Source organism: Astyanax mexicanus, chromosome 10 (assembly GCF_023375975.1).
Source record: "Astyanax mexicanus isolate ESR-SI-001 chromosome 10, AstMex3_surface, whole genome shotgun sequence".
Taxonomy (NCBI): Eukaryota; Metazoa; Chordata; class Actinopteri; order Characiformes; family Acestrorhamphidae; genus Astyanax; species Astyanax mexicanus.
The window spans coordinates 18475727-18738148 of NC_064417.1; the positions used below are offsets into that span (position 1 = coordinate 18475727).

At 38.2% G+C, this 262422-nt stretch overlaps 2 protein-coding genes across 9 annotated transcripts; one reads left to right on the forward strand and one right to left on the reverse strand.

The window, feature by feature from the left end:
• The first annotated feature begins 17148 nt into the window (after positions 1-17148).
• Positions 17149-204316, forward strand: limch1b (LIM and calponin homology domains 1b). 8 transcript variants are annotated; one of them, XM_022683579.2, is made up of 28 exons: positions 17153-17486; positions 85986-86056; positions 94317-94386; positions 108941-109041; positions 129047-129077; positions 136197-136307; positions 144562-144760; positions 153010-153262; positions 156626-157072; positions 176610-176736; positions 177673-177827; positions 177944-178367; positions 181141-181506; positions 182166-182253; positions 183593-183720; positions 183920-184022; positions 184138-184212; positions 186198-186223; positions 187465-187578; positions 191518-191610; positions 193066-193236; positions 193676-193761; positions 193874-193977; positions 194093-194207; positions 194998-195087; positions 198894-199002; positions 199676-199778; positions 200131-204316. In XM_022683579.2, the coding sequence occupies exons 1-28, from the start codon at positions 17370-17372 to the stop codon at positions 200154-200156; spliced, it is 3903 nt and encodes a 1300-aa protein (XP_022539300.2). In that variant the 5' UTR covers positions 17153-17369; the 3' UTR covers positions 200157-204316. The 8 variants fall into 8 exon arrangements, with proteins under 8 accessions (XP_049340374.1, XP_022539300.2, XP_022539304.2 ...); XM_022683583.2 differs by lacking the exon at positions 156626-157072 and adding an exon at positions 164399-164764 and having other exon boundaries at positions 17154-17486; XM_022683586.2 differs by lacking the exon at positions 156626-157072 and adding an exon at positions 172720-172746 and having other exon boundaries at positions 17173-17486.
• A 20186-nt stretch (positions 204317-224502) lies between these two features.
• phox2bb (paired like homeobox 2Bb) lies at positions 224503-228021 on the reverse strand. The gene is made up of 3 exons (XM_007234029.4): positions 227319-228021; positions 226438-226625; positions 224503-226277 (listed from the first exon to the last, which is right to left on the reverse strand). The coding sequence occupies exons 1-3, from the start codon at positions 227557-227559 to the stop codon at positions 225852-225854; spliced, it is 855 nt and encodes a 284-aa protein (XP_007234091.2). The 5' UTR covers positions 227560-228021; the 3' UTR covers positions 224503-225851.
• Positions 228022-262422: the final 34401 nt, after the last annotated feature.

The window sequence follows — 262422 nt, forward strand, 5'->3', positions numbered from 1 at the left end:
AGAACAGTTTTAATATGCAGTAGAATATATAAGAACTGGGTTGAGAAACACTGCTGTAACGTGACTTCTGTTCATTTGTATTTCACAGTAAGACCACATAGCCTGACGTTTATAAAAGTCTCTATGAAACGTAAAGTTACATTATTTTACATAAAAGGACACCATCTTAAGAAGAGCTCTCAGTAGAAAAAAATAAAAGTGCAGGAGAAAATGTAAATATACAACAGAATTGACATGCCAATACATAATAATAATAATAATAACAATAATAATAATCTGTTATATTATTTTAAATATTAGGTGATAACTGAAAGTTTTTGTCATATGTATATAATTCAGACATTGCTTGCATAATTTTTCTAACAACAGTAGCTGTAATGTGGAGTGACATGTTTAGGTTGTAAAATCACCTTATAATAATAATTTACTTTTAATTAAAAGTAATTTCCACAAATGTTGTTCTAGGAAACTATTGGGTGGGCTTGGGTTCATATTGGCTAATGTGTCCCCCCCAATATCAAACCCGCTCCTACGCCCTTGATTACGGCGTAAAACCCACACACTTTTCTATAAAAGGCGTCTGGTCCAGGCGTTTTTTGGGCCTTTTGGCGTTCCATATGCCATAGGTAAAACCCAAACACTTCAGATACAACCAGAACGTCTCCCTCTGCACAACCTGCAGTTGTCTCTTCTAGTGGATTGAAGCCAATCTCCTAAATGGGCGTGTCAGCGGCGGACTGAACGTGACGTCTATAGGCGAAGTTGGCGCTCAAATTCAAACGAGAGATTCTCAGGATTTCATTGGCTCAACCGTTTTGACAATCACGACTTTGCCCAATCATAGAACTATTTACTGTTTCGTGAAAACTAATTTAATTCTGATTAATAATTAAAATAAGATAAGAATGCTGACCCATTTGACATGATAATTATATGTTGTGTTTAGACCTAAATATTATAATTAAAATGTTATTTATTTTTGCATTCCAAGTTTGTTGTTAGATTAACATGAAGACCATTCTTTCTCTAGAGTGACAAAAATCATGCAGCTTTCGAACACAAATTTGATTATCATGATACTCAAACAATAGTCCATATGTAAGCAAAAAAGGAGAGCAACTCTTCAGGTGACGTCATGCACCAATGGTAACATTTAGAACAGGACATTGAGTGAATTTGCTAGATTAGCTATAATTATTGTTATTTTAATATATTATTAATATTATAATACTATTATAGATATTTTATTATTGTAATATATTATTGTAGTATTTTGTATTTTATATATATATATATATATATATATATATATATATATATATATATATATATATATATATATAACTATTATATATATATATAACTATTATATATTATAGGTATTATTATGGAAATATTATAAAGTAATTTGTTAATTGTAAGTATGCTATAATTGTAATTATTTATGATGTATTCCCTCATAACAATAAAACAATAGTAAACTACTGGTAAAAAAATATGGAAAAATAAGGGTAACATTTTGTCAGGCAAGCCAGGCAGATCAGAGACAAACGCAGACGTGGAACTGTACAAGTTTTATTTACAACAACTATATACAATGAGCTAAACCAAACAGTAAAACAACAAGCTAAGCACATACCAAACAGTCCAGGGTAGATTCCAGGCAACAACAGTATCAGAGGTGAGACAAAAGAGAAGTATAAAGTCCAGGGCAGAGTTCAGAAACCAGTAACAGCAATATCATAGGAAAATCCAAAAAGGGGTAGTCAAAAAACACAGGAGATCAGGAAAAAACACAGAGTATAACGCTTTGTACGCACGAAAAGGCAATACGCGGCAGAGAACAAAGGGCAGCGGCGTCTATGGCTGTATTCGGAATGGCATACTACATACTACTCGCGTACTAAATCTGCCTAAAGCCAGTATGCAGTACACAGTATGTGACCAAACTGCAGATATGTAGTGCACTACAGGTACCCGGATGGTGTACTACTCCGCTCCGATTCCGCAGTGTGCATGGGGAGCTATCTTCGCGGTGTACTGCATCCCAACATGCATTGCGACTGGCTTCTCCAGCTCGCTTGAGAAAAAAACAAGATGGAGGCGAGTGCGAGAGATTTTTAAATTTTATAAATAAATATATTTTTAAATTAAGGGAATTATTTTGGAAAGTATTGGCTCACTGCTGTCGAGCCCCTCCGCTGCCGCGACCGAGCGCTTTCCGCGGCGGGGACCCACCGCTGCCGCGACCGAGCGCTTTCCGCGGCCGGGACAGCGGAGGGTCTCGACAGCAGTGAGCCATTACTTTCCTTGATGCAGTAAATAATTCCCTCGGTTTTAATAAATTTTTCTGTTATTTTAATAAATGATTCCCTCAGTTTTAATAAATTATTCTGTTATTTTAATAAATTATTCCCTCAGTTTTAATAAATTATTCTGTTACTTTAATAAAAAATTCCATCAGTTTTAATAAATTATTCTGTTACTTTAATAAAAAATTCCATCAGTTTTAATAAATTATTCTGTTACTTTAATAAAAAATTCCCTCAGTTTTAATAAATCGTTCTCTTTATTTAATAAATAATTACCTTTGTTTAATAAATCGTTCTGTTGATTTAATAAATAATTCCCTGAGTTTAAATACATATTTTTCTTTTAAATAAGGGAATTATTTGAATACAAATTAATAAAATTGTTTGATTTGTGTTGAGATTGTGTAAATATGAATGAGAGTTTGTTTAAATGTTTTCTTCTTGTTGGTACTTACATAGATGAAAATAGTAATCTACTAAAATAAATAGAAAAACATATTTAAATATAACTGGAACATACTTGGGTTGTGGGGGCTGCTGCTAATTGGTTGTTAGAATTGGGTTAGCTGCTAAACTCAATTGCTGTTCTGTACAGTATGCAGATCTCATTAGTTTTAATAATGAAACGGTAGGACATTTTTCATGTTCTTTCTGTTTACAACTCACTCTAAGGAATTCGGAGCACTACAGAGCACTGATTGGTGTGTCAGGGACCGTGTAGGGTACTACAATCAAAGGTGTTGCAGTACCGAATACTGCATACTGGGCAGCGTGTAGTATGCAGTACATACTAGTGCAGTATGCAGTACGCAGTATAGTAGTATGCCATTCCGAATACAGCGGCTGTATTCGGAATGGCATACTACATACTACTCGCGTACTAAATCTGCCTAAAGCCAGTATGCAGTACACAGTATGTGACCAAACTGAGGATCTGTAGTGCACTACAGGTACCCGGATGGTGTACTACTCCGCTCCGATTCCGCAGTGTGCATGGAGAGCTATCTTCGCGGTGTACTGCATCCCAACATGCATTGCGACTGGCTTCTCCAGCTCGCTTCAGAAAAAAACAAGATGGAGGCGAGTGCGAGAGATTTTTAAATTTTATAAATAAATATATTTTTAAATTAAGGGAATTATTTTGGAAAGTATTGGCTCACCGCTGTCGAGCCCCCTCCGCTGCCGCGGCCGAGCGCTGTCCGCCGCCGGGACTCTCCGCTGCCGCGCGTTCTCCGCGAGTGGGGACCCTCCGCTGCCGCGGCCGCGCGTTCTCCGCGGCGGGGACCCACCGCTGCCGCGACTGAGCGCTTTCCGCGGCCGGGACAGCGGAGGGTCTCGACAGCGGTGAGCCATTACTTTCCTTGATGCAGTAAATTATTCCCTCAGTTTTAATAAATTATTCTGTTATTTTAATAAATGATTCCCTCAGTTTTAATAAATGATTCCCTCAGTTTTAATAAATTATTCTGTTATTTTAATAAATGATTCCCTCAGTTTTAATAAATTATTCTGTTACTTTAATAAAAAATTCCCTCAGTTTTAATAAATCGTTCTCTTTATTTAATAAATAATTACCTTTGTTTAATAAATCGTTCTGTTGATTTAATAAATAATTCCCTGTGTTTAAATACATATTTTTCTTTTAAATAAGGGAATTATTTGAATACAAATTAATAAAATTGTTTGATTTGTGTTGAGATTGTGTAAATATGAATGAGAGTTTGTTTAAATGTTTTCTTCTTGTTGGTACTTACATAGATGAAAATAGTAATCTACTAAAATAAATAGAAAAACATATTTAAATATAACTGGAACATACTTGGGTTGTGGGGGCTGCTGCTAATTGGTTGTTAGAATTGGGTTAGCTGCTAAACTCTAAAATAAAAGCAGCAATTGCTGTTCTGGACAGTATGCAGATCTCATTAGTTTTAATAATGAAAAGGTAGGACATTTTTCATGTTCTTTCTGTTTACAACTCACTCTGAGGAATTCGGAGCACTACAGAGCACTGACTGGTGTGTCACAGCAGGACCGTGTAGGGTACTACAATCAAAAGTGTTACAGTACCGAATACTACATACTGGGCAGCGTGTAGTATGCAGTACATACTAGTGCAGTATGCAGTACGCAGTATAGTAGTATGCCATTCCGAATACAGCCAGCCACTATATACACCGGAGACGAATTACACTTCCGGGGGAACGTCACGGCGTCGCGGCATGTGAGCCGTGACGTCATCGCGTTTGTAGTCCATAAGGTTCTGGGGATTGTCGTCTTTTAGCGCCGGAGCGCTCCCAGGCTAGCCAAGTAATATACAAGGAAGTTTATTGGAGTGAATTCGTAGATGCTTGGTTTTATACACCTGACCATGGAAATTACTGGAACAGGCATTCAATAATTTCAAAAAACATTCAAACCCTTAAAAAAATTGTACAGTTGAGTTAAAAAATGGAGGATTCTGGTCATTTAAATTTACAGACTTTGACTGTGCTTTCACAGCTGATTTATTAAAATATATGTTTTTACTATTATTTTCAGGTATATTCTCTTTTTACATAAAATACAAAAAAAACTGTTTTTTTCAACGGTTATTTTCTGTAAAAAAAAAAAAATTTTTTACAGTGTATGTACATGTAGCATGCATAGCTAGGGGCATAACAAGCACCCATAGCTGTACTTGTAACCTGTTTGTCCTAAAACAAAAACACATTATTGTGCAGAGTCCCTTCTGTGAGTTGCATGATAAAGTCACTAGGAGGCATCAGACTGTCCTCCCTGGTAGTTAAATGACATTCAGAACAGATATCTTTACAATTTTCTATTGAGATCTTATCTTCCTACTTACCTTAATATGGTTATGTGGCTCCATTGATTTAAGAGTTTGGTATAAATTTGAAATGATCTTATCATGGTATATGGTATATCACCTAACTGAATAAAAAAAACTTTCTATTGGGGCTGGTCATTTTATTTTGTCAAGATTTTAAGTTTTATTTAAAAAGTGCCTAATAAAAATCTGTTTTAGTAAGTTTAAATTCTTGTCTAAGTTGAGTAAAGGACTTTATGTACGTATGCAAGACCCTTATCCGACCAGTTTTTAAAGCCTCAGTCCAACTGTATTGGGGAAAACTTTTCATGTATTTAATTGGCATTAGAGCAGAGAGTAGTTCCAGATGCCTATCCTAATAGATGTCAGGGGTATGTCAGTAAACAACAGTTCCTCTATCGTGCGTTCACGGTTTGACCTTTCATGTCTAGCCACCTGGTTGTTGCATCACAGACTATAAAGGCCGTCATGGGCTTTAGTTGAGCAGCCCAGAAATACAGCTTCAGGTCTGGAAGGGCCAGCCCTCCTTCAAATTTATTTAACTGAAGTGTTTTTAGTCGTATCCTAGGCTTTTTCCCCTTGCCAGACAAAACAAGAAATATGATTGTCCAAGGTGTGGAAGGTTGACACTGAAATTGGAAACAGGAGCATTTGGAACAAGTACAACAATCCAAAAAGGATAGGAAAGGTATGACCCCCGGCCTAGATCATTTTTAATATTGTGAATTATTCTATCATAGTTAACAGAGAATAGTTTGTCAAGAAAGGGTGGAATGTAGATACCTAGGTATCAGATTCCTGCCCCTTGCCATCTAAATCCACTATCATCTTGATTTTTTTGCAGCACTTTACCACTAATGTCTAGTGCCTCAGTTTTAGCCACATACATTTTATATTCAGAATATTAACCAATTTTTTGATGCATTCCATTAAGACTGGTATAGAAGAAAACAGACTTGATAAAAACAGAAGCACATCGTCTGCATAAAGGAATATCTTATGGTCCTCCTCACATGCCCAGATTCCCATTATATTTTTGTTAACCCTTATAATCTGGGCTATGCAGATAGCAAAGAGTATAGGCGACAATGGTCACCTTGAAGTGTTCCTCTTTCAAGGGCAAAGAACTCTGACATGCCTCCATTAACTCTAACTGCAGCTCTTGAATCTGGATATAGTGTATGAATCCCCTTCATAAAATGTGGACCAAATCCCATATGAATTAAGGTTTGGTAAACGCTTTTTCCGCATCTAAAGATAGTATATTAGCATCTTCTTTAACAGCTTTAACATGCTGCATAATGTTTAAAAGTCAGCGGACATTGTTATCTGAATTCTGGCCTGGTATAAATCATGTTTGGTCTGTGCTCTTGCAATCATCTTTACAGGACGACCATGCCTTGGGAGAGTAGCTATAGTGCTGAACTTTCTCGATGTATTTCATCGTCAATGTTGGGAGTAAGGGCGTTAAAACTAACGGCGTTACTAACGCCCTTACTTTTTTCAGTAACGAGTAATCTAACTAATTACTCTGACTGTAACTATAAGGACATTACCATTTCCGACACCCCGTTACTGCACATTACTTTAGCCGCTCTATGAATTTTTTTTTTGTTGTTGTAACTTTGGTTTGCCCTGGTTAACCCCTCCTCTTTCCGGTGAAGTGAGGCACAATTGTGACGATTTGCTGCTCTAATCAATTCAGTGATTGCCGTGGACAGGCCAAGTTCCGATTTAAGGAAGTTAAGCTCTTTTTAGCTGCTCCGGTTTTTGTGGTGCTGCTGCTTTCTCTTTTAGAGCGTAGATTCTCTGCCCGAACCCGACCTGACCCAAAGACCGTCCCAAAATCGGGCTCCTATTTTTATTTTATATAAAGCTCTGGTGTGATAATCACAATGTTGCTAAGTAACCAATTATTATTATTATTATTATTGTTCACTAAAGCGAACGAAATAGCGAAAACTGAAAGTGAAAAAACATTTGTGTTAACTGAAACTAATAAAACGGTTATTAAAAGGAAAAAAACATAACTATCTCGAACTGTATTTTGTGTTTATAAAACTAACTAAAACGAACTAAAATTACTGAATTTTCGTGTTTAATTTATTTATAAGAGCTGTTGTACAGCGGAGTTGTACAGCGGGCGGTGTTGCCGAGCGCGCAACACCTCGTGGTCCGTGGCGTTAGTTCTTGTGTAAAGCGCTCACGCTAGCCGCAAAATACGACAGAAAACTGAAAAACTGCAGAAACTGCATACCATTACCAGAACAAGCAAATATTTCTCTCTCTCTCTCTCTCTCTCTCTCTCTCTCTCTCTCTCTCTCTCTATCTTTCTCTCTTTCTCTCTCTCTCTCTCTCTCTCTCTTTCTCTCTCTCTTTCTCTCTCACGTTTATTAGATTGATCTCTCTGATGAGATGTGTGAAAACTAATAAAAACTAGCAAGCCCACCCTAAAAACAAATTAAAACTTACTGAATCAAACTATAATAAAATGAAAAATGTAATCACGTAGCTCTGGGGGCAGGTGAACGCCTCCGCGTTTGACTTGCAGCACTGTGTGTAGCTGTTCTTAAAAAACATTTTAATTAAATAATAGTTTTATGCTATGTTTCAGTGTTAATTAACATAATTCTGATTATATTTCACTCATTCAATCAGCCCGAAAACAGACAGTTTATGGTTTGGGTTGGCTCGGGCTCATAATGACAGTTCATGGTTCGGGCTTGGGCAGAACGTGCACGGGCTCCGGCTGGGTCGGGTCGGATTTTTTGGGCCGATCTAAGCTCTATTCTCTTTTGGTGAAACTGTTATATTAATACCATTTAAACGGTCATTAGATTGTTGTTTTTGTCCATTATTTTGTTTTGTTTATATACATATTTCCTTTGAGTGTGGCTTGGTTTGTTTAACTCCATCCCCAGACACGTTTTTCCGTTTTTTCAGTATTACATGTTTTAGTAATTTTCTTTGGTTCTGTGAAGAATTTCGTTTTTATTTTTTGTAATTCGTTAGATTATATTTTTGTCAACATTTTGGGTTTATTGTCGTTTGGTATTTTTCTAATAATAATAGTAAATACATAATTAATTTCCTTTTTTTTGACGGGCGAATAATAAAAGTAACGCGATAGTTACTTTTACTGGTAACTACTTACTTTTATAGTGGAGTAACTCCGTTAGTAAATCAGTTACTTTTTTGGAGAAGTAAGGAGTAACTATAACTAATTACTTTTTCAAAGTAACGTGCCCAACACTGTTCATCGTCTTGAAAGATTAGATGTTAGGAATTTTTAAACACAATTAAGAAGTGAGATGGGTCTGTGTGAACTGTGTGAATCTGTAGGATCTTTCCCTTCTTTATGAATTAGAGTAATGAAGGCATCTCTTCAGGAAGGAGCTGAATGCAGTTATACGTTTGTGTCAGAACAGGAGATACAATGTCTATGAACTTTTTTTATAAAACTCATTATTGTATCCATCTGGACCTGGACTTTTATTATTTTTCAAGTCTGAATAGAACAACATTTGTGGAATTATTTTTTTATCACAAATAATCATTTTTTTCTGTATTTTGTTTATAATTAGTTACATCTAAGAAAATGTGACTTTACAACCTAAACATGTTACTCCACATTACATTTACCGGTGTTAGAAAAAAAAATGTCTGAATTATATACATAGCACAAAAACTGATCAGTTATCACCTAATTTTTAAAATAATATAACAGATTTGGTTATTATTATTATTATGTATTGTATGTCAATTCTGTTGTATATTTACATTTTCTCCACTCTTTTAAAAAAAAACTTTGGGTCCTGCCCTTTTAATTTTTTTCTACTGAGAGCACTTCTTTCTACTGAGAGAATGTAACTACGTTTCATAGAGATTTTTGGCAGAAGTTAATATAAACGTCAGGACATATGGTCTTACTGTTAACTACTTTCTCCTGAGAGACGGAACTTAATTCCTGAACCGGCTCCTTGATTGATCCGGTCTGTCTCCTCATTAATAGTACTGCTGAGCTGAGCAAAACGATATCATTTTGCAGCATAATGTAGGGCCCAGTGTGAGACAGCTGGGTCTCCATAAGAGGTCATGGGTCTTTCAGCAGGACAATGACCCAAAACACACTTCAAAAAGCACTAGAAAATGGTTTGAGAGAAAGCACTGGAGACTTCTAAAGTGGCCAGCAATGAGTTCAGACCTGAATCCCATAGAACACCCGTGGAGAGATCTCAAAAAGGCAGTTTTGAGGCAGTTTTTTTGGCTGGAGCAGCCAAAGAAGAATGGTCTAAAATTCCAGCAGAGCATTGTAAGAAACTCATTGATGATTATTGGAAGCGGTTGTTTTAGGTTGCGGTTGCCAACTTTTGTCCAGCCCATTTTTGTAGTTTTGTGTAAAATGATAATTGATAAGACTCTTTTTTTCATTCTCTTTTGTGTTTTTTCATTGCAAGCAAAATAAATGAAGATATTAATACCAAAGCATTTGTGATTGCAATCATTTTCTGAAAGAAATTGTGTATTATCTGACAGAATTGCAGGGGTGCCAATATTTTTGGCCAGCACTGTACATGTTGGGTGGGTTGGGGGGGGGGGTTTCTTTGGGGGGAGATGCGTTTTAAAATTGTCAGCGTCCTGTCATTACTTTCCCACCGCGCTCCGCCACTGCTTGGGGCACTCGTTCTGAATTCCGGGAGATTTTATGTGACTCGCGGGCATCAGGGATCCACTACCGAAATGCGGGAGACTCCTGCAGCTTCAGGGAGACTTGGTTTGTCTGTATTGCTTGCATGAGTTAAATAGTCCTTTACTCCAACGCCATGCAGAGAGTTTTGAATAGGCTTTTCAAAAACTGACCTCTATCACGTTCTGTAGTAATTAAACATGTTCAGAACCCTGTACGTTTTATTCTGTGTACATTTTACTCCTGAACATCACCTGTGCATTGGGAAATCATTTAATAGTCGTAATGAGAAAAATACTGGCTTTAAGGTAATGCTACAGCGCAGTGAACTGGCGCCCACTCTTTTTGGCGCAACACCAGCGAACCAGCTATAAATGATGTATCATGTTTTACTATTGTAGCTGAGACGAGTGGTAGTGGCGTGTTTGGCTGTTCTACATGCTACTCTATCAGTATGAGCTCTAATTATACTGGGCCAACACCACCCTGGATATACTGACAGACCAGCTACACCAGCAAACTCAAAATACATACATCATTTACTAGAGCTTCTCATCCAGCCTGTTTACTTCCCAGCCTCTCTGGATTTTACAACAGGTTAGTAATGTGGGTTACAGCACAGTAGTTTGTTTATCTTATTAAGATTCTAATTAAGTTTATTATGCAGTAAAATAAATTAGAAATATTTGGTGTTTCTGACTCGTTATTTTAGTACATTAAGCCACGTTAAGGTTTTTCCTTATAATAGGTTTCAGTGGAAAGAAAACACATTAAGCCTTTTTACATTAAGACTCTATGGTTCTTAGGTTAGCTGCGTTAGCTCTGTGGTTCTGGAGTAACACTGTCCGGCTACAGTGCCTTCCAAAAGTACTTTTCAACCTTTTGCTACTTTTTGCAATTTTAGGCTTCAAACATAAAGATATGAAATTGTAATTTCTTTTGTGAAGAATGAATAACAAGTGAAGTGGAATGAAATTAATTGGATATATATTGGATTTTTTTAGAAATAAAAAACTGAAAAGTGAGGCGTGCAATATTATTTGCCCCCCTTGTTTTAATACTTTATAGCGCCACCTTTTGCTGCGATTACAGCTGCAAGTCGATTGGAGTGTGTCTCAGTGTATCAGTAGTGCAGATCGAGAGACTGACAATTTTTCCCATTCTTCCTAAACAGCTGGAGCTCAGTGAGGTTGGATGGAGAGCGTTTGTGAACAGCAGTTTTCAGCTCTTTCCACAGATTCTCGATTGCCGTAAATCTCCGTGTGTGTCTTCCAGGTGGCTTGTGGGAAACTTTATTACTTTTTATGGATATTTTCTCTTATTATGTGCTTTGTAAATCTTTAACACAGGCTACACTGCTCATCACCATACTGATAGAGTTTTCACCTGTTTAAATACTTTAATGATCCTCTGTAAAAAAGAATAATAATCCAAAACGTGATCTGGCCTGAGTTTACTGGTGTTGTGCAGAATCGAGTCCTCTGCCATTCCCTGCCGCTGTGCTGTGACGTCAGTTAATCTTTAGCTTAAAGCTAATTAGTTTAAAGCTAAAGTGATGTCAAGTGATGTTCAAAAGAGAAAAATGTACACAGAAAAAAACTTACAGGGTTTTGGACATATTAATTAACCCCAGAATGTGATAGAGGTGAGTTATTAAAAAGCCTATTCATATTTTCCATAGACCTGAACCTCTTAGACGTGAAACCCCAAATATGGGCATAAACAACATGGCACCGACTACAAAATGATGACACAACTTCATTGGTCTATTACTGCTATTGTGAGCTGATTGGTTGGCAAGCTGATTTTGGAGACACAGGTAGAACATGTTTAAAAGGCTTATAACTGGAGTTCAAAACTGTAAAAAATAGGATCTGCAGTACTAAAACAGTTAATTTAGCTCTGTGTTGAGGACATAAGTGCATACAGTGGTTGGACAATGAAACACCTGTCATTTTAGTGTGGGAGGTTTCATGGCTAAATTGGAGCAGCCTGGTGGCCAATCTTCATTAATTGCACATTGCACCAGTAAGAGCAGAGTGTGAATGTTCAGTTAGCAGGGTAAGAGCACAGTTTTGCTCAAAATATTGCAATGCACACAACATTGTGTGACATAGCAGTTCAAAAGAAGAAAAATGCTGGCGCATCTGTGACCAAGACAGCAAGTCTTTGTGATGTATCAAGAGCCACCGTATCCAGGGTAATGTCAGCATACCCCCAAGAAGGACGAACCACATCCAACCGGATTAACTGTGGACGCAAGAGGAAGCTGTCTGAAAGGGATGTTCGGGTGCTAACCCGGAAGGTCGTTCAATGTTTTCTGCTGAAAAGATGTTTAAATGAGTAACACTCATGTCCCCTGTACATAATAGCTTATCTGTCTGATTTAAAATGAATACAGTTGTAAGAAAAAGTATGTTATTCCTTTGGGATTACGTGGATTTCTGCATAAATTAGTCATCATAACTGGATATGCTATTGTAATAATATTAGTAAGTCTATCCAATTGTATTTAATCTTACTGATGTAATTGCTTAGATTAAATCTGTGTTGGATAAGGGGAGGAGAAGCCCAATTGTTGTTTTACCCCTTACCTTGCTTTTTTTTTTTTTCCTCTACCTGGGTGGTGAATGTATTGATTTGTTAAAATACAATCTACATAATTAATGTGTGTTGACCTGTTGATATATGTTTACTCTTTTGCAATGTATCACTTCACTTGTTTTTTTTTTTTACATATTTATATTGTTGAAACCATTTTTTCCAAATAAATTTCAATACTTTTTAACTTTGACTTGAATCATCTGTCAGATTTTAACAGTCTTGCATTAGGACTGGAAGTTCTCTAATCCAAATTGTATCTGTCATACTGTGATAAATTACCCACCAAAACATTATTAAGTGAGCTGTGGTGCTACTGAGGTTTGATATGGTGATTTAAGGTGGTTTAAGTTGCAAGGTTCCTGAATGTGACTGAAGCTGAGGCTGTGGCACTTTTAATTTTCTTTTCACAATTAGCGTTTTCATTTTAGATCTGACTATGAAATACCCGTATAGTAATGAAAATGAAATGGCAGAAAGCCTTTTTAATTAAAATTTTGTTTTTGTCACATGACCTGTGCTCAGGTGAAAAATAAAATTGCAAATAAAGTGTTTTTTTTTTAGTTATTAAATTTGTCATGAAAGAACATTTTATTAGCATTTTCATTTTAGTGTTTTCATAAAATAGTGTAAACTTGAAAAAATTATGTACTTAAACCAGAATGTCATACATACAATGTAAAGGGAGAGGGAGGGTAAAGGCTATTGTTAATAAAATTAAATTTATCTGCCAGCAATTTCTGATTTTGTGCATCAACCTATTTAGCGGGATTATTCATTTGGACTTGTTCAACATTATTCTGCCCCTCACAAACAATGATAACTGACCCCTTGCCACCAACAACCGGCATATTATTAGTCTCTGTGTGCTTCTTATCAAAGGTACCAGGTAAAGACTAAAGCCACTGATCATGCATCCATGTGTAGCTCACTGACAAAATGTGTTTCAGTGTCCCATTTACAGCACTTAACTTAAAGCTTGGATCTTTATTCTGCCCACTGTCCAAAGGTTTTTTGGCATTGGAAGGACATCATAAGTTCCTGGCTTCTTGCAGAAACTTGCATTTAACACCCTCAACTCTCACCAGGTGGTTCACCTCTTCTCTGCACTCCCCGTCACATCCACTGGCCCTGTTTCCATTGTGTGGGTGCACTTGTATGCTGGAAAGGATTTTATATTTAGGCTATTTCAGTTAAATTTGATTTTTGGCTGCATTGGCTTCCCATATACTAGAGGTAGGAATTTTACCTCACATTAGACCCAGTCTTTCATCCTTACACTGGTTGAGAGTGTCACCCTGCAGGAGAAAGCTTGTTCTTCTTTAATCACATACTACCAGGGTTTTCTACTACTTTGATTACACATATTACTTCTCTGTAATACTTTGTTGCTCTGGAAAACAATAAGAGACCACTTTAGTTTATGATCAGTTTCTCTGATTTTGCTATTTATAGATATATGTTTGAGTAAAATGAATATTGTGGTTTTATTCTATAAACTATGGACAACATTTCTCATTTCTTTCAAATTACAAATAAAAATATTGTAATTATTTATAGAAAATGAGAAACGGCTAAAACAACAAAAAAAGATCCAGAGCTTTCAGACCTCAAATAATGCAAAGTAAGCAATTTCATATTCATACATTTTAAGAGTACGGAAATCAATATTTAGTGGAATAACCCTGGTTTTTAATCACAGTTGTCATGCATCACAAGCATGTTCTCCTCCAACAGTCTTACACACTGCTTTTGGAGAACATTATGCCACTCCTGGTGCAGAAATTCAAGCAGTTCAGCTTTTCAGGTTTTCAGTTCAGGTTTGATGGCTTGTGATCATCTATCTTCCTCTTGATTATATTCCAGAGGTTTTCAATTAGGTAAAATCAAAGAAACTCATCAATTTAAGTGGTCTCTTATTTTTTTAACGAGCTGTATATTACATATTCTTATTACATTTCTGTATTATTTTGATTACATATTCTAATACTGCTCGGTTCTATTTTAATTATGCACTACCACTGTCTTGATGTGGTACAGCCTTTTGATAATATAGTGGAACCTTCTCACTACTTCTCTTTTATGTCCTACAAAATAATGTTTTAAACTCTCTTTTTTCTCTCTCCCCATGGGCTGAGCTGCCCTCTGCTGTCTGTTTGAAGGAGGTACAAGTTCATCCATTACTGAGTGTCTGTGCTGGCCTTCCCCCTCTAGCTGTGTGAACTCACCAGCGACACAATCATTCTAAAACCTTAGTTTTTCCTTCTTTTCTTTTCATCTCTGTCCCTTTCACATGTATTGAGATGCCCTGTTGCAATGGTGCCCGGCCTGAGGATGAGTGTTCTTGCCATCGTTGCTTTGTACTTAATGACTTGGACCCAGATCTCTGTGAGGCTTTTGTTTTGAAAAATGCTATATAAATAATTTTAATTTGAATGTAATCATACACACACATAGATACTTAAGCAATAGAACACGAGAGGGAGTGTGTAATCGCGAAATAACATCACGGCTGTGATTTGGTCGCAGGCACGAGCCGAAGGCGAGTGCCGTAGATAACACACGACCTCGAGTGTTCTATTGCTTTTATACAACAGTTTCTTTTTTTACTAAATAAATAAAGAAAATAAATCAAAGAACTTTAAGAAATTCAGTTTGAATATGCTTTAATATGGACTGAGCCCTCCGCCAAAAAGTAGTTCCACCACATACAGTGTATGGTTCAGGCAGACTAACACCACGAAAGTTAGCTTGAAAGCAAAATTGGGAATAGTGAAGATGGTAACGTTAGGAGCGTGAAATAACGCTAATACTCTCCTCTCCTTCTCCGTGGAGTCGTCTTCAGGTGAAAGCCGCGAATTAGCATTTCTGCTTATTTTCCTGGGTGGTGTTGGTTTTAGCTAGCTGGCTGGACTGTGGTTAGGTTAGCGTAGCTTGCTTTAGCTCAGCATTAACTTAGCTTAGCCTAGCCTGGCTGGTTAGCGTTCTGGCTGTAAGACGGCATTAACCGAGTGATTTTCGTTCCCTTTTTTCCACGAAAGACGAGCCAGCGCTGCGGGCGAGCGTGCCGCGGCTGAGCGCTAGTCTGTGCTAAGCTAACGCTGCTGCGGGTGTCCTGTGTATATACGCAGTTACTCGGCAACGCGTCGGCGGAGAGATACAAGTTTAGTGTGAGAAGGCCGTGATGTTATCACGAAATATCATCACGGCTAGATCACTTCTCAACCAATCAGATTGTGAGGTCGGAACTAACTGTTGTATAAAAAAATAAAGTTGTAAATGTTATCCTCATCCACTTTAGACAGATCTAAAATACCAGTTCTAACATACACAGCTCACACTACTCAATACAGGTTCAATATTCAGTGTTAATGCTTTTTGGATGTGTGTGTGTGTGAGCGAATTTGACAGGCTGTAAAAACCAAGTAGCACCAATAAACTGTAAGATAAGGCAATATTAAGTTTCAGTCAGGTAGGCTATTAGCCTGTAGCTAATGTACACACAGTCTGATAGCGAGACAGGCCTGCTGATGAAGCTGCAGTTTTCTTGCCTGGCTTTGCAGAACTGGAGCTGTCTAGAATTAATGCAAACTCTGCATGTTACACTACGTTGCCAAAAGTATTCACTCATTCCATTCTTAATCCATTGGGTTTCATAAGATGTTTGCCCACCCTATGCAGTTATAAAAGCTTCAACTTTTCTGTGATGTAAAGCTTGAATGCAGCTGTTTGTCAATGGAAACCCATTCCATGAAGATCTCTATGCTCTATTGTTTATGCGCTAATCTGAAGGCCAAATAAAGTTGGGAGGTCTGTAGAGATTGCTGACCCTGCTCTGGCATTTTATGTGGTCTACCACTTCATTTTTGAGTTGCTTTTATTGCTAATCGAATCCACTTCGTAATAATTCCACAGACAATTGTTTGTAGAACCAATGCATGTATATATGATTGGTTTTATACACCTGTGGCCATGGAAGTGATTGGAATACCTGGATTTAATGATGGGATATATATTTAAAACAATATATTATACAATTGTAATTATATTCTTAAATTGTTAAATAGCTTAATATTTGTTCTGATGATTGTTGTTATATATGTATATGTATATGTATATATATATATATATATATATATATATATATATATATATATACATATATATTTATATATTATATATATAGCAGTATATATAACAATATTAGACAAAATTATAATTCTATTGATAAATTGTTAAATTGCTTAATATTTGTTCTGAACAATGATGCAATAAACCTATCATTTATAACTAGCATCAGCAATGACACTGACAGTCATTTTGTCAGTATTTTATTGGATACTAGATACTTATGTATTTATCTATGTATGTATACTATCTTTGTGTTTTGATCTAATAGTTTTGTGAACTTTTATTACATTTCTCTCAGTAATTAATTATTAATTACAACCGTAATATTTAATTTTTTCGATTTGATCAACTCTAACAGTTATAAAAATACTGTAAAATACAAAAATACAAAACACGTCTTATTAATTATTACAATTTTTTTTTTATTTCACGCTAATCTACTCTTTGCATCCGTGACTAGGAGTGGGCGTGTCGTGGGCGCGATCTCGCCCCTGATTGGCTGCCTTTCTCGTGCCTGTCCCTAGTTTATTTTAAGTCATTGGTTGGTTTGCAAAGGCAGTGCGATTGAGAAAAACGTGTGTGGGTGTGTGTGTGTGTGTGTGTGTGTGTGTGTGTGTGTGTGGGGGAGGAGGAGGAGGAGGGGATGCGTCTCAGCTCATCTGCAAAGTGCAGTGCAGATCTGCGGCACGGAGCAGCAGGGCGGCGGCAGCGAGGAGACACAAGTGCTGAAGAGAAGTTTATCCGGACAGGACTCTCTCCCACCCGGAGCCGCTCCACCACCCGCCGCCCAGAGAGGCCAGAATCCGGCTAGATGGCCAGTCCAGGGGCAGAGGCAGGACGGCACCTCCATCTGCAGCAGCTGCAGCAGCAGCAGTGTGCCGAGTCAGCCTCGGAGCCGGCCGTCCGAGAGTCTCAGAGATGGATTGAGGTAGGTGCTGTTTTACCCCCTGACCCTCTTAACCTGCACCACCGCATACTACCCCCCTACCGCCCCACCGCTCCAAACGCGCACCGCTAACCTGCGACACCGTCAGAGAGCGACGCCGGCCTCAGGCAGACCGCGGCGGCACCAGCCTCTCCCCCTCACTGCGTGCCTGCAGCCCGGGGGCAGCAGCCCCGGTGCAGGGGGCTGTTTAACAGTTTGAGGGGCACTGGACTGTCTGTTAGCGGCACCTGTTGAGGCGGTCCAGGCAGGGTCTGTCAGGAGAGGCTGAAGGGCCAGCACGTGTGAAAAATGTGTGATAAGCACAGTTCGGTTTCAGACAACTGACCACCAACAGATGCCTTCAGTCTAATCAATTTTAAAGAGCCCCTCTCAAAAAAACATACAAGTCCTATTTTTTTTACCTGGACAGGAATTTAAAATGCTGTGAAGTCCAAGACTAGGCTTAATCCTGGTCTGGAAAACTGTCCCAAAAGGTTTGTTTCAAAACTTTACTGACTATGCATTGAAACTTACTGTGTGTTTTTTTACGCAAACACCCCTAGTCACACCCATGCACACTGAAGTTACAAGGAGTGTTTCAGCCTGGAGTGCTTTGCTGACCACAGTTGAACAACTGGCCATCATCAGTTGCCATTAGTCTAACCAGAGCTAAAATGTCCTGAAATAAAACACAGATAGGCCTTACTTTTTATAATGAAATGATCAGTTACCTGGACAGAGATTAATCCTGCTTGTAGACTGTATTTACCTTTCAATAGAAATGCTGTGAAGTCCAAGACTAGGCTTAATCCCTGTCTAGAAAACTGCCCCCAAACGTTTGATGTAGTGACACTGTTAATTAGGGATGGGTGATGTCCCTAAAATAATATCACAATATTTCAGGGCATGTTGCGATACCAATATTCATGGCAATATGTCAAAACATTGAAAAAAATGTCAAGAATAAACTACTGCAGCAAAATGAATATTAAACTTTATTTGGCAATATTATTTAATATGATATGATATGTCACACCCCTAACTGAGATTTTTCACCACAAGTCAGTGATCCAACAGGTTATAATACTAATAATGCACTCCATATATTCAGGACTGAAGTAAATTAAAATGATACTAAACAGATGCAATCTGATATTAGATATTATTTGGGAAATCATTAATTGGAAATAAGAAGTGTAAATTTCCCTTTTGCCTCAAATAGCAAAAAAGTTGTACCCTGATAACTCATATGGCCCTAAATTATATCACAATATTTCAGGATATTTTGCATTAACGATATCCTAAGATTTTGGCGATATTATTGCATTTGATACAATATGGCACACCCCTGCTCTTATTGCTTAACTGGCTATGTATGGAACGTTACTGTCTGTTTTTTGTTGTCCCAAAACCCAACTCACACACGCCCCTAAACATACTACAGCAATTTATAGCCACACCCATACACATTGAGGTTACAAGGTGGGTTTCAGCCTGGAGTGATTTGTTGACCACAGTTGGACAACTGGCCACCATCAGTTGCCTTTTGCCAATTTCCATGACAGAGTGCCCATGTCATTAAAAATACAGATGCTTTAAACTAACTTTAATTTACTTTACTTGTTTAAAATGGATGTAGTGACAGTGAAAGTTTCACAACTTTATTGCCCATATATATATATATATATATATATATATATATATATATATATATATATACATACATACATATATATGTATATATATACATAGAGAGACAGAAAAAGTTAGCATCGAAAACACCTGTTCTAAATGTTAGAAGAACTGTATGTTTACAGTATGATGTAAAGTTTCTTCTGTGTTTGTTTTTAAATGAAGCTCCAAGCAGCCTCCTGATTCGATCCTCATTAGACTGATTTTTGTGCTCAGTGACCAGGAAGGATTGGTAGCTAAACCACCGTCTCAAAGGCCCACGATATCTTTATTGGGCTCCTGCTGTTTGTAGAGTCAGCTGCAATGCAATGAACTGGATTACATCATCAAGAGATTTCACTTAGGCAGCCCTCTGTTTCTAATATTCCGTTGTTTAGCACATCATATTGCACCAATACAATTCTATTATTCTGCATAAAACAATTAACTATAAACCCAATATATCCAAAACAGAGATAAATGAGAATAAATGAAAAAAGAATGAGAAATCTGAAATTGTTAAACTTTTAAAAGTTAAAGGGCTCATACCTGATTATTAGTGCGATCTGTAGTGTATATTTGGTTGTGTTGTGTTTGAGGTCCACTTATGATAGTTATGATAGAGTTTATGTACTAAAAACTAAAAACACAGAAATCTTTTCTTTATCCGTCACAAAAAAAATGCATTTATTTCTGCCAATCTGCTTTTAAAACTAAGATATAGTAATGAACTCTGTTATGACTGGCCTGGATCATGCTTAATTTAGAAGACTAAACACGTTAATGATCTCTGTTCTAATTGGCTTCCTTTCACAGTAGACCACTCTTAAACAATGGGTGGAGCTTATGTAACAAGTTTCTCTCTAGTAATGTTGGACGATTCCTTTGATCTATTCATCATGAAACTTTAACACAATGTTGATGGCTGTTGCCGTGCTCAAATGCTAAATAAAAAGAAAGGCCAAAAAATTATATTATATGGTTTGATATGTCTGCAATATAATATGGTGTGTGATGAGCTCTGTATTCAGCAGATCTGATGAGTTCAGGTCACCATACCAGCAGCAAATACCCCAAATAACTGTTTATTGAAAGCGCTCCCTCACAGCTGGAGGCCACGTTTAAAACTTTTGTAAAGGAGGCTTAACTTAGCAAAGCCAGCAGCTTTTGTGTGCATTGTGCCTGGTTATTGTGAGCACAGCACAGAGCTGTAGAGGTTTGTACTGTGGTTGGGAGGAGTTGCGTCTCTTCAACTGTGTGTTTCTTTTCTTTTTTTTTATTTGCACAGTGACTTTTCTCGCCCACAAACGTGTATAAACAGATTCCCATCTCATGATTGTGAGCTACATTTGCAGATGTTTGTCTTTCATGAGGGTAAATTGTAGCATTCCTCTGCTTGAGATTAAACACAGTAGTCCTGCTTAAAGGCTTCCAAAAACATCTTTTCCAGGGAACTTCTTGTTTTTGTTGTCATCACATGGCCCTTGATGAAGCTATTCCACAATTATCTAATCACCCGTGAGGCAAAAAAAGGAGCCTCTCCTGAGATCATGTTGTTCCCAGGATGTTCTCTCCTGAACCTAGGTGACCAAAAACACTTATAATGTGGTTTGATATTATTACTTATAATATTTACAATTAGGTCCTGAAAGCACAGCGGACAGCAGTGTCTGGCTTGGATTATTATCTTTTTTTTTTTTTTTAGTCTAGGGTTGCAACGGTATGAGATTTTCACGGTATGATAACCGTCTCGGAAAATACCGCGGTATCACGGTTATCACGGTATCACAGTTTGTTACATATATTATTAAACTGACCCTTAAAGAAATTACAACAAAGTTTTTTTGTTCAATTAACTATTTATTGTAGAAACTACACCATCAGGTGAAGGAAACCATGTTTTCCCACTACTCTTAAGGGCATTAAGAGCGTATATATATAAAAAAAAGTTGGTATATAACCAGATACTGCAGAAAGAGGGGATTTATTTCTGACATGATCCTCACAATAGAGATTTCTATTTTAAGGCTTTCACACCTTAAAACCTTCAACATATGAAAAACAGGCACGTCAGAATTTGAAAATGAACGCATGTAAATGAATGGCGTCTTTCACATCCAGTCCGGCCAGGACCTTTACACGGACACGTGAATCCATCGTAGCACGCACTTCACGCCTGTACCTGCGTGCCCAAATTTCGGATAACTCAGCGCTTTTGCGGGCGCTTACCGCATGGGTTGTGCACGACTACAAAGAAGTTTTATTTAGGTTATTTAGGTAAAATTATAAACTGAACACATACTTTGCGCTGCACAGCGGGGTGGTGTTCTCGGAGATGGGAGAACAGATTTGATGTATTTCCTCCTTTAGCTGTGACTACGGCCACATTGATTACAAGCTTGTTGATTACAAGATTACAAGTCTGTTTTCAGGCTGTTTGAATGAGCGAAATATGATCAGAATTATGTTAATTAACACTAACATAGAAGCATAGAACTATTTAATAAAAATGATTTTTAAGAACAGCTAAACACAGTGCGGAGAAGTTCACGTGCGAGAGAGAGAGAGAGAGAGAGAGAGAGAGAGAGATTTGCGTGTTCTGATGTGAGCTACTCACAGGTAAAGGTTCTCTTTTATCTCCTCGTGCTCATTTTAGTCCAATTCATAATTCTGCAGTTTCTCAGTGTTTTCTGTCGTATTTTGCGGCTAGCGCGAGCGCTTACAACTAACACCGCGGACCGCGAGGTGCAGCCGCGCTGCCGCTGTTATGCCGAATCCGACTCCCTGCTCAATCCGACTCCCGCTTCGCGGACAGAATCGGCACAACACCTCCCGCTGTAGAACTGCGGGAGTGAAAACAGCGCTTATAAATAAGTTAGTTAAGTTTCACTTTCAGTTTTCGTTATTTGGTTCGTTTTCATTAACAATAATAATTGGTTACTTAGCATTAACATTGTGATTATCACACCAGAGCTTTATTTAAAAATAAAATATATAATTAAAAAACAGATGCCTACATCTCAGACTATTTTCTGGAGCCTAACCCGACCCGGCCCGAGGAATGTGGTGGGAAATCTCGGCCCGAACGGACCCGATTTCGGGTCGGTCCTCGGGTCAGGTCTGGTTCGGGCAGAGAATCTAGGCTCTAGTCTGATGCACTTTCTGCCATTCTCACCGCTGTGTGCTGAGTAGCTGAAGCGGAGCAGAGTTGCGCATGCGCGGGTGACTTTCTCCGCTGGCTTGCGTTTTACCGGTAATAAGCAAACACACACGGTATGATAACCGTGCATTTTAATACCACGGTATACCGTGAAACCGGTTACCGCTGCAACCCTATTTTAGTCATAATCAATGAATTTTATGGAACTGTGTATTTTTCACATTCTGTAAAATCCAACAGTCTTTTTGCATCCAAATATATTATTTCTGTATTTCAATCAAAGGCTAAGATTAGAATAGATTGGATTACATACAGTCAGTACACACTAGGTGTAGGGAATCACAGGCCATCTCACAATACAATATCATCACAGTATGTTGTCCACAATACAAATAATATTACAATACTCTGATTCTGGGATACTTGATATAATGAAAGACAATTCTTTATGATACTTAATGACATCTGTGTTACTGAAAATGATAAAATGCTCCTAAATAAGCTAATACCAGGAATTATGGATTTATTGGTTTCAGTTTCACATGTTGTAGGAAGTTTAGAGCAACTATGATTTAATAAAAATAAAGATATACATATGAAGCGATACATTGCAATGTCGATATTAGTGCTGGATGGTATGACCAAAAATGCATATCATGGTATTTTGAAAGATTCTGACGGTTTCACAGTATATCACAGTATTTTTATTATTATTATTATTATTATTATTATTATTATTATTATTATTTATTTATTTATAGTTTTATGCAGAGTGGGCTTTAATATAGGTCTGTGACTTGCTGTACTTTTAGGAGCACATATAATATTTACATTAAAACTTCTATTGGGTTAACTTTGTCCCACAAAATTACACAATATATGAAGAAATCAGACTTTATTAGCAGAAAAACAGCTAAAGAATGTAAACAACAGACCTTAAAAAGAGATATGCCAACAACTTTAACAAAACGTCCATTTCAAAGTATTTCTAAATATTTTAAATAGTTCCAAAAACACTATAAACAAACCTAAATCACTCAACTTTTAAGTATTCAAAATAGATGTTTCTCAAAAGCTCTATTGCTCTATTAGACACAAGTTTAATATCAAATTACATTGTGTTATTCTTGAACCTATTAGAGGCATTACAGTATTTAAGCAGCTGTTTATCAGTTTATCACAATCCCTTTGGTTCTCCAGTTAACATATAAATTCAGTTCAGTGTGCATTAATATTATCCTTAAAGCCACATTATTAATATATTTAAAAGGGCTAAAGTTACTCATATTGCAAAGAGCAGCAGCAGAAGCTCCAGCAGTTTTTTTCTCATGTTTCTCCAGGCAGGACAGAGTGAGGCTCTGCTGAGCTGCCATTAGTGTGCTTCTTTGGGTGTATGGCCCTATGTGAAAAATGCATACCTGTTTTAACTTCCCCTCCGGTATACCACATTAACTGGTACACCGTCCAAAACTAGTTGATATATTGGCCCACCCATAATACAGGGGTTGGACAATGAAACTGAAACACCTGGTTTTAGACCGCGATAATTTATTGTCCCCACGGACAGTTCTGATAGAAACAGTAGAGTTGAGGTGCACATTAAATTCTGCCCTGATTTGGGCAGCCGTGGTTTAATGTGTTTTGGATACAATCTGGGTTAGCACCCGAACATCTCTTTCAGACAGCTTCCTCTTGCGTCCACAGTTAATCCTGTTGGATGTAGTTGGTCCTTCTTGGTGGTATGCTGACATTACCCTGGATACCGTGGCTCTTAATACATCATAAAAACTTGCTGTCTTGATCACAGATTAGCCAGCAAGACGTGCACCAACAATTTGTCCTCTTTTGAACTCTGGTGTGTTAGCCATAATATTGTGGATTGCAATATTTTAAGTAAAACTGTGCTCTTACCCTGCTAATTAAACCTTCACACTTTGCTCTTACTGGTGCAATGTGCAATTAATGAAGATTGGCCACCAGGCTGGTCCAATCTAGCCATGAAACCTCCCACACTAAAATGACCGGTGTTTCAGTTTTATTGTCCAACCCCTGTACATACATATGTACCAGTCAAAAGCTTGGATACACCTTAATTTATTTTTTTTTTCATTATGTTAGATGTTCTCCATTGTAGATTAATACAGTCATTAAAACTATAACGAAAAACACAAAAGTTAAACAAATAAAAAAATATATTTTTATATTTTAGATTCTTCCAAGTAACACTTAAGTGTTCAAAGATATGCAGTCTGTGAAATCTAGTTATTTCAAAAGAAACTATGGAAGTCGTGGTACCACTTTTCCTTTCCTGATACAGAAATCCTAAATGTTGTTCAGTTCTCATACTGTTCCAAAAATAATGAAAAAAGTAGCAATATGCAATTATTTGTAGGCTTTCCATACAGTTGAAAGTAACATTTTGGAGCATTTCTATTGAAATTTTAACACAGTATAAGGTGGCTGTATCCAATTTATGTGGTAGAAAAACAACAAAAATGGAAATCCTTATTGTTTTTCTTTGAACTGCAACCCGATATTGATTACAATGCCATTGTGTATCACATCCCAATATATATTGTACTCTACACGGTACTAGTGTTGTATTAGTATGCCATTGATCACAAACCTCCAGTAATGTGTTAGCAATCAGCAATAAACTAAAAGAGACCATTAGAAATGGGTCTTTAAAATCTTTTGAGGGGGCCTGGTGTAGACTGGGTTAGCAGATCACTCTAACATGAAGCACTGGTTTATACTGGACAAAGCATTGCACCTGTTTAGGGTTCATCTCTACTTGTTTGCTCCCGTCAGTACACAGTGCTCAGAGGGCGTTGTTTAGATTATCATGGCTGTGTTTTTAATTATGAATGCATGATGAGTGCTAGCTGGCTTGTTCACATATGCTTGGGCAGTGATTGCTCAGCACTTAGCAACTGCTTAACACTTGATTAACATGCTTATTATAAAACAAATTGATATAAAAGCAGTTACAGAACTGACTGAACGGTAATAATAATGTAATTGTAATTGGTAATAATATAATGTAAATTCATAGTTTTTCCTGGGTCAAAATCAAGGCTTTTACCAGGTGATTTGCTGCTGTAATGACCTCTGCTCTTCTGGGAAGGCTTTACACTACATGTATAAACATTGCAGTGAGGATTTGATTGCAATAAGCTCCCAAATCAAAAGAAAAGTCCCTTGCTGTATTACGAAGATCACTGTAGATTAAAGTGCCAAAGAGCCTTTTTCTTTCTGAGGTAAATGTTAGGATTATGGTTAGGTGATGCCGTATTTCAGCAACAGTGTTGCAACATGAGTGAATGGAAATGCTGCACAAAGGAGATATTGTCAGAAGATGACAGATGGCAGGTATGATGGAAAGGTTAAGGATCAGCAATGTTACTGTACAAGTGCGCACACACACACACACACACATACTGAGCCAAACATTTACTCTACTAGTTATTCTACTAGTTTCATGTTCCATGGCTTTTGCAATGTCCAATTGATGCTAAAAAACTCTGCACTGAATGTGTATGTGATTTAAGCCAGAGTTGCTTACCTGATCGCATGGACAATTCTAGCCAGATGCCACCTTTCGCTATGATTACTACTCATTGCTCTGGCCACTGTGGGTGGTAATGCCTTCTATGATGTATCCCTGGTACACATGTGACCCTGTGATGTGAGGATTTGAGTTACTGTAAATGCCCGCACAACTTCAGAAATGATACGCCCCATCTATCTTCACCCACTATCAGGCCTCACTCCAACTCCAATAATTCACATCGCCTTTCCAAGAGCACACCAGGAAGTGGTCAGACTCACTCACAAGATAGCACCTTACTACATATACAGGCTTGGGCATTCTCAAGCCATCACCTGAGATATTTTGTGTGTGAAGCTTAAAGTTACACTAAGTATATAGTATGTACTGTATGTAGTAAATAAAATAGTTTGATGGAAAGTTAGCATTTCTTTCTCATTTTATGTAATTTAGAATAAATAGTGCAAAAAGTGTAAGTAGTGTTTTACACTGCTTAAAGCCTAAACCTGACTAAGTTTATTTAAAAAAAGTGATGAAAACCACAAATTAGTTAATTGGACTACAAACCAAGAAGCAATGGTTCTTGGTGTATGGTGTCACTTTACTTGGTTGGTTGATTAATGTCACATCATTTCTGCAGTGGACCAAGATCGTAGTTTTAATACTGCAAGCAGTATCAGATCAGACATTAATCACACAATGAGGTGTAAAGATAAAAGCTCTCGGATCTCCAGACCTGACTCCAGTTTACACAATCTTTACTTGACTTTGCTCTGTCTGGCTGCGTCTGTCAAAATACCTGCCTTAGCACTGATGACATACATCTCTGTATTGTGTCAAAATGCAGTTTAGAAATATCCTGCAGGTATTTCACACTGACAGTGGAAAGATATCTTATGAAAGATGGTGATGATTAATGCTTGGAATTCTCAGTAATAAAAGGTCTTTGAACACTAACCCTGCACTGCTGCACTGAAGACAGTGAAGGTTAGGATTTGCCAAATTAGTAAGTTGTCCAGATGGCTGGTAGATTATGAGAAGTGGGGTGAGCAGGTGGAGCAGGGTTTAAGATAAGGCCCCTTTTCTCCTGAGGTTAACTCTTTGCTGCTCTTCGTGTATGGTGAACCTGTGAATTTCTGAGTATATCTCAAGGCATTTAGGTATTCACCTGAAGTAGTGGGATCCCTGCTCATTTATTGTTTCTTCTGAAATCTAGAGTATTAAAAAGAGTTGATTCATCATCTGTGGGGAAACTGTCCCTGCTGTCCAAGGAAAGGCTGTTTACTAGATTTGGGAGCCTTGCTGTGAGAATTTGATTGCATTCAGCGACAAGAGCATTAGTGAGGTCAACTAGCTCAGTCCAAAAGTGCTGGATGAAGCACCATCATTCCAGAGAACACAGTTTCACTGCATCACAGCTCAGTGCTATGGGGTTTGTACCCCTCTAGATCCCATGTGTAAACAGCCCAGGTGCTAACAAGGAATGTGCAGTACACATATGGACAAAATTGTTGGTACCCCTCGCTTAATGAAAGAAAAACCCACAATGGTCACGGAAATAACTCGTATTTGACAAAATTAATAATAAATAAATATGCTGTGAAAATGAAATGAGAAACAAACACTGCTTTCCAACCATGCTTCAACAGAATTATTAACAAAATAAACTCATGAAACAGGACTGGACAGAAATGATGGTACCCTTAACTTAATATTTTGTTGCACAACCTTTTGAGGCAACCACTGCAATCAAACGATTCCTATAACTGTCAATGAGTCTTGTTATTTTGGCCCACTCCTCATCAGCAGGTGACACAGGTTTGAAGGGTGCCTTTTCCAGATAGCATGTTTCAGCTCCTCCCAAAGATGCTCAGTAGGATTTAGGTCAGGCCTCAAAGAAAGCCACTTCAAAATACTCCAACGTTTTCCTCTTAGCCATTCTTATGTGTTTTTAGCTCTATGTGTTTTGGGTCATTATCCTGTTGCAGGACCCATGACCTGTGATTGAGACCAAGCTTTCTGACACTGGGCAGCACATTTCTCTCTAGAATCCCTTGATAGTCTTGAGATTTCATTGTACCCTGCACAGATTCAAGATGCAGCAAAGCAGCCCCAGAACATAACATGACCTCCTCCATGTTTCACAGTAGAGAGAGTGTTCTTTTCTTGATATGCTTCCTTTTTCCACCTGTAAACATAAAGGCTGATGTACCTTGTCTGTAGGACATTCTCCCTGAAGCTTTGGGGCTTGTCAACATGTAATTTGGCAAATTCCAGTCTGGCTTTTTGTGTTTTGTTTTCAACAATGGTCGTCTCACATTAAGTCCACATTGGATCAAACAACGAGCTTGAAGTTCACCTTTAATCTCTTTAGAAGTTTTTTTAGGCTTGTTTGTTATCATTCGTTTTATCTGTTTTTTGTCATTAATCTTTCTCCTGCTGCCACATCTAGGGAGGTTGGCTACAGTCCCATGAATCTTAAATTTCTGAATAATATGTGAACTGGAGTCACAGGAACATCAAGCTGCTTGGAGATGGTCTTATAACATTTACCTTTAACATGCTTGTCTATAATTTTCTTTCTAATCTCCTGAGAAAACTCCATACAATGATTTACTTTGCTTCCTCTGGTCCCTGTTGAGTGTGGTACACACCATGTCACCAAACAGCACAGTGACTTCCTGTAGGCCTGTATATAGGCCCACTGACTTATTACAAGATTGTAGACACCTGTGATGCTAATTAGTGGACTTACCTTGATTTAACATGTACCTTTGGTCACATACTTTTCATGGGTACCATCATTTTTGTCCAGGCCTGTTTAATGAGTTTGCTTTTTAAAATAATTTTGTTCAAATCAGTGTGGATTTTCTCATTTGTTCATTTGAATAGATTTTTTATTTATGATTACTTTTGTCAGATTCAATTTCTATTATGGTTGTGGGTTTTTCTTTCATTAACTGAGGGGGACCAACAATCGTATCCATGTGTGTACGGCCCTAAAATAATAATACAATATTTCAGGATATTTTTGCAGTATTCATTTGAAATAGAATAAACTACTGCAGTTGTTTTATATAGTATAACAGTTATAGTAATATTTAGAAGAAACAAAAATATGTACAATTTTGCCTATTTTGTAAATAACAGTAACATAGAAACATACCATATCAATTGTAAGCATAAAAACGGATACCAAAATACCCATATAGCTTTAATACATTATTTTCACAATAGCAATAAAATTGTGTATGATCAGATATGGCACAACCCTAGTGCCAACTCATTCATGTTTGTCTACTCTAGAGAGTCCTTTATATTAGCAGTACTTATTTACATGGAGTGGATAAGCTGTGTGTGCATTGGTGCAACTACAAGTAGCTAAATGCATTCATTAGAAGGGGTGTCCACAAACATTTGAATGTCCTACACCTGCCCTAAAACATACTGTTAATTTAGCTCAGGTTATAGCCAATAGCCAACAGTTAGCAGTAGTTGATAACTTCTGTACCTTGTCTGGTCTGCTGGTCTGAGGGAATACAGTTTTGTGTGTCTTCCACCTTCCTCTAACACACACTCTCGCTGAATTTTGTAAGTGGGACATTATGTGTGTAAATGGGACAGTACCCATCTCTTTAAATCTCTGAAAGTGTAAGCGTGTGTGTGTGTGAGTGTGTGTGAAAGTGTGTTTGAGAAAAAACGTGGGTGTAAGTGGGACTCGTGGGAGCTGGGCTCTTTTTGCTTATCAGGGGGAACTTCTAACTCCATGGTGCACACATAGACCCACCCAGACACACACATACACACAGACACACACACTACACACAGTAAGTAAATGGCCAAAAGAGTTGCCAAAAAGATTGTAAACTTATTGTAATTCACTATGGAGGAAGATTACACCACATAAGTGCATACTAAGAACAGTAATTTACTGTAAATTAATTACAGAATATTTCAGCTTTTTTCATCTTGAAGTAAGTTTAAGCTGTAATTATTTAACACTGTAATTATTCTGTACAATAATCATATGTAATTTAAATGTTTGGGATTGTTAGTTAGCCAGTGAAGTACTGTAAAATTGTAGCTAGACACTTGAAATTAATAGTAAAATATTGACATCAGAGATGCTGATGCCAAGTTACTGCATTGCTGTTCTCTAACCAGCATAAAGTTACACTTTTCAGTAAAGAAAATGGTAACTTGCTCTTACAACCTAAAACACTGTGGCCAAGCAGATAAGCCAATATATGAAATGTAAGCGCATACCCAAGGAAAGATAGTCTTAGAAGGCAAGGCTCCCTGCTAATGGTGACTTAGATTAATGGGTACCACTTTAAAATAAGAATACCTTGGTATTCTAATTACTGGTTACTAATTAGGTTGTAAATGCCTTAAAAATCATTAATAATCAGTTATAACACATACTAGAAAGGGCAACAATATAGATGGCTGTGGGTTCACTATTTGACAAACAACAGGTCATTGTTGCCCTTTCTACGTATGTGTTATAACTGATTATTAATGATTTTAAGGCATTTACAACCTAACTAGTAACAATTAGTAAACTAATTGTAATTAACCATTTATATACCCTTTATAAAGGTAGTCTTATTTTAAAGTGGTACCGTTTAATGTATATCAGCTATTTAATCTTTAATCTACAATTAAAGATTGTAGATAGTATTGATACTTTTAGAGTAAATATTATATGTTTAATTTTACAGTCTATCTTTGGGTAAAATTTTGGAGTTTTTTGCATATGTTAGATTTTGTGTGTTTTTGTCTGGTTGATAGTCTTACAACAAAGCAGTAAATTCTTGGGAGCCTTCTTCAGTCCAACCACATGTGTTTTGTTTTTTTATGTTACTGTTATATAGGCTGGTGGCAGCTGTATTCATTGAGTATCCCAAGACGCAATGCTTTTTACAATTTAACAACGGAACATCGATAAACAGTTATTTACTGTATTATTTTACTGGAAAAAATACAGCAATTTGATACAGATTATTGACTCTTACAACAGCTTACTTAAACCATAATACCTCCCCTGCAGTTCAGAGAACTTTTCTGTCAGCAATTGGTCTCAGCTGCCCTGCCCACTTTTACCTTGTGGGTTTACTCTGTATTTGACTGTAAAATGAGAAGAGTTAAGAGAGAGAGAGAGAGAGAGAGAGAGAAAGAGAGAGAGAGGCTTAGAAAGAACTAGAGTGGTGCTGAATTTTTGGAGCAGGGATCAGCAGGCCTTCTCCTTCATGTGCCACCTGCAGGAATGAGTGTTAGCACTAATCTAACACGTGTCTAATCTTCTGGTACAGTTAGCTGACGTAGGTGTGTGTGTGTGTGTGTGTGTTTATGAGGCTGCCAGCTTTCCTAGCCTGGTGCACAAGCTAACAGGAAAGCTAATGGGAATGTAATACTGTAATGTTGACTTTTCTCAGGGGTTTTAGAGCTGCATCAGCCTGATTTGATGCTGATGTTAAGAAATAGACCATGTTTTAAAGGAGAACTCCGGTGTAAAAATAACTTTTGTTGTAGTAAAACATGATAAAACAGCACACCTCCCTTCTCCCACAGCGTTCCGAGGTACAGAAGTTTTAACAGTTTGTCCAAACACCCTTCAGACTGGGTGACACGGGGTATAATTTGCTCTGATAAATCGCTTTTTCCACCGTTATCCAGCTCAAAGTAGCTCCACACCTCCCTGCTAGGATCCGGAGAGCCCTGACATTTAAAACGATGCATTAATAACTTAAAAAGTGCACAAGAAGCTTATTAAGAAGCTTCTGTCATTATCAGTACAGTGATGGTGGTGCTCGGAGCTGAAGCTAGCGTTTTTGTCCTTAACTATCATATTAAATTGTGTATGTTATTCTGAATAGACAAACCAACACTGACAATTGCGTTATTGATTTCTTTAAAAAGAACACAAAATATATTCAAACTGTGCAAAAAATATGCCCAAATTAAATCATAAATGATATGTACAGATCATGTTACACATATATGATATATGAGCCCTTCCTTAAAATATATATATATATATAAAAAAAAACTCTCTCATCCAATAAGTCCATGTATAGTTTCTGATGTACAGGTCCTTCTCAAAAAATTAGCATATTGTGATAAAGTTCATTATTTTCTGTAATGTACTGATAAACAATAGACTTTCATATAGTTTAGATTCATTACACACAACTGAAGTAGTTCAAGCCTTTTATTGTTTTAATATTGATGATTTTGACAAAAAAGTAAAGAAAAAACAAAAATCCCTATCTCAAATTAGCATATTTCATCTGACCAATAAAAGAAAAAAGTGTTTTTAATACAAAAAAGTCAACCTTCAAATAATTATGTTCAGTTATGCACTCAATACTTGGTCGGGAATCCTTTTGCAGAAATGACTGCTTGAATGCGGCGTGGCATGAAGGCAATCAGCCTGTGGCACTGCTGAGGTGCTATAGAGGCCCAGGATGCTTCGATAGCGGCCTTAAGCTCATCCAGAGTGTTGGTCTTGCGTCTCTCAACTTTCTCTTTACAATATCCCACAGATTCTCTATAGGGTTCAGGTCAGGAGAGTTGGCAGGCCAATTGAGCACAGTAATGCCATGGTCAGTAAACCATTTACCAGTGGTTTTGGCACTGTGAGCAGGTTCTAGGTCGTGCTGAAAAATGAAATCTTACTGTAATCTCCATAAAGCTTTTCAGCAGATGGAAGCATGAAGTGCTTCAAAATCTCCTGATAGCTAGCTGCATTGACCCTGCCCTTGATAAAACACAGTGGATCAACACCAGCAGCTGACATGGCACCCCAGACCATCACTGACTGTGGGTACTTGACACTGGACTTCAGGCATTTTGGCATTTCCTTCTCCCCAGTCTTCCTCCAGACTCTGGCACCTTGATTTCCGAATGACATGCAAAAATTGAGCAGCAGTCCAGTGCTGCTTCTCTGTAGCCCAGGTCAGGAGCTTCTGCCGCTGTTTCTGGTTCAAAAGTGGCTTGACCTGGGGAATGCGGCACCTGTAGCCCATTTCCTGCACACGCCTGTGCACGGTGGCTCTGGATGTTTCTACTCCAGACTCAGTCCACTGCTTCCTCAGGTCCCCCGAGGTCTGGAATCCGCCCTTCTCCACAATCTTCCTCAGGGTCCGGTCACCTCTTCTCGTTGTGCAGCGTTTTCTGCCACACTTTTTCCTTCCCACAGACTTCCCACTGAGGGGCCTTGATACAGCACTCTGGGAACAGCCTATTCGTTCAGAAATTTCTTTCTGTGTCTTACCCTCTTGCTTGATGGTGTCAATGATGGTCTTCTGGACAGCAGTCAGGTCGGCAGTCTTACCCATGATTGAGGTTTTGACTAATGAACCAGGCTGGGAGTTTTTAAAAGCCTCAGGAATCTTTTGCAGGTGTTTAGAGTTAGTTCGTTGATTCAGATGATTAGGTTAAATAGCTCGTTTAGAGAACCTTTTCATGATATGCTAATTTTGTGAGATAGGAATTTTGGGTTTTCATGAGCTGTATGCCAAAATCATCAGTATTAAAACAATAAATGACCTGAAATATTTCAGTTGGTGGGCAATGAATCTAAAATATATGAAAGTTTAATTTTTACCATTTCATTATGGAAAAGAATGAACTTTATCACAATATGCTAATTTTTTGAGAAGGACCTGTAATTTATTTGATGATGCCAGTCTTGCCCTAAAGGTCCCCTAAAGCCACCTACAGTCTCAATTTACAATTTTCTGGCCTAAATCATATTCCTTGTTATTATAGCTGTTCATCAGAATACGTTTTCCATTGACTTCAACTGAAAGCTAAAAAGGTCTTTTCCTTCTCTTCTAAATTTGCATATATTATTGATATACTATCACAAAGAATTCAAAAATATATTTATTGAACTAAGCGTTAAGCATTGAACAGTACATCAAATCATATTGTGTATTGATTGAGTAAGTCCTTGAAGACTCCTTTGAATACTGATTATAATGAATACATATGTGAACTATATGTTTTGGCATTTGTTTATACCTTATACTTTTAAGAGACACATTTAGAAAAGTGACCTTTTCCAAGACTTGGCAGTATTAGAACAGGATTCTCTTTGTAAATATATGTTTCGATCTGACAAAAGCATCATTCCAAAATATAGTATAAAATTAGTGTGGCTGGTTCAATGAAAAAATTCATTAAAATATGAATATATTATATCATAATATATAAGTTAATATATTAATTAGTTAATATATTAATATATTAACAGAGCACAGATTTGCTGTGCATAAATTGGGGCACTCTTGTCGTTTTTATTGAATTGAATATCTTTAGCACTAATATTGTAACACCAATAATGTTTGATAAACTCACTGTCCCTTAACCTACATACACAGGTGAATCTAATTATGAGAAAGGGTTAAAGTAACCAATTGCAAGTTTTTCTCCCCTTTGCATCTTCTCTGAAGAGAAAAAAAATTGGAGCCTCAAAACCCAACTCTTAAATGACCTGAAAACAAAGGAAAAGGATACAAAAAACCTCTCAGAGATTTTAGCTGTCAGTTTCCACTGTGAGAAACATAATGAGGAAATGGAAGATTACAGGTACAGTTCTTGTTAAGGCTCGAAGTGTCAAACCAGGAAAAATCTCAGATAATCAGAGGAGAAGGATGGTGAGAACAGTCATAGTCACCCCACAGACCAGCTCCAAAACCTTCAACATCATCTTGCTGCAGATGGAGTCACTGTACATCATTCAACTATTCAGTGCACTTTGCACAAGGAGAGGCTGCATGGTAGAGTAATTAATGCAGAAGAAGCTTTTTCTGAGCACATGTCACAAACAGAGTCGCTTGAGGTATACTAAAACTAAAACACATTAAGACAAGCCAGCTTTATTTTGGAATAAGGTGCTGAGGACTGATGAAACTAAAATTGAGTTATTTGGAAGGCGGTATGCATGGAGGAAACACCTGAGCACTTGCTCCCCACAGTAAAATTTAGTGGTGTTTCCATCATGCTGTGGGGCTGTGTGATCACTGCAGGTACTGGAAATCTTGTTAAAGTTGATGGTTGCAGGGATTTCTGTCAATATCAGCAGATTTCTGAGGAGAATGTTAAAGAATCAGTGAGAAAGTTGAAGTTGCACCGGGGCTGGATACTTCAACAAGACAACGACCCTAAACTCTGATTAAAATCTACTAAAGCATTCATGCAGAGAAACAAGTACAAGTTCTGTAATGATCATCTCAGTCCCCAGACCTGAATATTAATGAAAATCTGTGGTGTGATTTAAAGCGGCTGTTTATGCTCGGAAAGCATCAAACCTGACTGGAGATGTATATGTGTGTGTGTGTGTCTGTCAGTGTGATCAGCACTGTGTGTGGTTGGGGAAATGTTCTCATGGTTTTGTGTTCGGCTCAGTCAGTAAAGGTCCTGGCTGTCATCAGATTACTGATCCTGACGTTTCATCAGAGTGTTGCCCACAGACTCTCTCTCTCACTCTCTCTCTCTCTCTCACACACGCACACACACACAGAAAAGAGGGAGGATTTCAGATTGAGAACCTTTCTATGGTGAGCCCTTACCCAGAACAATGACGTTCATTACCATGAATGGAGCCATTCAGAGAGGCACACACACACACAGCTACAAAATTCCTGTTTCTGCTTAGACAGACAGTGTTTTCTCAGTCAGACTGACAGACATACTGACACACACAGCTTGATCACACACACTAAGACACATCATACTAACATGCAAAACACCAATACTGCACACAGTGGTGCCCCCCATGCCGACTACATTTCATCATGTCTGAATACTTTGTTTCTCTTAAACCCCCCCACACACACACACATGAAAACATACACACAACATCTGACAATGTGCTGCATTTGTGCTACAAAATGACACAATAAAGTATGGCGTCACATCAATCTCAAAAGTCGGGGGCGCAAAAACATCAGGTGAAAAAAAATTAACCAGTGTGTTTTAACATTTTGCGTGTGTAAATTAACTTTTAGCAAGCGCAAATGTGAAACTTGCGAGCAAAAAAAAGGGAACTGTGTGCGCAATGAACAGAATATCTTAACTTAATTTTTCTCCTCTCAGGTGTTTTTTTTCCCTCTCGAAGTCACAGTTCTCCTCGCACGCCATGCAAATTACCTGCAGCTGCTGTTTGTGCTCGAGCAAGGCTTTTGCGCTCGGGTTTTGTAAGGGGAGGTTTTGACAGTTTGGGGGCGGGGTCAGAGACAGTTTGTGACCGACCGCCTACCTCCAAGAGCCAGAGGAGGGCGGAGTAAGAGAGAGAGAGTTAGCTAACTAGCTATGCTAAAATCCAAAGAACCCATCCTCCGGGTTCAGCTCGTGAAGCGACAGGCTAACTTTCCTGTTGACCTTCTTTCTCCGCCCTCCTCCTGCTCTGTCAAAACTGTCAAACCACACCTTTTAAACTCGAGCGCAAAAACCTCGCTCGATCAAAAGCTGCAACCACAGGTAATTCACTTAGCGCGGGAGGAGAACTGTGAATTCGAGAAGGAAAAAAAAACCTGAAAGGAGAAAAATGAAGCTCAAGAGCAATATTTTGTTCAGTGCGCACACGATTCCTTTTTTTTAGTTAATTAAGTTAATTTACACCCGCAAAATGTTAAAACACTCTGGTTGATTTTTTTCATCTGGTATTTTTGCTCCCCCGACTTTTGACATTGATGTGATGCCTTAATAGGGCCTTAGCTGACTGACTTGGCCTGTTTATTGTTTCTGCAGCATCCATATTTACTCTACATGTTTATGTCCTCATTCTAAATGTATAAGTTTGGCCAAAAATAATGTAATTTTCCTTTTGCTCCAAATGCGGTCGCTCATGTGTTTTATTTTATTTACACTGAGGCTGAGAGACTGACACAGTTAGTGGAAATAGTGGAAACGAAGTGGAAATGGTTAGCACCGTGATAACTGCCTGCCTAATTCAGAGTATACTTGATTCAAATCCCAGTGATTTGTGAAGTATTGTCAAATAGACAGACTATGAAGTTTCTGAAATGATTAAAATACTGTTTATTAAAAAGGGTCAGACATCGCTGATATTGTGCTGTTTTAGGTGGTGCTGTCCTTTTAGCAGAATGCTAATTCATAGTGCTTGTTAGCTACAGTAGCCTTCAGTGTAAAAATAAGAATGTAAACTTTAAATGACAAAGTTAACTGTAATGCTGGTAAAGTTGGGGTGGCTGTGGAAATTATAATTTTGACAAAACCATTACTTTAATCCTGGTCTTCCAGCTCTGATTAATACCACCAGAAGACAGTGGGGGTGGGCTTGCATCCACATATTTTGCGAAATTAGGCGCAATTACCTAATTTTATTAGAAAAAATTGTCAAATAAGTTTTTTATCCACTACACTACAGATTTACACACATTGGCGATGAGGTTTATCAGAAAAATATCCAGCTCACCAGATTCCATGGCTGCAGCACACTGTTTGCGTACTGCTGTCTATACCTGGCATACTGGGGTGTGAAAATGGGACTGGGGGAATGGCGGTGGGCAGATTTGGAGGCTACATCCCATTCAGATTACTGTGACATACCATTCAGTTCAAATAAGAAAATACTGTCTGCAGCTCTGCTGAGCTGCCATCAGTGCTTAAACTCAGCATGTTTCCTTAATGTCTGGTCATATATCCTAAGCATGTTATGAGGTACTACAGAAATTAGTGTACAACAGTACAAGCACTTTAAGAACTAAGAGCAGGGAGAAAATCATACTTCTGAAAAGCAAATGTTAGCATTTGGCTAACATATTAACTATCATCCTCATAAACAACTTCTGTTTAACTTTGTGCACAAACAGCTTTTTAATCACCACTTTTTATCTGTTGTGTAATCCTGCACCAGAGGAGATGGCAACTAATAGGTTCTTGTTATAACCTGTTGTGTTGTTTTTCTCATCAGTGCTGAAAATGAGCACAGATGCTAACCTCTTCTCAGTGGAAAATATTCACTGTGTGTCTTGTTTGAGCTGATGGCCCTTGTTCTGTCTCCAACAGCACCGTCATTTCCCATGGACCTTTAAAGGAATGGGGTGGGAGGACAGACGCGAGAGGAGAAAAATCCACTATCTTGGCAACACTCTGGTTAAAAGTGGCCAGATTCTGTTTAGTCAAATACATTAGGATTAGAATTATTAGCATTAGAATAAGAATCTCTCTCTTTCTCACTCTGCTATAACACTTTGTCTACATAAGCTTATGAATTCAACACAGGGTCTTTGAGACGGTACCACTGTGAGCAAAGCTGACGTGGTTCCAGTGTCAGTAACAAGATTACACCAGTTGAGCTACATGACAAAGGCATTGAAGCAGTTCTTGCACATTTAGACTGTAATTGGATTGTGTTAATAGTGCACAAAATAAAAGATTAAGGCTAGTTTGAGCTATTTGCATGTAGTGTCTGTTCCCAAAGAGCGATAAAGTAGTTCGCTAACATTTGCTAGCTATGGGAAAACCCTCTAGTTAGCCAGTAGCTTCTATGTCAGCCTTTGAATAATTTATAATTAGATTTTAGCTTTTTTTTTTTTTTTCCATTTTTGCCATTTAGATTTGGGCAACATGGAAACCTGTTATTAACACTCAGAAGACACTGTTACTGGAATACAGACAGATTTTTCAAATTTAATTATTTTTTTTTAGTATTTGAGTGTATTTGAGTGTATTAAATTGGTTCTGTTAACAGAGGAGAAACCAAGCTTGTAGAAACAACATACTGTATATGTTTTGTGCTTTTTAAGCATTAAAGTCAAATCTGATTCACCTTTGTCTGATTCACATATGATTGTCACATTTGATTTAAGGGTAAAAGACACTTTACACTATATGAGCATAAGTATTGTGTCACCTGCTCCTCTGGAGAAGGTTTCAACCACATTTTGAAGCATTGCTTTTTAGGATTTTATTGGATTTGGCAATGCCTACCAAAAGTATTTGATAGAGCTCTGTGATTCCCAAGAACACAGTTCCACTGCTCCACAGCTCAATGCTAGAGGCTTTAAAATTCATCTAGCCCACACCTGACATTAGACATGGCGCCAGTAGCTTCGTCTTTATGTGCTCCAGAGAGTCCTATTCTCTTGATAATTCTCTACAGAGGTTCGTCTGAACGGTGAAAGAGCTAGCGCTCAGTGCGGTTAGCGGCTAATGCTAATAGTGCTCCAGCAGTGTTAGCCGTGGTTAGCAGCAGGCTGAAGGCCAATAATACTTCCCTCTGAACAGCAAAAGAACTAGTGCAGGCAGCGGGTAATTCTAATGCTGCTCCAGCAGTGCTAGCCGTGCTAGCTACAGGCTGATAATACTCACCTCTATATGGCAAAAGAGCTAGCTTAGCGGAGTTAGTGGCTAACGCTAATACTGCTGGAGAAACTTCACTAAAACTTCTTTATAACGCTGTACTTCAGTGGAATGGCTTTACTGCTCCCAACAACCAGACTGGTGAAATTCGTACTTAAGGTGCACCGACGATTTTTGAAATTTTAAGTGTGCCTTATAGTGCAAAAAATATGGTAAATTAGCTGACATCATTCAGTATAATATTTGTCCACAAACTTTTTAATATTTACAGATATATATCCAGATAAAATTCAGGCATAAAGCACATGTGAATGCAAAGTTTAGACCAGCTTGTAAAACATAACCTCAAGGCTAATATAGACCTGTGTTAGCCTCATAAACATGCAGCATATTAAGGTGCTTACAGGCTTGGAAAAATAACTTCACCAATGCAGAATCCCTGTATCTCACTAATTTGAAGGATGACCTGGCCTCCACAGCTCCTCCGCAGAATTCCCCCTTCAAATCTGCTGATTTCACATGACTTTAGTTAGAGGTGATGGATCCTTTTTGCACTTATAATGTGTTTATAATCTGCTATCTGCAGATGTTTGTTTGCAAAGCATTACCTGTATGATGGGAGTGTCAAGTATCAGCCTGTTTTAGTGGGAGGAAATCAGTGCCTGAGGGTAACTGGTGGAAACTCCACAAAGCCTTTATAGGGCACAAAACATTGCACATCCGGTGGTTTGACTATTGCACATGTATACATTGTCATGACGATGCAGAAACAATATATTGTGCAGCCTTAAAGGACCACTAAACACTAATCCTTATTTTTTCTGAGATGTGTTCATTTGAAGTAATAAAACATACCAGACCTGCTTAAAAAATTTAGAAACCTTTCCTAACCTTAAAAAAAACGCTTTTATAATGTTTATTTCTGCCTCTGCAGTGCCCTCACAGGTTCAACTGTGCTATAGGCGAGGATGACGTTATACATACTTTTATATTATGCAGATCAGTCAGTCAATGATACCGCCACCCCCATAATGATACTGGACAGATATAATCCCTCTCTAGTAAATGTATAATGGTAAATAAGAACAGTAAAAAAGTAGTACCCCGTTGTGATAATTAGGGTTGGGTGATATGGCACGATATTTCAGGGTATAATATCGTTCACGATATTCAAAAATGTTGGCAATATTATCACGTACGATATGATATGGCACACCCCTAATTCTGATACTTGTTTGTTGCTTTATTTCTCAGTATTCATTTCAGAGGTATGATCCTATGTTTATCCAGTGCGAGTTATCCATGTGTGTGTTTTTATATTTATATAAATAGATGGGGATGGTGGTGGAGAAAAATCTCCCACTTCAAATGACTTCTCAGTCACAAAAGTGCTAGTGGACTCGGTATCACTATCCATCCATGTTCTAAACTAACACATTAACTGTGAAAAATGACAGCCCAGCCCACTCGACTCTCCCTCACTGCCCCGCCCCTAACTGCAAACATCACTGCAGTGCCCCTCCCAAAGTACCACTCCCATTTTTTTTTTTGCATTTTTCAAAACTGAGCCAGGGGTGGAGTCAGCTGAAATCAGGGGGTTTAGTGGCCCCTTAACTGAGTCAGGCAAAATACCAATACTGTTTATTATTCAAATAAATAATAATAATTGGATGCACAGTTAGATATTTACACTTAAAATGTCCAGTATGCCATGCTTTTGGTATTATACATACATGCTGGTACATTACATTTAACTTTAGGTTAAGGTTTTCATTAAACCATATTACGCATATCAAGCTATGTGTTTTTTGTCATATCACCTAGCCTTAATGTGCACACAAATTAGGCCTGCATATTAAAATAAAACACAAAAAAGGCAAATATATCAGTCTTGACTCGACTTGTCATTGGTAATGGATACAAACTGTGATTCAAACTATTATTAATCAGCTCAAGCCTAGCCATATAGCAAGTCCGCAATACTGAATAGCCTCTCTGTAAAATTTTGATGAGGTTTGGAAAACATCTGCTCCGCTCATCGAACCTCATCGTGATTATGGATTCCGCTTGCTCTACAGCCGAGCTGATTGATATAATCAGTTTCCCTACTCCTTATGTAACTTGTGTTTCTGACTGGAAAGCTCTGTTTTCAGCCATAATTAGCTCTTATGAAACTGTGTGCATATCTCTGGTTCTGTTGCTACTGTACTCTTGCCTGAAGAAACGTTGTTCCGCAGACTTTTGGATAAACTTTCTGGTTTTGTTTCTTTTGTAGACTGGCCACACAATGTCCTTACAAAGATTCCTTAGTAATGAAATATGAGCACGGATCAGTGAAGAGAGTCATTTTCAGTCTTTTCACAGGCTCAGACACACACACACACGCACACGCACACACACACACACACAGGAGTCCAGAGTTCATGGCCTCACACTAAAGCTGCTCACAGCACAGATCTGGGCTGCAGGGGGTTCTATTGTCATTAGAGTGGGTGGTGTGGCCTTAAAGGAGAAATCTGGTTTAAAATAGACTTGGGGTTTAGAGAAACATGATAATGAGTATGAACTTTTGTCAAATAGCCCACATCCTTAGCATTCCGAAATACTGCTCTTTTAACCGATGCTCCCAATAGGCTTACAATGCTAGCGATAGAGGCATAGCATTTTCCATGCAAAAAAAATCACTATTTTTACACCAGCAGATAAACATGAACATTTCGGCAGCACAGCTGATGCCAGGTCTGGGCTGTAGATTTATACAGTGGAACTGCGTTCTTTGGAATGAAAGTACTGGTGTTGGAGAATTGGGGATGAGGTGGGTTGGTGATCTTCCCTGGACAGTAGAGACAGTAATTCCAACAAAAGCAGGATAAACCCCTTTTATTTTTAATACTCCCGATTTTAGAAGAAACATAGAGCAGCTGTCCCAAAACGTTTGTCTCTGTATAAATGTGCCTGTGCTCACAGTATATACACAGCTCTCTGCTTTTGTGCGTCAGTCCCTCTTTGACCCTGCAAACTTACACTCGTTGATTCCACAGCATGAATTGGATGTTGATCCTCCTTTCATTAATCTTGTCATTCATTTATTCTCTCCTTCTCCTCATCTTTCTCCCGCTCTTGCTTTTTCTTCCTCTCCATATGAAAGTGGCCTTTCATTCCTTTCTTCTCATTTGTGCCTCTCCCTTTCCTGCTCTCAAAGCCATGTTCTTAACACAGGGGTGAAATCATAACAGCCTACAGCACTGTTTGTGTGTGTGTGTGTGTGTGTGTGTTACTGCTCAGCACATTGTGCTGTGTTCATAATAACCTGCAAGTGGAGTATTAGTGGAAGTGAGCTAATCATCCCCAAATACACAGGCTAACACAAGGCACCTTGTTTGTAAAGCCTACATTGTTGTTCTAATATGGTTGTGCTTTTGCTCCCTAAGACGTTTTAGTGCACTAGGGTAAAGCTGAATGGCTGATGGGCCTGATCAGAGCTGCCATAGCAAGTTATCTGTACTGCAAACAAACATTTTACCCCCATTGATGTTTTAGGATTTGTTAAAATGATATGTCTTCAGGCTGTTGTTTTGGCTCTGAGGGCTTTGTTTGGTCTTGTGTTTAATGTGTTTTGCGGGATGAAGACTGAGCTCGTAGCTTGGTCCGTCTCTGCAGTGTCAGTGGCTATGGCTGTCTTTTCAACGATATATTGTCCCACATTGTCATGTCTGGTGCTGAAAGCACGTCTGTGTCTCCCACATCCAGCTCTATCTGCGATTCTCACAGTAACAACTACAATACCCAGAACGCACCACTCCATGACACAACACACACTCCCGATCACATGACACGTCACATGACGCCACCAGGAAGTCCCGAGTACTGATTACTCTGTGTATTTAAGGACCATGCTCACACTCACACCTCGCCGAGTATCTGTTTGGTAAATCCTACAATACAAAGCGTTTCTCTTGCCCTTGCTATCTTCCGTGTATGATCTTGTTTTTGTTTTCTACCGACTTTGATTTTTGCCTGCTCCCTTGTGTTGGATTACCGTGTATGACCTGGACTGTTTATTGTACTCTGGATTTTTGCCTACCCTGTGATACTGCCTACCCGTGTATGAACTCTGGACTGTCCTCCGGTTATGGTATGGTTTCTCTACACTGTGCATTTTTGGTACTGACCCTGTTTCTGTTGACTACCCCTGTCTACTCTATAACTTTAATAAAAGTTATTTTATTGTATCTGCACCAGTCTCATTCCTGTCTGGCCCTGACAAGATACTCGGCCGTAATGACAGAGACTGCGGATACAGAGTCTATTAAGTCTGGTTTGGCTAACCAGGGTCGGCTTTTAGGTCAGCACCAGCAAACACTCGCTGGTGTGACTCAAGCTGTTGACGAGCTAGCACGCCACCAGGTTAACCAACAGCAGCAGCTAGCCGAGATTATGAGTCACCTCCGGGGTTTGTCACCCCAGAACCCTAGCCCAGTGGTTAGCCCTGTAGCCAGCCCTAACAAAACCACTATTCCCTTTTTCACTGTGTGTAAACCCGAAGTCTATGACGGTAACACTGAGAAGTGTAATGGATTTCTGCTCCAGTGCTCCGTGTTTTTCAGCAACTCACCTCCTGCTTCTGATAAAGCTAAAATCGGGTTTATAATTTCTCGGTTGTCTGGCAAGGCTTTGGACTGGGCTACAGCTATTTGGGAGAACATTTCTGAATCCAGCTACGACACTTTTTTGTCTATTTTTCGCAGCGTTTTTGATCATACACGCTATGGGCAATCTAGTGGAGAGCTTCTGATTACCTTGAAGCAAGGTAAACTATCTGTGGCAGCCTTTGCGCTGGAGTTCCGTACGTTAGCTGCTAGCAGCGGTTGGAACGACCCTGCTCTCATCTCCATGTTTCGACACGGACTTAACCCCGAGATTCAAAGAGAACTTGCATGCAAGGACGACTCACTCACCCTGGATCAGCTGATCGCTCTGTCTATCCGTTTGGATCAGCTCCTTTCCAGTAAGCCCAAAGCTGTTAGCCACACTCCTGCGGTTCGCCCTGCACTACTCCAGTCCGGGAATCCAGTTCCGGAATTTGCGCCTGCACCCATCTCTGAACCCATGGATATCACACGATCCAGACTATCCGTCGCTGAGAGGCAGCGTCGCATGCGCCTTCACCTGTGCCTCTATTGTGGTGGTTCAGGTCATCTGAGGGCTAACTGTGAACTCCGGCCCAATTCTGCTCAAGCGTCTGCTCTGGGACAGCGCGTGGAGAGTACTCCACGCGCTAACGTGGTATGTACCCCAGTTTCTGAACTTAAAGAAAAATGTTTCATGTTGCCTGTTATTATTACCACTCCAACGGATGTGTTTTGTGTCTCAGCGCTTGTAGATTCTGGGTCGGAGGGGAACTTTATCAGCCTGGACCTGGTGGAGGAGCACGCCATACCCACGAAAGTTCTCCCCAAGTCGATCTCCATCCATGCCATCGATGGAAAGACTGTACGCTCCAAACCTGTGACCCTGCAGACTCTTCCTCTCACCCTTCAAGCCAGCGCTCTACATGTGGAACAGCTCTCTCTCTATGTGCTCCCACGCACGGAACATCCACTGGTTTTGGGAGCGCCATGGCTAAAGACACACGACCCCGTCATTTCATGGAGCCTGGGAGACATCACTGCCTGGTCTCCTTTCTGTCGTGAGAACTGTTTATCTTTAAATTCACTCTCTTTGCAATCTACCTCTGTTGAAAGCCCTAATTCTGTAGATACCCCTGCTATTCCCTCCGAGTACTATGATTTTTCTGATGTGTTTAGTAAAGCTAAAGCTACCGAGTTACCTCCGCATCGCCCCTATGATTGCTCTATTGATTTAATAGAGGGTTCTGTACTGCCCAAGGCTCGTGTGTACCCATTGTCTCGTGATGAGGAGAAGGCTATGGAAGAGTATGTTAGTGAAGCTCTTGCGCAGGGTTTCATTCGCCCATCCAAATCCCCTGTTGGTTCCGGTTTCTTCTTCGTGAAGAAGAAGGATGGGGGTTTGAGACCCTGCATAGATTACAGAGGCTTAAACGACCTTACCAAAAAGTTCGCTTACCCGCTCCCGTTAATCCCAGCAGCTCTAGAACAGTTACGTAATGCCGTGTACTTCACCAAACTCGATCTCCGTAGTGCTTATAACCTCATTCGCATCAGGGAAGGTGATGAATGGAAAACAGCGTTTTCCACCACCAACGGCCATTATGAATACCTGGTCATGAGTTACGGTCTCGCTAACGCCCCAGCCATCTTCCAGTCGTTTATGAATGACATATTCCGCGATTTAATTAATCACTCCGTTGTCCTTTTTATAGACGACATCCTTATCTACTCCCCAGATCTTCACACACACATCCAGCATGTCCGCCAAGTTCTCCAGCGCTTGAGAGAACATAGCCTGTTTGCCAAAGCCGAGTAATGTGAGTTCCACACTCAAAGGGTCACATTTCTCGGCTATGTTATCAGTTCCTCCGGTGTCCTTATGGACGATGAGAAAGTAACTGCCGTTACTAATTGGCCTGTGCCCCAGACCATTAAAGAACTCCAGCGATTCCTTGGCTTCGCTAATTTTTATAGGCGGTTCATCCGTAACTTTAGCTCCATTGCTGCGCCCCTTACTGCTCTCACTAAGGGGGCTGCTAAAATCCTGAAGTGGTCAACCGAAGCGGATCGCGCTTTCAGTGAGCTGAAAGCTGCGTTCACTTCAGCCCCTGTACTTAGGCACCCTAATCCCGAGTTTCCCTTCGTAGTGGAAGTGGACGCTTCCGAATCGGGTGTTGGCGCGGTTCTCTCTCAGCGTAGTGGGTCGCCACCCAAATTGTTTCCTGTAGCCTTCTTCTCACGCAAGCTTTCCCCTGCGGAGCGTAACTATGGGATAGGGGATAGGGAACTTCTTGCTGTGAAATTAGCTCTAGAAGAATGGCGTCACTGGCTGGAGGGGTCCGTTCATCCGTTTACTGTGTATACTGATCACAAGAATTTGGAATACCTCCGCACGGCTAAACGACTTAATCCGAGACAAGCACGTTGGTCTCTTTTTTTCTCTCGATTTAACTTCTCGATCTCGTTCCGTCCTGGAAACCGTAATACTAAAGCTGATGCGCTGTCCAGGGTTTACAGCACTGTGGACAGCGCATCCCAGCCCCAGGAGGCTGAACGCATTCTTCCTCCCTCTGTTCAGATAGCAGCCATTCAATGGGAGTTAGACGATCAGATTCGCCAAAGTAACGCTAATCAGCCCAATTCTGAGGACTGTCCTCAGGGTAAAACGTTCGTACCCGTCCAGTTTCGAGACAGGCTCATCACCTGGGCTCATTCCGCTTTAACTTCTGGTCATCCTGGTGTCACACGCACGTTACAATTACTCTCTGCCCGTTACTGGTGGGATTCTATGCGTGCTGATGTTCACTCATTCGTTACCTCCTGCTCTGTCTGTGCGCAATGTAAAACGCCTAAAACCCTTCCAGCCGGTAAGCTACTACCTCTCCCTGTACCTGAGAGACCTTGGTCGCATATTGCTGTTGATTTTGTTACTGATCTGCCTGTATCTGAGGGTTATACTACAGTTCTCACTGTTGTTGATCGTTTCTCTAGAGGGGTTAAATTTATTCCATTCCCAGCTCTGCCTACTGCCTTCCAAACTGCTCAAGCTATTTATATGCATGTATTTAGACACTTTGGTATTCCCGAAGATATTTTGTCTGACCGTGGTCCTCAATTTACCTCTCGTGTGTGGAAGGCATTTTTTGAACATCTCGGTGTACATGTCAGTCTCACTTCTGGGTTCCACCCTACATGTAATGGTCAATGTGAGAGGGTTAATCAGGAACTCGGGAAATTCCTCCGCACATACTGCTTCAAACATCCCACTGATTGGTCACAATACCTCGTCTGGGCTGAAATTGCCCAAAACTCCCTAGTTAACACTACCTCTGGCCTCACCCCCTTTCAGTGTGTTCTGGGTTTTCAGCCTCCTCTAGCTCCTTGGACAGCGGTGTCCACTGATGTGCCGGCTGTGGATGAATGGATGAAGCGCAGTGAGCAGGTGTGGGAAGACACGCATCGTAAAGTCTCTGAGGTACTGCGCGTGTACAAGGAGCGTGCTGACAAGCACCGTGGTGACAGCCCAGACTACCAACCAGGAGATCGGGTGTGGCTTTCTACCCGGGACTTTAGGTTTGAGGGTAGTTGTAGAAAACTCCTGCCTAAGTTTATTGGTCCTCTTAAGATTTTGTCACGTATTAATGAAGTTACTTACAAGGTGGAGTTACCCCCTCAGTATCGTATTAATAATTCTTTTCATGTATCTCTCCTCAAGCCTATGGTCCCGGGTCCGCTCGCTGACGCTGCACCGGATGATGTTCCACCCGCGGCTGTGGAGGGGGAGGGGTCGTCCACGTATGCTGTCCGGGAGGTGCTGGATTCACGCAGACGTGGGGGTGTACTCCAATACCTTATCGATTGGGAGGGGTATGGTCCGGAGGAGCGTTGTTGGGTGGCTGCCAAAGACGTGCTGGACCCTGCCTTGCTTGTGGAGTTTCATGCTCGTTTTCCTGGTAAGCCTGCTCCTAGGCCCCGTGGACGTCCCAAGCGTCCTCCGACCTCCTCTGCTCCAACTCGTCGGGCTTCTCGCTCGGGTGAGCCCCGTCTGTCTGGCACCTCCGCTCCGACACCTGCACCTCCCGCTGGTACTCCCTGTCCGCCGGGTGGTCGTCGCCGGGGTCGGCCCCGATCTGCCTCCGCTCCGGTCCCTCAGGGGGAGGGTACTGTCATGTCTGGTGCTGAAAGCACGTCTGTGTCTCCCACATCCAGCTCTATCTGCGATTCTCACAGTAACAACTACAATACCCAGAACGCACCACTCCATGACACAACACACACTCCCGATCACATGACACGTCACATGACGCCACCAGGAAGTCCCGAGTACTGATTACTCTGTGTATTTAAGGACCATGCTCACACTCACACCTCGCCGAGTATCTGTTTGGTAAATCCTACAATACAAAGCGTTTCTCTTGCCCTTGCTATCTTCCGTGTATGATCTTGTTTTTGTTTTCTACCGACTTTGATTTTTGCCTGCTCCCTTGTGTTGGATTACCGTGTATGACCTGGACTGTTTATTGTACTCTGGATTTTTGCCTACCCTGTGATACTGCCTACCCGTGTATGAACTCTGGACTGTCCTCCGGTTATGGTATGGTTTCTCTACACTGTGCATTTTTGGTACTGACCCTGTTTCTGTTGACTACCCCTGTCTACTCTATAACTTTAATAAAAGTTATTTTATTGTATCTGCACCAGTCTCATTCCTGTCTGGCCCTGACACACATATAATAAATTATTGTCCATTTAAAGACTATTCATGCCACTGATATAATGTTTAAGTAATAACATAATAATGCAATTACACTGTTTTACACAGCAGTAGAGCTGGGCGATATGGCCCAAAAAACAAAATCTTTGATTAAAAAAAAAAAAAAAATCAGATTTTCGATTTAAATCGATTTTTTCCCCCTACTAAAATCTCCTAAAAGTCGCTAAATGTCGCTAAATGACGTCATCGCCTAATTTGCATAATACATGTTTTTGAAGCTGGAAAGGATTAACATTGTGAGAGAGAAAAAAGTGAGTAAAAAACACTCTAAATATGTTAGAAATGATACAAATAAACTTTAACAAATGAACAACTTCTGTTGCTTTTAAATAGGCAGTCACATCTTAAAATAACTTTATTGTTACTTAATTACTTAAATCAGTTTTTTGCCGTATTTGTTTTAGCTTTCTTAAGTTTTCTTTATTTTCAAACCTATTATAAACAATTTGTTGAATAGCTTTTTACAAAGGGAGACACTGTGTGACAGGCTGTGTGGTGAATGAGGTGAGTGACTGACTGAGACTGTGTTAAAGTTAAATTCAGTGAGTTTTTTTTTTTCGTGTCACACTGAAGACACTTTTATATTTATATTTCTGCTCTGTAAATACGCGGCGGGGTCAGTCAGCACGCACAGCGTGTTGGTGGAGCGGTGTGTGTGTGTGTGCTGAGTGTGTGAGACTGCACTGTAAGTGTTGTGGGGACTGTTGACGGGGTGTAAGATAGCAAATAGCATTGCGATGGGCTCCACGTCCAGATTTTGCTTTATACCCTTCTTCTTTGTTTAGGCTATTTTTGTAGTTTTTTTGTCATTTATGGGGGTTATGTGTGTGTTTTTATGTCTTATATGTGTTTGTTTAGATAAATGTGATAAAGTTGTGGCTGTTCCACCAGTGAAGTCTTATTCACCCTTTAGGTGTTGAGTTGAAAGTTGGATAAGGATCTTCACTAATGAGGTGCCCTTTTATGAGATAATTATTATTTGTTCAGCTGTTTTTTATGTTCTGTCCTTTACACATAAACTCAGATTCACCAAAAACAGTTCACCTTTTTTTGGACGGTGGGAAGAAAACCCACAGGAAGCCCACACGGACATGGGAAGAACATGGAAACTCCACCCAGATAGGGATTTGAACCCTAAAACCTCAGTGCTGAGAGGCTAACGTTCTACTTTTCATGTCATGCCACCATGCTGTCTGACAGATGTTTATTCTGTTTTCTCCCTCTCACTACTGTGAGTTAGGAGAATGTAGGACTGAACTATGTAAGCTGAGATAACTTAAAAGGCCTTCTAAAGTTTTCCAACAACATACAATTTGTCATTGTTCTATAATATTCTATTTTAAAATATCCCTTTACTGGAACTACTGACTGATCTACTGCTCATCATAGTGAATCTGGTTGGGAAACATGTTCCAGATTTTCTCTCAGTGTTGTTGGGTGTAGTAGATAATAAGGTCTTGGATAAGGCCAGAATGAGAGTGTGACCTCACTACAGCTCGTGAGGTGGATCCCTGCTCCAGCAGTGCTGGCAGTGTGTTGTAACTCGGCCTCTAGACAGAATTATAGCATCATAGCTTGTATCTTGGCATTGTTGTATTGGGGTGTTAGTTCTCTATTACTGGGATAGAGGGCTGAGTCACTGGGCGTCAAAGAACCTGAAGTTCAGTGAGTGAAATTTGCTTCTCTAGATGGTGTAATGTTATCAGCATTCATCTTCCCAGTGAAGAAAACTGAAAGACAGCACTGGTGTTGATGTAACTAATTTAACACATTTTAATACTGCAAATTCAACTGTAAAACCTATTGGAAAATTACATGCATTGATGTCCTGAGGGAAAATAGCCTAGCCTAGCCTTGCACTGTAACAAGAACACAGACATTATTTTTTTGCAATTATTATGGAGTTGTTACAGGTTCTGTTGTGGTCAGTTGAGTTTAGACTCATAGTCTAGACTTATCATACGATAAATGAACATGACGTTATCAACTTTCATGATTTTGATATTGATCGTTTTTTGTTTACTTTTGTGTTTTTTTTTTCAGAAATGTTACTTTGTTGTGAAAAATTATTTGCCCGTTACAGATTTATTTTGATTTTTATTTTGTTATTTTTATTTTGCATTTTTCAGATTATCAAACAAACTTTGTCAGATAACTATAATCTAAAAATAATAAAAATATAATCTAGTAAATATAAAAAGCACTTTTTTAAATGATGATTTTATTTATTAAGGGAGAAAACTATTCAAATCTATATTGCCCTTTGTGAAAAAGTGTTTGTTCGTCCATAATTTAACTGTGATTAATCACACTTTTTGGGAAGTTGAGTTCATTTTCACTACTACTCACAACCAGGCCTGATTACAGTCAGACCTGTAGAATCAAGAAATCACTTAAATAGAACCTTTCTGACAACATAAAGCAGATAAAAGAGCTCAAAAAGCAACACATTATGCCACGATCTGAATAAATAAATAAAAAAAATAGATGAGAAAATAATGTAATTGATATTTATCAGTCTGGAAAAGTTTCCAAAGTTATTTTAAAGCTTTGGGACTCCAGAGGACCACAGAGTTACTATTCACAAATGGAGAAAACATGGAACACTGGTGAACCTTCCCAGGAGTGCCAAAATTATTCCAAAAAGCCCAAGGACAACTCATCCAGGAGGTCACAAAGGAACCCAGAACAACATTTAAAGAACTGCAGGTCTCACTTGCCTTTTAATGATCCCCAGAACTTTGGGTAAATATTCTTAGCACTGATGTGACAAAAGTAGAACATTTGATGTTGAAGTAAAACAATTGAGAAGAGTGGAACAAAAATCCTCCACAGAGATGTGAAAGACTCATTGCCAGTTATCAGTAAAGCTTGACTGCAGTTGTTGCTTAGCACAACCAAGTTATTAGATTACTTTTTCACACAGGGCCAGATTGGTTTGGAAATGTTTTTTTTTACATTACTCAGGTTATGTTTGAAAATACATTTTCACTCCACTGTATGTTTATCTGGTTGTGCTGTTCTGTTCTTTTGCCTGTGTTCTGATTTAGGAGAGGGTTAGTAGGCTACACCCACATACACACACAAATACAAGTGATGAATGGACATGTGTAACTTCCCAGACAAACCAAAACTGCTTTTGAAATTTCTGGTCCTTCACATGTGTCTCATCTAATTCAGTGTGTGCCCTGTCTGATTCTGCGTATGCCACATCTGATTTAGTGTGTGTCACGTCTGTCTCGTTTAGTGGGTTAATTTTGTGTTTCTTTGGGTTCACTTGTTTATGGCATCTGAGAGAGAGGGACAAATAGAGAGAACTGGCCTGATCTTGCCCTTATCAAACTTAGCCTCCCTGGAAAGCCACACAATAGCAGGATTTCTGCACGCGAGACCTTAAGCAGCCGGTCTGGAGGAGCTAGGGCTCCCCGGCAGCCTTGAAGGCTGACGCCAGGCCTGCCTACCAGGATGAAGGTCTGGAGTGAAAACCTTGGAAAACTGACTCCCAGAGTCACTGAGTATTGTGAAAGCACAGAGTTTTCACAAGATAAGAAGCAGGCAGAAAGAACCAAACCGCAGAACTGCCTTGGCAGATGTCTTGGTCAGACCTGCTGAGCTGATGTTTTTTTGTTTACGTTGTTCGATTCACTGCTGTCTGCAGAAGTACTGTATAGAGCTGCCAATATGAGCAAAATGCTTATATTTTGATATCCTTAAGTGAAATGGCAAGATTTGAATAAATACTAAGTATTTATTTGTAACACCTTAATTGCTATTTATAAATTTATACTCTGTTGAGTCTCATCTATCAGGAAACCAAACTGTCACCACACAAAGACCCATGTTTGTTTTTTATTTTTCTTATTAAATTGCACACATGAGGTAACCTGCATAGTTTGTGTTTTATTATTAGAGATGCATGAATACTGATTCTGGTATTGGGTATTTGCCCAATACTGTGCTCTTTTACTCCCATAGGCTTCAATACTGACATCAAACACTGTGTGCCTACACACTAAGAAAAGTAAGTACAGATTTGTACTTAAAAGAGTACAAAGCTTGTCGCTGGGGCTGTACCTTATATTGAGGTACAAAAAAGTACCTTTCAGTGAAAGTCCTTTTTTGTACCCATGGTTTTTGTGGCAGTAAAGATTATAAAGGTTATAAACATTATCATCAACTAAATTTGGCTCAAAAACTTGATGATCCAAAATTGTCTGGCTTTCAAATAAAAAAATGTGCAATTTAAATATATATTGTTCATTAGTGCAGTGATGCAGAATACTGAATGTACCCTTTGGCTGGATAAATGGTACAAATTTGTACTTATTGCTGTTAGAAATGACTTTGTACTTCAGAGGGAACAAATCTGACCCTGTAAAGACCAATATTGTACCTTTGAAGGTACAATTATAAAGAGTGTACCTTTAAGTACAAAAAAGTACTCATATCGTACCTCTGTTTTTTAGAGTGTAGCACAGCATGGAACATGGCGCAGTTGAGAGAAAGTGAAAAAGAGAGAGAGAGAGAACATGCAATAAGACGACTTCACTGAAGTGAGTTCAGCTCAGTAAACCATACTTAGCATGACAAAACTCATGAAGCACTCTATTCAGCCACTGTTAATGTCAAAAATTATCCACATGCAGAAAAAAAAACACCAACCCCCACCCCCTCACCTGCCACCTCCCATATACTTCACTTTAAAATAAAACACCTAATTAACAAATTAACTGTTGCATTGTACTACTTTATTAAAGGATTCAAGGAGATTTTATTGTAATTTCATGTAATTTTAAGATTAGATAAATATAAAGACAAAATAAAATAGAATTAAAACACTGTAATAAAATAGATAAGATAAATACACAGAATAACATAAATTAATAGGGAAGTAGCAGCAACATGAAGCCCAAAGTGCAAGTTTGCTGTAGCAGCGTGATGATTATGAATGAATATCAGTAACATGAAAAGTGATAAAGTGCCTCAGTTCGAGTAAAGTGACAGTGTTGTTTAAATATGTAATTGTTCTTTTAAAATGTCATTGCAGATTTATAATAACAGTTACACTATTACATAATACTGCTCCCAACTGGTTCATTCTAAGTAGGTATTGTATTATACATGTACTCTACTTGTACTTGGTTGATAAAATAAATTATCTATGCATACCTAGACTTAATTATGTCTTTTCATTCAATAAGAAAATTAAAATAAATCTCTATTCACAACAAATTGCCCTAGCCCTAGTACTGTTCATGTTTCACATCAGATTGTGCAGTAGAATCTTGTTTGTTGTGTAATGAGAAATATTAGCTCATTTTTGGAGCAGCTTGTGAGTAATCTCCACTGAAAAAGTACCGGCACCTCTCCCTCCTTTCTCTTCCATCCGCCCACCATCCTCAGCGTGATGGGCTGATGAAAGGCTGTGCTTCTAGTAGGATGGCTGTGGATGTGTGTAGGATCTGTACTCATAGATAACACGTGCCTATCTTTCTACTTTTAAGTGGGTTGTTGAGGCCTGGTGAAACAGAGTGAGTGCTGAATTAACTGAATGGGATTTAGCTGAGTAGGAGTGTTGCTGGATCGCCAGTTCTAGGTTTTCAAGCCTCACAACTTTCAGTGAGCAATATTGTTGCGTATTTAGATGGTTATTAAGTAGACTTTTAACTTTTTTTTGATTTAGGGATGCATTGGCATAGAATTTCTGATTTAACATGATAAAAATAAAAGGTAGGAGATACAGAGGATTTTTGCTGCAGGTTTCTTAACTTTTGTTATCAGTTTATTAGGGGAGGGACAGATAAAGAAAGAGAGAGTGAGAGAGAGAGACAGACACAGAGAAGAGAAAAAGAGAAAGAGAGTTTAGGCAGTTCTCCTCTCTGTGATTTGTCTTTAAATTTGTACAAAAAGTTGCTAGATTTGCTACTCACTAGACACTAGTGTGCAGCTGCAGCCTGCAGATTCAGGCCAGCAGTTCCAAGACATGCAGTATTTAGCTTTAATAAAGCCTGCTAGACTAGTTAAACACGATGTGTCAGAAACGTTTTTTATTTTTATTTTTACCAGTCCTTTATACCTTTTCACCGTTCCACCTTAAATGCTAGTCTAGTACAAGCAGTTTAAAAACGTGCCGTAGTTCTAGAGAAGCTAACATTAGCAACATTTTTCTGTCACTTAGTGTTACTAGAAAGTGCTAGAGTAGTTAAACAAGAGGGGTCTCATTTTTAGAAAATGTATATTTTGTGTTTAGTAAACAAGTTTTTTTTTGTTCCACATTAAATTCGAAGGTAAAATAAAAGAAAGTTAAAATAAAGTTAATCCAAAAATGTTCATAATAAATTCAAAGCCTTTTTCATGGGCTTTTCTGGCACTGAATTTGTGTGGAAGTGTTTTTGATCATAGCCAAGTGTATGTTTACATTATGGACATGTTAAATAATAATAAAAACTCGATAAAGTAATCGTCTTGGGTTATTTTTTAAATGCAAATATTTTTAATGATGTAGTTTTAGTGCTCCTTCTACAATTATAACATAAGTTCTCTGAAAATCTCTTTCGTATCTGAACAAAACTTAAGTAACACTATAGCATTTATCTACATGCATCTACATAGCAAAACTATAGTAACCATCAAGCAACCACTTATATAATAGCAATACTATAAAAACTGCATGCTATGACATAGCACCTAGCAACACTAGTGCAATCACCTAGCAAGATTATTACAACCAGCATCTAGTTAAACTTAAAAAAACACTTAGCGACACCAGAGCAACCACACTGAATACCATTGCATCCACATAGCAAGACATTTGCAACCATCTAGCAAAAATAGCCCTGTAGCTGTAGCCAAGAAGTGGACTGCACATCCATTTATTTTCCTGAGAAAGTGCACTTTTCCAAATGTGCTTGGTTTATTAAGTTTAATAAACAGCTGATCGATATGCTACCAGTACCATGTAGCTACAAACAATCTTACCTAGTTTAGTTATTTAATACCTCTCATAGTTATTTTTATTTTTCTAGACTTCACCATCTGCTGCCAGTTGTGTGTGTGTGTGTGTGTGTGTGTGTGTTATTATTTGAATAGCAGTGTGTGCATGACTGAAAGTGTACAAAATGCATTTTTTACAGCATGCCTCTACTTGTTCCAATAAAAATAAGAAATAAAAGTGATGTTTAAAAATGTAATAATAAAAGGTTTATTAGGTTTAATATATTGGCCTTGAGCCATGATGTAAAAAGACGTACACTCATTCACATTCGTGCCTCAATATAGAGCTTGTGTTGCAAGTTCATGGGCACACACTGATGCTGTTGTTGATGTCTGAGCAGTGGGGTCAGGTAGAAGCTATGCAGGGTCAGTTTGTGTTTGTGTTTCTGGTGGGCCTCGGCTTTCGGCTTGCTCTGGGCAGGATATTGAGGTCTTCCAGTGGCACCAGAAATGTACACACAGGGCTTATTCAGGTCATTTCATGGCAATCCATGGCACACTCTTAGCTGCACGTTAACGTGTATATACAGTACCGTAATTAAATAGAGTGAGGCAGTTCTCTTAGATCAGAACAGGGGTTTAATGTACACACACTGCTTCAGATGTTTATACATCGAATAGATTATGGCTAAAACATATTATCCAGTATGAATTATAGTTCATATTGAATCCATTTGCAGGTATGTCAGAAATGCTAGTGGTGTCTAGACTCTCCAGGTTGTTTATAAAAGACTTGTCTCCAGTCAAGTTTATCAGGACAGCCAGTCTTGTTTCAGGCCCAGGATGGTCTAAACTCTGTAATTAATGCAGTCTGATAATTTATTTCAGAAGATTTATTCATTTCATTATAAACAAAATAAATACTATATACAAAAGGAAAAAATACAAATCACAACTAAAATGAAAGGCAGCAGAAAGAAGAATAAAACTTATATCTGCCCCTTTTTTCCCCAAAAATAACTTCTAACAATAGTAATTTACCAAAACTAAACAAAAACAACAATTTGTATAAACACATTATACTATTTTATATATTTTTAAACAAACCAACTTTTATCATTATTTTAACACACACATTTAACACATCTAGCATTTTTAACGTCACTCTCCAAATTATTCCATTATTCTTATTCCTTGAATTAAAGTACACCACTCCTTCAAACAAGTCCGAAATTTAGGCTTTACAAACGTCTCTATCCCCTTAATATTATAACAACGCCTTCTTTTAACAAAATTATATTGGATGTTAAAAAGTAATGGGTTTTTATGAGCCTCATAAATTAACAATAAAATATTAAGATCAACTAAATCATAGAATTTCAATAATTTCAACTGATGGATGACTGTAATGTTTTCTAGTAGTAATTCTTACAGCCCTTTTCTGTAGAACAAAAATAGAATTTATACCGGTAATAGGTTTGCATGCTTTCCCCTAGACTTCAATAAAGTAGATAAAGTGTGGAGCAATTATAGAATTATACAACCTATGCAGAGCTTTATTATTGAATAACTCCCTTACTTTGTACAGTAATGCAATAGATTTATCGATTTTTGTTCTTAAAAGATATTTATGAGGTTTCCATGTCACCTTTTTATCAATGATGACACCCAGAAACTTCACCTTACTGACTCTACAAATCTCATCACCATCAACTCTAAATGGAACATCGATAATTTTCTTTCTATTACTAAATATTATGTAATTTGTTTTATCCAAATTTAAGATAATTTATAAGTTAAACCAAATTCGTATTTTCACAAATTCTGTCTGTATCACATCCAACATCGGTTCTACATCTTTACCCAAACAAAAAAAATTGGTATCATCTGCAAGTAGAATACATTTAAATAGTCCTGATACATTTACCAGGTCAGGTTTACCAGGTCATTTACATATAAAACTTTGGACCAAGTACGGAACCCTGAGTAACTCCACATGTAATATTACAAAATTCAGATTGCACATTATTTATGTGTACAATTTGTTTTCTATGATTCTGACAGCGAGATAACCACTGTAGTTCTGTTCCTCTAATGCCATGTTTATTCAGCTTTTTTAAGAAGAATACTGTGGTCAATAGTGTCAGATGCTTTCTTTTAATCAACGTAAATGCTAACACAGTACTGTTTTTGATTTAAATTGATCTAATCTACTCACAAATAATTTCTCTAAACTTTTCTGAAACTGTGTCAACAGGGATATTGGTCTATAGTTTTGAAGACACATTTATTACCATTCTTATAAAGAGAATGGTTCTTTAATCGTTATCTTAAAATTCTTAATGGAAGGAATATACAGCACATTTATAATCCAAGAAATTGCATTGCAGTTGGCTGTGGCATGGCGTCTGTAGCAGTATGAGACCTTTTGAAAGGGCCGCTGTTTCCTGGAGTTCATTGACATAATGTTTGATTCTTAAAGCATGTTATAAAGACAATGTGAAAATTTTGCATCATATGACATGTCATCCATACCATGACACCATGACACGGCCTTTTGGACGTGTGCATGTGACAACAAACTGTTGATCTCATTGGTCAAGCTTAATTTCACACTGAAGATGACCCACTGCCAAGTTTAATTCCTGTCAGATGTTACTTTTTTATGATGAGTTTATGACTGTTCTCTGTGATGCACTTTTAAGATAATGACAAATGATTGAACAGCTATTCTGTAATGTGTTTTACTTAAGGGCAAATACCACGTAGACATGTGATGTATAAACACGCAGTATACATATCCCACAGATTATCTATAATACTGGCCTACATTATGGTGAGTTGTCTCCATAATGTATAAAATATGTCCAATGTTCTCTCATCATCTCTTTCATGCAGAAGGAAACATCGCTCGGTACATGAATGTTTAAATTCCACAGGAATTCCTTTAGTCCATTTCAGCTGTGTATATAACACTACCCTGTCCAGTCACCTTGGTATGATTACTTTACTGACACCGTTTGGAAAAGTGGGATAAGTAATAGCCTTTAAAGGAAGGAAGGCAGGTCTAAATCCTCAGTCCAGTGTTTTACCTTAAAACCAAATCTAAGGAAAAAGTACTGTGAAGAAAACAGACTGAAAAAATGTCTACATAATTTAGTGGAAGTTATTTACACTGGTTTGGTGTGAAGCGGCTAATCCATGAGGAGTCAAAGGAATAACCTGAATACTGAATAACTATTGAACCTGCACATTGAGTTAGGGACTGTATTGTGTTAATGCTGGCAGAAAAATGCCCTACGTGTACCTCTCCATGGTTATTTATAAAAATAAATATAAAATATAATAAAAAAAATAAATATAAAACAACACATTTAATTAATTTCATTTATTGTTGGTTTCTATGGTGTTGCTATGTAGTTGCTATGGTATACTAGGTGTACCATTTTTACTATGGTGTTGCTGTGTGGTTGCTATTGTATTATACTAGGAGTTTTGCTGTGCTGCTGCTAAAGTTTTGGTCGGGAAGGAGCTAGGAAGTTGTTGTGCAATCCCAGGTGGTTGCTATAGTGCTATAGTGTCTTTGATGGTTGATATGGTACTGTAAAGATTGGGTTGCCCTGGGTCCCCATGTGGAAATGTTAAATAATAATTCAGCATATATACAATTACTGAAGTACTGTGTCTTGATGGATACACTCTAGTGGAAACTTCTAGTGACCACCCAAACATATGGAGGGAGACTGGTTGGCTTTCATAAGTGTTTCATAAGAGTTTTATAAATCTGTTTGTGTGTGTGTGTGCGTGTGGGTTAGGTGTGTGGTGCTGTCTGGTCCCGGAGGCCTTTCCTTAGTGGGCTCTGATAACTCCCTCTGATTAGACATGAAATTTCCTGCTGGGGTCGTTGAGGTGACTACACACACACACACACACACACACACACACACACACACACACACACACACACACACACATACGTACACTAGGGTTGCACGATATTGGAAAACAGTGAGTACAGTTGCCACAAGAATGCTTACTTACTATGACCACATTCCATAGAAGTACCCAGTGAGAATTTATTATATATTATAGTATATGTTATGGTTTATATGTTATACAATTTTAAGGTATCTATTTTTTTATCTATGTATGTACTTTTCCCCTCTGTATCCTAGATACAGTGTAAACTGTTCATTAAACTGTATTTTTCATTTTAAGATGGGTATTTGTGGATATTATCAAAATTGATTGTCAAAAACAGTCATATGAAAATTTCAGTCAATCTAGAGCAATTTTAGTGTTAGCAGCTAGTTTCCTTCTCCACACACACACACACACACACACACACACACACATACACACACACAGAGCAGAGAGTGGAAGTGTCCTGCTGTGGGTCTGATCTCTATCCCTGTCCTGCTGTGTTAGTTGGAGGATTACTGGGATAAATACAACACCAGGCCCAACAAGCCTCATACCCCAAACACACACTCAGCTTTCCTTTCCCTCCACTGTCATTTACCCATCCGTCCACCAAAGCACTTTAGCCTCGCTTATCTGTTTAGTCTCGACAAACAGCAGCATACAGAGCGGCATGGCTGAAGAAAGAGATGTCCTCTTTTTGTTTATTTTCTTTCCGATTTGAACAATGGCACCTAACCTGATCCATCCATCCATCTGTTTTGAGGACTGCATGCCCAAAACTCTGTAGACACTAAAATGTGTCCCACTTTGCTGCATTATTGGCCTGTAAGAAAATCACATTGTAATATTTTGTTGTTCTGTGATTGTATATTTGGATATTAAAAAAATACAGAATTTTTTTAATTAAATTTAACTAGACATTAGTGATCATGAACAGGTCATGATGGTAATAATGCAATCTGTGTATCAATGATAGGAGTAAAAATATAGTGTTGTGTAAAATAAGAACAGTGTAAACTTTGCCAATCCTCACATAATGCTGTTTTAGGCAAGTACATGATCAGATAAATGCCCACGATCCTCTTCCATCTTCTCTTGATGCAGAATAAAGAGTATAGAGGATTCTTCTCCATAGTTTTTATTTGTCAGGCTGGAACATTTTTCATGTAATGACAGAATGAATATTGTATTCTTGTCTGCTTCTCCTGGTGTATCACACATCTTTGAAAAGAAAAAAGTGTGTGTATGTGTGTGTGTGTTTTCCTCTTGTGTGTATTGATTGATGCTCGTTCTTCCAGGCTGATCCATGCTAGTTTATCTCCACACTAGCTCATCACCGTGCTGTTTGGACAGCAGTGTTATGAATTGGATGGCTGTTCGTGTGTTGATGGTAGACGTAGCAGGGGGAGTATGTTAAGCACGCAGTCGAACACAGGGTGGTCTATAATAATGTATCATGCACTGCTTAGGTGGGCTGGAGAACACTACTATATAACTGTATGAAATTATAAATTATAAGAATACTGTTTGTTGTCATATAAGCTGTTATATAATCTTGATGCAATTTACAATAATGGACTATACATACAAAAGAGTCCTGCTTTTGTTGGAGCAAGTGTCTCTACTGTCCAGGCAAGGCTTTCTGCTAACCTCTTAACCTTTAAGCACCAACCCCTGTGCAAGGTTTCTGTTCTGAGGGATTTTCAGCTCCTGACCCATCAGAATCTTCCCTACCTGCCACAGTAAATTACTCTCAACTGGCTTCACTCAGCAAGAAGGTATGTGTGGGGGTGTGTGTATGTGAGAGAGAGAGATCAGAGGCCAATGAAAAACAGAGGCCAAAACTTTCTATTTCAGTTTAATCCGGTTTAGGGGTCAAGTCTCAGACTTCCAGCAGAAGATTAGAAAATAGAACAAAATTAGGCAAACAGAGTCCAGATGAACAGAATGGAATCTATGATTCAGGGTTATTTAAGTGCTCCATTTGCTTCAATTATTTTAGTGCTATTGTCCAGTAAAATAGATGACTTTGATAAGGACAGAACTAAGAACAAAACTAAAATAAATAACAGAAACATAAAAATACTGACTCTAACTTTTATAAAAGACACCAGACTTATTAGTGCAGTTTGCAGTTGAACTTTAATAGTGCGGCGCTTGGTGATTGGACAGAGAGTGACAGAGTTCAACAGTTTATTTTTTTGAGTTTATGATGGACTGGATTTGAACAAAAGGTGAACAATGCTCTGATGAGCTTGTAGTGTATGTTAAATCACAAAAAAAATCGATATGGTTTCAATAGTGATGGGCATTCCATGTTAAGGGCGTGAAGATCTTGATTCAAGATTCTAAAGATCCTGACTGTCCATCCCTTACTCATTGGTTGATATCAAGCAGTGTATGTGGTTGTGTGTGGTATTGGTAGTTGTGTGTGCGTGTGTGGTTGTGTGTGGTTGTGTGTGTGTGTGTGTATCTGAAATAGGGGTGGGCGATATGGCTCTAAAATAATATCACAATATTTCAGGGTATTTTTGTGATAACAATATACTTGGCGATATAGGAAAACTAAAATAATTCATTCATTTCAGGAATATAGTATAACAGCATAACAGTATAATCATAATGTGGCAAAATAAATAATATAGCATAAAATAATATAATGCAGCAAAAAATACTGCAGAATATTTAGTGCATGCATATAAACTGCAAACTAAAACAATTATACAATACATTCACTTAAAGCTTCACAGTAAATAATGTACTACTTTTAAGACAGAACAGCCCTATTATCACGATATGGATTTTTAATATCGTTTGATATTTCTGTGTCACAATATATTGTATACGATATAATATTGCCCACCCCTAATGTGAATAGTCTATTACTTTGTCAATGTTTTTTTCTGCCTTGCACTCTATCTCTGCTTCCTGTGGGTACTGCGCCTGTTTATAGTTTTCTGTGTATCATTCCAAAAACAGCTGAAAACAGATGAACATGGGATTAAAATGCCCTTTAAATGCTCAAAAGACATTTAAATGTGAATTGTTTTTATATTTTTTCATGATTAAATATTTAATATGTTGTGTTTGTTACTTTTGTGTTAACCCCTTACACACTATGTTTCTGTCTCCAGCACATTGTAGTGTAGAGCAGTGCTGTTATATATTACGGATTAGTCAATACTGAAGTTTGGAGCACACAAATTTTTTATAAACAACATCGATTAATTTGACTAATTACTGCACCCCTAGTATATATGTATGGACAATCATGGTCGACAGCATTGGCAACACTTTCAGAAAATTAAAAATTATTATAAACTAGACTTATTGTTTATTTCTTTTGTGTCTATTGGAGCAACACAACAAACACAGAAAAAAAGGGCAAAATTTCACACTTTTGGGTTCAGGGGTGCGAACACTTTCGGCCATGGCTGTATGTGTGTTTGTGTGAGAGTGTGAGACTGATTGGGGATCAGTTGCGCTGGTGTGCAGTTTCATTTTGGCTGAAGATCTTTGCATTGCAATGAGGCTGAGTAAGCTGTCAGTGTGGGTTTATGTAATATGTGAGCAGTTACTGAGAACATTGGCAGTGATCACTTTGTGTAAGTGTGTGTGTGTGTGTGTGTGTGTGTGTGGTCATGTGTGGTGTGATTAAATTGAAGAACAAAACACTCCACACTGTGTCGTTTGTATCTGTGCTTCAGTCATTCTTACTCTCATTGTTTGGTGATTGTGTCACATAGATCATGTCAGTGAGCACATGGCATTGTGTGCGCGTGTGTGTGCGCGTGTGTGTGAAGCACCACAAAGTCTCTTTCAGAACACTGTCTGTCTCCGGCTCTGCAGGTGGTTTCTCCCTGCAGTGTGAGTTGGTGTGTGGAGCTGTAGGTGGTTCTGCAGCTCTGCTGTTTGTCGGTGGCGGTTGGCAGGATGGTGTGGGACAGTGCAGAGGCTGGAAGTGCCACGAGGTTCAGAAAGCTCTTATATAAACCCTCCCCATTTAGAAATTCAGCCTTCTTCCTCTCCCCAGCTTTCCAAGATCGGAAGGTCTTATTATAAACCTGGTTAGTGAGTGTGGGAAGCTCCACCCTCACGCTGCTAAGCTTTACAGCTAGTTCTGGAGATAAAACGATAACTAGAATTAATAAAACCAAACAAATGTTTTTGGTTTGTGTTAATATTGTACATAACTCAATAACTCATTATTAACACTACTCACTTTACTATTCACAGGAACAGAACATTTGACTGGGGTGCCATGCCAGCACTGGCAGACTTTCGCTTTAGGGCGAATGGCCAATATATAAAAACATTTATTCCCAGAACAATTAAGTTATCATTAGTATTTAGTTAGTAAATATGTGGCTTTGGTTGTTTTTTTTATTTTAATTAATCATAGTTTGGGAAATATATATACTTTTCTATATCTACTGCAGTCCATGCTGTGTGTAAGGAGTCACGATAATTGAAGCATTGGTTACTGCATGGCTGGATAAAATACTGTTCACTGTTAAATATGTGAACAAACATACAAATCAACACAATAGACAATATCACCTTATCAAATATTATTAGGTCCTGTAAATTTATTGTACAATAAGACGATAAAGTAGTTATTGTGACGCGCCCAGTAGTTGTTTTATTGTTGTTTGTATGTGTCTTTTGTATTCCATATTATCTATTTTGTCTTTTTTGTAATAAACACATTAAAAAAGACTTCCTCCGCTGTCACCATATTGCTGTTGTTTGATGCTAAACTTCCCTCTACTGAATGTATTGCTTAAAATCCATATCAATGTAAAGGACACATAGAAGTATGTGGGCTAGGATGGTTAGATTACATAAATCAAGTGCAATCATTTCATAAAATAAGTATAAATAAGCCGTTACATGGCTGGGCTCATTAAAAATAACCTAGCTCTGTTCTGGTTGGCTGCTGTATATTAAGCGGCTTACAGAATCAAATTAAATTAAATTTATTTATATAGCGCTTTTTACAACTGAGGTGGTCACAAAAGCTGCTTTACAGAACAAAGGATCAGACAAAACACTAAACATATAATACAGAACCCCCAGTGAGCGCGGAGGCAAGAAAAACTCCCTCAGAGCTGGAGGAGGAAGAAACCTTGGAAGGACGAAGACTTATATATAAGGAGGGACCATCCTACCACTGGTCAAACAGCTTTTAAATGAATATATCCATGTGTTTAGCAACACAAATAATGAAAGCAGTTAGAAGCTATGTAGCATTGTAGCATAGCATGTAGCATAGCATAGCTCTCTTCCTCTTGTAAGTACACAGTTCTAAATATACACAGTTAGCTGAAGAGGTTGTAGCCAGCTAGAATTAGCTTTCAGGATAGCACCTGCGTGCTCCCCTGGGTTTAACTTTCTGTCACACAGTTAGTGAGTTAATCTACTGATGCGTGGCTAGCTCATGTCTGAGGTAGTCCAGTGTGTTTTTGAGGAAGTGGGTTATGGATAGAAGAGATAGGAGGGATTAACTACGCATGGAAACCTGTTCACTTCTATGGCTTTTGCTTTGTTTTGTCCTTTTTGTTTCCCCCTTCTGCAGAGACTGATATAGGGAAACCTGCAGCCATGTGGGAGCTAGTGGTAAAGATCTCTATTATTGAGGAGATCTGTGCAAGTGCTGTAGCTAAACCAGGATGAAAAATCCTGATCCTGAGGAAATTATAGAGCCAGACATAATTTCCTGGACATATGACTCATTACAGAGTAAAAAAGTGAACTGTGCTGTTTTATTTCATAACTTCTGCACTTTAAGAGCTGAGCCGACTACTCTGCAGTGTTGCACTGTATTATTTATGGAGCTCTTGCTCTCTCACTCTCTTGCTCGCTCTCTCTCTCTCTCTCTCTCTCTCTCTCTCTGTTGTTTCGTAAATCTCTTCTTCTGCAGCACACACACACATGTTGTGGTCTGCGTTTCTCATCAGCATGTCTTCTTGATTGATGGTTGATGTAAATCTGGCATGAGGTTCTCCAGGGATGATGTTCTTAGGTGTGTAAAATGTGTTTGTGGTCCTGCTGGAATAGATGCTAATGCAGCTGGATGACATGCGTATAGGTAAGTGGAAAATAATAAGCATTATTGTGGTATTTAATGTATTTAATATGAATAGATTATAGTTTATTTTGGAATTTGTTGTTTTATTGTTTTTTGGAGTATATTTTTAACTTTGAGAATTCAACAAATTAGAAAATTCCAGAAACTGGTTGTGTTCTGGTTGTGTGCTGTTTGTGTGCTGATTATGTACTGGTTGTGTACTGGTTGTGTACTGGTTGTGTACTGTGAAGTATAAAGAAAAAAGGCATCGTCTTTGTTTTTCAGCTTGGTATCATTAGGAGCATTTATCAATCCATGGTTTGCACAGTACAGAAACATTGGCAGGTGGCTGTTTTTTGTGTGGCCACTAAAAATAGCCGGAGATTTATGGTACTGATAAGCTCTCCTCACTCTGTTGCCAATAGCGTTTAAAAGGTAATAGAGTATAAATCACGCTAATTGAGCGCAGTGACATGGATAGCCGGTGTTTGCCTAAACCCGCTGCTCGTCTCTGTGTGTGTGAGCACACTTTCTGAGCTATCAGCTCTGCCAGATAGCCAGCTCTGGTGCTTTCCAGACAAAACGTTACGCAATGCTAAAACTGCATTTGTTGCTGCTGCTTGTTCGGCACCCTGGAGGAAGGAAAAATGCTTTTAAGAAACCGAGGCTCTAGTCAGGATTTGCTGTGTGTTTTGCTTGCTGCTGCTTCTACATCTTTAAAATAACAAGCTACATTCTCCCCCTAAAACAGGGATTCCTTATCACTGAGTCTCTACACTCTGCTCAGTGTTGAGTCTAGAACACCTGATTCAGTTTTTTTTTTATTTTTTGGTTAGTTTTGCTCTTTTTACTCCCTGCTGAACAAAAATTATCATGGCCGGATCAAACTAGTTAAGCTGATTAAGTTAAATGGTTTAGCTGGTTGATCAGCATCATCAAGTTGACTAAGCTGGTTGACCAGCATGACCAAGATAGTCAACAGGCATGACCAAACATAACCAACCGCAATGTACACAGAGCTGATGTTAGCCAAGAGCTGGTTAGCCAGCAAGTTTACTAGCACTTGGTTTTCACCTGGATGATCAGTTTTTTAAGAACCCTGCTCTCAAGACTAGAGATGTGGTGGAAATATATTTCTCCATATGCTTTTGTTAGAAAATGTGTTTTTAATAGAGTTTAGATTGTCTGCCTGAACCCGACTCAATATCCAACCCAAACTCGGGCTTGGTCAGACCAACATTTCCCACCGCTTTCCTCGGACTTGTCAAGTCGGGCTTAAGCAAATGGTCTGTGATATAGACCTACGTTCTTATTGTAACAAAACACATTGTGATCTTTGTGATGTTGCACAAGTTAGAATGTTATATTCACACAGCGCTGGCTTGGGCATCTTGTCCGCAGCCGCAGCTTTGTGCGTTTAGATTAAAAGCTGTACAGATCGCTCAATCAGTGCGCCGCGCAATTCATATGGGTGCGGTCATGTGCACCGGGCTAGACAACCCAAATTGTAGCTTAAAGGCCAGTTTTAACGCTCTACTTTAATAAATGAATGTAGAGTTTAAATCGGGCTTATAGTGACAGTTTTGGGCTCAGGTTGGGTTGGACTGGATTTTTTAGGCCTGATCTAAGCCTAGCTAATTGACAGATACTGTGTTGCTGTACATCTTTGTGTAGCAGATTACATCTTATCTGTCATTAGTGCAACACATGGCTAGTTCTCCATCATTATCTGACATTATCTCACCAACAGTTAACAGAGTTCTATTGTTCTGGCCTGTCAGAACTATGATGCATGTTGTTGCTTTAAGTTCCCATAATTTTATTCAGTTTGTTGTGAGAAGGAAATATGTCACATGACATTTATTGTGTACATAAAACAAAAAGATTTTTAAAACATCTCTGTAACAAACAGTTTGCCCACTAAAGCTAAAAAATAAATAAATTGTAGAAATTCATTTAATACTACAGAAAATTCCCACTGTTTCTATTGACACTTTCCATATCCAACATTCTCAGATAAACTCTTTGTTGTGTTTTTCCAAAACTTTTACTTTCAACTTTAACAAATAAATGGCATGATGATGGCAGATACAAAAGTTGCAAAAACATGCTAATAGAATTAAACAAAAAAAAAACGCAGGGACTCATAATTAAAAGAATAGTAAAACTAATAAAATACATGCATGTAAAGGCCAATTTATAATTCTGGCCTACGCATACTCTATGCCGAAGCTGCATGGTCTATGCAAAACCCGACGCATATCTACCCAGAATTGTAACTATGAGTTATGATTGGTCCTCTGAGCCTCGTGTTCCTGCCCACAAATTCACACCTTTACGCTTTAAACTACAGCATGACACAGAGTTGCAGACACATGGTGGCACGGTGGCTTAGTGGTTAGCACGTTCGCCTCCAAGCACTGGGGTCTTGGGTTCAAGTCCCTATCTGGGTGTAGTTTCCATATTCTCCCCGTGTCTGAATTGTGCCCCGCCATGACATACATCACATGGTGGCGCTAATCAAGTGAATAGGGTAAACCTGCAGTAAAGATTATTGTTTATCATATTCTGTGAAACTGACACCAATAAAAACATATTTCAGGTATTCACTTATTTACGAGTATTTTATCCTCTTCATTAACACAGATGATGTGAAGTATTGTAAAGTATTGTCTAGCAATATATTGAGTATACCAGAATCACAGTATTGGGATCTCATCGTTATCTTGGTCAACGTATCGTGATAATATCTTATCTTGGGATGCCCTAAGATTCCCACCTCTACTGTACCTCTAGATTTGTACCAGTACTTGATGCAGATGTCTCCTGAATGTCAAGAATACATACTTACCCTTATGTGACACATTATGAAACCTAGCTGTATTTATTATTACCATTATTACCATAAATGTAGTTATTTCAAGCTTGTGTTATAGTTATTTCTCTTCCACTGTGAGTCTTGGCTGTGAGGATGTCTGTGGGCTGCAGAGTATGAGTCTCTAAGTTCTCAGTGACTCTCAGAAGGCCATGCTTGAGCTGTGGGGGGAAATGTAGCGGAACATGGCTAATATGACTAGAGGAAGATCTGTGGAAAAGAGAGCCATGTTTTTCCTTTCGCACAGAGAGGAAAGTCTTGTAGTGAATTAGGAACGAATGTGAGGAGCGAGAGTAATGACCCTTCAGATTCTAATCAGGCTTTTGGATCACAGAACATTTGATCAGTCGTGATTAGGGACTGAATCGCAACAGGTTTTGTCTACGCAAATGGCCATCTGGGTTCAATTTGGCAGCAGTTAAGAAATATTGCAGCGTACTTCTTCTCTGAGAAGCTGTTTAAGCTGAAGCTATAGAAAATAAACTTTATGCTTATTTACAACAGAGTGTTCCACTGTGGTTTGAGTTTGAGTAGATCCTTGTTGTTTACTGTAGTAAACTGTGGGCAGTATTGCTTCATGTATTGAACTGTTATCTTCTATGTACTAAGTATATCTAGTCTTTCACTGTTATCCAATGATTTACAAAAGAATAGTTTATTATGATTATTGTTCATTTCTAAATATTTATTGCCTTGAATCTGCTCTAGAATGGAAAGCTATTTATCTTGGCATTGTGGAATAGTAAGAATTCAGTGCATGTAAGTGACGAATAATGAACCTCAAACACTGTTGACTATTTACTGTAAAGAAAATCCAACATAACCAAAACAGAGCTGTAAAACAGGCCAATTCCAAACCCCTAAATGTTACATAACATCAGCAAGTTTTTACAATGCATTATTGGTATTGCTGCTATCTGCAGGAGCATGCACACTTAACTCCGTATATTTACATCCTCATAACCTACACACAGCACATACAGCACCAGTCACAGGTTTGGAGAACAATGTAGTGTTTTTTCATTATTTTTAAATGTTCTGCATTGTATATTAATACTAACGTCACCCAAACTATAAAAAACATTATTTAGTTTATTTAGTAAACAGAAAAGTGTTAAACAAACCAGAATATGTTTTATATTTTAGATTCTTCAAAGTAGCTCCTCTTGCTTAGATGACAGTTTTGCACATCTTGGCTGGATTTTCTCAGTCAGCTTTATGAGGTAGAGTCACCTGGAATGGCTTTCAGTTAACAGCTGTGCCGAACTCATCAAGAGTTAATTACTTGAATGTCTTGCCTCTTAATGTTTGAGAGCATCAGTTGTAAAGTTGTGAAGAGAGAGAGTTGTTATATAGTGAAGAGCTCTATTTAAATAATGTTGAGTACTACTCAGCTAAGTTAAGAGAAAAAATACTTTAAGAAATGAAGTTCAGTCAACCCAAAACATTTCAAGAACTTTCAAAGTGTCTTCAAGTGCATTCACAAAGAACATGCAGTCATCAAGAACGCTATGATGGAACTGGCACTCATCAGGACCGCTTCATTAAAGGAAGACCAAGAGTTTCCTCCTGTCCTGTTGCACAGAATTAGTTCATTAGAGTTACCAGTCTCAGAAAACCACAAGTTAACAGCTCACCAGATACGAGCACCTAAATGCTTTACAGAGTATTTTGGTTTGTTTAACTCTTTTATGTTTAAGTTTATGATTTCTTGTGTGTTCTTTCATAGTTTGGATGACTTCAATATTAATTTAAAATTTAGACAGAGAGAATGTTACCATCAGACTTCACTAGGAAAACAGGTTGCTACATGAATCAAGCCTCGAGGCACGGCTTTTCCTGTTTTGTTTTTCACGAGCGAAGCATAAAAGGAATATCAGAGTGTTTCATTCTGAGGCAAAATAACAGACTTATAAAACTGCATATTTTGCCCCCAAAAAGACTACTAAAGACACACACCTGCTATTAATACACCAGATAACAACTTAAAATATGAATACTGTACATGCAGTCCATGTAATCTTCAATCTGTAAGGCAGAATATTAGAAGCTGTTCTTCTTTCTGAATGAAAAACAGGCTTATCTTCTGAGCTGGCCGTGATGGGCGGTGGGTGTGTCTGTGTCTAAAAGCAGAAAGTAGAGCAGAAAGTCTCTTGCCACCTCCAGCTCTGCTCCCATCCACCTCTGGGAGCTCTCTGACTTCTCTGGCCTCTTTTAAACCTCTGCTTTCACACTTGCATGCACAGTCTCACAACATCTATTATTCAGATACAGAGGCAGGAGGTCCTGAACAAAAGCCACAATGCATATACAGCACAGCATCAGACTTAGTGCACTTAATGGTAAAGTTCTTTAAAACTGTGTCTAATGTTCATGTTGATAATAATGCATGGAGTAAGCTTTGGCAGCATTGTAAGGAACAGATTACTGTCTGCAGATTTGTTTTGGTAAATTATATTATCATGGTGCAAATTCAGCTATGATGACCCTATACAGTCATATGACTGTATGTCAGTGTAGCCTAACAACTTTAATTTTTGGGTTAAAAAAATATTCACCCAAAGTTTTCAGTAATTAAAAATCCAGTGATATATTACATAACTCCCATTATACAATAATACAGTAAATATCCCAGTTGCTTTTTTTCTACTGAAACAAATATGTGAAAACTATAATACATGTTTTCTGTATTTATTACTGTATTTATTCACTCTCATATTTTAACTTCTCACCTCACTAATTTACCAGCTATTGGCCTGCTGCCACTCTGGTTCCGTTTAAGGGGAGAATGGGCTCTGCTTCACTGATATTTATTCCAAAAGAGCGGAGAGGAGGTGGCACCCCAGTGGCAGTGTGCGTGTGTGTGTGTGTGTATGGCTGTGGGAGTGTGTGTGTGTGTTGGCTGTGAGTGTGAGATGGACACTCTCTTCAACCTTTGGCTGAACTGGAGGAATCCTGCTGCTCCTCAGACTCTGTAGAGAGAACGAGAGAGAGAGAGAGAAGAAAGAGAGAGAGAGAGTCTTCAGACTGAAGGGTTTGGAGTTTAGAGAACAGGGCTAGATTGCTGCTTATTGTCAGACAAACTCAAGGGTCTGTAAACGTTGTGAAGTTCCAGAGTCATGCTGTGCTCTACATGTGAGCCGAATGTTCCATTAAAAGCCAAGACACTCTGGTGACTCAAACTGAATTTAGGAATAAAAATGAATTATATCTTGACTGAGCATCACATTTTTCAGTTTCAAAGATTTCTGCATCCGTTTCTTTTCAAAATGATGTAAAATAAATAGAAATATTTAGTGTGCACAGGTAAAATCTTATTTTGAGATGTAATAAGGTGAATCGGGTTTATGCGCAGTGGGTGATTTCATTCAGAGGGCTGAGATGTCTCTGAAGTCCCGTCAATAATTCACTCTCTTGGCTTTGCTTGCGCTCTGCATGGACTAGTAACTAACCTAAATGCTAAATTTAGCAGTGTGTTTAAAAATAGAAAGACTGAAGAGTGGCACAGTGCAAAGACTAAGATTAAAAGAACAGAAGGGGAACTGTGGATTAGTTTACAGTAGACATTTAATCCTCATTGTGTTGCATTGCTTTTGCTGCTGGACAAAAAAAGTTACATTTCATAGATGTTCTGTGTAATGCAGTAGTAGTAAAACAGTAAATCTGTGACCCAGTTGCAATTTTAATAACTGCAGTTATTTTGCTGCAGAATAAAAAAAGCTGATTTCTTTTTAATGGTGTCTGCAGCATCTTAAAGGAGCTACATAAAATCGGTGCAGCGCTTAGTTAGTACTAGGGGTGTCACGATTTCGATATTTCATAGAAATCGATCAAAATGATGTCATGGTCTCGAGCCTCGAAGTCAAAAAGAGGATTGACTATCCCTCCCGCAAATGCCGCAGCGCACTACGCAAATGGCGTAGCTTAAAGAGCAGCCCTTTCTCCAGAGAATGTGGATAATTCTAATATTCTAATATTCTAAATTCTTAAAGAAAAACTTGAAAATATAAAAATAACAGTTGTTTTGTCTAGCCTCAAATATGTTAATAGTTCTGGTACCTTAAGAAGCATCTTTCTCTCAGATAAAGTTAAAGATAAAGTCTTATTTTTTATGTTTAACTGTTATAGTAGGATAGAGTTCAGTTTGTTAAGGCTCTAATTGTTCTATTATTTTTTACATGACTGTTCCTCTATTTTTTTATTATTTATTTTGTTACTGCTGCTACAAAAAAAGCCACTAGATGGCATTACATATATATCTTAATTAAATTATTTAAATTTGACCTTTAGTGCCTAATGTGGTGTATTACAGATCACTTGTATCACTTTGCATCACTTATATCAAGCCCACCTTTTGAAATAAGATATTGTAAATTTGATGAATCAAACCAATGACTGACCATAGACTAATCTAAAACTGGCATAGGCGTCTCTGCTGTAAAAAAAAAAAATCGAGAATCGAATCGAATCGTGACCCTAAAATCGGAAATAAAATCATATCGAGGATTTAGAGAATCGTGACACCCCTAATCTGTACAGAAGAAACTGTACTGAAGTAAAACATACTTCAGAAAAGCCATTAAATATTACTAATCTTTGTGCAACTCATGTTCTAAAAATAAATAAAATGCACTCAGGTTATTTGAATAAAATGTACCCCATATTTTAAGTACATAATACCTACACTAAATAGCTAAAACACAAAAAAATAAGGTGACGTTTATTTGATCTTGGAAGTACATTATACAAAATTGACATTTTTTATTGGCTCCTGGCATAATATATTTGCATAATGGACATGCTTCCTCCCAACCCTAACCCTCACAGTTACCATCAGTGTTCTTATCCACCAAAACTACCTTTACTTGGCTGTTAGGTTATGTGATGTTATATGATGGTGGACTACCTGGCTACAGTGTTGTAGGCTAGTGTAGAGTAGGTTAGTGTCATTTTAACTGCAATGTATAACTTCATATTGGGTTAACTGGGATTATTTTCCCATGTATGGGAGATTCGGCTGACAGAAAGGAATCAAAGCTATTTTATCCTGTATTCAGAAGCACAAGCTAAACTCTGCTTAAGAAGCGTTATAACTAATCATACCAAGTAACTCATAAAAAATATCGCATGAAATAAAAGCCTATTGCCTATAATGCTCATCATTCTTTTTTTTTTAAGTATTTATTGAATACACAAAGGGAATGCAGCCCTGGTCGACAAGACTCTGCACTGATGGTGAATTAGGGCTGGATGACACCCATTATGCAAATACCTGATGCCAGAAACCAATATAAAACTGTCCTTTACCTTATTTGTATATTTGTGTGCCTTAGCCTTTTTAAATCAGGTCATGCAGCCCTATAAACTCTCTCTGTTCTCTATGGGTTTCAATAGAAGGGAGATTAGCCGCTAATCATCACACTAAAGTGATTTAGCCAGGTTCTTGGCGAGCTGCCATGAAGCACTGTGCCGTATGTGTTCCCCATTTAAGACCTTCTCCAGGATTACGCAACCTGTGTACACAGAAAGTAAACACAGTACCTTGAGTTGATCAACATGCTGCTGATGGAGCTTGTGTCTTTGTCAGCATGTGATGTAGAAGAGGCAGGAATGAGGACTTGTCTTCCTCTGATCTCAGCACCTCTTAGCTTTGTTAAAGGTGCATCGGTTGTTTAATCCAACAGGGATTTGTCCCAGAAACCTGTGCAGTACAGGGCTGTGAGTTTAGAGGCCTGCTGCCCTCAGAGGGAAGGCGTGGGAGATTACTGTGGCAATGAGCAGGATCTGTTTTCATTGGCCGAGCACAGAGAGGTGCTGCTAAGTCCATTTTCAGTGAGAGCAACAAATCTGGTGCTGGACACACAGGCCTTAAGCCTCGTTTAACTGTGGATCTGTCTACTGCTGGCCACCGATACCGTTACTCAGCCCTGAGCTGTGAAGAGGACCAGGCGGGACTTGTTTTGGCACAGTAAGTCTCCCCCTCCCTGAGTGGAGATTACACTTATTATACTGTATCTCAGATTATTAATACTGCAACACTGCAACATTTCTAATTATATAAACTGTTGTTTAAAGTCTGTTAGTTTTAAGTTGGTGCAGTTTTTTCAGTGTGGATGAATCTGGTGGTTTTAGCAAGGATTCAGTGTTTACTCTCTTTTATGTTGCCAGCTCCCTTCTGTTCTAATTCTGCATTTCTTTGGTTTAACGATGTGTGAATTAGCAGATATATGAAGACAGAGTTTGCCGTTCTGTTATCTCCATGTATGCAGTAGCTCTTTTATCAGCACCATTAGCAGCACTGTTGTTGCTTAGGTAACCAGCAAAATCTGTTGTAGCCAAAAAAAAGGTCAATTTAAACAAGAAAATCTTAAGATCTGCTGTGTTATTATGCATATAATAATATAATAGAATAGAGTAGAACGTATAGTCAGATTCACAGCAAGATATCTGGAAATATATGTTCTTACTATTAGAAACTATGGCAGTATGTTTACAGTTTCACATTTTAGGGATATGGTGTGTAAAATATATGAAGTTCATGCTCCTGGAATGCAGTGACACATGCTGAGGAAGGAGGGAGCTCTTGTTTGTTTAATTTTGAGAAACTATAACACACAGACTCACAGAATACAAGAATACATGGAAATGGATTTGTACTCTGTAGTTGAATAGTGGTGGATCAACTTCCTACTTTTTCTTTTCACAGGCACCTGATTTTTGAGAAAATAAGTCCAAACCACCAAAAAACATTTAATAATTATTCTGACGAAGTAAGTCAGAATTATTGGAAGACATTTTATTGTTCCAACATCAAAATCACCAGAGAAAATATCATTATTCTTAAAAATATATATCACAATAACCAGAGAAATGTCATTATTCTAAAAAATACATTGAAACCATGAGAGAAATGTCATTATTCCAAAAATGAAATTAAAATCACCAGAGTGTTATTATTCTAATGGATTATAGCAAATCAATAGAAGATTTTCATTATTTAATTAACTAAATTAAAATCATCAGAGAAATATAATTATTCCAAAACATTTGAGAAAAGTCACCAGAGAAATATCATTATTACAACAAATTATAAAATCACTAGTGAAATGTCATTATTCCTAAAAAACTATAGCAAAATCACCAGAGAAATGTCATTATTTTAACAAACTACATCAAAATTACCAGACAAATATTATTATTCCAACAAATTAAAGCAAAATCACAAGAGAAATATACTTTTTTCCTACAAATAAAATAAAAAGCTTTCGATTTCAAGAAAAGGTTATTTTCACAACAATAAACAACAAAAGTAATCAAAAATAAGAAAAAATCACCTGAAAATAACATACCTAAATGCATTTTTCCTGCGCTACGTCTTTTGAATGAGCTTTTATAAATAATCAGGTATGATTAGTTTATTATTTACTGGTTGTTGTTATTTCCAGACAATGTAGGACACAGAATTGGCCTAAATTTTTGTTCTATAATACGTGTTCAGTGATGTAGAGGTGCACATAGTTTTACACATAAAACCTAGACATAACTTACTGTGATGCAGCTTTGATCAAACCTAGATAGAGGTAGCACACTCAGGTACACTGAGATAGCCTGAGAGGAAAAAAAAACAGCTGACTGGCTGGAAACAGGCAAATCTACCGTATATGAATGAGTGAATGAATGAATGCAGCAGGTGAATCAGCAGCATTACTTCCACAACTAGGACTGAACTAGTGATAGAGGCAGTGTGGGCAGTGTGGGCCTAATTCTTAATGCTGTCAGATTCTTGGCCTTGTTATTGTGTTACAGAGGAGTGTTATTGATGCTCAGCTGACCGTGGCCTTTTACAGTGTTTAGTCTCCCAGGGAAGTGTTGATTTCTCCAGGGCCGTTCATCTGTACTTAACCATTACCATCAAGCATCTTAAGAAGTTTCAGGCATGTTGGAATACGTAAGACTGCTTACTTTTTTCTTTTTTTTTTTTAAGCAGAACTATGTTGCACATTCCAGGCTTGTTTAAAGCTCTTTATCGGCTCTCTGAGAGTGCTTAGAAGCTTCTGGAACTAACAATACAAGCTCCCCACGCTCCTCTCTCATGAGAAAATATTTGCTGTGTGTTTGCTTGCTTCAGTAGTGTGTTCCTTCTGTTGTGCTGGACTGGAGGCTCCCTCCCTCTCAGAGTGCAACAAAGACAGGGAAGTGGTAAACTTGGACACAGAGCCATGAGAATGCTCTTCATTATGTCATTAAAACGTCCTGCTGGGAGTTTGTTCGCTGAAAAAAGGAAACATCTTTCGATTGTTTGCGGCAGCGGAGCGGACGCGCACCGGGGCCGCATTCCGACTCCAACAACAAAGGCGACACATTCCACCTTCTAATTGAGTGGCCTGGGACGACCTGCGCTGCTTTTTTAGAGGAAAGGCAGAGCTTGAGCCAGAAACTACTGTTTCAGTGTTGTTGCCTCAGGAATGCTGGACCTGACTCTCTAATAGATGGTTGCTTTGTTTAAGCTCTGGTAGGCCTTGATTAAAGGAAAGTCTTTGCTACATGTGCTTTATCTGGTTTAGATCACCGCTTGCTCTAGGGCTGTCAGCAAAAATGAATGAAGCCTGAAGACTCAGGGCCCTATTTTAGTGATCTACAGGCAAAACGTCAATTGGTAGCGTGCAGCGTAATATATATGACATGTTGGTGTGTTTTTGGTATCATAATGGTGCAAAACATACGCCTTGTGCAGCTTGAAACATGCAAAAGTCATGAACTAATTATCTTAATTAATCATGTGTTTTGGTGTGTTTTGGGTGTAACATGAATTAAACCAATCAGCATGTCACTTGTCATTGCCTTTAAGAGCCAGGTGTGCTCTGACTTTGGTGTGTTGGTATTAGGGGTGGGCAATATTATATCGTATACAATATATTGTGACACAGAAATATCATGATATTAAAAATCCATGTCGTGATAATAGGGCTGTTCTGTCTTAAAAGTAGTCTATTATTTACTGTGAAGCTTTAGGTTTATTTTTTGAATAATTGTTTTAGTTTGCAGTTTATATGCATGCAATAAATATTTTGCAATATTATTTGCTGCATTATATTATTTTATTCTATATTATTTATTTTGCCACATTATGATTATACTGTTATGCTATTATACTATATTCCTGAAATGAATGAATTATTTTAGTTTTCCTATATCGCCAAGTATATCGTTATCGCAAAAATACCCCGAAATATCGTGATATTATTTTAGAGCCACATCGCCCACCCCTAGTTGGTATCTTAACAACGCAGCGATTTGCGAGTCTCAGCAAAGGAAACATGCATGTTCATGCTGTAAAGATGCCAGCAGGTAATTTATGGTAACAGGAATGTTATTTTATGTGGTATTCTGTTTATTGTTAATGTAAAAGCTGAATTTGCAGGCTGCAGCACCAGTGTGGGTGTGTAAGATGCAGGGGTGTACACTTTAAATCAGTCCGTTCCCTATGCGGGTCAAGCTAAACCGAGTTGACCAGCTTGAGCTGGCCATGCTGTTTTTTTAGCAAGGCTAACCCATTAAAATCAGTGACAACCCCAAACATTTATATAAGTTGGAGACTAATGGAACAGTATGGTTTCACAGTCAGAGTAACATCTCCAGTGCTTCTGACTCTGAAAGTAAATCATTCTAATGTATGAATTATCAATAGCATTCCCTTCACTATTAGTGAAGCTCATTCAGGAGTAAGCCTACAGTGTGACTAAGAAGAGGCTGGATGTGTGAAGAGAGAAGTCATTCATGTGTTTTTTATTGTGGGTGTGTGCGTGTGTGTGTGTGTGTGACCTGATTCCTGACCACAGCAGGTATTACACCCCTCAGTTTGCTGCATTACCTGTTCTATTATTAGGCCTAGAAGAGTCAGAGATATATGGCACTGCAGAAAGAGAGAGTGAGCGTGAGAAAATGTGTGAAACAGTGTGTGTGTGTCTGTGTGTGTGTGGGAGAGAGAGACAGACCAGGGGAATGACTCAGCTTTTTCTGCAGTCATGCAGGTGAGCAGAAGCTCATACTTTCTCCTCATACTGACGTGGCTCTCTCCTGCTGCACTGCTGTACTCACTGCTGACTGGCCTCAGCTGAAAAAACTGTATATGACCAGTATGTTATTCTAAAGAAATATTTCTAAAAGTATCCTTCCTAAATCCACTTTTTCTTGTTCTTTGTGAAATACAGTAGGTCTCTCTGATGTGTATACGATGCAGCACATGAAACTCTTTCTCAAACTCCATTGTCTGCAGTAGCTAGTAAAAGAAAATATTCAAAACGAGTCGATCAGGAAAAGCTCTGTGTTTACATCAACTCGTGAATTAGTATTCATGGCCTGGCCCACCCTGGCTCAGGACCTCCCACAGGCAGAGTTGAAGCCGACACATCACATCAGATAGAAGCTGTCAGCTCTAGGAACAGCATGGCAGTTCGTTCCTGTGTTATTTGTGCAAATGTCACATATGATCAGTGTTATATGATTTTACCCAGTAATTTAGAGTTAAGGAACAAACGGTTAGAATTTGTCTATGGAACATTACCATCAAAGTTTAACTGAGATTTCAGGACCTGGACTACCCATCCTAACTATAGGTTAGGATCTCCGGTGGATTTCTCGTTTTACAGAGACTCTAAGACTAGGTCAGTGGCTGAACTGAAATGCTGTAAGGTTACATTTGACATTGCAAAGACTATTTGTGTAAAAATGTCTTTATTTAAAAATGCTTCCAATTGTTGTGTGCCTCCTGGTCTCGCAATGCTGTTAGCTAATCAGAGGCGATATGTTTGCATGTATGAATATTCATAAGCAAGAGCTGAAATCCTATCCTCCGCGGGAATAAAGCACCATTATATCGGATCACTAAAGTACTTTTTTTTTTAGAAAAAAAAAGCTCACATGACATTCATTCATATTAGAGACCACAACTAGACATTTTAAAATGAATGAAAAAAACAATGGAATGAGACCTTTAAGAAAATCAGGTGCACACACACTGTAAACAAAAAACAAAACCTGAAATTGTACTCCTATTGTAGTCCAACTATTCTGCACATGCTCATTTTAACTCTTTAGTTGAACAATAGAGGGGTTTTCACCCGATGTTTGATTTAGGTATTTTTCACACGTTGATGTTTCTCAGCTAATATCTGTAACTTATAAGTTAAATTGGGCCAATGAAGTAACTGTTTAAATTGTAAGATTTTATTTTATTGCAGTATAACTAAAAATTGGGGAAAAAACAATAACGTAATAATCGTGACAGGCCTATTTGTGGTTTTATTTAATACATCACATTTCATACAGTGCTGTGAAAAACTTTAGCTTTTTTGTAATACTTACATTATAATTATAAAACATATGTTATATTTGTCTTATATTATTGTGTTTGTTCATCTGACAAAGGAAAGTATGAAAAAAAGGGGAGCAAATAAGTTACAGCACTGTATATAACAGAGAAAAGTTCTATTGGCTAAGTTTCTCTAACCCTAACCCATCGGCTAAAACAACCTTAAAGCTATCTTCTAGCTCAGTTTAATAGCGCAACCACTTCCAGCATCTTAAAAAATAACCCAGTGGCTGCCCATTAGCTAGTAAACAACCCCACAAAATGTTTCAACAGGATCCTTCCAGTGTTTGAACTGAAAAAATCAGCACAGCAGGTTTTAGCAAGTAGCAGACTAAAAAGAGACTTTATAAATGAGGGATCTAGTAAACTGGCTACATCACAAACAGAAGAGTGGATGGTCAACAAGTTGCAATCTCACATAATCCCCATATAACCCTGTGGTGGTGTAGTTGTAGCTACATCACCGGTACTTAGCGGGGGCATCTGGGTCCTGGGGCAGCTCAGCTGGATTGGACTGGATTCTCGCTGACACACAGCAGTGCTTTTCTTTTGTGTGACTTCCAGACACTGAGGAAGCACAGCCAAGACACTGAGTGACACTGAGAACTACTGACCAGCAGTGTATGTGTGTGTGTGTGTGTGTGTGTATGTGAGTGTGAGTGTAAGTGCTGGGTGCTACTTCATGTTTCCTCCACCCCAGCTGCACAAATACACACTGCTGTGTGTCTGACTGTCCACTCTGTGCTCATTGTTCCAGCAGCCAGATGATCTGTCCGCTATTAACGGGCATCCTTCATCAGCCACTCGCTGCGCTCTCCAGAGACTCTTTAAGGGGAATTTGCAGACGGATGCCGGGTCTGTCTGATTGAATGTGTGTGTCTGTGGGTAATTTGGAGCTGCTGGAGGGTCATTGACTTGTGAAAGTGTAAATTTCCTAGACTGCTGTCTGATGCAGAGTAAGTAAGGACAGATGAATCTGACTGGGTGTCTACTTCTCTAGATAGCAGTGATGATTCTCAAATTACATTTTTTTTAACAAGATGTGTTTTAAATATTTAATCTATATATTATTTCTTATTCCAATGGTAATTAAGTTAAACATTAAGTTTATACTAGTGGTGTCAATAGATCAAAATAAAAAAATCATATTAATCACAACAAAATTCTGTGATTAACTGCGATTAATCGCATTTGTTTTTCTTCAGACGCAACTTTTTATAGTGGATATTAGAGGTGGGCGATATGGCTCTAAAATAATATCACAATATTTCATGGTATTTTCACGGTATCAATACTTTTGGCGATATGACAAAACACTGAATTAGAAAAATTATTTAGAATTTTATTATTGCATGCAATATGATATGGCTAACTGAGATATTAAAAAATAATAATTTTATCAGATTTGTAACAGAAGTCAATGATTCAGAATGTCATAATATTAGTAATGCACTCCAAATATCTCCATATATCCAGGATTAAAGTCATATAATCTGTCTCTAGTAGATATATAATGGAAAATGAGAACATGCTGTTTTACTAAAAACAGCAAAAAAGTAGTACTCTGATGCAATAATTAGGGGTGAGTGATATGGCACAATATTTCAAGGTATAATATCGTTCATGATATTCAAATTTTTTGGCGATATTATCACGTACGATACGATATGGCACAACTCTAGTGGATATTTAAATGTAAATAAAATAATAAATGTAAGAAATGTAAAATGCAATTACTGTATATTAGTGGTGTCAATTAAAATAATAGTTTATACTTGTTTGTTTGAGGGGAGATAAAATCAATGTAGGGCGCTGGAATAAAGAATGCATGATAAATTGGAATGTAAATGTCTCAGCTTGGTTGTGACAGCGCGGGTGTGCGTGTGTGTGTGCCAAAAAGAGAGAGAGAGAGAGAAATAGAGAGAGAAAGATAGAGAGAAATAGAGAGAGAAAGAGAGAGAGAGATAGAAACAAAGCTCTCTGACCGGCACGGAGGTGGAAGTTTAGAGCGCGCCGCAATCGTTCGCAAACGTTCAGCCACAGGACAGATCAGTGTGTTGGGCGGGGGCGGGGCAGATAACGGTGGAAGTAGGGATCCAACTTGGTGCCTTAATTAACTTGCGTTAAAAAAATAGTAACTCGTTACTGATTCCAAATTAACAGCGTGCGTTAACGCTTTAACTCTGACAGCCCTAATTTATACTGTTTAAAATGACTTAATACAAATCTTGTTCAGGATTAACAACTTGCTGAGCTTTATTAATATTTTGTATTGTGTTTATACTGATGTGTGCCAGCTCATATCACAAGAATTACAACTAAACTGATGAGTTATCTGACTAGACTATGCTGAAAATCAGGCTGGTTAAACTTAGCTCTTGACCAGCGTATTGAATGTATTAATTTGAGTTGAATTGTTTACCCAGTTACTGTGTTGCCTGGTTGTGGTTAAGCTGGTCATATTGCTTGATTAGATCTGTACAGCTGTTTAAGCTGTTTGGTCTAGAACAGATTAGTGGTAGACCTGTCTGATCAGACTGGTCATGCTTTTTAATTTGCATGGTCATGATGGCAGACATCCCACCCTGCTAAAACTCATTTCAGGGAGATACTGTAATATGAAGGCCTTGACCCCCAACCTTTTTCTTCAATCTTCAGTGTTGTAGGCTGTAAGAGCAAGTGTCATTTTCTGAGCTGCTAATTCAGTGTTGGCCATGCGCCATACCGTTCGTTCTATTGCATTTTCATTTTGCATCTAATTTTCAAATATGATTTTAAATATTTCAAGTATTTTACTTAAATAAAAAAGAAGGCTAAATACAAATTGATTTTTTTCACTTGCCTATAACAATGAAAGTAGAATTATCATTCGAAATAATTCCTATTATAAAAATGTATATATACAGCTCTAGAAAAAATTAAGAGACCACTTCATTTTCTGAACCAGTTTCTCTGATTTTGCTATTTATAGGTATCTGTTTAAGTAAAATGAACATTATTGTTTTATTCTACAAACTACGGACATTCATTTGTATAAAAAGATGCAAAGCTTTCAGACCTCAAATAATGCAATGAAAAATGAAATGTTCATATTTATAAAGTTGAAAGAGTTCAGAAATCAATATTTGGTGGAATAACCCTGGTTTAATCACAGCTTTTATGCATCTTGACTTGTTCTCCTCCACCAGTCTTGCACACTTCCTTTGGATAACTTAATGCCACTCCTGGTGCAATAATGCAAGCATTTCAGCTAGGTTTGATGGCTTCTGATCATCCATCTTCCTCTTAATTATATTCCAGAGGTTTTCAAGTTGGTAGATTTAAAGAAACTCATCATTTGTAGGTGCTCTCTTATTTTTTTCCAGAGTTGTATGTATATACATGTATGTAAAAGTTTTAGGTCTAATTAACATTTTCTGAAAACATGAACTCTTAAATTAACGTATTATTTTGGAAAATCAAACTTATTCAGGCTTAAATTGTAATAAGAATAAATCCTGGATAAGACTCAAAATACAATATTAATTCACCTCCTCAGTATATGGCAAATACTATGCACTAAGATACATCTTGTGGTTTAACCTGGACACATCTTCAGTGTAACCTGGGTCACAGGATGTTTTGGGTCTTAAAATCAGGCACCCTCACCTGGGTGATAAGGCCCCAACTTGTGTCTAGGTAGCATCTTTTCAGGTGGCTCTTTGTCTGTGCATTCTGCAGATCCCAGGATCTGATGTAGAGGCTTGCCTGCAAAACCCCTGCAGCCCTAAAAATATCAATTACGCTCAGTAGAAAATCAGCCCGCTGAGTAAATCAATGCTCTGGGTTAATATTATTAATAGTTTTTGTGTTGGTAATCTTCAATAATGTTTTTTTTTTATGTAAGGCCATGGCCTTCTGCCAAACTATTACAATGTAAGCTCTTGTGTGTAAATGGCCCATTTAATTGTGTCATTGTAATGTTGCTGTAAAGCCAATATAAGCCTCCCAGCAGTGCCGGTGGCAGCAGAAGGCTTTCCCACAGGGGGAAATCCCTCATGTCACCAGCTATTACAGCCATTAACCCGTACACTAGCACGAGAGGGAGATTTATCCAGGATGAGGGCAGCTTAGACTGAGCTTGTTAGCTTTGTGGTGACAGAGAAAGACTGTAACCCCTCACCTCGCCCACCTCCCCTCCCCAGCCCCCCACAGATCTCTGGAGTAGCTGTGTGTGAGCTGAGAGAGAGAGAGAGGAGTGTGTGATTTGTGCAGCGTCATGTGAAGGTCATATCCTGTTTCTGTCTCTTTGGGGTTTCTTGGTTCTTCACTTCAGCTTTCTCTGTTGTGATGCCAAAGTCTAAATATTATGGGAGTATAACAGTGCAACTCTGCATGGGGTACTCTAAACCATACACACACACACACACACATACACACACACCAGATTTTCAAACAATGTCAGGATGTTGGGTTTTATGTATGTATCTTGCAGACTGTGGTACACTTCTGTAATGCAGCAGTATACTGTATTAAGTATACACACTCCCACATACACTGATATGCCTAAACTCATGGAGCGAATATTTTGTCCCTTGACTTTTGGCATGATCCAAGCTGAAAAATGTAAACAGATAACCATGTCATTGATTTAAGGTGCATTTTTATGTTAGTGTCATGAATAATTATGATTTCTGGTTCAAACTTGTTTTTTTGTCAGTTTGCCTAAAATCAAATCTATTCCCCATTAAAACAAGTTAAAATAAATAATTTGAATGAATTATTTTTTAATGTAAGACAGAGGTCATGATATTATATACACCAGATCACTTCTCTTTGAGTTTTTCTGTCAGGTAGTCTCACACTGTTCCCATTGGTTCCTGGCACCACTATTTAAATAAAAGACGTGACAAAAGAAAAGAAGTTTTTCGTAGCAAATGGAAAACAAAGTCTTTATAATGAATGATCTTTTTACCTGCTGTTAACCTCGGCTAGCACTGCTGAAGCAGCATTAGCATTAGCTGCTAACCGCGCTAAGCACTAGCTCTTTTGCCATATAGAGGTGAGTATATCGGACTGTAGTCTGCGTGTTTACTGTATTAAAGCAAGCTACTTGGGACAAACTGCTAGCTAATATCACCCTGACTGGAACACTCAGTTGCTCAGTGTACTGCTGTCGGGCGGCAGTTACTAGTGCTTACCCTGGCTAGCTCCACCAGTTAGCTGATAAAGGTGTCCAGCCTTAGTGGAAGTCTAAGCTTACTGTAAATAAACGGAAGCAATTTACTCAAACAGATAAACAGTTATCAGAAGAGGAATCTATGTAGATTAACGCACAGCACTTGTTTAACAAAATGTTATTATTATTTTTTTTATTACATAATAGTAAGTAATGCACCTTATAGTGCAAAAAATACGGTACTTTATTTAGATTTAACACAGGAATGACTTGTCTGTTCCCATGGATGATTCTAGCCAGATACCACCAGTTACAATCATGATCTGTTGTTGGTGGAAGTTTGTTCTATGTTGTGTTTCTGGTTTACGTGTCACTTCAACCTTACTTACAATACAGCACCTCATATACATCACACACCTCAACTCATAGAGATGTTGGCAGTCCCAAGCTGTCCCCTCAGGTAAAACATGATTAATTTACATACTGCTGTCCCATGACTTTTGGCATGTCAGTATATATATATATATATATATATATATATATATATATATATATATATATATATACTGACATGCCAAAAGTCATGGGACAGCAGTATGTAAATTAATCATGTTTTACCTGAGGGGACAGCTTGGGACTGCCAACATCTCTATGAGTTGAGGTGTGTGATGTATATATAAATATACATATGTTATATATATATATATAAACTGTTTTAGTCGCCTGTATGTTTCTTTGTAAAAACTTCAAATGACTTTTGAACAGATGCAACTTTACAGGTTACTGAAAGTCAAATAATAATCTGATGACACGTGTGAGTATGTGTGTGTTTGTAGATAGTTTGACAAAGTGATCCTGTCTGATGTTGAAGTATCTCCTTTAATAACTTCAGAAATCAAAGCTTAAATAGTTGTAAATTAAACATGAAGAAAAAAATATAGAAGTAAAACATGTTTTGTTTTATATAAACAAAACTCCCACTTTAATTCACATTTCAAACAGATTGATAATGTGATTAGCTCACAAGTGTGTGTGTGTGTTTTCCAGGCTGTCACTGGCAGGAATTTTGGGGAGAAGGACTTCAGAGGTGGTCTGGATAACGGCATCCTGCTGTGCGAGTGAGTATGTTTCTGCTTTCACTGGTATAAATAACATGGTAAAACAATGAACATGTATTGGGATTACCCTAACACTACTCTACTACTATAGTAAATGCATTGATATATCATTATTTGGTCAGGATTTTTGCCCCCGGTCAGATCTGAGTCTCTTAAAGGGATAGTTCGGTATTTTTGACATGAGTCTGTATGGCATCATCATAACCAGTGTCGTGCATCCACACTGACTTACCCCCCACAGCGTCCTGTGAGCCGAGTTCTTGTCCAGTTTAGGTCAAAGCGAAAGTAGTCCGGCATGTTTGCTGGGGTCAGGAAAATAACTCCTTTTTCTTCCCAAAGCAGTACGTGTTCAAAAGAGTGATTTATTTACATCACAAAAAACTAACCCTGCAAAAGTCACGCCTCGTAAATCACTTGGGTCCTACTTTCTCTCATTTCGTATCAGTGCGCGTCATTCTGACAGCGAGCTGCGCACGCGTCAACTTGTTCTGTGTTTTGGCAGTGCTTAGCAGCTGTGTTCAGACTAGCAACGCAAACGAGCTAACTTTAGGGAGAAGTCTATTGGCTTTTATAAGCTTTGTAAACACATATATATATATATAGCTAGGTGTGTGTGTGTGTGTGTTAAAATGGTATCGCAGCTCCAGCAGTGGCTCCAGTTTCATCTTCCACCACTTCTCTGTCCACCCTCTCTCTTTCTGCCCGATCTAATTCTATTTGGCGAAGTTCAACATCTGTATACTCGGGTTCATAAAGATATCCCCGTGGCTCTGAGCGGTGATCAATGTTTTCCTCGTCACTCTCGTAGTCACACATGTTCTCGAGGCGAGAAGTAAACAAAGCAACCCAAACACGTAGGCTAGCTGTCAGGTTGCAGCGCTGCGCGCATTGATATGGAACGAGTGAAAGTAGGACCCAAGTGATTTACGAGGCGTGACTTTTGCAGGGTTAGTTTTTTGTGATGTAAATAAATCACTCTTTTGAACACGTACTGCTTTGGGAAGAAAAATTAGTTATTTTCCTGACCCCAGCAAACATGCCGGACTACTTTCGCTTTGACCTAAACTGGACAAGAACTCGGCTCACAGGACGCTGTGGGGGGTAAGTCAGTGTGGATGCATGACACTGGTTATGATGATGCCATACAGACTCATGTCAAAAATACCGAACTATCCCTTTAATACTGCGTATCAGCCGATACGAATGTGATCTCTCTGTTTGTTTTAATAATACTATAATGCTTTAACAGTAATAATAGTAAAATAAATGTACTCAGGTCTTTTGTGTGTGTGTGTGTGTGTGTGTGTGTGTGTGTGTGTGTGTGTGTGTGTGTGTGTAAAAGGTTAGGTTTTTGGTCATTCTCAGTCAGCACTGGTAAAAGTAAATCAGACACAGCAGTGCTGCTGGGGTTTTTAAACACTACTGGACACTCTTACCTAGCTACTCTACCTTGTGGATGTAAAGTCAGAGACAGAAACTGAACAAGTTTGTGTTGAGTATGCTGCCCACAGGACACTGTTGGACTATTCACTGAGGTGTTTAAAAACTCCCGCAGCACTGCTGTGTCTGATCCACTCATACCAGCACAACACACATTAACACACCACCACTATACTGTCAGTGTTGCTGCAGTGCTGAGTGCTTTCCCATTTCCCATATATTAGCTGCTCTGTGGTGGGGTTCTGGGGTCCTGGCCATTCAAGAACAGGATGAAAGGAGGATAATAAAGTATACAGAGAAACAGATAAAGGAATAAAGTCTATAATTATAGAACTACAGATTTTCTCATATGCTCAGTGGAGCTGAAAAAATAATAATGCAAAATGGGTATAGAAACAAGAAGGTAGTCATAATGTTACGCTTTAATGCTATATATACCAAAATGGTAACTTTACAGTTAACTTAAGTCATTTTGGAGCAATTTTGTAGGTCCATTTATCATAATTTTGTCTTGATTAAAATATTAACTGTAAGTTTTAAATGATGTCAAAACCTGAAAAGTGTCAAAATAGATACAAGGTATTTGTATGACAGACACCTGTTTTTTTAGGACATTTTATGCTGTTTGTTTTAAGTCTGCTGTTTGCCATGATATACATTGTCGCTGCTATGCAAAAACTTTATTTGTATTTATTTTTATCATTTTCCAACATATATTTATCATTTTTCAACATAATTTGAATCTGGAAGTTACTATTATATTCAAAATTTTATGATGAATGGGCCAAACTGACTTAATAAATAAATATTTATTTTTTTACAGTGACTCACACTCTACAGATGTACAGTACACTGTACAGATCACTTATACATACACATGTGTGTATGCATGTACAGTATGCTGTATGTATGTAAGTGTGTGTGTGTGTGTGTGTGTGTGTGAGAGTGAATCAGTGGAGACACTGAGGTTCTGTCTTCGCCTGGCAAGAGGTAAATCTGCCGGATTTATGAAGCTTTACCTCCTGTCAGCGACTAGCCTGTCATCAGCAGGAGAGAGGAAATGTGTTCGTGTGTGTGTGTGTATAGCTGTGTGTGTAAGTGTGTATAACTGTGTGTGTATGAGAGAGGGACCCTGGAGCTAAAACACTTCAGCTGAAACAGATGGGTTTCCTGCGTGAGTTCTGAATGCACTGTGATCAGGTTTACCTACAGGCCTGATATTACAGACCATTTGTGGGTCAGACCCTGTGACAACACATCTGTTCCACAGAAGCCCCCTGTCATCAATCTGCCTTAAATAATCAGATAAGTTTAAATTTAAGGGCTTTTTTTAAGGATTCGCACCAGCGCTAGATCAGTTCAGATCTGCTATCAGTGTTTATATATATTAGGAGACACTAAGGCCCAATCCCATTTCACCCCTTGGCCCTACCCCTTACCCCTACCCTCTGTTCTAGAAGTGTCCCGATTCTTGTTAGGCTGGAGGGGTAGGGGGAAGGGATAGGGCTTGTTAGCCCTTAAAATAGAGATTTTTCAGATGCACACTTAAAACAAAGGGGTATGAGAATCAGTGGTAAGAAACCCACATATGTACGTATTTTCCTTGTTAAAAGTGACGACTTCACACACACACACACACATTTATTTTACATACAGTATGTTTGGCCAAGGGCTAATAAACATTGCTTTATTTGTAAATTTGAAACTAAACAAATTTTCTACTCATATCTTGAGTTCAATTCATTTTCTTTTACATTTTATTAAAAAACTAATAAAAAAAAGAGTAGCACTTTTTGAAAGAAATGTAACATAAGAAAGGTAAAGGGCAAATATTAACCATGTAAGCTGTTTATATTGCTTGCAATTTAGGTGAAGCGAGCATGTGTAAAGCATTTTAATGTAAAATTGCTTAATTTTGCTGAATTAAAAACAAATAACAAAGTAAACGAGTAACAAAAATATGAACACCACACAAGGGTTAACAAGCATAAAAGTACTTTGACTCAGTAGTTAGCTAGCTAGCTAACTTTCCTGTTCCACCTTAAATGGTGCAACAGAGAGCAGGGGCTGCAGCAGTTAACTCGTTTACCAGCAGGAGCTAGGTAACTGAACTTTCGCCCTCCTGATGACGTTTGAGTGCTTAAAAGATTGTCCCAATTCCTAGGGGAAAGGATTACACCCCTTCCCTTTGTAACTCTGTTCCAAGGGAAGGGTTCCGTTAGAAAAGTAGGGGTAGGGGTAAGTAGTATGGCCAGGGAGTGAAATGGGATTGGGCCTAAGAATAATACAGTAATACAGAGTTCATGGAAATTAACACTAACTGTTTGTTTAGTTCTTGTAGAGAAGTGTTTCCAATACAGTAAGATGCACTGGAGCAGATAAACATGAAACACTATTGGCATCATGATGCCTAATGCCAATGGGGGCTAGAGGGGTATAAACCCCCCACATTATTGAGCTGTGGAGCAGTGGAGCTGTGTTCTCTGAAATGATGGTTCTCCATCAAAAACCTCTGGAATGAGTTCTACAGGTGGAGATGATGAGTTGTGGTGGTCTGGTGATCATCCAGCATCCTGTTCTGTCTTTACTGATTGTACACCATTGTAGATGAGTGCAATCAGATCCTCACTGCAATCCTTTACTAGACAGTAGAGACAGGTACTCCAACAAAAGCAGGATAAACTCTATTTTTAATGCTTTCCATTTTAGAAGAAACAATGAATGATAAGGTGTTCCTATACCTGTGTCCGCAAATTGTTTATAGAAATGTGTTTACATACAAAAAATTTCAATGGAAGTCAATGTAAGAAGAGAACTGTGTTACAGTTCATTTTGGGATATTTCTATTGGTCCATTGATCATGAAGTTTCGACATAATATCAAGACCAACATATTCGAAATGCACTAATATGTCGTGTCAAAGTCATGGCAAAGCAATATGTAAATTGATCATGAAGTTCTACTTCATGGTAGAGCTTGGGTTCACCCTTCATCAGTATAAGTTGTGAGGTGCTATCTTGTGAGTGAGGCTGAAACCTTGACACCTTGAGTATCGTAATTGGCTAGATCAGCGTCTAGCTAGATGGGACATGACAAAAGTCATGGGACAGAATACTTTCTCCTGTCACTTGACATTTGGTTTGTCAGTGTTTTTTTTTTTTTGAACATTTACATGACTAAAAACTTTAACAAATAAAACAAATATATTTTAACTCTAAACAAAATAAGCATTTTTAAAAAGAAGGTTAATGTTCAGGAGAAATGCTGCTGGCTGCCCCTATCTTGAGCCCTACCGCTCTATTAGCTTCTATTAGCTTCTATTAGCCGACCTGCTAATACCAGTGTTTGAGGCTTTTAGTGGTGTAATTAATCAAATCTTCAAAAGCAGAGCTAACTACACCTCATTACACGCCTACAGAGGAAACGCTCGGGTAATTACTGTCGGCATCAATGTTTGGGTAAAAACTAGCCAAAACACACACACACACAGTGTAGAGTAGAGATGTATTTTGCTTATGTAATTTCCTGGTTTTTAGTAAACAAAATGGCATTATTTTGGTTATTTTTGGTATAAACAGGACTATGTGAGTGTGTGTGTGTGAGTGTGTGTGTGTGTGGGTGTGTGTGTGTGTGTGTGCGTGCTGTGACTTTCTCAGTGGCCTTTCGTGACTGGTCACTTTTAAACCCTCTGCAGGTGCTTCCTCACTTCTTACACATTTAACAAGGCCCAAGCAAACACACACACACACACACAAACACACACACACTCACACACACACTCACATAGTCCTGTTTATACTGGCATGAGTGTTTATATGCAGTGTCTCCCTGCCAAGCTTATTCCTTCCCTTTTATTGTTGTTTCATTGCTCTGTATTTTCATTTTATTGTTTTTTTTCTGCTGTAGCTTTATATCAGTGCTTCAGTGCTTCAGGGGCCGAGTAACTCTCTGTTTAAACACTCTAATATACGCTCACTCTCTCACCACACACATCCCTCTCATCCTACACACTGTAGCACTCACTGTGATACTCTTCCGCTGCTGAACAGTAATCACTCTTCTTTTACACTTCTGTTATTACAGTCACACATCAGCTGTTCAGCAGCTCAGAAACAATGTTCAGATAGCAAGTGGATCATTGCTTCACTCTAAGTGGAGTGTGTGGAAGATCTCCTGAAGAGAAACCTCTAAATCATGAGAAAGAAACAGTAAGAGAGTGAAGAATAAATAACTTCAAATACATGCGTACACTGTAACCCCAAAATAAGTGTAACCTTATTGTATTGTAACCTTAGTGTAACAGCCTGAATTATGTTCCATTGTTGAAAAAATATTAGTAATAATAATTATGCTGTTTTCTGTCTGCAATGCACACAAACTCTAATATTATAAAATAAAATCTATATAACATTAAATCCAATGAACTAAAATAAGTAGCTTTTTTAGATCTATCGGATTGGAAGCCTGTGCTTAACATTTGTATTTAAGATTTGATATTAACCTTTTTTCACAAGCCATCCAAAAACACTAAAATAAACACGAAAAAAATTAGTAAGATATAGCATTTATTTTTTATTAGCAATTAGCAATTCCAGTGCAGTTGGTAGGGCTGAGCTATTGTTTCATCAGCTTATGAACTTTTTATTTGGCTTGTTTATAGGATATTCTAATAAAAACAGGTCTCAATTGATGTTTTGACATTTGAAAAAATAAGAAAATACATGATGTCCATTGTAATGGACACAGGGTCTGAAAGGGTTCAATTCAAATAAATTAAGTATGTTTTATTTCATATTGGATATTTGCAAACATTCTTCAATAATTTGACTTGTGCATAACTTTTGTGTGCACATTTGTGGGCAGATTCATACATTCAAATGTGATCTCTGAGTTAAATAAATGCAAAATAATTGAGTTATCATAGAATCTTGCCGTTGATAGCTTCTTCTTCAATGGCTTCCTCTGGTACCATCTATTTGCATATAGAGTTTGTCCTTTTGGCACCCATTGTCAGTGTGTAGTCATTTCCCATGCTAGTTTAGGTAAAACTATAGATCATATTTTATATATTTTATGTTTTAGGCTGTAAACCAAGCATCAGATTGGAGTTGTTGGCTGTGTGCTATACTGCTTACCTATAACAATTTCGTGCTCCACCATAAAATTTACATTTACTTGTAGAATTATTGTGCAGTATAACAAAATTCAGCAATTACTGTCTATCAACTTGCATAAGCTGTATAATGTAACCTGTATAATGTAAATTTACTTAAGTAAACATCTCTGTAAACATTGCATAAAAGTTTTAAGGCAACAATTTCCTCAAATTATGTAAGAAACACTGAGAGGAACCAAGACACAAGCTCACCATGAATTCAGACAGAAGCTGGAGAGGGAGGTACTGAGTTACGTTTAGAGGAGTCTGAACTTAAATGCTGTTTTTTTATTGGTCAGTGAGAGTTGTGAAGAGTATAATTCTGCTTTCTCTAGCTGTCTGGATGATGTGATCTCTGAGGAGGTTTAAAGAACAGCTGATAAAGCAGATAAAGATGAAATACTGTGAACTGACTCCCCCAGTAGACGTTCAGCAGCAGCACAGAGAGAATACAATACTTTATTACTGAAAACAGAGATGAGTTATTTCTAGATATGAACAATGCTCAGATACAGATACACTCTCAGGACTGGGGTCAGAAAATAAACTTAAATAATGTGTAATGATAAAAAAAAATATTACACTGAATGTATGTAGGAAACTGGGAGTTGATTTTTTTTGTTCTTATTCTATTGACCACTGGTAGTATATGCACTTTCCATTGTAATTTAGATTTCTGTCAGTGTTTTAAAGTTGCTTTGACCATTGGTAAATAATTGCAATCACTGTCCAAAAAACATGTATATCCAAAATGATAACTTCAGAGTAGAAGAAAAAATCTTCTTGAATTTTAATGGAGGTTAATGTAAAAAGCTTTTATTCCAAATTCCATTTGATTCCATTTCTATTAGTCCATTTATTATTCAATTTTCTGTGAAGGACAGCTTCATATTTTGTAGTAGCTACAAATCGACCCCACTAGAGATACTTATTTTTCTTTGGACCTTTTGGCACCTCTTTTTAGATCACAAGCAGCAAATACAATCTGATTATTGACAAGACAAGACATATATATCGTACATGTGCTGAATACAGATGAAATTTAGCTTCTGCCTTTAACCCATCCATGCAACACACACATACACACCACTGAGTACACTGAAAAGACACACACAGTAATACAGTGAGCACACATGCCCGGAGTGGTGAGGGTTAAGGGCCTTGCTCAAGGGCCCAACACTGGAAGCCCGCCAAACCTGTGTGTTGAACCCAAAACCTTGTCCTCGATGGCACAGTGCTCTGACCTTCTTCAACGGTTCTTCAGTAAAGCCAACAGTTCCATGACCACAGTGGAATCATAACCATATTATATTATAATATATTTACCATAATTCTAATAGAATGTGAATGCAATATTAATGGTTCTCTGCTCATTATTTTGGTTTTCACCCCATATCCAGTCTAATAATACAGTATTAGTGAATTGAAAATGCTGAATTGTCCCCTGAAGGTATTGATGTGAACATGTCTATGACGTGTCTGTGATTCTGTGACTGGCATTCTGTCCCGAGGAGATTCTTTCTTTCTCACAGTGATTTCATCACAGACCCACTGATCAGGAAGAAGTGGATAACAATATAAATGAATGAAGGAATAAATATATTAATGTTTACCCTCTCTGTCTCTCTCTCTCTCTCTCACCCTCTTTCACTATCTTTCTTTCAGGCTGCTGAGTTCTATTAAACCAGGTCTTGTGAAGAAGATAAACAGGTTGCCTACTCCAGTAGCTGGCCTGGTGAGCATCCCTTCATTTCCATCATCACAATGAAATAGTAGAGAATGTTTTCATGTTTTCCGTTCATTTAAAAGATGTACCCTTGTTTTTTAGAGGTTAAGGGATGAGTTAATCATGATATGATAGTGGGTATGATAGTGATGGATGGGTGGATAGATAGATAGATAGATGGATGGGTGTATGGACTTTTAATCCCAGATGGAAATTTCACGGATTACATACATTTATCAAGCTACATAAAATACAAACACAATAGCAAATACAATATAATAATAATATTTAGTGTGCACAGAAGTAAAAAAGCTCTAGAATTAAAATAAAATAAATATATACATATAAAACATATATAATGAGACCTAAAGAACAAGATCTGAAATCTAAATCTGATCTCAAGCTAAATATTGTTTTGTATTGCACTATTGTGTAAAGTGTCAGCCATTGTGAATAAGACAGTATGCAAAATGTCCATTTTGAGTCTGTTAACATGAATTAGCCATTATGCCAAATATGTTTTAAAAATGTTAGTTTATTTTATTAATGTGTAATTTATTTGTTATTAAAATGATTTTATTTTATTTGTATGTCTAAAAAAGTGGTCTTTATGTTATTTATGTTATTTTATTAACATTATTATATCAATTCAAAAATTAAATTTTTTTTTTAGTAATACAATACTGATACAATAATAAAAAATTGACTGAGTATTCTCACAAAGATAGTAATACTAGTGCATGTGTCTGAATGGAACATGTGCATAAGTGTGTGTGTGTGTGTGTGTGTGTTTATGTGTGTGTATACAGTCTCCTGCTGAATGCTTATTTAACTGATGTTGAAATCCACTCGACTTGGCAGACTGAATGCACCCCCCACAAACCTCTTATTCTCTTATTCTCTGAAGAGGCTTTGAGAATGACAAATCACTTTTATTACTTTGTTGTTGAGAGAACAGAAGAACACAAAAATAGAGGAATGGAGGTTGGAGATTATTTCTATGCAGGGGAGGACTTTTAATGTGCGGTTCCCCAGATTCCTCATCCCCTCAGTTATTTTTATCTAACCTCCTCTCAAATTCTTCTTCATGTCTGTTCTTAGCATTTTCCGAGCTACTGTTCTACAGAGCAGAGCTGTAGTCTTCCCAGAAGCTTTCACATTCAGCTCAGTGCAGTACTAGGTAGGGAGATAAATGGTATGTTCCACTGTGTGTTATATAATATACCACAGTCGGTTTTGACCTCTGAATGCTTTACTGCCAGCCTTCTAGTTTCGATGGACGGCCTGTTTCTGTGTTGGAAATGTAGGTTTTCCACCAGAATAAAAAAACACTGTAGTGAAGATAGTCGTCTTTCATCACCAAACCAGACTTACAGCCACTTACACCCCACTTGAATGACATGCAGCAGTTAGACCATAGGGCCACCCAAGAGCTGTGAAATTACACTGCATAAAACATTGTTTTAACAATGTCTCAAGAATACTGTAAAAATACAAATCCTGATTTCTCCTGGATGCTCTCAGCCAGTGCCCAAATGGATGTGTTCAATTCCATTACCAGCTCACCTGATTTACTATCATTAAGGCACCAGTCCTTAAACTGAAAGCAGTAGGGTTCCAGATTGAGGAGAAGGTACATATATAATTATAATATATTAACAAATATTAACATTATAATAAATGGCATCAGTGTGATTCTGCTACCATTAGTGCAAATCCACATACAGGGGTTGGACAATGAAACTGAAACACCTGGTTTTAGACCACAATAATTGATTGTATTGATGGTCAGTTCTGGTGGAAACAGGAGAGTTGAGGTGCACATTGAATTCTGCCGTGATTTGGGCAGCCGTGGTTTTATGTTTTTTGGATACAATCCGGGTTAGCACCCGAACATCCCTTTCAGACAGCTTCCTCTTGCATCCACAGTTAATCCTGTTGAATGTGGTTGGTCCTTCTTGGTGGTATGCTAACATTACCCTGGATACCGTGGCTCTTGATACATCACAAAGACGTGCACCAACAATTTGCCCACTTTTGAACTCTGGTATGTCACCCATAAAACTGTGCAAAAACAGCAAAACTGTGCTCTTACCCTGATAATGGAACCTTCACACTCTGCTCTTACTGGTGTAATGTGCAATTAATGAAGATTGGGCACCAGGCTGCTCCAATTTAGCCATGAAACCTCCCACACTAAAATGACAGGTGTTTCAGTTTCATCGTCCAACCCAACCGTCCATCGTTCAACAAAGGTGTCTGGTAGGTTCCGGAACTTCTTTTTTTTTTTGCAACAACAGTTTTGCTGATTACCTGAGAAACTTTGGTGCTGAAACAATACATTTTTATGATTTTCTTTATAAATCATTGGTTGTTTGGATTAGCAATTTCAGTTAAATATATCATATAGCAGATAAACACACATAGATATTTGAGAAGTAAAATGAAGTTTATACAATTTACAGAAAGTGTGCAATAATACTTTACACAAAATTCAAGTGCATAAAGGTACAAAACTATAATTTTACAATTTTTGTTTTTGCTGACATTACAACAAGCAAAATTCACATTTAAATGTACAGTCTCGCACATGTTGGTACAGGTGAAAATGTCAAATATTGTAACAAGTTAAATCATTTTAAATACGGCAGCAAACCAGCGTTAATAACTGTATATATTGAGCTGTAATAACTGTAGCAGTAAATATTAGTGACACTTCCCAGGCTGTGGCTGTGGTTCTGTGGTCAGATTCTCGCCCTCACAGCCTAATGAATCAAACTTGTGTTTTTTTTTCAAGGTGCTTTTCTTTTCCTCCACGCCGATCCAGCCAGCATAAGCTCTCACACATCAATACCGCTCTTGTCTATCACAGGGGGCTGGACGGAGTGTGTATACGGGGGGGGGTTCTGTGAGTCCCCTTGCTTCATTCTGCTTCTGCTTCGAGTGAATGAACACAAGTGTGCGTTAAAAGCATCTGGGGAGGTAGAGGGTGTTTTTCATTCCACCTCAATCACGACAGAAGGAGGCCAAAGTGCATTCGAACAGTCAACAAAGAGGCTGAAGGACAGAAAAACAAATGGAACAGAGGTCCTTGTGCATGCTGCTGTTTTGGCACGAAATGTGTTAAAAATGAATAGAGGAGCACAGAGGAGTTCAACATTTTTATCACTGTAGTTGTCGTTTAAATTTATTTACAGTTGAAATGAGCAAAAAATGCTTTTTGAAAGCAACGTGCACAGTGTAAACCCATATAGCCCATATCATTTCACACATTACTCAACTGTTTTAAGTTAGGTGAACATTTGCTGTAGTGCCCGATGCAGTCCTCCAAGTGGACGGTCGTTTCCAGTTGAGAGTACACTGTGCGCTATTGGCTGTCGCTTCTCACCGGTGTGTGTTTGAGTGTTGATTTGTAATGTGCTTGTTTGTAAAACGTGTAAATTGTAAAGCGTCCTTGGGTTTTTAGAAAGGCGCTATAAAAGTTGAACTTCGTTCATTCATTAATTTGTGTTCATGTTTGCAAATAAAACAGAGATCTTTAGGTTGAACCAACTTATAATAATGGAGCTTAGTCTATTGTTAATGACTGCTTTATTTCTATTGTTTTCTGGCACAATTCATTTGTAGAATGGTTTTGTTCCTCATTTTCTGACACGCAGTGTCAGTGTATAGACATTAACTCCAGGCTACTTCAGGTAAACTTGTAGACCAAGAAGACCAATTGGCATCTATGTTGTAGGATGTAAGAACAAGCATATTTTTCTTATTTTCTTCTTATTTCTTTTTAACTACTGTTCACTCTATAGCATTTTCTTTGTCCATCTAATTTGCTATGAGTTTTTCAAATATATATAGTACTTAAATTAGGACTTACTCAAAGTAGGCTTCTTGTGCAAAGAACGACTTACCTTAAATTATTAAAGTAAATAAAACTTATCTGGGTTTACAGTGCAGGCTGCATCCTTTTTAAAGTACTGGTTAGTAAGATGGGTAAGCAACCAACAAGAGTAATTTAGTGTCCAAAAGAAGATCTGTCAGATGTTCAGTGTGGATTGTTGTGTAACAGTTCAGGGGAACTGTGGAGGTTGTGATGACCCACTGCTTGTATGTTGTTGGGACAGGATAATGCACAACAGTTTGTCACCAGGGAGTAAACAGGGTGCTGCACTGTTCCACTGTGCTGCATTGTTTTCACAATCTTCATAAAACAGTCCTTACCAGGAAACCTTATCTGTAACCTCCTCACAAAACTCCTCAGAAAAGTGCTGTGGACTGATGAAGTCAAGCTACAAGGGCATTCCAAAAATCTATGTATCTATCTGTCTGTCTGTCTGTCTGTCTGTCCGTCCGACCAGCAGTGTGTGGCTAGAATTGTCTGTGAAAACAGACTAAAGACTCTGGCAGAAATCACAGCCACATTCAGTGCAGTGTTCATTAGCTTCCTTTGGTTGTGACAAAAGTCATGGGACATGATACTAGTTCATATCATGATATGTGGCATGTTAGTGCAGAACACTTTGGCTCTGATCAGCAAAGGTATGTGTGAAGAAAATAGAAAAGGTGCATTTTATAAGAAGTAAACGTGTCAACTGTAATTGCGTGATCATCGGTGGCATTGGCTATATCAGTAAAACTAAAACATCAGTAAAACAGGATACTACAATAATGTGGTCCGTCTGCAATGCAAGATAACAGGCAACACATTTTTAAGAAAATGTCATTGTGGCAATGCTTTATTGTAGCCTTTATTTACTAGTAAATTTTCTTAACATTGTCTTAATGTTGGCTCAGTGAACACCTTAAGGTCTTCATCCTCTCAACTGGTGGAGTCGTAATTGATGTAATTGGTGGATTTGTGTGTCTATGTTTGGTTTGTGTGAGAGTGAAGCAAATCATTAAGGACTTACTTTATTGTTTAACTGTGTAATGACTTCAAATGCAGCCTTTAGTGTAAACATGCTTTCTTTGGTTGAGGCAAAAAAACAAGAGCTTGGGATGGGAATGGGATAAAATATTAGTATTGTCTCAATATTTTTGGAATTTCTGCATTATATTATCAGAAAGACATTAAGAAACATTGTATTTGATGTTCCAAGGCATCCCTGGTCCCCTGAGTGTTAAGACAACCTTTTACAAAGTGCAATTTGAAATGTAAAGAAGGCTAAAATAAAGCATTGCAACAATTGCTGACATTTTACTAACTTTATATTTGAGGATTTGTCATTTAATTATAAATGAATTATTGCAACAATACTAGAATGAGACTGAGGTTACGCCTACTTTGAAAATATTGTGTTGTATGGAGGACTAACAGAGTGGGAAAGACAGATTGTGTGTGAGAGAGGAGGGAAAGCAGGGTGAAAATAGCCGGCTGGATGTTGAAGAATCAGGCCGCAGTAAAAGTGTTTTGAAGGAAGTTTGGTTTGGCCGGGCAGTTTCCTCCTCCCTCCTGCTCCAACCATCTTATCTTCCCCGTCCACTAATCAGCACTGCCGCCCACCTCAGGCCTTCAGCAGGCGTGGATAATTACAGTCCCTGCTGCCCCCAGCTCGGTCCCTCGGCTACAATAATACTGTTATCTCATTACACCTTCACTGCTCTGAGACTTCCTCCTGCGCAGTGTCGCTCTCTTTCTGTATCTAGCAGAATCTAACATGTTTACACTGTCTGGTTGGATCTCCACGGCTCTGACACCTCAGACCACTCCTTAGCCTTTTTTCCCAGGGCTTTTTTTTTTTAGTAAACTCCAGATGCTTCCCAGGCCTAGAAACGTCATGCTGTCATTTAGAGGGGAATCACAGTCACACGGAGGCTCTCAAAGCTGATTCTGTGGAGGTGGCGCTTGGTGGCTCTTCTTTTTACTCGCCCCAGTGATGCCAATTCAGTGCAGAAGGCTTCACACACACATATCCCACAGAATATTTGCTTCCACTGGACATGACAAAAGTCATGGGACAAGAGACTAGGTCCATGTATAAAGGTCTTGTTACTTCTCTTGCCTCACAGCACTCTCTCTGTTATGGAATATGGCCGATCAGCTCTATTCAGAGTATAAAGCAAAAAATGAGTCAATTACGTTTTTTTTTGTGGTGTCAATTGATTATCAGAAAAAATATTTTTGGTGATTAATATGATTTTTTTCTGATAATCACAAAAATAATCACAAAAAACCTTACTGACCCATTTTTCATGAAGCTTATTCTAAATACAGCTAATCATCCATATTAATCACAACAATATTTTGTTTAACAATAGCAATTTATTGCACCTGTTCTTAAGAGTTAAGGGTTTAATTATGGATATAAAAATGTAAACTAATGTAAAATAATGAGTGTACAATTGGGTAATTGACGCTGGCAACTGATGAACTTATTCTGTGCAACAGAGGTAACTCTTGGTCTTCCTTGCCTGGAATGGTCCTCATGAGAGCCAGTTTCATCATAATGTTTTCATGGTCTGTGTGAGCTAACTTGAGGATAATTTATCAGATTAACTGACTTTTATTTCTTAAAGTATTTTTTTTCTTTATTTAAGTAGTTCTTGTCATAAAAGAATATAACCCAAATAGAGATATTCGCTCTATACCTGTAACTCTACCTCTTCACAACTTTACAACTGATGCTCTCAAACACATTAAAAGTTAACTCTTACGTTCAGCACAGCTGTTAACTGAAAGCTATTTTAGGTGACTCTACCTTATAAAGTTGATGCTGAACATTTTAAAATAATGAAAAAACACTGAATTTAATGTGAGTAATTGCACACAGAGAGTTTTTAGAGAGTAAACGGGCTGGTGCATCTGCTGTGTGTGTGAGTGTGAGATTTTGTCTATATTTCAGCATAAACCCATCTACTCTCTGAATTTAGCGATGCTACTGCAAACTTGGTCATGCGACTCTTTAGTGTAAAGTAAAATAGATGTGTTATAGTTTCCAACATTCCAACATTTCCAACATAGTTTAACATTAACAGTATAGCTTAGCTGGGTGATACGGCTGTAAAAATAATATTGATAAATAATAATGATTTTTCAGGGTATTTTAGTGATAAGCACATTCTGAGCTATATTAAAAAAGATTTATTTTTAAATAAATGCAATAAATTTTTAGAAACAACAAGCACATGCCTACTCCGATACATGTGAAGCCACCGCCTCTTTTACAACTGCTGCTGATGCAACATTGCTAAGTAGCATCACAGCTTGCTCAGAGGAAAGCGCAGCGACACGATTTTAATACATCAGCTCACAGACGCCTTGTGCTGACTGACATCACCCTTTGCAATGATGTGGTGAAAGAGTGCAATCTACCCACCCAGAGAGAGAAAGGCCAATTGTGCTTTCTTAGGGCTCCGGCAGCTGATGTCAAGCTGCATGAACGGGAATCGAACTAGCGATCTCCCAGTCATAGTGACAGTGCCTTAGTCTGCTGGACCACTTGGAGCCCCTGAGACTCATAGTAGTATAGCAAAATAAAAAATAAACTAGCAACAAACAGAACAAAAATGAAGTTCAGCATATTTAGTGCATGTATATAAACATAATAACGTAATGATTAAAGTATGGTGAATAACAAAACAAATACAAAATAGACTCCTTGCAACAATATGATACAATATAAAATATGATATGGCACATCTTTAGTTGATGGAACAAACCTTTGGAGGAACTATAAATATAATGACGTGCTGCTGTCAGTATGAGCTGTGAAAGGGTTAAAGTCTTATTAAAAGGTGAGTTTAGGGATAAATGAAGCTCTTCAGGCCTGTGCGTGACTCGGCTCTGTGAGCTCGACTGTTCAGCAGTGAGGTGTCTGAACCTTTACACTCCACCCAGCTGCTGGAATGGCGTGTAGCTGTAGTGCTCTGGGCTCGGTGCTGGTAGGTGAGAAGGGCAATTAGCAGAGTGAGAAACACGTAAACAGAGAGGCCCACTGTTATCTCATTCATCGTCATCAAAAAGGGCGAACCCCCTCCCCTCCCTCCACATTTCCTTTTCCTGTTTTCTGCTAATGGCAGTCTTGGCTTTCCATGAAATCTCCACTGTTTAGAATTCATTAGTGACACAGGTAGAAACACTGGAGGGCGTTACTTTGATCGTAACATAAAGCTAGCAGATTTATTTACCAGCTGTGTGTTTAGTGTAGAAAAAAAGGTTTGGTGAGGGTAAATTAATAAAAAGATTTTTTATAGGTTAATCACAGAATTAAAGTTTGATCAAGCTATTCAGTAATTACTTGAAAGCTTGTAAGATATTAGACCATATTTTATCAGGCCCCTTTTTATGACCTTTAGGCGAACTATAAACCACACACTGCACAGCTTGATTTAGGGCATGTCAGTGTGCCTTTGGTATTGTATGGCTTAAAATGCACAAAAAATGCATATTTTTCAAGATTCTGACGGTTTCACGGTATATCACAGTATTTTTTATTTATATTTATTTATATTTTTTGCATGACTGGGCTTTTATATAGGTTTGTGACTTACTGTGCTGTTAGGAGTACATATAATATAAAGCACTAAGGCTTTAAATTAAGGCTTTGATTAGTATTGAGTTAGAGTGACAGTACTTGAACACCCAGCTTGTTTCTTTGGTGGTGCTGTTCAATAGTATGGCGATATATGAAAAATGCAGTTCAAAATTGCCCTACGGTATACCGTATGAACTGGTATAACATCCAGCACTAGCATGTACTAATTCTCTTAATTAAACATGGGTGTGTTTTGAGTGCGACATAAAAATTAAACCAATCAGCATTTGACTTGCCATTTCCTGTAAGAGCTCTGTAAATGCGCTCTGACTAAGGCAGATTGGTATTTTAACGGTGCAGTGCTTCTGCACATCTCAGTAGAGGACACTTACCTGTGCATTCACACTGCGAAGGTGTGTGAGCAGGTAATCTACAGTCACAGCAATGATATTTTATTTGGTATTCTGTATATTGGTAATGTAAAAGCTGGGTTTGTGCTGCTGTGTGTTCTTGTGTGTGTTCCAGCGATGGTGTTCATGCACTGAGCTTGTGTGGCGCATCTATGATGCCAAGATAGCAATGAATGTCTGACTGTGGACTGTTGAAAGAAAATGCAGATTAAATCTTAAAGCAAAAAGTACGTAAAACAGCCTACTGTTGAAAATACTTCAGTAGAAGCTGAAGTTTCAACTCTTTTTTTACGCAAGAGAAAATGTAAAAATACTGTTTTTTTATACTACTTAAAGTATAAAAGTAAAAAAGGCACAAATGCCTACCCCCCACCCCCAAACATCTTTTTCTAAAAGCCATAATGACTATACTGTCAGTTGGGACTTTTGACTCGAGTTCTCTTGAGTCTCTGCACGGATCATCTTTATTCTAGGCTACATATGTCTGCTATGTTCTTGCTGGAGTTTGGGCGTGACGTGTGCAGATGTGATGGATCATATAAACCAATAGTGGTATATGCTTATAATTCTCATCCAACCACAATAAAATTCACTCTATCTGGATGGCGAGATTTATCTGAATAGGGGTTTTTTGGAACCTTGAGAAGCTGAAATGAAAACAAGCCAGAATAAAAACAAGCTGAAATAAATGAGAAGCTATTTTTAAAATGTAAGGAGTAGAAAGTTCAGATAATTGTGTGAAAGTGTAAGAAGTAGAAGTTGTTTTAGTTGTTTAGTTTTAATCTCATGCCAAAAGACCTGGGACATATTAATAGACATGTGAAGTGACTATTGTATTTAAATTAAAAAAATAAAGCTTTTAAGTAATTCTGAGCAGTATAAGAGGAATGTGTTGAGTTTAGAAATATTAAAAGAGACCACTTAAAAATATTGTAATGTTTATATTGGACATGAACCTTCTCTGTTTGGTCTCTGGTAAGCGATAAAGGAAGTTAGTGGAGGTAATGTAATACAGTGCAGTAAAATATCTGCATGCAGGAGTCAGTTATTCTGAGTTCTGTTTTCAGTGAGAAAGTGGAACTTGGCTTTGTTCTTATTGTTGTTGGTGTTCTTGTGATTTAGTTTTTATTGTTTACACACACTGCAGGAATCTCCCTCTCTCTCCGGTGTGTTTTACCTGCTTACTGATGGTTTAGTTTGGCTGCTGGCAGCTCATGGTGTGATGTTTCCTGTGTGTTGTGTTTGGCAGTGTGTGTGGTGATGGTGGATGAGAGAAAGGAAGATGAATCTAAAGATTGATTCGAGTAGTTTGGTTACAAACCCACCAAAAACAGCTTCAGTTTGCCAGGGAGCATAACGATTGGACCCTGTTCCAGAGTTATAGAGCATCAGGGTAAGAAGAGAGGCAGGTGAAGTGATGCACCCATCGTGCCTTGTGCCTACCGTACAAGCCAGTGGGGGCAGGGCTATGATCTGGGGTTGATGCTGCAGTTGGTCTGCAGGTCTAGGTTCAGCAACAGTATGTGCTAAAAGAATGAGGTCAGCTGACTACCTGAATATACCTGAATATACTGAATATAGAGCAGGTTATTCTATCAATGGATTTTTTCTTCCCTGATGATACGGGCAAATTTCAAGAGGACAATGGCAGAAATCATGGAGCTGGAATTGTGAAAGAGTGATTCAGGGAGCATGAGATCATCATTTTCACACATGGATTGTTCACCACAGAGTCCAGACCTTAACCTCATTGAGAATCTTTGGGATGAGCTGGAGAAGACATGCAGTGCAGTCGTGCAATTCACCCATCAGCAGTAGAAAAAATAAATAAATACATTTTAGATTAAAAGTACAAGTAAATGAGCATTGTATCGGGTAGATACCCAATACAGTATTACAGTATTGGTATTTGTGCATCTCTAGTCCAATTAAATATTACTGGTACACTCGTGACACTGTGTCTTAAGGAACGTTAATGCCTGCATAACTTTGTAAAAATAGAAAGCCAGATCCACCCAGCACTCATTGGGCATTCCCAAGCTGCCCCTTTAAGTAACGGTTCTTAATCAATTTCAAACTGCTTTATCTTGCTGCTTTTATTTGTAATGTCAGTATACTGCATTATAGTGTACAATGATAAATGATAAAAGCACATTCATTCCTGAGAAAAAAAAACTGGGATTGGACTTTCTTACAGTACTGAAATCTGTACATATACAGGGGTGATTGAAAGTTTGTGAACCCCTCAGAATTTTCTAAATTTCTGCATAAATATGACCTAAAACATTATCAGATTTTCACATGTCTTAAAAGCGGATAAAGAGAACACAGTTAAACAAATGAGACACAAATATTACACATGGTGATTTATTTATTGAGCAAAATGATCCAATATTATATTTTGTAAGTGGCAAAAGTATGTGAACCATTGCTTTTGGTATCTGGTCTGACCCCCCTTTGCAGCAATAACTGCAACCATAATCAGTCCTGCACACTGGCCTGGAGGAATTGTAACCCATTTCTAGATGGCTTGCTTTACGTCCTTCCACAGCATTTCCATTGGACTAAGGTCAGGAGTTTGACTTTATTCTTCTTGATCAATTTTTTGGTAGAATGACTTGTGGGCTTAGGGTCGCTGTCTTGATGCATGGGAGGGTAACAATGGTCTTGAATTTCCATCATTTGCACACAATCTATCTGACTGTGAATTGATGGAGTCCAGCGTTGATGGATCCCTGTTCCTGAATTAAAGGAACAGTGGCTCTGCCACCTCACACCTAATTGTCATCTCATTGATTAAAAACACCTGATGCTGATTTCATTTATAAACTAACTTCTAATCCACAAACTAACTGATAATATGCATACTTTTGACACTTACAGATATGTAATATTGGTTCATTTTCCTTAATAACTAAATGACCAAGTATAATATTTTTGTATCATTTGTTTAACTGCTTTCTTTTTATCTACATCTATGACTGATGATGTTTTAGGTCAAATTTATGCAGACATAAAGACAATTCTAATAGGTTTACAAAATTTAAGCACCACTGCATAATTGTTTTATTAACTAATGTTTTATATGAAAATAATGAAAGGAATAGATTTAATCAGGTGTACATTTTTGTTTGTTTGTGTGTGTGTGTGTGTGTGTGTGTGTGAGTGGCCTAGTTAGTGCCTGCTGGCTCGTTCTCAGGCCTTTATAGAGGGTGTCACCCGGTCCCGTCAGAAAGCCCTGGGTTGGTGGGGTTCATTCTGGGTGGGGTTCAGTCTCTTGGGAAACTCTAACAGGACGTACACAAATTAGAGAAAGAAGGCCTGGGTCTATTATAGGGGGAGGTCTCTCTCTCTCTCTCTCTCTCTCTCTCTCTCTTTCTCTCTCTCTCTCTCTCTCTCTCTCTCTCTCTCTCTCTCTTTCGCTCTCTCCCTTTCTCTCTCTCTCTCTCTCTCTCTCTGCCTTTCACTTGCTCATTCTCACTTGACAGAAAACAAAGCGCCCCCTTCCTCTCCCTTTCGCACCAAAACAACAGTGTGACAACAATCACGAGGGAAAGGAAACCCTGCCACCCTTCCAGATCTGAAACTAAGAGAGAGAGAGAGAGAGAGAAACGATAGAGAGAGGAGGAGGAGTTAGGGGCCTTTTCAGAGGAGCTGGGAACCAGAGAGGAGTGAAGGAAAAGAGTGGAGGAGAGAGGAGCTCAGGTTGCACAGTGGAACAAAAGACACCTGGAGAGGGAGAGAGAGAGAGTGAGGGAGTGAGGGAGGGTGAGAGAGGTGTGCTTACAGCACCTGAGAGGCAGGTTAAGAATCAGAGTGTATAGAATGACCTAAAATGAGAAGAGGAAGGAAAGTGAAGCACAAAGAGGCTGGAGGGGCATGACCACAGCATCTAAACAAGCGCGAGAGGAAACGGGGCGAGACGGTGAGACTTATTGTTGTTGATACGATTTAAAATAACTATTACTATTTTTGTCTGCACTCTTCAAAATAAAGGTCCTATAATGGGTTCATTAAGGTATATCATACAAGAACTATTTTTCCAAGGGTTGTGAGGGTGAAGAACAGTTTAAAGTTTTTTGTTTTTTACAAATGTTGTTCTTCTTTGGTAGAAGCTGACATTTTATGCGTGATTACAGCAGCAAACTTACATTAATATAAAGATGTAGTACAATAAAGTAAAACAGTCAGCATTAAAACCGTTGGCTCAGGGTCGTCGCAATGCTAACAGCCCTGTTTAGTATTTGTGGAGCATGTTAGCCGTGATGCTAACAACTGGAAGTAATGTGGCTGAAAAAATGTTTGGTCTGACATGTTGGTGCCATGCTGCAACATCTACTGGCAGAAAGCGCGTAGGTGTTTTAACATTACAGTAATCAGTTAAAGAGTTTATAAGATTTTAATGTTTTGAGTTTTTATTTTCATGCAGGAATAAAGTCCATTAAAATGTGTCAGAACAAACCATGTGAAAACATTCTCTCTGCTTATTGGTCAGAACTGTGTGCAGTTTAACATTGAGTAATGGCATTAGATCATAGCTATAGTAAATATCTGGAAAATATACCAGTTTAAACCTGACTATGGGAGATGATTAGCTCAAACTTGGAGCGTCCAGCTAATATGATCGGGTCTGATCTACAAACAGGCTCCAGCTTACAGTTAAAACTGGACTAAGATCCCCACCTTTAGGAGGTTGACCAAAAATACTGTGTTCTGGACTATTGCATGGTTCTGTGCACAATACAGCTTTCCAGATTTCATATAAGACCCCACTCAGACCAGCTTCTGCTGTCTCGGTATGGTTGTTTTGGTCTGCAAGTTAGTGCAATTACTGTATTCACTACTGTATTCAACAACCCAAACAAATCGCATCAAAGGTGAAATGAACCTGAGTCTGATTTAACAGGCTAAAAAGTGCAGCTGTGAATGAGTTAGAGTGATGCACTTGTCCTCACTGATGTTCTTGTGGCTGGATGCAATCAAATCCACACAGAAATGTTCAAAAATCTAAATGAATTACTTCAACCAAAAAGGAATAAACAAACCAGCTACTAAAAGTCTTGTTTTCAGAAAAAAACATGAATGAACAGGTGGCTTCAGACTTTAAAGGCTTTAATAAAACAGATGTTATGGTCCCTTACCAGTGTAAAGTAGATCTTAATAGAACCAAAAACAATGTTCTATGACAGCATCAAATTATTATTATTATTATATTATTATTATTTTTAATAAAGTATGTTCATATAATTAACAATAAATTTTGCAATATCCAGCTGTGAATGCTTACACATGAGTGGCAGAGTGACATTTAATTGACAGGCAGAAAGGGAGGGAGAGGGAGAGAAAGAAAGTTCAGGAAAGGGGAGTTGTGTGTGAGAGAGAGAGAGAGAGAGAGAGAGAGAGAGAGAGAGAGAGTGGGAAAGTGAGAGTGAGATGGTAATAGAGTACACTAGAGAGAGAATGAGGGGGTGTGTGAAAGAGAGAGAGAGTGAGAGAGGGAGAGAGACGTTTGCTCAGTGTGTGGAGTCAGTGACTGGCCAAAACCACTGGCGTCACTTTGCTGCCTCTGTCATTCCTCGATAGAGGGAGAGCAAGAAAGAGCGAGAGAGAGACCGTTAGTGTATGTCTCAGTGTTTGGGTCGAGAACTGAGCTTGTGTGTGTGTGTGTGTGTGTGTGTGCAGGATAACCTGGCACTCTTTCTGAGAGGTTGTGAGGAGTTGGGACTGAAGGGCTCTCAGCTGTTTGACCCCGGAGACCTGCAAGACACACGCACCAACAACAAGTAAGACCACTTAATCCTACAAGTGTGTGTGTGTGTGTGTGCGTGCGTGAGGCAAGGCTGGTTAACATGTCTCACTGTGATTATATTACAATTAAAACAATTTGATATGAATGAAGAGAGTTTGCATGATTGTGACCAGGTTTTATAATGTTTAGTTGTTAATGCCCAACCCTAATGTGGGTGTGTGTGTGTGTGGGGGGGGGGGGGGGGGGGGGGGTTTGTGTGCATTGGAAACTTAGCTGTTACCCAGAGTCACTTTGTTTTGGAAGTACTGAGACATTTAAATATGTTTTTGTAGGGCTGGTCTCCTAGGTAATAAGGTATATACTACATACTAATCTTAATAGTGTGGGTTTGGCAGGAAGTGCACAAAATTTTAACACACTAATTGGTTTTGTACTAACAGGAAGTGATAGTGTTCTCCATCAGTTTTTGTTCTTTTTCTTTTTTCATTTATGTTCCTCTATTTTTCCTTCATATATGATAAGAATTAATACTTTTGTAAGATTGTATATAAAACTGCAGTGTTCCAGCCGCCTGCTGCACTTAATTGCAATTAACTGCTGCATCATTATCTGCATTTATTTTAATACTCTTTCAGATATGAGTATCTGCTCCCGTTCCATTTTACATTGCATTGTGGGATAATAGTAGTTTGGAGTATGATTGTGGATTTTTGAGTATACTTAACTTTAACCCTTTATCCTAATTTCATATTCAACAACTAGCTAGTATTAGTATGCAATCGGGATTCACCCATGGACCATGAATTTGAGTTCTAATGGTTTTGGAGCATTGCTAATTCCACTTCCAAGAGTCTAAACCAGGCTTTATGTTTATGTAACATTGTATAAAGTACAATTCATCTGGTTGCTTTGATTTCAGACTGCAGTCTATTGAGCAGACTAAAGAACTTTGTCATGTCCTGTTATCATCACCTACATAATCTCCTTAAAATTGCCCCTGATGGTTTGTAGAATGTTGTAAGTTTGGAAAGTTGAATTTCCAGGTGTTGTGCCAAATTCTGCCTCTCTGCTAGAATTTGACTCTCTGTCATGGACTGACGTGTCACACTGCAGAATGAGCATAACAAACGTCCCTCTGATTTTTTTTTATTTTTTAGAAATAACAGTTAATCAACAGTTACAGTAGATACAGTAATCACCAGCATTGTCTGTTACACTGTTGGGTAACATGCGTACACATGAGTGGGATTTAGATTTCGGCATAACACCTGTTTCTTATTTTATCTATTGTGTTTAATGGGTGGTGACAGCGTGTCTCAGCTTTCTGTAACTGGTCCGAAAATCTAAACCACCTAGAAAAGTGTTTTTACATTGCAGACGAACCAAACCATGGTTCAGTAGATTCAGACCAAGGCCATTTCTTTTGATTAGACCAAATTTATGACCTTTGATCTAGACTGTGGATTGTGCCACCTTTCATACATGCTATTTTGGTTCAAACTAACTGAAAACTTTGAGGGTAATCCCTATAGGATGGTATTCATGTGGACTAGGTTTAGGTTTAATCTGGAACTAAAAAAAGGTAATCCCTATAGCATGTTATTCACATGGACTAGGTTTAGGTTTAATTCCTATGGAATTTTGTTCATGAGGACTAGGTTTAGTTTAAACCTGGATCTAGAGAGGGCAATCCCTATAGAATTATGCTCATGTGGATTAAATTTAGGTTTAGATCTGGATCTAGAGAGGGTTATCCCTATGTAATTAAATTCATGAGAGCTAGGTTTAGGTTTAATCTGGATCTAGAGAGGGTAATTCCTATAGAATTATGTTCATGTGGATTAGATTTAGGTTTTTACCTGGATCTAGAGAGGATAATCCCTATAGAATTATGCTCATGAGGACTAGGTTTAGGTTTAATCTGGATCTAGAGAGGATAGTCCCTATAGAATTATGCCCATGAGGACTAGGTTTAGATTTAATCTGGATCTAGAGAGGATAATCCCTACAGGATTATGTTCATATGGACCAGGTTTAGTTTAAATCTGGCTCTTGAGAGGGTAATCTTTATCAGATTCAGAATCAACTTTATTGTCACTGCTCAGTACAAGTACCCAGCAACAAAATGCAGTTAGCATCAACCAGAAGTGCAAATAGTAGCAATAGTGCAAAGAAAAAGTGCAATATGCAATACATATTAAAGATATGCTATATAATATATAAATCAATATATATATACACAGTGTCCTCCATAATTATTGGCACCCCTGGTTAAGATGTGTTCTTGTTCAAAATAATATAGGACTACGATGGGAAAAAAAGTAAAGTCCAACCTTTAACTCAAGTAAATTTTAAGGGGGAAAATAAAATCCCTGACTAAGAAATAATTATTCTTCATAAAATCACCTGTTCCACAATTATTGGCACCCCTAACAATTCTTAGGAAATAAATTTAATAAAAGTATTTCTGTCACTTCTACAGTAGTTTACGAAGTTGATCAGAGTATGTAGGAACATTTAATTAGTAATTCACAACTTCCTGTTTCCCTGGGGTATAAATATGACGTGACACAGAGGCCATTTATCTTCAACATGGGAAAGACAAAGGAACATACCATTCAAGTGAGGCAGATGTGTGTTGACCTTCACAAGTCAGGCAATGGCTACAAGAAAATCGCTACTCGCCTACACCTGTCCATATCTACTGTCAGAGGAATTATTAAGAAGTTTAAAACAACTGGAACAGTGGTGAACAAGCCTGGACGAGGACGCAAGTTTATTTTGCCACCACGCACAGTGAGGAGGATGATAAGAGAAATAAAAAGTTCTCCAAAGCTCACTGTTACAGAATTGCAACAAATGGTAGCTTCTTGGGGTCACAAAGTCTCCAAAACAACCATCAGGCGCTATCTACATGCCAACAAGCTGTTTGGGAGGCATGCACGGAAGAAACCATTTCTCACTCACAATCATAAACGCAAACGTTTGGAGTTTGCTAAGCGGTACTGGGACTTCAACTGGGACCGTGTGCTTTGGTCAGATGAAACAAAGATAGAGCTTTTTGGCAACAAATGCTCTAAGTGGGTCTGGCGTAACACAAGAGCTGAGTATGCAGAAAAGCACCTCATGCCCACTGTGAAATACGGCGGGGGATCAGTGATGCTGTGGGCCTGTTTCTCTTCTAAAGGCCCTGGGAACCTTGTTAGGGTGCATGGCATCATGAATGCTCTAAAATACCAGGACATTTTAAAACAAAATCTGGTGGCTTCTGCCCGAAAGCTGAAGATGGGTCGTCACTGGGTCTTTCAGCAAGATAATGACCCTAAACATGTGGCCAAATCTACACAGAAATGGTTCACCGCACACAGAATCAAGCTCCTCCCATGGCCATCTCAGTCCCCAGACCTCAACCCCATTGAAAACCTGTGGCGTGAGCTGAAGAGGAGAGTGCAGAGGAGAGGACCCAGGTCGTTGGATGATTTAGAGAGAATGTGTAAAGAGGAATGGTCAAAGATCCCTCTTTCTGTATTCTCCCATCTTGTGAAACATTACAGGAGAAGATTAGGTGCTGTTTTGTTGGCAAAAGGGGGTTGTACAAAGTATTAACATCAGGGGTGCTAATAATTGTGGCACACATGATTTGATGTTAAATAATTATTTCTTAATGTGGGATTTTTTTCCTACTGAATAAATTCACTTGAGTTAAAGGTTGTATTTTACTCTTTTTTTCCATCGTGGTCTTATATTATTTTGAACAAAACTCAATTTATGAGAAGCTAAAGAACACATCTTAACCAGGGGTGCCAATAATTATGGAGGGCACTGTATGTATGTATGTATGTATATGTATATATATGTATATATATATATATATATATATATATATACATATATATATATACACTGCTCAAAAAAATAAAGGGAACACTCAAATAACACATCCTAGATCTGAATGAATGAAATATTCTCATTGAATACTTTGTTCTGTACAAAGTTGAATGTGCTGACAACAAAATCACACAAAAATCATCAATGGAAATCAAATTTATTAACCAATGGAGGCCTGGATTTGGAGCCACACACAAAATTAAAGTGAAAAAACACACTACAGGCTGATCCAACTTTAATGTAATGTCCTTAAAACAAGTCAAAATGAGGCTCAGTATTGTGTGTGGCCTCCACGTGCCTGTATGACCTCCCTACAACGCCTGGGCATGCTCCTGATGAGGTGGCGGATGGTCTCCTGAGGGATCTCCTCCCAGAGCTGGACTAAAGCATCCACCAACTCCTGGACAGTCTGTGGTGCAACGTGACGTTGGTGGATGGAGCGAGACATGATGTCCCAGATGTGCTCAATCGGATTCAGGTCTGGGGAACGGGCGGGCCAGTCCATAGCTTCAATGCCTTCATCTTGCAGGAACTGCTGACACACTCCAGCCACATGAGGTCTAGCATTGTCCTGCATTAGGAGGAACCCAGGTCCAACCGCACCAGCATATGGTCTCTCAGGGGGTCTACCTAATGGCAGTCAGGCTACCTCTGGTGAGCACATGGAGGGCTGTGCGGCCCTCCAAAGAAATGCCACCCCACACCATTACTGACCCACTGCCAAACCGGTCATGCTGAAGGATGTTGCAGGCAGCAGACCGCTCTCCACGGCGTCTCCAGACTCTGTCACGTCTGTCATGTGCTCAGTGTGAACCTGCTTTCATCTGTGAAGAGCACAAGGCGCCAGTGGCGAATTTGCCAATCCTGGTGTTCTCTGACAAATGCCAAGCGTCCTGTACGGTGTTGGGCTGTGAGCACAACCCCCATCTGTGGACGTCGGGCCCTCATACCATCCTCATGGAGTCGGTTTCTAACCGTTTGTGCAGACACATGCACATTTGTGGCCTGCTGGAGGTCATTTTGCAGGGCTCTGGCAGTGCTCCTCCTGTTCCTTCTTGCACAAAGGCGGAGGTAGCGGTCCTGCTGCTGGATTGTTGCCCTCCTATGGCCTCCTCCACGTCTCCTGGTGTACTGGCCTGTCTCCTGGTAGTGCCTCCAGCCTCTGGACACTACGCTGACAGACACAGCAAACCTTCTTGCCACAGCTCGCATTGATGTGCCATCCTGGATGAGCTGCACTACCTGAGCCACTTGTGTGGGTTGTAGAGTCTGTCTCATGCTACCACAAGTGTGAAAGCACCACCAACATTCAAAACTGACCAAAACATCAGCCAGACAGCATAGGTTCTGAGAAGTGGTCTGTGGTCCCCACCTGCAGAACCACTCCTTTATTGAGTGTGTCTTGCTAATTGCCAATAATTTCCACCTGTTGTCTATTCCATTTGCACAACAGCAGGTGAAATTGATTGTCAATCAGTGTTGCTTCCTTAGTGGACAATTTAATTTCACAGAAGTTTGATTTACTTGGAGTTATATTGTGTTATTTGAGTGTTCCCTTTATTTTTTTGAGCAGTGTATATATATATATATATATATATATATACATATATATATATATATGTATATATATATATACACACATATACATATACATACATACATACATACACACATACATATATAAACATATATATGTACATACACATATACATATTTCATGAAAATCATTTACAATCATTTACAAAGCTAATGATGATAGTAAAGTAATGTGATACTGACTGTTTAGTGAGTGTGGTATGAGGGGCAGCGTTGATAGTCCGGTGAGTGTAGTATGAGCGCTAGTGTTATTAGTGAGGTGTGGAGTTTAGCAGAGTAATGGTGGTTGGAATGAAGCTGGACCTAAACCGGCTGGTTCTGGTCCGGATGCTCCTGTATCAGTGAACAGTGTGTGACTGGGGTGGGAGGGGTCCCTGATGATGCTGTGTGCTCTACGCACAATGTCCCTGATGGCCGGGAGCTGCATGCCTTCACCACCCTCTGCCGGGCTTTCCTCTCAGCCACGGTGGCGCTGCTGTACCATACTGTCACACTGCTGGTCAGTATGCTCTCAACGGTGCAGCGGTAAAAGTTTTTAAGGATCTGAGGAGACAGATGGTCTTTCCTTAGTCTCCTCAGGAAGTAAAGGCGCTGCTGTGCCTTCTTCACCAGATGGGAAGTGTTGATGGTCCATGACAGATCTGCAGAGATGTGAACGCCCAGGAACTTGAAGCTAGATACACGCTCCACCTCGGCCCCGTTGATGTGGACAGGAGAGTGTGTGCAGCCTTTGGTTTTGTGGTAATCCACGATGATTTCTTTAATCTTTTCTGTGTTCAATATGAGGTTGTTGGTGGTGCACCAGGCAGTCAGGTGCTGGATCTCCTCCCTGTAGGCTGATTCATCGTTGTTTCTGTTATGGGATGATTATCATATTCTTATAGGATGATATTCATGTGGACTAGGTTTAGCTTTAATATGGATCTAGAGTTGGTAATCCCTATAGGATGGTATTCATGTGGACTAGGTTTAAATTTAATCTGAATCTAGAGAGGGTAATCCCTATAGAATCATTTTCATGTGGACTAGGTTTAGGTTTAATCTGGATCTAGAGAGGGCTACCCCTAGAGAAAAGCTGATAACTAGGCTATGTTGCTACATTGATTGAAACTGCTATTGACACCTGATACTGATGCTGAGCTCAGTCTTTACAGTGCTCCTGCTGTAGCTCTGACAGATCTGTTTTCTTCTACAGTTCGTGTTAAATGTTGGTACATACAGGGATTGGACAATGAAACGAAAAAACCTGGTTTTAGACCACAATAACTGATTGTATTGACGGACAGTTCTGGTGGAAACAGGAGAGTTGAGGTGCACATTGAATTTTGGATACAATCCGGGTTAGCACCCGAACATCCCTTTCAGCCAGCTTCCTCTTGCGTCCACAGTTAATCCTGTTGGATGTGGTTGGTCCTTCTTGGTGGTATGCTGACATTACCCTGGATACCGTGGCTCTTGATACATCACAAAGACTTGCTGTCTTGGTCACAGATGCGCCAGCAAGACGTGCACCAACAATTTGTCCTCTTTTGAACTCTGGTATGTCACCCATAATGTTGTGTGCATTGCAATATTTTGAGCAAAACTGTGCTCTTACCCTGCTAACTGAACCTTCACACACTGCTCTTACTAATTGCAATGTGCAATTTAGCCATGAAACCTCCCACACTAAAATGGCCGGTGTTTTAGTTACATTGTACAACCCCTGTATCTACTCACAGACTGTTCTACTGTTCAGAAGAACTGTGAAGCTATTAAAACTGTGTAATAACACATATGGAATTATGCGGTGACCTAAAAATACAGTAAACAGATCTGGGTTTTAGATTCATCACAGTGCACACTCTTATAAGTGGCTTTATAAAGAGACATCTGGCAGAATGCTTTTCCAACAGGAATTAAGAAGATTCTCATGTGTTTTAAAATTTTAAGCTCATACACAAAATTTAGCTTTACTATATCTGTGCAGCTACTAAAGGCTCATGTATAGGGATGGGAATTGATAAGATTTTTCCGATTCCGATTCCCTTATCGATTCTGTGAAACGATTCGATTCCTTATCGATTCTCTTATCGATTCCAATTTGGGGAAAAAAGGAGAGCAAACAGTTTCATAAGCACCAAATTTGTTTACTTAAATATCATACGACCTTACAAACTCAACAACAAGGTCAACAAGTGTATATAACAAGTGTATGTGTGTGTGTGCACTCAAGTAGTGTGTGTGTAGGAAAAATTAACAGTTATTTTGCAGAAAGATAAACATATCTGCTTTTCACCAAAAGGGGACTTGTTTAAAACTTAAATACTCTAGATATGTTGTTTACTGTGTGTGTGTGTGTGTGTGTGTGTGTGTGTGTGCACTCAAGTAGTAGTAGGGAAAATTAACAGTTCTTTTGCAGAAAGATGAGCATATCTGCTTTTTTTGGAAGGATACGGGATCTTTCGGGGCTTATGGTGTCTCCAGCTGTGGAGAACACCCTCTCAGATGGGGTGGAGGAAGCCTGCACACAGAGGTAGTTTTCAGCCAGTCCAGATAGCAAGGGCAGTGTATCCTGCTTGTTCCACCACCACAGTGTGGCGCTATCCCTGCAGGGGATGGAGGGCAGGCTTTTGTAGAGCTGGATTTCTTGATCCACCTTCTGGGCCAGGGAAAGACGGGGCTGTGATTCACAAATTGACCGCAGCTCGTTGTCCTCCTCCTCGAATAGTTCTTCCAAGGCTGTCTTTTTTGATGGTGGTGGCAGTGCCTGAAATTAAATGAACATGAAGTAAAAAAAAAAAAAAAATATATATATATATATATATATATATATATATATATATATATATATATATATATATATATATATATATATATATATATATAACTCAATAATCATGACAAAACAGCATCCAAAGGTCATTACAAATAAATGAGTTAACTTACATAGTCTTTTTCCTCCTCCCCATCTTCGGAGCCTCCCCTCTGTGTCTCCCCTTCCTTTGGGAGCTTGAGAAGTGGTGTAAACACATCAATAACTTTTAACACAGAGCAGTAGAAGGTCTCACTCACAATGGAATCAAATGCAATAAAAAGACAACAGAAATAAAACAGAAATTAAAATACCTCATCTCTTGCTGCCACTATATTTTCTGTGATTGCAGCTTCCCTGATCCTGTCCCAGACTTCATCACTTCTCACTTTGTATTTAAATCTTGGGTCCAAGATGGTGGCTTCCTCCAGGAATCTCTGAATATCAGTTCCCTTCAATTTCAAAAAGGAGGACAGGATGACATTAGACAAGTGGCCTAAAGAGAACACAACAGGAAATAGAACCAATACACTAGACCTGCTGTTGAAAAAAAATGGCCAGTAGATCACGGTAACACACTGTAAATAACTCAAAGAAACCAGACCAAGAAACACCATTTAAGGACCACTGCATTATTTCACCAGGAGACAATTTATCACTCTATAAAGAGCATTATAAAAAGTTTTTCCCCTAAATACAGTTATCATTTATCAAAAGTGTGATCTGTTGGTAGCATGTAGGTCACATTACTTTTTTGACATTATAAGCAGTCAAACATGTGTCTATGCCATTTTGTATGGGATTATACAAATTGGCCTACAGCATCAAGGTAAGATTAAATGTAGTTGTGCTTACCTGGTAGCGTTTGGAGAGATCATTCCAAATGTTCTCTTTGATGCTCCTTGTGAAAGCAGAGTCACCTTCCTGCACAGTGTACTGTTGCTCCAGCTTCTGCAAGATGGGCAAAATCTCACCGCAGGTTGGACTTTTGTCGCTAGAGACGGCCAGTGTGGAGGTGTAATGCTTCCGCATGAGCTGCACAAACTCCTCTGCTTTTCTTAAGTCCTCGTTGCCTATTTTGGCCAACCTATATTATAAATAAAAACAGAAAAAAGATGTATGTAGCATACATAAACAAAAACAAAACCAGTCAAAATTTAAAACAAGTTTAAATCATATTATCATTTAAAATATATATCACCTTTCCTTCTCCATGGGCTTTCTTATGCGTGGGTCTATGGCTGCAGCCTGGATAGCAGGGAACTGCTCGCAGAATCTCTCCATCATCAAATAGAGGGAATTCCACCTGGTCCTTACATCCAGGAGGAGCATGTGCTTGGGCAGCTCTGAGGGTTAACATATATACACAATGTAAATATTTAGTATCTAATAATTTCTGTACACATATGATATATCTATACATCTATATTTTCATGTACATATATAACGCTTGCAATGTAATGGGAGTATCTTACTGAGCAAGTCTTGTTTCTCTTTAAGAACAACTTTTGCCATGTGGGACCTCTTCATACAAACAATGACTGCTCGAACTCGTGCTGCCCAATTGGAAATTGCAGTGCAATTGTACAGCTTCTGCGCTCCCAGGTTAAGTGTATGAGCAAAGCATGGAAATTTCACAATTTGCAGCTGTTTGATGGCTACATCCATGTTCGCTGCATTGTCGACGGTTGCAGCCACAACCTTTTGCCGTACACCATATTCCTCTAGGATGTCATCAATCTCCTCTGCTACAGCTGAGCCTGTCTGAGCTTGGTACACTGCTTTGGTTTTTAGGACCTTTTCCTTTGCCTGGCCATTGCTTACATAGTGCAGAGTAACTGTGAGATAATGATCCTGACTAAAACTTGTCCATCCATCAGCCGTGATAGCTGCCTTCGACACCGTTTTCAGCTCAGAGATCAAATTTCCCTTTTCAACACCATACCAAGCAGGGATCAAGTGGTTGGTTAAGCTTTCTCTGCTTGGGGCTTTGTATTTTGGGTTGAGAACCTTTGTCATCTCCCTAGAAAATATATGATAATGAATGAGTGTAAACATCTGTTTAATGTGGAGGAAAATATTCTATTTAGACAATCTGACATCTCACAACAACCTCACATTCACCTACCGAAATTCAGGGGCATCTACTGTAGAAAATGGGTGCAAACCCTTAACAATAAACTTGGTAACTGCCCGGTGACATTCTTCTACCTTTGTCTGGGACATTTTATTTCTGCCTGCCTCAACAAAAATAGAAGCCAAAGGTAGTGAATGGGAGCAAGTGCTGCCAGCATCTGACCCAGCCAGACTACCTGTCTCGTCACGGTCATCTTGTTCTAAATATAACAAAGAAGGCATTTGTTTAGTAAGAATTCCAGCTAATTAGCTAAACATGCTAGCAAGGAATGGCTGGATTCACGAGAAAGGTAAACTCCCTTAATTACCCCAAGGAGAGGTAGGAAATGGGTTTATTTCCAGAAATGGTGCGGTACATGATTTACTAGAAACCACATTAAGCACAGTCAGTAGGATAGCTACTTACCACCAGAGTTGCCTTCCGTGCTAGCTGTAAATGTCCCGGTGGTCGTGTCCTTAGTTTGGCCGCTATCAGTCCGCAGGGCATCAAAAACACGACACTCGTTAAAAGAGATCCCATGTTGTGTGCGCAGATGTTTGTGCATATTTGATGTATTCCCTCCCAGCGATGTTATCAAAAATTTACAATGGTTGCAAAACGCCCTGTTGCCATCCTTGTGTAGCGTGAAATGAAGCCAAACTTTCGAGCGTTTTAACCTAGTGGATGCCATGGAAAAGACGTGCTTACTGAATCATGCGTAACTTGCGTAACTTGCGTGATCGTGCTGTCTGGAATCGATAAGAGAATCATTAAGCAAGGTGCCAAACGATTCCGTGGAATCGAAACACACGGAATCGATTCTCAACAGGAATCGATTCTCGATTCCCAAGCCTACTCATGTATAAAGGCTCAACAATACATATGGATATGAATACAGATATAAATATAGACAGAGACTTCTAATTCTTTTCATCTGTATTTGTGGATGTTCACTGAAAGATTGCAGATTCATACAGAGCAGAAAAGTACTATTGGATACTATTGGAATGCATTACAACTAACCTTGTAAAAAGCATTCTCTCTGCTTATTGGTCAGAGTTGTATGGGTTGGAAACAAGACAATACATACCTACATACAGTCATATGAAAAAGTTTGGGCTTTTGCATACCACAGGCGACTCTGTTTGTGGCGTGCTTGCAGAAATGGCTTCTTTCGCATCACTCTCCCATACAGCTTCTCCTTGTGTAAAGTGCGCTGTATTGTTGAGCGATGCACAGTGACACCATCTGCAGCAAGATGATGCTGCAGGTCTTTGGAGGTGGTCTGTGAATTGTCCTTGACTGTTCTCACCATTCTTCTTCTCTGCCTTTCTGATATTTTTCTTGGCCTGCCACTTCTGGGCTTAACAAAACTGTCCCTGTGGTCTTCCATTTTCTTACTATGTTCCTCACAGTGGAAACTGACAGGTTAAATCTCTGAAACTTTTTGTATCCTTCCCCTGAACAACAATCTTTGTTTTTAGATCATTTGAGAGTTGTTTTGATGAGCCCATGATGCCACTCTTCAGAGGAGATTCAAATAGGGGAACAACTTGCAATTGGCCACCTTAAATACCTTTTCTCATGATTGGATACACCTGGCTATGAAGTTCAAAGCTCAATGAGGTTACAAAACCAATTTTGTGCTTCAGTAAGTCAGTAAAAAGTAGTTAGGAGTATTCAAATCAATAAAATGATAAGGATGCCCATACTTTTGCACCGGTCAAATTTTGGTTTAATATATATTGCACATTTTCTGTTAGTACAATAAACCTCATTTCAATCCTGAAATATTACTGTGTCCATCAGTTATTAGATATATCAAACTGAAATGGCTGTTGCAAACACCCAAATATTTAGAACTAAAAATGGTTAAGATTAATAGGAGTGCCCAAAATTTTTCATATGACTGTACAGGAAGAAGGTCCTGTGTTCTGAACTAGTGCATTTTTCTGTGCAGTTTATCATAAAGTAATGGCATTGGATCATATCTGCAGTAATTATCTGGGTAATATATCAGCTTTAATCTGGTTATGAAAGCAGTTTGGATCAGCACACACAACCTGACTAAGATCACCTTCTCTCAAGGGTCTTAGTGTGGTTGTTTTTGTCTGCAAATGAGTACAGTTACTGTATTCACACCTACCCAAACAAATCACATTAAGAGGGAAAAATAAACCAGAGTCTTATGTAACCGGACTAAAAAGTGCAGCTGTTAATGTGATTCAGAACTGATAATCGAACATCATTACTGATATTCTTGTGGCTGAATACAATCAAATCAAATCTGCACAGCAATGTTCCAAAATCTTGTTTAAAGCCTTCCTTCCCAGAGAACATTGTTATTATCAAAATATATGTATCTAATTATTTTTTATTCAGTTAGAAGCGTATATTCAGTAGTGTACAGGGAATATGAGCGTGAAGATGACATTGTTATCAGACAGTGGTCCAAACTTGTTTTTCTTTACATGTCCAGCATGTTGGTGTGTGTGTGTGCGTGTGTGTTGTCACTACACGTTACCAAGTTGAATGTGTTCCAACTAGGGGTGGGCGATATGGCTCTAAAGTAATATCGTGATATTTCATGGTATTTTCACAACGATAACGGTACTCTGAATAAAAAAAAAACATATTTCAAGAATACACTACTGCAACAAAATGAAAATTAAATTTTATTATTGATTATGATGTTATATGGCACATCCCTAACTGACATGTTAAAAAACACATAAAGAATTCTTTGAGATTTGTAACAGAAGTCAATAATCCAGAAAGTCATGGTACTAATAATGCACTCCAAATATCTCCATATATCCAGAATAAAAGTAAAATAAATGATACTGGACAGATTATTTCAGGGTATAATATTGTTTACGATATAAAAAAAATGTTGACGATATTATTGTGTACGATACTATATGGCACACCCTTATTTCCAGCCCTCAGAGACTTTTGCTCATCCTGTTCATTCTGTGTGTGTGATCTAACCTTCATTTCCTCAGTTCTGTTCTGCATCTCCACCATCTGTGTGTGTATGAGTGTGTGCAAGCACATGTGCTGCTATCTCTCTCTCTATCTCTCTCTCTCTCTCTCTCTCTCTCTCTTTCTTTTTCTCTCTCTCTCTCTCTTTCTGTCTTTCTCTGACCACATCAGACTGAAATGTGGGCTGGGTCTGTACCTGTTATCATAGCAATTTCCCTAAACATTTGTAAACTCTGTGTTGTACAGTTTGAGTGACAGGTTGTCAGGCATAAAGGGGTGTGTCTGTATCTGCTGTGAAACTACAGTAAGAGCAGAAAGAGAAGGTCACCATGGTTACCAGACTGGTCTGTTCAGTCTGAAAGGACAAAAAGGAAAGATTGTGTTTCAGGGGGTTGTGTGTTTTCTTGGAAATCTGCATTTGCACATTTGTGTGTGCGTGTGTGTGTGTGTGTGTGTGTGTGTGTGTGAGATTTGCACGTTTTTGATACCTAACTAAGAGACACCTACCTTCCTACACCCACTTACTGTCCTTTTAAAGACCTCCACCTACATTATTGCATACAGTAGGAGAAGTGGAACTGACTGTAGTCTATTGTAGCAGGATTGCTATTATCCACATTTTATAGGGTTGGTGGGAGTCTGTTAAAAAGTGAATAAAAGGGTTATAAAAGGTTCTTTAAGAGATCAGGTAATAGTGCTTTATAGAATCACTTGTGATGATTCTTTACGTGATGCTGCTGACCCATTCTAATCTACACTGTGAAAAGTAACATTAATACTTTCCAAAATAACATGAGAGAACTGTACTTATTTCATAATATCCTAATCCTTTAACTCACATACTTTTGTATGAAAGATTTCTAGAATTAAACACACTTAAGTAAACTACACTCCAGTCTTTTAAGTTCTTCTGTGCACGTGTGCAAATGAGTGGTGCAGGATAACTTTCCAGATATTGAACATACAATTCAAACTTCTTTTGGTAAATTATTCAACTTAAATGCTAATTCACAATTTGTAACTCACTCTGTGAAGTATATTTTAGTTGCTGTATCTTCGTAGAATGTAACCCATACATATTCCCTATTGGTTCCTGGCATCATTTATTGGTATAATGGGCTTATAATGTTGGCATATTCTCCTCCACCAGTCTTACACACTGCTTTTGGATAACTTTATTCCACTCCTGGTGCAAAAATTCAAGCAGTTCAGCTTGGTTTGATGGCTTGTGATCATCCACCTTCCTCTTGATTATATTCCAGAGTTTTTCAATTTGGTAAAATCAAAGAAACTCATAATTTTTAAGTGGTCTGTTTAAACCAAAGGGAAGAAAATTGTTGACAAGACTACACACTGATGGTGAGATGGTGCTGGGGGAACACACATATTGTGCAAATAAATGATGCCAGGAACTAATAGTTATATTAGTTATTATTAGAATTTAATATAAGTTAAGTACACTTATATTGTATAAATCATCGCTGTCCACTGAAAAACACTTTTCTCCAAAACCGCAACTTTACAGGAGAGAGAAAACACCTTGTAAACTTTCAATGAAAGTCAATGTAAAAAGAGTTTATTTCAGGTCATTTTGAAGATTGATCCATTCATCAAGACATTTTGTGTGAGTTTGTTTGTTCTAATTATATAGTAAACTAAAAATCGACAAAAATGGAGATGTTTTTTTCATAGGACAGCGACGGTATTAAGTAAACATAACTTTAAAATTTACAGTTCTTTTTAAGGCAGTCGGTTTCTTAACTTCTAAGTAAATTAGTTTCACATTTTGCAGTGTAGTTTTCAGATACTTTTGTTTTGTTTAGTTTCCACACCTGAAAGTCTGGACCAGAGAGCAAACCGAGATTGGTGTGTTTGTTATCGTATAGTTTTGGTTTTACACTGCTGTTTATTGAGCAGACTAAAGAACTTTATCACATCCTGAAGTTATCACCTATGCCTCTCTATGTGATGGTTTTTCTGTACATGCACACACACTCTTACCCCACTTACCCCAGAAAATGGAAAGCGCTAAAAACCCTACTACCTCACTGGACTCTATTGCACACTGTGTAATAGAGGTAATTACTACCTCACTGGACTCTATTGCACACTGTGTAATAGAGGTAATTACTACCTCACCTGGTCTTTTTTGCACACTTTTTGCACACTGCATAATTTGCACACTGTCTTGTTATTTATTATTCTTTGTCTGTATTGTGTTGTATTGTCTGTCTGCACTTTTGTACTGTTGCACTATTGTTCTGTCTACACTGTGTTTATGTGCACCATGGTCCCTGGAGGAACGTTGTTTCGTTTCACTGTGTACTCTGTATATAGCTGAAATGACAATAAAAACCACTTTGACCTTTGACCTTTGATGTACGTGACACAGATTGGTATGGAAAATGTTGTCTGTTTGGCGAGATGCCTTTTCAGGTGTTGTGCCACATTTTGACTCCCTGTCAGAACTTGAATTTCTTTTATTTCTGTGTATAAATAAGGGTTAATTTGTGATTACAGTAGAGGCCGACTTATAAACATACGAGTTTGGGCCTATACTACTGCATGAAATACATGCACACAAAGGAGAGAGGGATTTTGAGACAAAATCAGTTATTGTTCCTTTTCCATTGTTTAATGGATGACTGTTGAATGTCTCTATTTCTGGTATTTGGTTCCAAAGCCTGAAACATTTAGAAATGTGCTTTTACACCACCAAGGAACCAGACCAGGGTTTAGGTGATGCACTTTTGGTTTTAACAAATTTTGCCCCCTCTAGTCTGGTCTGGTCTGGACTGTGGTTTGTGGCAGCTTTAAGAACTGTAGTTTTGCTTCAGACCTGAAAAACTGAAAAATCTGAAAGCCTGAACTAAAATTGTATCCCATGACTTTTGCCAAGGGCCAAATGCTGCCAGTCACAATCATTAATATCTACTGCACTTTCCACTGTGTGTGGTAATGCCCTTTATGACGTATTCCCAGTTTACACACGACACTGTGGTTTGAGGAATGTTAGGTTTATGCACAGGTTTGAAAGTCACCTACTAGGCACCCACTATCAGGCCTCGCTCTAACTCTGAGCCATGAGCATGCTGTCCATGTTTAGCTTTATTCACAAGATACAACCTCACAACATATACAGGTGTGGCCTGGCATTCCCAAGCTGTCCCCTGAGGTTGTACTTCATGATCAGATTACACACCCCTGTCCCATGGCTTTTTTCAAGTTTGTAACTTTTCAAATCAATCCAAAATAAACAATGTAATCCAATCATAGTAAAAGCTTTCTCAGTTGAGCTGTTTCTTTTTCCATTGTCAGTTTTACCTGTGCTGGCCTGCACTCGTCTTTCCTCCTGTCATCCTGTCCTCTTTGTATCTCTCCCTGGGCATCACTCTTTCCAGCCGTGTGCGAGTGCGAGAGCTGGAGCGTGGCTCGCTCCATGAAGTGAGCACACAGAGAAAGTATGCAGCCATTCATTGCGCTGATGGAAACTGAGCAGTTTATGACAGGTGATAGAGTGAGAGAGAGAGAGAGAGAGAGAGAGAGAGCCTGAAGGAGCTGGATGGAAGAATAGACAGAGAGAGAGAGAGAGAGAAAAGAGAGGCAGGAGTAAAGATGTTATCAGGAAAGGTGATCTAATACGCTTTGGAATTTTGAAATTATAGTTCTAACCACAGAGAGCTTAAAGCTGAGTGTGTGTTGATTTGATTAAAGCAAAAGATTAAGAGGTTCATAAGAACTTCAGTATAATCCTGTACAGGTGAGAGCTGATCTGGGGTCTAATTTACACATTTTTTTCTATTTTACTCAGAATGTTGTCTGGAAAGTACGAGTGAATGAGAGTAACAGCCCTGCTGAAAAAAATCCAGTTCACATTTGCAGTTAGCTAGTTTAGGTACATTGGTCAAAGCTGGTCATATTGGTGATGCTGGTGAACTATATGTTGGTCAAGTGTCCAACTGGAGCTCTTGACCAGTCTAGAAGCATGATCTTTCAGAACAGGTTAGACTAGCCTTATGATTAAAGTTTTTGGACCATCACCATCCGCACAACCAGAGTATTCAAAAAGCATGACCAGCATCACTATGGTGGCTGACCAATATGATCAGCATGACCACAACTTGACCAGCATCACCAGTCTGAACACACTGGTCATCCCACATGACCAAGAGCTGGCTAACTATCTAGCTTACCAGTATCATACTGGTACTAAGTTCTGCACGATATCGGAAAAAAAAACTTGTCGCTCATATGTTATGAATGACTGCCTGGCCACTATGTTGTAGGATGAAAGATCAAACATACATTTCTGCACTACTGCATTTCAATAACCTTGCAAATTGGATATGTTGGTGTTGGCAATGATGTCACATGTGAGTTAAAGGCGTTCAAGGTAAACGTTGAGATAATTGAATACTCTTTCTTTAAAACGAATCCAAAAAACAGTGAGCTGAATACTTTCTGCAATTGGTTTGTAACAGTAATTTATCAGTGTTATATGGCAACTCTAACATATGTTCCATTTATGTGCCCCAGGTTATCAGTATAAGCAGAAATAATATAATATAATATATAAGACAATGATGCATCCTAAAGTATTTTGCCTAGAGATAGAAGTTGAACAGAATTCTATTATGTGTATACAAGTGCCAATATGTGTATTAAAAGCTATTAAACCGTAATAATATCTAATAATTACACCAGAAAGCTGCTGTTGTGCTTGGTTATCTCTTACTCCTTAACTCTTTCACTCTTGTATCTATCTTGTAGGTTCAGACTGTAACTGAGTAATTACATGTTGAAATATGTACAATAGAACCACATGTCATGTTTTGTGTGTAAAAGTGATCAGCAGGGACAATCCACTCCCTTATCCGTGCTCTTCAGCAGTGTAATTGAATATGTCCACTAGATAAGGTAGATATACGTTGCTGAGAAAACAGTGCCGTCCAGTATTGCGAGTTTTTTAGTGCTCAGAGAAGCAGTGCCTGTGTTTTCATTAAGTTATCAGCATGATAGAGATCAGAATGGATCAGGTTAGCTGTGGCTGTTTAGGACAAATGCACCTGGTTTTGCAGTCTGGACTCTCTGGACCTGTGTGTCCACTTGGTTGTGACAAAATGGGATTTGTAGGAAACTAAACATACAGAATTAATGGGATTTTACTCAGTGATGAAGTGTAGAATTCCATGTGGTTGTGGGTTTGATCCTCCTGTAAAAAAAAAAATATATATATATATATATTGTGGCGCGCCCCTGGGGATGGGGGCGTGACCACTGTGACCCGGCAGCAGGAAGCGCAGATAGACACAGACACGAGGAGTGAATTAACTCAGAACATACCTTTATTTCGGCTTTAAAATGCCCTCCACCACACCCAAAACAAACTTAAATAAACATGGCCCAGTGGGGCTCTAGAGTTTATTCGTTTAGTCCTCTTTTTAGAGTCTGTGCAGCCTCAGCCCTCTCAGCTCTCCAGTGCAGTCTCTCGTGCCGTTCCCCCCGAGTGAGCTCAGGCTGAGTTGATATGCCTGTCCCAGCTGATCTGCTAATCAGTCCGGACCGCAGATCAGCTGGGGACAGGCAGAACTGAGCGTGTTGGCGTGGGCGGACCAACTCCCCCGCCTCCTCACGCCACAATATATATATATATATATATTTATTTTATTTAATTATATATTTTTAATTGCACCAAGACATTACTGATTTAACTGATTTAACTGATTTAACAGTAACTGACATTACTTATTTCACCGTGGTTCCGTTCTGGCCTCACAAACTTGCTGGCCTGGAACCAGCAAACCTGTGACACGAGTGGCCAAAGGGCGGGGCGTTGAAGCGCCTGCGGGGCAAAGTTGTTTACAAACCTCACCTCCATTCATAGATCTAAGTGCACCAGTGTCTGTGCCAACATATTGACATATAGAATATAGAATAAAACATCATAAATAAAACTTATTTCAACCTGCATTTTATTAAAATTAAACTTGTAGTTTTGTGTTTATGAGAAATGTAATAGACATCAATGACATTTTAATGTCATTCAAATTGGCGAACCAAGAGTGACTTTTCATCTAAAATTAGATAATGAATGGATAAGTCTTGGTATGAAAATGATAATAAAATATTAGAACCACAAAAAATCATGGTGCTTTTACTTTTAATATTTAAGTACATATAAGAGCAAATATTTTTGTACTTTTACACAAGTCGAAATCTCAAGGGACCGACTTCTACTTTTACTGGAGTAGTGTTTTATTCCTATCCAACCACTGATCATTGCCTTACTGGCAGTTCTGAAAGATGCTATTTGTTATTGATTGCTATTGATGCTCTTTATAGTAATGAAAAGTCTCTCCATGTTGTTTTTCAGTTTTGTACAATACATTTCTACACACAGTTTTCTAAAACAGTATTGTTATATTTATGGAGTTAGAGTTACGTGGAAGCATGTGGAATAGTGGTGCACAAGAGTAGTGTGTATGTGTGTGTCTGCACAAAAGAATGATAAAAAAATGATACTGTATTGCTTACAGTATTGTGACATATTGCTGTACCGATGAGCGCTGATGGAGGAATAACTCTCTCCCTCTCTCTCTCTTTCTCTCTCTCTCTGTCTCTCTTTCTCTCTCTCTCCCTCTGTCTCTCTTTCTCTCTCAGGAGCTCAGACTGCAACAGGAAGCTGAAAAATGTAAGTTAAACAAATATTCCCTGTGTAAACCTTCACATAACCGCATTTGTGTATTTTAAGTCATTCTTTCCTCTGCTGTTCCTCTTGCTTGTGCTCGTCCTTGTTTCTTTGCAGGACATCCCTGGCCCTAAGCTCATCTGCTCAGCGTTACTGAGTGTGTGAGAGTGTGTATAGCTATTGATTGCAGGCTGATTGCGTGCACTTGTTTCCTCTCTGCTCAGTGATCATACTGTCTTCATTTCCATATCTGAGAGCTCCTTATCCTTATTCTGTGTCCTGGAACACCAGACTCCTGTGTGAAAAGTCCTCATGTTTGCTAAATTATAGTATATAAATATACAAATGTAATGGTTCAGGTTAAATAGCCCTGCAAGTTCCTTCTACATTTGAATAAATAAATGCAATGAAGTGAAATGTCATAGTGTTTATTAGAGTGTGTGTGTGTGTGTGTGTGTGTGTGTGTATGTGTGTGTGTGTATCTGGTATCTGTTTCTTTTTTTGTGTGTGTTGACAAAACAGCAAGCTGCTGAATGATATTGGGGGGAGTAAGTCTGATTGCAGTATTTTTAGTATTTGGAAAAGCAAGAAAAACTAAGCCAAAAAAGGAGATTTTTTTGTAAAAAATCGAATATAATATATATCCCCACTGTTAAGCATGGAGGTGAAAATATTATGTTTTGCGAGTGTTTCTCTGCTAAGGGCACAGGACTACTTCACCGCATTAAAAGGAGAATAGATGGAGACATGTACTGTAAAATCCTGAGTGACAACCTCCTTACCTCCACCATGATATTAAAAATGGGTTGTGGCCGGGTTTTCTAGCATGACAGTGACCCAAAACATACAGCCAAAAAAGGTCTGACTGCTGTTCTTGCCAAAAGGGTTTTGCCACCAAGTATTAAGTTATAAATTAAGTATTAAATGCAAATAGATTTATATAATTTATACAATGTGATTTTCTGGATTTTATTTTTGATATTCTTCCGCTTACTCTTAAAATTAACCCACCATTAAAATTATAGTCTGTTCATGTCTCTGTCAGTGGGCAAACTAACAAAATCAGCAAGGGATCTAATAACTGTTTCCTTCACTCTATATAAGGAGGGACTTCTGGTCATAAATGAATGTTAAAAAGTCATCATATATCCAGGTGTGTCTAATATATTCACATGAAAAGCCACACCAGCAATGAAAGCAGGTAGAAAATAGCAGTTAGAGTTCATATAAACTTCTATGTAATCAGTAGTGGCATAAACTGGGCCGTGTGAGACTGTCTTTCAAAGACTTCCATCAGGCTGACCGAACATTTGGGCAGTCAGTAACTCAGAAAGGCAGAAAGATGGAGTTTTGACTGGATTTATGGAGAACTGAAAATATGCAACATTATCAGAGTGTGGCTATTGACTCCAGCAGATCGAAATATAACAGCCTAACTAAAGAACTAATTCAAGCCAGACACTCTTACCACTAGTGGGTCCAGAAGTCTATCTGGGGCTGGATTAAAAAAATGTTTTTTTTTGTTTTTTTGTTTTTTTTTTCGTTTAAATCTGGAATTAAATACCAATATTTACAAATTTCTGAAAAAAAAAGCTAAGAAAAATGACAAATAAAATTAAGATATTCTGATAAATTAATACCTTGACTTATTAACACAGCATTGCTGTGATGATTTGCTTGCATTCAGTAAAAAGAGTGTAGTTGATGAGGTCAGGCTGTTGGATGTTTCTTTTCCCACATCCCCAACATATCCTAAAAGTACCATCATTCCACAGAACACAGTTCCACTGCTTCACAGCTCAATACTGGGGCTTACAGGGTCCCATGCTTTAAAAAAAAACACTTTTTTACAAGGACAAGCTGTGTGCATGTGCACATCTGTGTGAGCAATGGGTGCAACTTGAAATAGCAGAAAACATTCATTAAAACACAAACATTTGGACAAATATTGGTTATATATTATTGTATTGTGTTGTATTAAATTGGCAAACAGTGCTGATCGAAAGCGCACAAACCACAAACAAATATAATTCCCCCACAGCAAGCATGCTTACACACACACACACATACACACACACACATTCCTGCTTGCTGTGTAAACATGAATCCTGCCATGATGGAATAGATTCATATCTCAGGTTTAAAAACATCATTCCCTGCAGCTGCTTGTTGTTGAGAGTATGAAAGGGCTGCAGTATCTGTGTAGACGAGAGTAGACTGACAGTGCATTACATATATAAACTCCTGTCAGTCTTCTGTAACGTCAGTCAGTTTACTGAAAGAGTTCACTGTTAGAGACCGGTGTGACGAGTCTTGTTAACTGGGACAGATTTACCTGAGGGACATCCTGAAAGAACAGCATCTAGAACTAATGACGTTTATTAAAGGTGGGGTCGCTTAGGAAGCTGTCAGTTTACTGAGAAGTGGAGCTCACCAACACCATCTACCCTTCCTGCTTGAACAGGCCTAAGAACTGATTTCATGCTTTATCAAAAAGCCACAGAGTTCTTTAGTATTCTTACTTTTCCAGAATGACTTTAAGTCTTTCTGAGTTCTGAGTGTAGAAAAAAAGGGGTTTTACATAAAAGAACTTCCCATACACCAAGTTTAAGCAAAATTTTGAAAATGCACTTTAAAAACATGAATTGAAAAAGTACCAATTTTTTTTACTGTAGGAAATGGTGAAAAAGACAGAATATTGCCAAAGCCAATAAATGATTACGTATCTAGTTCTAAACATCTTTAACACATCCAGAAATATGATTTACCATCTCATTTGTTTCATTCTTGCTTGCCATACAATGTACACACAACAATGAAGTGGTGCCATTAATATTACATTGGCATCGGACGATAATAAAAAAAAAACAACATCAGACAATATGGCCAATATTTCAAAATGATTAAAAACTCCAACAATATAACCAATATTGTATGTCCGAAAAGGACCAAGAGATGCTGGCCAAATACTACAACAAGTGGCCAACACTGGTCACACTTTTTTAAAAGCTATTTTTATTTTATTTTTCTAGGTATTAAGCTATACCAGTGTGTCTAGTCTCTCTGTAAGTTATAAACGTGTAATATAGGATATCGTCTGCCCAGAATTCCATTGGTGCATCCCTAATAGGAATCACAATTATCACGATATGTTGCCCACAAAAACAATATCACAATGCTGCTATTCTGCGATTCTAAGACAATTCTCTATGAGACGTCACAGCATCTGTGTTACTGAAGAGAATAAAATACCGCCTAATAAGCAAATACCAGGAAATAAGGATTTATTGGTGTCAGTTTCACAGAATTTAACAACCAATATTCCTTACCTCAATAAATACACCCTATTCATTTGATCAGTACCATCATGTGGGGCAATGAAGCAGCAATTTTAGTAAGTCTAATTGAGCGGAGAGTCTTAGGAAGTTTAGAGCGCCTGTTTCAATAAACAATATCCATATTCGATTCCATGTATTAATACAATATGATGCCATACGATACAATGCGATATATTGCATTTCTGATGTATTGTCCCTCTCTTAGTTGTCATGGTTATATTTCCCTAAAAAATACTATAAAATGTGTGGTGTTGTGAAGAAATTGAGTTTGAATGTCAGATGTAAGTGAGATGTAATCATATGTAATCAGAACAGATGTTAATTTAAAGCAGTATTCCAAGTCATGTGACGAATGTCATCATTGTCAACGTGGCAACTATACAAAATAAAAAAAATCATGCCAGCACAACACACACTAGCAACACACCACCACCACCATGCCAGTACAGAAACTGCAATGCTGAGAAACAATGATCCACCACTCAAAATAATAGCTGCTCTATGCTGGCCCTGTGGGTCCTGACCACAGAAGAACTGGGTGAAATAAAGATAATAAAGTGTGTAGGGAAACAGATACAGGACTACAGCCTGTAATTTAATTTTAGAACTACAAAGTTCTCCTGTAAACTCAGTGAAGCTGGAAAATGTGGACAATGTGTGTAGAAAGAAGGAGGTGGTCATAATGTTATGCTTTATCTGTGTATATTTTTCATTATATTCTGACTGTCTGACCTGTAGTGGACAGCAGCCCTCTGGTCTTTATCCTTATTTATTTATTTATGATGCTGCTCTATGAAAGGCCTTGTCTTGTTTGAACAAAGACCTCCCACCCCCCAAGCTTACACAGAGATACTGCAGATATACCGTATTGTATATGACAGCACCCAGACAGTGTGTGCTTACTCTGTGTGTGTGTGTGTGTGTGTGTGTGTGTGTGTGTACAGTATGTGTGCACACAGTAAGCCCAGATAAATTTACTTAAAAAATCAGGAAACCGGTTGCCTTAAAAAAGTTATGTGTAAAAAGTAAAAAGTAATGGGGATTAAAAATTAAGTTAGCATAACTTAGAACATCAAGTTAATACAACTAAAGGGGAACTTGATTTATTTCTAAGGTAGCCCAGGGGGAATCACTGCACACTGATGGCGAGTGTTAGTCAAAAACTGTTGGACACACTCAGTATGCAAATAGATTGTGAGAAGTCAATGGAAACTCAGACTTCTGAGTTTACAGTGCATGAGTTAAGTGCAAGAACACTAAAAACTGTGCTTCACATCAGAACAAACCCTCCTTTGTTGTGGGATGAAGAGTGATTGTGACGAATTGAGGTGGTGACAGCGAAACAAAAACAGAAACATTAGCTTAGTTCATCTTATTCATCTTGTTTATCAAGGGGTGAGTCAATATATTGACATTGTTTACATATTGTATTGATATGTAGCGACAAATATAGAAATATTTTTAATAAAACTTAGGCACGTTACTTCATGTGGTGGCACTAATCAAATGAATAGGGTAAATCTGTGGTGAAGAATATTGGTGTCACATTCTGTGAAATTTCTGGTATTTTCTGGTATTTGCGTAGTTAGTTATATTTTATCCTCTTCAGTAACACAGATACTGTGAAGTATCATGGAGAATTTTATTGCGTATCACAGAATCAACGTATTGTGATATAATCGCTGTCATGGGAAGCATATTGTGATAATATTGCATCATTAGATGCCATGTGAATCAACTTTTAGACATGCAGTCATATCGGATTGTTGCACGTCAGATGTTTTTGATGCTAATTGCACTCAGTTTGGTACCCATGTTTGTGAACATATTGGTAAACAGTCGAAAGCTAGTCTTTAACTAAATATACAGTTGTGTTCAAGCTTGAATTGAGATAATGCTGCACTGTAAGCCGTGATAAGTTGAGGAAACTTACAAAAATTGAGGAAACCGGTTGCCTTAAAAAAGTTAAGTAATGGTTAATGAAAACTTAAGTTAGCATAACTTAGAACATCAAGTTATTACAACTAAAGGGGAAGTTGATTTAACTTTTTAATTTTTGTTATACTGTAAGAACAGATAAGTTGAGTTCACGTAACTTTTTAAGGCAGCTGGTTTACTCCAATTTACTCCAAGTAATGGGGAATGAAAAATTGAGTTAGTATAAATTAAAACATCAAGTTATTACAACTAAAGGAAAACTGGATTTATTTCTAAGGTAGCCTGGGGGAATCACTACACACTGATGGTGAGTGTCTGTCAGAAACTGTTGGACACACCCAGTATGCAAATAGATTGTGATAGAAGCCAATGGAAAAGAAGCTGTTAATGGCAACAGACTCAACCCAGTTATTATAAGTTGATTCAGCTCAAAGATCTCAGTTTGAATGTTTATGTGCCCACATATGTTCAACTAACTCAAAATAGTTGACTAATGTCTATAAATATCCTATTTTATGTAAAACAGACTTAATTTATTTGAGTTCAAACAACTTATGGGTTTACAGTGTGTTTATATTATATGCTGTTTAGCTTCTGTTGCTAAGGATAAATGTACTGTCAAAGTGTGGATAGGGTTTGGGAATAGGCCTGTCATGATGAAGCTATTTTAACAAATAAACAATATTTTCATCGTTTTAAGACCATTATGTGCCACTGATATAATGACAATAAAAATAATAATATGATTACCTTTTAATGGATAATTAACTTTTTAATAATAATCATATTGGACATTTTTTTCTTCAGTCTAGGTGGATGGAAATCAATCACAACTATCTGTGAACTATTCATATCAAATCACCAGGAAACATGGACAATATAAAGATCAGAAAATTTACTTAACTTAGGTCTATATATAATGTATGATAAGTAACAATTGTGACAGGCCTAGCCAGGAGGAAAATTAAATACTTTAGAATAATAGTCACATTACATATAAAACTTGCCAGAAGGCTAATGAGAAGGAATTTTCACAGGACAGTGCCGTCCAGGGCCCACCTTACGTGTATGGCTAGTCAATAAAAAAAATTAACTGAATATTCTTTAAATATATGAGCAATTCTTGATTATGATTTAGATTTCTTTCAGTTCTTACATAATAACTAAAATAAGATTGGGCAAAATAATAACACACAGCACCATTCAGAGCTGTCAAAAAAACAATTTATTGTCAGTATTGACAGTTATTTTCAAGGTAGTCAAAACTCAATATAACTCAATTTCAACACAATGAAACTTATATTATGTTGGTCTGAAACCAATATAAATACAAAAGGTTTAATTTAGCTATATTTAGGAGTAACATTCAGCTCCCTTCAACCTCACAAGCAGCTTTTCTGTTGAACAATGTTCAAAAATAACCTCCTTATATTTCAGTTGGAAATGTGAAAAATATGAAAACCACTGCCACAGGAGCATATATACATATACATATGCCCACCTGCTTTTGGTGGCCACTTTCTCTGAGTGGGTTTTCCTTACATGTGGTGTTAGTGGGACCAAGTTGGGCTTTCCAAATGGGTCCCATCATTACAGCCCTCCCAAACTCACATGGGTCCCATTTAGGCCCTTTTTCCGGTTTATCTACCCATAGAGGCCCCGAATAAGCATATTATTAGTGCTATAGATAGCTAGAAATGAGCTGTTAGAAATGAGCATTACCGTAAAAAGAATGGGAATAGTGCTATGTGGTGTGAATGGGTACACTTTTTATTGTTGGATTAATAAACTGAAATGTTCTAATAAATGGTGTTGTTAATGTTAATCTACTTTGTGCTCTATTCAGGTTCTAATCACCATCTATTGGTTGGGCCGGGCAGCCAATAGCAGTGCCACCTACAACGGGCCCACTCTGGACCTAAGAGAGTTTGAAGGGCTGCTGTCACAGATGCGAAAGGTAAATCCACTACTACAAATATTAAACAATAACCTGGTCCAGTGAGTCCTGCTTTCTTTTACAACACAGAGACAGCTAGGTACATGGCTGATTTTTACCTCTGGGAGTTACTGGAATGGCATGTCATATCTGTGTTGGCTCCACCTCACAACTTATAAGAGTAATGCTGTGTTCCTTTTGAAGCCAGATGTCAAAATCTCACTTAAATTTTACTTAAAACGCTTAGAAAGTGAAATTTCTAAGTATGAAAGTCAGGAAAGTCTGAAATCAGTCATATTATACAGTTCATTATCACTTCTATCTATTTTTGAATGTCATTAAATCAGTCATACACACAGTACTGCCCAACTTCTGTCTGTGGACACTGTGTATCATGGTTTTGGATGTGCAAAACACCATGTAGAGCATTGTTGTCAGCTTGCATTGCTAACAGTGGTAACAGTAATAACCTGGGGCACAGAAAGTGGGACATACACTACTGATCAAAACTTTTAAAACGGTCCTATTTTAATGCACCCCCTTTATTTTGGCCATTTACGCTCTTCAGGTCCTGTCAAAAACCAGAAATGGTACAAAATCGAGTGTAGGAAATCTTGCAGTAAACTGACATGGCCTTAAAAAAAAGATATTTTTTTTGTAAAAGTAAAAGTATATTGTAAAAAACACAAAAAGAATATATTTTTTAAAAAAGGAGAGTGTGATTTTTTAGCAAACAACTAATTGGTTAAGAGCTTACAGCTGGTAAGTAGCAATGGAAATAAACTGAACTTTGGAAAAGGTTTTTAAAACATGTCAATTAACAAAGCTTTTGTCTGTAGTAAAGCAGTGCTGGAACAGATTGTGTTACTGCACTTTCTACTGCAGAATTTACACAACACACAGTACTGTTTCCTACACTTTGAAACTGGAGAAAGCTGGTGCTGGAAGAGGTCTGGCTGACTTATGTGGCAACACCTTTAGCTCAGATTAACACTGACCTTGGTTTCAGTAGCGAAGAGAAGAATAAGAGGTCTGACAGGTGAAGTGCAGTAATAAAGTCAGTGCTCAGATGAGAAAATAAAAAAGCTGCTTGTCTGAACCATACAACACTGCTACTGCTACTTTGGTTGGATTCTATATAAAACACTAGTTTATTATTGTCAGACCAGTTGTGGTAGACTCAAATCTTTAAATACCTTCCAACGTAAGTGGAACACAGCATTAAAGGATCTGCTGTAATGTCCTCTGAAGGTGATACCACAGATACCACCTTCATATGACTTGTAGAGTTTGGCAAACCGGCAGGACATTTATCAGATTAGCTTAAATCATATCTCTATGCCCTAGATGTATATATTTTTAAGTATCTTTTATATATTCCCTGTACGTAATTGTTTTCTTTTTGTATAAATAGATTTATCATTATTTGTTTACATTTTCTTTGTACTGCTGTAACATTGTAAATTTCCCCATTGTGGGATTAATAAGGGTTATTTTATCTTATCTTATCTTATCTTATCTTATTTTAATGTTTTGGCTTTTAATAACTAGATAATTAGTTCTAGAGTTCAGAGGGTTCATTTATAGTCCTTCTGATGTCTGACAGAGAAATAAGAAGCATTAATTTGTCATCTGGAAAACAGACTTTCATTTATTGGGTATTATCACCACTTCGCTCCAAGTCATTTTATCATTTCTTAGAATGGATTTTTATAGAGCTGAGAGTTGCTGATTTTCTGAGAATGGACACATGGGAACTTGTGGTCATGGAGGAGCTGTGTAAGGTTGAGTCAGAGGCAGGACACTGAAGCTTAGGCCGAGTGGTCTCTTGTGATTTGTGAAAGCGTGGCCCCCCCATTTGCTGCAATGTTGGAGTCATTAGTGGAAGCGAGTGGCTCTCGCTCTCCAGAGATGAGCTCATGCACACTTTGCTGAACCGTTTAGAGGATGATGGTGGAGCAGACACACACGCACTCACACTCACAAACCCAGTGGCAATGCTTTGGTCTGTAAAGCTAGAGTAAAAAGTCCATTGAACATGCTTGTTTACTGACCCCCGTTTCAGGTCATATCCGAAGATCCTAATATGTGTTTTGTATCATTAGTTTGCATATTTATTTTATAACCGGACATGCTAAGCTTTGTTTACCTTTGCTAACAAACTGTATACTATGTAATCAGGGTCTTAAACTGTCACTTATGTCATCTTTTTAAACACACACCCAAATGCTGTATGTCCTTTAACTCACTCAAAATGGAGATGTTCTACTAGCATGACCAACATCACCAAGCTAACCAACCAGCACAACTTGATCAGCACAACCATGCACTAGTATGTTCAGCTTCAGCAGATTTTACTGTTCTACTTAAGATAGCATCAGGCTAACATAGCTAAACAATGTAAGTACAGTGCTAATTAATTCTTCTAGTCCAGAAAATATTATACTTCGCTTTAATCCTGCTTAGATCATTTAAATAAATCTGATTCCAATCCCAAACTGGGGTGTTGAAGATTTTGAATGCATTCAGGAATCAGCCTTATTAAAGTAGCATCAGGTTAAAATGCCTTGTCCCATATACTGGCTACAGGTGATAAAAACCCTTATTCTCTGCAGTAAAATAACTTATTTACACTCTGAAATCTCCTACAGAACACAGAAGCTGCCTGTTCTCTCTCTACTCCACTTAATAATTCCAGATCAGTAACAGGAATCAACCCAAATTCTGCAGGTTTGAAAATAGACGAAAAACTAGACAAACATAACAAAATTAAAAGTTTGGAGGATATGAACTGTTCAGAATATTTATTTTAAAATGAAGTTCAGGAAAAAAGCCAATTTTTATGATTGTTATTCATTATATTTTTAATGTGGCAGATTTACTTACATTTTAAAAATAGGTTCTATTACAATTATCATTAGAATTTGTAGAAACATGAAAGTATTATCAAACATAAATCCTTTTTATGTAATGCTTGAATAGAGTTCTTCAAGATTTAAGTGTGTAATATCAGGCAAAAAATTTACAAAAATGCTAGCCTGTTAAGGGTTTTTTAACCCTACGAGCCCAGACCCATTTCAGTAAGCAGCTCTTTCATTATCACTTTTTATCTTATTGTGGGCAAATATTTATGTAACATAAATGACAACAACAGTTTCACTGGCATTTTAATATCATACTCTGAATATCATGTCAGAACTTCTTATATGGACTGTAAAACATTTAATTAAAGCATTTACATTGTTAAAAAAGACCTGCAGAAATAAAAGTACAATTTGTAAATGAACTAGTTTGGTCTGAAGCCCTAAGCCCAGCACACCTACATTCTGTAAATAAGGTCAGATGAAAGAACCCACATTCACACACCATCCTATGATGCTCACAGGAGGTTAAGTATATGTCACTTAGGAACTTCATGAGTTAAAATGATGAATAAAGAGCTGAAAGGAACTTTAAACAGTTTTTGAAGGGTCTGTGACACATATCTCCACAGGTGCTTTTGGGTTCATATTGGGCCCTTAACAGATTTTTAAATATGCGCAAAACTCGAATAGTTGACGTTGCAACAAACTAATGTTGGGTAGTCAGTTAGCAGAGCCACAAGATTTTTCAGTATTGGGGCTTATTTGGTACATGGTTCAACGGTTCAATATGTAACCAATATATTGCTGTACTGTAAATAGGGAGTTAAATACACACAGGGATTTAATTGTTTTATTCAAATAATAATAAAAAAAAAAGTTCTGAGTAAAATATTTTTTTTTATTCAATCAGAAAAGGGCATCTGAAGAGGTCACAATACAAAACAGACCACTGTCTGACGTCAATATTTGCATGTAAACTAATAATTAAAAATTGATACTGTAATTTTTAAAATTAATACAGTACAAATTGTTGCAATACTTCAGTTCAATATATGCATATTTTCTTACACCCCAAGTATTGAATATGTTAAGATGTTCCAAACTGACAATAAAGACGAGTGTAAAGCTAAATGTCTCCTGATTTTGATGGACAGCAGAAATATATGCTTATCAACATCCATGCTGAGATCCACAGAGCCGTGCTGATTTTTCTGCCTGATTTTTACTGCTGCTGGCATTCATAGACATGCACACACACACACACACACATGCACACACACAGACTGCATTTGGCAGCCATTTGGCAACCACAAAATGCATGATATCACTAGGCTATGATTTATGTCTTGTCACATGTCTGTTCACGTCTTTCTCTCTGTCAGTCTGTCTGTCTCTCTCTCTCTCTGAGAAGTGATTCTACATCTGTGTGGATCGCCCTAAACAGCCTCTCCATTCTCCCAGCCAGTGTCGATCGCCCCTGTGCTACAGGGCTAATGAAAGGCCGGCTTGTTTTGGTGACACAGCAGAAGCCTGTTGGGGGGGAAAAACAAAACGGCTGACTCCTCGCTTTCTGTAATTTCACCAATCAGAGCTCTCGGCCAGGCTCTGTCAGATCAGAGCAGCTTGTTTATTTTCTCACTTATTAGATTATTCACACAATTGGACAGGTAGTGTGCTTTCTGCCGGGGGTCCGTGTCGGGTATCCGTGAGTGTGTGTGTGTGTGTGTATTATAGGAGAGCAGATACGGGCAGAGAGAGGAATGTCCCTTGCAGTGAGAGTAGTGAAAGAGAGCTATTGTGCTGCCAGACCTCCAGCACGAGGGTCAGCCAACAGGGCCTTCATATCCTCCTATACATAGTCTACCAGACAGCGAGAGATTACTGAGAGACTGCACCATAGAAAAATGTCCGGCTAGCATCGCGAGATGGAGTGATGGAGTGCAAGAGAGAGGAATTCATCCCACATAGCAAAAGCATGGCTAGTTATACTTTCTGTAGGACACCCAACAATAGATGGATGTGCCATCACTAGGGATTATTCTCTTATTCAATAGAAGCATCATGTTTGCTATACTTAAACTCATGATTTGTTTTATTGAGTAATTCTATAAAACAGGTGCCGTTAAAAAATAAAACATTTGTACTTCATTATTGCCAACAAATTATATTTTAGATTAATTGGCATTTACTAAGTTCACTAAAATAATCTAATCTAGTTACTTAACTAACCTACTTCACTAACCTAGCTAACTAATTAACTAAGTTAGCCTAGCTAGTTAGTTAGCTGTTAACCAAGCTAACCTAGCTAGGTCACTAGCTAGTTAGTGTTACTTAGCTACCGGGTAGTCAAGTGTTTTTTCTCACATTTTGATTATTTTTTCATGTTTGGCTAGACCTAAAAGCTTAACTCAGACAGAATTGAGGTTCTGTTTTGTGCTGTTTTGTATTATGCACTGTGCATTTTGTGTATTTCTGAAAAACAAGATGTCCTAAAGTGTGAGAAATTACCTGGCAAGTCTATTTTAGTTTACTTAATGTTATATTATGTTTAGTTGAGATTGTTTAACATCTTACTACTGTTAAAGGTGAGTGTGATGATTTAGAAATGTAGTGTTTGGTTAGTTACAGTTATATAAAAAGTTTGGGCACCCCTGAATATTTTTATGATTTTCCTTTATAAATTATTTATTGTTAAAAAAAATAACATCAATATTTAGTAGATCCTCCTTTTACAGAAATAACAGCCTCTAAACACTTCCTATTGCTTCCAATGAGAGTCTGGCTTCTTGTTACAGAACATCTCAAGTTGCATGAATGCTTTGGTAGATTTAGAGAAGTGTTTAGTGTTTAGGATCGTTGTCTTGTTGAAGTTTTCAGCCCCGGCTCAACTTCAACTTTCTCACTGATTCTTGAACATTGTTCTCAAAAATCTGCTGATATTGACTAAAATCAATGAGACCCTCAACTTTAACAAGATTCCCAGTACCTGCACTGAACACACAGCTCCACAGCATGATGGAACCACCACCAGATTTTTCTGTGGGGAGCAAGTGTTTATCTTGGAATGCTGTGTTCTTTTTCCAGTATGAGAGATATTTTAAGGCTCCCATGTCACCACTCTTCAGAGATGATGCAAAGAGGAGAAAAACCTGCAAATGTTCACCTTAACCCTTTCTCATAATTTGATTCACCTGTGTATGTAGGTCAAGGGTCAAGAGTCAGAGAGCTTACCAAGCAAATTGTGTGTTCCAATAATAAGTGCGAAAGGTATTCAAATCAGTAAAATGACAAGGGTGCTCAAATTTATGCACCTGCCTAATTTTGTGTAAGGTGTTATTACAAACTTTCTGTAAATCCTATAAACTTAATTTCACTTACTAAATATCATTGTGTTTGTGTGTTATATGATATATTAAACTGAAATTGCTAATCCGAACAACCAATGATTTATAAAGGAAAATCATGAAAATGATCAGGGGTGTCCAAATTTATTTAGCAGTTGTTTTTGTGCAACATAACAGATAAGCCATAAGACTAAGCTAAACCATACGGAAATAGTATGTTTTTACTAGGACCTTAATTTAAGAACGAGGTATATGACTTGTAATAAAAGTGAGAACAGCAGAGAAGACCAAGAACTGAACCGTAACGATGGGAGGAGAGAGTAATTGTAACGCTGTGTGAAGGACTGGACGAGGAGAGCGGACGCTAACGCAAGTATCATTTATTAAAGAACAGAAAACAAAACATAAAACAAACAGAAACAGGAGAAACAGGAGACTAATTGACAGACGGGATTTAACACAGCCGTGACAGACGTATAAACGCACAAGAACCGACAGAAACACTAATGACTGAGATGCTTAAATATACACACAAGGCGGGAAGGAGAACAGGTAACACCTGGGGACAGACTAATGAGGGGCGGAGCTACAAATGGACACAGGTGAGTGGAAAAACACTGACAGAACACAGGGGCACGGGTAACGTGGGAAAACACAGGCACGAGGACAGACAGGAAACAGGGCCAGGCGTGACAGTAATAGAAGGAAAAGAAGGAAAATATGTAGAGGGAGTGGTGGAGTGATTGTGAAACAACTTGATGGGCTCCCAGGATGGTTATAACAGGGGTCACTTCTGCCCAGATATGAGTTATTTAATCCAGTTACGAAATAAAACCACATGAAATAGTACATGTGCTGACTGACAGTGCATTTCACTACTGGAGTTAAAACTTAAAAATGTCAGAGAGAATTCATATTGTATTTTTCCTGACCCTCTGCTGCAGTAAGAGCATTCTCTCCTCTACAAATGGTCTACACTGAATATTGCCAGTATATGATTGCATTTTACCATGCAAGCATCAGAAAAGCTCCAACTCTCCAGATGGCCTAGTTCCAATACTCCTCAGCTGTGGGTGTCTGAATACTTTTGAACATAATGTATGAGTAAAAGTGTTTTATTATCTTAAATTTAGCTATTTATCAATAATTTGATGTATTTGATGCTTAACCTGGTTGTTCATATTAAAAGTATTTCTAACATATTTAAATTAATATATATATATATATATATAAATATTTAAATTGAATTGACTAGAGGGACTTAATATTTAAATTGCGTAAATGTTGCATTGTGGACGACCCCACCCATCCCTCACACGGACTCTTTGCTCTGATGCCGTCCAGCAGAAGGTACTGATGCATCAAAGCCTCCACCACCAGACTCTGCAACAACTTCTTCCACCAGGCAGTCAGACTCCTCAACACACAGAGACAAAGCTGAATCCCCCCACCACCACACACCCAACACACTCACACAGAACTAACCTGAACCCCCCACCACTCTTCACACACACTCAAAAACTGTACTGAACCCACCCACCACTTTTTACACACACTCAAACACTCAACGAGACTGAACTCTCTCTGTCCCTATCAGCAACATTTGCTGCATATTTAGATCACTGCTGTGATCTAATCCTCACCATGCACATTTAATTGTACCGGATCAGTAGTGCATTTTCCTGTCTGTTAAATTGTCTCATGTCTGCTGTATTTATTGTATTTAGTGTAGTGTCATAGTTCTATTTTGCACAGTCTTTGCACATTTGCACTTTGTGTTGTCTTGTATTATTGTTCAATGTTGCACCATGGTTCAGGAGGAGCATCGTTTTCTTGCACTGTGTACCTGTACTTAGTGTAATAAAAGCCCCTTGACTTGAGTCTTAGCACCCTGTACTGTGGAAATTCCTTTCTTTTGTTCACCTTGACCCTGTTTAGAATGAAACAGATGAAAAGATAAATAAATTAATGAGTGTAAAACCAATAAATACCAAAACATGAATAATAATAATGTTGTTATAATAATAATAATAATAATAATAGTATGTGTGTGTTTTTTTTTTTTAGGAGGGGGAGGACTGGGACAGTCCTAAGCGCAGTATCAGGGACAGTGGTTACATTGACTGCTGGGAGTCTGAGCGCAGCGAGTCTTTGTCGCCGCCGAGGCACGCGCGGGACGACTCCTTCGACAGCCTGGACTCCATCGGCTCACGCTCACGCCACACCCCCTCTCCCGACGGCCTGCTCGCCCGCGGCTCCAGCGATGGTGAGCTCCGACTCTCTCACACACACACACACACACACACACACATAGTCTAGCCTAGATAAAACACAGCATCTTTGTTTTGGCTCTTTGGCACATGAGTACAGTACTGAAGGGCTGACTGAATGAATAAGCCCATTAGTTTACATTTTTTTATATTTGCTTCATGCTTCACTGGACACCGGGCATTCTTATACCTCCCTACAGTGTCCACTGTTCACCTCAGACAATATTAAATCTCCTGTCTTGTTATCTTTCTTACTAGTGAAACTCTTGATAGATAAGGGAGTGCAACAAAAAAATACATAGCTACAATAACAGCTGCCCATTAGCTTGGATAAGCACTGTCCTTAAAGTGAGGACATTGTTTAAGTCATGTGTCTACACAGGGTGACCCAAAACCTATTAACTAATGTTACATGATTCAGTGCTGCAACTCCAGTGTTTTCTTGCTGCTTCAGTTGCACAGCACTGATTGGATCATGTTCCAGTTTAAAGTGGCTCATTTCCAGAACTCACTGAGGAGTTGCAGCAACTGGAGCTGAGACTGGGTGGGTTCTGACCCAATAACATTTATTCTCCCTCTGAGCCAAACGTTAAGCTAATCTCAAATCAGTGTGTAATTTGTCTCGTGGAGTACACACTGTAAAATTCCTGTCCCTTTTTAGGAAAAAAAATGCTTTTAATCAAGCATGCATAGCATGTTCATTAAGAGTACAGTAACACTTTATGACAAATATATGATAATTTTGAAACATTCATTAAAATGTGTTAATATGTAGCAAACATATAGTGTAATAGTTTGCACTGCACATTTAAGGATGTTGTACAGAAGTATACAATATACACAATGATATAACTTAATTTACTCAACTAAATATACAGAAACAAGGCCACTTTATTGGGTACCATGAGTAGAAAGAATCATGTCTGAATTTGTCTGTAGTAACGGTTAATTCTTAAAAACACAACAATTGAGTAAATAATAAAAGTTAGGGTGATCAGGGTACATAGCAGCCCATAGAACCAGTCCCAGTTTCTCAAGCCCTTGCAGTATTAACATAAACTATGTTAAAGGACGTGTTTCATGATATTCTTAGATCACCACTTAACAGTTATTTTATTTGTGCTTAGAGGCTTTCGGAAAAATATGTGCACATGTTTCTACATAAGGGCTATACTGATCCACTGTAATACTAAATATTGGTGCTAAATAAATTGCATCAGGACAATTATTGTATTATTTTTTCACTTATTTTTAGGTAAAATAACTGTAACTGAACCTAACAAATGAACTTTTTTATTTACAAAGCAGGTCAATAGGTCATAGCATGAAAGTTATAGGACATTTATACACAAATATATATGTTCATGTATTTTCATATATTAATAGAAAAGTGTCAGTTATTTTATAGTTTAGATATATTCATTTATTTGTCATAAAGCAGTTCTGATGCAGTCCATATAAAGCCACAGTCATTAGAGTATAGTCAGTGAGCTCCACAGAAAAAACACAGTGTATGAGTTTAGTCTCATTTAGATTTTGTACACATGTGACATTGTACAGTATAGGCAGGCATGTGGTATCTGGTATTGATATCTGTGCTGCGGTTTCTGCTGTGAGCTCAACCCAGACCAAATGTTTCTGTTGATCAGAAGCCTGTTGCCATGGGTTACAGGCTTCTCTTTTCATAAGAATATAAATCAAAGAGAGAAAGAAAAAGGGCAGAGAAAGAGGATATAAAGGATGTTATTGAAAGATTGGTAGTTGATGTAGCTGTGGGTTGATTGCTCTGTTAATACTTGTGTCTGGCTTGTTTAGTAATGGAAGGGAAGTCAAACTGCATGTGATAGGGTCTCCTAATCTGCACAAACTACAAAAACACACACTTTTACTCTCTCACCCCATTAATGATTTTAAAGGCCCACAGTAATGTGGCTCTACTATGCCCATGGGCTGAATGAAGCTGAGAATTTAATTGCTGAGTCAGAACAGTTAAAGCCAATGAGGCAAATCTTAACACACACAGCACTAGTCCAACTCCAACTCCAAACTGCCGTCACTCTAATATTCCTTGGAGTCGCTGGCCTCCTGGAAAAATGAGAATTAGATTTTGCTTTCTGTTTTCAGCGGAGAGAAGAAGAGCCATAAATCACTCTTCTCTGAAAGACAGGCCATCCAGGGTCAGTCAGAGTTAGCCAATCCACTCAGACTTTGCATTAGCCAGACAGACACTAACCACAAAGAGCTTGAAGCTCTGTATGTATTAAAGCAAATGTAGCAGCACTTCAAAGAAACCACACTATATTGAGCAAATCCAGACAAGACAGGATAGGCCTCACCTCAGTTTTGGGTAATGGGACTCTTTATCTCATCAATAGAAGGGCACTATACTTTACACATACGCACACACAGATATATATATATATATATATATATATATATATATATATATATATATATATATATATATATATATATATATTATATATTATTATATATATTATTGTTTTGTTTTTTAGTTTTTTTTTTTTTTTGTAACATAGGGAAATCTTAGCTACACATCAAAGTCAGAACAGAATAAACCAGAAGAAAATGAATTGCATTTACAGTATAGAGACACTAGTGTATGTATGTTGTCTTTCATTTTATTCATGCACATGCAAACGTAGTGAACCCTGACACGTGAATTTGTATCTAAGAACAATAATGCTCTTTTCTGGTTGCCCAGGAACTCTCTCTCTGTTCACTTTTGATGTCCTAAAGCATGGGACATGCTAATATTAGACATGGTTAAGCATAGGGTTGTCACCTTTCAGAACAGGGACACCCACCATGGCTCCTTTGGGCCATACCCACCACAGGCACAACTCAGTGTTATGATTTTATTTTGTACCAGTGTTTTTAAAAAAATAAAGCGATCAAGAAATCAGATATTCATATTTAAAGCTTTAAAAGTGCAGTTCATTCAATCTTAAATGAAATCTTTTTGTGTGGCATGTGCAACAATGAGCTCTTAAAATCTAAACAAAATAAATTAAAAACTTAATATAACTAAATGCATAACTATAGGGATTTTCTTTGAACCCTGGGGACATTTTTACTCAAAATCTGTGACTTTAAAGGAAGTCAGGTCATCCAGGGTCAGTCAGAGTTAGCCAATCCACTCAGACTGTGCAATAGCCAGACAGACACTTACCATAAAGAGCTTGAAGCTGGAAAAATAAAATCCAGGTATTTTTGGTCTTAAATGTAAATTTGCTGTAAGTATTACATTTTCAGGTGAGTTTAATGCTGGTGGGAAAGCACAGTGGCCCACTGTAAACATCTAATCCGGGGAGAGAACTAAGGATAACGGAGAGTTAGCTAACATTAGCAGCGAGCTAGCTAGGTTAACATACTAACGGTAGTGGTGAATTAGCTAATGTTACTGGGGAGAGAACTAATGTTAATGAGGAGTTAGCTAACATTAGCGGAGAGCTAGCTAACATACTAACATTAATGGTCACTGGTTAGTTAGCTAACATCACTAGAGAGATAACTATGGTTAATGGAGAGTTAGCTAACATTAGCGTCAAGCTAGCTAGGTTAACATACTGACGGTAGTGGTGAGTTAGCTAATGTTACTGGGGAGAGAACTAAGGTTAATGGAGAGTTAGCTAACATTAGCAGAGAGCTAGCTAACATACTAACATTGGTGGTGAGTAAGCTAACGTCAGTGAGGAGAGAACTAAGGTTAATGGAGAGTTAGCTAACATTAGCGAAGAGCTAGCTAACATAGTAATGTTAGCGGTGAGTTAGTTACATTAGCAGACTAAAACACAATGTGTGAAAAGGGGCGTCATGGGTAATTTATGTAATTATCTGGCCTTACTTTTTTGTGTGTTTGTGTATGTGTTTGTGTGTGGTAAATGAGTTAGCTAGTTTGCTAATTGTTAGCTCCTTAGCGAAGCAAAATACTAACTTACTACTATAAATCTCTTTGTGCAGTACTGTGCTAAGGCGAGCATTTAATGGCATTAAGTTCACTCTGCTAATTTACTGCTATTTAAGCAGTTAGCTATTGTTAGTGTACTAATAGCACAATAGCACACAAGTAAAGGACTTGTTTAGCCTGAGTAATGTCCATTTTGCATTTTATGTATAGTGCATCGGTGGCTAACAGACTAAAAATGTAGCTAACAATTGCTAGCTAAATGGACAAAAATAATGGGACATTTGCTTTTTAATGGTTTCTGTCAAATTTTAGGGTAATTAACAGATAAATTAACATTTATCTTTGTTTCGTTGGAGTATTTGTTGTCAGTGGACGGTTTTCTACTAGAGTTTGGAGTAAATTTGTTGCATTTTGTGAAAAGAGCAGTACTGAGGTCAGAATGTTGTATGATCAACACCCCACCTCATTCTCTACTCACCAGCCCACACCTGTTGTCTGTACTTCTGTAAAAGGGCTAGACAAGCTGTGTGTGTGCATGTTTTTATAAGAAGTGGTGTCCACAGACATTTGAATATATATGATGTAGCGTAAAGTCTGGTAAACTTGCATGTCTTTCGTTTACTTTCAGAATACAAATGACTTTACACACAACCCAACACACAGTGTTATTTTGTAGCAATCAAAGGCAGTATGTCTTAAGGACGTGGTTTGTGCTTAATTTAGCTCTGTTTTGACTTGTGTGTCGGTACATGTGTATGTATCACAGTGTACTGGACATGAGTTTACTGTAGTATTTCAGTGCTTTTGCTTTTTGCATGAGTGTGTTTATGTTCCAAGATGTCCAAAATGTGTGTTCTCATATTTTCTTATATTCTCATGATAATATATATAGTATGTTCTCACCAGTCTCTCCTGCAGTAATGAATTATTTGTATGCTCTTTGTACTGTAACATCGGCACTCTTTGTAGAAGTCCCAAAAGGGTGTGCCTGCAATCCAGTTTCATTTGAACAGTAAACATTGCCCAAATCCTTCTCCAAAGCAAACGTGTGTAGAGTTGTCATTTTACATATGTTGGCTTTGTAAATATTTAATGAAAGTGAGTAAGACTCGTAAACAGCTGCGAGAGATATTTATGTGCGGGTTTGAAAGAAGAAATGCAGACAAAATTATAACTTGGGAGAATATGGAGTATTTTATAATGCCAGTCTGACCATAAGTTTGCGCAGTAGGCTGCTGATTGCTGTGGAACACACCACGGTGAGTAGTTAAGCTTTTACATGAGGCGTCTGAGAGGGATTGTGGTTTTCAAACAGAATGTACATAGCAGAATAGAAGTGAATGAACCGTTCTGTTTGAAATGCTTCTAGTTTTTAATAGTTTCTAAGAGTCTTAGTTTAATTATGTCCTCTGTGGAATAAATCAGTGTATTAGAAAATGTAGATATAGATCAGAATCTAAAATGCTCATAGCCATTTTAGTAATCTGCACTGATAACTAATACAATTCCATGCAAAAAACATGTACTAATTCTTCTTATTAATCATGGGTGTGTTTTGGGCATAATGTGCAATAAACCAATCACTGTCACTTGCCATTTCAAGGTGCGCTCTGATTTTTGCGGATTGGTATTTTAAAGGCGCAGTGCTTCTGCTCTTCTCAGCAGCGGATAGTGACCTGCACGTTCACACTTTACAGGAATAGCAATGTAATTTTATTTAGTTTTCTGTTAATTGCATGTCTCCGTTGCCAATTATAGCAATGAACGTCTGGCAGTTGACTGTTGTCAGTGTTTAAATCAACCAGTGTTGCAGCTTTTGTTTACCATTGTCAATATATCAATACGCCAGAAATTTACCTGAGCACACCTTGTTGCAAGTCCACAACGCACATCCGTGTAGATATATTCATGCCTTTGCAATTGAAACTCTGCAGGTGCAAAGTGTGAAAATAGACTGTTGGAGTCGTGTAAGATAGCAATGAGCTGTGTTAGTTAGGGCCCTTGGTCTGGTTACTAACTAACAAAGCTAATAAATCTTATCAAGAATTATTGGTTAATGTAAACCATGTCTTGTGCAAATGGCTTTTAGAAGACCTCAGAAAAAACAAGCTATAGAGAAGCAAGAAGCTAAAAATGACATTGCTGATAATCTGGGTGAACATCATGCTATGGGTAGACAAATTGTCTATTAGGACTATTTCTATTATACTGGAGATCTCTTCTACATATTTTTCCACTGCTAGAAAGAAACATAGTCCTGATAGTTCCAAAAATGGGTGAGTTACTTTTTCTTTCACCTCTATGCTGTTTAAACCTGAATGAAGCTTTTCTATTGGCTGGATCACTACTTGTATCACTATCACCAGTTCTGCTGTATGAGTATAGAACTGTTATGTGTATTTGGAGTTCTGCTGCTCTTCGCTGATTGAAGGTCAGACTGTAGTGTTCTATGAAGAGTCTTAAACGTGCACCTGATGAAGTGTTTACCCAAAACAGAGCCGGCCCTCGCTGACCCCGAGCTCCACCATCCCTGTGTTTCTACTGACCGTCTCCACTATGAAGCTGCACTTACCCAAACAGTAATTAAGCAACTGGAGCCAGTTAGATCCCGTCAACCAAGAGAAACTGGATACCAGCTGTGGGACGTTTTGTCATCTTTATAAAGGGATGAGGAGGACAAATCACTGCAGACCAAGATATGATCCTGCAAATAGTGTTTTACTCCTCTTCTCTTCTCTTCTCTTCGTTACGTTATTTTTCTTCTCATCTTCTCTTCTGTTCTCACTTTTTCTCTTTTTATATATTGTCTTCTGTCATTTCTTCTTTTCTCTTCTTTTCACATGTTGTCTCTCTTTCTCTGAATAACTCTCTTCTCTATATTTCTCTATTCCCATGTCTTTTAATATCTACCTTTCTGTTTGCTTCTCTGTACTGTTTCTTGATGCTTCTCTTCTATTTGCTTCTTTTCTTCTCTTTCATTGCTTTTTTCATTCTTTTCTTGGATTTTCTCTTCTCTTCTCCCCTTATCTTATGTTTCTTTCCTTCATTTTTTCACCTTTTCTCATTGTGCACTTCATTTCTCATTGCTTCTTGTCTCTACTTCTCTTATGTTTTTTTTATCCCTTTCTTTTCTTGTCTCATCTGATTTTTGCATTTCTCTCGTTGCCTATCTCTGTACTTTTTTCTAGTTCTTCTTATCTCTTGTTTTTTCTCTGCTATTCTGCTCTCTCCTTTTTGTCTCTTCTTTACTTTATTTTTTCTCATTCACTTGGATTTTGTTCTGTGTTTCTCTCCTCTATTCTAAACTCTCTCTCCAGATATGGGTATTAGTAATCCTGTTTCTCCTGAGTTTGATCAGTGCCATCTTTAGATCTGTTTTCAGTCTGGTATTATTAATCACAGCAGGTAAAGCTAAAGGTTGAGTCATGTGGACTACAGTTCTCCTGCCAGACAGTAAAGTTTGGTAATGCTAAAGGAACATGTGCATCTTGCTAAAAAAATGTTTTGAGAGAGAATGAAGGGGGAACAGATCTATAGATAAGAGGCTGATGAATACAGGTGTTATTTACATGGAAGTTTGAACAAGTCCAAACCCTGTTGATTCTGGAAGTTAGCAAACAATATATTACCCTGTTGAGTCTGGTGGTCATGCATGAGTTTTTTTGGTGACTCATTCACCTTGAGGTTTCATCCTGCACTCTGCAGCATATTGCATGTACAGTGCTGTGTGGGCAGTCACTGTTTGGTCTCTTGGGGAAGTTGTACTTTTCAGAAGGCAGGACTTTACGACTTACATATGACTTTGATGCTTCGTTCTTGATTCAGAATGTATTTACTACACAACATCTTTACTTTAATATATTTTGCTGCAATATTGATGTTTAATGTGTCAGATTGTGCACCTTCTTTGCACCTCTTTCTTCACGCCCACCTCCCTTTCACAAAAATGGTTCTTTATGGAATCAAAAATGTCTGACAGAAACCCTTGTAGCACCTTGATTTTCTTTAGAATCATAGTCATCATAGTGCATAAGGTGCTGGTATGAACGTATCGGATACATTTATGGTATTTCAGGAGATTCTGCACACCTCAATTTTTAATGTCTCTGTTGGATTAAAACTGGTTCACCTCTCAAAAATATCCATCCTAGCACAACGTTGTGGTCAGGAACCACCCATAATAAAGGGTTAGAGGATGGCCAACACTAATAAAGTGGCCAGTAAGCATATATCATTATATATCTGTAAAAAGTCTAGTCTAGACCACATGAGCATGATTCTGACTGACCTGTCGTTTTTATTCTCGTCCTGCAGGCCGTGGCAGCGACTCGGAGTGTGACATTCCCCACAGAAAGCTGCCGGACATGCGGCGGGATGATATGCTCGCACGGCGGACCTCGTGCAGCGAGCCACGAACTGCCTTGCCATTTAACCAATACCTGCCCAACAAGAGCAACCAGACGACCTACATGCCCACACCACTGCGACGGCAGCGCACTGAGCGTGAGGACAACCGGAAAAGCTGGAGCAATGCCACCTCCCCTATAGGAGGAGAAAGACCTTTCAGGTTAGCTGCTCCGTTATCCTTGATCTATCTGCAGTTTTTTACAGTGAAGATGTACTTGCACTTTCTTCCACACTGCACACGTACTGCTGCCCTGGTTTCATTATTTATTGTGACCTTCTAGAGTTTCAAAGACATGTTGTGGCAGTTCAGGAGAGATCTCTGGTGTGTGTGCTGTTGATGTTCTGTTAATTCAACCATTTTATTTAGTTTGTCTATTGCCCTCACCAGTGCTCATGTAGATGAATTCAGTAAATGCATTCAGATTCTCACTGCAAAGCTCTACAACCTAATAGAAAGTATTAGAAAGAAAAGTTGAGGCTGGTACTGTTGTACATTCTCTTGATTATAGAAGAAGCATTAGATGACCTTTTTTCACCTAAACATCAGTACATCTGCTCTTATCAATTTGTGGAGAGGTAACTCGGTTATGAAGAGACTGTGAAGCGGACGTGTCAGGTGCTGTAAGGCTGTCAGGGAAGACATTAGCCTAGCTAAGTTAGCCTAGAGCTAACTTAGAGCTAACCCAACAGCATCACAAGCACCTGATGCATTAACTTCAATGAAGTTTCATATTCAACTTATTACCCTGGTTTAGGATGTTCTGGTATGGGTTTCCACAAAATGGTAATAGCAGACCTATGGACATTTGGGTGGAAGTGTTTTTAGAGAATAATTTGGATGCTTTTTTTTTGTGCTAAAAATTGTGAAAATTAAGTGCAAAAGACTGCTGCAAACGACAGCTTAGGTTTTGGTTATTGCCACCAGTTGGAGGGGGCTGAACAGTTTTGATTTCGTAGGCCAACATCAGGGTTTTATATCTGATTATGGCTTCTACAGGAAGCCTGTGAAGGGTATGCAGCAGAGTTAAGTGGCTAAATGACAGCACTATACCTTCTTAAGATTTAAGAGATGATGTTTATCAGGCATCAAACTAAAGTTCTTGATCAGATTTGCAAGACTGAAAGCAAAGTATTGCTTAAAGGCAGGTATGAGGGGATTTCTAGATTATTTCTATCAAGTCTGAACAAAGTCTAATGGCCTACTTAGACTAATAGTTGAAGATCACCTTAGACATATTCAGACTCATATTTTTTGCAGTCTGATTGGTTGAGAAGCATTCTTAAAGTGAATACTAAGTCTGCACCACATAACCATGATATTATTTACCATTACACGCTCAGTCTCATGTTCTGTTGCTTTAAAGAACCATATTCAACGGGTAACCATATACAATAGCCATTAGTATCAGAATTGGCTTTAGTGTAGAGTCAGTTCCCCTTTACAGTTCCATCAGCAGCAGGTGTGGAACTCTGCTGTTATTGATCAGCAAAGTATTCAGCATTTTCAGCACTCTGTGACTCATTGCTGTAACTTTATGTGGTTTGACACTTCATCGTTGAATTTCTGTGATTCCTAAATGCTTCCACTTGCAGTGATGGTATTTATATAAAGTGAGTGTCAGCACTTTATCATGTGTTATAATGTACATTTTGTAAGAAAACACCCAATCCTGTAGCTTTTATCACACATCTGTGGCTAAAATCTTCTTTTATCTTTTATCTTAAATGTTCATACCCTTAGTTTCATGACCAGTGAGGGGGATCGGCACTGACAGGCGTTCATGCTTTTGGTCAATTAACGTCCACATCTGGTTTCCATTATCCAGCCCCCCCATTCCACTACTGTATTAAATCAACAGCGCGACTGAAAAGGGAAGAGAAAGTTCCCCACACTTTTCCTTTCTTAAGCCCTCTTCACGATGCCAAGCACTTAACATATTCCCGAGCTCCTTCCCCATCAAATCAGGCCATGAGGGAAAATTGGCTGGTTTCTGGTGTTGTCAAGAGTGCTATGTTGAGTTTGGCAGTGGATAAGGGTGTTGGGAGAGTGTGTGTGAGACAAGCCATCCCAAAACACTTTTCCCAAATGATCTGGCAGATGATGTGCACCCTGAGTCTTTATTTTGTCTGAATGTTTTGCCAGAAGCTAAAGCACTGGGTAAAATGCTGTATGTTTATGGCTGGGAAACACAAGGCACGGGTCATATAATAAACAAGTGGGGCTTTCTTTTCTCACATAATAAATATTAACAGCCTTATAACAACTACTAGTACTGACTTATTACAACTACATGTTGGGAAAAACATGGAATTATCTTTAATCTTTATTCTTTATATATATACTTTATACTTAGATGTTAGCACTGTTTGGTTAAAATGGACTTTGCACCCTTGGTGCAGTTTGTTTCTGGAGGTGTGACAACAATCACACTTGGGTGGGGATCAAAACAATTGCGCCCAATTAAAACCCACAAGAGGAGGTGATCTCGGTCCGATCTTAAATCTAACCTCAATCCGATCTAACTTTCAAATGGAGCCATTTAACCTGATTTATTTCTTATTCCATCCAGTAATTCCATCTCTTCTGCTGTCCCATGCTAAATTATGCTGAAATGCATGCTACTGTGGAATACATAACATTCTTTCAGTATTTAACCCCAGTCCAATAAATGGAGTCAACATGCTCACATGGTTTGTTGTGAGAATATTCTGTTGAATTTGCAGTTGTCCTCCTCTGATTTGGACCAGAGAAAGGTGGGAAAACACCCTTAATCATGTCATACAGCCATTGAAGGCTTGCGGCTTCCGGACAATCTTTTGCTTTCGCTGCTTGCGTTGTGCACGCACAGTAATTTCATAGTAAAATCAGCTTCTAGATATTCCACCATCAAAAGTAAGTGTTGTTATTAAACCGTGGAAGCGTTTAGGAACCAACAACTGACCATCAGACCCTGCAAAGCAGTGTCGGTCTCTTAAGCAGCATTAAAGCCATGAATGCTCTGCCAACTCAGCAGGGATTTTATTATTAATACAGTTTTTTCTTTCAGTTTCCATTTGGTAATATTTATATTTTAAATTTTAACTAGATAATATACACATTGAGGTTAGGCCTAAGTGTGTTCTCAGTTGTCTGTATTTGCCAATGACTGTGTATATAGCGTTAATTGCTACTATATCCATATTTACACTTGTTGGGAATTCCAGAGTTTTTATTTGTTTGTTTGTTTTTGTAATCCCTTTAGTAGCATTGCTGTTTCATATTAAAATTAACTTCCAGTTCTGTGCTGGTTCTGTGTTTTGTTTATAGTTAGAAAAATGATTTGATTATAGCCTGTAAATGTTTGCTTCATTATTACATAATTGTTTACACAATTTCTTCCTTCTTTTTTCTCTTTACTCCTTCCTCCTTTTACTTTCCCTTTGTTGCTGTTGTTGGTTTTTAACATTTTGTTGCCTTTTCCTGACCCTTTATTGGTTGTTTTGTTGCTATTTGACCACTGTATTTTGTGCTTGTGTGGTTTAGTGAAAGTCATTGTCTCACTCTAGAATCGTTTCCCTCAGTAACCAGTGTAGACCCTCAGTATGTAGATTTAGCCTCTGAAGACTATCCCTCTAAAAACCTCCTGTCTGAAGACTGTCACTCAAAAACTGACTCCCCCCTTGCTGACACCAAACTTTTACCCAAAACCCCACAAACTAGAGACTCCCATCCCAGCGTATCTCCATCCCCTCCATCTTCAGAAACCCAGGAGTCAGAGTGTACAGAAGATGATGATCCAGAAGAGGAAAAGGAGAAGACATCACTTACACCTATTCAGAACCTGGCTTCCACCATTGAAAGTCCATTGTCCACTGTGGAAAATGGAGAAGAAACTGACGAAAACAGCATTTCCCCGAAGACCACCTCTCCTACACAGCTGAACGATACAGGAATACTCCATCATGAGTCAAGTACCACCACTGATATAAGGTGCACCATACTCCCCTATCCACATCCTGTCACATTAGCTCTTGACTTGACAAACATAAAAGTCATTACAGGTCAGTACTAAGATAGAGAAATGATAAAGAAACTATAAACCTAAGTTTTAGGATGCTTTCAAAGCTACCTTTTTTGGTCCAGATCTTAAGACTATTCAATTTGGTCCAAAACAAAATAGCAAATGTGAAAAGTGGCAAAAATTATTTTAACCAAAAGGCCTGGGACGTTATGTACTTCCTATAAAAATGTAGTGTACGCTCAGAGCTCAAAACGTCTGTACACACAAAACAAACCAGATATATTAAACCGTATGCAGATTATAATATGCTAATTAGTGTTAAAAGGCCTTATTAGTAAAATGGTAAAGAAAAGGAACTTTACCAATTGAGAATTGGAGGTTTTGCTATCAGAGGTAAAGGCCATTTTTATTGATTTATTTATTTATTTATTTATTCTCTGTCCTCTGCGATAAACAATACATTTCGGCTAGTAGGGTAGTGGTGCATACTGTGCTGCAGTCACAGGAGGAGATCGTGAAACGCATCAGAGAGAATAACACTTAAAAATATCAGTAATGTGCTCACTAGCATTAGCCAATCAATAAAACCATTCCTAAAACATAATGCTGCCTCTTACCTTTTTATACTGTTGCAGTTTATATTGTTGCCTTGTTGTATGGGCTAGGCTTTGGGTCTGCTGGTGGCTCTACCACCTTACCCAGTGGCACAGCGAGCCTGTGTTCAACTATCTCTCCAAACCTGGACCCAATTCATCAATGAAATTGTCTTGTAACTGAACAATAGTTCAGTTGTTTACTGTTTAAAAAACCCTCCTTAGCACTGCCAGCTGGGCAATACTGTTTAACGGTGGTGAAAACTAATTTAAAGTAAGCAATACTTGATCAATTAAAAAGCCTTGATAAGCTTCAGTCTTGAGTCACTAGATCGGATTGGGGCAGTCAGCATGATGTTTAGCTAGTTGAGACGTTTGTCGCCAGTTGGCTGGTTTAGCTTTTAGCCTAGCTTCACTACATTTACAGCAAAGCCTCGTTAAATGAATGAAACCATAGAATATAGCCAGACATTTTCCTTTAAATGCTTTTTAAACAGGAATTCCAGACAACTAAAATGGAAACATTGACATTTAATGACTTCTATTAACCTCATCTCTTTACTTGCCACCAGTGTTGTATTGCATCTTGATTGTGGGTCAAAAGCTGCAGAACCTCAGTAGCAATCAGCTTCAACTAATTGAAAAAACATATTTAAGAAAGTTTAGCTGAGTCATCTGATCCCTGCTTGTTGTATCTGCCTCCTGCTGAGGACTGCTGGAGTGTTCCTCATGTTTTGTGCATGGCTTTTGGTTGTAGGGAGGAAACTACAAAGCTCCTTCATCTTCTGTTGGCTGGGTCTTACTACTGGAGACTAGACACCAGTGTGTTACATTTTATCCAGTGTTCAGGTTCTGGCCAGGTACTTGGTCTCTCTGGACATGCAGGAGAAGGCCAGACAGTTGGGGTTGAAGCTTCTGGGCAGTGTTTTAGGTATCTGATTTATGAAGATGTGGAGAAAACTCTGCAGTGCTTCCTGGATGCAGAAGCTGAGATTGAGCCAGGTCATTCAGGGTGGTATAGGAAAGGTTTTTAGATGCTCATAAAATAGGGTTAATCTAATAATCAGAATGAAACAGAACATGGAGAATGTTACTGGAAGACCCATTTAATGTGGGATCATAATGCAGTAAGTTTTCCCATTACAGTCTTTAAGTCCAGAAGTAGAAATGGCTATTCAGTTAGCATGCTTAACCTGTGTGGTTCCTTTGTATAATAGTAAACCCATTGAATCATCTGTTATTTCAGCTATAAACAGAACATTGCAGTGCTGGTGATTTATTCTGGGAGGTTGTATTTTCCATTTGGTTGATGATTACAGCGTTAGTGTAGTTAGACTGTGCTTTTGGTTCAGTCCACTGTTCTTCTGGACTGGGTTCAAATACAATTTAAAATATTATTTTTGTGACACATCCCTTGGAGAAAGAGCTGTGGCCACCGGGATCCAGTAGTCACCAAAACAAAAAGACACAGAAAGCAACCCAGAACTCGATGCAACCCTTAATTGACTTAAATCTCTTACCCATACACAACTTAATTCACTATATATTCTGGTCCTTCTGTTGAAAAAAAGTTAAAGAATTCAAGAATTGGGCTTGAAATACATGTTAAAATATGTTACTGATGTGCAGCCACGTGACTTATTTTAATCATAAATTCTACTCTATCCAATTCTATCATTCAATCAGTTAACCTTTATTTTTACTTAGAAGTGTATGCAGGGTCATCCTCATTTCCATACAGCCAAGCCTTTACACCAGACAGGGATTAAAGAGAGAAAATTAAATCAATATTTAATCACCATGAAAAAAATCAAGCTAAAAAAAAAACTAAATTAATTGTAACTAATGTAAAGTATTACATTAGGACTAAATTAATAAAACTACAAAATTTGGATAATTGAATCTACAAAAGGTGCTAAAACAAGAAAACAATAAAGCATAAAATCTAAATCAAAAAGAGAGACTGATCAAGGACACTAAAATTAAGCCAAAACTAACTATTAAATAATAAAAATAAAATAAAATCTAAATAATAAAATCTAATAATTGCTAATAAAAGTAAATGGTTCATGATTTAAAAAGAAACAAGTATAAAGTCAATAGCATTTTTAAAGAAAAATAAAACTTTACAGCAGTAGTCAGTGCCTATACTGTAAAGCCAGACAATTGTAATGCTCTGTTCCAGTTATTCTGCCTGTCCTACCCACACACACCCACACACATTATACTTTCACACATGCAGTATTATATAATACACACACACATGATGTGATCCTATCTCTCACCTAGATATACAGCCACACAAACACACACACACACACACACAGTAACTCCTGCACCCACATACAGAACATATGTCCCACCCAGAGGATGAGGGGAAATGAGCAGGTTTCCTGTGTTTGACCCTCAGCATAGCTGAGCTGGGCTGAGCTGCTTTGGCTCATTCAGGGACACGGTTAAGAGGATATTATGTGGCTGAATGTTCCATTATAAGCAACATGATCAGAAAAGAATCTGGAAAGAAACATTAGAAATGAAAGTCTAACATTACATAATTAGACATGGCATAGCCTGTGTGGTCCGCTTCTGTCTGGTGGAGTTCGGTCTGCCTACACAATAGTTTAACACAGTTGTGCATTGGCTCATTTCAGATCATTTACAGCCTTCCCTCTGCTTCTCCAGCTCCTGTGAGTCAGTTCTCCTGTGAAGTTTAATTTACCACACCTGCACTCAGCCCCAAATCCTGCTGAAGGCCATGTCTGGCTGGATCAGGTGCGTTAGGTTTGGTTTGGAGTCAAACTCTGCAGGAGAGCAGATTCCCAGGAATTGGGATGGACATGTCTAGTTTAGATAGATTTTCTTTCCTGTCAATTTAGTTAGTTTATTTTTTTACCAAAGTTTTGCTAAATGCTTCAAGCATAGTACTGTTCATTTTTACTGAATTGGAAGTGACGATGAGCAAATAGGCTCAAATGTCAAAAATACACTACACCCTGGCATTCAGCTACTTTAAACTAGGGGTGGGAATCAATATTATCACAGTACAATATTATCACAATACGCTGCCCACTAAACTAATAATATTGTGATACTGCAATTTTGAGATACTCATCACAAAACAAATCTCTACAATACATTATGCCATTTGTGTTGCTAAATAGGATAAAATACTCCTAAAGAAGTAAATACCAGAAATCATGGATTTATTGATGTCGGTTTCACAGAGTGTTTGGCTTATTTATTTGATTAGCGCCACCAAGTGGAGTAATGATGAAGCACTAATTTTAGAAAGTCAAATGGGGAAGGGGGGTGAACCTTAGGGAGTTTAGCCCAAAACACACAACTATAATTAATTTATATATTTAGTACATGCCTTTTTTTGCACATTTAGATTGTTTTGTCCTCATGTTACCTATAACACCCATAGTCAAGCTGCACAGTGTGAGGTTGATGCCTCACCATCTGACACACACTATCAGGCCTCGCTTAAACTCAGCTCATTGTCACTGACAAGATATCACCTATGGCGTCACATCAATGTCAAAAGTGCTCGACTGAGTGTTTTGCGCTCAAGTTTTGAAAGGGGTGGTTTTGACAGTTTGGGGGCGGGGTCAGGGTGGCCTACCTCAGGGAGATGACCCCAGCCCCGCCCCCAAACTGTCAAAACCACCCCTTTCAAAACTCGAGCACAAAACACTCAGTCGAGCACAAACTGCAGCAGCAGGTAATTCACACAGTGCGCGAGGAAAAAAAGAACCCGAGAGGAGAAAAATAAAGCTCGAGAGCAACATTTTCTTCCGCGCGCACAACATTCCCTGTTTGTTGCTCGCAAGTTTCACATTTGTGCTCACGGACAGTTCATTTACACACTCAAAATGTTAAAACACGCTGGTTAATTTTTTCCACCTGGTATTTTTGCGCCCTCGACTTTTGACATTGATATGACTCCATAATCACCTTAGAACTCATACAGATCTAGGCTAAAAATTTTAATACATTTTTTTGGCATGCCAGTGTAATGTTTTTCTAAATTTAAGTATAGTGTATAATTAGTTTAAAAACTATATATAAAAAAGTCCTGTAATAAAAGTAGGTATTATTTAATACTCTTAGTTCTTTTAGTTTAGTACTCAGATGAGGCTGATTTTACATGCTCCTCAGCAGAGTAATAAATGTCCTCAGGGAGCTGTTAGGGAATAATATAGAGGAAGTGTGAAGTTTTCATAATCAGTCCAAAGGCCAGGGCTTCACTGCAGTGAAGTTCAAATGAGGTTAAAAATAGACTGAATCAGCCTTTGAGTTAAATTAGCCAATCATTTGATCTCACGTTTGAACCTGTGTTGAAGAGAACACGGCTGTGTCAGCTTTGTTCCCACAATGCTTTAAGACGTTGTTTAATGTGCCGTAGTGTCTGTGTGTCATTATTTCCCACAGATTAGATTACATGCTGGTCACTTCCTTTATCTCTACGGGATGAGCCTCCACACTGTCTGTCTGTAACAAGACTGTGTGTGTAGACTGTGTGTTGCTGTGTGTCTGTATTTGTGGGTGTGTATGCTGGCATGGGGCCGGCGGTGTTGGCCTGTGCCAGTCGGGGTGGGCATATGGCGCTGGTGCTTTTGGGAGGGTGTGTGGATCTGGGTGCCAGTCGGCGACCACTGTGTGTCCTTTGTGCACCAGGGCTAGAAAAGAAGGGGCTTCTTCTGGGCAGACATGAAAGAGCTCCATTCAGGAGCGTCCCATCTCTCACGCATCCAGCACTCGCAGTGGCACTAGCACCCCAACGTCCAGCCTGTTCTGACAAGGAGAGGCAAAGGCAGTTCTCAGCACTTCAAGTGTCTGCCAGACACGGCTTTAATGATATTTAGGAGGGTCAGTCATCTTGCTCATGTTAGTTACTTGGCAAGAAGAAGAGGCCTAAAGGAGGATGATGGAGGATGTGAAATACTGGTGCATACAGAAGTGCTGTACTGCAGAAAAGGTGATATTAACAGTATAAATATCTGTCAGTAGAATAAGATGATGCATGATCAATAGACTGACACCAGTCTTTTCAGGATTGCATCCAGAAACTGTCATCACATCCCTTTTCCTTTCCTCTTCTACATTGTTCATTCTCTTCCGTGCATTCATGTTTTCTCCACTATAGTTGCTTCAGCGGGCGGGTAATGCCTTTTTTGTTGCCTTCTCCAGTGTTTAAAATCAAATATAAGGATCATGGAGAAGACATAGAGGGTTATTAGTACAAGGCGGTACATCTTTGGTTGTTTTGATGCAGCCAAAGTCTTGGCGGCCATCTTTGCAACAGGTAGTTAATCCCAGTCCCACAAGAACAGGCTCTGATATCTGTAAATAGACACCACAAAAAGTGAGTTTTGCATAATATGTCACCTTTAGGGAAATAAAATGCACACATTCAGAGAAAATTACACTTATTCTAAAGTACTATAACATTTAAAAATCCGTTTTTTTTCTCATTTTAATTGTTTTCAGGTTTCAGGTTTGTTGCATTTTTGTATTCATACCTGAAATCCGTTTTAAGCATCAATTCCACGATTCTGTTCTTTATGTTCTCTGAATTGTGTAAACCATAGTAGCCGATTATTTGTATAACTTTTGAAACTTTTGGAGGGCATTGTAAGTCATTTACATTTTTTGCACTAAATTATCATCCATGCATCTGTTCAAAAGACTGTTTTGGTTCTTAGATGTGGTGAGGATACACTGAAGTTTCCCATGAGGGACTGGAGGCTTACAGTAGAGTTGGGACATATGGTCTATACCAGCTGCTTCTCAGTTCATGCTTTGCTACATCAGTGTGTGTGTGTCTGTTCTGTTTTGGACGAGTTTAGCTTCAGGGAGAAAGTTCTTCTGCATTCTTCTTCCACCTGTTCTCTAAACCGACTGAGTTGTTGGGATAAGTGCTGTATTGAAAGGAAACAGAGCAGGACTTTCAATTCCGTACTCTGAACTTACTTGCCCTTTGGATTAGTGTGTGTCTCTTTGGAATGAACAGTAAACAGAGAGTATTAGCTTACTTCAGATTTAAATAATTGCAACAAATGATACATTGAGACTTAAATTTGGTCAGTATAACAAATTATTTGTCATTGTAATCTTTTTGTCACTATTCAACTTACATCTAGATGTTTAATACATTTCATTGAACGCAAGAAATGCAAGAACGCAAGAAAACAACATTGACTTTAATAGTAAAAAAAAAAGTTTTCTGTCCTCTTGACAGTTTAGCACACTGTACACAGTATTTGTGTTTTATTCATTAGGTTAAGGAAATCTTGTCTTTCTTGCTGAATCCGGCTAGTTCTTATGTTTCACTTGTTGCCTAAAACAAGAAAACTCACTAGATAAAATTACTTTTAAAATGCTGTACATGTCTGGAAGTAAGCTGTCAATAATGTCATAAAGATTAAATACTGGTTGTATGGTCTAGATTAAGGATTATTAATTTTGCTTGAAGTTATCCGTTTTTACAGGAAATAGAAAATACAGAATGTCTGAGAGTTGTCATTTACCATTATCCTGCAGATTCAGTGTGTTGCTGCCACTGTGCGCTCTGCTAATGCTGTAATGAGCACAGCGGTCAGCTTTGTTTGTTTTACTCTGGTGAGTTTTACTCGCTCACAGGCTGTCTCACGTCGCTCAGTGTTGTCCATGGTGATAATCCCATCATTCTCTCAGCAGAAGCCCCACCCGCTCCTGCTCTGAGGAACTTTACCGCACATCCTTGGTGACCAGCTCCATGACAACCAGCATCATAGTGACCAGCCCCCTCAGTCCCAGCCCCCAAAGCAGCCCCGGTCCATGCAAGAAGTTCCTTCCTCTGACCATGAACAAAGTGGGCAGGGCTTCCCCCACAGCCGATGGGGTGCAGGACGACATGAGGACACGCCGCAGCCAAATATCACCCAAACATGGCAACCCAAGCCCCTCCCATTTCCTCTCTGTGCCCTTGTTTGTGGGTCAGGCGGGTCAGGAGGAGAAGGCATGGTCAGAAAGCGAGAAGTTGCAGAGACGGCCCTCCTCGGTGGACGATGATCTCTCACCAATGTGAGCCATCCTGTATCTGAGCCTGCTGCATTAATACAGAGGAGCATCACTGCTTTCATTTCTGAAACAGTCTCTGATATGATGCTGCTTTACAGTATTTCTCATATTCAGCTTTTGGTGAAAGATGATATTTTCACAAAATGTTCCCTAATTCCAAGTGTAGTCGATCAGTCAGGACATGTTTAGCATTCAGTATTTGCTTCTTTAGTTTTGCAGTGGAACTTTAAGGCTAATGTACCTAACAAGTGATAAAACATATAAATTAAATGATTAAAACAAGTCAAGAATTGTGATTACAGAAATGTGCAGTGTACAGTGGTGGGAACAACATTGCCATCCCAGTGGCAGACTAGCTTTTGATTCCTCGGCCAGGCAAGCAAACTCAAAACTTTACATTCATGCCTGTGTAACAGGATTTCAGTGTAATTCTCTCTGAATACAAGCCTCAGCAAAACCCTGTATGTTTTTTTATAGAACAGTTTCCTTACTATGGAACTGATAAAATACTTAAAAAAAAATGTGTAGTTGTGTCATAACAAAAGAGACAACTATGATTGGGCAAGTATTGCCTGCAGTAGTGGGCAAAAAGAATATGACTAAAGAAAAGCATCTGTTTTTGCAAATTAATTCTTCATTAGATTAAAAGTTAAAGATCGGGGAAAGAGATTATTATAATTATTAAAATTAGGTGATTTTTTAATGGTGTAAGATTGTAAAAACAACACCAAAAAGTTCATTTGAGTGGCTGGTTAAAGGCTGATACTTTTTGATACTGTATTACATAAGAATTAACAAAAGCACAGCGTACGCAAAACATTACAAGCAGCTTCTTAAATTCTGTGTAGTTGTGAATTTAATGTTAAGTGCAAATATCCCAAACCAAATTTAAAATACTAAACATCTCTTAAGTGATCGACCACCTTAGGAGTAAGGTGCAAATTCTGTTAGAATTACTACTAAAACTATTGCACAACATTTAAGTCTTTCTACAACAAAAAACATCCATATTTAATTCTGATTATCATCATTTCAGAGGCATCATCGCACAGATGTTTTTAAATCCTCCATCAAAGCAGATGGAGCATAGTGACTCTGAGAGATTCTGATGCATATTTGTTCAATTCAATGTAACAACATGCCTTGCTGCTCTCCATCAATCTGCAATGTTCTAACAGACTTGCTGTGCATGTTTTATGTTATGAAGATCCTTTTTTTTAATGTTGAGCTTTTGAAAATTCAGGCAGTCAGTAGGAGATGGACTGAACTGCTTGTGTTGCATGTGCTGTAAAGGCAAAGCCTGGAAAGTTAAGCAACATGACTGGCACACAGTTTGCATGGAAGCCATATGACTTGTTTTATTGGTATTTCTTAACTTTTTTTTGTTACTCTACAGAAAAGTAGCTGTATGACCTTGTACCTCATAATTATATAGTTGTGGTCTTAAGTGAATTTCATTTGCGATCTAGGACCTACCTCAGCTATTTTCAGTGCTCGTTTTCTTCCTGTTGAGAACTTTATAACCCACTGTTTCACTTAAGTTACGGTCGATGGGGGAGGCTTAGTAAAACTGGGGCATGTGGGGTGAGTTTAACTGCTTAAATGGGACTTGTTAAAACGCATATAATGGGATTAAATCTATTTGGCAGCAGCCTTTTGGTTTCTTCCAGTACCAGTTAATTGGAGCAGCTTTTATGCATTTATTCCCAATTCTTTTCTCTGTTCTAAATTTGTTGTTGTAAATTGTAAATCCTATTCCTTGTTTATGGTTTCCTTTCTGCCTTTATGTGTGTTGGTTATTGATCCTCTTGGTTTAGACGATGTCTAACTTTTTGACTGAAAGTTAAATGGTCTGTCAGTTAAGTAAGATCTTTTTACAGATAGATAAATAAATGGATGGCTAGATGGATGCATGCTTAGATGGATGAAAAAGAGTTTAGACCCTGCCTACCTTTTATCTTGGATTGTCAAAATAGCATTACACTCGTTACAAAAACTTAGGAGACAGAGACAGTTTTGCAGGTCACAGATGGTTTCATCTACAGCTTACTCAATTAGTTAATATAGCCGGTAGTGTAAAAGTGTTATTAAAATTTATAATGTAATCAAAACAAAAACTGTAAACCCTAGCATGTTCAGTGTGTTTCCAAAAGGCATTGACCAATCCACCATTTTTTGAGTTGAAATATTATCAGAGATATCAGAGAAATCTTTTTGTTGAAAAATATCTAGTTGTTTCCAATCCAAGGTTGAGAACAGTAAATAATACATAGTAGGGCTGGGCGATATGGAAAAAAATCTTATTACGATATAGTTTTTCATATCAGCCGATATCGATATGTATCACGATATAAATCAAATCACTTTCTGTTACACTTAAAGGTTTCTATTTTTACTCAGAAGTGACAGAATAAGGGAGTTATGGACAAAATCACTAGCAGGCTCAGAGCCTTGTGGACAGACACTAGGATGTTAACATCTTGCCAGGTGGGTACAGCTTTTAAATTAATTTTAAAAAGGGGACAAATATATAAACTAAAAAATATGTAAGACCCTTTACATTATATGTCTGTTTAATTTAAATTGCAATAACACTTTATTTATTTTTATAAAATTATATTTAATCAAAAGATCATTCCCCTCCCTGAATGCAGGCAACTACATAAAGCAAAATACAAGAGTATATCACAGTGTTCATTTTGACAGGTGATTTTGATACAGTCTTAGTCTTTTCACTAAAATGTATAATAGTTTTAGTTACATTTTAGTCTATCGGATATTATTAGTTTTAGTCAGATTTCAGTCTAGTTTAATTTTGGTCATATAAAAAGTATGTATTACATATGTTTTACTGTTTTTCTATTTTCTATTTGTTGTAATTTTAGATAATTTACTGCTTATGTTTTTTTTTAAATAAGAGCCTTTAGTTTTTTTTTCATTTAAATTAAGCTAACATTTAAATATTTAAAAAAAAAAAGTGGCCTATAATGGAGGTGGGAGGAATAAAGTCAAGTTTCTGAAATGATCCACTTCTACTGCAGTACAGATTTATACTAACATTACTGGCTTTCAGTAGACTAGACTTACATTACTTAAGTGTATTTAAAACTCCAGTTCAGTAACAGCAATGTTTAGCTCAGTTCAAATACAGCTAGACAGATTATATAATCTTCTGTATTTAGTAAAATATCCAGCATAACAGACTCTCTATCTGTTAAAAACTATAAAACACAAAGACAGAGGAGAATGCTGCCCTCAGGGTTTTCTAACAGAAACAGTGAGAGTTAGGAAAAAAGATGGAAAGTGCTTCCTTTCTGTGTGTTTATATACTAACCCCTCACTCGTGCTGAAGTTAACCTTAATTTACACGAAACGTGGATTAACACGGCTAACGTGCGTTACCCATTAGTTTATTAGAATGTAAAAAGCAGTGAAAGCATCTTAGCTAATGATGACAGATTGCACAGATCCCTTTTACACCTAAACATCACTAACTTTAAACTGGAGACAAGCTAATCTAACTAGCAGCAAACAGAGCAGCGTTTACCTGCCTTCAGAAATCTGAACAAGCTCACCTCTCTAAATATCTTGGAGACGCATGCCTCATATTTAAAAGGTGAGTTTTCCAGTGTAGCGCCGCTGAATAGTATAAATGAAGTTTATCCAGTAAATGGGAGAGAAGGAGCCGCTATGTGAGGAGTTCAGAGTGGAGGGGCTCGGGGGGTGGGGCGGAGGGGGATGGTGGAGAGGGGAGGGGAGGGGTTGTACTGGGCTGAGCAGCAGTTCAGCGTGCTGCCTGATCTCGTGCTGCGCCTTTTCACAACGCTACTTAAACGGGAAATAGAAAATTTAGTTTATCGAATTTCTCGCCCCGACTTATCGCGATATATAGTTTCCTCGATAACTATCGATATCGTTTTATCGCCCAGCACTAATACATAGAGATAAAAAGCATCTGGGTCACTCTGTACACGATCATGAGTGAGACTAACGTTTCCATTACAGTAAACTTAAAGCACAATACTTGTAGTATTCAGTCCAAAGGTTAACAGAGTAAGGTTTACGGGTGGCTCACACACTATAATGAAATTAGGGTTGCCACCCATCCTTTATTTGCCAATTAAACATTGCCTTCCGTACTGAACCAATATGCAAAGTGATTTGTTCTTTATTTGTTCTTTATATACAGTCATACAGTTTGGGCACCCCTATTAATCTTAACCATTTTTAGTTCTAAATATTTGGGTGTTTGCAACAGCCATTTCAGTTTGATATATCTAATAACTGATGGACACAGTAATATTTTAGGATTGAAATGAGGTTTATTGTACTATTGTAACAGAAAATGTGCAATATGCATTAAACCAAAATCTGACCGGTGCAAAGGTATGGGCACCCTTATCGTTTTATTGATTTGAAAACTCTTAACTACTTTTTTTAATTGGTTTGGTAACCTCATTGAGCTTTGAACTTCATAGCCAGGTGTATCCAATCATGAGAAAAGGTATTTAAGGTGGCCAATTGCAAGTTGTTCTCCAATTTTAATCTCCTCTGAAGAGTGGCATCATGGGGGTTATCAAAACAACTCTCAAATGATCTAAAAACAAAGATTGTTCAACATAGTTGTTTAGGGGAAGGACACAAAAAGTTGTCTCAGAGATTTAACCTGTCAGTTTCAACTGTGAGGAACATAGTAAGGAAATGGAAGACCACAGGGACAGTTCTTGTTAGCCCAGAAGTGGCAGGCCAAGAAAAATATCAGAAAGGCAGAGAAGAAGAATGGTGAGAACAGTCAAGGACAATCCACAGACCACCTCCAAAGACCTGCAGCATCATCTTGCTGCAGATGGTGTCACAATTGTCATAATTGTAATTATCTATTTAATTGGTGGGCATCCCTTATTTTCATTTCTGAAAGTTGGCAACCCTACATGTTGTTTCCATGTAACTTTGTACACAAAACTTTGAAAGCCTTTTGTCAAAGTTGGTTACAAATACACATATTGTAATACAAACCAAACACTGATGCATTCTATTAGCAAATACATATATCTGTTGTGTGTTTTTTATAACAATGGGATCTACAACAATAACATTGCTAACACACACTGGACTGCGACGTTAGCCTAGCATATCCAGTTATATAAAAAAAAAAAAAAAAACAGATATTGAACATGTCTTGACAGATGTACTTCCTCTGAGATCAGTGGTCATGAGAAATATATTTTTTTCTACTTAGTCAAAACACAAACATTGCAGATCACAAAGCAGAGGTTTCTGGGAAATTCTGGATGAAGTTGGGAAAGTTCTCTTCCCTCACACTCCGGCTTTCTCCTCACACTCTACTGCAACTGCAGCCACACCACAGAGTGTATGATTAAAGACAGTTGAACAAACCTATAAAAAAAATCAGAGCTGTCCATAATCTCGTGCTGATTTATGGTTCATCTCCAGCTTTGCATTGTTTTTACTGAAACATCAAAGACACGCTAGTCATGTTTATTTCCTTTGCTTGATAGATTTACTGCAGCCTCCTGCTATGTGTTTATGTGGAGCGCATGGGGCGATGTATCTGGTTTGGGTTTTTTGATTGGCCTGTATTCTGAGTGTCTGCGTTTCTTGTGGTGGCTTTAAGACGAGGCCGCAGGCCGCACTGTCGAGCACACACACCCTCCCATCACGTCACACACTCTGTTATTTTGAAGAGCTCTGTGGCTGCAGACGCTTTGGGGAAGCCGTTGTGGTCTGAATGCTGGGTGACGACGTGCTTTGAAGTATGTTAACCCCAGTTAAATGACAGACATGATTTAAGGAGGAGGGTTTTTGATGAGGCCTGTTGCAGTATTTGCAGTGGAGCAGTGTGTTCTGCTCTGAACAGGCAGTGAGTTTTGATTAGGTTGCCCCCTTGTGTTCATAAGTGGGTAATGCTGTGAGGGTATAGTTCCTTCTTTAAATATTTACACCATTCTGTTTGCACAGAAAGTACAAGACAATTCATATGCCGGCACTGCAGGTGAATTTCTTGGTAAATCACAACTTCTAGTATTTTAGATGGTAATGTACAGTATATCTATATATATTTTGCACTTTATTAATATTAACTTTATTAAGTTTTAATATTAAGTAAGATCTATTTAGATATTTGTTTACATTATAAAAAATGTTTAATATTTTATGGTATATGTATAAATGATTAGTCAAAATAGTTTAAACAATCATTGTCTATAACCATAATAATTATTTAGTGAGAAAATATCAATATGATATTTTATTTGATTGATAGATAGATGATGAATAAACTAATACATGGATATACAGATGTGTATACATTGGTATGAGAAAGTTTGTGCACCCCTGATCATTTTCAAGATTTTTCTTTATAAATCATTGGTTGTTTGGATCAGAAATGTCAGTTAAATATATCATATAGCAGATGAACACAGTGATATTTGAGAAGTGAAATGAAGTTTATAGGATTTACAGAAAGTGTGTAATAATTCTTCAAACAAAATTAGGCAAGTGCATAGATTTAGGAATCCCAACAAAAAAAAAGGATATCAATTTTTTATTTACAAAAATAACAGCCTCTAAACTCTTCCTATAGCTTCTAATAAGAGTCTGGCCTCTGGTTGAAGGTATTTTGGATCATTCTTCTTTACAAAACATCTCCAGTTCAGTCAGGTTTGATGGTTTCTTCCATTTCCTCACTATGTTCCTCACAGTGGAAACTGACAGCTGAAAACCTCTGAGAGCTTTTTGTATCTTCTTCTAAACCATGATGATAAACAATCTTTGTTTTCAGGTCATTTGAGAGTTGTGAGGCTCTCATGTTGCCACGATTCAGAGAAGATTAAATGCGGAGAAAAACTTGTATTTGGCTCCTTATCCCTTTCTCATAGTTCATCTGTGTTTGTAGGTCAAGGGTCTGCTGTATAAAATAATTAACTGAAATTGCTGATCTGAACAACCAATGATTTATAAAGGAAAATCATGAAAATTATCAGGGGTGCCCAAACTTGTTTATACCACTATAGATAAATGATGGATGGGTGGAAGGGTGAATAAATAGTCGAATAACTACATGTATAATGAAAGGTTGGATGGGTGAATTTTGGATGAATAGTATCATTGACGTATGATTGACTACACTTTAGATCAGGACATTCTGCCTGTGCTCGACTCGACCCACCCCATAAACTGTCATTATGAGCCAGAGCTCAATTTAAAACCCACATTTTTAGTAAGTAGAGCTTTAAAACTGTACCTTTTAACTACAATTTTGAGTTTTTCAAATGAGCAAAACCAGAATTCAATACAATATTAATTAACAGTGCAACATGGAAGCAGCATAGGCCTGTTACTTAAGAAAACTGTTTTAATAGTAAGAATAATACATTGTAATGCGGACAAGCGAAGGGAGCTTACGTGTGTGACTGCGTAGGCCAGTGCTGCGAGATTAAAATATTCTAGCTTCTTTTTATGATCACAGTGAAATTGTTAATTTGCTATATTGTGATTATCATGCCATAGCCATTTAATTAAACCCTGACTTGGGCAGAGAAACTAAACTCTATGATGGATGAATAAAGAGATAAATAACAGAACAGATACCTAGATTTACTGATAGATGAATAAATAGATAGGTGGATAATATATGCATATATGTATGGATGTATGGATGTCGGGATGGATGGATGAACAGATTGATGAAGATAGATTTATTAATAATGAATAAATAAATGGATGGGATTGAGAAATATAAAGATAACCACAAAACCAAAGTTTAAGTTAAAAATCTTTAAATAAAAAATATATTAATTGAAGATTCTAAATATAAGCTTTATTTAAAGGTACCAGTAGTTTTGCGTAATCTACAGACACATTTTGATCCGACAGAAGAAGAGGAAGTGTGTTGATGAACCACTGTGTGTTTTTCTCTCTTGTCCTGCCTGTTGTAGATTCGGCCACAGAGCTAGTGTATCTGAGTAAGTTCGTCTAATGCACAGATATTTGCTACACACTCACAGCCTCACTGTATATATGTATGTGTGCGTGCGTGCGTGTGTGTGTGTGTGTGTGTGTGTGTGTGTATTAAGCCTTCTTGCATGTGCTCAGCTTGGCTCACTAAAGGCACCTCTGAAAGCATGATGTTAACCACGTGAATGTGTGCTGTGCTGGGCACTGAGTGTTTCAGTGAGGCCTATGGGTGGCTGTTGGCACCAAGTTGTTCATCCAGGTATGATTGGTGTGCTTGCTATGAAGCTTTTTTAACACTGTGGCTGGTGATGGATTTTTATTTCTGTCTAAAATGGTGTGAAGTTCTGGTAAAGATTCCTCATTACTTCTACCCAAAAATAAACTACTCAGCTAAGATCATAGAAGCAGCACTGAGCATTGGTAACCATGACCCTATCCCTGTCCATCCATGGAGCTCTTTTGGTAGGTAATGACCACTACATACTAGTGAACCCCCACAAGACCTGCCTGATGTTTTGGAGATGTTCTGACCCAGTCGTCTAATTCTCTTGTTCATGTCACTCAGATCCTCACAGTTGTCCATTTTTCCTGCTTCTAACACATAAACTTACTGTTAACTTGCTGCCTAATATATCCAATACATCCATTTACAGGTGCCATTGTGACCAGAAAATCAAAGTAATTCTCTTCACCTGTGGGAGGTTTTAATGTTACAGATGAATTATATATATTTAAAAGATGTTCATCTGTTAAACAGTAGTAATAGAAACCCACAACCCACCAATTTTAATCATGCAAACTTTACACCGAAATTATTACACACTCACTCCACACTGTTGTTAATAATTCTCATTTAACTGTTATATACAGCTCTGGACCATTTCAGTTTCTGAATTAGTTTCTCTGATTTTGTTATATATATATATATATATATATATATATATATATATATATATATATGTTTGAGTAAAATAAACATTGTTGTTTTATTCTATAAACTACTGAGAACATTTATCCCAAATTCAAAATAAAAATATTGTCATTTAGAGCATTTATTTGCAGAAAATGACTAAAAAGATGCAGAGCTTTCAGACCTTAAATAATGCAAATGGGAAAAACAAGTTAGTATTTATAAAGTTTTAAGAGTCCAGAAATCAATATTTGGTAAAATAACCCTAGTTTTAATCACAGTTTTCATGCATCTTGGCATGTTCTCCTCCTCCAGTCTTACACACTGCTTTTAGATAAAAAAATTCAGGAAGTTCAGCTCGATTTGATGGCCTGTGATCATCCATTGTTCTCTTGATTATATTTTAGAGCTTTTTAATTGGGTAAAATCAAAGAAATGCATACTTTTTAAATGTATTTGCTGTATTTGCAAAAACGTTTTACATTTTAGGCAATATAAAATACAGATTTATGACCAAACATAATTTTTGTGGCTTTTTCGGTTGAATAATTTGGATTGCAAAATATCCAGTGCATCTCCACTATCTATAAGTGTGCTCCAGTGTAAAACCACAAAGATCTGACATAGTGTCTTAACTTATTTATCTTTTCTAGGCTAAGGAGAAATGTGAAATTCATGAATAGTGAATAGTTATGAAATTATATTTTACATTGTTTCTTTACGGCTTTTACTTAGAAGATCAATCAAAATGTGGGTTTGCCCTGAAAATAACTTTCAATACTTTCAATGCAGCCTTCTCCACAGTGCTGAGAAATATCATAGAACCTTCGTCTGTTCGGATTGGACAGCTTGAAACTGTTCTTAGCCTTAAAACAAGCTGTAACAGCCGAGCTGTATTGGTCTTAGGTCTGAACGTCATGCTTACAGACAAAAAAAAAGACCTGACAAGTTCTTTGAAGGCCTTTCAAGATCAGTAAAACACTGCCTGAGTTCATGAAACAAACACGAATATCTGCCATCTGTAGTCCAGTTACTGCTCTGTCTAGAAAACCAGTTCCCTTTCACAGTATGGCAGCAATATGGGGATTCAGGGCCGGTGCAGAGAATGTAAATCCTTAACACTATTTCATTTAAGCCAGAAAATGCTACACAGTAAAAGTATGTTGTTAAGCTTACACAGTCAGCATTGCAATGTTTATTCATGGTTGAATCAACACTATGTCACGGTTAAATCAACATTGAATTATTTTTCAACGCTGATCTTGTTTTATTGTCTTAATTTTTAACATTTAAGAAACTAAAGATTACGTTTCCTTTTCATTCTACACTCTTTAAAGTACTGTTCCTCAAGAGTAAAGTGAATCTTTCCATATAGAATCATCAAAACAAATAATATGCAACTGAAAATGTTCTTCAAGGATTTACGCAAAAGTAAGATTCTGTTCACAAACTTTACCTTCTGCTTTGTTGTTGTTTCCTACTTTTATCTTATATTTAGACATTTGAAGTGTCTTATGATCAAAATACAATAAAATGCTGAGAAAATCATATTAACCTTCATATTTATAACACAGAGAGTTACAATTTCAAATTTGATTTATAAATATTTTGTTTACCTGTTCACAACCATATGACATTTTATCTTTTTTTAACAATTTAACTACTGTACAACTAACTATATTTCAACGTAAAAGGTCAGTCATGGGCCATGTAGTCATATAATATAGTATAAAATAGTCACATAAAATAGTAAACTGTATATATTATTAAATATGTATATACATTATATCTACATATATTTTTCCAAAAGTATTTTATAGAGCAGAACTGTATAGAGCAGGGGTGTCCAAACTTTTTTTGTTTGGGGCCAGAAAGAGAAATATATTTGAAGTCACGGGCCACATGAAACAACTAATGAAATATACCACTTTAAATAATAGTTTTTTTCCTGATTATTTAATTTATACCCCATTTTACTAGACTTACTATCTTTATCTTTGACAGTGTTGTGTAAACTAAGATTTTTCTAATTGATGTTTAATTTCATGATGTCTCTTAATATTAAACTCCTTAATTACGGCAACTTTTAGACTCTTTTGCCCTGTTCTCCTGCGCTAGAAATGCGGACTTTCTCCGCTTTTAGACTCTTTGGCCCGTTTTTCTGTGCTAGAAATGCACACCCTCTCTATTTTTAGACTCTTTGGCCTGTTTTCTGTGCTAGAAATGCGCACTCTCTCCGCTTTTAGACTCTTTGGCCCGTTTTTCTGTGCTAGAAATGCACACCCTCTCAGCTTTTAGACTCTTTGGCCCGTTTCTGATGCCTAGCATTCAAACTTTCAATCTCACATTATAAAAACCTGCTTAACAGCGGGCCAACTTTCATTCTATTTCAAAAATACCTCGCGGGCCGCTCCAAAAAAGGAAACGGACCACAAATGGCCCGCGGGCCGTAGTTTGGACACCCCTGGTATAGAGCATAGGCAGTGAACCCTTTGTGCATAAAATGTTTTTTTTTTTTTTTTGTTGCTAGTTTTTTATTCTGTTAATACTTTCTCCACTGTGTATGTTCATGTATTATCTTCCTAAAAACATACTGCTACATTCACAATCTTGTGAAATCACATGACCAGTCTGCATCACTAAAGTAGTGTGGGCAAGAACTCAAACACTGAGCCAACCGTGCAACTCAAGCGGTTTGTACCAAAGAAAAATGCAATATATGGACTTTAATAGGATAAGACTTATTGCTGCTGCATTTAAAGGAAGCTCTATATGGTTGTTTCTATTGCGCTACATGTCTTTGCAGAAGCTGCATGACCTAAATGAGAAGCACAATTAACTCCATGCTTTCCTGGCATCCCTTTAAAACTCTTGTACTAAAAAAACTGTACTAAATCCTACATATCTGACTGAATGCTGTGAAGTCAATACAGTGTATTCTTCTTTCCTACATTGTCTCAGGAGTATGAGTATGATTGACATGAGGAATGAAGAGGACACCATGCTGCCACCTCACAGTCAGGTTCGTCATGAGCTGATGCACGGCCAGTACACCCGGATGAAGGAGGAGGAGAGCCACTGGCAGGACGTGAGTTACCATATTAGAGATAGAAATATCAAAATGTTTTGTGCTGTTTAAAGATTGGTGGCTTTTAAAACAAATAGTTATTATTTAAAATGACTGTATGATATGTGAACTAGCCCTGTCACAATTACTTGATGAAATATGTTTTTGTTAAATAAGAAACTCATTTACAAAAAAGAAATAAGGGACCTCAGTTTGCTGCCATGCAGTTATGCAGATATGAAAATGATTACACTGTAAGCCTGGATAATTTAAAGAAACCAGTTGCCTTTAATTTATTAAGTAATGTAATTTTTTTGCAATACTTGTACTTCAAATAATATGGAAAGGGGAATAAAACTGATTTGTAATCAATTGTAAACAATTTGTGAGTTTACAGTGTAAAAGTGTATGTTCTCTATCAAAAGCTCTCAGATGCTACTTTTGAGTAACTGCCTCTTGGTGCAAGATTGACATGCCTATACAATGCACTCTAAAACATTTTGCCTGCAGTTGCAGTGTAGTCGTTAATGAGAAACTTGGACTGCTATGGATTGGAACCGTATTGTCTCCAGCAAAGAATCCAGGTTTTGTTTGAGATTGGTCCTTGCCTAATGCCAGGAGTGGGCCAAAGGGATATAAAGCAAAAACAAAGCAGTAGAGAGTGGTGGTAGAATGATATGTGTTCTCTGGAATAATGGTGCTCCATCTAATACTTAGGGGATGAGTTGAGGAATTGGGGTGATACCTCATGTTCTTGTAATTAAATGCAAAGGTACAACCCTTTACAGTCAGTTGCTCCAAAAAAAGCAGCATAAATATCCATTTAAATAGAAACAGTGAATAAGAATGTGTGCCAATACTTTTGTCTATATAGTGTTTACAGTCGAAACATATAATATGAAGGGAAGCTATTTTTCAATGTATGGAAACAGATTTCTGATTTGCGTGTGTTTTCAGGACCTGGCACGTTGGAAGAGTCGCAGGAGGAGCGTGTCTCAAGACCTTATAAAGAAAGAAGAGGAGAGGAAGATGATGGAAAAGCTGTTGAATAAAGAGGACTACACACAGAGGCGAAAGAGTATAAAGACATACAGAGAGATTGTCCAGGACAAGTATGTCTTCATCAATACATATACTGTTAAATATGTTTTTCCATGTCTTGCATTACATCTCTGTCTAACTCTTACTTTTTTCTCTCTTTCTCTAACTCTCACTCTCTCTCTGTAAGGGAGCGGCGTGAGCATGAGCTTCACGATGCCTACCTGAGGGCTAGAACTCCAGAGGAGGCAGCTGCAGTGCTGGAGCGCTACGCTCAGCGTTTCACCATCAGCGAGGCCGTTCTGGAGCGTCTCAAACTGCCCAAGTTGCTGGAGCGCAGTGTATCAGCTGACCCCACACGGCTCCCCACCTCGCCCACCACCCCCGACCCCTTCACCTCCCCTTCTGGCCCGCTGCAGTACCTGCGGCAACAGTCACTGCCCACGCCCAAATTCACCGCCACCGTAGAGGCCCGGGTAACAGGGTACGGAGCAGAGCAGGGGGAAGTGAGAGGAAGCTCAAGACCCTCCCATTCAGGACGGAGTGGACCGTTTCATGCCCCCACACCCTACGGGCAGGGCAAAGCGGTCAGCACTGGGTCAAGATCGGCCAAGGTAGAGTTTCTTTCTGCATGTTGAATTATCACAGAGGAACATACTTACAGTGCAGTTCACAGGTCTGGTAGCTACATGTATTTTGTTTTAGAACAGCTATTTTTTTCCCTTTACTTTTGCCATTTAAGCTCTACAGGTCCAGTTAATAACTGGAACTGGTACAAAATCCAGTGTACAAAATTTTGCAGAACTGCCAGGACCTTTAAGAAAAGCAAATGACCAAAAACTGAGAATTTTTTTTTTTAGGTTTGTAACAAAAATATATGTATATACATTCTAAAAGTATATTGTTAAAGAAACATGAAAAAGGGGGTAATTTGTAGCAAATAATTCATTCGTTAATAGATTTCTGCATTGGAAATAGATTGAAGTAATGTTAATTTCCAAAACCTTCGTCTGTAGTAAATCCGACAAATAGTAAAAAGCAGATGGTGTTACTGCACTCTCTACTGCAGCATTTACACACTTACACACATCACATTTATACTTACTTACACATTTATCATAATAACTAGAAAAAGAAACAGAAACACAGAAAACTCAGTAACTATTAAAAGTAAAATCTTTTCTTTAAATAAATTACAGATAATGCCAGAGAGCGGTAAGCACTTTTTCCTTTACCTTCAAAAGACTCATGGAAAGTGGTACAGAAAGAGGTCTGCGTCTTCTCAACAGCAGCATCTTTAGCTTAGCTTAACATTGGACTAAGTCTCATTTTCAGCAGTGAATAGATGAATAGTAGTCTGGCAGGTGAAATGCAGTAATAAAGCCCTTGCTAATATATTAAAAATCTGCTTGTCTGGGCAATACAGCACTGCTCACTGAAAAATAGTGGTGTTCTAAAACATTTGATCAGTAATTAAAAAAGAGATTACCAAAAAGACAGAGGATTATAGAAAATTATGAAATATGTTGAATACCATATTTTTTACACTATAAGGTGCACTTAAAATCTTTTAATTTTTCCAAAAATCCTTAGTGCACCTTGTAATCCAGTGCATCTTATGTATAAATTTTACCATTCAGGTTTAAGGGATCAGTAAAGCCACTCTGCTGAAGTACAGTCTTATAGTTTTGTTTTATAGTTTAGTTCTCCAGCACCGAGACTCCAGACTGGAGCAGTATCAGCATTAGCTGCTAACCGCTAGAGTGCTAGCTCTTTTGTGGTGATTATCATCGGCCTGTAGCCTGCTGCTAACCCTGGCTAGCACTGCTCGAGCAGCATTAGCATTACCCACTAACTGCGCTATATGCTAGTTAGCTCTTTCGCCGTTCAGAGGTGAGTATATCAGACTGTAGCCTTCCCGTTTACGGTGTTAAAACAAGCTACTGTATGTGGGACGAACCGCTAACTAATATCACCCTGGGTTACCGGAACACTCAGGGTTCCTCAGTGTAGCACTGTCTGGCTAGCTTTAGTGAAAATCTGGAAATCTAAGCTTACTGTAGATAAACGGAAGCTCTTAATGCCTTATAGTGCAAAACATATCCAGCAAAGTTAAATCCAGCAAACAGCATGTTTGTTTATTTAAATATAGGCAAAGGCAGTGTTGGAATTTGTCACTGATATGTCTAGGATATGCTTGGTGTATTTGGGTGAGCATAATCCTGCTGACAAATACTATTTATAAGCCCTGTCATAAGAGGCAGCACATAGGTCCACAGGATGTCCTGCACACATCACTGAGTAGTGTGCCCTGTATCACTGACAGAATGGTGAATGACTGCTGTATTCGATGGCTCTTCAGATCATCACACCAGCAGTTATGGCAGTGTGTCACTTAACAGCAAAGGCAGGATTAAAGAGCCCAACGTGATCTGGATCTATATAGTTTCTTTGTAGAGGCATATTTAGCAGTCAATGATCTCTTACCATGAAGTACACTACCTAAAAGTCTCTGAGAGCCTTTTTATAGGAGAGCACAGAAGCAATTTTACCTCCCTTATGGAGGTAATCCCAGTATATAATCAAAGCACAGCTGTAATCTTTTACATTTATGCCTGAGAAATAATTGCATGAAAGGTTTTGTAGCACTTAATAAATTAAGCTCTAAATACCTACTTTAAAATTTGCCTTTTTATATGTTGTAGTTGTTAATAAATAATATTAGTTTTTTTTTGTTTACATTTTACATATATTAACAATTACTGCTGATATCTGCTGATGACACCTGTTGTTGTTTAGGCTAAAATGTTTGTGTCCTATACATGTACAAAATCTTAATAAAAAAATAACAAATATAATAATCTTTTAGTTAAATAAGGTTAAAACAAATAGATTCCTCTTAAACCTGTTAATTAATCCTAATAGACTGACAGTGGACTGGTTGTAGCTGGAGAACCAGAACATAGACTGAAGTGTTTAACTGACAGTGCAGGGTCATGGCGCCCTCTGCTGGATGGAATGTGCAGTGTATCGAGTGGGTGCGTGTTGAATAGATGACAGTGTTCAATGTTCTTTGTGAAAGTGTGTGTGAGTGGGTTTTCTCTGTGTATAGTGGCTCTGTGGGGAAGTATTGACTCAGCCGTGATGAAATACTCCATTCAGCGGCAATGATGTCTAAAGTTACAGCCTACACACACATACACACACACAGGACAACTCATTTAGACAGTTTCTCTGTTCTAATCAGTTTCTCTGTGGCTAATGCGCTTGGCTAAAGGTTAAATGCTGGATATTTTATTTAGGTGTGTTTATTTCAGTAACGTCTCTTGAGCCTGAATGTGTTTTACTGTCTGAGTAACGTCTACCTTTGTCTTTTTCTCTTTTCAGCGGGACGAAATGGAGCGAGTGAACGGTGAAGCAGAAGATGGTCACAGTGCCAGAGAGGAGGAGAGAGAGCAGGATGTACAGAGAGAACGAGAGCGAGAGGAAGACTCTTCTCCTCTAGTGTTCTACCCATCGCTCTCCCAGAACACAGGAGACTCAGACAGCACAGAACACTCCGTCTCAGAGACTCCACTTTCGGACAGATACACAACCTCACACACACTGATACACACTCCTGAGACAGAGTGTGTGGAGAGAGCAGACCCACAGGCAGCTGGACAGTGTGAGATGCTGCCAGAAGCACAGAGTCAGGAGGAAGAGGAAAGAGAGAAAGAGCAGACGCCCAGCCGGCCTACATCTTTACCTACGGTCGGCGCATACACACACACACACGCATATGAACATATTCACACACACACGTCAGAACATTGGATTATATTAGGGTTCTCATACACACACACATTATTTTTCTGGAGCAGAATAAGTGTAAAAACAAGATTTTTTTAGGAGGGTGGGTTTATGAAATGAAATGTAACTCGGTTTATACATGCAAGTATAAATGCAAAACATACAAATACAGACAGTTAGATTAAACATTTAAAAGTGCTGAAATGACTACCGGTATATGACTTTTAATTTGCCACTGCCAAGGCCTCTTAACATCCTTGTTGGTGATCATGATTGACTACAGGTGGCAGCTTATCTGAGTCCATATATAAAGGGTGTGTTAGGCAGCACTTTGGATTTGTCAATACGCAGGACAGTATGAAAGCCCAAGGGCTGAGAGAAGTGGTCAAATATCCAACCAGATTTCTCTTATAAGCCTGTATGCTCAGAAATAATTCCCTATAAAGTTAAGACAAGTTTGGGAGTTTAATTCCAAGGTAACAAAACAATGTGCATTAAATTGCATGTTCTACATGTTCTATGCTTTTCAAAAACTTTTTGGTCACACAGACAATTATTAAAAACGCTTGCTCTTATATGCATATAGACTCTGTTTGACTGAGATTGTGTCTTTTTAACAGTTGCCAGCTGAGGTTGAGGAGGTTCCACAGACCAGGGATGAGTCTTCACCCCAAAAAGAGGAGGAGCCCGGGACAGAAGCATTACAAGGTTGATTCCTCTCATGGTCCACTATTTGGATTTTTGTCTTGAATAGCAGCCTTGCTAATAGAGCCCTGTGGCCCTACTCTAAATGTGCACTTTGGTGATGCCAGCATCCTCTAGATGTATAATGCAGGAGTTAATAAGGGCATTAGGTTTGAAACAGGTTTGAAACAGGTTTTTAGGACAGACTTGTGAATGATACAGATCAAATATGTATCATAGACAACAAATGTTATTAAATTCCATTAAAAAATATTCATATTAATCATATTATTACTAGTATACTAGTATTACTAAGTATGACTAAATTATGGGAAGGGGACAAAAATAATGTTAAAGTGTCATTTACATAAAGCAATCTAGATTCTTTCTTACTGTATTATTGTGTCTCAGGGTAGTTACCTTACCTATCTCAGGTTTTGAAATATCGTAGTCAAATTATAAATAAGACGGATTTTCAGAAAGTGTGCAATAATTCTTTACACAAAATTAGACAGGTGCATATATTTGGGCTCCCTAAAAAAATTACATCAATATTTAGTAGATCTTCCTTTTGCAGAAAAAACAGCCTTGGTTGAAGGTATTTTGGATCATTCTTTTTTACAAAACATCTCCAGTTCAGTCAGGTTTGATGGTTTCTGAGCATGAACAGCCCACTTTAAATCACACCACAGATTTTCAATAATATTCTGGTCTGGGGACTGAGATGATCATTACAGAATGTTGTACTTGTTCCTCTGCATGAATACTTTAGTAGATTTTAAGCAATGTTTAGTGTCGTTGTCTTGTTGAAGTATTCTTTCTTTCTTTCGTTCTTTCTTTCTGTTCATTATCATTACAGTAACAAGAATATGTACAGCCCTCCAAATAACGTAACTTTAGTTTCATCAGTCCTCCGCACCTTATTCCAACATAAAGCTGGCTTGTCCAAATGTACTTTAGCTTTAGCATACCTCAAGCTACTCTGTTTGTTTTTAGGTAATTTGAGCGTTTTGTGTTTTAAGGCTCCCATGTTGCCACTCTTCAGATAAGATGCAAAAAGGAGAAACTTGCAATTGGCACCTTAATCCTTTCTTATAATTGGAATCACCTGTGTATGTAGGTCAAAGGTCAATGAGCTTACCAAACAAAATTTGTTTTCCAATAATTAGTGTAAATTGTGTTCAAATCAATAAAATGACAAGAGTCCCCATATGTATTCACCTGTCCAAACAATCAATGATTTATAAAGGAAAAACATGAAAATTATCAGGGGTGCCACTGTATACCACTGTATATGGACAGAAAGAACAAATGCTCTCAATGCAGTGTTTTTTTTATTATATTTTTTTATGTTCTTTTACAGAGAGTGAACAGTGTCCAGAGGAACAGACTGGGGAGAATACTGAATTGGCTGTAATTAGTCAAAATGGCACAATCCAGACTCCAGAGAAGACACAGACTCCCACTCCCATCGACACTGCAGCTAAAGAGGTCTGTGACCAATTACAAATTGTCCTTTATCTATTTTGTAAGAGATGCTAGAGGACCAGGCTTTTTAAAAGCAAATCCTGCATTTCTATTCTGTGCTACTGTGTTCTAAAACATCATTCTCTAGCATCCTCGATGCATCATCCTAGAATAGAACGTACAGTACTTCCTGTGCATCTAAAGTGATATATTCTGCTTCTAGGTCAGACCTGTACTGGAATCTCCTCAGAGACCTGCATACAAACCAAAACCGGCCAGTCCAGACCAACCTAAACACAAAACAGTCTGTGAACCTCCGGCAACAGGTAAGTCACAGTATCTGAAAATCCTCTGAGAATCTCTTGATCGTGCAGATGTTTCCAGGTTGAGCAGTGGCTCATATGTCCTCTCCTCTCTCCTTGACTGTGGGTTGTTGTCTAGAGCTGGACAACAGTGCCCAGCTTACACCGTTGTCCAGTAACCCTAAGTTACGCTGGGACTTCTTCACCTCATCAGGTAAACCTTCACTGATTGGCTGAGCTTTGCCCCACCCTATGATGTGGAGTGTTCCCCTAGGCATCCCACTGGCTAATGTGCCGTGTCCGTCACGCTGCTCTAACCCTGCACTGGTTGTTTTGTCTGATGTCAACATGTGGGTTCACTGTTAGTGCAGTTTAATGTGGACGTCCGTTACACATGCCCTCAAAACTGTGTGAAATTAACATGTTTGGATATGTTTCATCTAACTCGTACTTACAATTTAATTTAATTTAAGGTCCAGTGTTGTCATTATTTTGCACTATTGATATAAAAGTTCACAAGTAATTGCTAGTTATTGTTGCTGTAATTAAATACAATTATATACAGTTAAATATATTTACATCATAAGTAAGTAAGAATATGTGTAGAATATGTTGCTTATGTTGCTGATGCTGCAGTTCCCTTAAGAATGTCTTTCTTTCTTTCTTTCTTTCTTTCTTTCTTTCTTTCTTTCTTTCTTTCTTTCAGTTAGGTTAGTTCATTTTAGGGTTGGGATAAAGGATATGAATACTTGATTTAATAATCACAGTGGTGCTTGTATGTTTGTGACAATATTCTTCCAATATTAAACTGCAGACAAGCAGCAATGTTCATTTTGGAGAGCAGTGGCGTTCTCCCTGTCATGGGAGACCGTGGAATGTGCACTATGGTTGGTCAGTGTTCTTCTGATAGTGAACTTGTGAACATTAACATTAGCCAGTGTGAAAGTTGCTTCAGTCCTTCAGTTGCTTTAAAGTTACCCTTTGTAGCCTTACTGACTATTACACACATTGCTCTTGGAATTATCTTTTTTTTGTTGACCACTCCTGCGGAGGGTAACAGTGGTCTTGAATTTCCTGTATTTGTACCGGTATACAATCTATCTGTAGATTGGTGAAGTTCAAACTCTTTAGAGATATTTTTGTAATCTTTTCCAGCCTGATGAGCAATAACTCAACAACTCTTTTTCTGAGGTCCTTAAAAATCAAAGCAGACTTTGATAGATCAGAGTAAAAGGGTGCCCACTCACACCTGACTGTCATTCCATTGATTGAAAACCCCTGTGTGATGAAGTAGGCTATACCCCTCTTCATCACCATAAAGACTATATTACTTACCTGTGTACACTCATGCTCAGCCTGTTGAGACAAAAGGGTACTACACGTAACTCAAAACCTTTTACTTACCTGGGTGAGTCCATCCTTGCAGAAGAGAGGGGGAGTGTGTACCTGTAAAAGAAAGGGAAGAAATGTGAATGCGTATTTTATATGTACATTGAAATTCGTACAGATTTCAGCACTTACAAAATGATTAGAGTTTGCTACTATTATTATTATTATTATTATTAATATTGTTATTCTTATTATATCATAGTACCATGTACTTGGTGTATCATTACCCGGTTCTACCTGTGTGAGAAATGGTATGTTCATGGGAGGGGTTAATGGTATAAAAGGTGTACTGGATCTATGAGTAAGGGGGGGGCAGATAGTTTGGGATATCGGCCATGAAAAGAAGCTCTATACGACTGTATAGGAGATAGACCTTATTCTCTGCGAGAAGAGATTATTTTGTGTTTGTTTACTTTTTCGTTTTCTTTTCTCGTCAAGTACGTACGCCTGTAAATTTGTAAATATTAGTGTTGGTGTGTAAATAAACGGTGTCGGATAAACTGTACCTCCTTGTTGCCATGGTTACTGGCCCTGCTTCTGAGCGCTCGCCCTACACTACCCATAAAGTTTCGTTCTGTCCTTGCTGGATATGAACGCGCTTTATCACACCCTGACTCTAATTTCACCTTCAAACTAACTGCTAATCCTACAAGTTCACATACATTTGCCACATATAGAACATTCTAAGGGGTTCATAAATGTTCAAGCACCACTGTAGATATTAAGATGATATAACTTTACATTAAAAAAGCACAGCTGACAATCCCAGTGAACTGCGCACTATAAAAACTTCTCTCTCTTTTTTTACAGAACCTGCAGAGAAGCAGCACGGGAATGTAAGTGACATCATCATACCCATCACCCCTCCTTTCTCATTCTTAATGACTTGTCTTGCTGCTTCTCCTCTGGTATTAAAATGCACATCAAATTAGTTAAATTGGTTAAATAATATGTAATTAGTGGAGGTGGGTAGTGGGATTAAACGATGTATTTATAATCTTTTCTGGTAATGGTGCTCACATTTATTCATAAATGTAAATTAAATTCTTATACATATTGTTGTAAATAATATTGTTATCTATGTACAATATATTGCATAATAATACATTATTTTATTCTGGTGAGTGCATCTGCACTGGTTGGTCTACATTTTCACTATGTTTTAATGATCTTTTATGTTATATTGCTTCGAAAAAAAGTGAAGAGTAACACTCTCTAACAAAGTATTTTAGGTACTTTTTTAATTTTATGTTTTTTCTTATTTATGCATTCATGACCCATTTAGTGGATTTTTTTTTTCTCCCATTTTTGGAAATTAAACATTTGAAAAATATAAAGGTCTCCACATCCAGTTTTTAATTCACTGAATTAATGGTGTTAATGGTGTCCAGTGTTTAAGATAACATCTCGCAACTTGTGCAGATGTGGCTGTTCACAAACCATCCCCTGAGGTACACTTCACGTCATGATTAATTTATATACTGCCATCCTATAACATTTGGAATGTCTGTATATGTACGTTTTCCTGGGAAAGTAACAAAAATACTTTGTGTAGTTCTACAGATGTTTTTTTTTGTTTAGAAATGGTACAAAAAAATAGAGCATGAATATATTAAAAAGATTTTAAACTTTGCTAATCTTTATTTCTCGACCATAGTAATATTTTTATTTGAGTTTGGGTTTTAGGTACTACCCACCTTTTGTGTTGGTTTTACTCTATTTATTGTTATTTAGAAATGCTTTTGTTTAACGTTACCATTTCACATGCTCCTAATTGGCAAAAAAGGGAAGAATTATTTATTAAGATGACATAATGTTTGACTGTACATTGCAAAATATTAGACAATACCAGATGTGCATTTTCAGATGAGAAACAAGCAAGATGTGCTTAGACTGTCTTTCTTTTTCCTTTACATTATCTTTTTTCTCTCATAGAGTTAGAGGTTGAAACTTGGGTATAGCTTAGACCAACTGTGTCTATCCCCTCATTCCTTTTCCTTTGGTATGGTGTGTGATGTGTGTGTGTGTGTGTGTGTGTGGGCGTGTCCGTGTGCGGGCGTGAATTCGGTACGGTCAGGTCGCTCCCGCGGTTTTGAATCTGGTGAAGCGGGGTGAGCACTTTTCATGGGACCCCGAGGAAGAGCGCAAACGGCAGGAAAGGTGGCAGCAAGAGCAGGAGCGCATGCTTCAGGTACAACAGCTTCCCTAACCTGAGCTTCAGCTTCAGCCAGAGCCATGCTGGAGACACGCAGGCTGCAGAAGCAATAGCAGCATTACCCAGCATGCTCCAGAGCCCACTAACCACATGAGTGATATAATAATGACATGTGAGGTGTAGGCTATCACAAGCTTGATGTGTGTTTGCTTTGTATTGCTATGAGTTTATTTTTTGTAATTAAGCTAAGTGCAAGATCGCTCTTCAAAAGCCTTGGTATTTTCAAGCATATTTAAAATAATGAATGAAGGATGCATGCTGTAATCACTCTAATTTCAAAAGGCCCATGTCATGAAAACCCAAACTTTTCTCAACATGCACACATACAGTGAACTGCAAACATTTGTGCACCCTGGTAAAAATGACTGATAAAATTAAAGAAGAGGACCCATTTCTTTTGTGCCTTTTATGGCTTTAATATAACCAAAGGGCCAACAGGTGAGCACCAGAAAGTTTCCTGTGCCACTCACTACAACCCAATTCTAAATTGTGATTGATTCGACCCTGTTCTTACCAGTTGGAGATGTATTCTTTTCATAAAATGCTGCACCCTGTTTTTGCAATCTGCATCCAAAAGGATTATTGCTTTTCCCTATTAAAGTCTGAAGGTCAAAGGGTGTTTAAATTTCGCATGTTACTGTATAACGGCCTTTCAATTCTACAGAAGTTTACATTTACTCCTTTAGCCACAAGTGATCAGCACTAATTAGCCTACTTTTTAAATGAGGCACAATACAGGGGAGCCAGTAAGCACAGAGCTAATGGACATCAATCAGAAGGAAACTATAATATAAGAAAAATGAAGGATATGGGCCCTTTAACTGTTTCCTGTATTAGGCAGAATTATATATACTTCAGTTAAGGTATTTACACTAAAATATTCTTGGTGTCTGATGTTTGCTTCTCTACTTCTACACTGTTTACTCATACACACCAATTAGCCTAATACATAAAAATAGCTTAGTTTAAAGCATTGAGGATCGAATTTTTAATGAATATCAGATCAGTACTGGCTGCTGTTTAAGAGTGTAATATCGGTATTGAAAATGACAGAGTATATATGTATAATAATGTATTTACTTTAATCTTTAAGCCATCTGAGGAGGCTGTAAATCTTAATTCACAGTCAGATAACAGCCCTTACTGTTTTAGGGTCCTTTAAACCTACCTTATTCGGTCCGGACTTTCTGACTTTTCAGTTTGGTCTAAACCAAAATAGCAGGTTTAAAAAGTGCCTCAAACCATGGTCTGGACAAGAGCACCAGCATTTTGTTTGGTCAAAAGTGATGGTCTCGAATCAGTGTAATTGAACCATGGTCCTGTTCGTCTGCAGTGTGAAAGCGCTTTTCTAGATAATTCGGACCAATCATAGGTGGTTGAGGGCAGATATTGTTAATCATTATGTATTATATGATTAAAAACCAATGTTGTGTGGAATCCTCTTTCACAAGCTCATATGTCACAAAGCAGTACCGAATAAATGGACGACCGCTATATCTACTATAACTGTAGAATAATCTCTTTTTATGAATCCCTATTTTATATCAAGTTACTAGAACTGTTTCTACTAAATCTATAAAACTTTATTTATATACTATGAACCATATTAAACTTTAACATTTATTTTGTTGTAGTATATTCTTGAAGTTAATAAAACAAGTGTTTTCTGTATCTCCAAAAATATCATTATCACATAAACACTCTAAAATATTGCGATGTTATTTTTGAGCCACTCCTAATGCAGGTATATGTGTGCAGTTTGCATAATGCTATTTGCTTTGCTAATGATTTTTTAGTAATTTACTTGATTAAGTGCTTAACTGAAAAAAGCAGTCTTCAGACACCAAACACATGTAGGCTGATTAAGATTATTTGAGGTAAATGTATTTAAGTAAATCAGATCTTTTATAAGTGTTATCTTAATAAGTGATCTTAATAAGTGTTTTGGGTGCTTTGGCTTGGTGCGTTAGGCTTTTGTCAGCATTATGTACTTAAGTAAACCATGTCTCTGAGTAGCTTTAATAGCATCTAGCATTGTTTGCAATATTACAGTTGATGGATGCATGCTGAACACACTTTGGCTTGGCTGCTGTTGCCTGTATTTTATGGAATATTAAAGCAGAACTCCACTCAATCACCAAAGAAGCAGTTCCTGCTCAAACACAGCTCTGCTAGAAGCATTGTGAGCACTGAAATGAAGGCATGTTTCAGCCTGAGAACCTGAGGCCTGCTAAATCCTGTAACCACAGCAATGATCCTGCCACTGCATAGAGACCTAACCTAAACCCTGCATGGTGCATGGGTCCCCTGCTTAAGATAAGACACCCCTCTGCCCACAAGCAGCAGTGTGTGCGTATGTGTGCGCGCGCGTGTGTGTGTGTGTGTGTGTGTGTGTGTGTGTGTAAGAAACAGAGTGTTAATATATGCACTGTCTAATGCCAATAACCAATTTTTAAATGCACAATCTCATGTTTGTTCCTTAAATCCTGGAAGATGCATGGACAGAGATATTTAATTAAAATTTAAAACTGATCAAAAGCTAAATGTGCCAAATATCAGGTATTTGTGTACCACCATTAAACAGAGATTTCCAAACTGATCCTGAAGAACCTCCACATGGTTCATGTTTTTGCTGTTATTTTGAGTTGTAAGTAGTCTTCTAAAGAATTACTGATAGAAATTAAATTAATTTAAATTAATTTAATTAATTTTAATTAAATTTAATTAAATAAGCCAGTATGAACAACTTTATAGTATAAACCCTTAATGTAAGGTGTGAGGTTCTTTAAACCATTTAAAGTTCTTCACTCACAGTGCCTTTTTCAACTGATTTTATTACAGAAACCAAGGCCCTGTCCACATGTATCTTGATATTTTTTATATTTAAAATAAATGTAAAGGTTGACCCTGGGGCTAGTCAGGGTCTAGGGCCAACACTGTGCCAGCAATCACGCACTATCAGCATGTGGGCACATGGCTGTGTGAAGATCAGCAAAGCATTGCTTGTGTGTTTATCAATATCAAGAATGTGATAAATGGACTTGAAAATTCTTGAGAAGCTAGCTTGCAAGAATAAAGAACATAAGAATGCAAGAACAGAGGAACTACTGACATGCAGTGTACTTGCTATTTTACTATATTAAACGATAGTACTGTAGACCGTAAAATACGTCTTTCAGGTTAGTCACTGTTATCAAAAGCTAACCTTTATTCTTTTTAAGAATGTATTCACTTCATCACATAATAAATCGAAAATGATAAGTGTCTAAAAGGTGGTACTAAAATATGCAAAATACATCAACTCATATGTAGGAATCATAAATCTGGTGCTATCTGTGTGTAGATGTAGTTTTATGACTATCGCAGTTTACTATATATGGAAAATTCAGCCAAAAAAGCTTTTGAAAAGCTCAGTTTTCTTTGTCCATATGACAAAAATCTGCACTTTGGAGGGCAGTGACCAAAAACAGTTTGGACCAGGTGAATCAGTCAATCTGGATAGGTGTGGATGGGGCCCAAAAGTGGTTCTTCTATGGCATCAATTAGAGAACTGTGAGAGCATTTATGGACATTCAAAAGTTTTAACCTCTAAGAGCACTGTGGAATAAGCAAGTACTAGACAACTGGAAATTCACCGCTCTTATGATCACCTGGTAGATTGTGCCTTTAAAATGTTACAGTAGGACTGGTTTTGGCTATTCTTGGGCTGTTGCTTTGCTATTCTATTCCTTTACCTCATTAAACTTCTAACTATACATCATTATCATCCTATTAACATTTCCATCAGTAGAACAGTAATATATAGAAATTTAGTGAAAAGAATTTTAGCAGTTGTTTGAACCAGCAAAGTTAATAAGACTAGGTTAATAAATCTTCTTTTAAGACACATTTTTCATCCTATTTGTGTGTGAGCAGGAAAAGTACCGTCGTGAGCAGGAGAAGCTGAAGCAGGAATGGGAAAAGGCTCAGAAGGAAGTGGAAGAAGAAGAGAGGAGATACCATGAAGAGGCAACTATATACTTAATTCAGTATTATTGATACATAACTAGACACATTCTAGTGAAATGACAGTGAGGTGTTGACTTTACATACTGACACTTTAAGTGTGAATGGAATAGATCAATGTTATAATCCCATTTTTGTACCTAGGGGTCATGGGATCAATAACATATAACAATAACATTTAAAAAAAAACCCATAAAATCAGGTAAAAACATGAGGTAAAAGTTAAAGAGCTTTTTTTTTACAACCAAGCTTTTAAAAACATTCTAAATTGCTGTGTTCTCAAGTACATTGCTTGGAGAATAAAACTGGACAAAAAATAAAGAACAGAACAAAACATAACACATCATAATATCACATCATACATAATCACATGTACCTACTCTAAGTTATAAAATAGCTAGCTAAAACATATACCAAACAAAAAGCTAACTACCCTACCCCCACTTCCAAGGCCAATAACTAAAATACACTGGATGCATAGGGAGACTAAATAGAGTAGAGACCCACATGGTGTAAAATGTAAACATCCATCTTTCTCACCTGTTATAAAACCAAGTTAAAAACTAAAAGTAAATATCTTAAAACAAAACACATACCTAAAACAAAAAGTAAAAACAAATCAGAGTAGTGGGCAGCCTCGGCATTGATGACATTTCTTTCGGCCACGGGGCCGATCACCTCACAACTCTGGTGTCAAGTCTGGCGTTAAGTGAAGTTTAAGGGTTAACTTTACCTAGCACTCAGTGTTATATCTTTACAACTAAGGCTGTATCTCTGAAAACATTTTTTCCTTTTTAGAGTTTTAGAGCTGTAAAATTGACTCTGTGGGAAGGCAGGTAGGCGTTCTCTGCTACAGTTCTGTTAGCCAATCAGAAGGGATATGTTTGCATGTATGAATATTCATGAGCAAGAGCCAAAATCCTGTCTTTCTTCAGAGACTAGAAACTCAGTGAAATAAAGCAGGGATATATATAGAGAGAGAGATACAAACACACACTAGCGTTTGCATGCAGCAATGATAATTCTGCAAGAAGCTTGTTGATAGCTATTAAAAGGGTCAAATGAAGTTGCCTCTTGCTAAATATTTAGTCAGATATTAGAGTTTGTTAGAGTCTGTATACACAAACAAGAAAAGTTGGAATAGTATGGAACATGCAAAAAACATTTCCACATTTCAGTGCAGTCAGTGAGAACCCAAGATGTCTGGTCCACTTCATTTAATTTGTTAATATAAGTAAATGTATGCATTTCAGGCATGCAGTACATTTCATTCCATGATTAGCATGTGGTTTTATGTTGCCTTGTTGAAAAATGCCTCATTACTTGTTTATTTGAAAAATTATCCAAGAGTTTAGGAGCAAGAATGTCAATTTTAGGCTTTAGGCTTTATTTTTTGTGAATCTGTCTGATGGAATGAGTGTCTAATTATTTGGTCTTCATTGTTTGTTTTTTTTGCAGGAGCGCAAAATCCTAGAGGAGACAGTGGCCCCTTTGACACCACATTCACCTATTCCACCTTCCCCCTGCTGGCAGGAGACCACCCCTCTTTGTGGCAGCCCCGCACAACACAGCATTGTACGTTCACTGGCCGACTGGGAACGCAGGCAAGAGGAGCTGGAGAAGCAGACAGTGAGTAATTTCAGATGTTTGGACTTATATAGATGATGGACATTCAGACCCATTACAGGACATTGAGGCAGACTTTCATCAACCATTAAACAATAGAAAATGAAAAGCAAAAAGCAAGAAGAAAAGCAAGTGTAGTACCAAAATCTGACTCTCCTTTAAGTGTGTGAGTGTCACACAGCAGTATGGGCGCAACATATTACACTGATGATTCCTGTAGCTACTGTAATGGAAGATTAACCCTTATTTAAAAACAGAAATAAAAGGAATCACAGTAATTCTGCTGTGTGACGGATGTGCACTCCAGTGCAGTTTGATTCCGTCAGGGAGGCAGTATACAGTAAATAGTTTGGTCTAGATATTTAGGCGTTTAAAACATCAGCATTTGAACCATCAACATTTAGAGATTGAACATTGAGGGGTGTTTGTTTTGTTCTTTTAGACGGGGACCACTGAAAAAAGACAAAGGGAAAAGGAGAGGAGTGAAGCGACAGGGACAAAACAGGAGCTTTCCTGGAGCACTGGAAGGTCTGTTCAGTTGGAGACATTAAATTACACTACGCCACTCTACTCTTTCTTTCTGTACACTTTCACTTCATCATATTGATCATTTTTATTTCCACATCTTTCATTACTAAAGCCCTCAACAACAGAGCAGTGACCAGCAGGTGGGTCAGCCCAATGGACAGAGAGAAGGCACAGGAGTTCACAGCCAAGAATCAGAGCAACAGCCGCCCAGTCAGAGTGAGTACAGGAACGTCCCACTGTCCAGGCTTGCAAAGTTTGCAACATTAGAAGGTGTTTTTGTTAATTAACAATTTATATGAATTGGAATTCAGACCTGTTTATATTTGTGTAGGTCTCTCATGGAGTGATAAGACTGAAAATCAACAGCAATCATCAGATTCCTGGCAAAAGAGTGGTTCACTGGACTGCAACAGGAATATACAGCCAGCAACTGCAGGGCGTAGAAGGTAAGTGTGTGTGTGTGTGAGCAATGGGTACATGCTTAAAGGGGTTGTCAACTTAATTGGTTATTGAGCCACCTTATTGAAATGATTCAAGTGATTCATGTTTTGTATAGTTACATGTTAGAAACAACAACAAAAAAATACTGGTTTTGTTCATTTTATTTTAAGTTAGAAAATGTGTTATATTTAATTTTCTTTTAAATAAACAATCAAACAAATAAATAAATTAAATAATTGATAAATTAATAAATGACTAAATCATTTTACTCAGAAGGGTGGTTTGATACTAAATGGAAGTTTAAAAGCTGCACATCCAACAGGATTTATTTGTTTGTTGCAGTGAATACAGTGATAAATGATCCATAATTAGTTATTCCATGTTGTTGTTATTAGTTGTTCTTTCCAGTGATAACAGAAACTGCTGAGTTATATGTGTTACCATCGCGCATCAATCCTATGGCTACATTAGCCTTTCATAACAGCTGGCATTATCCTATAAAACATTTACTATAAAAAACCTTTTTGGTTTTGTCAGTTTTTAATGTCCTTTCACCACAGAAACTGTCATAACTGATATTCTTAGACATAAGACTTTTATTAGTGCTGTTCTAGGTTTACTTGATTTCCTACAGTATGTTGGCAGGCCCATTAAATGTGAAAGCATCCATGGTTTATTTGTAAACCCATTCCATTTTCATTTTATTATTTGCATGGCTGAAGGTGTTCAGAGTTCATGCTCATGACCGTGTGTGTGTGAAAGATTCGAGCACTGCATGTGGCTTCTGCTCCTCAGGTCTGACTCCATAGAACATGCTGGTGCAAAGTCATCACATTCATCTTCATCATACACAGACACACAGCAGCCTCCTTCATCACCAAACAGGTACAGGAATACACTCTGCCATCATCTTTATTATTTCTGTTTCCTTTTTCTTTCTCTTTTTAAATCAGTACTTGTCTCTATCACCACAGGGAATCTATAATGGAGCTGCATGCTAAATCACATTTTTTGTATTGTTATTACAATCTGAGTTTCTGCAACAGACACATTAGGGGTTTATTTTTACGTTCTGTTTTTTATTAAACGTTGCCTAGTCTAGCCGTACTTACCATATCTCTACCTATGCTGTATTTTAGCTTTAGCTTTAACCTTTACACTTTATTGGCCTTTTCCATTTTAGGATTTTCTTCAGTATTGTAGTTTGTTCTTGAAGTGTGTGTATATGAAGTATGAGGTTATTATGCGACTTCGTTTGAGTGACAAATGGTCAGACATAGTTTTACAAGCCTACTAGGTGTGTTTCAGTACAAAAAAATGGTTCAGATCGCACCACATTTTGGACCAGATGGAAGGACTGTGTTTTTTCATTTAATTTGAACAGACAAGTTTGTTCCATTTAGGGGCCTTTAATGGCCCTCTAAGGTAGTTAATACATCCTGTACTGTGTTAATTAAGCAGTAAAATGTAAATGGTAGCCTTGTCATTGTTTCCACATACACACACACACACACACACAATTTCATGTATCGGTGAGCCTCAGTGAGTAAATAAGTAGCTGCTGCTTTGACTAAAAAGTAATTTGGAAATATATCAGTGTTGAAATGTCAGAATGCAACACTTTACTTGTATTGTAAGTAAAGCCAACGAGCTGAAGGGTAGAAGTTTAGTCAGTATTTTTTTTAACCAGTATCTGCTGAGGATTCAGGTGAAGAAGTGCCTGAGGTTAGCAAGAAACACCAACTCCAGCCTGAATCTGAGTGAGCTAGTGAACTGTTGGATTGAATAAAATGTTACTTGTTTGGATTATTTTATAGTACGAAAATCAACACAGTAAACACGATGAGGGAAAGCATTTAAATCAAATATTTTTATGTATATTTTTGCTCTACTAGTGCTGCGTGTTCTATTTCAGCCGTACCTCATGATGCAATTAAAGCACCACAGATTGTAATATTGATAATATTAAAAAAAAATTATTATGTTAAATAAGTAAAAAGAAAAAACAAATAGCTGCATGTATTTTGTGATTTTTTTTTTATTTGATCATCCAAACCAAAAAGGGAGAATTAAAAAATGGATTTTCCTTTCCACCTTAAATGCTTACTGCTGTTATACACGCGGCCGCCTGTAGATGGCGGATTTTAACAGTGAAAAGCCGCATTCACTGAATAAAAAACACAGAAAGACGAAGCTTGAATTAGACTTGAATAGAATAGATTAAATAATTAGATTTTTTCATATTATTGAATATACACTTAAGACAATACCTCAACCTGTTAAAAAAGAACAAAAAACACTGTGGATATTTTCCATAATGACACTGTAAACATGGTATGGGATATAATATAGATGTATGTAGACATGTAATATAGAATTAATTGTCAAATGGCACTATAGGACTTCGCAGGGTGTTCTTTCCTCACTCTCACATTGTTCCAAAAAACTCTGCAGAGCCGTGCAGGTGCCAAAAAAGTAAAAAAAATAGGCACATGAAACATGAATTTAAAACACTATACAGAAACATACCTTACAATATAACCAGTCGATTTGAGGCAACCCATATTCATAAAGGATGTAACATGGAATCACAACATACCATAACATTGTCCACACCTTATATCTTTGTTAGGGGGCAAAATGTAGTCTATTTATCTGATGAGGTGCGTTGAATAGCTTCTGTTGATGGGGTTGGTGGGGAGGATTCTGATGACCAACAGCTGTGCTCTCTCCGTATCTAGCTGCTTAGCAGCGCCGAGCTGCAGGGCACCTCTATGTGGACCATGTGACCGACAGAGGGTAGATCTAAATTACATTATTTTTTTATTACTATTATTTTGGGCCACATAGACAGACTTGCAAAAAATTATAAAAGGGCGAAAGGGGCAGGAAGAACAAGGAACAAGGAAGGAACAAGGTTTGTAGAAGGCTTCCACCTCGACAAGTAACAGTCACACTTCCAAACAATCATTGTGTGGCAGAGCAGTGAGCTGCTGGCCTGCTGAGGAAGCTGAAAAAGGACTTTGGGACTTTCTTGAAGACTACAAGGGCTTTGTGAAGAAAATAACTGAGAATGGCTTTGCAGCTGCAGTTCCTCAAAAACAGTTCATTTCGGGTAAATAGATGTGTCAAACCTGTGGAATCCCTGCTTCAGCAAAAAAAGTCAATGTTCTGGATGGACAGTCCTTGGAAATATAGACAATAAAATTGCTTGTTTTAAAACCTTTTTGGCAAAAAGGATTTCCCTCATACAAAAAGCTACCAACCCCTCACCGTCAATACCTCACAAATTCCTGGAGATTCAGCCACAAGAGGCCTGACGTCCAAGAAACTAATGCAGAGTGAAACATGGATAATTTGATGCATTCTGATCCTCTGAACAAAAGGATTGACTATTGTTCAAGTTGGCATAAAGTAAAAAAAAAAACAATAGGTTGAAGGAAATGCTGCTACGGAATGCATCGGAACATTTGATGTTAAACAAGACCGGGGCACTGAGAGAAGGAGTGATGGAGTGATATTCACTTGTCTCACAATCAGAGCAATACACATTCAAAATTGCAGATTGTCTGAATACTGATTCCTGCATCAATGTTCTGCGTCCTGCCACAGAAGATGACCAGTCAACATCATTCGCTCTGATAATGGCACAAATTTCATTGGTGCAGAAAAAGAATTATAAGTTGCCATTGAAAGATTCACTGACCCCAAGATAGAAAAGGCCATGCAGCAAAAAAATTCTAATATAGTCCAGCATCATCTCATCATGGTGGAGTATGTGAACATTAGATCCACAAAGTACGCAGAATACTCAATGCCTTAGTCAGAGCATCATTAATGATCGACCTATTACCTACACTTAGAGTCTTGGATACTTACAGTTCTGTGGCTCTTAGAAATTAAATGATTGATAATTGTTTAATCTTTATGACTAACCAATTAGAGGCTGGTTATGTAAGAGCCACAATACAGAAAGAAGCAGAGTATAATTAATGTATCCTATGTTTCTAATGATAATTGATGTTGTTGGAGAGGTATTGTTGTGCTCCTCTAATGGGCAGTAGTATGTTGTGTAAGTCTCCTCAGTTAGAAGCTGCAAGAGGTGGGAGCAACACAGTTGTCTTTGACTGTGTGACTGGGGATAATTTTTTGAGTTTAGTAAATGTTTAAAATCCAGTTTAAGCCTTCTGTCATGCGCAATCTAATTAATGACTCCTGCAGCTTAGTTGTGGTAAAAAAAATAACTTTTAGATGGACAAGTAGTTTTTTTAAGAATATCATTTTCATAATTTTAACAGACACATCCTTTGCAACTCTGCCTTACAAGCACAAAACAATCTCACAGTTGGGAAACAGTTGGCAGTTATTGGAATTTAAAGGCTTTCATTTTGCACAGTAATTACATGGATATTGCATTTTGTATGTTTTATTAGCAGTGAGTTATAGTAGTTGCTGCTCACTCAGAAACACTGTTTCATAACAATATCTTGACATCCCATGACTTTATTGGACATTTTATTTTCTGATGAGGCTGTAATACTGAGTCATCTTTACCATGTATTGTTATTTTGTTTTATTAAATTGGCTGTTTTACGTTGTATGAATGAAAAACAAACAGTAATGTAGTTTATGTATATTTGTGTGTGTGTGTGTGTGTGTGTGTGTGTGTGTGTGTGTGTGTGTGTGTGTAGATCCGTCAGTGGAAAGAAGCTGTGTTCGAGTTGTGGTCATCCACTCGGCAAAGGAGCAGCCATGATTATTGAGACTCTCAGCCTTTACTTCCACATTCAGTGCTTTAAGGTGTGTATATCATTTTGTGTGTGTGTGTGTGTGTGTGTAAGTCTTATATCTGACATCTATGATTTTGCTCTTTTGTCTTTAAAAGTATGTTAAATACTTAAAGATTTTTTATTTTATTTTATTTATTTTGTTGTTTTGTAAATATTAAGCTGTAATTCTTTTTTTATCACTGTGGATTGGCTGTTACTGAGGTCTTGTGGAAAATTACACTGACATGCCAAAAGTCATTGGACAGACATAAATATAAATATAAATTAATTATGAAGTGTTATCTCATTGAACAGCTTGGTATGTTTATACAGGTATAAGTTGTGAGGTGTTATGAATGAGGCTAAACCCTGGGCAGCATGTTCATGGCAAGGCTTTATGAATTATCGAGTGAGTTCAAGAGAGGTCTGATTATGGATCATTACCTGCAGCATCTGATTAGAATTGTCTGTGTGAACAGACAAATGACCCAAATCACATTTACATTCAGTGCAGGAGACCCCACACACATATTCCACAGGCCAGTGCAGTGTTGCATAGGTTCTGTGGGTCACGGCATTGGCATGTCAGTGTAAAATGTTTTTATTGTTGTTGTAGATTTGAACAGTTTGTAGAGTGCTTAACACTCGTTGGAGACACTGAGGGCAATGTGCTTTTTTTTGTTCCCTGTGACTCTCACTCGCAGTGCGGGATCTGTAAGGGACAATTAGGTGACACCACCACTGGAACGGATGTGAGGATCCGTAATGGTCTGCTGAACTGTCATCAGTGCTACATCCGCTCCCGCTGTGAGTTTTTCTCTTAATATACACAGATACACACACATTTAGTGCGATATGGCAGTATATTTCAGGATATTTTTGTGACAGCGATATTCTTGTCGATATAACAAAACAGGAACAAATATTTCATTCATTTTAACTATATACTACTGCAACAAAATATTAACTTGTTTTAATATTGCTTTTTTTAGTTTAAAATAGCAATAATGTAGTAAATTAAGTAACATAATATAGAAATTATTTAATGTACCATACATCTGTATAATACATTTTGGCACACCCCTACTACATTCTTGCCCACCAGTGGCTGCAGTTAATGAGGAAAATCTTAATCTGTTTTCTCTTCTTTTTATTTCAGCTGCTGGACAGCCCACCACCTTGTGAGCAGGCTTTGTGTTTCAGGACCACAGTCTCTCTTACCCTCTACCATGTCCGACAGTCAGCCCACCTGTATGTTTGGTTAAGAATAATGCAATATTTTTTACGTAAATTTTTTTTTTCCTTAAGCCCAATGCCAAACGTGTGGCTGCCAATGAGTAGGTGTACGAGATTGTTAAAAGCCTGGTGCTGTCTTCAAGGGTAAAATAACCAAATCCTATCTGATCCATTTCTGGGGCTGCAGTGGTTTAGTTCTTTAACAGATTGTTCTAGGCAATAGGCTTCTGTCACTTCTCTAAGTAAATGTATTTATAATTTTATAAAAATATTTATAATTTGTTTAAGTTGGAGGTATGGCAAGGATAAAACACGTTACCAATACTGTTTATGTTTATCACAAAAGCCCATATTAAGCTCAATTTTGGCTCCAGATGGATCTAGTTCTGTTCTTTTTCTATATTTACTTTCCTGCTTCTTGTAACTGGAGAAAGCCTAGAATTATGGCCGCACTTGATCGATCGATGTGAAGCCGTGTCTAAGTGGAGGCTGCAGTCGGTAGGCGGCACTGTACAAGCAAACATTGAGGCTGTCTGCGCAGGCTGGTGAAGTCCTTATTGATGGTAACAGAATTTATCAAATGATATGTCAGTCCTAAATAGGACAGCTTCTGGGATGTAATGTACAAGAAATCCAACCTTCTACACCATCTCCTTGACCATGAGACAAAAGTATAGTATCTCCCCTCTGGGGAGGCTCCATTTAACACTGCACTGCCTAGTTTGTATTTGGTTACTCCATCTATACCCTGCCTTCACTCATTCATGATCACAAACATACCTGCAACAAATTCTGTACCTATCATCTTACTCTTATATCTTATACATTGGTATGAGAAAGTTTGTGCACCCCTGATCATTTTCATGATTTTTCTTTATAAATCATTGGTTGCTCGGATGAGCAATTTCAGTTAAATATATCATATAGCAGAGGAACACAGTGATATTTGAAAAGTGAAATTAAGTTTATAGGATTTATAGAAAGTGTGTAATAATTATTTACACAAAATTAGGCAGGTGCATAAATTTGAGCTCCCCAACAGAAAAATTACATCAATATTTAGTAGATCCTCCTTTTGCAGAAATAACATCCTCTAAACGCTTCCTATAGCTTCCAATGAGAGTCTGGCTTCTGGTTGAAGGTATTTTGGATCATTCTTTTTTACAAAACATCTCCAGTTCAGTCAGGTTTGATGGTTTCCGAGCATGAACAATCCGCTTTAAATCACACCACAGATTTTCAATAATATGCATAACATTGTACTTGTTCAGCGCAACTTCAACTTTCTCACTGATTCTTGAACGTTGTTCTCAAGAATCTGCTGATATTGACTGGAATCCAAATAAACCCTCAGCTTTAACAAGATTCCCAGTACCTGCACTGACCCCACATCCCCACAGCATGATGGAACCACAACTAAATTTTACTGTGGGGAGCAGTAAAGTGTTTGCCTTGTAATTTTGTGTTCCTTATCAGCCATGCATACCGCCCTCCAAATAACTCAATTTTAGTTTCATCAGTCCACAGCACCTTATTCCAACATGAAGCTGACTTATCCAAATGTGCTTCTTCTGAAAAAGCTATTCAAATTAATAAAAAAACAGGGGTGCCCAGATTTATGCACATGCCTAATTTTGTTTAAAGAATTATTGCACACTTTCTGTAAATCCTATAAACTTCATTTTGCTTCTCAAATATCACTGTGTTCGTCTGAAATAGAATGTATTTAACTGAAATTGCTGATCCGATCAGCAATCAGGGGTGCCCATACTTTTTCATACCACTGTATTTAGCTCTGCTTGGCTTTGCAGATGGCAGAGTGTAATTAACAGAAGTAGTTTCATTAGTATCAGGTTGATACTAAATAAATGAACACATCTAAACATTTGATACCTGAATAGCTTCCTCGCCATCATGCTGATTGAAGCTGTAAACCCCTCCCCACCCCTAATCTGACTGGAGGCCACAGCTGAGGTCTGCACTGATTAGTGTAGTCGTCATCAATTAGTACAATAAGAATGTGTTTTTGAATGGCAAATTAAGAAATAAGGATGTGTTTGTGTGATCCTAAATGGGAGGAGCCATGTGTAGAGCTGAAGCTAAGCCATTCCTAACTAGGCAAGTGTAAATTAAGTCTTTGCATAAGGGAAAAACCATTACAGGAAATCATGGTGTGGGGACTTATTCAAACATGAAACACTTGTGAGTGTGAACAGCTGGCAGTTGCTACATTTTTTAATATTTTAACTAAATCAGTTGTAAGCTGTCCAAGTACATATTTTGCTTGTGCAGTTCTATAGATGACCTGACATCTGAGATTTGAGTTGAGTTGATCTCCACAGTCTATTTGAAATAAATAGCAAGAGATCCATGTTTTTTATGGATACAAACATGCCGTCTTAGTGCAGCCTTTCTTGGGTTTTAGGCAAAGACTGCACAAAACAACTGACGCAGTGTGGTTCCATTCTTTTCCATTCTATAAAAATGAAAATAGAATTGTCTGCGTGTTGTCAAATTTGGAATCAGAGTCTGTGCATTAGAGACCAGTGGCAGAGTCAGAGGCAGATAAACACATTCCCTGAGCCCAGAACAGATGTATTAGATGCCTTCATTGACTCTACAGCACAACCTAAAGGAGGCAAAGCGTTATTTGTTTCCACTGGACACCCGGTTTGTCTATTATTTTGGGTTTTTTTTTTAATTAACAAAAGTAACACATTTTTAAAAATGTCTTTATTTTAATAAGTCAGCTTGCACCTGTGACAATTAAAGGAAGAAATAATAACATTTTAAGTGTTATTTAGAATTTTGGAGTACAAATACTACCGAAAGATCCTGTGTGTTTCAGCAAAACGGTTTCAGTCACTTCAAGTGTAACCCTACTTTCCCACAGTATATTAAAAAAATAATATTTTTTTAGGAGAAAATGTGCCAATATTAGCACAGGAATACTAGATGTTAGAATTTAAATAAAATTAGCACTAAGTCTGTGATGGCTTTACCTCTTAGAGATGTGGCATCCATTATTTCTACAGTCACTGGTTTTAACCAAAGTGTGTGCATTCCACTTAAAACCAGGACTGATGAAACGACTAAATCTCCTCTGGTTTTCCAGTTTTGTTTGTGTGTATCTTAATTAAATTCTCTGATGTTTTAAGATATTTTGCTCCAGTAGTGGTGGGAATGTTATTGCTCTGAAAAAATACAAACGTGCCTTAGAGTGAAAGAGCAATCTCACAAAAAAAATATTTTTTTCAAATCCAAAGACTTGTCCTTAAGTAAGGTGAAAGAATTGACTGTTATTTGGGCTGTGGAGAAAGAGGCTGAACAGATTGCACAAGTACCCAGGCTCAAGCATTTCACAGTTCTGCACTCTTGAACAGCAACCACCAGGCATTGTACATATATATTGTAGTTTCATACTGTTTATTGTGTCAATCATGAAGTTGTTAATGACCATATATACAGTCTATGCTACTGTAAGTTCACTTAGGAAAGACACTTTGCTCTAAACTTTAGATGCGTATGCCACAGCCTCAGGCTGGCCTGGATGAGTTTTGAATGATAAAGACAGAGGACAAAAATAGCAAAGCTGGCGTAAATGATCCGTTGGCATCATTTGAAATATTGCTCACGACTAGCAATATCGATTGTTATAACTGTTTTAGAATCAAGTTCCTGCCTCTAAACCACTCATGTCAGTGCCACTAGCTATGCTTTACACTAACCAATATGAATTACTAGCTATTACTCTACTATGATTTGCACCTGACCATGAGGGCATCAAAGTCATTTTCACCTTTCAAGAATTTCATATTGATCATATTGGACATTTTAATATGCATCCTAATTTTGTAGATAGTAAGTGTTCTGCGCTTTGGGTCTGGTCATGTAGCCATTTTACATTTTATTAAGTATTATATAGGCTGCTACCGAGTGGAGGAATATTGTCTAGGATAAATAGCTACCTTGGAAATAATATTCTATGAGTCTAAGGTATATTTATTGTGATACTCAACAGTACACTTTACGAATATAGAATACTTTGATGTTAAAATGCAATGGCTTTACACTATACTATGTTTATAAATAAACTGCTGAAATCTGAATGTTGGGCCTGTTTGTTGATCAGTGCTGTCTGCACTTAACCTTTTCTGCTCCCGAGGTTCAACCAACTTCTCTCCCTCCCTGTGACTGATGAATCTTTTCCAGCTTACCGATCAAGATTACTCCTGATGTTTCCTCGCCCATCTTCCAGGAGCTCCTCAGCAGTTCTTTGACACCAGACCAACAAGCGTATTTGTGAAGATTCTCTAGCTAGATATTATACAGTGGAAAATAGTCATCTATGTATTGGGGACAAAGAATACAAACCATGCACTTAAGTAGAGACCCATTTTACCCAAGGTAAAATATTACACCAGTCTCTCACTTAGATCTTAAACTATAGTACAGATGACTGCCTTCAAATGTAAAGTGGCTTGCAAAAGTATTCATACCCCCTGACCTTTTCTTGGTTACATCTTATGACCACAATATGAAATGTATTTTACTGAGATTTTAAGTGACATACCAACACAAAATAGTACATAATTGTAAGGTGGAATGAAAATGATACATGGTTTTCAGAAATGTTATCTAATTCAAATCTGAATATTGTAACATAGAAAAGTGTTTATCGCCCTCTATAAGTGTTGTCTGTTAGAATTAGTTAATAGAGTCCAGCTGAGTGTAATTTAGTCTCAGTGTAAATAAACCTGCTTAGTGAAAGTCTCAGTGGTTTGTTAGAGAACACTTGTATAATGAAGACCAAGCAACTCACCAGACAGGTCAGAGATAAAGTTGTGGAGAAGTTTAAAGCAGGGTTAGATTATAAAATATCACAAGCTTTCTAGCATCCCGAGGAACACTGTTTAATCCACATTTCAAAAATAGAAAAATATAATACAACTGCAAACCTACTAAGACATAGCCATTCACCCAAACAGACAAATCAAGCAAGGAGAGCAAGGAAATGCAAAGTGCTATTGTATGCTGCTAATCACACTGAATACACCATCAGCATCATGCTGGGGATGTTTTTCTTTAGCAGGGACATGAAAGCTGTGTTGATGGAAAGCATGGAGATAAATACAGGACAGTCCTGGAAGGAAACCTGTTGGAGGCTGCAAAAGGCTTGAGACTGGGAGGGAGATTTACCTTCCAGCAAGACAATGACCCCAAACATACAGCCAGAGCTACAGTGGAATGGTTTAGATAAAAAAATATTCATGTGTTAGAATGGCCTAGTCAAAGTCTAAATCCCTTTAAGCATTTATTTACCTTAATCATCTCATTTTATTTAATTATCATTAACACAAATAACTAAAGGCAAACAATTTTCATTTTACGTAACTATAAATTAGTGCTGGGCGGTATACCGGTTCACAGTGTTGTGCGTGAACGAGTTCATTGAACACGCTCATTTTTTCGTAAACGTTGAACTGAACGCAACACATTTTTAATAAAGAAATGAACGTGAATTAGTTCACATTATGTGTCATGAACGGCAGACATCACTGTAAATGAACGGTGGCTAGAGAGCACGCAAGGACGTGAGGGCGAGAGAGAGAGACCAATGACAGGAGTGAGAGAAAGCGCTGCAATAAAAAAATGGCTAGTGGAAGTGATGCACGGAGACAGACACCGATTCTCCTTATGAACATTTTCATCACCTGGTAAGAAACCCACAATTGCAGTATCATGAGCAAATGTCTACAATGAGCAGTTTCAAAGAACGTATAGTGATTTCTAGCTTAGCTACTTAGCGTAGTGTGAAAAAAGTATTTATTTGAATATCTCACGAAAAAAAGTAAAATGAACTGAACTTTGAACTAGTTCAGAATTAAAATTGTGAACTTTGAACGTGAACTGTTCACTTTGAGCATGCATGAACTGAACATGAACTAGCTCAGAAAAGCTGTGAACTGGCACAACACTGCCGGTATTCATACGATATACCGAAGAGTGTGTAGCTGTGTAGAAGCACAGTAACAGCTGTTATTCCTTGCAATATGAGTATCTATAACTGTCTTTAACTATATAAAGACTGTAGCTTTAAGGATAATATTAATGCACACTGAACTGAATTTATGTGTTAACTGGAGAACCAAGGAAATTGTGATAAACTGATAAACAGCTGCTTAAATATTGTAGTGCTTTTAATGGCTTCAATATTAACACACTGTAAATTAATATTAAACTTGTGTTTTACATGTGCAGTAGAGCTTTTTAGAAATATCTGTTCTGAATACTTATTATGAGTATTTTAGGTACATTTATAGTGTTTATGAAACTATTTAAAATATTTAGTTTTGTAAAGGACGTTGTGTTAAAGTTGTTGGCATATCTCTTTTTAAAGTCTATTGTTTAAATTTTCTTTTAATAAAGTCTAATTTCTTCATATATTGTGTAATTTTGTGAGGCAACGTAATCCCAATAGTAATTAAAGTCTTAATATTTGATATTATATGTAGTCCTAATAGTACAGTAAAAAAAAAAAAAAAAAAAAAAAAAAATGATATTCCTTGAAACCGTCAGAATCTTGCAAAATACTGTGATATGCATTTTTGGTCGTACCGCCCAGCACTGCTATAAATAGGTTTTTGCTACTTAAGATTAAAATTGAAAGTTACACATTTAAACTAACAAAAGCTTGTTTTTTATATGCAAGTTTACAATATTGCAATATTTACAATACAATATTCTTTTTCTATATTTAATATATACACCTACACCAGTGCACTGACTTTGATCTATTTGTGCGTAGTGGTGACATGATAATGACTACAAATAAAACTGGGAGGGGAGACATTTTAGAAAATACTATTTGCTCATTTTGCATTTGTTATTTAGCACTAAATGTACACTGTTGATTGTTTAACAAACAAACAAAACAAAACAAACAAAATAAACCCCTTCATGTAGAACAACCTCCTGCCCATATCCTCCCACCCCATCCCCACCATCCCACATTCTCCCTCCCCATCCTCATCCCCTCCTGCCCACATCCTCCCACCCCATCCCCACCATCCCACATTCTCCCTCCCCATCCTCATCCCCTCCTGCCCACATCCTCCCACCCCATCCCCATCCCACATGCTCCCTCCCCATCCCCACCATCCCACATTCTCCCTCCCCATCCCCTCCTGCCCACATCCTCCCACCCCATCCCCATCCCCTCCTGCCCACATCCTCCCTCCCCATCCCCTCCTGCCCACATTCTCCCACCCCATACCCTTCCACCCCATCCCCTCCTGCCCATACCCTTCCACCCCATCCCCTCCTGCCCATACCCTTCCACCCCATCCCCTCCTGCCCATACCCTTCCACCCCATCCCCTCCTGCCCATACCCTTCCACCCCATCCCCTCCTGCCCATACCCTTCCACCCCATCCCCTCCTGCCCATACCCTTCCACCCCATCCCCTCCTGCCCACATTTTTTTACGGAAACGTGATCCAGTCTCAATCTGACCCAGCTGACCCAACAAATATACTGAAGTTAAACTGCCAGATAATATACTGCTATAAACAAATGCTGTCTCTGCTGCTTCATGCGGTTTACACATTGAACGCAGCCCTGCCACTCCTTTTATTACAAAGGCATCAATGGAGAGGAAGTAGTGCCAAATTGAAAAGCAAACACTACTGTGGAAAATTGTAAATGCAATCCTCAAAATGCATTGCTTTTCCTCACTTACATGCAGAATTTGTGCCAAAATAAAATCTAAACCACCATTACATTACATTTCACTGCACTTGAAATATTTATTGAAAAGTACAACAATAATTTGAGTTCAAACACTGAATTTCTGCCAGAATTAAATAAAGTACACCTCAAAATATAATGAAGGCACAGCTGTTTGGTTTTTAACCATAAGGTATTTCAAACATAAATGCCTCATCTAAATGTAATACTCAGGAGATTGCTTTGTAGTAATGTGAGGAAAACATGGCACAATAAAAAGTAAAAGCTCCAATGCATTGGCTATATCACCAGTCTCCTAACAGAAGGCTCCAGCATTCCAACTGGAAGCAGAATGTTAGAAAGTACCTATCCCACTCAATTTTATGCTCCTGCCTAATTCTGTTTAAATAATTATTGCTCACTTTCTGTAAATACTATAAACTTAATTTCATTTCTTAAATTTCACTGTGTTCATCTTATACAGGTCCTTCTCAAAAAAATAGCATATTGTGATAAAGTTCATTATTTTCTGTAATGTACTGATAAACAATAGACTTTCATATATTTTAGATTCATTACACACAACTGAAGTAGTTCAAGCCTTTTATTGTTTTAATATTGATTTTGGCAAAAACGTAAAGAAACAACAAAAATCCCTATCTCAAATTAGCATATTTCATCCAACCAATAAAAGAAAAGTGTTTTTAATACAAAAAAAGTAAACCTTCAAATAATTATGTTCAGTTATGCACTCAATACTTGCTCGGAAATCCTTTTGCAGAAATGACTGCTTCAATGCGGCGTGGCATGGAGGCGATCAGCCTGTGGCACTGCTGAGGTGCTATAGAGGCCCAGGACGCTTCGATAGCGGCCTTAAGCTCATCCAGAGTGTCGGTCTTGCGTCTCTCAACTTTCTCTTCACAATATCCCACAGATTCTCTATAGGGTTCAGGTCAGGAGGGTTGGCAGGCCAATTGAGCACAGTAATGCCATGGTCAGTAAACCATTTACCAGTGGTTTTGGCACTGTGAGCAGGTTCTAGGTCGTGCTGAAAAATGAAATCTTCATCTCCATAAAGCTTTTCAGCAGATGGAAGCATGAAGTGCTTCAAAATCTCCTGATAGCTAGCTGCATTGACCCTGCCCTTGATAAAACAGAGTGGACCAACACCAGCAGCTGACATGGCACCCCAGACCATCACTGACTGTGGGTACTTGACACTGGACTTCAGGCATTTTGGTATTTCCTTCTCCCCAGTCTTCCTCCAGACTCTGGCACCTTGATTTCCGAATGACATGCAAAAATTGCTTTTAGTCCAGTGCTGCTTCTCTGTTGCCCAGGTCAGGCGCCTCTGCCGCTGTTTCTGGTTCAAAAATGGCTTGACTTGGGGAAGGCAGCACCTGTAGCCCATTTCCTGCACACGCCTGTGCACGGTGGCTCTGGATGTTTCTAGTGCAGACTCAGTCTACTGCTTCCTCAGGTCCCCCGAGGTCTGGAATCGCTGCAGCAGCAAATCACTCTCCACGGTATCTCCAGACTCTGGAACGTCTGTCACATGTGCTCAGTGTGAACCGTCCGTAAAGACCACAGGGCACCAGTGCCGAATTTGCCAATCCTGGTGTTCTCTGGCAAATGCCAAGCATCCTGCACTGTGTTGGGCTGTGAGCACAACCCCATCTGTGGACGTCGGGCCCTCATACCACCCTCATGGAGTCGGATTGTAACAGTTTGTGCAGACACATGCACATTTGTGACCTGCTGGAGGTCATTTTGCAGGGCTCTGGCTGTGCTCCTCCTGTTCCTCCTTGCACAAAGGAGGAGGTAGCAATCCTGCTGCTGTAGTGATTGTTGCCCTCCTACGGTCTTCTCTATGTCACCTGGTGTACTGGCCTGTCTCCTGGTATCTGCTCCAGCCTCTAGACACTACGCTGACAGACACAGCAAACCTTTTTGCCACAGCTCACATTAATGTGCCATCCTGAATGAGCTGCATTACCTGAGCCACTTGTTTTGGTTGTAGAGTCCGCCTCATGCTACCATGAGTGTGCAGGCATCACCAGAATTCACTGCCCTTCACTTCCGGCGCTGACTGTTCCAGTAGCTCTGTCTTCTTTGTGTTTTTTTCTGAGTTTTCCAACATTTATTTATCGTCTTTGTGCTACTACTCGTCTAGTGTGCATCTTATTTACATCCTAAGGATATTTTTAGCATAAATATGCAGAGCAGCAAGGAATATCGCGTTTATTACCGTGAAAAACTGCTGGCCCTCCAACCCATGTGACATGGGGGCATTGAACACACAATACCAGGGGAGCTGAGGCGGAAGTACCGAGGCTGCAGAGCCGGAGCTAAGCTAAAGGCTAAGCTAACAGCTAAGAAGGTGGAGAAGCGGTGGAGGTACAAACCCCCGGTTTGTACCTTGGGCGGATGTGACCTCATCCACTCCACTGCCGCAGCGCTACAGACACAGCACCCTGACGCCTTCTACTCAATTTCTGGTGATTAAGTCACGTTACACTGGACTCTACCCTGTCTGCCTTTTTCCAGTTTGTGGACTGTCCCACCAGGAAAAACAGGACCACAGACCTGCTGTATGCTAATGTGAGGGATACATACAGGGCTCTCCCGCTACCACCACTGGGGAAATCAGATCACAGTCTGGTTTTCCTACAGCCTTAGTACAAACCACTAGTATTGAGGCAGCCCACTACCACACGCTCATTCAGAGTCTGGTCTCCTGAAACAGAAGAACGACGTCAAGGACCTCCTCAATCAAAAGAAAAGGGCGTTCAAAGATGGAAACATGGTAGAGCTGAAGTGCATTAAGGGGGAACTCAAGGTTCATCTTAAAGAAGCCAAGGTGTTTTACAGAAAAAAGGTGGAAAGGAAGCTGCAAGACAACAACATGAAGGAGGCCTGGGGTGCGATAAAAAACATTACTGGGTGCAAGAATAACAGCGGCAACCCAGTAGATGGGGGTGTGGACAGAGAAAATCTATTTAACAACTTTTACAAGAGGTGTGACTGTGCTGCTGCTTCTGCTGCCCCCTCCTCCTACTCTTTTGCAGCATTCACCAGCCTGTCAACACCACCACCATCCCCCTACTCTTACTCTCTTCCTGCAGCAGTTACCACACCATCATCACCACCATCAGAACCTCCAGCCAATCAGCCATCACCCTCACCTCCACCATCTTCATCATCACCACCGTTACCCTCACTTCCACCATCTCAGTCATCATCACCACCACCATGTTCATCATCATCACCATCACCACCTTCACCTGGTGAAGACCATGGAGTGACTGCTGCTGGACCATCTCAGACCTCAGGTCTACCATGCTAAGGACCCACTGCAGTTTGCGTACCAGGAAAAGGTGGAAGTGGAAGATGCCATCCTCTATTTTCTGCACAGAGCTCACTCTCATCTGGACAAAGGGGGGTGGTGCTGTGAGGGTCATGTTCTTTGACTTCTCCAGTGCTTTTAACACCATCCAGACCCTACTACTGAGAGACAAGCTGATGAAGATAGACGTGGATATGCACCTGGCCACCTGGATCACTGACTACCTTACTGGGAGACCACAACATGTCAGGATCAGGGACTGCTCCTCTGATACAGTAATCAGCAGCACAGGAGCACCACAGGGGACTGTTCTCTCTCCAGTCCTGTTCACCCTGTACACATCAGACTTCAAATACCACTCAAAAGGCGCTTTTCCATCGGCATGGTGCCGGTGCTGGTGCCAGGTTCCCGAATGGTTCTTTGCGTTTCCACCGCAAAAGTTGTTTACAATCCTCACCTCCATTCACAGATAAGAGCAGCAGATGCAGCTAAATGAATGAAAATGAATCAAAAGTGGTCCACCGAAGATAGCAGCACAAGTTTCAAGAGAAGCTTGAGTTCCGCTGTGTTGTTTTCAAATCTCCCCCCAGCTTCTGTTGATGCCCACATTCACATACGTAGTGAGTGACTCCTTAGAGCAGTGGAAACACGGACCGGTTCTTAAAAGGTTCGCAGGAACTGGCACCAGCTCCGGCACCAGCACTTTGTTGGTGGAAAAGAGGTCAGAAGAGTCATGCCACATGCAGAAGTTCTCTGATGACACTGCAATTGTAGGGTGTGCGTTATGGGAATGAGAGGGACTACAGAACCCTGGCTGAGGAATTTGTGGTTTGGTACAAGATGAACCATCTGCAGCTGAACATCACCAAATCCAAGAAATGTGCATAGACTTCAGAAGGTCCAGGCTCTCTGCTCAGCAGCCAATCTCCACCTAGGGGGTCAATGTGGAGGTGTTAAAGTCCTACAGATACCTTGGTGGGGTCGATAGGCTGGACTGGTCAGTGAACACAGACTCCCTCTACAGGAAAACGCAAAGCAGACTACTTCCTCAGGAGGCTCGGGTCCTTCCAGATCTGCCAGAAACTCCTGCTGATGTTCTACCAGTCTGTGGTAGCCAGCGTCCTCTTTTACGCTGTAGTGTGTTGGGGAGGCAGCATCAGCAAGAGGGATGCTGGACGATTCGACAGGCTAGTTAGGAAAGCTGGTTCTGTGCTGGGATTAGAGCTGGAGTCCTTAACACCACTGACAGAGAGGAGAGCCCTCAGCAAGCTGCTGAACATCATGGACAATGTTCATACATCACACAATGTGCACAGCAGAGGAGATCTTGTCTGGCGCCACCTTTGAGAATGATGGGAAAAGAGCTCCATCTACCCACCCGGAGGGAGCAAGGCCATTTTGCGCTACCTCGATGCCCTGGCAGCTGATGACAGTCGTTCATAGTGGCAGCGTATTAGACTTCTGGACCACTTGGCACCCCATATATGAATTATAACTTTAACTGAAATTGCTGATCTGAACAACCAATGATTTAAAGAGAAAAATCATGAAAATTATCAGAGGTGCACAAACCTTTTCATACCACTGTATATCTGGCTACATTAGGGCTGCATACATGACACTTGCACAGGTAATACATACTCGTGTCACATATGTATTACTGAAAACATTGCCAAGATATGCACCCTCTCTGATATATGACTACATTAGGGTTACATAATAATAAAATAAAATATATAATAAAATAAACATAATACAAATAAGAACAAAATCATTCAAATACAAAAAAAAATAAAATAAACAAAAAACAGAAAAATACCTGACACTTGAACTTGAGTTATAATTCTTATTTTACAAGCCCTTTACAATTACTATTGGGAATCTTCTTAAAACGAGATCCAACACGCTTGTTCATAAATTTTGGCAATATTCTGGTCCAATAAATGGAAAGAAAATGTTATCAAACCAATATTTTTGTCAATCCACATCCCCATCTTTCCCTGTGACGCCAGGACAATTTCCATCTTTTTGAAGCATAGAATATGAGGGCAGTGATTAACATAGGAACATCAGTCATACGTGAATTAACATAAAAATGAATACATTTTTAACAAGTGTTCTGCATTAGAGGAGTAGTGATATAAAAAATGTTTTTATTTAAAAAGTACTGAAGGACAAAATAAAGGTGTGTGTGTATGTGTTGAAGGGTGTGACTGGAGATAACCACACCTTCACATGCTTATTCTTAAATTTTTATACATTTATATATACAGTTATTATTTTTTACTTATCACTTAATAATTCACTTAATAACCTTATGAAATTTGCTCTTTTTAACTGTCACAATGACATGGCTTTGGAGGTTGTTACAGTTGTTACTTTTTCAGGAATCAGGAAAGTCAAAGTGTTTTCATCAACAGTAAGAGCTGTGAGGAGAACGTGACCCTGAGTGGCAGTGAAGCTTCACTGCTGTTCTGCTGTTCTGGGAACAGTGAACTAGGAGCCAACAAGCTTGCCTATTCTACATGCCGCAAAGTCGCACACAGGCCAGAAGATCTTTCCATCCACTCTTCTTCTCTGTTTCATCTTCTCACAGACTTTAGGACACTTAAGGACTGTTTGAAACACAAGGACTGTCTGCTGTGTTCATGAAGGACTGAACAACACCATGATAAAAACCTGTTGCTCAGACAGGCTGGAGTTGATCACGTCATTGGAACTGGACACCAAGCTGTTAACTGGACTCTGCAGACGTAAACATAACCCCCCAAAGGGGCAGTCACAGGTAGACGACAAGGACGACCATGCCTGGAGTCCGAGGGGCAGGAGACGACCACATGCTGACCAGATGACGACACTGCCAGACATGGGAAACACACGGACCCATGCGTCGACGCAGAACTGGACAGGAAGCGCCAGGGATGACCACGGGGGAAAGGAGCTTGCTTCTCCGGAAACCGGGAGTGGAAATCCGCCAGAAGACCAGGATCCAGCACATTCTTGGCATCAACCCAACAATGCTCCTCAGGTCCATAGCCCTCCCAGTCGATACTGGAGGCAACCCCCGCACCGTTGGGAGTCGAGAACCTCCCGGACAGCATACATGGACGACTCTCCCGACTCCAGCCGCTCTGGCGTGACCACCTCGGGAACACCCTTGTCACGAGGACATGTGACACATGGAAGGAGTTATTGACACGATATTGGGATATCGTGGGATATTGGGATATATATATCCCTGGTCGTAGCTGGGGTTCACATCATGATGCTTGTCAGCTTGTTGCTTGTACTTTCGAAAGAAGATCGGTGATGTGTTGATGAGTGGTCTTCCATACTTGTTCATGCTGAGGTGCATCCAGTCATTCACTGCGGTAACCTCAAAAGTGGTAGTTGTCCAACGAGCCAGGGGTGGTTGGAAATGCAGGATGCACTGGAACAGCTTTATACCAGTAGTGGAGTTAACTAGAGAGTTCTGGGCTATTTCAGCCCACACTAAGTACTGGGACCAGTCCGAGGGATTCTTGTGTGTGTGTAAAGTCTGAGGAACTTGCCTACCTCCTGGTTTACGCGTTCACACAAACCATTACTAGTGGGGTGGAAACCAGAGGTGGGATTGACAGTGACACCTAAGTGTTCAAAAAATGTCTTCAATACACAAGACGTAAACTGGGAACCTCTATAAGACAGTATGTCTTCTGATATGCCATAGTGGCGAAAGATAATCTCATAGATGGCTTTGGCAGTTTGGAAGGCAGTGGGGATGGATGTAAAAGGGGCAAACTTAAAACCTCTGCAAAAACTTTCAACAATGGTGAGTATAGTGTAGTATAGTGGTAAAACCATTAGATGGTGGTAGATCAATATCAAAATCAATACCTATATGTGACCAAAGGCGCTCAGGAGTGGGTAAAGGCATAAGTTTACCTGCTGGATGAGCCTTAGGGTTCTTACATTGGGCACAGGTGGCGCATGAGGAAACAAAACTGTGTACATTCTGTCTCATAGTATCCCACCAGTAACTGGAAGCTAAAAGCTGTACTGTACGAGCTTCACCCGGATGGCCAGATGTTAAGTAGCTATGTGCCCAAGTAATGAGCTTGTCCCAAAATTCAGGTAGTACAAAGATTTTGCCAGGGGGTAACCCCTCAGCGGGATTAGCGCTGCAGATTTGTTCATCAAGTTCCCACTGGACCATTTAGCCTGACGGGAATTAAGACGTTTAACAGTACGCAGATACTAAAGTATTTTTGGTCAGTGAGAAGGATGAAAGTGTGTAAGGCACCCTCGAGCCAATGACGCCAGTGTTCGAGTGCCAGTTTACTCATAATTATAATTATGATAATAATTCCTATGCACATACAGTGCCCTCCATAATTATTGGCACCCCTGGTTAAGATGTGTTCTTTAGCTTCTCATAAATTGAGTTTTGTTCAAAATAATATAGGACCACGATGGAAAAAAAGAGTAAAGTCCAACCTTTAACTCAAGTGAATTTATTAAGTAGGAAAAAAATCCCACATTAAGAAATAATTATTTAACATCAAATCATGTGTGCCACAATTATTAGCACCCCTGATGTTAATACTTTGTACAACCCCCTTTTGCCAACAAAACAGCACCTAATCTTCTCCTGTAATGTTTCACAAGATGGGAGAATACAGAAAGAGGGATCTTTGACCATTCCTCTTTGCACATTCTCTCTAAATCATCCAACGACCTGGGTCCTCTCCTCTGCACTCTCCTCTTCAGCTCACCCCACAGGTTTTCAATGGGGTTGAGGTCTGGGGACTGAGATGGCCATGGGAGGAGCTTGATTCTGTGTGCGGTGAACCATTTCTGTGTAGATTTGGCCACATGTTTAGGGTCATTATCTTGCTGAAAGACCCAGTGACGACCCATCTTCAGCTTTCGGGCAGAAGCCACCAGATTTTGTTTTAAAATGTCCTGGTATTTTAGAGCATTCATGATGCCATGCACCCTAACAAGGTTCCCAGGGCCTTTAGAAGAGAAACAGGCCCACAGCATCACTGATCCCCCGCCGTATTTCACAGTGGGCATGAGGTGCTTTTCTGCATACTCAGCTCTTGTGTTACACCAGACCCACTTAGAGCATTTATTGCCAAAAAGCTCTATCTTTGTTTCATCTGACCAAAGCACACGGTCCCAGTTGAAGTCCCAGTACCGCTTAGCAAACTCCAAACGTTTGCGTTTATGATTGTGAGTGAGAAATGGTTTCTTCCGTGCATGCCTCCCAAACAGCTTGTTGGCATGTAGATAGCGCCTGATGGTTGTTTTGGAGACTTTGTGACCCCAAGAAGCTACCATTTGTTGCAATTCTGTAACAGTGAGCTTTGGAGAACTTTTTATTTCTCTTATCATCCTCCTCACTGTGCGTGGTGGCAAAATAAACTTGCGTCCTCGTCCAGGCTTGTTTACCACTGTTCCAGTTGTTTTAAACTTCTTAATAATTCCTCTGACAGTAGATATGGACAGGTGTAGACGAGTAGCGATTTTCTTGTAGCCATTGCCTGACTTGTGAAGGTCAACACACATCTGCCTCACTTGAATGGTATGTTCCTTTGTCTTTCCCATGTTGAAGATAAATGGCCTCTGTGTCACGTCATATTTATACCCCAGGGAAACAGGAAGTTGTGAATTACTAATTAAATGTTCCTACATACTCTGATCAACTTCGTAAACTACTGTAGAAGTGACAGAAATACTTTTATTAAATTTATTTCCTAAGAATTGTTAGGGGTGCCAATAATTGTGGAACAGGTGATTTTATGAAGAATAATTATTTCTTAGTCAGGGATTTTATTTCCCCCTTAAAATTTACTTGAGTTAAAGGTTGGACTTTACTTTTTTTTCCCATCGTGGTCCTATATTATTTTGAACAAACCTCAATTTATGAGAAGCTAAAGAACACATCTTAACCAGGGGTGCCAATAATTATGGAGGGCACTGTATATATTTGTGTCCCTGTTTAGATTCTGCCCCACATACTCTTCTAGGACTTCAATAGGTTAACCTCCTGATATTTCATAAAAACACACACCAGAGAAACTATAGTCTCTTTTATAATTACTTACTTAACTCTTATCAGTAAACTTATTGGCTTTTCCTCCTCATTCCAAGACTACCACTTATTTGTACTATTTAATCACACCTATCTATTAATTATTTATAATCGGCCGTTTGAAACAAAACATACAACATGTATAACTCACTGATTTGTCACCTGCCAGGCATTTTACTCCTGTTCGTTTTAAACCAAATTAATGTGGCTGTAATATAGAGCTGATTCTTTAAATATATTCTTTCTATTTGTTTTTTTTGAGGGTGGGTTTATTTATTTATTTTTTAAGTTTGAGGGTGCATTGTGTCAGTACCTAAACTATGTTGGAGAAAGCTTTCTAAAAGTTACTGGATGTTCTCACTGTTTAATTGTTTTTTTGCTTGTTTCTGGTTGCACATTAACCACAAAGGGAACATTTTAAGTGAAAACAAATTAAATAAGAAATAGTTTTTAACCATTTCTTTATCATCTTTAGTTTGATTTTTAGTAGGGGGAAAAAATTGATTAAAAATCGAAAATCGGAGCCATATCGCTCAGCTCTACTGTTATATCAGTATATCACATGCCTGGAACACAAATGCTCACACTTAGATTCCTCTCATAGCAGAGCGCTCACTACACACACACACACACACACACACACACACACACTCACACACACACAGCCACAGGCAAAGCACTCAAACAAAACAAAATCGCTATGTTCATACACTCTCTATCACACACACACTGCCCCCTGACCAAAATCACACACACACACACACACACACACATACATAGAAAAGTCACACATACGCATGTGCAGACCTAAATCCTAATAAAGTTTACATATTCCTTTCCTCTTTTTCTTTTTTTCTCTTAGCATGCTTCATATTTTCCTCTTTAACTCTTTTAACTCTGTAACTCTTTTTCCCTTTTTATTTCTGCAGCTTTCATATCTCTTCTCTTAACATATTCTTTTTTCTCCTCTATTTCCTTAGTAACTCTATTATTTTCCTTTTTTTCACAAATCTTCACTGCAGTAATTCCTATACCAGTAATTCCCTTTCTTTAATCTTCACTTTTATTTAAACTTTTTTCTCTTTTACTTTAACCTTATACAGTGATAATTTGGGGGATCAAGTATTTCTTCGGGGTGTAAATGGACACCAGAGACTGTAAAAAAGATGGACGCCTTGTCGCCGTTCCATTTCATTTTCAATGAAAATGAAGCCAAAATCTTCCGCCATGTTGTCGATCCTGAAACCCGAGTTTGCGCAGTAGAGACCAGAGGAGGGAGAAAGACTGTGGAGAGACAGCCTACTCATTTAAATAACCCCGCCCCTGAGGGCTGCATTCACAGAGCTATACACAGTAGATCACAGGCTGGTCTCACCCATACAGTCATTGGTCCCACCCTGGCTAGGTGTAACCCAGCCCTTTTACTATAACCACACCTTTTTGTAAATGAAATAGTGATAAACTGGTCAGGTACATTAGGGCAAGCTGAAGATTACATATAAAGTTTAATTTTTTTAAACCTTGACTTCCGGCGATTTACAAGAGTTTCCCCGCTTTCAGACCGGGTCGAGACAAATGGGAAGCCTTGTGCACTGTGTGCACAGTGTTCATGTCCCTCAAAGTTAAGGGACTGCTGGCCGAAAATCGCAGAGAAGGACTTGAAGAATTTGTTAATTTATTTTTTCCAGTAGCTGATTGTTAATTAGTTCATTTGATAATTAATTTTTTTCCAATAGACTACAGAACAGACAATATTTTGTTTATTAACTGAGTATCATGTGTTCTTTGGAGTTGATAGTTAATGTTATAACTTTTGTTGTTAAGTGAGGGATGTTTAAATGAGACATTATTTCTTTTATTGTGCTATTCATTCATTACAGGAAATGTTATCTTAAGCCTTTTGAATAAATGCATTTTGAATAAAATTTTTGTCTGTTATTGGTGTTTTTGTTGTTGACTTTTACTGAAAAGCATTTTTAATGAACCAACTGTAAATATCATGTTATTGTAGGATTACATGGGCCTATGTTAAGTGAGTGCATGCCACAGTATATGTGTGCTCCCCAACCATGTGAGTGGTGTGCAGTACAGTGCAGTGACAGTAATCTAGGGTTTTCTTGTTGAAGACTGCATACCAGGCAAAGTCCACATACCCACATCTCTGTTAAAGAGAGCTCAACTGCATAGGCCTGATCTCAGAAAGACTGATGTTGAGTGTGTGATTCGCAGGGTCAAAGAACATAAAATATTCAGCAAAGTAATTCCCCTTTCAATCACAGGCATGCATAAACCAACTTTTTGCTTTTGCCTACCTTTTGGTGAATTATCAAAATGATTCCTTGGTGAAAGCCTGGGCAAGCAATTGCTAATCTCAATCCAGAATTAGACCTATGATAATGTAATGTGAATGTAATGTGAATAGTTCTTATCTGTGTAGTTAATTGCATTTCCTTTTCTAACCATAAAATGATCCCTTCAGGTCATGCACTGCACTGTGAATATAGGCTCTGATGTTAAGGTACAGTGTGATTGATTTATTTTATATAATGCTTTTACTTTTATATGTTAAAATTGGCAAAACAACACATTTTTTTTTTACTTTTACCTCTATATCCAAAATGAAATGATAACTATAGTAATATTTTTTTTTTCTGTCAAGATTGGGTGCTGAGTGCACATTAATGAAAAATAAAATTTACTTTTTTGATTTCAGCAAATGGCTGTAATGAAACAAAAAGTGAAAAAAATATATATAAATTAATACTTTCTGTACCCACTGTACATTTCTAACTATGGTGGTGTTAGTAAAGTGACTGTAAAAAGGGATACAAACGTCAGATAATGAAATGAAACATACCATTGTTTATGGTTTATGCTACTTCTGTCTCTGTGCATGAAAGGACAGGAGGGATGACAAGTCATGCCACATTCAGAAGAAGTCTGGAGAAGCAATGCAACTAATGGTTCTGTGATGTGAGATCAACTTTTATTATTTTGACAGTGATTGTGCTGTGATTGACCATTTGCTCCATTGTAGGAAAGAAAATGCACTAGTGTTAAAAACTAATGATTTGATGTTGATCCAGGTTTGTAATTTTTTGACAACAGAATGTGTTTGTGCAGGAGGTGTACTTTTTGATTAATTGTGTGATGTAGATGTGTTATAAAAAGAGTGTAGTGTGGAAAGAGTGTAGAAAAAGAAAAAAAGTACTGGTACTGCTAGCTTGTTGTAAATAAAACGGTAAATGCAGCTTGCTGTTTGCTTTTACTAACACAAGATGGCGGAAAATACCACCATACCAGTATATCTGTATGAAACACCATTGTTACGTGTACAAACTGTTCTGATTTAACCGTTTCAGTACTACATCGTATGTCTCGCTCTCTAATACTTGTACCACATGGAGGCACCCGAGTTCTCCTTTCACCAGCCACACCCAGTGCATCTGTTCGGGTCTTTGCAGTCATCGATACTGCATTCACTGCAGACATATGCTGAGATGTTGGGTTATATGTTCTTGATTTTTTTCTTTGTGTAACGTCTGTACAAAGAAGTACCTATTTGTTTTGCACATCCCTTTTTTAGATGAATGCATTATACTTTTGTTTTATCACACTTATTTTACTTATTTTTTATCATATAATTTAATCTTTGCCACATATCATAGACATTATTAACACACACACGCGCGCACACACACAGCATATGTTTTTGCGTCACACCTTACCTTCCTGGCCTGAGCTCTTCTAAACCAGATTGTAATAGTGGGCCTACCAATGGTTCAGCATTACTGAATACATCCACACACATATTTAGCCAATCTGATAAATACATGAAATAAATGCATAACACTCTTCGGAATGTGAACTAAAGCAAATTATTTATGTCCTGATATTTTTTGTCTTTATCTGTGGCTGGCTATCATTACATGCTATGAACATGTCAGACCAGCAGCACTTTACACAGTTAACCTATACTTGAACTGGCCACAGACACCCACAAAGTATTTGGTTAAGACTGATTAAATCTGTTAGGGTTTTCCTATATGAACAAAACTAAATGTTTATCCCAGTGTGTGTTTGTGTGTGATAGAATAACCAATAAATCTAACTACAGTCCCTTCAAAAGTGTTGGAACAGTGAGGTAAATCAATTTATTTCTACTGTAGATGGAAACATTTGGGTTTGATATTAAAATATTAAGATTTCAGCTTTATTTTCAAGCATCTACATCTGTATTAGATACACATTTAAGAAGATAGCACCTTCTGTCTAAACAAACCCATTTTTCTTATGAGCAAAAAGACTGGGACATGTGACTGTCAGGTGCCTTTTATTGTCCAAGTGTGTCCTGAAGTATTTAAACAATAAAAAACACTAAATGTCTACACTTAGTTTCAGATTTGTTATTTGCCTGTGAAAATCTAATAGCTGTTTCTGAGTGGAAAAACAAGCAACTGTAAAGCTGAGAGAAGATAAAAAATCAATCAGAGCCACTGCTCAAATAATGTTTATGACCAGTAAACCATTTGAAATATCCTGAAGAAGAAAGATGTCACTGGTGTACTAAGTAACAGATATTCTGTAAAGGAACACCCTAAAACAACTGTTAATTATATCAGCAACAACCGTCAAAGGGCAGGAGCGATAGTATCACAATCTCTGGTTTGCAAAAGACTTCATGAACAAATATACAGAGACTTCAGCAAAAGGTTAGTTAAGAATAAGGATATGAAAGCAACTCTCTTTTTTCCATGAAGCACAGAGAAAAGCCTGTGGACTGATTAAGGACTGATGAGACAAAAAAAAAATTTACTACTGTGATGGAAAGACTAAATTTGGAGAAAAAAGAAAAGGATCTGCTTATGATCTCAAATCACCAGCTTATCTGTAAAACATAGTGGAGGTAGTGCCATTGCTTAAGCTTGCATGGCTTCTTCTGGGATGGGCTTGTTATTCTTAATTGATGTTTAATTAACTCCGAAGTCTCCAGAAACATTTTGTCTGTCACTTTAAAGAAAGATTTAACCAAACTGATGACACATGGCATAACAAAAGAAGAATGCATAAGGTTAGCAATGTTACTGTGCCACATGTGATGCAGTTTTTACAGCAAAGTAAACAACTAAAGATTAATCCTATTAACTTTATTTTACATTTAGCTACTTTTGCTCACAAGAAAAATATGTGGGTCCAAGCAGAAAATCAGATCTACCTATTTGGACTGTAGCATGAGGATTAAAAACGAATCAATAAATTCTTATTTAGTAAGTTATTTTGCGACTTATTTAATATTGCACAGTGCTGTTTGCATTCATGAGATATCTGTATTGTGTTGCCTATTACTTGTAGTTATAAAAACAATAAAGTTAAATTTATTTTTATATAAAATATCCACAATTAAATCGTTTAAATGTACAGGACCCCGTTTCCCAAAAACACCTTCACGTTAGATGATCGAGCGCTCTCTCTCTCTCCATGTCAAGATGTGCTTGACATGGAGAGAGAGAGAGAGCGCTCGATCATCTAAGAATCATCTTTGTGTTAAGAGACTTTTGAGAAATTCATCTCGGGCTATTAAATGTTTCAAAGAACTCTAAACAAAGTAAATATACATATATTTGAAAAAGGTATCTTGTGTATTTGAAACTTACAAGAGGGTCAGAGGTTAATAATGCGTCAAAGAATTGTCATATTGGTCAACTGCACAACATTTTAAGCATGCAATTTCTAAATAGCCATGTCATTGCTCAGAATACAGCCTAGAATTTTTTTCTATTATTTTTCAACATACCATGTACCGTTTCAGTAACGCAATAATAATCTTAGATCCAAAATGGCAATTTTACAGGAAAGTGGAACCTTCTTAACTTTAAGTGTAGAAAATGTTCATTTAATTTAAGTGTTTTATTACAATAATATACTACAATACTTTATTACAATAATAGATTTTAAATAATGTTTTTTTTTTAATAAAAAAAATGGCTTTTGCACGACTGCGAATATAAAATTTATTGTATTGGAAATTTAAGAACGTCTAGAAAAAAATACATTCACTATCATTACATTTTAGCCTTCAGCATCATGATCTCAGTGATACTTTGGATGTAATTTATCTGAGAAGAGTTTGTCCGCACGATAAGGGCCTCTTTGGCAGCAGATACCGCTGAGACAGAAAGCGCATCTTTCTTTTACATCCTCTGTACTGCTTTTTATAAAGGCGGGAAGCCTGTAATCGTGGCTCCACCTGATCGATAGACATCCATTTCCTTCGGAGCGTTTCTTGAACTAAAACAAACACTATGTAACACTACAGTACGTTCTTTACTATCGACATGTTTCAATCCAGTTTATTCAGGTTCATTTTCAGTGTTGGTCTGGAGCTCCTCTCTGGTCACTTTTAAAACTGGTTTGATTTCTTAGAAATGTGAATGGTGAAAAACAGGAATAATATTTAAGGTTAAGATTTAAAAAGAGGTTAGATGAATTTCATATTACTATTCTAGTTAAATAATTAAAATGTAAGCGTTGTTTAGTTCTTCACTTTATAACCACGAAACGTATAAACATAATGCCATGTATGGGATATTTCGCAAGCGCTATACTGTAATTACCTTCTGTAAACTGCGTCCAAAATCTGTAGACGTGTACTGCGAATACACGGTTGTTTTCAGTTTTGCATGTTTAGACGTATGCATAATATTTACTGAGCAAATGAAAGTAAGTTAGCTTACACTGAGTTTGTGATCTCAACTATAAGTATTTTTTTTTACATAAGATATATCATTGTTATTTTTTTTTATAAATCAGTGCACCAGCTGTTTCTCATATCAGTGCCAATTTTGAACCTCTTAATTAGTTTATAATGCCAATATATGTACCTAACCATAAAATTATGGCCAACACGTTTGTACGTATTTTGTAGACATATATTTAATTTGTTTTTAAAATTTATTGTGGAGCATTTTTGTTTATTTTCATTCTTATTTTCTTAAATGCATTAGGTTGCTGCAGCACTGCGGCATTTTTGGGCAAGTCTGAAATTGTCAATATGAATTAATTTAGATTATTTTCTGTATAAAAAGAAAATGTATTTACACATATAAAAATAAAAATAGGTTATATAGCCCAACCTTTATTAGATGTTAATGAAATGTTGATGTAAACACTGTTTGTTCCCTGTTGGAACCACATTAGTGAATCTTACATGAAAGCCCCTGTTGCTGTCCGTGGTGCTGAATTTACAAGCTAAAGCCTAACGTTTTCTGTAAATCATTTCATGATATATTAAAACTAGAAGCATGTTTATGTTTGAAACATCCCTGCTTTAAAAAAATACAAAGCAACAAAAGGACAAGTTGCAGGGCTTCCTTATAAGTCACCCTGAAGAGAAACCAGGACAGTGTTGTTTTTCGTCATTATTGATTTTATCATCAACAACCATGTCAATGGTACACCTGAAAAACTATGTGCACATGTAGAAATATTTCTTTCTTAAATATAAGCATCCATTACCTACATATAAATAATTCTCAAATCCCGGACAAAACGTGTTACATTATGCTCACATAAGAGGTGAACTGAATATAAATTTGGACGGAAAAGACAACATGCAAAAAGGAACAGAAAGAAAAAGAAATAAAATAACAAATCAAAGGAGGAAGCAAAATAAACAAAAAAAACATAATGCTTTGCATCAAATCCCTTTTTTTTTCAAAATAATTTACCAGTGGTAAGTTCGTAAAACATTAAAAAGACTGAACTACAAGGGGAGATATGGTCTATGTTTATCTAGGACGATATTACGTATTAACACTATACAATTTGAGCCACAAAAACACAGCTGTAGAAAGACACACAAAACGTTTACGTTATTCCTGTTAACAGTGAAATATGTACTTGTGCCATTTTAATGCATCATTTTGATAGATATTTTGATGAATGTTTTTAGAGCCACTGACTCTAAGGCTTGGTAGCTTTTATAAGTAGAAATATATAACATAGGCAGTAATCTGTGATACAGACATATAATTTACGGTACAGGAACGCTTAAAAGTCAGTGTAAACAAACAGCTATGATGCCGTGTGATGATGACATTATTTAGAGTCCATGGTGGGATACTGTTTGCTGCAAAGACGCACCAGACAGTTTATCAGTTACTTACAGCTATCCGAAATGGCATCGACAACCACAGCTATACTTAACTAAAATAAAAAAGACTGGAGAGGTAAAAAAACGAAAAGATGATATAACTTGGGCTAGGTATACGCTATCATCCAGCTTGTTGTAAACGAATGGCATCGAAAGTCAGGTTGCGACCGGTCGTGGTCTCCTCATTTATTTTCATCAGAGAAACGTGTCCCTTATTCTTTTGGCATTCCTCCTTTTAACGAGTCAAATCGTGAGTCCATTTGCTTTTATTTGTCTTGTTTCCCCTCTCTCTTTCTCTTTGTCATCATCATCGTTTTGTTTTCTCGTCGGTTCACTGATTTCAGAACATGCTGGTCTTTACTAAAGTGGCTTTGGCTCCGTTCTGTCTTTGCAAAGACGACAGTACGCTAGCGAATGGTCCCCCCAGAGAGTCCGGGATGGAGGTGATGGTGCCCGGGGCTGAAGCCCAGCCTTGACTGGGCGTGTTGGGCCCCATGCCGCCCACTGAGGTCTTGGCCTGCTCCACGGGGCCGTTTCCAGTGGCACTGACCTGACCCCCAGTGGGGCTCGGCCCCCCGCAGTTGGACGTGGGGTTCGGGTTGGGCCCGGGACCTCCGGTGCTGTCCGGGTCTGTGGCTTTAGCTTCTTTGCTGTCCTCCTCCCGGGAGTCCGACTTCTTGCCAGAGCCGCTCTTAGCTGCTGCTGCGGCTGCGGCGGCTGCGCGCTCCTGCTTGCGGAACTTCGCGCGTCTGTTTTGAAACCATACCTGAACAATAAAGGAGACAAATAAACGGTAAGCATTAAAAAAAATCTTAAAGACATGATTCTGAAATGATTTTAATTTGTAATTAACGTTATTACAATTAAGTTCAGTTTCAGTGCATTTCAGTATATTTAGGAAATCTCGACTGTAAATGATTATGGACCTGCACTCTGGCCTCTGTGAGGTCGATTTTCAAGGCAAGCTCCTCCCGTGTGTAGATGTCTGGATAGTGGGTCTCGGCGAAAACCCTCTCGAGCTCCTTAAGCTGCGCGCTGGTGAAGGTGGTCCGGATGCGCCGCTGCTTTCTCTTTTCGTTCAGGCCTCCGTGATCGGTGAACAGCTTGTAGGGAACTATGGGGAAAAAGTGGAAAAGTGTGAAAAAATTCCTTAAAATGTCCGGAAATTTTCCTTGAATCAACAGTAAAAGTGTAAGTCTTGGAAAAGTTTTGATAAAATAAGAAACCAAAGAACGTAATTAGCTTTTGTGAGGGAATACTTCTTCTTAGTCAAAATATGCGATTCGATCAAATCAAGATAAAAGATAATGTTATGAAAATCTTGACTCGGTCCTAATCTGGTTATCCGTGAAACGGAGTTAATTGAATGTTATTGGAGAGGCTGGATTGGAAACTTGTCATAAATGCTCACGCTCTACTGTAACTTCAATCCCGGTGTCAATAATGAGCTTAAACCTCTACGTTATTTCATTATTTTCCAAAGTTTACGTCTCATCGCGAAGTAAATAAATTATGCCTATCATTTTGGCAGCTTAAGATAATTCTGTTGGCGGTTAGGGTGTGACTGGGATAGTGTAACCCCGTAACCGAATTACCGCTTGCCTGCAATCGCTTCTAACGTGATAAATTCTTTCATTTGTGTAAGCAAATTTCGTTTGGTAAATACTAAACACATTTCCATTTTCAAATGCAATCAGGGCGCGCTATATACCGAGCTGGTGCGCTTCTCACCTCTCTCAGCTGCTTCTCCAAAAGGTGTGTGTATGTGTCTGTTTGTACGTGCGTATGTGTGTCTGTGTGGGCTTACCTGCCGCGTAGGGGCTGCTCTGGTGGTCCCGCAGGGTGCCCAGGCTGCAGGAACCCGGGGTGAGCGACGGGCAGCCAGAGGTGGCCCCGAACGTGGTCCTGATGGGGTTGTACTGGAAGCCGCTGGCCTGGCTGCACGAGCTGAAGTCCGCGTAAGCTGAGGCCAGACTAGACGTATCCATCCCGGCCATACAGGACTCGTAGGCAGAGGAATTGAGGTAAGAATACTCCATTTTATACATTGAAAAGGCTCAGTGTGGAAGGAAAGCCGGCGCTCCCAAAGCCAAAAGGCAACACACACATATACACACGCGCGCGCACGCCACCAGCGTCAGATTCAAATTTGATTAAAATGGCGAGCAGTGCATGGAAAAGCAGAGGAACGAAGAACGGAAAACGATAAGAAATACAAAAAAAGAGAGAATGAAAGAAAAGGGGGAATAGATATAGAAAGAGAAAGTTCGTGAGCTGGGTTTTGACTAGTTTTGGAGGAGGTTCTCGCCGCTGGTCGATGTGCACTGCTCGGTGCCTGCTCCAAAACTGCCCTCCTTTATAGGAGCTGAGCCTTGTTTTATGAAAAGCCTCCCAAGGAGCCGCCTAGCCCCAGGTCTCTAGAGCATATAGTCCTCATAATAAACTTGGCTCTTTCCGCTTGGACAATAGCGCGGCGTTTGGGTCTTATTGCTAGCGCTTTTTTACATGACAATAACTCATCAGTCTATTGGGCTGGCACTGGGGGATCGGGGCTGTCCAAACCCTCCCTATCATTGATCCCCTGCATCTCTAATTAGAATTTAATACCCCGCCATTACGCGCCAGCACCCCAACCCTCCTTCCACCCTCCACCCCCACCCCACCACCACCACCACCACCTTCACCACACCCCATCGCTCCACCACCACGGTGCGTACAGCCCCTCTCTCGGCTCTCAGACCGCCATCTTGCCCTTTAATTCAATCACACCACTTGGAAATAATGAAAGTTGGGTGACGATTCTCCCTGATCCAATTTTCCCCCCAGCTTTTAAGCCTTTTAACCGACCGTACACCTTGGGCTGAATTTTCGATAGCGCGGGCCCTGGCTCTTCTCTTCGCACTCCTGCTCTCTTTTCGGTTCCACTGCTTTTATTTGTCCTCCTTTGATCTGGATTGAACAGCTCTGTTGCTGTGTGTGTGGAAGAGAGGTTTACTGCTGAATTTAGCAGTGGCTGTGTATAGTGAGACCTAACGGAATTGAAAATGTCACGGCATATAGAAGATGAGTACTTGCAGAAAGTAAACAGCTATACATCACACTGAAAAATATATATTTTCTTACAAATTAATATTAATACTACGATTGTTGCTAAAATAAAATAGACAATGGGTGGGAAAATTAAGCGTAGGGATTAAGTATTAAGTACTAAAAAATAATTACTATATATATTTTTATTATAATTACTATAAGAACACAACACATTTGCCAATCTAATAATCTCTTAGTATTCTGAACGAATACGGCTCCTATTCAACTATTAACTCCAAATAGTAATAAGCCAATGATAAGTCAACTATTACTACAAAAAAATATGTATTTTGTCTTGATAACAATCGCCTTTTAATTTTTGTTTTTTTTTATTATAAATCATTTTAGTCATTGGTGGCATTATGTGCGAGCTGTATTTTTTATTGGGGAGGAGGGGTATTTTTAATTGCAGTTAAACTCATTCAGCGCTGTTCATTTCCGCAGTTTTAATGTAGCCCAGTAATTTGAGCATCATTTTCTAATTGGTTTTATTGCAGTTATTATTTTCGTTAAAGGGCAAATAACATTTTGGTAATGAGAGTAACAAACTCGTAAAAGAATCATCAAACCTCTTATCTTTAGATTATCGCCCAAGTGCTTAATTTTGTTTCAGTAACAAGTTGCTGGTTTTGGGCGCTGTTTTAATCCAGTTATTGATTGGTGGGCAGAGCGACCCGCATCTTTATTTTAGCAGCAGTACATTCATAAAAGACATGCAGAAATAAATTCTATTTTGAACGAAGCAGATTATTATTTATTACAAAGGCACAAACCTATGAAAAATATCAAATAATGGATTCGTTTGGAACAATTATGTAGGCTATATTCAGAATGCATAGAATAAGAACTAACTACTACTTTTGTATTATTTATATTTAGGATAATATCCCTTAGAATCTAAATAATTGTATGTACAATTAAATAATGGTCTATGTATAAATTATTTTATGTTAGGATTTTGTAGACAAGATGGATTGATATTGTATAATGTAGTATAGTCAGTGTCACGCGAAAATATATATTTTAAAGATATTTTAATCTGGTAGTTGTCCTTTAAATTGTGTCCAAATTTAATTTATTGTCGCATATAAAACACATACGACACATGTCGCATCAAACATTTTGTAGTATACAGCACACTCTACAAGATACGACTGTGTTCTTGTTTTGTTTTTTAACTTTGATCTTTTTATTCCTGGTTACAACCCAAACATTTTTCATCCTCAATGCTGCTTTGGGACATGAAACAGATTGCGGAATAACCTTTTGTTTTGTGCCGTTTCAGTTTAAGGAAAGGGTAGATGGCAGGCGAATGTATCGTTTTAAGCTTCACAAAACAAACGAACAATGAAAAGCAAAGATGATGAAAATGCATGAGCTCAACTCAAATGAAGACCTCGCGCGTTTCAACGTTGATTTTTCACCGTCGCTCCCGTGTTTGCGTTTTGTTCTCTTTTTCTCCCTTTTACTATTTTCATCTCCCATTGTAAGGGAAGATAAACGACGATTAAAGCCTATTCTTCTCTTTATGCAACCCAGTCCCCCTTTTATGTAAATGCTTCTTTTTTTTTTGCTTTGTACACGCGAGTTGGGACTCGAAGTTGTACCAAATGGTTAATTTAATTAAAGAAACCAAAGAGCCGGTGGCCCACCGTCCTCCCTCCACGCGTCCGCCACGGCCAAAAAAAGGGAGCTATCTGGAGGAATTAATCTAATAAAACACAAAAGGGCCGAGAAGTCTTTTCTGATATTTTGCCGAGGCAAATAGAATTATAGCTTTTACCATCCGTTTCTCCCATTCAAACGCCTCTTTATTGTCGTGCTCTATAGTCCACCAGCCAGTGAAACGCCCATCTATTATATTTTCAACATCTTCTTTTATAGCAGCCACGATCTGTTGGGTGCAATCAAGATTGTCAGGGTCGGAATGTTTTCAGATTCGTTGTTGAATGTGACACCTGTCCTCTAGCATGCTCCTTTTTCAATTGCGCACGGACACACAGATGCTTCGGTCTAGATTGTGCGCGAATCCCACAATCAGCTGTGTAAATCAGTGCATAACGGTCCAAGCGACAAATAGGTCAACAACTAGCATGTAGTGGTGCCTTATAAATCGTCCGAACGCGTGATTAACAGCGTCAGGGGGGGTTCGGTTGGGCCCAATTTCTATGTTCATTTGTGATTTAAGGACTCGTAAATGACAATAGATCGTGTGGCGCAGCTTAAATAAATCAAATAAAATCGAGAAGCCTTGTGCAAAAAGTAAAGGATTGAGCTTCAGCCTAGAATGCTAACAACACAAGTAGCTGACTATTAGAGAGAGAACAAGAGCGCGAGAGGACGGCAGCAGACTCAGTCGTACAGCGATGCAGGAATGCGGCCCGGTCGGCTCACAAAAAAGGAACAAAATGCCATTGTATGTGTGTGTGTGTTTTGGGATGGATGGATGGGGACTCACAGGACCCCCCAAAAAAGAGGCGGAAAATTTGAGGAGACAGAAAGAGAGGGGGCGGGCGGGGGGTGGTAGCTCTGTCAGGTTGGACATAACATCTCACTTTGTGCTGCAGGAAAGCTCAGTTTTATCAAAGCGAGGATTAATAAGAGGGTGTGCGTATTTGCACGGTTGCACACGCAGCCTCAGGGCAGATTAGCCTGAACTGTTCAGCGCATTACACTGAACGTTAATAGATTATTGTATTCTTGTAATCATGATATTTTTAATTTGGTGTCATTTGTTTACCCAAAATTATCACCAATAGAAACAAAAAAAATATCACCTTAAATCCCCTTAATGTGGTTTAAAAAACTACACATGAATCCCAAATTCATCATTTCCATCTTCATTAAATCTAATTAAATCTGAAAATGCTAGATTTTTGGTCTGTAGGCATTTGGTTAAAAGAAATCCGCCCCGTATTCTAATCGAAGTGAAAGATGGCTAAAGCGTGTCCTCTATAAGAGGTCACATACCGCTGACCTCGCGATAATCAATCATCCAATAAGACTTGCCAATTCTGTCAATCAATCTTTGTGTCTTTCACAGAGCAGTTTTAACTGATCTTCTAACAATGACGGAATTTGGACAGCGTATAGCAGGCCTACGGCTAGTATCAACTGCACTACTGACACTTTTCTTCTAGCAAGCTGACATATGGTCAGACGGTGTCCTACACTTGGTCCACCAAAGGTCTTAAGACACGCGCGCGCAACATGACGTGTAAAAATATAATTATAATGTATTCATCATGCCACTGTTTTGGAAAGTCCACCCAAATGTCATACTGGGAAGTAGAACATCAGGGTATAAAGGTAATAAATGTTCCTCATGATAAGAAAAATTATATGGTGATGGTGATGATGATGGTGAAATGGTGAAACGGGTTAAATGATAACGACAGCAAGATGATGAACAGACGATGGGGGTGATGATCATGATAGTAATGTTGATGGTGACGATGACATGTGATGATATAACCATGGTATAATACTGATTATTGTTATAGGTGTGTTGCTGGCGGAAATCTTAATGCATATGATGATATGCATATGCATATGCATATGATTGTGTAATGATGACGATAATAATAAGAAGGTGATGATGCTAGTGATAATGAAGATGGCAACGGTGATAGGACCATGGTGATAATTATAGTAGCGGTAGAAAGGATACGGGTAAGCAGGACAACGATAATAATGTGATGAGATATGACAACGATAAGGGTGTGATGATAACGTGATGATGAGGCCATAATAATGATAATAATGGCGATATTTATGTGGTGGCACTAGTGGAGGTATGGTAGTGATGATGACAGTGATAATAATATGTTGTACGGTGGCGATGGTGATAATAATAGTGATGTGGTAGTGATGCTGATATTTTTTTTGGATGATTATGATGAAAGCAATAAATAGTAATAATGATGATAGTGATAATGCGCTGGTTACGATAATGGTGATAACGTGATATGGCCATATTTAATAATGACGGCAGTGATGTGTAATTCTTGGTAGATTGCTTAATTCTTATGATTGTGGAATTATGATGATGACAATTATAGAACTATGATGATTATTATAATGGTAATGATGATGACAGTGAGGACGAAGAGTATGACTGAAAATCTGTGTAAGATTTTGCCTAAATCCATGCATTAATTATGCAGTCTGCTCTGCTTCGAGCCAATACTGTCAGTGTCAGCTAACTGTGGTCTTATTTTTTCTTCTTGCTGGGACATAATTGAGAAGGCGGGAGTTGCGGCCATCCACGCTGTTCCTCCACGGTGGATGCAGTATTTCAGGCCGTGTGTCCGGCAGCCCTGGAACACCGAGGCCTGGGCCTTCAGAGAAACGAATTAGCATAGAAATCTTATTCTGCGGGGATGGTATTAGCAAACATATTACCCTCTATCGCGGCTCTGGCCCCGCCGACATCAATTACTAAATGACTCCAACCTCCATGCCGACATTAACGGGAGAAGAAATGCCATCATCGACCGGACCGAAATAAGATTTTGTAAAGATGCGATCATTTAATCTCCTGCCAGTGTTCAAGAATTTGATTCATAAAATCGTCTAAAATGAGACGGAATTTAATTCTTATCGGTGTCCGCTGTCATCGTTTCGTCTGTGCGCTGTGTAACGCTGTTTTAGCGATGACCCTCATTACATCCTGCGCACACAATACAGTCTTAACTGGACTTTCAAATATCCATTTTAGACGAATAAAGCCGTTTTTCCTGGAGCTAAGCGTCACTACATGTTTTTCTTTAATAGAAAATCTAACACGCTTGCCTTAAATTTAGAGAGCACAGAAACTACAAGAAAGTATTAAAACCAAAATAAATATTGTGTTTTGTAAAAGTCAGCATTATATAGCCCACATTCCGCAGACAAGGCCAAGTTGCCAAAAACCCCACATTTTTTATTGTCCTGTTGATGTAGTTATCCTGAAAACAAAATACATCAAACTCATCAGTCAAAATAACAACAAAAAATAACATACGTGTAGCTTATTAAATAAATATATTAATTAACAATTAAAGAGTTATTCTAATACTAAATTGAAAGTTATAACCATCTCTGCCGCATTGAATTACCGAGACAGTCCCACCCAGACACTAGTTTTGACTGTGAATCTGGAGATCTGTAATTTTCATGTATTTACAATAGAGAATGCCCAATACAGTTCTGCTAATAGTACAAAATTAATCGTAACATTTTTGGGTAATGCGTTTCACTAAAACGAAATGCAGGTAATGTACATTTTAAAACACACACACATACTATTTCGATATAGTCTTCGCTTTAGGGTCTTACCATTAAGCATATCTAATCGTGTTAGTTTAAAAGGGCAGCTTAAGTATACTCCAGCTTTATGGCGGTCTTGTTCAACCAACAAAACCTTTTCTATCGAGCCCTCTAAAAAGTCTCGCCTGTTTATTTTAACACAGTTTGTATAAGACAGTGTTCATCGTTTAAACAGCACCCAAACAGAACAGAAAAGGCAGGTTTAATTTAGCATACTAGCATTATTCTGGATTCACGATTGACAGTTATTAGGCCGGTGTCATAAATCAGCCGGCGGGCCGGTGCTGTTGGTGAATAGCTTGGCCGGGGAAGCTCGGGTCACTGTCATTAAGCAGGGCCGAGAGTCTGTGCCTCTACACAGGCGCCCGGCTCGGCTCCCCCAAGGCATTTTGGGCCTGTGTAGGACCTGCTGGCTAAATAATATCGCCGTGTATAGGGGGGGGCTAAATGCTTAATCACACATGCATTAGCGGGAGACAGCGGCCTATTGTGTTGGACGTGGGTTTACTGGAATTAAGCGATTAATGACCAGCGCATCAAGAATGATTGAGCGCTTTTTAATGTTTTAAAAAATCCCTCTTGGCCTCCTCAGGGCCCCCTTGCTGGCCTTCATGTTGACACGCAATTACAGTAGGCCAAAGCGTCCATTTATCAGTTTATCAAAACTCTAGTGGCAACATCGTCTAAGGTGATGTTTTGTTGGAAAACATCTGTAATGCATTTGTAATGCAACAAAATCTTCCAAGTTGTTATACGCACTGATGTACTGACCAACAGAAATGCTCAAAAATAGAAGATAAAAAAATCCATTCATTAAAATAAGAAAGTTTTGTCACTGCCTGATTTAATTGGCTGGGCTTAAAGAGCTAAGTTGTTTGTTGTGATGTCATAAAAGCAAAAAATAAAAAAATCCTTTCTTTTTAAAACTTTTTTTTTTCCACATGTGGACTGTATGAGCTGTGTGAAGGAGGGTCAAAGAAGAGTTCAAACTGCAACAGCACTGAAAAATAACACTGGCCTTAGTGTTGTAGGATGAATGAGCAAGTTACAACTTTCTCTGCTGCTGAGTGTGCACTCCTGCTAATACTGAAGTAAACCAGTTCTGTAAAAATAAAGTTATTTAGCAGGGTCAATATATACAAGATGTTTAGAGAGCCTAATTTATAGAAGTTTTTTTTAAGTAATTTAATTAGTTTATGTGAATATTTATCATTTCTATTTACACTGACCAAATTTAGCTTAGCTTAATGTTCTTGTCTCAGAGACTTTTGTGTAGATCCAAAAAGTAGATTTTGTGTAAAACACAATACACAAGTTTTATGGAACCACTGTACATGATTAAACATTTGTTTAAAGCAAAAATTAGTTTGCCCATTGAATTGGCTCTTTTAGTATCTCCCTTCTTCTGGCATAACATTTAAAGGGGTATATTTTACCCACACCCACGTTTCAAACGTCTTTCCTAATTGTTTATTTGATTAGTTTAACTCAGTCCCATTTGGCACTTGTTGTGAGCAAGCCTATATTGGTTATAATCTAATTCATATTATTCATAGCAGTTATTAATGTCAATATTGTGTTAGCTTGGTCTAGTTTGCATATGGGTAAGAATGTGTGTAGAGTGACATCCTGGCTTCTTGTCTCCAGCACTGACAATAACCTGCACCCTATGCTGAACTGGTGACGAACACTGAACTTCCCAGTTAGGACACAAAGACCAGCATTCTTCTGCATCCATACAAGGCTATAAATCACACCCGACCCTTGTGTCATATTTTTGGGTGCATTTCATGTTCTCTCCATGAACAAAATGCTTCTAATGAATGAAAAGAGATTTTAACCATTGCTGAAGCAGCATGCATGAACGTTTGAACCCAAGTTCTGGTCCAAAAAACATCTAGAGGTCGTTGTAGATGAAAAAGTGCTAATTAAAAACAAGACTAACAATAAATGCTTTATAACTACCTACAATTAATTGTGTAATTGCAATAAGAGCAGTCTTTTGTGACTAATATTTGCAGAATTGTAGGATTGCAAAAAAAGATCAATATCTCAAACCACTTCTAATCATGGTAATGGCGATTAGACTGGAAGTGGCTCCTCCATGTAATTTGCCAGTTGGAAGCAACAGGGTGTCACCTGGCAGTTAACTGCTCCAATTTTGCTGTCATTCCCAGCAGTTACTGGCAGAGATAACCTCGAATTATACTGTTGGCAGCTGCTCTCAGGTCTGATGCAATGCTTTGCACATAAGATTGCAATCTAAATAAGCCAGGGACTGAAACAAAAAGCTGACCCACCAACAGCTGATAGGAAAAAGATCCACTCTTATCTGTCCTTCCAGTATCTCATTTGATGAAATGTTTGTTAAAGCAGCCAGTCTGGGTCTCGTCACACAATGCTCCTGAAATCTCTTGATTACAATAAAGAATCAGAATTAGAATTTAAAAATTAGAATTAGATTAAAAAATGTTCTCTCTGTTGACATTGGACATTTTTAGACTGACAAGCACATAGAGAAATGAGAATGAATAGTGCTATTCCAAAGAAACATGTTTTGGGATTCAGTTGGGTCAAATCAACCCAAATCTGGTTAATTGTGAAAAATCACAGTGGTGCTTGGAAAACTCATAACTGCTCTGCTGGGACCAAAGATGGATTAGCTTTTCTATATTTATTTGCCTTATTGATGACACAGGTATCCTCACTTCTTGTATGTGTTCCCTTATTCTAAAATTAGTTTATTGATGTTGTCACCATGTAATAAACAAAGTGTGAAAATACACAAAAATATTGATACTGGCATTTTAACAAGAAAGAAGGAAAAAAAAAATAAGTAGGGGACTTGGATCAATCCATGTAATTTGTAAGGGTTAAACAATTATTTATTTAAGAATTCTGTTCTAAAATGATATGTTAGGTTAACTCAGCATCAAGTATTTATTAAATTGAAGGCAAATAAACAAATGAATGTGCTAACTGGTTCCTATACTCTCCTCAAAGTCCAGTTACCACCCCATTAATGAGAGTGAGCAGCTGGCTAAAACATGTAGGTAATGCAACTGTAATCTTGTCCTCTTCTTTTTCTATATTTTGTGTACTATTTATTTACATATTAGAATCTGTCATCAAATGAGAGGATTTTAATAATAAGCACAAGGACAATATAGATAGGGTAGCCCATTTGGGAATACTGAAACCTCTCTAATATAAATAACAAATAAACAAAACAATGTGTTTACAATTTCCAAAACTGTCCTTAAGGAACTTATCTGGTGAATTCAGCTGAGAACTGTACAGTAGATGTATCATAAAGAGAAGTGAAAAACCAAACTTGTGTTCTGCTGTGTTATTCTAACCATAAAATAAACAACATTTTTGTTACTGTAGATGTTTATATAGTTCTGTATATTAAAAGAAGTCCTTCTCAGGCATTTAGCTTTTTCTTAAGAAACAGCACACAATTTAGACCAAATTGAAACAAATCTGTTTAAAAAAGATATTTCAGGGACCTGTCTCAGGGTTGAGAGCTAAGATCATGTTAAAGGTCAGAGAGAGCTCTCAGATGATGCTCTGCTCTCTGAATGGTATTGGGTTGCAGAATCGGAGCGAAGCCAAGAGCAGCAATAAAGCTAATTTAATCAAAAAGAGAAAAAATGGCTTGCTGGATATAGGTGGGCTTGGAAGCGAAACTCTATCATATCTGTTTCCAGATCGGGCCCTGAAGTGAGAAGGAAGCAGTGGAAAGAGAATCCAGCAGCACGGCTGTTCTCCGGGGTGAGGTGGAAACTTTAGAGCAGGCCTGGAGAAGATACCACTTTAGGACCAAGCACAGATCGTTTTACCAGGTAAACAAAAAACACAAACTAAAGTCCAAATGACCACCAGTGTTCATATTATAATTGATTAAAAGACTTACCACTTGCTTGCATGCAGTGTGAGCTTTTGTTGTATTTAATGTATCAAAATATATAAGCCATTATTAAAAGCCATTATTAAGTCCAAGAATATGCTCAAGTGTGTTTTTCAAAGCTTGAAGCTATTAATTCAAGTGTTTTGGGTAAATGAGAAAATATTATTACTATGATTTATGTCGGCCCCTTAGTTTGACTTGCCACCATGTCACAGTAACTTGTTCTGTCTGTAAATAATGTACTGTTGCTTTAAATTACATTACAAAAAGGGCTAGACATTGTTGTGAAGCTCAACCCAACCATACACAAAATTCACATGAAATACATAGTGTGTTTGTGTGTGTATATATATATATATATATATATATATATATATATATATATATATACTATAGTATGTGTGCTTGGTCAAAAACTTGACCATATTTAAACATTTTACTGTTTTGGATTGAAATAAACCAGTCACCATCAGTTGTGGAGATGGTTCACATATCTGAATTAACAAGAATGAACGAGGATTTCATTTTATACATTCAGAACTAAAAAAAAAAATTTGAAAGGAAAAGGAAATATTTGTCTAAAATTTGTCATTACTATGTTTGTACTATGTGGCGCTATATCTCATATCATAACCTCGAAAATTTCAGTGTTTATGTTTTCCTTATTTTCCCCATTCCCTATTTCTAGCGCGCGCTCCTGAGCTGCTCTGAAAGTAGGAGTGGTCTTCCTTTGGCCACGTGCAGGGCAGATTGATGTCATTGTCTCGGCACACTGACCTTTGCTGTAGTACCCACGGCAGACATCACAAACTCTCACATCAATTTAGCCCAATTGGATGTGGCATGTCTTGGCTAACTCGATTTGTGCAGAAATGCACCTGTCTCTGCCTTCCCTCCCTATAGATTTGCCGAGGAGGAGGAGGAGGGGATCTCTCTCTCCCTCTCTCTCTCTCTCTCTCTCTCTCTCTCTCTCTCTCTCTGCAGATGCAGACTCGTTGCAGCGGGCCTGGTGGGCCTTCCAAGGTCTGGGCAGAATGTCTCCGAGCGCCAGAAGGAGAGGCCATTAGCTGCGCGCTAATCACATTACTGCACGTTAAAGGGGGAAGTGAAGGCAGGCAGGGGAGGGAGGAGAGGAAGGGAGAAAAGTTTAAGGTGTTATTAAGGTTGTTCGTCTCTCATATACGCTGTGCTGTGTTGTTTTTTCTTCCATGGTTGTGGGCTTGCATTTCCTCTCCTTAGAGCAAGGAACATTGGATAAACATAGCTTTTTGGTTGCATTACATCTTTTAATGGTGATGATGGACAAAACAACCTTCAAATAACTTTAATTTAACAGAACCTAATACGCATCATTGGTTAGTGTTGAAATTATAACATTAAATTCAAGTTTAAAATGTAAATTTTAAAGCTTGTGAATTGATTCTTTTACACTCACAATGCTTTCAGGCAAAAAAGTTAACCTCCCAAATATGAATAGTATTTATAATGATAAATATTATTATTATTAAATTACACATTGAGATTAACTGCCTAGCCTATATGTTGTAGGTTGTATGAGCATCATATTCTGAGCTGCTAATTATGTTTTGGCTGTGTGCTATACTTTTCACTCTATAGCATTTTCCTTTTTCGTCTAACTGTCTATCAGTATTTCAAATCTATATATTGCTTAACTAAAATCAAAAAGAAGACTAAAAACAACTCGATTTTATTCCAAATAGTTACTGATATATCCAAAACTATATTAAATTATCTTAACATTTTTAGATATACTAACTTAGGATACTAACTTTTTAGTCTAATTTATCTTTTCAGGACAAAAATATTACTATCATTTTTTCATTTTCAAAAAATGAAAACAAGAATTACTAATTTATTACAACAGAATAGCTGAGATCTTGAGAACTAGTTTTAAGAACAAATCTTTGTTCCTGATTTCTCCTTTTTGCCTCCACCCAGTGCCCCAGTGCATGTTCAATTCCGTTACCAGATTAAAACCATTCATAAATGATAATTATAAATAATACTATACTACTATTATATATTTTATCTTTTGTATGCATGTTATTTGTATCCATTCTAAAATGATTTACTGCTTAAATAAACACTGACAGATACCTGAAACATTTGCACAATAGTAGAGACAGAGAGAGATACTTGTACCTGTATACAGGTACTCAGTGGGGGACAACCACATCCTATGGTGAACCCATGGTTGAAAAGGCATTACTAAATAGCCCTACAGAGTGGCAAAATATCCTCCTCCAGCACTTTATATGGGGCGGCAAAAATGTCAAAGGGCCCGTTCTGTTAAAGGGTGCCCCTTCTTTCAATAAATTATGATGATCTGCCCTCTAGATCAAGGCATCTCGATTAAAGTGCCAATCTATGAGCGCTCTTCTGCCCTTCCAGTAAAAACGTTTGTCATTATGATTTTTTTGTTGTTTTTCATGCTTGTCATGCAAATATGAGTGTGAGATAATCACTGCCCATCTAGCCCACTCCTGTCATTAAGCATGATACCAATAGTGTACCTTTGCGAGAGTCTTATACTATTGTCAGTACTTCTCTGCATTATGTATGTACAGGTGTACATCTGTGTCAGCAGTTCATTAGAGGGGCTATATACAGTATATGCTGTTGCAGTCACACTAAATCTTTGATTAAATCTTTATTTTTTCACCTTTTGGCAAACTTTGAATTTGACAGTTTCATCATAATGTTTTTGATGATCTCTGTGACAACACTTTAGAATACGTTAAAAGTCCTTGAAATGTTTTGGATTGACTGACCTTCCTTTATTAACGTAATTTATTTTCTTTACTTAGTTGAAAAGTTCTTGTTATAATATGGATTAGAACATTACTTAAAAAGGAGTTATTCACTGTATACCAACCCTATCTCTTAACAACACAACTAATGCTCTCAAACACATTAAGAGAGAAACATATCAAGTAATTAACTCTTGACAATTCACAGCTGTTAACTGAAAGCCATTCCACTACCTCATAGTGACTGGGAAAATGCCAAGATCTGCAAAGCTGTCATCTAAGCATGAAGTGCTACTTGGATAATCTAAAATATAAAACATATTTTATAATTTTATTTGTTTTTTTATATAGTTTGGAACACTATGGATGACATTGGTTCTTAAATAATAAAACCACTGAAATTAAATGTCCATATGTCCAAACAAAACTGGTACTGAATATACACACAAATAATATATATTGTGCTTGTGTATGGATCCCCATTCATGACATTGTACAATAACAAGTAGGTGTGTCTTTCTTTGTATTAATACATTCATATACATATACATCTGTGTGTGTAAATTTGTATGTTTTGTGTTTATGTGTGTGTGTGTGTGTGTGTGTGTGTGTGTGTGTGTGTGTGTGTGTGTGTGTGTGTGTGTGTGTGAATGATTTGTTTAGGCTATGCGGAGCAGCCTTCCTGTCACAGATGAATAATATGAGTGGCTTTATGAGCATTAGGTAATGAGCAGCATGCTGGGAACTGAGCGATCAGCACCAGCTCTCTGCACAGGGGTCTTCCATCTGTGCTGACACAGTGATTACAGTACACACACAGACACACACACACACACAATTACACGCACACACACACACAATTACACGCACACACACACACAATTACACGCACACACAATGTGGTTGATGCATATACACATACACCCACCCAAACAAATTAATTTTGCATATACTTCCTATACTAATAACTAAGAAACAAACAATGCAAAAACATCAGAAACACAGGCTGGTAAAAACATGAAGATGTGTCAGATTGAAAAGGAGATTGTCTTTGAATGTTAGAATCCTTGAACTGTTTCTTGTGTGATTGACTTTTTTTAGGTAAGGATTTGTAAAAAAAAATATTTGTGAATTACATTCAGTTAGCATTGACATTGACAAGGATAGATTGACATTACGAACCTTCAGAATTATACAATTACAGTACACAATACAGTATTGCTAAGATGTATACACTAGTTTCTACACTATATTGAGAAAAGCATTTAAGACTGTGAATGGACTATTCCAAAACATTCTTCTTTTTAAAACATTCTTCGTAGAACAACTTGTGCTTTTAGACGCTGTCCAGCTGCATGACTCACTTGCTGTTCAGATTCACCTCATTTTCCTTTAAAATTTGCTGCTATAACTCAAAATTCATTAATGAACAATTGTTTCATCAATGCTAGCAAGCCATTCTGGTGCTAATGCAGCAAATGCAACATGCCTAAATCATAATACCACTAACACAGTGTTTCACAGATGGGATAAGGTTTATGCTGGAATGCTGGAAGCATTATGTTTGAACCAAGGTTTTCCTTGGTTCAAACATAATGCTTCTATTTTAAATCACTATATTTAAAGCCTTAATTTCATCTCATCTATCCACAAAACATTTTTCCAGTAGCCTTTTAGCTTGTCCATGAGAGCTTTTGCACATAGGCAGCAACGTTTGTTTGTATAGCAGCAGCTTTCTCCTTGCAACCCTGATAAAGCATTAATGATAGATCAATGAAATATCTACTTTACAAATTGTCAAACAGGACTTTGACAGTCAGAATTATACCATAAGATATTGGTGAGAAAATATATTATACTATATAGTCAAAATGTACATGCATAGTTTTTACACTATATTGACAAAAGCATTGGGACACTTGTTAATTCATTGCTTCGTTGGAAGTGAAGGGTTTATCCTGCTATTTTTGGTGTGTAAATGTCTCTGCTGTCAAGGTAATTCCTTCTACCAGATTTCTTTCAGCCACTGCTGTGACAATTAAGTGCTTGCATTTAGAGACAAAGGTGTTAGTGAGCTTGGGATGTTAGATGATCACTAACCCACTTCATCCCTAACTTCCAAAGTCATCATAAAATTGATGAATGGAGCATCATCATTTTGGAGAATATGTTTTCACAGCTTCACTGCTTTATACCCCTAGAGCTCATGCCTGACATTAGACATGGTTCCAGCAGGTTCAGGTTTATCTGCTCCAGAGAGTCATATTTTATGGCAATTCTAGACTTCAGTAACTGGACAAGCTGTGTGTGTCCATTTATAAATCTGTGTAAGCAGTGGATGCAACTTAAAGTAACTGTTGGTTGCATGGTCAAACTATCACTGCTCAAAGTTTACTCACTTTTTTTGCAAATATTTGACATTATACTTGGTTTAGTCATACCATGGTTGGTTGTGAGTTTCCTGTATGCATGTACTCTTGACATATACAAAAATGTAATTTGTAAAATTAATTTAATGTAAATTTAATTTAACGTAAAATCTAAGTATGCCTTCTAAAAAAACTCTATGACTATTTTTAAGTGACAAATCCCTAGTGTAAGGAAGAATTGCTGGACAAATAAAATGATGGATGGTAAAGCAGTTATGAGTTAATATTACACAGCCTTCGAGTAATGTACTGTATATTTTAGGCTTTGAGGGAGCATGACTCAGAGCACACTGCCCTGCAGGATCATTGCATTAAGGCAGGCCTTGTTTAGCTTAACTGAACAGGGGTCAATGTCTTACCCCACTGAGCCCCGAGGCACATAAGTCGTGAGGGGTGACCAGTGACCAACCCGCAGGGCACGTTTGTGTGCTCTGGTCTTCCCCCTCCCCTTTCTCTTTTGTAGGGTCACAGCTAGTGACCTGTTATTACCAGCAATCGCTTACACACACACACACACACACACACACTCACTGATAGAATGACCAATGTGCCCCAACACATTGCTGAGGTATCACAACTTGCACACACAGACACAGAATGACCAGCACCCCCGTCCCCCTTCCCAGCCTGACCCCACATTGCCTCCCCATTATAGGGGACTCAGAAAGCTTTTAGGGCTACACTAACACTGAAAGATTGATGGTGTAAAATGCTGGGTGGAAGGAGGGGGGAAAGAGCAGGTGGTTAAGAAGAAAATGTCCCCCTTTTAATGGGAGGCGCAGAGCGTAATTCAATAATTATGAAAAGTGAGAGAGGAGCCTGGGAGGGTGGATGGATGGCTGTGGGACTGAGAGAGCTGTGTCTAGAAGGCTAGAGGACACAAAGCTCAAAGCAGAACAGGTGATCATCCTCTGAGTTGGTGTTAGGGAGAGGACAATGTATGATAACCCTATATACCCCATAGTACTGAATATAGGGCTATGTCTAACACCAGAAAGAGATAGAATAACTATATAGCTTGCTTCTGCCTCTCAAAAAATACTGCAACTTAACTAACATTTACTAACACTGCAACAATTGTTTCAGAGCATCTTCAAAATAGCCAGTCTTGTTGGGAGTTCTAAAAAAGAAAGGACCTGTGAAACAACAACAGGAACATCTGCACTCTACACTCTCTGTAGGGTCCCACCTATTGACATACTGGACTTAAAGGATCTTATGACATCTGCTAACTTCTTGATGTCATAAACTGCAGAATATCCTAAAAGGTCTTCGGCAGTATTTTTTACATTGTAGATGATAAGTGTATATTCCCAGTATTGCAAGAAATAGCTACAACTATTATAAATGTGTATAATTATAGATAGGCTAATGTTTCTACAGATATTGCATAACAACTATATTCTGTACATCATAAGGTTTTAAGAATGTTTTATATTTCTATATTTCTGATCACATGCAATTGACCTTGCATTTTATATAAAGTTTAAAAGCAGATAAAGAGAACAAAGTCAGTTAAAAAGTTTATTATACTTGGTTAATATTATACTTGGTTATTTATTGTTTGAGGAAAATGGTCCTATATTACATCTCATTACCAATATCACAAATACCCGCCCCCCCCCCCCCCCCCTTCTTGGGCAGCAGGAGGTACAACTACAACTTCCTGTTTCCTGTAACTATTAATTAGTCCTCCGCATATGCTTGAAGGAACTTTCATCAACTTCCAACAGCTTTAGCTATGTAGTCTTGACCATTTCTCACACTTGCTTCTGGTCCTCTTTAAACATACTTTGTAGATTTGTGAGCTTAGGGTAATTGCTCTGTTGCATGACCTAAATTCTCTTCAGAATTACCTCATTTTTTTTTTCAGAATTTGTTGGTATAACTCAGAATTCATTGTTCTGTCAATGATAGCAAGCCAATCTGGCGAAACATGCCTAAATTATAATACTACCACCACTTTGTTTCATAGATGGGATTTGCTGAAATTTAAAATACAAAACCCGACTTTTGTTTTATCTACACACAAAACACTGTTCCAGAGCTTTAGCAAACTGCAGAAGATCAGTTATGTACTTTCTGCATAGCAGCAGCTTTCTCTTTGCATCCATGCCATGCTCACCATTGTTGTTTCTTTTTGTCTGGACTATGGACTTATAAACATTAGCATTAGCCAATGGGAGAAAGGCCTTTAGAAGCTTTGGATTATTACAGGTCTTACTCTTTCAGCACCGCTTGACCAGTGTTAATTGCATCGTAATGATTATTTACATTATTCTATATCATATGTTTACCTGTATTCCTACAAATGCTATGAGTATTTCTTACTTACAGTGGTATAAAAATGTTTGGGCACCCCTCATAATTATTATGATTTACCTTTATAAATCATTGTTTTTTGGATCAGAAATTTCAGAAAAGATGAACAGTTAAATTAAGTTTATAGGATTTACAGAGTGCAATAATTCTTTAAATAAAATTAGGCAGGTGCATAAATTTGGGCACCCCAACAGAAAAATTACATCAATATTCAGAAGATCCTCCTTTTGCAGAAATAACAGCCTCTAAACGCTTCCTATAGCTTCCAATGAGAGTCTGGCTTCTGGCTGAAGGCATGTTGGATGATTCTTCTGAGCATCAGTTCAGTCAGGTTTGATGGTTTCTGAGCATAAACAGCCCGCTTTAAATCACACTACAAATTTTCAGTAATATTCAGGTCTGGGGACTGAGATGATCAGTCTAGAACATTTTATTTGTTCCTCTGCATGAATGTCTTAGTAGATTTTGAGCAGTGTTTAGAGTTGCTGACTTGTCGAAGCATCCCGTCAGTATTCTCACTGATTCTTGAAAACCATCAACTTTAACATGATTCCCAGTCCCTGCACTGACCACACAGCCCCACAGCATGATGAAACCACCACCAAATTTTACTGTGGGTAGCAGGTGTTTGTCTTGAAATGCTGTGTTCTTTTTCCAGCATGCATACCGCATTATAAATAACTCAATTTTAGTTTCATCAGTCCATAGCACTTTATTCCACAATGAAGCTGGCTTGTCCAAATGTGCTTTAGAATACCTCAAGCAACTCTGTTTGTGGCGTGTGCTCAAAAAAAGGTTGCATACAAAGTGCACTGAATAGCTGAACGATGCACAGTGACAGTATCTGCAGCAAGATGATGATGTAGGTCTTTGGAGCTGGTCTGTGGGTTGACTATGACTTTTTTTTACCATCATTCGCCTCTGCTTATCTCAGATTTTTCTTGGTCTGCCACTTTAGGCCTTAACAAGAACTGTGCCTTTGGTCTCTCATAGTTTTCTCACTATGTTCCTCACAGTGGAAACTGACAGCTAAAATCTCTGAGATAGCTTTTTATGTCCTTCCTCTAAATCATGATGTTGAACAATTTTTGTTTTCAAGTCATTTGAGAGTATTGTTTTGAAGCTCCTACGATGACTCTCTTCAGAGAAGATGCAAAGAGGAGAAAGACTTGCAATTGGCTCCTTAACTCTTTCTCATAATTGGATTTACCTATGTATGTAGTGTCATCAAGTGTACCAAACATTTTTGTGTGTGTTAATTAGTGCTAAATGAATTCAAATTATTAAAACAACAAGGGTGCCTTAATTTATGCACTTGACTAGTTTTGTTTAAAGAATTATTGCACACTTTCTGTAAATCCTATAAACTTCATTTCAATGCTCAAATATCACTGTGTTTGTCTGCTATATTATATATTCAACTGAAATTGCTACTTCAAACAACCAATACATTATTCAAAAAATTATGAAAATGATCAGGGGTGCCTAACTTTTTTCATACCACTGTACATAATAACCATATACTGTATTATTTGTATTACTGGATATTACACATTCTCTACTATTATAATTGTATTATGTCATGGAGGAAATATTTCTATGACTGCAAGTCATTTTTTTTTATCATGAAAAGTTTTGCGATTTGTTCTGTAACCTACAATAAATGTTTTACCCAAGTATTAAAAATTAGAACTGATTAAATAATTACTAAAAACTAAACTCATATTATCATATTTAAATGGTTGCATACTGTTATCAATATTTACTCTTAATAAAAATTAGTGCACTGTTTATTTAAAACATTATTACAAGTATTACTGCAAGTATTACTTTTTCTGTGATTGTATTGCTTGGCAACCAAACATTTTAGAATAAATCCTCCCTGTATATCTTAATTGATGATGTTTTGTCTGGGTAAACAAATGCCACTGAATCTTTAAACAAATTGCTGTCTTTAGATTAAAATACATTATCAAAGATAATGCAGAATAATAATGTTAAAAGGAAATTAAGTGTTTTTATTTTTCATTAGGTGAAAAAATGTATATATGTAATGTTTTATTTTAAGGCTTTGACAAATAACTAGAATGTTCAGTGTACCTTTGCATTGTTTGTTTTTGATTTTCATTCTTTAATTGCCACTGTCTTCTTCCGGGACTGCATCTATCCGGGCACTGTTATCTGAGCTTCAGACTGTTCCCATGTCTCTCATGCATCCTCTCTATTTTTTTATCATTCTTTTTCACCCTCCTCCTCCTCCTCCTCCTCCTCCTCGTCTCCAGGCTCTTCCCTTCATCGGTGTCTTCTTCATTTCCTTGCACAAGACGTATTGATAGTTCTCAGCCAAAAATATGATTCCAGTTTATTCTACAGGGCAAAAATCCAATAGTGCAGCCTCCAATTGGATTGTGTGCGTGTGTGTTTGGGTTGTAGTTTTTTTTTTTTTTCTTTTTTTTTGTTCCTGAAAGAGGGAACAATAGAGACAGAAAGGACCCTGGCCCCAGACATTCTACATGAGATTATTGTTAAACAGAGACCTGATAGAATTACTGGAAGCAATAGATGATAATTGCATCACGGCATGATGCCTCCTCACCGTACAACAGTACATATTCATCTGCCTTATACATCGACTCTGACTGTGGATCTGGCATGCAGGAGATGACGAAGCTAGGTCAGGGATGAAGACTGCAGGGTCCTGAGCTATCTTTATTGCATGAGGAGATTTTTTGGTCAACGGAAGAGACACTATTGGTTGTAATTGTCTGATTAACGCTCTTAGTGAAAGCAGTGGCCGTAGTTTAGCCATATAATTTATGGCGTAGTTTAACCAAACATATTACTTTTTTTTTTGGAAGCAGGGAAATTTCAACACAATTACAGAACAGATGGCCCCAAACTGAAGAACATAAGGAACTATCGATGGCATATTAGATGTACAGATGTGATGTTAAATTTGCAGACTAATATGACATGATCCCATTTTCTGCTGGACACTCTACATATTTTAAACACTACACTTATAATAATGTTGCTAAATTATTGCTCATCCCTGCAAGTGATGCCTTGGAAGAACCAAGTTTGGTTCCAAAATGGACCATGTTTGTGAAAGAGGCATGTGAGTATGAGGAACCTACAACTTAATAAAGAATATTTGACATAGTAATTTTTTTCTTAAATATACAACTCTATAAAAACATTGTTTTTCATGGAGCCAAAATAGGTTTTTCATTGTATCACTGAAATGACTCAGAGCTTACAAGACATGTTTAAAAGCCTGTTGATCAGTTATCATTTTTAAATATTACTATTTTATATAAATATATATAAATGTTCAGCTATGTGCAATAACATTAAAACCATTAACTAGTGAAGTGAATTACATTGAGGATCTGATTACAGTGGCTTCTGTTAAAGGGATAGAAATAGAAAATATATAGCAAGTGAACAGTCAGTTCTAAAAGTTGATGTATTGGAAGGTGACAGGTTAAAAGTGAAAATACTGTGTATTTCTCATGTTCCCTGCAAGTAGTACCGCAAGTTTTAGATTTTTTTTTATAACTGGTATTGATTCACATTGCTTGTTGTTACCTAACCCACAGTGTTAAAATAAATGCACTCTGTATACCATAAGTATTTATTTAAATGTGTAGTAATATTTTGGTTTGTAACTTGTCTCACAATACACCGGGTTAAAGCTTTGGAAATAGAAACATAGCAGCAAGTGAATAATAAGTTTTTAAAGTTGATGTGTTGGAAGCAAGAAAAAGGGCCAACAGTGAAGAGTTAAGTAACTCTTACTTAAGTAAACTTTAAACATGTAAATATAGTTTAAAATGTCTCCAAATATGTCAGTGTGTGATTTTCCTGGTATGCAAGTGTAAGTGTCTACCAGAATTGTTCTAATGAAGTATAAGCAGTGAACATGTGACATATAGGTTTCCAAGGCTTATTTATGTGATATATAAACTGTCCCACTTTACAAATTACTGGACTTAAATGATCTGCTGTTGACATCTTTATGCTAAAACCACATAACACCTTCAGAGGCATTGTATAGTCCATCCATGCATAAGATTTGATGACATGATGGATCATATTATTTTTTCTACATTTTACAGTAGACCACTTAAACATCTGTGGTGTGAACATGTCCAGACTTTCCACTGTATCCCCTGTGTGTTTTAGGCCTGTGTAAGAATCACTTGTGTAATCACTTAAAGCTGATTGGTGTTATTTTATCTTTTGGAACAAAAAACATATACCATGCATTTTTGGGCTTTAAAAAGCATTGAACACCTTTTCCACTCTGGTATTTTATCAAAGGCTGCAAATGAACGCCTAAGGCCTATTTAGTTTGTGTGTGAAATCAGTTATTATAATTCCTGAATTCATTATTCCTGCTTTAGTTAAGCTGTGCCACCAATGGTTCCACACAAAAGTTTCTAATGGCCCCGTACAAATACTTAAAAAGTGTGTACATTCTAATAAGGTCCACAGTTCTTTACAGTAAGAGGCCCTACAGCTTTTCAATTACTCTTGACCAAGGTTAAAACAAATTTTAAAAGGGGGGGAAACATTACCTCTAAGAAAGAAATTGTGCATTCACACAAAACACACACATACATAGACCTAAAAAACAAACAAACTCAGAGCTAATTGGATTTGGCCCTGGCCAGCAGTAGTGGGTTCTGGTGTGGGGGTGAGGCTGGAGTAGCAGGACCTGCCGGTGAAAGATCGGCGCTTTTACAAGCAGAGACAAAGAAAGAAAAATCACAAAAGCACCCAACTCTGATGCTGGAAAAGGGAAAAAACAGTACGGGGGGCCAGGCTGGTGGCTCGGCACACCGCTTGAGAGTGTCTGCGCGCGTGTATGTGCGTTGGGCTGGTTGTGGGCGTGTGTAGTGGGGCGGGCCAGAGGGGTTAAGTAGGATAGAAGGCACCCATACTTCAGATTGGCAGCAAGCTGCCGCAAGTCTAATCTAATCAAGGGGGCCTCACAATTCAATTAGGTCCATCTCTGGGGCCCCACCGCCAGCTTGCCGAAGGTTCGGCTCTCCTCCCCGACGCCCTGTCGCCCCCCCCCCCACACACACACACACAGCGCTGCCCAGCACAGCCTGGCTGCGCCAGATGAATGCAGATGAAATTTGAAATATGAAAATCTCCAGTAATGCATGGAAGTTGTCAGGGGCGGCGAGGGGAAGCTCGGGCTGCAAGCGGATAATTCTCCCCGCGGGACGAGAAAGAGTCGCCTAGCTGGGGGAGACTGTTTATGGGCCAGAAATATATAAGCAGTTAAGCGAGAGCACACACCATCATCATTTTTACTGGCAACACAGTTCATTCTTCGGCAGACACCACCTTCACTGCATGAGCCGCTGGATCTGCTTGGCTGCGCATTATAATTCTGTTGATAACTTAAAATACATACATTTACCAAATCGTTATAGTTTTCCAGTTATGCTAACGACAATAAAAGCCCACCGATGTACACACAATATGACACATGTATAAATATTTGTATTGTTTACATTTTAGTTGTAGGTTGAAGGCATATAATTCAAAAGAGACACCGTGCTTGTTTATTTTTTACATATATTTTATTTGTAATATATTATTTTGTTTATTGAGTTGTTGATATATAATATAATATTAAGTTAAACCCTTGACAGGAACTATATGGTTGGAGTGTTAAAATTACTCTTAAAGCATGAACAGACGCTGTGGATGTGCTGGGGCCAGTTTCCAAAAAGCATCTCAGCATTAAGAATATCGTAACATGGAGACATGGAGGGTGTTCAGTGTGAAACTCTCTCGACCATCCAAGCATCATCTTGATGCTAAGGACCTTTTGGGAAACCCAGCCCTTATCCCATTACTTGTCTCAGTGTTGGTGAGCTCTGCTAAAGCAAGAGTATAAATCACAGTACTGTACTGTTTCTTAATGTCACAGTTATCAATGTATTCAAATAATTGACTAAATTGTTTATGTCTATCAAACTTTTAAGCTATAAAGAACAAGAATAAGAAACTTAGGAGAAAATAGAAACTAAGAATTAAAGATACTGCAGTAGAAACATGAGAGTTTGGAGACTACTTAATGTTCTGTACATGATCATTTTAATTAAACAATATAAATCTTACTGTATATATTGTTAACTATATATTTTTTCAGCCATTTTGTATGTTTTTGTTTTTTAACCATTTAAAATGTTTAAAAACGGAAACACCATATGGCTCTGTAGTCTGTTGGATTGGCTGTAACACCCATATTCTGTGGTAGATCAGAACCGCATGTTTTGGTGTTTACACATCTGTGTGTATCACTTCATATTCATCCATAGGAAACCAGTAAAGATTCATCAGGAGTGGCCAACCCATTTTACCTATTAATTCCAAGTATTTCGTGCTTTGATGCAAAACTTGTAGTTAGTATCTACCCAAAAAATGCAGATAAGTGTGGTGCGTTACACATCTGTACGCACTTCCATTCCATCTGAAGGAGAGTGATGGGTATCTTCTTCAATGATCTCCACGTCTTAACGTGGCCGCCAGGGAGGGGCAGAGAGGCTCTTAGACAAATTACACCTCATTAGATCCTGCCTCTCACCGGCGCGTCATGTCAGGGGGAATCTTTTTTCATTTGCACAAATTTGCCTGGAATTCCACTTCGTTTTTCCCGCCGTCCATTATCAAACGCAGGAATCTGATTAGGCCGTGATTATTCTCCTGCTCGCTCATGGTCCTGCATACAGACCAGGGCTTCTTTCCACTCCAAGCCCCCCCTTTTTCAAGTCACAATTCCGCAGTGGCAGATCGATAGCATTGCCTGACTGAGACACGACTGCCAAGTCAGTGAGCAGTATTTACCGTGTGTTTGAAAGGTATTGATGGTAACATTAATAAAAAAGAGGACTTTATTTCTCCATTGTACATTATGAGGAGCCATATCGGTATTCCACGTTTTTTATGCTTCCCATCAACCAGATTGTGGAGTGATAGAGCTATTTGGATTGGTGATGCATTGCGGTGCATTCCACTTGTCGATTTTTCCTAAGGAGTAGTTTTGATTTCTATGGATGTTTTGTTACAGTCTACTTTATTTGCCCTGAACAAAATTCATCATGTTGATTGCTTTTTTAGTATTAGTATCAGAGCTTAAGAAGCTGTCTCCATATAGCAACTTTTATAAACTTTAGATTACCTTACATCAGCATTTAAATAACTCAGCCCCTTCTAATTTCAACAGAAAACTGCAAATTATATAGGGGTATTCAGGAGCTTAAGGTTACCATGACCAGTACTAAGCATATCTCCAAGCAATAGGATGTAAAAAGGAGTAATTGCCTTCTCTTGCATGATGTAGCTAAATATGATATTCCAACTTCCTGGGTAAAGACTGAAAACAGAGTAGTAGAGGAACAACCCCAATTGGTTAATTTTTAAAATACTGACAGTATTTTTACATTCCACTCTTTTCAATCAATAGATTGATAAATAGGATATATTAAATATACTCAAATTTGTAAAAAAAAAAAAAAAAACGTTTCATGATGCTATGATTCGCTGCAGCCTAATTGGCTGTCTAATACTGTAGTCTAGTTTAATGTAATCTGCAGTAGCTTTAGGTGAGCAGTCTAGCATTTATCCAGATAACATCATTTGGTGGATAAATGAAGAAACCCTGACAGAGACAGAATCAAATCTCACAGAACAGGTGAAAGAGATTCCTATGGTTTAATAATCACCTCAATTAAGCAATTAAATTCCAAGTTGGAATTGGATTAACGAGATCCTGTGGCTCCAAATATGGCCACCCACCCTGGCTCTAATCATAAGTACAGAGTGATCCTGTACTACAGGTTTACTTTAAACCGTTAACCACTGTGTTGAGTCTGACAACATCTTTGTAGTCCCTACATGGTGACACTGCTGAAGTAAAATGCCATCAGACATCTTTTAATGTTTCAATTCTTCAAATAAAGCACACTTTCATGATAAGCAACTTGTTAATGATTTTATTGAACCTCATAACAAAGGTATTCACAAACAGTCTGTCTAATCACACACAAAAGTTAAATGAGGAATTGTTCACATATTAACCTGTTATTACTGCACAATGGCAAAGATGTGCAGTATATAAATATATATATATATATATATATATATATATATATATATATATATATATATATATATATATATATATATATATATATATATATATCTGCAATCTGCATTCATGCATGATTGGCACATGCAATTACATAACAAATGCATCAAAATGACACCAGCAAGCGCAATTAAACATGCAGACATGATTTTTGAAAAAGGATGTGCTATGATCGCCTCAACAGGTGGCCTCTCAAATCTTTGAACTGTCCACCAGAGCTAATAAGAAAAGGGGGGAGAATGTGAAAAAGACTGCTGAGAATGTGCCTGCTGAGCAAGGCATCTCCAGCTCCTGCTCTCTCCCCAGGTCAGGAACAAATGCTGGGCTGCAGGAAACCTTGTCAAGGTCCTTGGCAGCCCTGGTGGGAGATGATGGCCCTACTAATTGCGCTTTTGACTTATGCTGTGTCTGTACTGCATGAGGTGCATGGAGGCAGAGAGCAGATGGCATTGTGTGGAGGCCACGTATGGAGCCCCTTTGGCCGGCCATTGACAAACACACGTTCTCACACAGTGCTGGGAATTTCACACTGAAAGATTTGCAGAACTACAAAGCTGAAGACTGGAAAAAGTAGATTCATTGTGGACTGGATTGGACAATCTCATAAAAAAAAATTATAAATATGTGCAACTGTGAAATACTTTTAAAGGTCTTAAGACTCTTTGGTTAAAAAAATAATCTTATATAGTCAGTTCAATGCATTAGCATTATTATTGTTATATCATTATCTAATTATATTATATTACATAATTAGCCTACAGAAAGTCTCTAGAAAGTCTCTAAAGTATGCCTCTTTTGTAATTACTGCATAAGGCTCTGCAGAAAGAAATTCTCTATGCAGTTTCTCAAGGGCCTTTGATTATAGTACTTACAACAACAGCTCTGAAAGAGGGATAAAGCATGAATATTGAGCTACTCAGAGAATACTTTCCAAAAACAGATTTTTTTGTGTCTTTTTACTGGTCACAGCTTGTTGCTCACTTTACAATTTTGATAAATCAAAATATATATATTGTTGTTGATTGTATCTCGTGGTAGAGCAACCTACAGTTCAGTTCATCATTTTTGGCGTTTACCTCATTCCAACAATTTCAGTGTGTATGTCTCTTTACTCTTCAGGAGGAGCTTCATCTTATTTTTTTATTTAAGAGAACTGAAATCTGAACATGAAACACTACCCCTGTGAAACAAAATGTCTCCTCGTTCTCTCTCTCTCTCTCTCTCTTTCTTTCTGTCTTTCTTTCAGTTATTGTTTTCTTATTCTGTCTCTCTCAGCAGGGGTTAAGCAAGTTTTTTTCCCCATCCAAAACCCCCATCCATTTTGCTCTCCTCTCCTTTCCTCTAGTCTCGTCGCATCTTTCCTTTCCACGTCCACCCATTCCTTCTTCGTCCTCTACTGCCGGTGCCTCAGATGGCTGGTGGCTCGACGGCTAACCGGATTAGGGGACAACAGAGCACCTTCCCCTGGGCTGCTGGCTTCAATACACTCGCATGTAGGCCCGGCTCCATTCAGCCGTGTGTGTGTGTGCGCGCGCTCGGCCTTGGCCCTCTTCATCATCAATCATCCACTCGCAGCACAGACAGGCTCAGCTCTAAAGGAAAGAGAGAGAGAGAGCGAGAGAGAGAGAGAGAGAGATTGTGTTTTATCTTCACTACTCTAAGCAATCAAGCACTTGTTTTGTAAAGTTGCAACAGCGATAGGGATATATTTTTATATTCATGTCATTATCATGCATTCAACAGAAAAAAAACTCGCTCTATTTTTCTTATTAACATTTGATGTTTAAGATTTCCACTAGTATAACATTTACATTTTATTATTTCTTTTACTGTTTATGTTGTATATTACTTACTGTTTTTTGTTAATTGCGCTATTGTATTGCTATTGTTACTGATATTTTATCGAATCTGCTAGCTGCAATTGTAATACATTTTATTGTACACGAGTACTAACAGTCAAATAAATAACATTTTAGTTGTTAAAATTATCCAACAACATTTCTTATTTTAGTGCATAATTGTTACTGTTTAAAAACAAACACTCGTTGAATGATTAATTTAATATTTAGGCCTAACCCTTAGTTTAGTCCAAACTCAATTAGTCTTGCAGGTATAAACTTTTCATGCTCCCCTTTGCTCTTCAGCAGCAAATGTAAAAGTGGTTACCTAGGGGAAAAGATGTCTCGTCAGCTTTGTCGATGATATTTTTCCCCCATCAGACCTCAACAGTGGGCTGTGTTGAATTCTCCTCCCTGCCCTTAACTTTTTTAATAACGATCCCCCTGGCCGGAGGCTCCCACTGCTCTCCGGCAGGAATACCTCAATCCGATTAGGGTGCAATAAGAGCAGGGCGCAAGGAAAACGGCCCTTCACCCATCTATTAGATCCCTATCAGCGACCAGTGCTTCAACCCAGAGCCCAAATTAAACAATTCTTCAAGGCGAAGAGGTCGATTCCAATCTTACCGTTCACTCCCTTTGTTCATTGAACCAGTTTCTGTGCTATTCGCTTTTTATACACCAGCGTGTGTGGAGTTTCAAAGTGTTGGAGGGGGAAATGAAGCCAGAATCATTAGCACTGGGAAAGAAGCCCATGCTGTAAATCGGCTCTGTGTTTCATTATTTGTCTATTGAGATGTTTCATAATAATGGTTGAGGAAATTGCTTCACTTTAATTTGTATGAACCTAGTGGGGTATGAATGTACAGTGGGATACGTTGCTTTGTTAATGAAGTGACACTTTTTGATTGAGAGAATGTTTTAGTGTATTCAGGTTATGATCTGATGCATTTTTAATTCTTTGGCCGCGTTATTACATTACCTTATAAAGATGCTTTACATATAGCCACTTTTTTCTGTTGATGTTTCAGTGTTTATTATTAATTTTATAATTAATATTATTTAATTTATTATTAATATGTTTTAACGCATGTGCATGGCTCTTTGAGGGAGATCATATATTTGTACTGGTGGATTGGAGGAACCTTAATATTAATACTAATATTAACACTTTATAATATTTTTTTCACACATATGTAGCAACATTGTTCTTTGTGGAATCAAAAGTAGTTATTCTATTAAACAAAGAAGCATTTAAATCACACAATATATGGATCTTACGGAAAGAAAGTTTGCATTTGAAAAACAAACTTAAAATGAATGTTCTTTAAATCTTTTTACAATTTTAAGCTTTTTCCGTCTTTTTCTACAAACAAAGTTCCAAACAAAAGCATCTTCTGCAATATCACTCATAGAACCATTTAAAGTAGCATGCCATTATGTAAAGCGTGTATCCTACAGAAAATATCACTTAAGGTATTTGGCACATTTGCAAGTCTGAGATCAATGACACAAGTCCTGTACAGTCCACGTTGAAAATATATTCGTTTTTTAAGGCCTAGTGATGTGAACCATGTTTCAGAGCTGAAGCACCCCTCCAGAGCTAAATAAACTCTTACACAGTTCACTTGAGTCCAGCTAGACCTAAATTAAAACTGTGGGAGTTAATTCGACTCTGTAGGTGTTAATTCAACATTACGAGGGGGTTTGCAATTAATGCAGACCAGTATGGATTTGATTTGTTTAGATTGCTGCTTGTTTTTTCATTAAGAATGGTAAAGCGACTTGTTTTATTTTATTTTTTCAAATTTTATTTAAAAGTAAGCCAGCTGCTGGAAGAAGAAGCTATACAAGCGCTATATACAACGCTACGAAGCGTTTTTTTGTTTGTTTTAAAAGAGCTTTTCTTGTCTCTAAAACTGCAAATTTGTAAATAAAGAAAAAAATCAGTGTATGTCAGTGTTTAAATGTATATACATACATTGTCAAAATATGTTATATACATACATTGGACAAAATGTAAACATAAAAAATTAGAGGTTCAAATTATGTTTAAAAAAAAAACTAAACATAGACTAATGAGCGTTTTAAGAGACAACAATGATACTATTCCATGCTATTTCAACACATCTGGTCAAGAAAATGTAATTGTGCTGATATAACTCAATTTGCCCATCTGGCTTCATTTGCCCCTGGACCACTTTCCCACAAAAATCTATTACTGTGTATTTACAAAAAAATAATAATGTCTAAGGTTTTCGCATGTCAACGATATGAAATTTTCTCAAAAAGTTTAACTTTTTAAAAGAAGAATTTTAGAAGAATTGTATCATTGTATTATTATCATATCCTGATTTTAGAGACTAAACAAAAAATAACTTTATGGAATCCAATTATGTAAAAATGTAAAATTGCCCTAATTTGGGATGCAAGGCTTTGCGTGACAGTGATGTTTTGTTTAGTTGGATCTTTGTTTTGGTAAATAAAAAACTGTACGAGAAAGGTGACTGGAGCACCTCGGGCACGCAACTCTCCATTCGTCCAATCAAAGGATGGTAATTTATCATCGATGGAGACAGCGGCGCATTTTCCTTTCCACCTAGCTCTCTCAGAGCCTGTCCCAAATTCAGCATTTTTATGGAAAACCGCAGTCATTTTGATTGATGAAATCTAAAGATGTCTAAAACAATCCGAGAGATCCCCGACCGCGGCGCTCCTACGGGGTGCTTCACTCCGGGCATTGTTGCATTGACATAAAGGGGGGCGAGCAGCATCGTGAGAATACACGAAAAAATCGCGATTTCAGTGTAAAAAGGGAGAACAGAAAAGGATTTTCTTTACATTCACGAGGAAGGGGCAGTGGGAAAACTCCAGAAACTCTCTCTCCATTTCACAAGCAAAACAATACCACCTCAGTTTCAGTGGACTCAACCCCAAAGACCCTGTACGTAGATGTCTTAAGGCTGAAAGAATGGCCTATTTATTAAAGTGATGGACTTCAGAAAGTTCCTTTTAAAACGTATTTGCTTCAAAATTCAAGACCTTGCGTGGATGTGTGTGTTTTTGGGCGTCTTTGATAGAGATAATTAGATTTGCGCTGTGAGGTTCAAAAATGTGAATTAAGATTCCGAGGAAATTTGAAAAATGGGCACGTTTGTTTGACCCAGGGAAATGTTTGTTGTGTGTTTGTTTTTCATAAGACAAAAACCACTAGCTTGCCTTTTTTGGCATGATCCACGAAAAGGTGATTAGAACTGTCACCCAAGCATAATTGCCATAAAGTGGTGGGTGAATTATTAATACTAGCCTATAAGGCTGAAGCGTCACGGCGCTCTCGCTCCTCGACCCACAACGCGTCACCCAAAGGGAGTTTTAATAAATCTCCCCTCGGTTAAACCGCGCCTTTGGCCTCCGACTCCTTCGGGCAGCTGGAGGAGGCAATGCTGGAGATTGCGCTTAGCAGCAGCTGCTACAAAACACAGACAAGGCCTTGTCAATTAGCAGATCGCCCGAGGCGCAGCGGAGAGCAGCAGCGTACAGTCCCTGCAATTAGAATCCATTTCTGTCGAGACCTCCGTGGAGAGAGCACACAGACATGTACTGGTCAAGATTGTTGATGCAGGGGGAAGGAAACGGGGGTGGGGGGTGTAGCATGTAAAAAAGCCCAGGTCCAGCTCTGACCAAATGTTAGACGAGTAACAAGCGAACGCTGGGTTTGCGCACCGAGAGCCTTTTGTGGACAAGCAGCTGGTGGGCATTGCGAGCCCGTGGTGTTGCTGGCCTTTGGCCCAACTGTGGTTGTGGTGATGTTGGTGGTAGTGGTTTGTGTTTGGGGGGTTGGGTTAGATGGATCGACCTCAGGACAGGACTGACCATCTAGACCAGGTCAGAGAGGCCAAGTCTCCAACAGCACAGCAAAGTCCAAAAGCAGCAGCAGCTGAGGCGCACAAAAACGACTGCAGCACAGCCAACCCAGGGAATCATTAGGGGAAGCGTTTGGTTAACTAATTAGCAAGCTGGGCAGCCATAAGGGAGGAACGGAGGGGGGTTGGGGTGCTTGCAACGAGGACAAAGGCATTTACTGAGAGGAAGATGCAAAAGTTCAAAGTACAGGATGGGGACAAGGCAGTAGTGCAGGGAGCGGCCCTAGAAGCTGAAGTTCAAGAACAGAGCAAACAGCGCATGGCAGAGCATTGAACAACAGCCAAAGCCCAAAGGGAGCCAGGGCGAGGCAGCGAAAGGGAGGAAGGAAAGATCCCGTTTTAAATATGGGAAAGTTTTGGCACGGGGTCACGGGGTCAAGAAAAGTCAACAAGAGAGCAGTGTTGATGACAGAAAGAATTTAGTATCAAAAATACATAAATCTTCAGAGTGAAGTCAGCGGCACAATGAGCACAAAGGGGGCGAGTGTTCAAGTCAACACTGATTTGCTGTTGGCAAAAAAACGAAAGAATTAATGGATTGCTCCAAGTTGTTAACATGGAACAAAACCAATGGAGGTTACAGCTGAAAGCAATGGTGGGCTGGTCACTAAAGAATTCTATTAACACTGAGGGCGCATCATCTTATGGCACGATTGGTCTACTGCTTACGTTTGGCCGCAGTTTCTATATATAGTTTATATATATATATATATATATATATATATATATATATATATATATATATATATATATATATATATATATATATATATATATATGTCCCACATCGGTGCACATGCAATGTAATGGTGAATATAAAAATGGATCATCACTATATATAGCATTTAAGTTCCTTAACATTAAGGCTTTTAAAATCTACTGATGACACAAAATACCTTTTTTGGTTCCAAGAAAAAAGAACTATATTTGCAATAGGAATGTGTGGTAACGACCCTTTACATTAAATGAAAGTTATTTAGACCTTTACACGGCTATTCGTTGCACACAACAATACCAAAGTGGTTATTTTCGGCACGGTTCAAATAACCATTTAAAGCATTTAAAGTGTACTGTAGGATTGCTGTAGAAGAACGCTGTGTTGATCAAAACGTATATGCCTCAAAATTTGACCACACAGCGAGGTCTCTGTCATGATCATGGATGGGAACTCTGCGTGACCTTGGGCAGTTTCTGTGCTAACTCGCCCCCTCCCTCCGTGACCCTTGTTAATCCTCCTGCTTGTCCCAAGTAAAGCCGAATTCCATAACTCTTCACGAGAAAGCATTATTAGGGAAATCCTTTCCTTTTTTGACAATATAATCGCGCAAACCCATCATATTGGTGACACGGACCATCCATCTCCAGTCAAGGACAAAGAGCAGTACGTCTGCCCCAGTCTGATCTGCTTCCAGTCCAGTTCACAATGCGAGCCTTGTTGAGCTTTAATGGCTGTGTTTATGAACCAAATCATAAGTGTATGAAGTTGGTGTTTCGTCTATTAAATGAATTATAGTTGGTGCCTCCAGGTTCATTCTCTCCTACTGTCCCTCTCTTTTTAAAAGAAAGCCGAGTAGCAGACTAAATGAGCCTTCTGCTATTAAACAACCCTTATGAGTCCAAGTTATGAACTCTTTTTTTATCCTCCATTCTCATATTTTCGAGGCAAATTTTGCAACCCTTTCTCCAGTGGGACTAACAAGGCATGAACAAAAAAACATTCCAACCCGGATCCTTCGTGGCCTCACCTTTGGGAGCGCTTCAATAAAAGACATCAGCGTCACAGCGAGCCGTATAATTTTTAATATATATGCAATAAATGTTCAATTTGTTGCCTGAAATGACGGGAAATAATTTCGTCATATTTTAAAGGCGTTATTACAGCCTTGCTCCCCGCTCGAGCTCCTTCTGTTTGATTAAGTCATTCTGAGATTGTGTTTGATAAGTTAATAACGATGCTCGGATGATCCTCTTGACATCCAACTCTCCACGGGGCAGTTAGAAAAGTGCTTCTTGGACAAAGAAATCTCTGCATTGGCCTGTTTTGCCCGAGCCTGTCAATAATTCATTTCTTAATTTGATGTCTTTGTAAAGCCTGGCGGTGTTGGAGAAGATCGTCCCGACAAGTCCCTATAGCCCAATCTCATATAAGATGGCATCAGATAAGTAAGCTTAATTAAAAATTGTCTGACAGATAAAAAAAAACACATAGCATATCGGAAGGGCGTCATCATTTTAATGCTACCTTGTTTACCTCACGTTTGCAATATTTACCCTTAAATATACTTAATTAAACTATATTTAATTTAAAATGTCATGTTCTCTTTACAGTAGGGGGAAATACCTTCTTGATTTTCAGTGGAAATCAGTATAAAATATTTTTTAACTATTTTGTAATTATAGTATATAGTATAATTATTTTGTAATTATTTTATTTGGTAATTGGTATAATCAAGATTTTTATACAATGCATGTTTTTTCTGGTAAGTATACATGATTGTCTCCTGTTAATCAAGCCACAGTGTGGATTTATCTAACTCCACCATCTTTTGAATACAATATTGATTATTATTTCTTAATAGCTGAGATATTTGAAACGTAACTATAAATACTGAGTTTCTACAAGAAGAGGTTTGGAAATGCTTAAACTAATACACATTAAATGCCAAATTACAATGTATAGTTTATTTATATTTACAATAACCCACAAATTATGCATTGTGTTTATTTATTTTATTTGTTTATTATACACCTAAGAAATAGAGATTCAACAAGAGAGAAATGCACATTTATTAAGAGTTGGAATGACACGACCGTTGTTGTATTTATTGATGTAAATTACAGTTATGCTGACATTACAGAATAATATGTTGCCACTCCATTAGACTCGCTTTCAGCGCTTCTACTACTTTATTTGCCTAAAAATACAAATTTATATTCAAACAAATTCACAAAAACAATCCCTGTACGTGTTATTTTTGAAAAGCAACTTAAAAACTAAAGGTAAACATTTTCTCCAACTCTTTTCTTTTTTGGCCAATTGATTCCGTGTCATTTTAAAAGTAAGTGAATAAAAGCAGCAGCAACAATAGCTGATGTCAACTAGAAATTTGTGAAACGCCTCGGCGATTTGGGCTGACAA

Excerpts from the sequence above, each read along its gene's own strand:
- limch1b (XM_022683579.2), top strand. The coding sequence starts at position 17,370 with ATGGCCAGTCCAGGGGCAGAGGCAGGACGGCACCTCCATCTGCAGCAG. Across the intron at positions 17,487-85,985 it reads AGTCTCAGAGATGGATTGAG|GCTGTCACTGGCAGGAATTT; the intron begins GTAGGTGCTGTT and ends TGTGTTTTCCAG. Across the intron at positions 144,761-153,009 it reads CGCCCGCGGCTCCAGCGATG|GCCGTGGCAGCGACTCGGAG; the intron begins GTGAGCTCCGAC and ends CTCGTCCTGCAG.
- phox2bb (XM_007234029.4), bottom strand. The coding sequence starts at position 227,559 with ATGTATAAAATGGAGTATTCTTACCTCAATTCCTCTGCCTACGAGTCC. Across the intron at positions 226,626-227,318 it reads GAGCAGCCCCTACGCGGCAG|TTCCCTACAAGCTGTTCACC; the intron begins GTAAGCCCACAC and ends TTTTCCCCATAG. Across the intron at positions 226,278-226,437 it reads TCACAGAGGCCAGAGTGCAG|GTATGGTTTCAAAACAGACG; the intron begins GTCCATAATCAT and ends TTTATTGTTCAG.